Source organism: Phyllostomus discolor, chromosome 2 (genome assembly GCF_004126475.2).
Source record: "Phyllostomus discolor isolate MPI-MPIP mPhyDis1 chromosome 2, mPhyDis1.pri.v3, whole genome shotgun sequence".
NCBI classification, from domain to species: domain Eukaryota; kingdom Metazoa; phylum Chordata; class Mammalia; order Chiroptera; family Phyllostomidae; genus Phyllostomus; species Phyllostomus discolor.
This window is the reverse complement of record NC_040904.2, coordinates 133,279,165-133,523,102: the sequence shown is the minus strand read 5'-3', so window position 1 is coordinate 133,523,102 and position 243,938 is coordinate 133,279,165. Positions and strand designations below refer to the sequence as shown.

General features: G+C 35.6%; 3 protein-coding genes, 1 long non-coding RNA gene and 1 other non-coding gene across 11 annotated transcripts; 4 read left to right on the top strand and 1 right to left on the bottom strand.

Moving 5' to 3' along the window:
- Positions 1–9,529: 9,529 nt before the first annotated feature.
- Positions 9,530–22,927, top strand: C2H12orf29 (chromosome 2 C12orf29 homolog). Of its 3 annotated transcripts, none has more exons than XR_004901493.1 (8): positions 9,530–9,743; positions 12,765–12,882; positions 15,100–15,195; positions 16,131–16,247; positions 17,864–18,061; positions 19,064–19,233; positions 20,749–21,007; positions 22,749–22,927. XR_004901493.1 is itself a non-coding variant. In XM_036018601.1 (8 exons), exons 2-8 carry the CDS (start codon positions 12,682–12,684, stop codon positions 20,935–20,937), a joined length of 897 nt encoding a protein of 298 aa, XP_035874494.1. In that variant the 5' UTR covers positions 9,614–9,743; positions 12,388–12,681; the 3' UTR covers positions 20,938–22,927. The 3 variants fall into 3 exon arrangements, 2 of the variants coding, with proteins under 2 accessions (XP_028387360.1, XP_035874494.1); XM_036018601.1 differs by adding an exon at positions 12,388–12,690 and having other exon boundaries at positions 9,614–9,743; positions 20,749–22,927; XM_028531559.2 differs by having other exon boundaries at positions 20,749–22,927.
- Positions 21,273–125,548, bottom strand: CEP290 (centrosomal protein 290). Of its 4 annotated transcripts, XM_036018597.1 has the most exons (55): positions 125,419–125,548; positions 124,730–124,859; positions 124,512–124,589; positions 123,435–123,504; positions 123,116–123,162; positions 121,856–121,999; positions 114,819–114,872; positions 114,225–114,245; positions 113,950–114,102; positions 113,197–113,379; positions 112,449–112,538; positions 109,246–109,368; positions 108,229–108,352; positions 104,015–104,187; positions 103,138–103,300; positions 101,231–101,331; positions 101,071–101,158; positions 99,977–100,089; positions 98,113–98,197; positions 97,418–97,560; positions 95,163–95,327; positions 94,257–94,406; positions 92,591–92,706; positions 91,273–91,375; positions 90,953–91,183; positions 86,572–86,745; positions 82,437–82,548; positions 70,322–70,527; positions 68,999–69,150; positions 64,964–65,075; positions 63,899–64,354; positions 62,927–63,091; positions 62,234–62,341; positions 61,884–62,018; positions 60,832–61,098; positions 60,106–60,213; positions 59,269–59,468; positions 56,335–56,548; positions 55,031–55,168; positions 53,340–53,561; positions 52,882–53,004; positions 45,482–45,627; positions 44,986–45,141; positions 42,236–42,359; positions 41,149–41,766; positions 39,210–39,344; positions 36,119–36,205; positions 34,214–34,378; positions 33,545–33,667; positions 32,129–32,301; positions 29,069–29,210; positions 27,897–27,970; positions 27,208–27,302; positions 23,129–23,208; positions 21,273–21,950 (listed from the first exon to the last, which is right to left on the bottom strand). In XM_036018597.1, the coding sequence occupies exons 2-55, from the start codon at positions 124,829–124,831 to the stop codon at positions 21,720–21,722; spliced, it is 8,061 nt and encodes a 2,686-aa protein (XP_035874490.1). In that variant the 5' UTR covers positions 124,832–124,859; positions 125,419–125,548; the 3' UTR covers positions 21,273–21,719. The 4 variants fall into 4 exon arrangements, with proteins under 4 accessions (XP_035874490.1, XP_035874491.1, XP_028387358.1 ...); XM_036018598.1 differs by lacking the exon at positions 114,225–114,245; XM_028531557.2 differs by lacking the exons at positions 41,149–41,766; positions 125,419–125,548 and having other exon boundaries at positions 21,274–21,950; positions 124,730–124,831.
- Positions 53,617–54,468, top strand: LOC118498990. Its single transcript, XR_004901494.1, has 2 exons — positions 53,617–54,225; positions 54,280–54,468. It is a non-coding gene; the product is annotated as an uncharacterized LOC118498990 (long non-coding RNA).
- Positions 110,003–110,125, top strand: LOC114514287. Its single transcript, XR_003686007.1, has one exon. It is a non-coding gene; the product is annotated as a U6atac minor spliceosomal RNA (small nuclear RNA).
- Positions 125,549–125,556: 8 nt separating the features above from the next.
- On the top strand, positions 125,557–201,845 carry TMTC3 (transmembrane O-mannosyltransferase targeting cadherins 3). Of its 2 annotated transcripts, none has more exons than XM_028532094.2 (14): positions 125,557–126,019; positions 152,092–152,307; positions 156,373–156,591; positions 157,573–157,672; positions 159,149–159,264; positions 159,739–159,911; positions 168,182–168,434; positions 173,211–173,359; positions 175,220–175,340; positions 177,505–177,616; positions 188,977–189,080; positions 190,304–190,473; positions 194,673–194,899; positions 197,445–200,727. In XM_028532094.2, the coding sequence occupies exons 2-14, from the start codon at positions 152,119–152,121 to the stop codon at positions 198,257–198,259; spliced, it is 2,748 nt and encodes a 915-aa protein (XP_028387895.1). In that variant the 5' UTR covers positions 125,557–126,019; positions 152,092–152,118; the 3' UTR covers positions 198,260–200,727. The 2 variants fall into 2 exon arrangements, with proteins under 2 accessions (XP_028387895.1, XP_035874493.1); XM_036018600.1 differs by lacking the exon at positions 125,557–126,019 and adding an exon at positions 135,647–135,969 and having other exon boundaries at positions 197,445–201,845.
- Positions 201,846–243,938: the final 42,093 nt, after the last annotated feature.

The window sequence follows — 243,938 nt, the reverse complement described above, 5'->3', positions numbered from 1 at the left end:
GGCTGCACTTTTTAATGTCTAAATTTTAGCTTATTTTAACCTGACAGACAAAATTACTCATACATTGCACAATGCAATGTGAATTGATAGTTATAGTTTGCTACCAAAGAATTGTCATAATCCCACCTGAATTTTTCAATCACATGCACTTATTGAAACATAAAAAGGAATACTTTGATAAATTTACAGTAATCTTTGTCTAAGGTGAGAAAATTCATGGTCCCAGTTTTGGTTGACATGGACCTTGGTGGATAGGTGTTCCTGGAAATATTGTAGGAAATATTAGGTCTACAAAAGATCAAATTAGAATTTCTGAGGTATTGAAATATTTCCAAAATGAATAGGTAACATGGTAGTTCAACATATAATTTAACTGAGCTTGGTAATTCCTACAGTCTAGAAACTGAATATACTTTCCTAGAGCACAGAAATGTGTCTGGACAGAGGAAAAATAGTTGCCTGCTTAACACAAATGCATGGATAGGTAAAAGTAAGTATACAGAAATAAATACTACAATAATTTAATAAATAATAAAATAAGAATAAACTTTGTGTTTTGCAGCTTCACAATTGGAAATCTATTTTTGCCGACCTCTGTACATACTGTTCAAAACTTTCTAGGGTATAATTGGCCACTATGTGAAAGGTTATACTACATTCCTAGTTTAGGTGCTTGGGATTCATCAGTGAACTAAAGATAGATTCCTGCTCTTATGGAACATTCACTCTAAAGAGAGAAGTCAGACAATGAACAGTAGGTATGGAAAACAAGGAAATTATATTGTATCTATGAAAATTATAAGGGATATGGCAAAAAGAAGGTACAGAAAGGCCAGGAAGAAATGTGTAGGAAGTAAGCTCAAAGGCTGATTACATTTCAAAAAAGTGTTCAGAATGTACTTCATTAAAAGAAGAGGTAAAGGAATTAGCCATGAAGATATTGAGAGAAGTGGATTTTATGTAAGAACCCTAAAGCAGGAGCGTACTAACATGCTCTAGGAAAAGCAAGGGAACTGGTGTGGCTCAAGCAGAGTGAGCAAGTAGAAGAGTTGTGGGAAATAAATTCAGAGAAGTAACAGAGCACCAGATCAAATAGAGTCCTTTAAGTCTCCATAAAAATCCCCAAAGTACAGAATTCAGAGAGCTTCTAGGTTGGTGAACATATCCACGTACCAGGAAGGTGGCACACCCCAATCCACAGGAACAGAAGTTCCTGTGCTCTGGCCCTTCCAGACTTTGCCTTATGCATCTCTTCACCTGGCTGTTCACCTGTACCCTTTATGATACCCTTATTATATAATAAACTGCAAAACATAAGTAAGGTTTTCTGAGTTCTGTGAGCCATTCTACCAAATGATTCATTTCAATGAGAGAAATCATGAGAACCTCAAATTGTAGCCAAGTTAGTTGTGAGGAACCTAGGGACCTGCTACTTGGAATTGATATCTAAAGAAGAGGCAGTCATTTTGGATTTAGCTTGTTAAGGCCTGTGAGGTCTTTCCAAATCTCAAAATAAAATTTACTTGGAGGACACCCATCTGGTGTCACAGAGAATGTTCTGTGTGAGTTGTGAGTATGGTAGTAGTGTAAAAGTAAAGCAGAAACACACAAATTTTGTTTTCCTAGACAAACTGACATAAAGAGGAATAAAGGCAGAATGGAATAAGTCCTGGTGAATTCAAAACAGGTAAGTGGACATGATGAGGCTGTGTTGGAGGGTAAAATGAGTGTGTGTGGCTCCCTCTTGTCCCCATTAGATGGAAGAAAGGAGGTTTGAGGAAATGGGGAATTAGCATCCTATGAACATAGCTATTCCCTTTCACGATGGAGGCAGAGTGCTGAGGGGAAGGGTTTGGTTCTAGTGCCTGAATCTAGCTTATACTGCACTAAGAGAGGGAAAAGCTTACTCAAAGAGTCAGGCTCAGCCGGACACTTGTTGATGAAATCAAGAATTCTAGAAAAGCCATGTGATATTTGACCCCATTATTGTCTGTTTAGTAGATGATATAATAACATGTATCCCTACAAAACTTAGCCCAGAGAATATCTTATAGTTGTTAGCCAAATAATTGTCAGTTACACATTCTACCCTTTCTTTGTCCAGCCATACAGCCTTTGTTTCCTGCTATCCTGAAAGAGCTGATTTGACAGATAGTAATTTATCCATAGACCATTAGGAAGCAAACTAGATATACACTAGATATAAAAAATTTATTAAAATGTTCCTCATGAAATAAAATCATGCTAAATGTATGCAAATGGGGCCAAGTTAATCATTTAGTAGGTGCAAAACTTTGATGCCAGTAGATTACCTTTCAGTAGTCATCTATCCATCCCCCATTCGCCTCTCTATACATCCGATTTTACTGAGCAACTGAGCTCCAGATACTGTGCAAAGCATTTGTAAGGGAACTAGTCATGATCCCTATCCTTATAATGTTTACAGTTTAGTGAGGAAGAGAAACACATGTGATGACTATTATAAGGTCAGAATTTTCCAGAAGAATACAGTAAAGGAAACTAATTCTTAGTTATCCATTTGCCAAGGATTAGCTGAAGTCAAATTTTCAAATCACAAGATCTGATATCCTGTAGGCTTATTTCTGGAACTACTATTCCATCACGAAAAATATTCCATAGCAGGAGAGTGAACTGACTACTAACATCAGGGAAACCTGATACCCCTTAATTTCTTAAGCAAGGTTCCTGACATTCACCATTTTAGTCTATGGTGTCTTCTGAATCTTCCCCAACCCCCGAAACGTAGCGTGAAGTTCAAGCACATAGTCGACTCTCAGTATCATTTAGTTGGATTGAATTGTGCCATACCTTTTGTAGGAGTGGGATCACATTTTCTCTACCACTTTAATCTTAGGAAGAACCCCATATAGCTGCTCTTCTGGAAATAGAAGTGTGCAAAACTGAGCATGCCCTTCCTCTCCCTACCTATGAAATTGGTTTCTGCACATTCAAAGGGGAAACAGTGAGGCTATGACTTCTGAGCTTGGTCCCAGTTGTGTGTGCAAGGACAGTTTCCTCCTACCTAGTTAGGTCAGTAGTCATCCTACTTTTCTGGTGAGTAAAATCCACTGTAGGTACACAGAGTTAGAGAAAGTTTAATTTGTTCTTTGTTCACGTACTTTATCTTGTTAGCTAAATGATGGCTCATTCTAAACTTTATCTCATGAGTCTTGATAGACCCCTCCCAAGTCATCCATTGGCTATTAAACCATATTAAACCATATTACTCACCATGCCATACTTTACTTAATGTATTATTCTATGCTGCTACTCCAAAACCAGATTATAATATGGTATGTTTATGTTATTCAAAATATACTCACTGCTACTTGGTGGCAAAAATAATCCATTGATATTTCGAGGTTTGCTGTGATAAAAGATACAACTGATCTTCACACAACCAAGAGGTTGAGTTTCCCAGAAGCATGAAATACTGCAGTTTTGCTAGACAAAGGAGGCAGGAGACATGCAATATCAGATATCATAATAAATACTATGTGCTACAATACAACACAAAGTGAAAAAATCTATTGTAATTAGTGATTCAGGATTCTGTGTGTTTCCTGGTTTTCAATGCTTTTAAGCTTTGCTATTTAAAAGACACAATGATTATTCCTAAAACATACTCCTCTATTTTCCTAAGGTTTTAAATTGAGCAAAGTGCAAAATGCCTAAAATTAAGGAGTAGAAAAAATGTTTTCTCTACTGTTTTATAATAGTTCAATGTTACTGAAGGGAGACCATTTTAACAAACATAATGATGTTGAGTCATTCTACCTGCATTTCCATGTGTCTAAATCTGCAAAGTGGATCTAAACATTTGCCCTCTCTCCATAATGAGCACACAGTGTCACTGCCAAGGGCCTTTTTACAGTGTCGGAATCGGCACTGGGAACCCTGAAAGAAAGAAGTAAACAGTGTAGAAAACTCAATATATTAACATTAATGTTCAACAACAAGTTGCTAACTAATTAAAGAAAATATGAGATCAAATTAGAATTTTAAAATACCACAAATATAAGGCCACAAGTTTAAAATTTAACAAATTAGTATATTTTCAGTAAGAGATTTACAATATGATCTAATTAAATAGTTCCTGTCACAAGTCATTGACCAAATGTCATTTTTTATAATCATTTAATCCATATGGTTCACTCAGGATAAATATGTGAGACCAGTGATACGTTTGATCACATGCCCATGACAGATCAACTTCCTTTCAGAAGCCAGATATTTTTTTCCAAGTCATATCCTACTTGTGGAGATGATCTGTATTACTCGATCTTTTTTATTAAATGTTTTTTTAGTCTATGGAGATAATATTGTGTTTATATAAGGAAAGTGAATGGAGCTTAAACTTTAGATTATTATGACATTCTGAGTAATTATCATATTATGTTACATTAAATGTGCTTTATGCCTTTGGTCTACAAAGATAAAACAATTGTGCCAAAACATATACACACCAACATCTTTATACCAACAAAAGCAAAAGCAGATGTGGATTATTTTAATGGGATGCTATAACTTTTTTTATTCTTTGTCTTTTACACACAGATCCAGAGTGGAAAAACTGTAGGTTTTTAGGCAGAGAGGTAGGTAACATACAATAAAAACAGATGATTAAGTTCTTCCCCATTTTGACACATGTCCCATGGTTGTTTCTTATCTTTGACCACCCACTTATTCCTGTCCTCACGCCCTAACCATTTTAAAAGTAGATCTTTTAAAACAGTACAAGGTATTCATAGTACAAGGTAGTGTGAAGAAGCTAGATAAAGCAGTATTTGAACTACTGACTCGATCACTGGTCCACAGTCACAGTCAATACGTTACTCCTCACTACGAGGCCTCAGTTTCCTCATAGGCAAAAGAGGAATAATATGACCTCCTTGCAGATGGTGGTAAAAATTATGTGAGATACAGTATCATGATTGCAATTGTTATTTCTATTTATTTAATTATTTTTGAACTTTCTATCCTATTAGTCACTGTGCTAAGTATTTGCAGATACTAGCAATAACACAGACAAAACTCTCTGCCCACATAGAACATAAATTCTATTATTATTTTTCATCCCGGGGTTTAACCATAAGGTAACAAGCAATAGAAGCAAATCTAATTCTGTCAGAGAAGTTGATTCCATTCAGGTTTCCTAGCAGAGAGGAAATACCTTAAACTAGACACATCCTGTCTCTCACAGGTTCATTCTGGCATTAACATGAAGCTTCAAACATTGAGTCTCTACCTTTATTTGGTTTCATTGTGATCCATTCATCCTAATCTCTTAGATTAAATTTTTTTTCCATTTAACTTTATAAACCTAATTCATATCTGGCTAATTTGTTTATATTACTCTCATTTTTCTATGATATTAAACGTCTGTTGTTACTCAGATTTTTGACAGATGAAAATTCATAACCTGGGTTAATGAATTTCAAATAAGGAATCAATTTGATTTTAAACTAAGTTTGATAATGGCCTGGACTTATTTGAACTTATATGGCTGAAATCACATTAACCAAAACAGTATGATATATCATATCGTGTTTCATATTAGTAATTTGATATCTCAAAGACTCATAATACAGGCAAAAGTGCTACATAAAGATGAAAAAAGCCATCGGCATGTAACTGGGATAAATAAGGGTAGTTTCAAATAAATGTTTTAAATTATCACAGATTTCCCAAGAGATATTCAATATATCAAAAATATATGATAAGCTTTTACTTCTGATTTTAAATACATATTTTATGTAAAATTAGTACATTTTAATTCAGCAATAGAAATTATTGCCATATCATCTTTCATTCTAATAAGATTTAACATGTGAAGTACTATAAATTGTATAATATTTACCTTTATGCATGTGGAATTAAAAAAGAAATAGCAGTCATTCCCAACTTCTGCCATTTTCAACTCTTGTGCTGCTAATCCAATGTTTTTTTAACAAAAATTGCAGAAACACAAATATAAGAACTATCAGTGTGTAAGGGGGGAAAAGACTTTCTTTTCCACAGTCTTTCAGGCTATCAGTAGTATTCCTTTAAAACTGACCTCCTGTTGACAGTATATCACACAATAGGTAATTCTTAAAGAAATTTAAATTAGAAGATACCTTCTCTAGCTTTCCAGAAATGTTGTAAGTGGTTGCTAGTAAGCACACAAACTCAAACTTCCAGAATTTTCCTCATTGTTACCAAATCCATTGTTTGCTCATCATAAATGACCTCACATGTAACTGTAGGTTAGTTTACCTTAGTCAATACTGTATAGTACTTCTCTTAACCATGCTTAGTATATTAACCAAAAATAACTAGGAAAAATAAAATATTTTTTTCACTGTTCTGATTGAATATGAATGAAATTAGTTCATAATTTCATAACTTCAAATTAGTAAGTACTTCACAATTAAATGGCTATTTTCTAAACCTTATTTCTACATATGGTTTGAAAAAAATAAAATTTTAAATAGGTAAATATATAATCTATGTTTCAAGATAAAAAATTATTGTTATGTACTCACCACTATCCACTGATTTGGAAAAAAACATCATTCAGATTTCAATATTTTAATAGGAACTTGAAAATAAATTAGATTACTTATTCATCTTGTAGCTATAGTCCATCCATTCATTATTCATCCATCATAAAATGAGAAAGAGCTTCTTCCTAAAGCAGAAAGGTTTCAGAGTGCTTGCAAATTTTGAGTATTTGTTGAAAGCAAAATGATGTACTCTGATTTCCAGAATGAGACAGAAAGCAGTTGAGATCTTTCTTCATCTTAGTGTCTTTACTAAAAGTACTAAAACCTAGCAGAAATTAACAAAAATATTCACAGTAGGTGACTTGGAAGGTGTCATAGAGATGATAGATTGAACTAGATCAAAATAGCATTGTACTCTTAATTGGAAACTTAAAAGATCAAGAGATATGGATTCCCATTTTTGTCTAAGTAAAACAGACTAACTTGGTATGAACTTGTTGAATACAATGCTTTGTGGAAAAATCTAGGAACTAAAATAAAGAAAATATTTAGAAAAAAGTTGTTTGCCTATAACTATAAAATAAGAGAATAGAATGAAGTAGGCAGTAGTAAAAGTAAATTAAAAAGTAGAGAATTAATATTAGGCTGAATCCTTTAGGATATTAGTAGAAATTTATGGAAAAGTATAATATCTTATCTTTTATTTTGCCCTACTAACTCTACAATGAAGTATCCATCTTAGGCACATAGGTTACTGGGAAAAACACCCCTAAGCAATATATGTAACTAGTCTTTAGGTCCAGGTAAACTCCTTCTCCACCAATGAAGTTTTAGCTACATTGGACTATTTCTAAATACTGTTACCAAACATCACTATTGTATGTAATGATTATATGTAATTCCCTGATTAAAGCCATTGTGAAAAATCCATGTTTTATATTTGGAAAAGGAGGAAGTAATGTTTTTACCTCTTGAAGTATATCATGAACAGCTACATTCTAATAAGTAGCAAAAACAGGTCAAACTAAAATGGAGATTTTTTTGTTTGCTTTTGTTTTTTTGTCATTGCAAAGAACAGTAAATAAATCTATATATTTTGGTAGTTTTATAATACCTGGGGCTCTAATCTCTTTCTCTCTCTTATTTTCTTTTCTTTTTCTTCCTTTTTTCCACCTTCTCCTTATTCATGTCTTTCCTGTTGTAAAATTCATTCTTGTCTTCCAGGGGAAACTATGACCTTACCATGTGAGTTTTTATTCCTAGTAATAGAGATAGGAAATTTGCCTCTGCAGATGGGGACAGGCCCCAAAATTCTTTAAATATTTTGTGTTGGCCACCACACTGTGTCTTTCATCTTAGGTGCATGCTAGCACACTAAAACATCAGTTGGAGAAGAAAGTCTCTTCCAGGGTGTAATCAAACAACACCATGTTAAGTGTGGGGGCTGGTAGAAACCTATAGATGACTGTACAGGTTGATGAGGATCAGGCTACTACCCATCCATATAAAAGTCTAGTTTATAATCCTGGATTTGTCTTTTGCCTTTCTCCTTTCTCCTGACTTGGACTTCTGTTTCTGCCAGTGCCTTTGCACTAACGGACAAAAGCCCTGGAAATAAAGTGGTTTTGTGAAGAATGGTTCACCTACTGCTGAAATTCAAAAAAGCAAGCGGAATGTTTTTTAAGATAAGCCTTTTCCCCCAATGACAGAATGTTAGACCTAGGAAGTTCTGTGGCAGTTTGGGAAATGGCAGTTGATAGTTGTGAGGGTTACTTAATTGTTGTCCCCTTGAGACTCATGAAACAAGCTGCTTTTTAGAATCCCTTTGGAAGAACAAAAAAGTAACTAGCTCTTGACTATAAAATGCTAAGAAGGTTCTGGTCCCAAGATCTTGCAGCCAGTGTCAGGTGAAGCCCTCCTCCAACCCCCTTAATTTTTTTTTTTTTTTGCCATGTTGTGTTTTCCTATGAGAAAATCAAAGATAGCAGAAGAGAAAGCAAATACTTTAAAATGACAAATCTCTTCTTTCCTCCCTCCCCTCTGAATCTAGCAATCAAAAAACTGAACTAGTTGTTGTTAGGGATATTTCATTCTTTGGTAACTCTCTTATATGTAGATACTCTAATGAGACATAGTTTTTACTTTCCCAATGGCTAAGTCAAGAAAATGCTGAACAACATAATACTTGTAGATAAGACAATTATAGAAATGAGACCACGTCTTGTCAAAGCACATAAAAAATGGCTGTAGTCAAAACTCCCTTATTGAGAGATTGCTAGGTTCAATGAGCTAGAAAGGCTATTACCAAATATTTAAATTTTAATTTTATTCAGTCGTTGACTGTCTTATCACTACCCTCCACTATTCTTTTAATAGTCAAAGCTGTTTCAGTTCTGCAGTTGACTGCAACTACTCAAGCCATTCGGACTCTGTTGGATCTCATATTTAAGATAAATGAGATTCCTGTGAAAAAACTTGAAATTGAAACCTGGTTATAGGTATTTGTGCGGCTTTGGATTAGTTTAAGGCTAAACTTTGCACTCACTCAAAATCAGAACCAATTTCGGCTGTATCACGGTTCCCAATGAGGGTAATCCAAATGGTTACTATTTTGTCTCAGGTGTTTTAATTACAGCGTTTCCTAACGTTCTTACTGGGAAATCAGTTTTCATTCCACCTTGAGATGTCTCTGGATATTTCTAAACTTCTACAATGCTTCCCTAGGTACTTATTAAAGAGAACAGGCAATAAGTTTCATGAAAATGGTGTTAAATCACCAAAGAAAAAATTCGTTACTTATAACGATGTTATTTAATTATCATGGACATCTTCGTTGAATGTAGTACCAACACCCCAGAAACGGATCTTTGTTTTTTCAAGGTGATTAGAACCAGGGAGAAGTCCGCGGGAGAGCACGGGGAGGTGTGTCGGCCTCCGCACTACAACTCCCAGAAGGCAGAGGGGCCAGGGACGCTTCTGGGCGTACTGCGCAGCCCCACGCTCCGTGTGGTAGAACGTAGCGCTGCCGCCGTGCCTGAGCGTGGAAGTTGCGTGACTAGAGTGCGACGGCTTACTTCACTTTCTGCCAGGACCAGACTGAGTTCTGAAGTCTGCTTTCTATCCCCTCTACCTGTCCTGCTCATCATGAAGCGCCTGGGCTCTGTGCAGCGCAAAATACCGTGTGTGTTTGTGACGGAAGTGAAAGAGGAGCTCTCCACCAAAAGGGAGCATCAGGTAACGGGGTGGTCGCTTGGGCTCCGTTTCCTCCCGGCGAGGGTGCGCGGGCGCGTCGAAGCCGCTGTGTAGTCTTTTTTCAGGTTTCGCTGGCGAGGTGTAGGGTAGGGGTCTCAGAGACGTGAGCTCCATTCAGGTTCTTGTACTTTCTCAGTTACAAGGAAGGAAATCCACAAGAGGATTTTTCTGGTCAGGCGATTCAAACTTGTTCGCGTGGACACTGAAAACCACATCTTAAATAATATTCCTTTCTTTGTAGGTTACTGCTTTTGGGGAAAACCCCTTAAGTATTATATTTACATAATCACCGCAATCCAAGCTTTCTTTTCAAGAGAATGGTGACAAAAAAAAAAAAAAAGAAGATGGGGACAAAGTGGAGTTTTTGGAAGACTTGCTTTACATGTTCTAACTAGCCTAATTTGGTCTCAGAACTCTTATACCAGTAATTCTAAGGTTTTCTATTCTCTTGGCACCGAGTTTTACATCTAGAGGGCCCTTAGTATAAACACTGGTGAATTAGATCAGTAACCTGTGACGGGATAATTCTTTAATGTATAGCAAAGCCCTTTATAGTAGAGCCCCCAGTTAACAACTCATCATAAAATCCACCATGTATATTTGACATAGACCTCCAGCCCCCGGACATGACTCTCACCAGCCTTCTCGGCAGTTTGGACCAGGACCAGACACTTGGGCTCTGGATAAATATTTGTTGAATAGAAGTCATTTCATACCAGTTTTCCATTTACCTTGATGCTTTTTTACGTATAATTTCTCTTTCTATTCTCCTTTCTACTGGTTCTGCTTATTACACTGCCTTAACATTCTTGCCACTAGAATGACCGTCAGTACACTTTTTCTTAGTTAAAACACAACAGTAACTACTAAATGTCTGTAGTAGTTGTCAAGCTTTTATTTTTTCAAGCCCTGATGAAGCTAATGTATGAAACACTATCATCCTGAATAGTGGTTCACTCTAGCTGTGATTCTCAACTTTGTATGTTGGATGAGGAGTGTAGTTTGTAAATGTTCCCGCCACCAGGAAAAATAAGCCTTTCTCTTGTCCATCTGTCATTAAGAATAGCTTATAGTATTGCTTATAGCAGTGATTTTCAACTTGTGTGCTACAATAAATTTTAAAGCATGCAGTACCTGTCCAGTTAGGGGCACTGGCCTCTTTTCCCTTAGATTGTCAAACAAAAGAAATGAGAACAAATGACAACAGCCAACACAACAACAGCCGTCTGATGTGAATGCCCTATCTTGAACCATAAATATATAGGTCATATAATAGAATTGCATCTTATTGGTCATCTCCCATAATAAGGTTGCATCTGATTGGTTAATTCTCGGTACCAGAAATCCTTATATACAAGTATAAACACCTGATTTTTAAAGGTCACTTTGGAGCAAAAAGAATAGGTAATTACTGTTATTTTATTTTTTGTAATAATCCAAATTATACAGGTTATTTTGTCAGATTGGCAAAAATACTTTTTGGTGTGCCACATAATTTTAATAATTAGTTTATATATGCCATGAAGTGAAAAGGTTGGAAATTGCTGGCTTATAGTATAGCATATAAATCCTTACTATAATTCAAGGCTTCCTGTTCAGCAGGCCCAGTCTACTCTCAGGCATCACTACAGTGAAGTCTTGTTCTAGCAAAGTCTGTTTTATCCTGTGAGCATACCAGGAATAATCCCGCCTCTCTATTTTTACAAATCAATCTACTCAACCTAGATCCCCTACAGAATTTTTAATTTTTTGAATCAGACCTTCTCCTTGAAATGTTAGTTATCTCAGTGATTTTGCCTATCCATAAATTTTTGAGGACCACTTTACTATTAGTTTTTATACACACATGCCTTGTTTTTCTCTTTGTAGTTTGTAATGGCAGTAGAGGAGAACTTTGTGTGCTGCTCTTTATCTTACGTTGTCCTTTGAACATGTTCATAGCAGAGAGCGGTAGATAATTTATTATGCAAGGCATATTTGTGTTCATCAGGAGCTTCACAGACACAGTGATCTACTCTCTAGGATCTGATAAATTTAAACATACACTAATGAGCCAGACCTTGGTTCTACCACCATAGGTTAAATTGATATCCTTAAATACTGATGTCACAAATTAGTAATAAATTCCCCATTCAGTTTTATGTTAAAAGTATTGAATCAGTAGCAGAGTAAGGCTAATTTCCTAAGTTTACTCCACTCTGAAATAGTACTTCCACTTATTAGTCTTAAGCCTATGCACCCAGGCGTAATGTTTGTATTTTGCAGTGTTTTTTTTTTTTCACATTATGGAGGTGAATGTTACATCAAATAGTTTAGACTATAAAACAGTAGCATAAGCCTTTCTCAAAAATGAAAATACATTACATGTGAAAAGTTGATAGGAACACTAGACACGGTCTTTTCCTCCATTATTGATAGTCTTTTGGCTTGTCTTCCTGACAGTGTAAAAATCATAACTTAAACATGCACTTTATTCCTCAGAAAGCTGAAAGGGCCCTGCTTATTTTTCTCCTTAGTACTTTTTAGACCTAACATTGTATTATGCATTTTGTTTTTGTTGTCTCTCTTGTTAAAAAAAAGTTTCACGAAAGATAGGTACTTTTTTGTTCATCTCTATATTTCCCAGGCCAAGAACAATGCTTAACCTTCAGGAGGCATTTAGCAAATAATTGTCAAGTGAGTGAGTGAACACACTAAACACCTATGGTAGGAGAGCAGCGCTGCATAGGACATGGTTCCTGGTGTTGAGCTCATTATGGCGGATAAAGAAACATGAAAAATCAATAATCTGTGGAAAAACAGGTATTGCTGTGATAGCATGGAAAGCAGGGATTGATTCCTGAGAACTTCATGGACAATATTTTTAAATGGTCTTAAAGGGTAAACAGAAGATTGGCCCTTAGAGCTAGTGAAATCAAGAATGTCCCAGGTGAGAGTGTGTGCAAGGGCATACATAGATGGTGTCTTTGTTAAACAAGTTTTTTTCTCTCTCTCTCTTTTAAGCCATTTAAAGTTTTGGCAACTGAAACTGTAAGTCACAAGGCATTAGATGCAGATATATACAGTGCAATTCCAACAGAAAAAGTGGATGGAACATGTTGTTATGTTACTACCTACAAAGGTAAAACAAAACTAATACAAATACTGTTCATTACTTAATACCCATTAAGGGTCATATAATATGATAATTGCATTGTACGTTATCTCTAATTTGTATAATAAGCTATTTCACACATACGGAAACTGAGGCTCAGAGGACTTAAATAATTTGTCCCAAACCATATAATTAATGAATGGCTGAACTGGTAATAGAACCTAGGTTTGTCTGACTCTAAAGTTGATCCTAGTGCTGATTCCATGTTTTCGTTACCATTGCCAGTGTCTGTAATTTATTTTATTTTAAAGTACTTTCAAAAAATGTAAAAATCTGAAGTAGAAATTGTCTACTATGTTAAGGAAAATAATACATTGAAAAGAGAAATAATCTTTTAATTTCTTTTGGATGGTGAAATTACCTCTCAGTTCAAGCAAAAGAAATAGAACAGTTAAATACAAATTGGACATATTTCTGGTATCAGGAAATCTCTTCTGAAATGCATTTTTTTCGCTTTTAATTGTGATAAAATATACATAAAATGTACCACCTGAACCACTTCTAAGTGTACAGTTCAGTGATAATACATACAGTCCATTTGTTGTGCTGCTATTACCAACATCTGTTACTAGAACTATTTTCATCTTCCGAAACCAAAACCTGTTAAACATATCACCATTTTCCCTCCCTCCAGCCTTTGGCAACCACCTTTCTACTTTGTATGATTTTAACTACTCTAGATAACGCCAGTACAAATACTGGAATCATATACAGTGTATGTCTTTTTGTGACTGGCTTATTTCACTTAGCGTAATGTCCTCAGAGTTCATGTATATTTTATAGTATATGTCAGAATTTCCTTCTTTTTTTAAGGCTGAATAATATCCCATTGTATGTACATACCACATCTTTATCTGCTCATCCATCAGTGCACACTTGGGCAGCTTCCACCTTTTGGCTATTGTGAACAATACTGCTACGAACATGCTGTAAAAAGTCTTTTCCAGACCCTGCTTTCTAGTTCTTTGGGGTACACCAGAAGTAGAATTGTTGAATCATATAATTCTATTTTTAGTTTTTTGAGGAACTTCCATATTGTTTCCCATAAAATTCTGCACCATTTACATTCCTACCAACAGCACACAAGTTTCTAATTTCTCTACATCCTTACTGGTACTTGTTACTTGGTTTTGATAGTAGCTGTCTTGAAGTAAGTGAAATGAATTTTTGTTTACTAGAAAAAGGACAAAAGGTCCATTCAGCCAGAAATGACACTATAATTTTAATCAGGTTCTTCTGTATTTACATTAAGAAACTTCAGTGTGCATCCTTTTGTTTGATTATGTATAATGGTAGCAGTTGAATAAGGTTGGATTGCTAAAGAAAACTTAGCAATGACAGTGCTTACATATCCACAGTTTATTACAGGTGAAGGATACATAATATAGCAAGGGTATTAAAAGGAAGGATTTACAACATAGCCAAAAACTGTGTCACAACAAAGGGTCAGGAGAGGTCAGGTGAAAGCTCCTGTTGCCCCCCACACTTCTACACTCCAGGCCCTAACAGGACACACACTCTCAAATCAGGAACCCCTGATGTATGCCTGGAACGCCTTTGAAACACAGAATCTACAACAGAGTCTTAGCTGGGGATTTCTTTATTTTGCTGGTCACAAAGGCACCTTTCTGCTAAGTAACCAGCCTCAACAGCAGAGTCCTCCAGAAGTCCCACCCTCATTAATGAATGCAGGCACACTGCCCTGAAACTTCTCAGGCCCGTGATTACAAAGTGTCACTGTTAATCGGTGTTTTATGCTTTGACCAGGGGTCCAAGCCTTGCAGAACAGCTCAGCCTAATGCCAAATCATCTGAGTTTAACCCTCATAGTTAAAAAGTTTCAGGGAAGGTGTGAATTACCTGGTCATATTTCCATTTAGTATAGAGGTAACTTCAGTTTCTCACAAAAGCTACCTATAATAAAATATGGTCTTGTGAAAGGGTCACATATTGCCTTTTTATGTCATCCCCATCATTCTTTAATCAAAACTTGTCTTATAATAGCAGATACCACTAGATAGAAGCCGTTTTCTAGACTACTTACTTTACTTTGTCCTCCAGGCTCGCTTCTCTTGAAGAAGATGACCCTACTATTTATTGAAAAAATTTATTCTGGATTGTGTTTTAAAGTAAATTTCATTGTTTGCCTTTTAATATTTTTCCTTTTCTTTTATTATTTTCTTAGGTCAGCCATATCTATGGGCTCGACTAGATAGAAAACCTAACAAACTAGCTGAGAAAAGATTTAAAAATTTTCTACATTCAAAACAAAACTCAAAAGGTTAGTAGGTATTTTCTTTAGCCTTTCATGATTAAAATACCTGAAATTTGTGATTTATTTCTTGGTGTGGTGTTAATATTCATTATATCCTTTTGTACAATTTAAACACTTTGGGAAAAGCAAAAAATTAGAATTAAATAACTTTATATGTAAGAATTGAAAAGTATTCTAAAATGTTTTCCTAACATTTATGTGCTTCTTCATGTAGTGAGTCAATTTTATTAAAACCTACAAATTACTACATATATTACAATGAATAACATGTTTTGATTTTTTCTGCCTAAGAGACAACCATGTAATTTTATAAATCAGGCACAAATCTCAAACAGTTATTATAATTTTTTTAAAAAGATTTTATTTATTTTTATTTTTATTTTTAGAGAGGGAAGGGAGGGAGAGAGAAAGAGAAACATCAATGTGCGGTTGCTGAGGGCCATGGCCTGCAACTCAGGCATGTGTCCTGACTGGGAATTGAACCTGCGACACTTTGGTTCACAGCCCGCGCTCAATCCACTGAGCTACACCAGCCAGGGCAGTTACTATAATTTTTAATTATTAAATTAAAATGCCTCTATTATGTAAGTAGATTATACACTCATTACAGTCTGCTCATTCATGTATGTATGTAATCTATATATATCTACATTCATAGTACTTTAAAATACATCATAAATCTATACATGGGAACATTAGCTACTTTAGTTAGACGGTTATCCTGTATTTGCAAATGCTGGTGTGTTCAGAATTGAAAACTTACGGTGTTAGTGTCCTGACCCTGAGAAGTATAGACAGTCACATTGTGGTGATAATGACGAAAGAATAACTATATGGTACCTGTTATAATGCGGTTTATTAGCTATTCCCAGTTTGAGTTTGTTCAGTGTTTTATGTGTTTTTAAAGTATTGGCACATAAAAGATTCTCTAACTCTTTTAGAATTTTTTTGGAATGTTGAGGAAGACTTCAAACCTGTTGCGGAGTGCTGGATACCGGCAAAGGAAATAGAACAGTTGAATGGAAATCCAGTGCCTGATGAAAATGGACACATTCCTGGTATTGTGAAATCTCTTCTAAAATGCAGTTTTGTGTTTACTAGTATAAAGAATAAAAGACACATTTGATTAGAGGTTACAGAATTTTAATTTGATTTTTCATAGTATTTATCTGTATGGCACAAAATTTCTTAGTCTGATTTATGTTAAGTAACAGTTTATACCAAAGATGCTTCATATCCATAATGTTCTTCTCTTAGGTTTAGAATCACTTCTAAGATTGACAGTTTACTACCTATGGTCTGAAAATACAGTGTTGAGTGGGAATAGCATCTTTTCTGAAATGAGATCTTAAGAAGCCTCTACCTTTCAGATTGGGGATAAGAATGTGTGGTTTGTTTTTTGTTTTGTTTTGTTTTGTTTTTCCGCCCAAGGATCCTAGAAGACTATTTCAATTAAGGGAGGTGAAAATAAGTATCTCACAAGTAGTTTTACTGGAGAAGACAAAATTTTTTTGCAAAAATGTGCCAGGTAAAGATAACCCAGATGAAGGTTTACAGGCCTGTCTCGAGTACCTAAAATTTTTAGAGTACTCTTAGGTTCTAGTAATACAAAATGAAGATCAGAACCCTTATCCCCAAAGGTCTTGTAGATATGAGAGGAAGTCCACCAATAATGGTATGATTTAAGAATGAGAAGCAAACACACATGGGGTATAGTCAGAGAAAAGAGGAAGAATTCATAGTTCCACCTGTGGTGTTTAGGAGGCTTCTAAGGGGAGTGACATCTGTACTGAAGCTTGAGAACCAGGAAGTTAGCTGGAACGAAGAGGGAAGGTCAACTTGGGCAAACTCCCATATAGAGAGATCATGGAGTGTTTTGGATATTTTATTTAACACTTTATTCTGGCTGGAATATTTGGGTGTATGACATTTGAGGAGATTATAAAAATTGAGGCTCGAGATGTGGAATGGGCTTAGGTCTTAAAGGGTTTCTGTTCCATCTGAAGGAATTTGAAGTGTATGCTGAAGATTATTAGGCAGGGGTACAGCAGAACTAAATTTAAATGTTTTTAATGGAACTATGATAAAAATGAAGAGGGGCATTCCCCTTAATCTGGGTAATGGTGGCCAGACATATTGGTGGTCCCAATGGCGTATGTGTCATAGAACAGTGAGGAACTCTATTCTGACAACTGAAGTTAAGACGAGAATAGTAATAACATTCAGTAAATGTGGAATCAATACTTTTTTTTAGTAAATATGGGAATACAATAAATCGTGGAACAGTTACTGCATGTTTGTTGTCCCTAAAACTGCAAAGAAGGGTGAGAGAGAACTTAATTAAAACTTCCAAAAAAAAAAAAAGGATTTTAGTTGTTTTAGAATGGTGCTCAATTCTTATTGAAAAGGTGAATTTTTCTAGTAAAAATACTGGGTGCTCTGTAGTAAATAATGAAGTTAATTTTTCAACGGAATAAAAAATGAAACCTTAAAATTAAAAAAAAGATTGATTAAAAAGAGTACAACTATTACTTTTGCTGACTTTGAAAGTGGTATTTTTTGTGTGATAAAACATCCAGAAAATAGAGAAAATTTACAACAAAAATAAAAATTAGCTCGTCTCAATGCACAGAAAAACAATGCAATAACAAACATGTTTTTCTTTAAATGATAGGTTGGATACCAGTGGAAAGAAGCAACAAACAGTATTGTTGGCATTCCTCTGTAGTTAATTATGATTTTGAAATCGCCCTGGTCCTGAAGCAGCATCCTGATGATCCTGGTCTTTTGGAAATTAGTGCAGTGCCTCTGTCCGATCTGTTAGAACAGACACTGGAGCTTATAGGAACAAATATTAATGGAAACCCATATGGTGAGTAAACATTTGTTCAGTATAGTAATTAATTTATAAAGAGAACTTTCTAGGTTCATCCTCACACACACAGAAATGACAAATAAATTTGACTTAAGAAGCCTAGGACTATAGCCACTTTATAGCTATTTCTATTAATTTTATGTCCGTGGAGAAATTTACCTAATCAATTTATTAGTCCATAATGTTCTTTTTTAATCTCTTTTTCTTTCCTATAATAACATTATAAAACTACGTAAGAAAGGTGTAACTCAAGTGTAACTTTGCAATGCTTTTTAAAATTTCGGTGAACTGAGCTGAATGAAAATCATAATGTGCTTTCTATGGCTAGGTGATTAGTGTAGGATTAATTAATTGCTAAGTGTAAAGTGACTAAAGAATTGGCAATGAATAGCAAGCATATCAAGCTATGATGAATTGCGTACCAGTCCCAGTGGCACTGTGGAGTACACTGTTGACAAGATTGATGAAGATGGGCCTAAGAACATTATAGCTTGAATGGCAAAATCCTATATAAAGATCAGAAGCAGACTGGCAGGTGGAAAGAAGCTAAGATAGTAATTAGACAAGTTAGCAGAAATATGGCATGGCTGTTTGGCAAACATTGAATAATAGTGAATGTGGCTCGTGTAGAGGAGCAGGGGTGGTCTTTTTTTGTAAAAAGCCAGGAAAACTTTTAGTCTTATGGATACCTCTAAGACAGGCCATAGATAGTATATTTAAATGAATAGGTGTGCCTCTGTTCCTTTGAAACTATTTATAAAACCGACAAGTGGCTGGATTTCGCCCATAGGTCACAGTTTGTGGACCCCCGATATGGAGCAGAAAAGGTAGAATTTAGATTTAATGGGATGTGGTGCCATTTTTGAGTGAGAATACTTGTGTATCTCTGCAAAGAAACCAACTAAATTAAACAGTTGTTTTTTTTTTAATTTTTACTTTGAGAGGTAGATTTTCTCATTCTGGAAACCTTTGACTAATGGCAGAATTTTACCACTTTAGGGTTAGGAAGCAAGAAGCATCCATTACATCTTCTTATACCACATGGAGCATTTCAAATAAGAAATTTACCAACCTTGAAGTACAAAGATCTGTTGTCCTGGTTTGAAGGTTGCAGAGAGGGTAAAATTGAAGGAATAGTGTGGCACTGCAATGATGGCTGTTTAATCAAGGTAATGGCAGAAAATAGCTTGTGTGATTATGTCCTCTTACGTTCCTAAAACAAAGTAGGAGTGGCACTAAAATACTCTACAAATTGTAGTAATTCCGATGGTGTGATAAAGAAATTTATTTGTTCATCTCACATGCTGTCTTTTTTTTTATATGATAGTGTTTCCCAGTGTACTTATTCTGTGGGTCTTCAGTTCTTGTAGATGTGCTTCAGAATTAAAGTGATGAAAGCATCTGAAAAACCCTGCATACTACATATTCCCTTCTTGGAAATTCATGCTGCACATTACTGTTATCTCAAACGTTCTATAATTATAGCATTTAGTCCTGTTTAATTCAGCACTCTGATCGTGTTCAACTCGGCATTTCCCAAACTTACTTGGTATAGAATCTGTTGAGTTAAAAGAGTGCCAAGGGTCAGTTAACATATACAGAATTAATTATTTTGTACTTTATGCCCTTTTCTGTCTGTGTACTTGATTTCTCACAGGTTCTTGAAATTTGTCATGTTCAAAACCAGACCTAGTTATAACCATCCCCTGACTCCAACAATTCATTAAAGCCAAAACTTAAAATAACATTTTTAACCCTGCTCTCCATTACTTCATGCCTCCAATTAACCAGTTCTTAAAGGTTCTGATCTATTGACTGCATCTTTCTCCCCAACTAAGTAGCTGCTAATTTAGACAGAGATTCATGTGAGTTATTTTACATCACCCTCTTAAATGTTAACTTTCAGTGTTATCTCTTTCCTATCCATTCTTTATAAATGAATGTGAATATTAACTTCCCTGCATAAAACTGTTTAATGACAGTAAGATTTTTCATGATCTGGCTCCTTAACTTTCTGGAACGGCCTCCACCCCCATCTCCCAAGCACATCCACAATGTGTATGTTCTAACCATACTTAAAATAACTGGAGGGAGGCCCTGGCTGGCGTAGCTCAGTGGATTGAGCATGGGCTGCGAACCAAAGCATGACAGGTTCAATTTCCAGTCAGGGCACTTGCCTAGGTTGTAGGCCACGGCCCCCAGCAACCGCACATTGATGTCTCTCTCTTTCTCCCTCCTTCCGCTCTCTAAAAATAAATAAATAAAATCTTAAAAAAAAGGAAATTAAATAAAAAATAACTAGAGGGAAAAAAGAAACCCCATTCTGTCACATGATACTCATTTTGGGTAGAATGTCCCCGCACCCACCATTAGCTAGCTTCTGTATTACCAGCAGACTCCATTATTAAAATTTTTGGAGCCCTTGATTATATTCCTGGCATGTTTCCAGGTGCTAGAAATACAGAGTCCACTTAGCAGTGTCTCTGCCTTCATGAAGCTCACATTTGATAGGGATGACAGACAATAAACAGCTGTGTACTATGTCAGGAGAAGCAGCTCTGAAAAAATAAAGAGTAAGGGACAGTGGAGCCTTAAATAGTGCCTGGCATAGGTAGGCACTCAAACATTTTTAAGCGAATGAAGATTATACAGCCTAAAACTAATACCCTTTTTTCCTTTTTTAGGTCCATCGCCATCATCTTGGTTTATGCTGGCCAATTCCAGATACTTACTTGAATTCAAAACCAGTTACTGTTAACATGAACCTGGACAAACATGACTATGCTTTTGATACTAAGTGTTTATTTTATCATTTTTCAAAAATAGACCATCAGAAATTTAGTAGGCTCAAAGATATAATACTTGATGTATAATCTGGAAGTGTAATTAAAAACCAGCTTTATTGTTATATGTGAATCTTGAATATTCTGCCATTTTTAAAAGGTAAAGATATGTCAGGGTTCCTATTTATCATTTAGTATCTGTAGTAGCAATATCTCTTGTAGCATTTGATGAAAAGAATTTTCCATATGGAAGTATCTATTTAAAATCTTACTTAGAATCAGCAAGTAAATTTTAACTTCTGTACTTAAAACTGTAAGTAATAGTAAGCTCCCCCACCTTGTACAGAGGGTTGGATTCTGCCTACTTGAAACTGGATAGTAATTTAATGAAAACAACAAATTTGGATCACTTATTTTCAAAGTTCAATAGTTTATGCTGAATTTAATGTAATTTTGCTAGACATTTAACAAAACATACAGTTCAGCCTTATATATCCAGCTATATATAAAATAGGTATACATAAAATTTAAGTATCATAACACATATATAAATGGGTAAGTATATATAAAACCTCAATTTTAAATATTAAAATTGCTAAAGTTTACTCTCATTCTTTAAAAACTTATAATGTATAGATGTTCACCATAGCTCATTGCTTATTCCATAGTTGTAACAGTTTGAAAATCTTCACATACATACTTTTCTAATGTTAGAAATTCCATATAATTTTATTTACTAAAAATTCAAATTTAGGTAAAGGTATATGGTATTAGACAGGAATTCATGTAGGTCAGAGACTTGCTTGATTTCCAGATGGAATTTTAACTTACAAAATTAATAAATAATTTAAAACTACAGGTATAGCTGTCCCTTAATAAAGAGGGAAATTAATAGGACTTTCCTCTTCGTCTTCCAGCTGTTCGGAAGCAGCAGTAGGACTAGTCAGTTGAATTCCAGATTGCTCAGAAAGTTTTTTTAACTTCTCTTCTAAAAGAATATTTTTCTTTACTTCTTCTTTGTAATTATACTTCAGATCTTCAATTTCTTCAAAAAATGAGGGATCAAAATTTTGTAGTTCTTTCTTCAGCTTTTTTATTTCCTCCTGATAGAAACATTTTATCTTTAAAAGCCATACATAGGTATATAATACACTCTTAAAGGTTTGAACTAAAGAGATATCAATATGAAAGCCAAAGTAATCTGAATACCCAAATACACTTATAAAGACAGAAGTATTTTCTTAAGATTTTGTTAATAAGGTTTCATTGTGTAGTATAAGTAACTACCATATTTTTGGACAATAAGACGCACCTAGGTTTTAGAGCAGGAAAATAGGAAAAAAATTTTTGAAGCAAAAAATGTGGTTAAATATTTAATAACATAAATATCATAATATTTCACCAATGTAAATGTAAACAGAACTCAACAGCAGCATTAACAACCATTATTCCTCCCAAAATAGGGGAGGAATAATGTACAAAATGGGGGGGGGGGGGCAACTTACATTCTAAAAAATACGGTAACTTGTTAAATTATTTGTTAGGTTCTAGGCTTTGACTAAAATTTATTAGCTCTTAAACTAGAGGGGGATTTAATCTTTTCCCAAAAGCATACTCTCAGATAGTGAGACCAGCAAAAAGATGTGGCTATTCACAGCATTAAGGTTTTGGTTAAGATTCTTTGGCTTAGGCTTCATTTATATTGTCTTTACAAATAATGTAATTTGTAATGAATTAATGATCAACTTCATATAAATATATTTATGATCAGGGAAACCCTAGGGCTTCTGCCTGGCTAAAGAGTTAATGCATTTGGTAAAGAGACAATTTGAGCTTTAATGACCATTCTAGAATAGCAGTGATCACTAGTTAACTTTCATGTTCTTTTGTTCTGTTTACAGATTCTTAAAGAAAGAGATAAAGCATAGTAAATATCTTTTTTTTAAGGGAAGGAAACTATTCCTAAAAAGCATTTCAAAAGGAGATAAAATACACTGTTCACAATGTGACCAAAAACTTAATATTAAAACTGAGCTCTATATTTGTGGCAATTACAAAATAAATTTACTTTTTAATACTATTTATTTTGTCTCAAATTTTTGATAGCTCTTGTATAACAGTTTTAAACACAGCTAAATATAATGAACTTTGTAGTGTCAAGGTCAACTATAAGTATAAAATGTAATCCTAGAAATTTTTATGATACAAACTCAAAGTGATAATTTTCAACAGCTGTTTTCACAAGACATTTATAATACTATAATTAGATATATATTTATACCTTCAAATGCTGCTTTTCTAGGTCTGAGGTTTTAAGCTGTGTCTCTAGATCTTTTAATTTTTCCTGTAGTTGATCAGGATCTGCCAAAAAATAAAAAATTAGGTTCAGCTTTTTCCACTCTTAAGTTCAAGACAAAGAATTTGTTTTAGAGAATAAGGAGAAAAGTTATGAAAAAGCCTGGAGAATACATCATTTTGTGGCTGACATGTTTTAGGCAGTGACTACTATATGCTACCTCTGTCAGGATGGTAATTTCATAGCAGACTATGAGAAAAGGCATCTGCCAGATATGAGAGGTATAGAGTGAGGTTAATATTTTACATGGAAGAAACTTATTTTACACAGAAAAATTCTAGAGCCAGAAAAATCTGTTGAGTACTCGAAGTATAGCAGGAAAGTAAGTGAACTGTTAGACAAGGGACTACAACCATAAGCCAGCCCAGTGCCCCTGCTACCCAGCAGCATTGGCTATTACACCTATATCACTACATGTGTAATTACTAATGCATTAGGTGGGATGGATAACACAAAGGTGGTGAGTAAGTCCTCATAGGTGGAAAAAGTAAGTACACAAACAGCACAGAGGCTTTATTTTATGGATTTCCTCTCCAGAGTGAACATGTCCCTAATTTTATAATGAGAACCAATGGGCAAATGTAATTTTTGCTTTACCTGCCATCTGCTAGAAACATACTTTTTTTAAATTAAACAGTATAATGTGCCATGTGGTGGTCATGTTGCAGCCATTGAAGGGTAAAATAAAAGTAATACAATAATTTAAGAAAATGGGCAACAAACATTTTCATGAATGGGATTAAGTATCATCTACTAAGGTGTCTTGAAATCATCCTCTGTAAGTGGAGATGGGAAATATTTTCCTTACCCTTTTATGGAAGTAGAGTCAGCAGAACTCATTTTTCCTCCTCTGGAAAGCAGAGCAGAATTGTACTTTCCAAAGTTTCCCTCACCTTTGCAGAAAGTGCTAATTTTTTACAGAACTGATTCTTAATCACTGGAATGCTATATTGAGATGAACTTAGTGTAATGACCACTTACATTAACACAGTGCTTTAGAATTTCCAGAGCAATTTTCGTTTGATTTTGAGCCTTAAGAATCTTTGAAATATGATAGGTACCTTATCTCTAAAGGAGATAAGGAATATGGGGGTTCAGAAATTCCCTCTCAGCAGACTGAGGGTTAGAACTGCCAATGTCAACAGCATTAATGGGTCTTTGGTCTATTGTGCCTAGTCCAGTACATCAAGCTAGATGCTATGAGAGACACACAGAGATTATGTGTACTTTTAGTCACTGAGAGGCAGTGCAGCATAGTGTGCAATACCAGAGAATGGAGAGGAGCTTTGGAGTTCCCTAGATTTAGGTTTCATCCTGCCTCTTGTCACTTCTATCTGTGGTGACCTTAGGACCAAGTACATTAAACCTCTTTAAATATGTTTATCAGAGGTCAAAGGGAAACAGCACCCATCATACAGGGTTAATAAGGATTATAAAATGGTCATAAAGCACTTAGCATATGTGTAATGTCTGGTACAATTCATACCTGAGAGTTTTAATGCAAAGTAGCAACAGGACTATGGTAAGATATTGAAACAGCTATATAAAATAGTCAAAGATTGTTCAGATATAAATTGGTAAAATTCTTTGGCACAGAATTTGGCACTTCTATCAAGCTTTCAGACATACAACAAATAACCAGTTCTCATCCATGGTAGTTACAGTCTATAAAGTCAACACAATGAATTAATAAATACTGAACCATTGCTCTTAGAGGAAAAATACACAGTTTAGATACAAATATAGATATTTAAGTATACTTCTATCTAAACATACACATATATCTCAGATTATAATTTTAAATCCTGGAAACAACTTGTTCTGGTAGATTCTATTTTCTTTGTTTTACAAAAGAGAAAACAAGGTTTAGGAGTGTCAAGTTACTTTACTGAGGCTGCCCCAATAAGTGTCAGACTTGGGATTTAAACCTAGTCCAACTGTCCCCAGAACCAGAGCTTGCCCTAAACCGCACTGCCCCTACTGTCTCCATCCTCTGGTCATCTCCATGTGAAGGCTGAAACTGCCTCACCTTGTTGGATGTCATCTGGGAAAGTGTGGGTCTGAGAAATTTTTCACCCTCTGTGTATATTGATAGAAGTGCCATAAGTGCTAATTATAGGGTTACAAGTAAAATTCAGTGAGTAGGTGAATTAACAGGTACAGAATCTGCAAATAATGAGGATCACTTATTGTGGGTGTACATGAGGAAGGTTCAGGAAATACCCAGTCATGTAATATGAAAAATAAGATACCTTTATTGAAGAAGACACAAGAAACACTGTATATAGGACAATGACACCTCAGTCCCCTTCAAAGTAGGCACCTTGGGACCTCACACAGGTTCTCCCAGTGTCTCTTCCACTGTTCAAAACACTCTGCAAATCTTTTGTTGGAATTGCCATCAGTTGCCCTGTTGTATTTTCCTGAATTTCATGGATGGTCTGAAATCACTTGTTTCAAAAGTGATTTTAGTTTTGGGAAAATCCAGAAGTCACAGGACATGAAATCTGAGCTGTAAGGAGGCTGAGTCACCTGGGTGATTTCATGTTTCACTAAAAAACTGCACAAGATGTGATGTGGTAGACATGATGCATTAGTGGGTGTGTTGTTACGATGCTGCCAATCACTACTTGCCCATAGCTGCGGCCATTTTCGTCGTATTGCATCTCTCATCCAATGAAGAACACTGAGGTAGTACTCAGTTTTTGGCCTGGAGGGCCGTGCTATTGATGGACAACACCATCTCAATCAAAAAACACAGTTAATATGGTCTTGATCTTGCTGTGACTTTGCCATGCCTTCTTCAGGCATGGAGAACCAGGCTATTTCCATTGGGATGACTGGGCCTTCATTTCCAGATCACAGCCATAGACCCAAGATTCGTCTCTGGTCATGACCTTTTTTAGGAAATGTGGTTCACTGGTTACAGTTTGAATTGTCACTAGCAACCGCAGCACAATGTTTCTTCTCTGCTCCAGTAGCTGAAGCCACGGAATGCAATTTGCCACAACATGTTTCATGCCAAGATCCTGCGTTAAAATCTCAGACACGATAGTTTTTGGAATCCCCAGACCAGCTTCTAGTTCTCACACTCAGTCGTCAAGCCCATACATATTCAACATTCTCAGGTGTTCTGTTTGTTGCAGGCCTCTCAGAACGTGGATCACTTTTGACATATTGTCTACCACCTTTGACGTATTTGTGCCACACTTTTATTTGCACTGCACTCATCCCTGAAAGCCTTCTGAATCATCCATATAGTTTCTGTATATGAATGGTCAAGCCTAACGCAGAATTTGATGGAGATTTGTTCTACTCGCTCAGTCATTGTGAATGCAATGGCCACAGTACACATGCTCACTCAACAGTGTCTACTGCCCCCACTGACTAGTACAGTGAAGTTATTGCATGCACATTCTAGTCCACTCTCCTTGGCTGCCAGGTTACATCAATGTTGTGCAAACAGCTCTTGTTATATTAACAATGGCTAGCCTTTTACCAGACAGACCTCAGATGTGCATATAGATTATGGATATATGTATATATGTACATAAGCACATAAGAATAGGGGAATGACTAGTAATCACTTCTGAATGCAAGTGAAAGGAGGTAAACGATAGACATTCTTTGTAAGAGAAAAAATATTTTACTTGTTTATGTAGTTTTAAATTAACAAGGATACACAAACATCTAAAATAATATGTAGAGGGTTTAAAATGGACTATACTTAAAAACTGGAAGCAACAAATTAACCTAGTATTCATTGCTCAGCACTGCATCCTGATTAATCAGTAAACACCCATATAAAGCACAAGAAGAAAAACACTGAGTACTTGCAAAGGGCTTGATGGTAATAATATTGCATGGAGGAAGAGACAGCTCCAAAAGTTTATATTGGGGATTTGACTTTATAGGAAGACAATTATCAGAAGTTTGTGAACAACAAACAAGGCAAGTCCTCATTAAACAACTTGGGTTACCTAAAATGTTATAAAATACATTACCTTGCATGGTGCTCTCAGCTCCACTGTGGTCTTTCTGTGTTTCTATCTGATGGATTAATTCTGCTTTTTCTTTTTCCAGCTGATTATTAGCTAATCTAGAGCACAATGATAATGTTATTAAAACAAACCAAAAACATTGCTCCACAAAATATATGGACATTTCCTATGAACTGTGAGGTACAGTGCTTAGGAATCTCTGATATTCATAAAGGCATCAATTTACTTTGTTGCAATGCTACCATTCTCAAAGAGAGATCACAGGATCAAAATTCTTCATGTTTTTCTTAAAATCGAACCTGATGTCATTTTTAAGAGTAGTTTTCCCACTGGATGAGCCTCATGAGGGTAGGCTACAGAACCATGGAAGTAAAGGTGTTTTTCCCTCTTTTGTTAATTGTCTCTGGAAAGTTAAGGTTTAATACATTTTATGCTACTAAGAAAATGTAAAAAACATTAAAAACTAGGTAACCTATATTAGGATCTGGTTTACTGTTTTTTTTTTTCCAGCATCTGTTATGTAAAAAATAGAATGATTGGAATTAGAAGGATAAAATAAGGCTCGTAAGCCTTTTAGGTAGCTAGGTTGAAACATCCTACCTCTCTAGATACAGTAAATATATTAAAAGATAGTATTATATTAAAAGATAATAAAAAAGAAAAAAACACTGCCACAGGAAGAGAGGATGTACCTAAGAACCTGAAGCTCCCGTTGAAGGCCCGGCTCTGTCTCAGCACCCTCAGGGACGTGTTTCAGAATCTCAATCTTTGGACACAATGAAAAGTTAGAAGACAAAGTTTGACATGAAAATAATGAGATTTTATAAAGATACATTTTCAATAATACATAATATTAAAAGTTGGGTTTTCAAAAGCATGCAAGCACACATCCATCATCTTCTGTTTACTATTCATTCAATAATTACTTGTTAACTATTATTCTAGGCATAGAAGACACAGACGTGAAAAAAGCAGGCAAAATCCCTTTGTATATGTTCCCATGGCCCTTACATTTTTAGTGAGGAAAAACAAACAATGAGGATATGGTGTGGTGTGCTGTGATGTGCTGACAGTGCCACATGGAAGGAGGGTCTATCAAAAAAATTAACCCAGGGGAGAGGATAGAGAGTGACGGAAGGTGCCATAGGCTCAGGGAAGGTCTAAAGCGCCTCCATTTAAACAGAGAAATAAAGTGGGTAGATATTATTCTAAAGAAGGGAAGCAAGTATAAGGCCCTGAAGCTTGAATGAATTTGATTTGTTCCAAGGACTGAAGGCCAGTGTGGCCAGAACACTGTGAATGAAGAAGGGAAAGTAAACATGAGGTTAGGGAGGAAACAAGATGCCAGACTACGTAGGTCCTTAGAGAGGCTATGAAAAGAACTTTACAATTTTATTGCAGTAATGTGGAACTATCAGAAGACTATAAGATGGGACTGCTACGATTTGCTTTAAGGATTACTTGGAAACTATGTGGAGAATAGATCAGTGATAGCGAGAGGTAAAAGGCGGCAAGATTGGGAGCAGGGAGACCAGTGAGGAAATTATTGCAATAGTTCAGGTGTGACAGAACAGCTTGTACTGGACTGGCAGTATTGGAAGTGCTGAGGCGTTACCAGATTTAGGATATATTTTGAGAATTGAGCTGACATGACTTAATGAAAAAGGTATAGGGCATGAGAGAAAAAAAGAACTTGGTGATCCCAGGGTTTTGGCTTAAACATACAGGTGAATGGTGGTGTCATTCACTTAGATGGGCCTCCTGGGGTAAGAATTAATCAAGAGTTCATTTTTGTCTGCACAGGACAATATGAAGGAATAGTTTGAGATATAATACATTATTTTATCATGTAAATATTACTTGCCTGTTGCTCAAGGCCTTCGGTGTATTTCTTAATTTTTTGTTCCCTCTCTGTTGCTTGTCTTACAAGTTGTTTAAGATCAGTAAGGCTTTGGGTTTTTTTGGCAATATCAGTTTCCAATTCTTTCAATTTGGTTTCATACATTCTAAAAGAATAAAGGAAAATAACTGGTGTAGACATTGAAAATAATTCATCTCATTGATTTAAGTCAGTTTAAATTATTGCACTAAAAATAACAAAGAATATCTTATTGCACTGTTTCTGTTAGTCAAATCTTTTGCTACTTATTTATTTAGCATTAGATGACAGCTAGGACTAAGTATCCCCAACTAACAGAGGGGCCAACTAAAAAGAAGGATTTAGGTGCTTCCCAAGTATAAACAAGGGTGGAGCCTAAACTATAAAATATTAAAATCCCATTTTCAGTTGCAAAAGAAAACCCTGAAAGTAAAATTCATCAGAGTATCAAATTCTGTATTATTGGATATCCTTAGGAATAAAGTAAAAAATCACAAATTAAACCATTTTACAGACACACACACACAAAGATTTAAAAAAGGAAGTATCCAGATAAAACAAAACTAAAAGGGTACTGCTGGGAGAAGGAAGAGAATGAACAAAAGTGTGGGTGGGAGAAAGGGCCTATGATGGGGAGGGGTGAAGCTTGTAAAAATCTGAATGGATTTGTGACCTTTAAAGAAATGATCAATAGTTTAAAAAAATCTAGATTTCAGTAGAAATTTTTAAAACATTGAGCCAAAATGGTTTTACAAGCACATCATAACACCTCAAAGGGAAACCATACCAAACTTTTCCAGAGAAAAGAAGAAATCTTTTGGCAATGGAATCAGGTAAAGATAGTACAAGGAAAGAAAATTATTATCTTAATACAATTCAAAAAGCTTTTGATAAATCTTAGAAACTCAAATTAGAAGGCAATATTCTTAACCTAACAAGGACTATCCACCCAAGTGGTGAAATATCAGAAGCCACTCCTTCATTTCACTCAATTCCCTGCTCAAATGCCACCCAGAGAGGCTTTCTCTGATTCCCCCAATCTAAAACAGTTCTGCATCACCCTGGCCTGTCTCGGCAGGCACTATAAGGGCTGATATGAATCCCAGCTAGAGACCTTAGCAATTTTTTGGTTTATGTAGACAGGCTGGAGCCCAAGGATTAGAATGAGTTTTCTCTTGACCTAGGATTCTACTAGGACTTACTTTTTTTTTCAAGAGGGTTGACTGAAGGCCTACTATATGCTTAGTTACCTGTACAGCTCTCTGACTAAACACATATAAATAATCTAAAAGACAAAGTCATCTTCAACTAAATATTATCACCTGTCCCAAGTGTTTATAAACTTTGTAAACCCTTTTCACCATACTCTTTTCTGCAGGCTCACAGAGACATTTTTAGAAAAGGAAGGACAGGAATTACCATTTCTATAGGCATAAAAACTTGAGCTCACAGAATAACAATGTAATTTACTTACTGGTCACAGTGAAACTAGGTATTTTTCCATGGAAACTACTTGGCTGTCTGAAGGAAACTAGGCAAAGTAGGCCTTTTATAAAAACACAAAGCAGAGTCTGGCATGTAGCAAGTACTGAGTATATATCTGCTGAATGAATGCAACTTAAAGCAACTCAAAATTCTTTGAGGCCATATGTCATTACAGAAAAAAAAAGAACCAAGAAATCAACTGAGAGTGTTACTGGTTGTGAGTGTTGGCTGGGGTCCAAGCAGACACAAAGAAATGCCTTCTCCCCTTTACACCATCATGCATTATTTCATTTAACCCCTACCCTAGCCCTTGGACAGAACTAAGAGAGGGCTAGCATGAGGAAGAGTGGCTTCTGATTCCTCAGTATATTAGGACTGGAACCAAGGACCCTTCACCCGGACTGCCTGGCTACATGGCCTACTCTCCAATTACCTGCATAACCTTCCTCTTTTCTCCTTATCCTTGGTTGTCAAGGGCCAAGTACAGTGCAGCAGGTCCACTACTGGATGTGCTATCACCTCACAGTGCTAAGGCTCCCATCCCAGTTGTAGTAATGGTGACTGCCACCCCACACCCCCTCATTATATCCATTCTAAACAGCAGGTAGACACTTCAAGGGAGGCTGGGGAATGCACGGACATAGAAAACTATATGAATATGTCAAGATAAATGTGAGTTTGCCTTTGAAATGGGGCCAGCAGAAGCAAAAAACACAATGTAATATTGGATGACTTTAATGGGAAAGAACATGGGCAGGATTTCATTGGTCCCTGGCTTTTATACTATTTTTAAGCAGCTGCTAACAGTTGGAAATGGGAATGAGAGCAAAGCCTTTTAATGACTCATCAGAGTCATGATGAAGCACTGTGGTGAGAGTAGCAATGACATATGAATGTGTACTTGTGAATTCCCATCACCTCTTTCACAGCCACAAAGTTTGACAGTCAGGAATCACACATACTTGTAGAAAAGGTTCACGAAGTGGAAGAAAAGCAAGTGCCAGAAAGCAGAGGCGAGTAAGATACTAGGGCTGTTGCTGAATTCATCTGTTGGGGTTATTCGGAGAACAAGTTGCTAAGACTACACCACCAAAATTTCAGCCCAGCCCAGATCCAGTGTGCTACAGGTGGTAACAAAATAGCTCTGCTGTGCCTGGCTTATACTTGAGGTAGAAAATGCACACCACAAAAAAGATGAGGTGTAGCTGGATGAAGCCATGCTCAGGAGAAGCTGGGCAGCATCAGTCGAGGCTCATGGCTGAGAGCAGCTTCATAATGAATGTCCATCTAGCTCCAACACCCAGCTCCAACACCCAGCTTCATGCCCTACTCTCTCCCATGCTCTGCCTCCCAAATTAGTTCAATACTTAAAAGAAGAACAAGACTCTTTAGCAAAAAAAGACTTTAGGACAAAAAAAGAGTAAGAATCATGTTAAAATAAATTGCCGTTCATCAGGAAAGAATTAAGTTAATGGGAATAGTGTCATATTCTTTTAAAACAATAATGGCAGAATTACAACTGATTAAACTTTGTGCAAGTTGTGAACTACCTGTTCATACCTTGTAACAACAATTGATTTCCAGCTCTTGCTGTCAGCACCTTCAAGCTGTGGGCCTCTACTTTCTGCCAGCTGTAATCTCTTACCAGTCTCTTCTAGCTGAACTGTCATCTTCTCATTTAATATCTCTAAATTATTCTTAGCTATCCGCAACTTCTCTGCAGCTTCAGTTTCCTATCATTAAAAGCTAATTAGTATATTATGACAAAACATAATACTGTTGTCACAGATGCAATATATTCAAAATTTTTACTCTAAGTTAGAAATTTAAAACAATCTGGAGTTCAAATGCTGACTAAAATTCCAATAGAAATCCAATATTTTACTCTAAAACAGCAATATAATCATAATTAGAACAACAGATCATTTAAATGAAGTTAGAAAAATATATTTACAAGTATTTTATTTCAGTCATTTCTTTAAATTTGTCATTACATTTGGTTATTTTAAATCTGTCATCCTTGTCTATAATATTTACAGAATAATGGAGAGTTTATGACTTTACACATTTAAAACTTTTTTTAAAGATTTTATTTATTTATTTTTAGACAGAGGGGAAGGAGAGAGAAATATCAGTGTGTGGTTGTTTCTCATGTGCCCCCTACTGAGGACCTGGCCCACAACCCAGGCATGTGCCCTTGCTAGCAACTGAACTGGTAACCCTTTGGTTTGCAGGCCCATACTCAATCCACTGAGCACACCAGCTAGGGCTGTCTTTATACTTTTAAAAGATGTTCTGTTTTGATTCTCTATACTTGAGAGACCCACCTATAAGCAAAAACTATGTGTAAATACCACAGATTATTTTCACTAATAATCATCTACATTCAAAGCACAGTATAACTCTGGCCTCAGAGTACATTCAGATAACTAGTTTAAAAATACTAATTTTAATTCATTCACTGGATCATCCATAAAAATAATTAATACCTACTTGTCTGGAAAAGGAATATATTTTGCTACTTAGAAAGGAATCTTACTGTTCATTTAACAAAACTGTTTCTTATATTCCTTATTGCACAGCAGGCATTGTTCTGTCATGTGCACAAATACTAACTCACTTAAACCCTACAGCAGCTCTGTGAAACAGATACACTAATTGTTCCCAAGTTTATAAATGAGGAAAATGGGGATAGAGAGAGGTTAGTAGCTTCACCTAGTTACCATGGCTAATAAACAATGGGGCTCGGATATAAATCCCAGCCATGTAGCTTCTATATTACATTACACTGCCCCTAAATTTATTAATTTTTTGTTTTCAATGTTTCTCATTGTGAAAGGATGGCTGGAATAAAAACATAATTCCTAAAAGTCTTAATAACTTCTTTGAATAAACTTTTTCATTCCATTTTTCCAAGGTGTATTAGTTCTTAGATGTATTATAAAAAGTAATTATAATCACTAATGAAAGTTGTACTTTTTTAAGTTCTTTACGAAGCCGTTCATTTTCAGCAACAATCTTCTCTGTGCCTTTGGTCTTGGATTCATAGTGCATGCTCAACTGTCGTCCAAGATGTACTTTAAGTTTTTCTAATTCAGCCTAGCAATAATAAAGTTGTACATTATTAAAACAATTAAATAAAGTAAAAGGTGATCTTGTACACTTACAAAGCTTAACTGAAAGTAGTTATAGACATCATATTTGAAATAATTAGAATTAAAGTCTTCCATCTAATACTGGTCGTCTACAGCACAGCTTCCCAAGCTTGGCTACACACTAGAAAGAACAGATGACTTGGAAAAACAAGTTTAAATCACGATACCTGTGGTAGAACCTGCCCATGAGGGATCTAATAATCTCGGGATGGGGGCTCAGGGATCTGTATTTTTGAAAATAAATAAGGTAATGATTTAATGCTGCCAGAGTAAGAACCCTTGGTCTTGAAATAATAAAATGATGAAGTGGGATTACTCTATTCTTAGTCTTGTTTCCAATAAATTTTTTTCTGTATGTGTAAAATATCTACTGCAGCCATTAAAGCCATTTTGCATAGTTAGAATATATTTAAAATTTTCCTAAAATGTTAATAACAATTACATATAGCAGTAAAATATTCCATGCAAATAATCATATTTAAAATATTACCTTCAACTTTTCATTTTCCAGCTCAAGATTAGCCATTTTTTCACTGGTCAGTATTCCTGATGCTTTTTTCAACTGTTCATTTTCTCTTTGGACTTTTTCAACTACTTTTTTCATTAAACCAATGGTTTTCTCTAGTTCTGGTATTGTCTTTCCACTTCTACCAGACTAAAAAAATATATATATATTAACTTTTAATTAAATCGAATATTTTAAAAGATTTTATTTATTTATTTTTAGAAAGAGGGGGAAGGAAAAAGAAAGAGAGGGAGAGAAACATCAATATGTGGCTGTCTCTCATGTGTCCCCAACTGGGAACCTGGCCTGCAACCCAGGCATGTGCCCTGACTGGGAATTGAACTGGCAAAACTTTGGTTCACAGGCCCACGCTCAATCCACTGAGCTACACTCACCAGGGCTAAATCAAATATTTTAGAAAGCACATTATATAAAAAGTATCAATAACAACAGGCTCATTATTATACTCACATTACTGATTCCTAATATTTGAAGCCAAAGCTTGTATTACTTAAATTTACCATTATATTAACCCTCTGAGAAAGGAATTATAATTCTCACTTTGCATACAAGAAAGTCAAGATTCACATAATTTCATAGTCCTAAAGTCATATAGCTGTTAAGTAATAGCTTAAATACTCTACCCTTGATGTTTGTTTTCCCTTCCTCCCTCTCTAAAAGCAATGAAAAAATGTCCTTGGATGAGGGTTAAAAAATAAAGGAAGAACAGCCACTGATTAGAAATTCAGTTTGCCTCCAATATAAGTACAAGATATGTCTGGAAAAAAAAAAACATAGTATAAAGTTATCAAAAGACATGGGTCAGCAATTAACATGTTTAACTTCTTATAATTTAATATAAAAAGCTTTTTTAAAGATTTTATTTATTTATTTTTAGAGAGGGAAACATCAATGTGCAGTTGCTGGGGGTCCTGGCCTGCAACCCAGGCACGTACCCTGACTGGGAATCGAACCTGCAACACTTTGGTTCGCAGCCTGCGCTCAACCCACTGAGCTACGCCAGCCAGGGTAATATAAAAAGTTTTTTAATAGTTGAATACAATAATCTTGCTTTTTTAGCATTTTAGTCAGTATCCACACTGCAGTGAATAGCTCTAAAATATAAACTTTTACACAATTTTAATACTGTACACTTTCATAATTAGATTAAAAAAGGTTAAATTAACAAATAGATTTTTATTTATAAAAATGAATGTTGCTAACTCTCAACAAGATATTTGTCCTGAATACTTTTCTAATTGTATCACTATTTTTACCAAATCCAACATTACTTAATATTGTTACTTGAAAAATCTTTTGTCCATTATGATTACTTCCTCTTGTGCTACTTAACAACATTTGGCCTTAACCTCATAAGTAACATTTACTCATTGTAAAGAAGCAAATACAAAATACATGGAAAGAATATATAAGAACACAAAGAGAAATGGAAAATATACACAGAGCATTATATTAAAGAGTTGCCATGGACATCACAAAATAATTACAAAACGTTAGAATTGGGCCAAGGAGCACTCAGTAGTTACCTCAGTCAACAGAAAGATGATCCCTGCAAGTTAAATGCTGCCAAGGTGTGGGGGGATATGCAACAACAACAACAACAACAACAACAAAAAGGGGTGATGTGGAGTACAAGTAGAATAAAATGCATGTAAGGGTGACAGATGATAAAACATATGAACTTGAAACACAGAGAAAAGCTGTATAATGTTTTACATTGTGGATGCAGCAGAATAAACATTGGATCTGCAGGCACTAACTAGTAAAGGCATATCACTACTGCTATGACATATCCAAACTTACTTTTTAATGTCCTGCTTATCACTTCTGAAACCAAAACAAATATATGGCATATTCTCCCATACTCACCCCTCTAACATGGCCAAGCTTCCGCTCAAGTTCTGCTTTTTCTTTTTTAAGAAACTCACACATTTCCTTCAAATCTCTTACTTGATTCTGTAAGGTTAAAGCAAACATGTGACATAGCTATAGTCACTGGAAAGAAAAGACAATTCATATGAACTAGCAATCTCTGTAACTCGATGGCCAAACTAAACAAGGAAGATTTTTTTTTAAGATTTTATAATTTATTTTTAGACAGAGGGGAAGGGAGGGAGAAGCAGAAGGAGAGAAACATCAATGTGTGATTGCCTCTCATGCACCCTCTACTGGGGACCTGGCCTGCAACCCAGGCATGTGCCCTGACCGGGAATTGAACTGGTGACCCTTAGGTTTGCAGGCTGGCACTCAGCCCACTGAGCCACACTAGCCAGGGCTAAACAAGGAGGATTTTGAATTAAGAAATATATTGAATTAAAGTATGAGGTCTGTCCAGAAGGTATCCAGGCCATATAATATGAAAAATAGACACATTTATTGAAGATGTAAGATATAAGAAATATTGTACATATGACAATGACACCTCAGTCCCCTTTAAAAAAGGCACCCTGCAACCTCACACAGTATTCCCAATCGCCATCAGCTGCCCCATTGTATTTTCTTGAATCTAATCAATGGTCTGAAATCTCTTCCCTTTCAAAGATGATTTTAGTTTTGGGAAAAGCCAGAATTCACAGGGCACCAAATCTGGGCTGTAGGAGGCTGAGCCACCTGGGTGATTTGATGTTTCACCAAAAAATTCTGCAGGAGACATGATGCATGAGTGGGCATGTTGTTGTAATGAAGCTGCCAATCACCAGCTGCGTGTAGCTGTGACCTTCTGCATCATCTGAATAGTTTCCCTGGAGGAATGTTCAAGTTTAATGCAAAATTTGATGCAGATTCATTGTGCTACTCACTTAGTCATCTTGAATGTGACAGCCACACAGTACACATGCTCACTCAATGGCATCTACTGCTCCCACTGACTAGTACAGTGAAGCTGTCATTGTTCTTGCATACGCATTCCAGTCCACTCTCCTTGGCTGCCAGGTTACATTGATGTCATGCAAACCATTCTCATTATATAACAGTGCACAGATGTTTTTCAGACATAACCTCACATATAAAAAGTATTTTGTATATGAATTTCAAGAAATATTTTCCACATTTTTGCCTTAATGTAAAATATAAATTTGATTCTAGGACTCTGGTTTTAACTATCCCATAAATTATATATGTAGATCCTTATGGTATGAAAAAGAGACAACTGAACTTGTAACACTGGCTCTAACACAGTAAAAATCAAAACGAGAAGCAGAAAATAGTTTAACTATATGATTACTCATGGAATTAACAGATTGCTAATAATCTAGTTAAAAAAAAGAAATGAAACAACCAGCCAAGAAAAAAGATTCCCATAAATCCTATAAATAGGATAAGATTTGGAAAATCAATGATAAACTTTTTACAAACGTCAAAGTAAATGAAATTTCTAAAGGAGACAATTATCCTAATATATATTTAATTTAAAGCCTTTAGTGGTTTAAAGATATTGTAATATTTTAAAGTGTGACAACTGTTAATGAAATACACCAGCCATCCTCTTACCTCAGAACATTTGAACTTGCTATTTCTGTTGTTTAGAAATTTTTCCAGTATTAGCAAGACCTACTTCCTTATCTATCCCCTAGATCTCTGTTAAAATGATACCTCGAACAAGGGTTTGATCTCCCAAATATATAAAGAACTCACATGACTGCAATCTAGGAAGACAAAAAAAACCCAGTTGAAAAATGGGCAAAAGTCTTGAACAGACATTTCTCCAAGGAGGACATGAAGAGGGCCCAGAGACATATGAAAAGATGCTCAGCATCACTAGCCATCAGAGAGATGCAAATTAAAACCACAATGAGATACCATCTCACACCTATCAGTGGCCAACATAAGCAAATCAACAAACAAGTGTTGGAGAGGATGTGGAGAAAAGGGAACTCTAGTGCACCATTGGTGGGAACGCAGACTGGTACAGCCACCGTGGAAAACAGTATGGAATATCCTTAAAAAAACTAAAAATGGATCTGCCTTTTGACTCAGCAATTCCACTGCTGGGATTATACCCTAAGATCCCTGAAACACCAACCCCAAAGAACCTATGCACCCCAATGTTCATAGCAGCACAATCTACAATAGCCAAGTGATGGAAGCAACCTAAGTGCCCATCAGCAAATGAGTGGATCAAAAAATTATGGTCATTTGCACAGTGGAATTCTACGCAGCAGAGAAAGGAGCTTCTACCTTTTGCAATAGCATGGATGGAACTGGAGAGCATTATGGTAAGTCAAATAAGCCAGGCAGTGAGGGACAAATACCATATGGTCTTACCTTTAACTGGAACATAATCAACGAAAGAAAAAAGCAAGCAAAATATAACCAGGGACACTGAAATTAAAAACAATCTAACAATATCCAGAGGGGAGGGTGGAGGGGACAGTGGGGAGAAGGGTTTTCACGAACTACTATAAAGGACACATGGAGAAAACCAAGGTGGGGGGCGTTGAAGCACGGGAGGGAGGTGGGTTTGGCTCGGGCTGGGGGGAGTGATGAGGGGAAAATGCAGACAACTGTAACTGAACAACAATAAAGTAATTTAAAAAGTCATTTTATTAAGGAAGCCTTTCCTTTACTACTGTATTTTAAGTAGCAATTCCTCATACCCTCACCTAACACACACATGCACCCTTCCCACCAACCATGTTTTTTCTCCTTAGCACTTAATACAAGCTGACATACTGTTTATTAACTTATCACTCTTCCTCATTAGAATGTAAGTTCTATGAGTATAAAAATTTTTTTCATTGTTATTTCCCAGCATCTAGAAGACTGCTTTAGATAAAAGAGGCTCTCAACAGATAACTGTTAAATGAACAAATGTAGAAAGGATAATACTACCATGATATTTTTATGAATATGAGTTTTGAATTTCTTCATAAACTAATATGGTAAGTATATCAATTAAATGGAGAAAAAAAGGTTTACAGGCATTAGATTTCTTAACCATAATAAAGAACATTAAATTTACCTTCAATCTTGGCAAATCTTTATTTGCTTGTTCAAGCTGAAATTTTAGTTCAATATTTTCAGATGACAACTTTAAGTTTTCCCTCTGAAGTTCCTGTTCTCTTTGCCAATGATCATCGGACTCTATTCCTGAAGTCTTCAGGAAAATAAAGTTAGGGATATTTTTAAGACTTAACAAATAAAAGCTGCATAAGACATATTGAATAAGGAAACACTACGTTAAAATGGAACATTTTTCCTCAAAGGAATATGAGAAAATTGGAGAGCTCTGCAGAAAACAACCAAAAATAAATAAGAATATAAAACTTACAGGGAAAAGGTAATAAAATATATTTTAATTTATACTGAAAGCAAAGTCAATAAGTACAACTTAACGTCCACACGTTTGTTTTTTTAGTCCCAAAATAAAGTATGATTGTTATCCATTATAGACTGTATTATATCCCACCCACAACCCATTCCCAAATTCAGTATGTTGAAATCCTAACTCCCAATACCTCAGAATGACTTTATTTGGAGACAGTACCTTTTTAGACATAATCAAGTTAAAATAAGGTCATTAGGGTCACCCCTAATTCAATGACTGATGTTCTTATACAAAAAGGAAATCTGGACTCAGACATGGAAGAAAGAAAGACACTGTGAAGGCTCAGGGAGAAGACAGCCATGGAACAGTAATGGGAGAGGCCTGGAACAGATACTTCCCTCACAGCCTAGAGAAGGAATTAAGCCTGCTGATGCCTTGGTTTTAGACTTCCGGCTTGTAGAACTATGAGAAAAAATTATGTTGTTTCAGCCATCAAATCTGTGGTAGCCATAGCAAATAATACACACAAACCTACAAAAAGAACTGCCTCAATTCCTGGAGCAAAAGTAATCACTCTGCCCTTGTAACATTGTACTTGCATTTCTCTTGACATGAATTCATCTTGGGTTATTATTTATGTTCATTTTTACTTCTCATTCTAAACTACAAGTTATTTGGAAGAGAAATCTGTGCTTGATTTACTTTTTCTATAAAATGGAGAATTTGAAATTCTCAATTACATATTATCCAGCAGAAAAAAAAAATTATGAACCTGAAAAGAGTAGTTAAATAAGAGTTAACTTTCATCCACTTCTCTTAACATTTAAATTTTGGATTGTGGTCAATGTTCACAGGACGCAGGCAACTGAAATGTGTGGAAAGCATAAAGAAAAAAATGCTGTTTGATTTCAATTGGGAACAAACTTGTCTTTATCTATACTGTAACATAAATCAAACTGCCCCAAAGTAGTGTGTACGTAGGAAGTTCATAAACTGTAGAGTCAGGCCTTTAGGTCTGCATTTAAATTCTGTTCTGCATCTTCTTGATCACTAGAGATGTTATTTATTCTCCATGCATCTATGTAAATTATAAATAATACTCTGCTAAATATTGTGGATATTAAATGTAGGCAAAAATACAAAAATACTAACACAACATAGCAATAAGCTTGCTTTTCTCATTATAAAAAAGTAGTTTTATAATACACAGAAAAAAACACTAAAGGAACTTGTTATGCATGTCAGAATGTCACACAGCATCATAACAAATTTTCATTGATATTATTCACCATATAAAATTTTACTTGCAGTGAGATTGTACAGCATAGTACATTAGAAATTTCTAAGGTGAAACAAACACCTTTAAAGTGCCTCATTTTTTGTTATTCTGTGATCTAATCTAATCATTTTAAGTAAGCACCAATGTCACAACAGGGAATATTGAAATGAATTAGGAAATGAATAACCACTTATTTTGTCAGAACTAGGCAAATGCTAGGGTTTAAGGAAACGTTTATTAATAATTAATATTTTTACAAATTCTGCTTAATTTTTTTCCATTTCCACATATGTATGCTACTTGCTATAAGAAAACTCAGCTAACAAAGAAACAAAGACTGTCATGTCCTCAAACCTGGTGCCTGCCATTTCTTAGCTGGGCTGGTACATCAGTCTCAGAGTTTGCCTGTGCAGCCTCCTCCGCACATGGCTTCGCTGCAGCAGCAGCCGTGGCAGAATCAGGGTCCTCCCCGGGAGATTCTTCTGGATCCATGATGTGACCTACATCTTCAGCTATGTGTCCTTTTCCTTTCTCATTCTTGCCTAGTTCATTCTCTTCCTTGATTTTATATTCCTGCTTATTTTCACAATAGTCTTGATCAATTTTCTCAATTTCAGGATCTGGGTCATTTTCAAAACTGGAGTTAAAATCTGCCAAGTTACCATTATTTAGCCTAAATGTACTCGATTTATTGTTTGGTCTTGCCTCAGACATATTTGGCTCAGTAGGATCTACAATATCGTCTGCTTTGTGTTTTTCTTTGTTACTGGAATACTGTAGAATACTTCTAGGTTCCTCATGACATATGTTGTCACTGGTGTCTATTACCTTCCCATTTTTAATTTGGAGCACCTTTAGGGTTTTTTTTTTGTTCCTGTGTAAAGTATTCTTTTTGTGAAAAATGTTGTGCCCGTATTTATTAACACTGGTAGAAAGGGTAGAAAGCGTAGTTGTGTCACGCAACAGATTCTGCTTGAAGCAGAAGAAAAAGGCGAAACATGAAAAGAAAAGAAAAGAAGAATAACAAACATGTACACACTAAGTGATTTAAAGTAAGATAAAACAAACAATTCTTCATTAATGATTCTTTATAAAGAAAACCATAAACATATCATATATTTGATAAATAATGCAATAACATATTTTTCTATTTTATCTAATTGCATATTCTTGCCACAGTAAACGTATCAACTACATTTAAAGCCTCTAGACTCATTCATAAGAAGTTCTATGTGAAGCATAAGAATTTTAAGTTTACTGTTATTACATAAGAAGAATTAAAGAAGTTAAAATATATCAGTAACTACTAAAAATAAAAGTTTAATTTATTGCATTAATACTAAGAATAGGGATCTACTCGTTTTGGCCAGATAAAGGTAAAAACTGATTTCATTTCTATACTTTAATGTGAAAAAAATAAAAAGGAATGATGTACACTTACTGAAACTCTGGAATAGGTATCCTTTGAAGACTGTTTTTCTAAAGCATGAAGTTTTTCTTGGAGGTATCTATTTTGTAAACGTAAATCTTCTATAACAGAATCTCGAGGAAGAGCTTGGTGGGTCCTATGAACAACAACCATAGACTCTTTACTATTCAAATGTCAACTTTTCGTTATTTTATTACATTAAAATACAGGAAAGGAAGAAAATATATATTCATTAACATATTTATTTTAAATCATAAAAAACTTACAAATTTTATGAAAATTAAATTTTGTTTATGACTATTTACTGGCATGACTACTTACATTATAAAATGATCCACTACAGAGGATTCATTGCAGGCCTCCTTTAAACTATGTGTTAAAAAATGCTGCTTGATTTTTAGAATTACATTAACATTTTTAAAGAACAGGCATCAATTTATATGAAATTATATATAAAAGTTGAATTAAATTACCCACTTTTAAAAACACATATAATAACTTCATAATATCCATGTGCTTCTCAAGGAGCACAAGGATTTACAAAGGCTCTTACTGATGCCAGATAATAATCTGTTACTTCATGTCTACACTCATCTATGTGCCCTACAAGGTTCTCCATGACCTGGCACTACCACACTTATTCAACCTGATTGTCCAGGTTGCCTAAGGCAAACAAACCCATTCTTACCATACATGAAAGATGCACTCCTGCCTCTATGTCTCTGCTAGGGTTCCCCCTTCTTGGAATGTCCTTCCTCCCTTTAACATCTAGATTTGATTCATAAAACTCAGAAATTTACGCTTGTGCTGGGAAAGACGACGAGTTTAATATCTTCTACAAAGTCTTATCATTACTCCAGCCAACACAGAATCACATTATTAAGAAAAAAAGAACAATTAAACCTCTAAAAGTATTAGAAGGTTTTAAAACTAAAATAGTTTGATTCTTGTAAAAAATGCAAAGGAGAATTAAAGCATTCAATTTAGTTTTTGCTCTGAATATACATTTAGACTAAGGAGGGAAGGGAAAAAGAGGGAAGAAGCCACTGCTAGGACCAGGTAGTAACTATAAATAGATATTTAAAAAAAAGGGAATTCTTCAATCACAATTTCCTTCTCTATCAAGTGAAATTCTGAAGGATTTAAGAAACCATGGCTTAGAAGGGAAGCACTTGGTATGTAAGTTCGAAACTCATGAATGTTCCTATAAAGGAGTTCCACTTTGTATGTACACTGCTTTAATACACAATAGTGTATGTTCATAAAGAAGCACTAATGGTAGTTTTTGAAGATTAACAGGAAGGAAAACAAGACAGAATAAAAAGAACAGTAAGTATCCTCACATCTAAATGTCATAGGTAGGTACCAGACTTTGATCATTCAATCTGATTCCAGATCATTTGTAAACACTTAGAAGGGGAAGAAACAAATTAGGTAAACCTAATCTATGTTCATCTTGAAAGATATGAGTGAAATAGAAAATTATGAATACTTTCATTTGCTGTTGTTGGGACATAATTTTATTTTTCTTTGCATTAACATGACGATATCAGAAGACAAAGCCTGGAAAGAAACAGCAATAGAAGAAAATCTCAAAGGCTCTACTGAAGGGTTCTTCACTAGACCTTGAGGGTTCTGGGTCTAGGTACAATACAGTAAACTCATCCAGTCTTTTCTCTCACCAATGCACGGAGCATATACTTGAGGACTTTGAAAAGTAAATAGTTTATAGATTAGGATAAAATGCCAGAATTTGAAGTATCAGCAAACAGGTGGTGAATTTACCTCTTCTTTTCCTCTGGTATTTATCAGCTTGAATGCAACATTGCTTGAAATGCGTGTCAACACTGAGGGAGAGAGCTCTAGGGATGCCTTCAAACTCTAGCACCAAGCTCTAGCACTGAGTACAAATAACCCTCATTCTTTCTTTCTTCTATTTTTTCATGCTTCAACCCTCAAGCAGTCTCATAGACAGTGGTGGCAGAGATAGCAATGGGAATCCATAGGTGGCTAAATTTTTAGAGGAAAATCACCTTCTCCAATTAGTAGCAAGCTGTTATCAGTAAGGCAGTAGGGTTAACGGGTAGTCCCCTGCCTCCCCTCACCCTCTTTCTGTCCTCCTGTTGTCTGCTTGGCTGCAGATGTGCACAACTGCTGAAATGCACAGGATGCACAGGACACTAAAGTGCCAGTTTTGGTTCCAAGGACCTGAAGGGGAGCCCTAGGGAAATTGAGAGTATCAGAGAGATCACAAGAAGGAAGAAGCTCAAACAACTATATAGATGTTTACGAACTTCTGGGCTCACCCTCACAGATCTGATCCTATTCAGAACACCAAAGACTGAGAACCAACTAACAGAGAGAAGACAGACCACGTACAAAACTGTTAACTGAGAGGCAGGCAAGCAGGACGGATCCCAATAGCACTGTAAAGGCTTAGAAACAGAACTGATATTTGAATCATAGCCCATAGACAGCAAGTTGGAACTTGGGGTCTCAATCTATCTAGATCAACTGCCTGCTAAAACAAAAATAACATTTTTCCACAGAATTTAAGATCCAGAAATTCACAACACAATATTCAAAAGTTCAAGAATATAATCCAAAGTTACATGACATACAAAGAAACAAGAATGTTTCAATTCACAAGAAAAGACAATCAACAGAACCCAAGCTTAAAATAATGTTTACTATGTCAATTTCTATGGGTCAACTAGTTTCCTTCGCTATAACTGATAGCACATTTCCATGTAATAGCTTACCTTATATATGATATGTCATTTTCTAAGTCAAGATTTCTCTTTTTTAATTCTTCCAACTCTTTTTCAGACTCCAAAGCTCGTACTCCCATAACCTGATTAACAGTCATGCCAGTTGTTTTTAGTTTTCTCTGCAAAGTAAGTTTCTCTTTATCAGCTCTGTGGAATTTAATAGAGAAGCATGAAAACACATCATTCACTGTTTAGTTTGTTCAGTTTCTTAAACTGCAGGTTACTCATTGCAAGACCAATTTATAAAAACCAGATTATTCTGTATTGGTTATGAGCTAACTTATTTTAAATTTATAGAAACTCCACTTATAAATTGTTAAAATATATTTAAAACACATTTTCAAGAAAGAAAATAAAAAGTAAATCATAGATAATAAGTTATAATTAAAACTAAAGAATTTCTTATATTATCAAGTATAATAAAACTGTGTAACTTCCAGGCCAATTAAAGACTATATATAATTAATTAGGTTCACATTAAACTCACTTGGCAAAAAGATCCTTCAAAGTATTCAATTGCTTTGTTAGAATATAGATTTCTCCCTCTTTCTCTTTTAACTTGTTTCGAATTCCTTCTATTTTGCTTTGCCATTTTTTACCTTCTTCCCACCTAATTAATTCTTCTCTAGCACTCTGTGAAAAATAATAGATGAAGAAAATTACCAATATTGTTTTTAACTTCATCTTAACAATTATAAATTACAGTTTATTACAAAGATGGTAAAACAATACTTCCTAGAAAATAAGTAAATGGGTCCTAACTTCTACAATTTTTAGGCCTGCCAAGCTATTAGCAAAAATGACCTTCAGTTTAAGAATTCTGTATTTTCTAACTTGACAAATTTCTAGGAAACAGTTTGAAACAATGCTAATACCCTTGCGTCTCTACATGAAGATTTTGATGTAGATGATCGTGGCTACAGTAAGCCTGCAATGAAGAATCCATAATATATGTATAAGTGGCCAACCCAATTCTGTCATCCCACAGCAAAGGCTTAGCACAGGGCCCCTTCAAGTCTTCAGTACACACTACTTTTCTTATCCAACAAATATTTATTTAGTCCTAGTCATGTCCCAGGTACTACTTTAGGCACTAAGAATAGAAGCAATGAATAAACCAAAAAAAATATATCTGTCTGCCTGAATACTAGAGTCCAGTTTATGTTGTTTAAGTAGATGGATTAGGGAAAGGGAGCAAAATATAGAAAAAAAACCCAAGAAAATAAATATTGTGGTTATGTTAGTGTGATAAGTGCTAAAAAGGGGGTGGGCAATAGGGAAGGAATTCGAGCCTTTTAGGGACAGGTGTCATGGCTTCTTACAACAGAGACACGGCAATCAGGAAAGTGGAGGACAGCCCGTGTACTACACAAGTTTCGGATGTGCTACTGGACATTCACATGGTTAAAATTTCTGCTCACAAATGTCTCAGCTAAGAATTTACATCTTCATTCTACCAAGCAATTTTTAATGATCTTACTGTGTACTAAATTTGCTAGGAATATAACAGCTGTATAAAAAGAAAATCTGTAGAAATCATTTTGTTGAGAATTACATCAATTGTTTACCATTTTAGAAATGACATTATAAATGGAAATGCCAGTGTGCTATATTAGCTGCCAATAGGACATATTTTGTATCAGATTGCATTTGTTGCTCTGAATTCATATTAACAGCATGTAAAGGTGAAAGGACAAGACTACTTCATCATGTTTTCCGGTGCGCTCATGCCAGAACATTCACATGTTGGGATATAGAATGTATATGAATACATTGTGTTTATAAAGTATTTTCCTTTTATATTGCTCCTTTATCTTTTATGTTGGGCATTTATAATGATAAATTTGAAATTATGCATATACGTACTAGTTTATAGTAACCATACATATCATTTGGAATAGTAAAGGGGATATTATGAAATATTGTATTCACTATAAAAAAGAATGTTGGTTCCATATGAATTTTTTATTTTAGATCTGTGAAATATGCCATTAGTATTTGAACAGGAATTGTGTCAAATCTACAGATTGCTTTGGATAGTATGGACATTTTGATGATGTTAATTCTTCCAATCCATGAACAGGGTATATGCTTCCATTTATTTGTATCTTCCTCAATTTCTTTCTTCAGTGTTCTGTAGTTTTCTGAATACAGGTCTTTTACCTCCTTGGTTAAATTTAATCCTACATACTTTAACTTTTTTATTCCTATAGTAAATAGGATTTTTCTTAGTGTCTCTTTCTGATAGTTCATTGTTGGTGTACAAAAATGCCATTGATTTCCGAGTATTGACTTTGTATTCTGTTACTTTGCTGAATTCACTTACTACATCGAGTAGTTTTTTGGTGGAGTCTATAGGGTTTTCTGTGTACACTATCATGTTGTCTGCAAATAATGCCAGTTTTACTTCTTCCATTCCAATCTGGATGCCTTTTATTTCTACTTCTTGCCTGATATAGTACTAGCTGAGTACTATGTTGAGTAAGGGTGGTGGAAGTAGACAGCCTTGTCTTGTTCCTGATCTTAAGGGAAACACTTTTAATTTTGGACCATTGAATATGATGTTGGCTGTAGGTTTTTAGTATATGGCCTTTATTATGTTGTGGTATGTTCCGTCTATTCTCATTTTGCTGAGTGTTTTTATCATAAATGGGTGCTGGATTTTAGCCAATGCTTTTTTCTGCTTCTATTGATATGATCATGTGATTTTTTGTCTTTTATTTTGTTTGTCATGTATCACATTTATTGGTCTCTGAATACTGTACCATCCTTGCATCCCTGGAATAAATCCAACTTGATCATGGTGTATGTTCTTTTTCATGTATCATTGGATATGGTTTGGTAGTATTTTGTTGAAGATTTTTGCATCTGTGTTCATCAGAGATACTACTAGCCTGCAATTTTCTTTCCTTGCTGTATCTTTACCTGGTTTGGGGATTAGGATAATAGTGGCCTCATTGAAAGAGTTTGGGAGTCTTCCCTCTTCTTAAATTTCTTGGAATAGTTGTGAAGGATCACTGTTAGTTCTTCTCTGAATATTTGGTAAAACTTGCCTGTGAAGCCATCTGGTCCAGGGATTTTTTGTGTTGATAGTTTTTTGATTACTGCTTTAATTTTACTAATAGTTACTGGTCTATTCAGGTTTTCTCCTTCTTCCTGATTCAGTTTTGGAAGATTATATGTTTCTAGAAATTTACCCACTTCACCCAGAAATTTATATGGAACCAAAAATGACCCCAAATGGGTACAGCAATCTTGAGATAAAAGAACATAGTTGGAGGGATCACAGTACTTGATATCACACTATACTAAGGCTACTGTAATTAAAACAGTCTGGTACTGGTGTAAAAACAGACACATAAATGTGTAGAAAAGAACAGAGAGCCTAGAAATAAACCCACATCTCTATGGTCAATTAATACTTCACAAGCAAGGCACAAACATACAATGGAGTAAAAAGCACCTCTTCAACAAATGGTGATGGGAGAACTGAACTGATACATGCAAAAAAAAAATGAAACTAGACCACCAACTTACACCACACAACAGAAAAAACTAAAAATAGATAAAAGACATAAATACAAGTTGTGATACCATAAAAGTCCTAGAAGAAAACATAGGCAATAAAATTTCAGATATCCTATATAGCAATATTTTTTAAAGATTTTATTTATTTATTTTTTAGAGAGGGAAGGGAGGGAGAAAGAGAGAGAGAGAAACATCGATGTGCGGTTGCTGGGGGCTGTGGCCTGCAACCCAGGCATGTACCCTGACTGGGGATTGAACCTGCGACACTTAGGTTCCCAGCCCTCACTCAATCCACTGAGTTACGCCAGCCAGGGCTATAGCAATATTTTTGATGATATATCTCCTAGGGCAAGGGAAATAAAGAAAAAATAAACAAATGGTACTATATGAAATTTAAAAGCTTCTGCATGGCTAAAGAAACCATCATCAAAACAAAAAGAGCACTGACTGTATGGAAGAATATATTTGCCACTGATATATCAGACAAGGGTTTGGTCTCCAAAATATATAAAGAACTCATATGACTTAACACCAGCACGACAAATAATCCAATTAAAAATGGGCAGAGGCCTGGCTGGCGTAGCTCAGTGGATTGAGTGTGGGCTGCGAACCAAAGTGTCGCAGGTTCAATTCCCAGTCAGGGCACATGCCTGGGTTGCAGGCCATGGCTCCCAGCAACCGCACATTGATGTTTCTCTCTCTCTCTCTTTCTCCCTCTCTTCCCTCTCTAAAAATAAATAAATAAAATCTTTAAAAAAAATGGGCAGAGGATCTGAATAAACACTTCTCCAAGGAGGACATATAAATAACCCACAGACATATGAAAGGATGCTCAACATCACTAACCAACAGAGAGATGCAAATTAAAACCACAATGAGATACCACCTCACACATATCAGAATGGCCATCATTCATAAATCAACAAACAAGTGCTGGAGAGGATGTGGAGAAAAGGGAACCCCGTGCACTGTTGATGGGAATGCAGACCGGTGCAACCACTGTGGAAAACAGTATGGAATTTCCTTAAAAAATTAAAAAATGAACTGCCTTTTGACCCAGTAGTTCCACTGCTGGGAATACACCCTAAGAAGCCCAAAACCTCAATTCAAAAGAACTTGTGCACCCTAAGGTTCACTGCAGTGGTATTTATAATACCCAAGTATTGGAAACAGCCTAAGTGCCCATCAGTAGTTGAGCAGATTAAAACACTATGATATATTTACACAATGGAATACTGTGCAGCTGAAAAAAGAAGAAGGATTTCCTACCCTTTTCAACAGCATGGATAGAACTGGAGACTATTATGCTAAGTAAAGTAAGCCAGTTAGTGAAAGACAAATACCACATGATCTCACAAGAGGAATCTAATGAACAAAATAAACTAATGAGCAAATAGAAGCAGAGACATGGAAACAGGGAACTGACAGCTGCCAGAGGAAAGAGGAGCTGAGGCAATAGTGGAAGGAGAAGGGATTAGTCAAAGAACATGTATGAGTGACCCACGGATATGGACAACAGTGTGGGGATGGACTGTGGGAACAGAGAGAGGGCAAAGGAGGAAAAATTGGGACAGCTGTAATGAAATAATCAGGAATTAAAAAAAGAATGTTTGGAGTGAAAAGGTTAAAACCATAACTTTAAGTCAAATACTCAGTTTATTTGAAATGCCCAACTAAGATATTGCCCTCTCAAAACTAACTTTTCTGCTACTGACTTAGTTTTTACCTGTTTTATTTAGTAAAGCTCTCAAGTATCCTTTTCAAAAAATGTAAAAACTTCGCTAAGTATTTGATAGTCATTAGCTTCTTTTTTCTGAAATATCACAAGAAATTTTGTGTACCTCTAGAAGCAAAAATAGTTGGGGGCATAAGGTAAGTAAATTTTTCTGCAGCATATAGTAATTTCTAGGGGCTGGGCAGTTCTATTCCAATTGACATTGCCTTTTAAGTAAGACTGAGGAAAGAAAAGCCAAAATAACTTGAATAAAATGAACAAAACAACAACAACAACACAATACCAAAGGCAAATGTCACCAAGGGTCTTTTCTGGAGTGGGGGAGAAAAGGTGAAAAGAGAGGATGGAAGAGAAGTTCTATTTTCGTATTTTCTGTGCCAACAGCCTCTTAGGCATAGATTTCAGAATAATGTTATTGTATTTTAAATTTTTTACTCATTCAACAAACACTGAGCATCTACAATGTGCTAGGAACTGTTTTGGGTGTTAAGAATGCAACAATAAGCCCTGACTGGCGTAGCTCAGTGGATTGAGAGCGGGCTGTGAACCATCGCAGGTTCGATTCCCAGTCAGGGCACATTGCATGGGTTGCAGGCCACGGCCCCCAGCAACCGCACATTGATGTTTCTCTCCCTCTCTCTCTCTTTCTCCCTCCCTTCCCTCTCTAAAAAATATATAAATAAAATCTTAAAAAAAAAGAATACAACAATAAATCAAACAGGCAAAGTTTCTGCCATCAAAGCTTGCAGACAAAAAGATGAACACATGACTAAGTAAAACTCCCTAGTCTGTCAGACAGCAGTACCATATTTTTTGGACCATAAGATGCATCTAGGTTTCAGAGGAAAATAGGAAAAAAAAATTTTGAAACAAAAAATGTGGTAAAATACTCAATAACATAAATAACATAGTATTTCACCAATGTAAATATAAACACAACTCAACAGCAGTATTAACAACCATTATTCCTCCCAAATTGGGGGGTGGAGGTGCATCTTGTAGTCAGAAAAATACAGTAAGTGCTAAGGAGAAAGGTACAGCAGCATAAAAAAAAACAGACTGCAAGGAATAGGGGTGGGTTTTGTTATAAAGATGGGCTTCAAACTTTGTTTTCAGAGAAAAAGGTACTGAAATTTCAATATGAAAGGATTCTTTGATTATAAAAACATTCACAAATTAGAAATGCCCTGCAATGTATAATCTAAAAGAACACTCTACCTAGATTCTTAGATATACATTTAATATTAAGTGTTACTTCCTGTGTTCTCTCTTTTTCTAGTTAGTATAATGTACATGGGGATGAACTTCTTGACAGCTTACAAGACTTTAACATATTATTTCATTGTCCACATAATCCTGAGACACTGTCAATGCAAATAGTATTATCAATTTTAAGGAAAAATAAGCTAAACACAGAGGTTAGGAGTCCAGGAAAAGCCATGAAGCTATTGAGGTATTCTGATAAGAATCAGATGAGGAACTGGTATCTAAGAATTAGTTTACACCTTTGCTCAAATAGGGAGACAGAGAAGAGAGCTATCTAGAAAAGTAAGAACATTTTGATTTGCATTTTTTAACAACAAAGCTTCTGAGAGCAAGTATGCTGTGGTTCCATGTATGTAAATGTAAGCATTTTAATCAAAATTATACTAACATTGATAAATTTTATAGGAAAAATAATTTTGTAACATACTCTGTTAAAACATTTAGTTCCATTACCTATTTATTTCTATATGGAATCAATAAAGATATGTAATTTTCTTTTTTCATGTTATTCAAATTATTTTATAGATATTGAATATTTTCTGTGTATACTTTTTCTTACCATAGTTCCTCCACTGTGATTTTCTTCAGGGGCAAACATTACCACTAGCACAAATATTTGCCAGGTCACTTTTGATGTTTTCAATGCTCCCAACAAGATATAAGTCAAGTTTATCACTTACACAAACTTAATTATATGTATTTTAGCAAATTTTACTTTCTCTTTGAGTTGATTATTTCTATCAATAATTTTGTTATAAAGTAGTGTACTATTTAACTTACAAGGGAATTTTAAGCAATTTTCTCAAATTATAGAATCAATTTATTGAGTGGATTGGTATTACTAATACCAATATTATAATATTGGTATTAATAATAATATTCCTGTACATACTGAACATATCCCATGGCACACTGTTTCCCCTGAAATAGCCAACAGTCCAGACTACTGAAGATAAAAGAACACATTTGAGTCAAAGTTGAAGACTATAAATGCCCAGCTTTTTCCTCCCAAAGGACAAATCACCAAAGTATATAAACAATTACACTGGAAGAAGTGATAAATACAGTGATTAAAAAAATGTAAGATGTGAAGATATTTTGGAGGTATTATAATATCAGGAAGGTGACATGGACACGGTGTAGTAATTTCCAAATGAGAGTTATATTGTAGGTATCTCCCCAAGTTCCCTTGTGAATTCCTACAGAATGGAAACTTGTCTTAGACTTCTCTACGTTGTTCAGTATCATTTACAGTATGTGTTAGGTCCTCAGATTAATACAGTATATTGGCTATTCATCAATTACCTATTTAACTTTGTCTCATTGCCTCAAACACATCAGTGCGTTTCTTCACATACCTTTTCTTTCACAGGCTTCATTTCTACCTCATCCACTTTTCTTTCTAGTTGGCTTTCTAGCTTTTTAATTTTCTTTTGGAGTTCTTCAATTAAACTTTGTTTATTATCAATCAGAGTTTTGCCCTGAAAAATAAGATGCTTTTTAACATATATAAGTAAAACATATCAAACAAAATACACAACAAATATTTCAACTACAAAAATTTCCTCAAACTATAGTCTACCATCCTTTCTAACTGGCACTGAATATAACAAGGTATCCATTTCTGCACAGTCCTAAAATACACTACTCTAAAATTACAATACAATGGAAGTCACTGAAAGGGTTTAGCTAAATTAATCAAGGTGAGATGTAAGCTAAGTCCAGCAAATATTACATATAAAACTAAAAAGTTGCAATCAACTGTCACCTATACATTGTAAATCAAAGACATCATCACAACTAAATATAAAAGTACCTGTAATCCACTGGTTAGTCTTTTTATTTGCCTTTTCAGTTCATCATTCTCTTGATCAAGCCCACCTTTCTCTCTGAACATTTTATTATATGCTTTTTGTGTTTTTTGTAGTTCATTAGTTAAGTCACTCAAATTATCAGTTAGTGAAATTTCTCTGTTTTTACTTGTTTTAAGAGCTTCTTTCAACTTTAAAAGGTTTTCATTTAACTCTTCAATTTGTGACTAATGTAAGAAAAAGAAAGGTTTAATTTTTGAATCTTCACCAAGTATAAATGATAAAAACAATAAAATATGAACGTATACCATTAAGACTTAAGAAGAAAATTTTATTCTAAATGTTTAAATACATATAGGAAAAAAACCCTACAAACTACACATATTTTTCTATCTTCATTTCCAGTGACCCAAGGCTACTTTGAGGAAATAAAACAAACCATGAAGAAATAGTCTAAAGCAATTCATCATCAACAAATACGTAGAACCAAATCTTTCTAGGTATTATCAAATAAGGAAATATTTCACTGTAGCTGAGCTAACTTATTAAAGAAACAAGTATATATCAATGTGTACAGCAACGTTCTAAGCACTACCAAGCATAAGAGTAGAATAAACAAAATCTGATTCAAAGCAGTTTCTAACCTACTTTGTAAAGACATGAAAGAGTAATTCATAATACTAGACAGTATACAGAAGAAAGTACATATAGAAAGGAGTTTCTAGCTCTGTTGTATAGTAACAGTGATGGAAATACTGGTATTTAAAGTATGTTTTGTTGAATAAGTTACAAGCCAAAATATCATTAATAACAATAGGAAATTAGAACTTAGTATTATGATGAAGTGAGGAGAAAAACATAAATTTTCCTGAAAAAGTCAGAAAAGGCTTCGTGAAAAAGGAGTTGAAAAATGTGAGGAATTCAAAGAAGACATTTCAGGCAAAGAGAAAGGTGTTGAAGAAGACTCAACAAAAGGTTATTTCTGCAAATATATTTATTAACTAATGGATTTTTACTGTCATAGTCTTGATAGATGCAATGGAAGATTTTTAAAATCTGAGTAAAATCCAGTCCTTATACAGTTTAATGGTGGTGAAGTATATATACATATAAACCAAGAGTAAGACAAAATTATGAACAAAACAACATATAAAAAGATTTCTCATTTTACTCAAATACAGTATATGAAACTTTGACAGAAATTTGGAAATCATTATGAAATATATATTCTGGAAAAAAATTTAAATTACCAAACCTAATAACCAAGGAAGAAAATGAAATATTGCCAAAAAGTACTAAGTAACTTCAAAATCAAGGCTTAAGAGCCAGGCAGCTCTATAGATTAAATGTCAAGGACTATATGATATCCATAAACTACTTCAGGGGGTAAAAAAAGGAAAACTAATTAACTCATATTCTAACTAGCAAAAACTAGATAGAAAATTCTGATATGGCAAAAGAAATAAAAAATCTACACACTTATTAATACAGAAATAAAAATCATTTATAAAATGTTTCTTAAATGCAATTCTATTACGAAGAATAGCTTAAAATGGCCTGCCTATTCATTGCTAATTCCAAGGTAATAACCAGGGCAAAAGTACAATAAAGATACCTGTTGTTAAAAAAAAAGTGGGTTCTCTTCCAATGGAATTATCAGGAATGTTTTTATATTAATGAATATGTTCATATTTACCCTTAGCTCTTTAGTGTGTCGATCAACAATCTGTTGAACATTGAGATCCGCCTCTTTCTGAGAGGTTGCAGAAATAATACGTTCTTCAGCTGCTGCTGTCATTTCTGCCCGGAGTTCCAAAAGTGCTCGACTAAGTGCCTAAAAGTTTTAATAGATATACAATTTTTTTTGAAAATTTGATATTTTATATCAGCAATATGTAAAACTTCTTTCAACTATTTGCCTAAAATACCACATGCTTAATCAAACATAATTCACAAACTACAAGACAACCTTTTCAAATGAATTTCCTCTAATAATGGAACTCAATTCTTTCCAAATTGAGTATGAGAGTTCAAAATCTTGACAATAACAATTTTGGGAACCTGGCATTAAATTAGGCAATTTGGCCCTGGCTGGCATAGCTCAGTGGATTGAGCGCGGGCTGCGAACCAAAGTATCGCAGGTTCGATTCCCAGTCAGGGCACATGCATGGGTTGCAGGCCATGGCTCCCAGCAACCGCACATTGAGTTTCTCTCTCTCTCTCTCTCTTTCTCCCTCCCTTCCCTCTCTAAAAATAAATAAATAAAATCCTTAAAAAAATTAGGCAATTTGTATTACGAAAACCAGGTACGTTTTGTTTTCAAATATCCAAGTTTAGATATTTATCCAAATTACTCAATGTGCACTTCCATATAAAATTAAATGAATTTAAGTACACTAGGAAAGTTATTAGATTAGAAAAGGCTTAAAATTTGCCTGTGCTAGCTCATAAATTTCATGAGCTAGCACAGAAAAACAATAACTTCTAAAACAATTGAGTATATCAAATCTGATAAACGTAAAAAACTAATAAATCAGAAAATCCACTGACCTACTTTTTATAAAAGTATCTATATGACCTTCTTCTTTAACTTTTCCTATTCACTGTCATATCTCCCCCTCTTAAGCCCAAAATTGTTCAAAATTATTTAGTTATTCAAATTGTTCAAAATAGTCTTGCAGTAGTATAAAATCCCAGTAGAAAAGAAAAGGAAATAATGGAATTAAGATTTCTTCTTATTTTATTTCCTACAGATAACACACCTCTCAGATTGATCACAGCATAAAAAACATAAGCTGGACTATATCTGTAGTTATAAACACCATCAATACGGCCGGTTAGAACAATTTTCTTAAAAGACCCTGCTTAACAGAAATGAAATAAGGCTCATACTCGTTATTCCAACAGAGAGATAGATACTAATCACCTTTAACAAGTCTAATCTAAAACAATCTACCACATGTATTTCCTGAGTATTGATAATTTTCTGTTGTTACTTACTTTCTGTTGTTTCTCTTTAAGGGCTAACTGGCTCTTTAACCTTTCCACTAGGTTTTTCATTGTTGTTGTTGGAGCTCTTGAATTTGCTTCTTTCTGAGCCTGAAGTTCGGATTTTAAACTCTGTGACTCATTTCGTGACTGGGCCAGAAGGCACCTTAAGTCCTCTATTTCTGCTTTCACTTTTTTAATTTCATCTTCATGGTTTTCTTGGAGCCTAATATAAGCAAACATATGTATTTAATAGAGTGGTTGCTGCAACTGAAACTTTGATTGACACAAATTTTATACAAAGAGCAAATATTTGGTCCTAAGTATTCTTATAACCTAAGTCTTGATTCAAATCCAAAAGAAATACAATTCGCCCTGGCTGGCATAGCTCAGTGGATTGAGTGTGAGCTGCAAACCAAAGTGTCGCAGGTTTGATTCCCAGCCACACACTGATGTTTCTCTCTCTCTCTCTTTCTCCCTCCCTTCCCTCTCTGAAAATAAATAAATAAATAAATAAATTAAATAGAAATATAATCCTTTATTCTACTTAACTACTCTTAAACTTAACATGAAATAGACTTTTTCTTTCTAGTTTCTGTCTACTATTTTGGTAATGACTGCATCAAGTAATTTTGTGGTCTAGACAAATAATACAAAAAATGAACAACACTTAAATAGTATGTGCCCTGCAAGATGTGACTATTTCCTCTGCTCTGAGTTTCTCAAAAAACGGTACTATTAACTATTTAACTGAATAAATCTTTGTTTGGGGGGCAAGGGGTGAGCGGTCCTATGCATGAAAATGTTTAGCAGCATCCATTGCTTCTACACACTAGATGCCAGTGGCACCTCCTAGTTGTCAAAAAAGTCTCCAGACATTACCAAATGTCCGTGAGGGGAGAGAACAGCATAATTACCTCAGTTGAGAACCCCTCTCCTACATGTCATGTTGCAAAGACAAAATGTAAACTCTCAGAGGAATTATATTATTATTAATTTGTTTATGGTTCCAAAGTCACTAGTATTACATCTATAACTAATATCTTATATCTATAGATATGGAAATAGATTCAATCAGCAGGCTCAATTTGGTTAATCCTACCATTCATTCATCATTAGTAAGTCAATATACCAAATTATGTGCAGTCCACTTTGTACTTAAACACTGCATAATAAAGTTAACAATATGTAGAGTCAAACCAACCAATGAGAAGATTGTATTAAACTATAAACAAGTGCTAAACACTGAGACCTGTTGCTTACAGCAAAAAATGTGTCACTTTAATCATCGAATTGGGAAAATTAAGGTTTTACTAAGAAAAATACAAAGATCTATATAATGTGTCTTTCCTAAGACACATTAAAATATGCACACTGGACAAAAAGGGGACACTGTAATAAATCTAACCATACGTAACCCTAGGTGATCTGATCATAAATTCCTAACTGAAGAAGCAGTTCATGGTGCTCCCAGGCTTATAACTTCTTTAGTAAAAGGTTTATCTTTGCCTTAAGTGAGCCCTGTCCACTGTTTTTGTTCATCTAGGTTAACACACCTTTAAAATGCTCTTTTTCAGACTCTTGGAAGAGAGAGCACATAATCTTTGTTAATTATTCTGTAACCCAATCCCTGACTTGCTTTCTCCCACCTTCATGTAATCTTCTTTGCTGTTCCTTCCTTAATTCCAAATGCATAAAAGAAACCACAAACTGTCATCCTTGGAATTTTTTCTGTGTCTATAGAAATCTTGCTTTCAGGTGTATCTCTGTTCGACTCAAATTCTCATAAACTCTTATAAAATGTTCCTACAGGTTTGGATGTTCTTATGTCAATAATACCAATTTGCACACAGAAAATAAAAGTATAATCATAGAGAAAAATGACATGGGAAAATACAAAACAACTCAAATATTTCAATGGCAAAAAATTATATAAACAAGGTAATTTTAAAGATGATTACTTTCTACATTCAGACATTAGGTTCAAAAGCAGAAGCAATTTTATACTCTGAAACACAACAGAGAGTTTATCAAAAGTAACATCTCATGTATGAAAGTCAATAAAATGAGAAAAATTACATACCAAGAATACCATATGCTATTTCTAATTCTTTCAGGGAATAATCTCTTTAAAGTGGCAGCTTCTTAATAAAATTATAGTAGTGCTAATGTTATCAGAAGTATTTTGAATAAGTGAGTCAAGAATCAAAGGTTCTAATAAGTATTTCAGAGCTGGAATAGAATAATTAGTCAAAGAGTTCAGCTTTCTCATTTTTTCAGATAAGAAATTGAGGTACAGAGAGATAGTTCTACAATGATTACAAATACATAACTATAAACCTATTTTAGGTTTAAAGTCTATATTCTGATAAATTGAGCAATGTTTAATATCTCTGATGCAGAGAATGAAAGCTGGGAACCATTTACTGCCACTATAGTAATAAAAAAAGTTAATTTTTCATTGAACAAATACCTATTAAACCTCTTTGTGTGCCAGAAACTGTTATAGGTGTATAAACAAATGTTTTATATTTACTTGTTACTTTGTAATTTTCAAATCATTTTCATATACAGGAGGATTTGGCTTTCAAATGATCACCCTAAAATAGCCAGGTTAAGTATTGTTATTTCCATGTTACAGATGATGAAACAGAAACTTAAAAAGGTTAAAAACAAGATTCTAGACAAAAACTCTGGACACCTGAATCAGGCTGACTAGGTTCAAATTGTGACTTTCCCATTTCCTCCCAAGCATGTTACTGAGCCTTCCTGTGGCCTAGTTTCCCATGTGAAAAATGGGGAGACTATAACGTATGTCATAGGTAGTCCTGAAGGTAAACAACATAATAAAGTGCTCAGAAGGCGGCACAACACAGAAAACAGGTTTATCCTTATTCTATCATTATTGCCATTTGCCCATTATTATGATACATTTCTAAGGCTTACCGTAATTTGGTATTTTCAAATTCCTTGATTTTTAATTCAGTGATTTCTTTTTGTCTCTCTAAATCTTGAGACACTTTTTTCAATTTGATCAAAAGTGAGGAGAGAGAGTCATCTTGTTCTGCTACTGTCTGTTCCATCTCAGCAAGACGAATGAAATGCTTGTTGGTAGGAACTGGTGTAGGAGGCTGTTTTAGTAAGTCCTGTGAAATAAGAATAAATTAGCTCTGAACATGTATAACTCAATGTGATGCTTATTCCATGATTTGATGTGGTTCCTCAAATACTCAAAAATATCATCTAAAGTGTAACAGGCAATGAAATCTTAAAGAAAACAGGAAATAGACATCACATTGTTTGTATTTCCAATATCTGGCAGAGTCCCTACATGCAGTGAAAGGACAATAAATGTAGATTGAATTAATGAGTAAGGCTCAAGGATGATGCAGTTTGCCTGTCAGGAGACAAAAGATCATTTCACACATACAAAAGACACAGATCAAAAGAGGCAAGTATAAACTGAATTGAGAACATGAAAATCAGTTACATTTAGGTAAACAAATAATGAGCAGAATTTGAAAAAAGACTGAGGTCAGATCATGGAAAGCTTTGAGTACGTGGCTAAAGAATATAAATGTGATTTTATAAGCAGCAGTGAGATACTAAAGGATGTGGGTCTAGGGAGAAGAATGATCAGAACTGTGTTTTTAGAAGATTATTCTAGCAACAAAAAACAAGGTGGCTTCTATTCCCCCAACCCTCCAAAAAAGGAGAACTAAATTTTCAATCATATGGTCTCAGATATCTATAAAAAATAGAACAAAGTTCTTAGAATCTTACCCAGGCTGTCTGCTTGAATTTATTGAGTGAACTATCAGCCTGTAGTTCTAATTTATGATGAAGAATCTGAAGGTCTTCTTCATGTTTCTTAACAATTTCTCTTTGCTCCTGTTTTATAGCAAATCAAAACTGTATCTTAAATTATGATTTAAATAAATGTACAATCTAAAGATATTAAATATTTTTATCTTTAAACTTTCAAAATCCCTGTGAGATAGGGAAGGAACAATGGTGGCATGCATATATTTACGCCAATATGCATTTCCGCTAGTACACATTCAAGTTGCCAACTTCAGCCTTAGGTCATAATTTAATATACATTTTAGAATAATATGTATCCATCATCTTTTAACTCGCTTCTAGAAATTTTTTTAAATGCAGCTTCCCCCCAAGGTTCTAGCAAATCTGATTTCACTTACTGCTAGTGTGACAAGATTTCATTCTAACTTATGGACTCAATCTTTACCTATAAACTCAGATGGTGTTTTGAATATCATATAGTTTCACCATGACAGCTATTCCTGATTTAGTCAATCCATAAGAGAAAGACTCATTTGGAAACTGCCAGTTTTACTGACAGATCTATAATCCAATCAATGAAAGTAACAATTTCTAAATGGAATCTATTTGAAAGCAAGAAATGAACTGCCACTTCAGGGCAGAATAATATTTGCATTTCACTAAAAAATATGATAATAAATAAAATAGCATAACATAATAAAATACCTCTCTGGCCTTTTCCAGAAGATGCTGATACTTCTTTAACACTTCTTCCTTTTGATTTAACCTTGCTTGCATGTTGGCAATCGTCTGCTGAGCAATTTTCAATGTGTGATGTGACTGTGGTTCCACTACTTTTCTGCCTAGTTCAGCTATAAGCTTTTCTCGTTCTGCAGTGGCAGGTAAATGAAGCCTCAGTTCATTGATTACTTTGTCTCTTGACAGAATATTTTGTTCTGCTAACTGTAAAGCAGATTCTTTTTCTTTTAGCTTCTGCAATGATCAAATCATAATAAATTATTAAAGTATATTTTTCTTTTAAAATGTTTCATCTGAATTTTCAATTAGTTATATGTTTTAAAAAGTTTCCCTTTGTTGTTCACAACATACTTATAACAGCCAAAAGATATCAAAAAGGTTAAACTGATTGTATTTCTATGTAACGGCTAAGTTATTTATATGCATCCCTTATTTATAAGATTATCGCATGTGTTAGAAATTTCATTGTTATGATGAAAATGAAATTTAAGTTACTTCATTTAGATCTTGTAGTTTTAGAAATAGAAATGTGTGGTGGTGCTAAATTTAGAAAGAAAATGTAATGAATCGGTCCTTTTATTTCAGTCCATTGATTATCAGATCACTAGAAGAGCAATTTATAAGTCAGCAGGGTAAAAAAATTGGAAGTTTAGTTGCCCAAGTCAATAAATCACTATTATAAAATATGTGGTTTATGAAAACAAAAAAGAAAAAACTCCAATTAGCCATATCTATTGTTCTTTATTGGCTATTAGAAGCATTAAAGGAGAATATAAAAGGAAAGTGGAATTAGCAACAGATTCATCATTCTACACATCGTCCTCATTAAAAAATATTACAGGGTGAGGCAAAAGTAGGTTTACAGTTATATGTGAAACACAGTTTATTCTTACATTACTATTTATGATTGTATTATTTTCCATATGAACAACTGTTAACCTACTTTTGCTCCACACTGTATTTACAAAATTCCACATACCCAATAATACATTAATCAAAATGTAAATTTTTCTAATTACCTCTTCTAGTGATTTGCAAGTTGCCCGTGTTTCTAGAATTATTCGAACATTCTCCTTAATTTTTCTTAGAGCAATCTCAAGTTGATTTGGAAGGGGCAAACTCGGGTCTGGCATTGATCCTGGAACCTCTTCAAACTATTAAAAATAGCATTATGAAAAACAGTTGTAGCATTAAAGAAAACAATATTAATTTTTACAATTATATGATAAGACATGGTTAAACCCCACTTATATTTGAAATATAAAAGGATAACATAAATTAAAATTCCATCTGACTTTAGAAAACATTTCTATCAGTTAACATTACAGGTCATACCACAGAGTAGCAAACAGTAGCCAATCACTTATACCTTTTGTGCTGCACTTAGTATTTCATTTTGCTGACGGTCAAAAATGTCGAGCTGACGTTCTAGTTCAACTTCTCTTTGATCCCAGGCCATTTGCCTTTCTTCATGAAACTGATAAAAGACAGTTTGTGTCAGACATACACAGAGACATGCACCAAGCAAATAATAGCAATTTTATATACATTTTCTTATTTAATTCTCACAACAACCCTTTGAGGTCACTGTTATTTTATGGGGAAAAGAAGCAAACTCAGAGTGGTAAAGTAACTTCCTTAAGGTCACAGAATAGGCAGATATGGAGTTGGAATTTCAATCCATTCATGTACCCAGCCATTCATCCATCCATCCATCCATCTATCCATCCAAAACACATTTAATGACATGTACTATGTGCCAAGCGCTATTCTAGGAAATGTAAGCATAACAGGGAACAAAGTCCAGCCCCCTTCACCATGGAGCTTATATATTTATTAATGAGAGGGAAAGATAAATGTACTTATGTATTATTCCTTTTTTAAGCTTAAGATTACTATTTCAACATAAATAAATATGCATTTTTATAGTGGTTTAGAAAATAAATAGAATATTTTATATCAAAATAATGGAAGCTAATTTCAAGTAGAAGAGTAGTCATTCATACAATGTTTTTGTGTTTAAAATATTGCAACAAAAGATCAAAACAAATATAAAATGAACCTTGTTCTGCTGTACAATTTCTTCCTCCAGGCTGCTGATTGTATGCTCATATTCAAAAATTATATTATTCAAATATTTTATTTCTTCTTTATCTTTAACTAATTCTCGATTTAGTTTAAGCTCTTGAAGACGGAGTTCTTCTATTTTCATATGCCAATTGATTACCTAAAGATTTATATTTTATATACACAAATGTAAATGCTATATAAGGAAATAACATTTTTCACAATCCTAATGATTTTAATTCAAATTAATGAACATTTTATAATAAAATAATATATAAAATTATCCTTTGTTATGCCACATAGCAGTTTATTTGTAATTTCCATAGAATTTTCTAAAGATATGCGGGATCTTAACATAAAACATTCTTCAAATTATGTTTTGAGTGGGTAGTGCTAACATTCACCTTCATTTACTCATTTACTTTAATGTTTTTATTGGGTATTTACTGTAAGTATGTAACTGAAAATTGGTTTTATTTTCAAAAATGAAAACCCTAAATATTTTTCGCTTCAAAACTGAAATTTAGTTGCAAGACAATTATTTTTCATTTAATTATTTCAAATAAGGGTAAAAACAAAATATTACTAAAAAGTGTGGGTCTGCTACTTGTACATAATTTTATACAAATAATGATTACAAAGAGTAGAATTCAAGTGATCACCATATAATGTTTAAAAAATAATTACAAATTAGTATTTTATTTATATATCTAGTTTTTAGAGTATTTAAAACTCTTCGATATTTTAAAATCTGCATTTCTACTAAAACCATTGCTTATAAGAATCTCATTGTATTCTTACAAATAGACATTTAAAAAAGCAAAACCCCTAATTTATAAAATCTCAATTAATATATTATAATTGGAATTTTGGTCAAATATTAAATGTTTTATACATAGGTACACATTAAGAACCTAAAATTATCTAACTCTTCTGGAAATGCTGAAGAAAAAAATCAGTGTTTTACCTTTTGGGCTCCCCTGGCATCCTTTAAAGTGCTTATTAATTCTTCCAGCCCCTTTAACTTTAATTCCAACTCCATTTTTTTGTTTTCCATATTTCTATATTCTTGTTGAGAATTTTTCATGTCTTGCATTATCTTCAGTTTGTCATTCTGTAACTGAATCATTGTTTTAGAGAACTTTTCCTGCTGTGCCAAGGGCAAAGCTCCACTAAACTGGCGTCGCAGAGACTGAATTGTTTGGCGCAGATGTTTTGCTCTGTTTCTCCCCTCCAAGCGGGCATAATAGAGAGCCTGTTCCTTTTCATCCAGTTTCTGTTCTAAGCGCAAATTACAGGCCTCCATCTTCTGCAGTTTCGATGTAAGAGACTCCAACTTACCAAGAGCAGTAACCTCACTAATTTGAAGAGAGACGATGTGTTGGTGCAACTTGGCAATTAGTGCCTTTTCATCCGACTGTGCCTAATTTAAAAATTACATATATTTGTAGTAAGTCTCAAGTGCTTCCAAAGAAACTGATCATGGATTCAATATCTCTAATTTACTAAATAAAATTTTGAAGTGTGCTACCTGAGGTCCTACAAACATCTAACCTTCCTGTAATACAAGTTACCAAAGAACTGTAAAAAACAAACAAAGAAAAAAACTCAAAACAGAAAATCCAAATCTGTCATCTGAATCAGTAACAGTTGGAATAATATTGTTGTTTTACTTTTTTACATTCCATATATAAATAACAGTAATGGTATAATACTAACATGGGCAATGTGGGTTTTTTTTATTCTAAAAAAACATACGTGAGAATGTGTGAAAAGCTACATAAAGCTATGAGAGAAAATACTGGTATGAAACACTTAATATTTCTTCTCACTATGTTAACTCCAACCAACATTCAGAGCAATGCATTTGTAGGTATTTAAATGCTTTTCTGTATTATGAGTGATAATTCAAATTAAATTGTATAGGAACCTCAATTTGATATGTTCTCTGATTAAAATTATACAATCATCCAAATATCTAATGTGAATTTAGGGGATAAAACCTATGTGGATGAGCCAATACTGCACACACCTGATAGTCTAACAGCTGCATCCTGATAGACTCGACTTCTTTATCTCTGGACTGTTGCTGTACATTCAAAATTTCAACTTGCCTTTTGGCGATGTCAGAAATCTCTCGCAGTCTGGGAAGTGATATTTCAGAAACAATTAGGTACATTTTTTAAATAATAAATACCAGGATTTCAAATTTTTAAGCCCTTGGAAAAGGTTTTAGTATCTCTTCTTTGTATGAAATGTTAAAGCAAGGTTTCCTAAACTGTTCCACAAAAAATAATTCTGTGAGAGGTTAACATGTGTTTTATGGAAAAAGTCATTACTGACATCCCTCCCCCCTTGAAAATTCATAATATATAGTATCATATTAAATATTCTGAGAAGTTTTAAAGTAAAAAATTATCTGAAACTATACATATGAGGGGAGACCACCAAAAAACCGAAATTTATTTATAAAAAATTGTGTATTTATTCTCACCTGTTTAAACTTCAGTCATCTTCAAAGTACTCTCTATTTGATATAATACACCTACTGAGGCATTTTTCCCACTGCTCAAAAGTTTTTGAACTCATTAATTTTGATGCCTTCTAGTGCTTCTGCTATTTTTGTTCCACTTCTTCCATATCAGTAAAACATTTCCCTTTCAGGACTTTTTTCATCCAGGGAAAGAAAACAAAAGTTGCTTGGGGTGCAACTGGGTAAATAGGGAGGGTAGAGCACAAGGGTCATGATGTTTTTGGTCAAAAACTGTTGAACATTCAGCGTAGTGTGGGCAAGTGTGCTCATAAATCAGCCATCATGAAATGGGCAAATGCATAAAAAGAGCCTTCGAAATATTCACTGAAGCCCAAAGAAACCCCTCACAACAATGGCAGCTGATGCACTGATGCAGATGGGTCCCTAGAACACTCACCATGTAAGGGGTAGCCTGTACTACAAGGGCTACCCCTTGTAGTACATAATTCTGGTTTTTGGGGGGTCTCCCCTTGTATACATTATTTTCCAAATGCATGTGATCAAAGCACTCCTATTTCACACGTTTTTGAAAAGATACTTATCATAGTTTGGCATAGCTAGAATACGGTGTTAGGTAGCTTTATTTGTTATAATTCCACATTAAGTGCTGTTGACAATATGGAAAAAGTGTTAGGTAGCAGCCAGGAATGAACAGCCAGAGGGAAAACAAAGGCAGGGCCCTCACCATTACAACCTAACAAAGAACTTAACACAGGAGACTAGAAGCAAAAGGAAGACATGTCTCACCAATTAGCTCAGCATTCCTGAGCTCGGGTTTGATAAGGTTTGCCAGATTCCTGAGCATCACAAGCCAAATAGTGCAGGAGGAGGGAAGAGTCCTTCAGACTGTGCTGAGAAAAGGGGCTTCAGTAACAACCTTACTAAGATTGCCAGGTGATTTGAACATCATAAGCGGGAACTGCACAGGAGGAAGAGGGGGGCCTATGATGGGAAAGGGGGCCTCTGTAACAATTTCACTACGATAAAGAGCTTTACTAACTGAGAAATAAAGCCTTTGTAGTTGGACATTATTCCTAAGATTTAGAAAGGGGACAAGGGGAGGGAAACTAAAAGCTGACTGAGGTATAATAACCTCTGAACTCCAACTGTCAGTGTACTTGGATTAGCTAAGTATCCACTTGTAGCCTCAGCTCAAGTGTATAGAACAAACTCACTAACTTACTAACAGATTTACTAACAACGTTTTTTCCTCTATACGTGACACATCCAGATCAGCTGGGTGCCTGCCTGCAGCTTTGTACTCGTGTGTATTTCATAAATAAATTTGCTACGTCACTTCTACTATACGTGTTTGTCTCTCTCTTGGCTTTGTGTCTTGCAAGTGAGACAAGAACTGAGTTGGGGGAGAAAGATATCCTGACTCAGGTCTGTCTCTTCCCATCTGCAACAAAGGGGAACACTTTTGAACTGTTGGCGGCAGACTGGTGCACCCATGGTGGAAAGCAGTATGGAAATAACCTCAAAACATTAAAAATGGAACAACCTTTTGACCCAGCAATCTCACTTCTCTGAATTTATTAAAAGAAACCCAAAACACTAATTCGAAAGAACATAAGCACCCCTATGTTCATTGCAGCATTATCACCTCCCAGATATGAAAGCAGCCTAAGCATCCATCAGTAGATAAGAGAATAAAATAACTATGGGACATTTACACAATGGAATACTACTCAGCTGTAAAAATGAAAAAAATTTTACCATTTGTGACAGCATGGGTGGACCTGGAGAGTATTATGCTAAGTGAAATAAGCCAATCAGAAACAGACAAATATCACATGATTTCACTCATGTATGGAATCTAATGAATAAACTGAACTAACAAGCAAAATAGAGACAGATTAATAGATAAAGAGCAGGCTGTCAGCTATGGGAGGAGTTGGGGGTAAAAGGATCAAGCAAAAAGGTAAAAGAACTTATGGATAACAATGTGGTGACTGTGGGGTGTGGTGGGGTGTAAGGGGTCTAAATGGCAACAGAAAAATACAACAAAATTGAGAGTGAGGTTTAGCATAAAAAATGATTACAGATATTTAAAATTCCTAGGCTCTCTAAATAGATTGATACATGTATTGATGTGCTTTATTTTAATTTACAAGTTACCAGAAATGTGAAAAAGATGATATATTTTCTAAATTTATAATAAAAGAGGGAAGCTTAATGGTAATTTATTAAATTTCATCTTTTAAAGATTTTATTTGTTTTTAGAGAGTGGAAGGGAAGGTGAGAGGGAGAGAAACATAAATGTGTGGTTGCCGCTCCTGCACCCCCTACTGGGGGCCTGGCCCGCAACCCACACATGTACCGACTGGGAATCAAACCAGTGACCCTTTGGTTCAAAGGCCAGCATTCAATCCACTGAGCCACACCAGTCAGGGAATTTATTAAATTGCTTATATGACTATTGTTTTAAGATAACACAGGTAAGGTAAAATGCGTTTTACTCTGGGTTGGAACTATTTTAGTTCAGTGTGACAGATAAGTAAAGTTTCCTCATACTGATTACAAGCCCTCATTGACAGTTATATATGTTTTCATTAATTAAGATATAAAATGAATAACATAACTGAGCTCATTTCAAAAGGTAAGGTCCGTGAGGTGATAGGAAGTATAAAAAGGAACCTTTCACAGTGAACATGGCTCAGAATGACTGATATTCCCAAAATGATATCAAAGCTCCAAAAATGGCTATCACACAGATCAACTCAGGGATCCTCACACTTTTTTTTTTTTAGTTTTTTTGTTTTTGGTTTTGTTTGATTTATTGGGGTGACTTTCATTTATAAAATTACAGGTTTCTAAAACAGATCATCTGTATATTGTATTGTATATTCACCAGCCAAATTGGGATCCTCACATTTTTCTACTGAAGGAACACATAATCACAAAAGAGAGTGAATATATAGCATATCTACCTGGCACACAGTATTTACACCTTACATATATGTTGTGTTCTAAGCAAATAAACTGTTTCTACACATCACATGAAAATAACAATGTTACTTCAGAGTTATTAAGTATAATTGTATGAGTTAGTATATGTTTAGCATAGTATATATAGTAAATACTCCAAACTAATCAAAATTTGAATGTTTCCTTATATTTTTACATCAACCTTCTGAACAGGCAGAAGAGGCACTTATAAAGTAATTGCTCTAATAAGGTAAAAAATAAAGAACAAGTTCAAATAAATTAATGGCCCTCCCTTCTAAAAAAATGTTAATATGTAGAAGAACTAAGCCTCAGAAGGTCCTGATTCCCAGTCAGCTCTTTCTGTAAACATTATCCTTGGACTCTGAAAATTTGTGAATCTTGAAGTGATTTCCTCCTCAACACTATTATTTATGCCCATTAAAACCACTCTAATTAGATTATTTAAGCATGTTCTTCTGAAAAGAAACCAGTATCAATTGCCACTAACAGTATTTTCCCTGTACCACTGTATTTAGGTTTCTTAAAAACAAATTAAGAGTAGATACATCTAATCAAGTGACCAGAAAGTTTACATGAACTCACTTTGATACTTCAACTTTTAGTTCCATTTCATTCTTCTCTAATTCTAGAATCCGTTGTCTATCAGCATTACTTACTGTCTTGCTCACACTATCAGCTAATTCATCTCTTAAAATCTGCTCTACCTTCTGTGCTTCCAAGTTGATTTTGGTAAGCTAAAAAAAAAGTAACAAGAAATATTCAGATATATCAGTTTTTAAAGAGGTTTTTCTTTTTTCATTTAGCTTTTAGCATACTGCAGTCCTCTTTACATTGCATTAGTCCACACACTGAATTGAGTGTGAAGAACAAAGAACAGATTAAAAAGGGTAAAGAGAGAAAGAGTTAGGAATAAATCATGCAAACTCTGGTTATATGCCAACCCACCAAAAGTCATTTTTATTAGTCAACTCACAGTCCGATAATATCAAAATCTCTGATATTTTTCTTAAGATTTTATTTTTATTTATTTTTAGAGAGAGGATAATGAAGGGAGACAGAGAGGGAAAGAAACATAGATTGGCTGCCTCTCACACGTCCCCAACTGGGGATCCAGTCTGCAACCCAGGCATGTGCCCTGACTAGGAATCTAACCAGTGACCTTTAAGTTTGCAGGCCGGTGCTCAATCCACTGAGCCACACAAGCCAGGGCAGAATTTCTGATATTCTTAATGTGTTAGGAATGCAGTATACTCATTATATTTTACTTCAGTTATATCACCTGCAAATAAATCTAAGCGAGTTAATAAAACATCAATATATATTTAGTGACAGTTAAAACAAAATGATGCCATACTTTGAAAATTATACTAATTCTCAAGGTAAAAACAAATATTACAAGAATGCTACTTCATCATAAACTGTCAAATACTTGCAAACTGTATTTATTACCATCCATTTTAATAATTCTGACCACGTCAAAAAAGTCCAAAATCTCCTATAGAATACAAAGTCCCTGAGAGCAGAGATTACTGTTTACAGTATTTCGTTTCCTGCTATAATTCCAGCCCCTCTACAGTGTCTGGAATGAAATAGGCACCAAATAAGTATTTGTTAAATGAATGGAAGGTAGTGGCAAGTAATTCTATTATTAAGCAAGTATTCTTTCTTTTGCATATTAAATCTAATAATGTAATGCTGGTGAGAAATAAGAACTCATTCACAGAAATATTTGTTTTCTTTTTAAAAATTTAAAAATACATCTTCTATTTTTATCTATTACATAAAACATAAGTACTAGATTAATATGCTACTTCAGAGATATAAACAAACCTCTTACATAATACAATGTCTACCACAACTAATTCCTTATTTTTTAATTACATGATAAAAATTGTAATATCAAACCTCAGCGAATTTGGTTTCCAATTCAAAATTACGTTCTTCCATTTGTTTTAATGAAGTCCTTATGTGTTCATACATCTTTTGGGAATGTTCAGCCCGCTGCCTTTCATTTAATTCCTTCATCTCCAACATAGTGATTTTTTTTGAAATAGAAGCAATCTCAGTGTTGGTTATTGATTTCTTGGCCTTATCCATATTAGATTCGTTTCCTATATACAAGAATATTTAAGTCAAACTTATGCTGTTCTTATAAAAATTATATTCCAGATATTTTAGACATTGTGTTCAGTAGAAAACACGAGCCCTCTGAATTATGGCAGGTCCAGATTCTAGTCATAGATCTAGACATAACTCTTCCTGTTACATGCTGCCTTTCCCATTTAATCTCTCCGAAACATACATTCTTCATCAATCAAATGATAATAAAAACTATTCCTCATGGGATTACTGAAATAACAATGAAAAAAATATAGTGTAAATGGTGTCACATACAGAGAATCAAAAAAGGGTAAATAACTATATTTTGATAACTGAAAGTAGATAAATGATATAATAAGATATCTTACTATGATATATATTATGTAATAAGAAATTAAAAGAATAACACTATTTGGTGAATATAAGTGCAATGACTTTATTTTAAAGTCTCACAGAGTCAAGCTAAAATTAAAATATGAAGCCATATGATTTAGGGGTCTCACCAAGTATCTATCCTCTATGAGTATTATACTTATTAGTTAAGTAATACTACTCATACTCATTAGTTAAGTAATACTTAACTAATACTCATTAGTAATACTTAACTAATGAGTATTACATAGCTTATGTAAACATCTAATACCAAACATTTTAAATTATTTTATTAGTTACCACAAACTAATCTCATATACGTGTGATTATATATGTGTATATACATGTATATATGTACATATGTATATGATACACACACATAGTATGGCTTGTCTTTGGACAAAGAAGTCTGTGGTTAAATAAAATAAAAAGATGGAGGCACAGGTAAACATGGCTCACCTCCTCACACAACCACATCAAAATTATAACAAAACTATAAAACAACCATCACTCAGAACCATCGGAAATTGAGTGGAATGGAAGTACAACAACTATGGAATTAAAGAAACTGCATCCATCCAGACTCATAGGAAGAGCAGAGATGTGGAGATGTGGAACAGGCTGGTCCCACAACTATGTGTGGTGATACAAAAATCAGGAGGGATTACTCTGGAGCAAGGAGTCCCAGCCCAACACCAGGCCCCCTGCCCAGGGTTCTAGTCCTAGGAAAATAAGTTTCCACAACTTCTGGGTACAAAAACCAGTGGGGTTTGAGTTGGTGAAAGAAACTTCTGGAGTCTCAAGCAGTTCCTCTTAAAAAAACCCACACAAGGACTTACTCAGACTCACTCCCACTGAGCCATGCTACCAAGACAGGGAGTCACAGCAGTTCTACCTAATACATAGAAACAAACATAGGGATGCTGCCAAAATCAGGAGACAAACATGTCCCAAATGAAAGAACAGATCAAAACTCCAGAAAAATAAATAAAGAGAATGGAAATACGCAATCCTTCAGGTGAGGAACTCAAAACACTGGTTATAAGGATTCTCAACAAACTTAAGAGAGGACCTCAATAGCATAAAAAAGATGCACTCAGAAATGAAGGATTCACTAATTGAAATAAAGAACAATTTAAAGCAAAACAATAGTAAAGTGGATGAAGCTGAGAATGAAATCCATTGGAACATAAGGTAGCAAAACAAATAATCAACACAATAAGAAGAAAAATGAATTAAAAAATGTGAGGATAGTGTAAGCAGCATATGGAACAACTTAAGCATCCCAACATTTGCTTCATAGGGCTGCCAGAAGGAAAAGAGAAATAACAAGAAATTAAAAATCTATTTGAAAAAGTAATCAAAGAAAAATTCCCTAATTTGGTGAAGGAAATAGATGTGCAAGTCCAGGAAGCACAGAGAGTCCCACACAAGATGGATGCAAAGAGGCCCACTCCAAGACACATCATCATTAAAACGCCAAAGGTTAAAGATAAAAAGAGAATCTTAATGTAGCAAGAGAAAAGCAGTTAGTTACCAATGTGGGAGTTCCCATAAGACTGTCAGCTGATTTCTCTAAAGAACCTTTGCAGGTTTGAAGTTATTGGCAAGGAATATTTGAACTAATGAAAAGCAGAGAACGCTAGCCAAGATTGCTCTAACCGGCAAAGCTATCACTTAGAATTGAAGGGCAGATAAAGAGCTTCTCAGACAAGAAATAAACTAAAGGAGTTCATCATCACCAAACCATTATTATATGAAATGTTAAAGGTACTTATTTAAGAAAAAGAAGATTAAGGGACTTGGCTTCTGTGAAGAGGGGAGAAACTCGCGGATGGGTGGAGAAAAGGAGCAAGTGGACTAGGTTACCTAATCACTTTTGAAAGCAGGACATCAAAAATTATTGCACTCACTGAAAAACCAGACGGTAAGGAGATTGCTTCAGGACAAAAGGGGCCCAGCGATCAGCGTGGGGTCTAGGGGTGTGCAGACCCCAGGCCCGCCTGGGGCTCCGGGGTCTGCCTCAGGGCTCCCAGGAGAGGGAAGTCGCTGCTCCCTCCCCGAATACAGGGAGTGAGCAACTCCAGGGGAGAACGTGTTGCTAGAAGGAACAGATTGGCCAGTTGGACTGGGAAAAAATCACCCAGGGACTATGAACACCCGCCCAGAGACCTAGGAGAAGTGAGGGACTCTAGCTGACAGGACCAGGGGCAGCCTGGGAGGGCGCCTGCACCCCTAGCCCGGTGGAAGTGCAGATCGGTGGAGAGCACAGAGCCAGGCCGCGCTCCGCTCGAGCCCCATAGGGAGGCCTGAATCGCACGCCCTGATCCTGGGAGGGACGTGGCACTTGGTGCGTTCCTACAGTAGTGGCTCAGAAATTTCCAGCCAGCCCCGACCGGGGGAGCCGGGAAAGGTGCCAACATCCGGTTGGAGTACAGTTCGGCAGGGAACACAGAGCTGGAAAGGGCTTGGTTCGCGCACCTTTAGAAACACTGACTCGTGTGAACCGGGACGGGTCGCAGAGAGGCACTTAGGGAGATCCTAGACGCTGAATCTCAAAAGTTTAGGGGAGGGGCGCACCCTTTAACGATTCCCAGGGAGGGCGCAGTGAATCCCAAAACATCACGGGTGCCTTCTGAGATCATAGAGCTGGAACCCTGCAGGACCCCGGAGTCCGGAAGATCGTGGAAGTGAGATCCAGAGAGCCAGTGTGCTCGGGAGTGCCCAGGGTACCTGACAGACTTGCTCAAATCTGGCTGGGAGAGAGAGAAGCATTTCAAAGGTCCCTCAGCCAGCTGAAGCCAGCAAGATCAGAAAAACTGGTCTGGCCAGTTAGAAACCAACAAGAGGGGTTTTTTTTGTGTTTGTTTGTTTTTGTTTTTTGTTTTTTATTTTGTTTTGTTTTGTTTTTCTGGCTGTTGATGGTTGATTGATTTTATCTTGTGTTTTATGTGACATTTTATTTTTCAATTCTTATTATTTTTATCTCGCAATCCCTTATGTTTCTCTTCCATTCATCCTAATATTATTTTTTCCACTCCAAATTTATCTCTCCTGCACTACATCTTCTGCTTTTCTTTCCTTTTTTTTTTAATCTTGCAAGTTACTGTAAATTTGTATTATCTTTTTCTCACTTTTCCAACATTTTTTATTTTAATAATATTTTGGTATTCTTTTTCTTTCTGTTTAATCTTCTTTGCTTGGCTGGTTATACTGTCATTTGATAGGTCCCCTCTGGTATCTCAGTCACAAGGTGTTGATAAGTTACTATCCTTCATCTGTGTTCCATTAATACACCTCTCAAGGTTCTATACTCTTTATTCTTGTTATCTAGACCTCATCGATTCTGCCACAAGACTGTCACTTTACTATTACTGCTAGTAAGACCTAGTCTATACAATTCTAAATGCTTCTCAATACCCCTACCTGATCTCAGCCCACTTTGCAATTTTCTGAACTATACTATTGTGGGGGTTGTCTCTATTCTTATACTCACTACTCCTATATACTAATCTTTAGTCCAACCCTACCTTAGAATCTGACCTCCCACAGCCTCACAGCTTTCTAGATCCAACTAACAATCCTCTCGTCCCCAATAAGAGTCTTACCATCTTTCCATCCTTTCTAAAACGTGGATAGTGGGGTGGAGGACCACGGTTAACAGTATAAGGAGCCAAAGGATATACCTTCTCTTCTCTACTGGCTGCTAATGTAAATATCATACTATACTGTCTTGCTGTTTTAAACCATTTTGCCTTACTCTTCCAACTGATCACAAAAAAGAGTAGGGGGAAGCTGTGAACACCAGGATACATGAAGGAGATTGCACCACTGAATCTCACAAATATTCTACCACAGAAGTTCACACCATAATTACAGGGAATCAGAACAGATCAAATTAACAAACAAGAAGAAAAAGGAAGAAACCCACGAACAATGAGAAAACAAAGAAACAACCCCCAATTGAAGGGAAACAAGGAAGCCTCAGGAAAAATGCTAAATGAAATAGAGGCAACTCAACTATCACACAGTGACTTCAAAACAATGATTATCAGGAAGTTCAATGAACTCACAATGAGCTTTCAGAAATTAGAGGGAAACTACATCCATCTCACTGCAAACTATATAAACATGAAAAAGGAAATAGAAACTCTCAACAAAGGTCAAGAGGAAATGAAGAATACAATTTCTGAACTGAAGAATACAGTAGACGGAATGAAAAGCAGGACTGATGAAACAGAAGATGGGATTAGCGAGCTGGAGGACAAAGTAGAAAACAGCATCCAGAAACAGTAAGAAAAGGAAAAGAGGCTCAGAAAGAATGAAGAGGGATTAAGAGAAATGCAAGACAATATGAAATGTAATAATATCCATATAATAGAGATACCAGAAGGAGAAGAAGAAAAGCAAGGGATCGAAAACCTAGTTGAACAAGTAATGAAGGAGAACTTCCCTATTTGATGAGAGAAAAAGTCACACAAATACAGGAAACACAGAGAGTCCCAATCAAGAGGAACCCAAAGAGGCCCACCCCAAGGCACATCATAATTAAAATGGCAAAATTTCAAGACAAAGAGAGAATCTTAAAGGCAGCAAGGGAGAAAAAGGAAGTAACATACAAGGGAGCCCCAATAAGGCTACCAGCTGACTTCTCAATAGAAACACTTCAAGCCAGAAGAAAATGGCAAGAAATACCCCAGGTAATGAGAACCAGAGGTTCTGCAACCAAGGCTACTATATCCAGCAAGACTCTCGATCAAGATAATAGACCAAATAAGAAGCTTCCCAGACAAAAGAAGTCTAAAAGAATACACCTCGACCAAACCAGCTCTGCAAGAGATTCTAAAAGGACTGCTTTAAGGAAGGGAGGGAAAAGAGAGAGAGAGACAGACAGGAACACATGTACATAAAAGACAATGAATAAGTACCTATCAATAATAACCTTAAATGTAAATGGATTAAATGCTCCAATCAAAAGACATAGAATAGCTGAATGGATAAGAAAAAATGACCCACATATCTGCTGTCTACAAGAGACCCACCTCAGGATAAAAGACCTACACAGGCTGAAACTGAAGGGCTGGAAACAAATCTTCCAAGCAAATGGACAGGAAAAAAAAAAGCCAGGGTAGCAATACTCATATCAGACAAAATAGACTTCCAAAAAAGGTCCATAAAGAGAGACCCAGAAGGTCACTTCATAATACCAAGGGAAGAATCCACCAAGAAGACATAAATATTGTAAATATATATGCACCCAACATAGGAGCACCCAAATACATAAAGAAAATCTTAGAGGACTTCAAGAAAGATATGAACAGCAACACAATTATAGTGGGAGATTTTAACACCCCACTATCAAAAATGGACAGATCTTCTAAACAAAATATCAACAAAGATATTGTGGCACTGAACAATACCCTTGATGAAATGGACTTTGCTGATATCTACAGAGCCCCCCATCCAAAAGAAGCTAAATATACATTCTTTTCAAATGTACACAGAACATTCTCAAAGACAGACCACATGATAGGACACAAAACAAGCCTGAAGAATTTCAAGAAAATTAAAATCATACCAAGCATTTTCTCAGACCACAAGGGACTGCAGCTAGAAACCAACCCCAAGGAAAAAAAACAAAAACACTCAAAATCATGGAGGTTAAATAGCATGCTATTAAACAATGAATGGGTCAAGAATGCTATTAGGGAAGAAATCAAAGGTTTCGGGAAACAAATGAAAACGAACTCACAACAACCCAAAACTTATGGGACACAGCCAAGGCAGTCCTGAGAGGGAAGTTCATAGCGATACAGGCCCACCTAAAAAAGTCAGAAACATTCCAAACCAACAACCTAACCCTACGTCTACAAGAACTCGAGGAAGAACAACAAAGGCAGCCCAGAGCAAGCAGAAGGAAGGAAATAACCAAGATCAGAGCAGAATTAAATGACATAGAGACTAAAAGCACAATTCTAAGGATCAATGAATCCAAGAGCTGGTTCTTTGAAAAGATAAACAAAATTGACAGCCTTTAAGCAAACTCATCAATAAAAAAAAAGAGAAGACCCAAATAAACACAATCAGAAATGAAAGAGGAGAGATTACAACAGATACCACAGAAATACAAAGGATTCTAAGAAATTACTACAAAGAGCTGTATGCCAAGAAATTTGAAAACCTAGGTGAAATGGACAACTTTCTAGAAAAATATAATCTTCCAAAACTCAGTGAAAAAGAAGCAGAAAGCCTGAACAGACCAATAACAACAAAAGAAATTGAAGCAGTAATCAAAAAACTCCCAACACACAAAAGCCCTGGACCACATGGTTTCACAGGAGAATTCTACAAAGCATTTAAGGAAGAGCTAACTCCTATCCTTCACAGACTATTCCAAAAAATCCAAAAAGATGGGAGTCTCCCAAACTCTTTTAATGAGGCTAACACCATCCTAATTCCAAAACCAGATAAAGACACAACAAAGAAAGAAAACTTCAGGCCAATATCACTGATGAACATTGATGCTAAAATCCTCAACAAAATACTGGCAAACCGCATCCAACAGTACATTAAAAAGATCATACACCATGACCAAGTGGGATTCATTCCAGGGATGCAAGGATGGTTCGATATTCGCAAGTCAGTAAATGTAATACATCACATAAACAAAAGCAAAGACAAAAACCACATGATCATATCAACTGATGCAGAAAAAGCATGTGATAAGGTACAGCACCCATTCATGATAAAAATACTCAGCAAAGTGGGAATGGAGGGAGCATTCCTCAACATAATAAAGGCCATATATGAGAGGCCTACAGCCAACATCATACTCAATGGGCAAAAATTAAAATCTTTTCCACTAAGATCAGGAACAAGACAAGGCTGTCCACTTTCACCACTTCTATTCAATATAGTACTGGAAGTTTTAGCCACCGCAATCAGACAAGAAAAAGAAATAAAAGGCATTCAAATCGGAAAGGAGGAAACAAAGCTCTCCCTTTTTGCAGATGACATGATAGTATACAAAGAAAATCCTATAGACTCTACCAAAAAACTGCTTGACCTAATGAATGAATTTGGCAAAACAGCGGGATACAAAGTCAATATCCAGAAATCCAAGGCATTTCTGTACACCAACAATGAAACAGCAGAAGCAGAGATCAAGGAAAAAATCCCATTTGAAATAGCAAAAAGAAAAATAAAATATCTAGGAATGAACCTAACCAAAGAGGTAAAAGACCTGTATTCAGAAAACTACACAACACTGAAGAAAGAAATCAAGGAAGACACAAACAAATGGAAACATATACCGTGTTCATGGATTGGAAGAATTAATATCATCAAAACGTCCATACTACCCAAAGCAATTTACACATTCAATGCAATTCCTATTAAAGTACCAATGGCATATTTCACAGACATAGAACAAACACTTCAACAATTTATATGGAATTATAAACGACCCCGAATAGCTGCTGAAATTTTGACAAAGAAGAGTAAAGTAGGAGGGATCGCAATACCCGACACTAAACTATACTACAAGGCCACTGTAATCAAAAAAGCCTGGTACTGGCATAAAAACAGGCACATAGACCAATGGAACAGAACAGAGAGCCCAGAAATAAGCCCAAGTCTCTATGATCAATTAATATTTGACAAAGGAGGCAGCAACATAAAATGGAGTAAAAATAGCCTCTTCAACAAATGGTGTTGGGAGAACTGGACAGCCACATGCAAAAAAATGAAACTTGAGTACCAACTTACACCATATACAAAAATAAATTCAAGGTGGATAAAAGACTTAAATATAAAACATGACACAATTAAAGTCCTAGAGGAGAATGTAGGTAGGAAAATCTCAGATATTTCACGAAGAAACTTTTTTACTGGCTTGTCTCCTAGAGCAAGGGACATAAAGGAAAGAATAAACAAATGGGACCTCATCAAAATTAAAAGCTTCTGCACAGCTAAAGAAAATAGTATCAAAATTAAAAGAGAACCAACTGTATGGGAAAACATATTTGCCAATGATACCTCAGACAAGGGTTTATTCTCCAAAATATATAAACAACTTACAAGACTGCACTCTAAGAAGAGAAGGAATCCAATTAAAAAGTGGGCAAAGGACTTGAACAGACACTTCTCCAAGGAGGACATACAGAAAATCCAAAGACACATGAAACGATATTCAATATTGCTAGCTATCAAAGAGATGCAAATTAAAACCACAATGAGATACCACCTCACACCAGACAGAATGGCCACCATAAACAAAGCAACAAACAACAAGTGTTGGAGAGGTTGTGGAGAAAAGGGGACCCTAGTGCACTGCTGGTGGGACTGCAGACTGGTACAACCACTATGGAAAGCAGTACGGAACTTCCTCAGAAAACTAAAAATGGATCTGCCTTTTGACCCTGCAATTCCACTGCTGGGACTCTATCTTAAGAATACTAAAACACCAATTCAAAAGAACCTATGCATCCCAATGTTCATAGCAGCACAATTTACAGCAGCTAGATGCTGGAAGCAACCAAGATGCCCATCAGTAAATGAATGGATCAAAAAACTATGGTACATTTACACAATGGAATTCTATGCAGCAGAAAGAAAGAAGGAGCTCCTACCCTTTGCAACAGCATGGATGGAGCTGGAAAACATTATGCTAAGCGAAACAAGCCAGGCAGTGAAAGACACCACATGATCTCACCTTTAACAGGAACCTAAATAACAAAACAAAGAAACAAGCAAAATATAACCAAAGACACTGAAATAGAGGCCAGGCTGACAGTGCCCACAGAAGAGAGTAGAGGGAATTTAAGGGGACAGTGGGAAGGGTTCACAGGAACAAACTTAAAGGACACATGGTCATAAACTAAGGGGAGGGCGGTAAGGGGAAGGAACTGGGGAGCGGTGGGAGCGGGGACTGGATTGGGAGTAAAAAGGAGAAAACTGTATTTGAACAATGATTAAAATAAAAAAAAAAAAGAAGATTAAAACTGAACAATAAAATGGCAAAAATACATATCTATAAACTATTGAGTATAAAAAATGAACTAAGCAAACACAAAGAACAGAGACAAAATCATGGATAAGTTTTGATGGTTGCCAGGTGGAGGGTGGTGTGGAGGAATGGGTTAAGAGGTGAGGGGATTAAGAATTACAAATAGGTAGTTACAGAATAGCCATGGGGATGTAAAGTAGGAAATGGAGAAGCCAAAGAATTATGTGCATGACCCATGGTCATGAACAACGGTGTGGGGATTGCCTGAGGGAGTGGGGGTGCTGGGTGAAAGGAGGTAAAGGGGGAAAACCTGGGACAACTGTAACAGCATAATCAATAAAATATAATCATAAATAAATACATATGAAAACAAAATAAAAAATTTCCCATGAAAAGGCATAACGTAGGATTAACATTAGTTACTAGTTGTTACTGAGGAGAAAATTAATGCTTTTCTTTGCATAACCAAGATGTTTCAGATAAGAAACAAAATTTGGTATAGTGTTTTATTTTTTGGAGAATCAATTAATCACATGTTCAGTGAAGTCAATTATTTTAAGGAACTAAGCAGTGATTCAAAACACCAATAACGTCCCCTCTTATATTTTTAGCTTCACAAGCTTGAGTTTTATAACTGAATTTGATTGAAGAAGTATATATATGTATATATATTTAAAACAAACTAACAAAAAATGGTTTCGGTGTCTTCCACAGTTTTAAGTATTTCATTTTGTTCTGTATGCATCTATGATTTTAGAATAGCTACTGCAAGCAATGATCAAATAATTAACAGTAACAGATTACTGAAAGAAGCTAAAAGTGTGAGTCAGTCAGTCCATTATGGAATAGAGACTCATTCAGTCAATCCTGAACACCATGAATAAAAGAAAAAAAATGCATTGAGTATAAATATACTAGGAATATAAAACCCCTTCTCCGTTCAATTCTGTGCTAAACTATGATAATGTAAAGAGGCCTGTCACAAAAAGTACAGCGATGAGCCACCTCTACACTCTTGAGTATGGAATTTTCTTAGGGAGAGGGTAGTGCACACCACCCCAACACCAATAAACTCTTGGATGAAAAAAGCTAATATGTGACACTTCCAAACAAATATATACAAACAACAGAAAATAATGAAAGCTGTAAAATCTTTCATGGCATGAAGTCATGTATGGGAGAGATTAAAGTATTTGAAAATTTAAAAATTTCTATAGGAGTTATTAAAAAGATACAGCATAATACTCATTTTATTTATCTTAAATGGTATCTTCTTTGATGTAGGAGCTACATGGATGTCAACTCATTTCAAATCTCTTAATGAATTAAAAATTACATTTTTAAAAGTAGCTTATTTTATTTTAAAGAATGTATTTATTTATTATTAGAGAGAGAAGAAGGGAAGGAGAAAGAGAGGAAGAGAAACATTGATTGCACGCCCCCAACTGAGGATCTGACATGCAACCCAGAGATGTGCCCTGACCAGGAATCGAACTGGTAACCTTTCAGTTTGTGGGATGACACTCAACCTACCGAACCACATCAGTTAGGGTTCTAAAAGTAGCTTATTTTAGACTTCCCAATGTTAGACTTCTCTAAACTACATATCTCAGTTACCAATATAATAACACAGTTTTATTTAGCAACAGAACCTGTGAACAGCATTAGAGCTCAAAGGTCCAGAAAGGAAACACATGAAAACACCTTAACCAAAGTGGCAAATTTATCTGAAAATTATAAAGCATAAAGCTAGCAAGATAAAAAGTTTTAAATGCTATAAACTAAGGAAACCATTTGAAAAACTAGTATGGAAAACCCTAAAGGAGCAACAAAGATTTTAATACCCTCTGAGAAAATAATCTGTTAGATATACATGAAGATGTTCTTTGTAGCACCATAACAATAACAAAAATAAGAAAAGCTAGAGATTTAATCATTCAAACACAGAAAGATACTGCATAAATATTTATAAGTATGATGAATAAAAATAGCAATATTTTGATATCTACTAAATAAATACAGCTTATACTACATTTACTATAATTTAAAGTGCATACAATATTTAAGCATGTACAAGGTAATACAAAAAGTGTTAATATAGTACTGGAACCATGAGTAATATAAATTTTAAAAAATTTTAATGCTATATGGTCATCTTTTAATTTAAAAATGTCACATGATACAGCCCTGACATAACTTTATACATGGTGAAGCAACTTATAATACTGTCACTACAATGTAGGTATTTCAAAATTATCACCAGTCTTGACTGTTAAATAGTTCAAAACAGCTAATGTTTAGTTATAAATTTTTAACATATGTGATTTTATTTGGAACAAATCTAATTTTATAACTGAAAACCGAATTTTGGTGGAGATTAGTAGATGATATTATTCAACTGCCTGCTAAATTAAACTGTTAGACAGAGTTCACTTTTATCAAAATACTTTCTTTTCATCCAGTTTAGAAAAAGAACTTTAAATGAAAATTATTCACTATTAGATCTTAATCATTTTATATTATCATAATCACAGTACTTACCTAATTTAGTTTCCTGTTCCCAGGCTTGTTCAATAGTGTGAAGTTTTTCCTTGGTAATCTCTAGTTCTTTATTTGTAGACTCTATTTGTTCTTTTAGAGATGCATTTTCACACTGAATTAAACAGAAACATCACTGAGAAACTACATTACAATTCAGACTAGTACCACAAAAATAACATTGTCTCAACTTTATATATCTCCTGAAACTCACAATCCAGTTTCTTTTACAAAATTAGAAGTTTTCACACATGTAATACACATATAGGTATATATACATATAACTTAACCCTTATTTAAAAATAAGCAAAATCTTGTGTATCAAATATGTGGTCCTAGCTGCAGCCATGCTCCTTTTGATCAAGATAAAATACTCACTGCTTCATAACTTTCACATACTAGTACTTACTTCCCTCATTCACACAAATAGTTCCTGAGCATCCCTAGCATGCTGTCAATGACAGGTGCTGTATGTTAACAGTGAAAAAAAAAACAACAAATTCTGGCCTTCATAGGCCTAATCATTTGGTGTCTGTGGATACATATGCATGGCAGGAGTTGGGGAGGGTGTTTAAAACAGCAGCGAGTAAACAGGTAGGCAAACAAAAAAAAATCTTAATAATCAAGATCTAGAAAGAAACAGTATGGGCTCAGAGAATAATAAAAGGAGCCATATCTAGATAGAGCAGTTAAAGAAGGCATTACCCAACTAAAGAGGTGGTATTTAAGTTGAAACCTAAGCTATGAGAAGGGGTCTGTCTTGACAAGAAACCAGCCATGGAAAGTAATCATACACTGGTAAACCCAGATGCTCTAAAGCAGGAAAGACTCTGAAGTGCTAGAGGACTTGAGCATGGTGAGCAAAAACAAAAGTGAAGAGTGGAATAAGAAAAAGTTGGAAAGATAACTAGGACCCAAACACACACACACAAAATAAAGAGGGAAAAAAACAATGAAAGAAAGAAAGAAAAGAAAAAGGAACAATAACGGGGCTATACTAAGCAAGGTATGTTATATGAAGATAAAGAACTGAATTTAACAATGCATAATAGGATACGAGTTAAAGATTAAACAATTCCAGGATGCAATGTGGAGAATAAAGAAGAATGTGGAGAGAAAATCGGAAAATAGTCAGGATGATATTATAAAGTCCAGATGAGTAATGACACTGGTTTAGACTAGAGTAATAGCAGTGAAGATGGAGAAAAGAGGACATGCGAATTAATTATATTTGGGAAATAAAAATGACAGCAGAAAGGGCTGACTAGAGAATAACTCTAAGGTATCCGTCTTAACTAACTGAAGATAATATGGCATATATTGAAAAAAGAACGACTATCCAAAATGTATCAGGAGTGCATTTTGGATACGTTCAATTTGAAACGTGAGTTGTAAAGTTGGTAATTCCACACAGTAGAAGACAGCTCTGAGAAGTCAGGCTGGGGATGTAAATGTAGGAGTTGGCACATAAGTACATTTTAAACCAATTTATTCTTCTTTCAACAGATAAAATGCCTACTCTATGCCAGGTATTCTAAGCACTGTACTTCAATGGTAAACAAATTCCATCCTAGAAATTATGTTTTAGTGGGGTAGTGAGAAAAGCCAATATAGAACACAATGAATGTCAGGTAATAAGAGTTAATGAAGAATAACAAAACAGAATAGTGAGGTTTTTTAACACGGGATGTTAGGGTGAAAAGAAAAGCAAGTTAAGAGATTAAACTTGAATTTCTGGTGACATCTTCAATTACAACCCAGTTCTAAATATTGTAAATACATAGGAGAAAAACAAACACGGGCTTGGGGTATTTTAACTATGTTTCTATCCCCTTTTTCTTTCTTTGATTTCCAGACTCTTTCAAAATGAAATTCTGGTCTTGCTCCAGATCCCATTTCAATCCCCCCTGCCCTTGCATTGCACCTCATTTATTACCATTCTCATCTGTAATCTTTAATCACTCTCTTCCTACTGGCTCTAAATGTTCTTTCCCTCTCTCTTCAAACTGCACTGGTCTCATTTTTTAAAAAGTGATAAAACAAAACAAATCCTTCTCTTCATTCTAATTCAATACACATTTATTTCTTTTTCTTCTATTGCCAAATTTCTAGTTTTTCAATTGCCTTATCACCCATTCAGTTTTGTATGTCCTAATCACCAGCCCTGCTCTTTAAAATTTGGAAATCCAATTTTAATAACCTTTATTCTCATAAAACTTTACTCCTTTCGATTCCCAGTCAGGGTACATGCCTGGGTTGCAGGCCACGACCCCCAGCAACCGCACATTGATGTTTCTCTCTCTCTCTCTTTCTCCGTCCCTTCCCTCTGTAAAAATAAATAAATAAAATCTTTAAAAAAAAACTTTACTCTTAAAAGGCCTTTATGATTTCTTAGTCACCACCATATATGATGATCTTTGCATCATGGCTCTACACAATTAATCCCTGTCTGCGGTCAACATTAAGAGCTCTAACTCTGTGCCAAACAGGAGGCAGTAAACACACATATGAATTAAGCAGAGCTAATGGTATCAAAGGCTTACATAGCAGTAGGGGAGGCAGACATAGAAACACATATAATATGATGTGATATAAACAGCAGAACTAGGTACAGGACGTAGAATTAATATAGACAGAGGGAGTTTGCTCTATAAGGAAGGATGCTTCAGAATAAAGGAGACTATCTATACAAAGTTTTGAAACATGAATAGAAATTCACTGAGTGGATGAACTGGGAGAGTGGAAGAGCTTTCTAGATAAAGGAAAGAGCATGTACAAAAGAATATATGTAAGAAAATACACTTGTGTTGCAAAGAGCCAGTAGTTTGGCATCTAACACACACCTTGTACGACTCCTTAGAGCATTAGAGGAGATGAAGTGAAATGAAAGCTAATCACAACAGGAACTTGACTTTTATTCTTTAAATGACTGGCAGCTTTCAACAGGTTTAAAGCAAGGGAGAGACACGGTCAGATTCACATTTTATAATTATCATTCAGTGTCAGTAAGGTGGGCATAACACTGGAGATAGACATATGAGTAATGGCTACCACAATAAAAATAAAGAAAAAAATATTTTTCCTTTAAAAATAGGGATAGATATGTTTTCAGAATTATAACTGAGATATGGAAAATAAAGGAGAGAAAAGGATACAATACAAATTCAAAATTTTTAAGTTTAGAGAAAAAACAAAAATATTCTTTGGGAAAATAGGTAAAATAAATTTAAAATGTCTCATTTATGTTATCTATAGAAGATTTCTTACCTAATTTTTTAATGATAAAGAGAAGAGGACAAAGGACATGAAAATAGAAAAAAATGAATTATTACCACACTTATTCAGAATTTTCTATAAAAATTAATATAATCATCTCTCTTTGGCAAAAAAGTAAAAAGTAAACTGATCATGATTCCTTCTAGTTAGTATAAATCAACTGTGACTCAGATAATTTTGTAGGAGTCACTGAAGGCTATTGAGAACAATGTTTTGTTTCATTGTGTTCCCCTAAGCAGTAAAGGCCTTACGCCAATAGGATTCCATCTCATTCCACTCCATCAGAAGATCATAATAATAAGTCAAAAGACATAAAACCCCTATGTCTGATATGGAAGATAAATAAATCAGGAGCTTGTTTTGCCTACTGTAAAAGCCATGGAGGTTAAGTGGCTACAAGAGTTAAGTGGCCAAAGGGTCTGGGCCATATTCACTGTTTGAATTAAACTTGTACTACTTCGTCCTACACTTCTGTCTCTCTACCACAAGAAAGAATGGGAATTTGCTGAGGTCACCCATGGTCTGGGAAGAGCCATTTATATCTCATCCATTCCTGGCTACAACCACCAGAAGAAAACAGAAAAGCCAGGGACCATGACAGGATAATTTGCTCTGGGAACAGATGTAAGAGAAAAGGATGGGTACTAAAGGATGCTTCTTCTTATGATTATAATAATATATCTGTTCCTTTTTCTTTTTTCATTTCCCGGTGGAAAGAGGCCTGATTCAGCTATATCACACAAGTCGGCTATGGAGAATGACCTGGGTGAAGTTGTCCAGAAGTCCTTTGGCACTTATAGGTAGGATACCACCAAGGAAAAAATGGCTGATATCACAAGGTTCAATGATCACCCAAACTTACCTCCAGATGTTCCAAGTTATTTGTTCTTTGAACAAGCACATTATCTTTTTGCAAGATGTCCCTGTACTTAACAGTCAGTTCATTGTATTGTCTATTGGCCAATTCTAGTTCAGACAGAGAAACACTATTATCCATAACTTTTTGGAGAGCTGCAATCTTGAAAATGGCCATCTCCTATGTGAATAAGGATACAACAGGTCAATGTACTTTTTCTGATGAGGCACTAGCCAATTTTTAAAAAGATAATACAACCAAAAACAAAACAGATACTTATTTTTCAAAACTATTTCAGAATAGTTTAGAAAAATAAGAATTCTCAAGTAAGTAAAATATCACAATAATAATTTCTTTCATATAAAAATGTTATTTGGAAAGTTTTATAATAAAAATATAAATATAGTGAATTCTTTTATAAATCATAGTAAAGTGAAATTCAGTTAATTTGAGCAGAATAAAAAAAAGCAACAGGAAATACATCACTCAGAATGTATCTTTGGATAGACTTTCTGAATTTCACAAGATTAAAAAATAACTTCCCTTTTGACACCAGGATGGCAAAATTAGCACTGCCACAAGTAACCTTTACAGCTTAGCTATTTCTGCTTGTTATAGTTACAAAGACTAATTGTGCAATACAATAAAGTTTTTATTGGCAGAAAGAAAACATTTAGGAGGAAAAAAATTATCTCCATCCTAGCTATATGTAATAAACAATATCAAAACCTTTAAGTTACTTTGTTTATGTTCTACTCATTAACTACAAAGCTATAAAGTCACAATTCAAAGACATAGTATTAACACCAAAAAGAAAAGTCTGAACTTTCAGTTCTCTTCAAAGTAAGCCGATGTACTAGGGCAAGGAACAACCAATTTTATGAAGTGAAAAAGATAAAGCATTTACAGTTATGAGGCAGGAGATAGTCAGGAAGGAAACTCCAGAGGCCCCTCAGGGCTGAGGTAAAAAACATATGTACATGACAAAGACCCCCTAAGACTGGCTGTTCCTGTTTTCTGGGATAACTCTGAATCATGGAATGGGCCTGCGCACTATCTCTGATTCATTATAATATCATTATAATGAAATAACATTGTGGGACTCCCTTCTCCAGTAGCCAATCAAGAAAATGATGGGAAGCCACACATGCGTAGTAGCTTTGAAATCCAACTCCTTGTACCTGCGCAGGAAAAACCCGCCAAAGACTAGCCAGGGAGCTTCTGCCCTATAAGAATAGAATCCCCCCAGCCCACGTGTTCCTTCTCTGCTCAGAGTTGGCCCACTCCCATGTCCTGTGGAGTGTACTATTGCTTAATAAATCTTCTCTCTTTCTTGATGCTATAAACTTTGTGTGTTCGGTTCAATTCTTTGTCCTTGATCACTAAGAACCTGGTTACCTGTGCACACGTGTGACAGTTATAATTCATTCTAAAGTAGAATAAGAAGAAAAAAAATATGTTCAATGGTGCTTCAGATCTCATTCTGACAACTTCTCCATGTAAATAGTACACACTATTCTACAATACCCTTGGAATTCGCTTTCACTCTTTCTTTTGGGAGGGTGAGAGAGTTTATGTTCCCTTTAAAAAAATGCCCCCCTCTTTTTTTTTTTTTTTTTTTTGCTTTTCCAATTGTTGCAAAAAAAAAAAAAAAATCCAGGTTGGACAACCAGGTTCAAGAGGAAGAAAATTTGTCTTTCCCTTTTATCTCAAACATCGGCTATATTTGCAATACTCTAAGAAAAGTATATTTTATAGAACTTAACACACATACACACACACAGAAAAAAACATTTCTTAAGTCTCAAAATTTCCTTATATGTCCTAGTAAAAAGTTTTTATTTTTCAATAGGTTTCTTGTTGCACCACGATTCAGCCTTAAGATTATAATGAAAATAGGTTTATTAGCATAATACTTTCACCCATTACTGCATTTAAAAGGGGATGGTAAGGCACTGGATTTCATTTTAGTTTTACTTCAAATTCTTGTGTTTATATGATGCTATATAAATTTAGACAATTCAACTGAACATACACATGCTTAAAATAAGCTGTATAATAAAATCAGATGTAAAGCAAGGTGCAGAAAAGTACACATAGCATGTAATTTTTTGTCTTTGTTAATATTTGCAAAAGGATACATTAGAAGGATCATCAGTTACCCAAAGGGGTAAAAGGTACAAGGACAGGACAGAAGATTGCTCTGACTGTACCATCTTTTAAACATGCAAATACTTCTATATTTAAATTTAATTTAAAAAATAAAACAAATAATCCCTGAAATTGAAAACAAATGCAAAACAAATGAGCTTAAATGTATATTAAATGTATAAATAATCATACAAAGGGAATTATTTGAAGTTAGTGTAGAATATGTTACCCCTTAATGAGAGATAGTTTAAAGAAAATAAGAACTATAATGAAATTTTAAACTACATCTGGTAGCATTGCTGTTGTCATTGTTAATATCAATACAAGATTATTATTCTCAAATTAATGTATGAATATTATAGGATAAAACAAGTAATTATTTTATTGTTAAATTTGGTATTTTAATAGATTTCCATGTAAGAAGTAAGAAAACAGAAACACAAATACAGAATCAAATGTTACTAAAAACTCCATACCATTTACGTACCCCATAATGTTAAATTTGAATTAGTAATAACAATATGAACTCATGGTTTAAATATATACATATTTTCTAATGTGTCCACTGAAAGGAACTAGTACCAATGACAATCCAAGAGCTATGACCCATTTTTTTGGTATCTAAATTCCTTTGTTGCATCATGATTCAGATTTAAGATTACAATGAAAGTAGGTTTATTAGTATAATTTCACCTATTACTGCATCTACCTAAGGGGATCTAAAGATTTAAAGATTTTAGATATAAAATCTCTAAAGAAAAAGAATTTGCAAAAATTATGATTTTCTAATTATATTATATTCTCTACATTTATTAGCACATATTCCCTTACTGACTCAGGCTATTTGGTTATCTTAAAGTACCGTTCCTACTAGAAAGGAAAGGTAATACAAAATCTTCATTTTTTTTCCTTTTCTTTTCAAGAACCAGTTTTCAAAATACAGAGTTGTACTCTGCTTCTACCTGTTCCTGCCCCTGACTCCACGCCTACTTTCTCTTCTTTAAGTATCCTGACAGAATCAGACACTTTTAAATACTCAGTGTGCTTTAACAGGCATTGTTTGGAGGCATTGTTCTTTTGGCTACTTTGGCAGTGAGAATCCTTTAAAGCTGTCTCTTGTGTCCTTTTGACAAGTTAGTCAGTCTTTGAACCAAGTTTCAAAGCTTGGATTATTTCCTGGGACAATACGATGTCCATGATTTATTTTATATATTTTTTCAATCCAGACATGGAATAAGCTATTTCTTTAAAGAGCCCTGGGTCTTTTTATGGGGAAAAGAAAAAGAAAGAGAGCGAAAAAAAAAACATGTGCGCTAGAAACATAGATCAGCTGCTTCTCGCACACCCTTAAAAAGAGACCTGGTCTGCAACCCAGGCATGGGCCCTGACTGGGAATTGAACCAGTGACTTTTGAGTCCACAGGCCAGGGCTCAATCCACTGATCCACACCAGCTGATGTGAGCAAATTTTGCAACTTCTAATGAAATAATTGAGTTAGGAAATAACAATCATTAGTGAGTGCTAAAGTTATTAAGAGAATTGATGAAGAATTGGTTATTTACATGGTGCCAACATTCCTCCAATTAATTAAAATCAGTTAGTAATAAATATACTCCCTATTAACAGTAATCAGTTATGAGACATGGGACCACTAGGTACTCTTGAAGTGATGTAATATAAACTATTACTTATAAAGCAAAAAACATTACTTATGAAATATTCTTGCCCAAAATGTTTAACCTGAATATAATCAAGGCTTGCAAGGTAACTTTAGTAAATACAATAGATAGAGGAACAAGTAAAATTATGCAAAAATAAAAAATTATAAGTCATCAACATTTCTCAGAGAGGAAAAAAAACTAAGGTATTCTATTATAAAAAGACTTGTGACATGTAACATTCAAATACAATGTAGGTTTCCTGACTGGATCCTGGGGCAACTGAAGAAATCTGAATATAGTCTGGACATTAGATAATATAAGGGATTGTTATCAATTTTATTATGTATAATAAAGTTATAGTGGTTATGTAAAAAAAGGTGGGGTTTACTTTAGAGATATACACTAAAATATTTAGAAAAGAAATGTCTGCAATTCAAATATTCTTAAAAAAACAGATACATTGTGGCAGAATGGTAATAAATATTAGCTATTCATCCAGGTGATAGGTGTCCATTATACTACATTTTCTTTCTCATGTCAGAAAATTTTCAGAGACAAAGAAAAATCAGATATACCTTAAATCGTTGTAAACGTCCAATTTTTTCACCAACTTCAGCTTCCATTGATATCAATTCATTCTTCTGTTTCTCATTTTCTTTTCTAAGTTGGCGCTCCATTTCTACTAAAGTAGTGTATTGTCTTACGAGTGATTTTTCATTCACTTGCAAGACGGTGATTTTTCTACTATTTTCTGAAAGTGTTTTTTTCATTTCATCTGAATCCATCTGAAGAGTACTGAGCAAATTCTGCACAAAGTCACATTTATATTACTTGTTGAATCTAACTATCTTAGTTTGTATAATACTGTATATTGATTTTAAAAGGGTTTACCTACATTATATTCTTTTACTTTTATAGTATCTTGTTGAATTTGACTTTCAAGTTTTTTCTTTTCCTCTTTCATTGTTTCAGATTCTGTTTTCCAGGTCTCCTTTTCACTAGAAAAAATTAAAATGATGACATGGTAAACCTATTAAAATATTTAACTGCAGGAAGAGATAATAATAATATTTGATTATGGAAATTTAAAGGTTGAATAAAACAAGAGACATCATAGCTACACAGTACCTAATAGCATAAGAATGTCAAAATTCTATTCAAAAGGGATTTAGCCTGGAAGTTATATTTTTTACTTAACAAATGCAGGGTAAAACATTTATTTTATCAATCATTTTAAGTATTCCATGAATCATCACTCTACAGTTGTTTCAATATAACAATTACTGCTGAATCTTACAAACATTTTAATAAAAATGAAAACTGTTAGGAAAATAATCAATACCCCAAACTAATTCTGGACATCAAGTCTCAACTTTCTGGCCCTACTCTTAAATTTGATTGCTAAATAGTTGCAATGTTCAGAATACAAACAAATTCAGAAATCATTAGACTTAAAGATATGGCATTACACTGCTGCCTAACCAAGAGATATTCCACAGTCATCTGCAATCAGCTTGGCATAAATTAATTATGCTGTCATTTTCTCTGCCACTGAATGTGTAAGACTTGGATAACTCATTAGCCCAATTCTGGTAGTAAGGTCTAAATCAGTCTGCCAACAGCCTCTGGAAAAAAAATTTTTATCCAAATATAAAAAGTTGTGTGGAAAAAAATGCCCCTCTTCTTCAATGTGCAAAATGGTACCATCTTTCTTGAACTCTTACACCTATTTTATAACCACAGTAGGAGATAATATGACCTACCCACAGGTCATATTAGAACAAATAATCACCCTTTGTTAGATCAGATAATCCCCCTTATGTTTAATCACCCTTAGTGTTTAAATCACCATTCATCAGGTATTCTAATCATTACTAAAAAAATTATTCTATTGAGATACATGGGATGGCAGAGATAAGGATAAACACATGAGTTCCAATGACAATTTGAATAATTATGATGGTGATGATGAATAAAGATTTATGAAGTGCTCATATCTGAGCATTTTCATATAGCTCAGTTGTTTCCCATCTCTCCTATGAAAAAGGTATTATTACCACAGAATTTTATAGATACTAAAAGAGACAGAGAAAGTGGAGAGGAAGGGGCAGGAGGGGATGTTTAAACAAAATATCTAAACATTTTTATGTTATGTTCATCATTAACAAGAATATGCTGCAACTATATTTATAAAGTTTTGCCAGCACTTATACCTTAGATATTCTTTATATAATAAGCTTTGTTGATGACGAATTACTGCAAATTTTCTGTTATAGTCTTCAAGAGAACCTTCTAAATCCTTTAACTTATTTTCTTTATATTCTAGTTCCTAAAAAATTGGGTTTAGAAATGAAAAAAGCAACAGAGTACATTTTAAATTTTAAGGTAGAAATTCATATTCTGACAAGATTATAGCAAAATATATAGCTGCCATGAGTCACCATAGCAGCAAAGATCTTAGTTTAAAGGCATATGGAATGAGGTAATATGTATAAAAGAGAAGTAAACAGGTAAAATTAATTTTATCATATAAGATAGTTATAGTAACCAGCTAAATTATTAGATACAGTAGTTGCAAACTTACCTCTAGTCATTCAGCCCCACATAACCTTTCAAGAATATATACAATACATGCCCCCACTTGAATTATCCTTTCCAATTAATTCTTTTCAAAGATAACGAAACTGAGACTTAGAAAGATTAAATAACTTACTCAACATTCATTAGCACTACCCTTGGCAACCATCTTGGCAACCATTTCCTAAGCACATATGCCTAGGCTGGTGCCAGGTACTTTAAATCGGTGCAGATGCAACACTGGCGGTCAGGTCTGTCTGCCTCCAAAGACCTTGTGACTTCCCTCACTCTATGCTGCCTTAAGGATTGAGAGTCCAAGTACTTGTTTTACCATTTTGAACAGGTTTTCAGATTCCCAATCAGAGCTCTCTCTCTATTCTACCACAGTGCTTCTCATGTTTTTTTTTTTAATAAAGGTAAGACCATGAGTCTACTCTGAAGCAACATAATACTATAATGTCATTACTTGTTGATAGTGTCCCTATATTGTAAAAGAATAAGAGAAACTATAAAGAGTGCTAAAATTATGTATTTAAAAGCAATGCATAACACTAATTATGAAGTGATATTCTAATAACTAGTTGATGTTTTACCTCTTTGATGCAGACAACATACAAAATCCAATATTCAAAAAATGATTAATGTAATTCCAAATATAAAAACAAGAATTTATAGTCTTAAGTATATTCGGAAACAGATTAGGAAAGGGAAACAAGTGCTCATAATCAAAATCGTATTTTCATTTATTCTGAACCTATTTTTGTAATTATACTGTAAGATATGTAATGTTATGGGCTTCGCACTTCAAATGAAATAATGAAAACCATCTTTCATTAGGCCATTCAGAATGACCATGACATAAACAGCAAAACTAAGAAACAAACACAGGGCAAACATTCTAATTTGCTGATAGATTAACCAACATTTTAGAAGATAAAGTTAAAAAGGGAACAATTTTAATCATTACACTAAAAAGCAGTGTCAGACTTCGTTCACTTGAATTGCTTTTCTAACCATCAATAAATAAAAGTGCTTACTTCATTCCTACCTTATAGTAGCTGCATATTATTCTACCTGTTAATCGTATATTTCATATAAATAATACCTATGCAAACAAGAGTGTCAGCATGCTTCTCATGCAGATAAATGGAATAAACTAACTTTATTCATAATATTCCATCTAATATGAAAATCCATTAACATATACCTATTAATACGCTAAGAACTCAAAAAACAGATTAAGACTAAATTTAAGAACATACTACCTAGTGTTTTGGTTTTTCACATGTAAAATTTCAGTACCTGTAAAATATGTATTAAATATTCATTCAGAGAATTAATAATATTGGCACTAGATGGTGCCATCCCATCAGGCAAGTCTATCCCTTTAAAAACAACATTTGATCCTTCTGATTGCCGTAAAAGGCTGATTTCATTTTCAAGATGATCTATCTGAAAAACAAACAGTTCAGGAATGAGAATCACATCTCTTACATTCAAAAAAAGACAGATTTAAAGCACTAACTTATATTCCACTGGGTATTTTTATTGTTTTATGTTTTTATTTATTTATTTTTTGAAAAAGGGGAAAGAAGGGAGAAAGAGAGAGAAAAACATAGATGTGAGAGAGAAACATCAATCAGTTGCCTCTCATACGTGCCCTGACCAGGGATCGAACCTGCAACCCCGGCATGTACCCTAACCAGGAACTGAACCAGAGACCTTTTGCTTTGTGGAAAAATGCCCAAACAACTGAGCCACATCAATCAGGGCACCTACTTAGTATTTTTAAAAAGTAGATATATGAGCATCCTGTCAGGAATTAATTAAACCATAATTTAATTTCTACTTTGAAATTTATTTATTTTTAGAGAGGGGACGGGAGAAAGACAAAGAAACATCAACGTGTGGTTGCCTTTTGTACACCCCCAAATGGAGTCCTGACTGCAACCCAGTCAGGTTCCCTGGCTGGGAATCCAAACGGTGACCTTTTGGTTTGTAGGCTGGCACTCTATCCACTGAGTCACATCAGCCAGGGCTATTTTTCAACTTACTTTATGTTTAAGAAAAATTCAAACAGGTGTTTTTTAAACTTTGAAAGAATTAATTTAGGGAACACTCACATGAAGTAATCATTAAAAAAAGAAGGTTTCATAGCATATCTATGTCCCATGCTTAGCATTTTCTTTTATTTGATAAAATTCTCACCTTTAGATTTGCTTTTGCCAGCTGCTGAGAATAGCTGATAACCTCATTCCGAGTTTCCCTGAGCTCCTGCCTTAATTCTTCATTCCTTCCAGTAAGTTGATCAACTTGAGCTTTCAAATGGAGATTGGCATCAAAGATTCCTTCTGCATTCTTTGATTCTATAGCCTAACAGATTTAGATATATTGAAAAAATGTGAAGAAAAAACACTAAAATCATAGTTAAAAAATTTATTTAAGTAAAATTCACCTTTAAGCATTTTACTATTTCCATTTAATAACAAAATATGCCAAACATATTCCTTATTAATTTAAATTTATAAAGCTATTAACTTACATTAGTATTACAAGCATAGTAACTACTTCATTATAACAATTAACAAACATCTAGCTAAATTTTGTAGACTGGTAGACTAGTAGACTAGTAAAACAATCAGACAGAAATAAGATGACTAGGGTTCAAATCTTAACCAATCTCTTGCTAGCTGGGCAAGTGACTCAAATTCTTTATACTTTAGTTTCCTTACCTCTAAAGAAGAGGAAATAATATTACCTCTGTCAACTTTACAAGTATTTATCTAATCAAAATTAGATATATATGAAAATTCTTTGAAGCTATGTAGCACTTGAATTTAAAGCATGAGCAAGGGAATGAAACAGCTATTACATTAAATTAAGTAAATTTCTCATTGCTTCCTCTCCACATTTAAGTATGCATGGTATCAAATGCAAAGTATGATAACATGGTATCATCTAAGAGTGCTGGATAAGCAAAAATAATGTCAAATATTAAAATATCAAGTGGCTTCACTGGTCCTAATTCTCCAATAATCATATACCCACATACACATCTACATAATACATACATATATATATACTTGAACTTTAAAAGGGCTATACGGAATAACCTGTTAATGCAAAGTAAAATTTCAGAAATGAAGGTAGAAGGCAGTGTGGTAAGGTGAGTAAAACCGAATGTAATCTCACACTCAGGAAGGTGATCAGGGATTTAGCTCTGGGAAGCAGATTTATAAAAGTAAGCCTGTATCCTAAGGAGATCGAGCAGGCCATGTGCAGTAATAAGTCAAACTAGCTCAAAAAGGACACCAGGAAACCAGAAGTGGGTAGAAGGGGATATTCTGATGGGTAACAAAGGAGTCTGGTTAGTTGTCTTGCTAAGAAATAGAACCATGTTGTCTACATGGTCCTAAGACTCTCACCCTCCCACATTTAAGAAGTGAATACAAAAACAACTACTTATAAATTCTAGAAAATAAACAAAAATAAGCAGATTTGGGGGAGGAACTTGAACTTTAAAAACAGGACTAGCCAGGAGTGATTTGCCATTTTTAAAGCTTTACTCTGAGGACAGCCTGCAATTTCAGTGACCTGTCAACTTTCTGTCCTAGAAAACCAGAGGACAGGGCCAGCCCTAAGTAGCAGGAAAGTGAGAAGGGAATCCCAGATATAAAAAAGCTAGCAAAAGGGATTTCCAAACTCTGTATAAAACCTCTGCCAGGTTTGAAGCTCATCATTGAAGCAAAAGAAGGGAAATAAATGACAGAGGAAAATATCAGTAAACTTAAAGAAAAATCAGCAACAATTATACAACTGGGAGAAGAAAAGATAAAAAATTAGGGAAAAAAATGAACAGAGCTTCAGGGACCTGTGGAAAATATCAAAAGAACTAAAATGTTTGTTTCACTGGAGTTCCAGAGGATATGGGACAGAAAAAACAATTTAAAAAATTACAGCCCTGGCTGGCATAGCTCAGTGGATTGAGCTTGGGCTGCGAACCAAAGTGTCACAGATTCGATTCACAGTCAGGGTACATGCCTGGGTTGCAGGCCATGACTCCCAGCAACCGTACATTGATGTTTCTCTGTCTCTCTCTCTTTTTCCCTCCCTTCCCTCTCTAAAAATAAATAAACAAAAATCTTTCAAAAAAAATTACTGGTGGAAAATTTCCCAACTGTGGTGACTCAAGAGGCCTAGCAAACCCCAAACAGGATACATACACATGTACACAAATGTGTACTGCATGCACACATGCACATCACAGTCAAACTGGTAAAAACCACATGTAAAGAGAAAGTTTTGAAAGCAGGCTGAGAAAAAATACACATTACATACAGGGAAGAATGACTCAAATGATGGCAAACGTCTCATCAGTAACTAAGGAGACCAGTAGATAGTGAACAACATTACTAAAGTGATGAAACAACAAATGAAACGATTAATACAAAAAAAAACCTTACATTGACTAGTCTTTCAAGGCTAGGAATAATTAGAGACGTTTCTCCTCCTTTATCATCAGGCTCTTTCTGCATTTCCTGAATAGCTTGCAGTATTTCTTTCATACCTTCTTCAAGTTGTTTGTTTTCTTCAACTAATTCTTTTACTAAAATGACATATTTTCCTCATTGAATGAACAAATCTTTTTCATAATTTACACTATTTTATATAGATGACAAATAATACACATATAGTAAAAATAGTCCATTTATAAAATGCAAATGCAAATAAATATATTTAAAAAGTTCAACAATAAATGCCAAGTGTGAATAGTTGAGCTGAAAATACACCTATTGAAATCATATGCATGTACATATACCTCATAGCTCAAAGAAATAAATCGTAAACACACTTTGCCTTCACTGTATGTTACATTTTTCAAAAACTGTTTACTTTCACTAGAGAACAAAAGAAAATAAATTTATTTATCATCACAAAAATATTCACACTAAGAACATTCTCAGAATCTAGATATAACAAGACAAACCAAATGGATGAAAGAGACTAACATCTATATTTTATGGAGGAAAATAAGGCTAAAATAGATTAGAAAACAGAATATATTAAAATAGATTAGAAAATAAGAGTGTATTTCAGACCTATGATTTTCAGTATAGGATAAATAAGTATGGAAAAATAAGAGATAATCGTAACTTACGTTTTTTCTGAAATTTGGCTATTATTGTTTTACTTTTTTCTAAATCTCTTTCTTTTTCAATTAGTTCTCTTGAAAGAAATTCACTCTGAACAAAACATAAGGAAAATAAATTTTTTTTACAAAATATCACAATAGTTTAATTTTGAAATTTCAAGCAAGTTTGATCAACTGAGATTTAACACACCAAATACAAGCTATAGATGTAACAGCAGTCATAAAAATAAAAACAAAATCTCAAAAGTAAAACAGATGGCGATCCTTCTCTATTTTCTCCCTCCTTCACACCCATGGCAAAAAGCAAACAGATATAATGTAGGTTTTTTTCTTTAGTGTCACAAACATCTCTTTTACTGTTCATACATATCTATTCTGCCTGCCTTCTATAATATTCAAGTTCTATTTCTGCATTTCTTCTTTGTACTTCCTTGGTCAATAAATCCTATGCTATGACTTCATGCTAAAGAAATACTTAATAAATTAGGTAAGTGAATAAGTTCATATCAAATTAACTACATTTTTTAAATTTTTAAAAAATAGAATGAGCATAAATTAATGTCAATGTGCAAACATTAAAAAATCTTATTCTATCCCTGACAGATGTGACTCGGTTGGGTATTGTCCTACAGAGCAAAATGTTGCTGGTTCAATTCCTGGTCAGGGCACATGCCTGGGTTGTGGCCAGTCCCTAGTCAGGGAACATGTGAGAGGCAAACCAATAGATGTTTCTCTCATATGCTGATGTTTCTCTCCTTCTCCTTCTCTTTCTCCCCCCCCCCCCCCCTCTCTCTTTAAAAATAAATAAATAAATAAATAATCCTTAAAAATTCTTATTATAATTACTTATAGAACTTTGTTAGAAACGTACTTAAAAAAGAAAAGCAATCCCAGGAATGTAATTTGGTGGAAAGCTCACCTGAGATCTAAGAAATACTAGTTCTCTCCACATATGTTCTGTAACATTTTCAAGTGGATCTATCTGAGAAAATTTTGATTGTGCAGTAATAGATACAGGTTCTGGAACATTAACTTCAAGTCTACTTTTCAAAATCTCTGCCTGTAAGGGTACTTCACTTTTTCTTATATCTTCTTTCAAACTGCTATCAGCATATTTTACTTGGGTATGAACCTGTTCATCTTCTGATGTTACTACTTGTGATTTATCCATGTCACCTTTATCATCATGAATTTGTGGACAAAATTTGTGGACAGATTTCTGTCTAAGTGATAACTTCTTCATTAAGTCTGACGCTGTTGATAAAGCTCGTAAAGATGAAGTACTTTTTAGTGTAAAACTTGTCTTCTCAGGTGCGTGATGGTTTCTTAACACTTTCTTCATAGAGTCATCAGACAGAGAGTATAGGAGTTCATTTACTTCTTCATGACTCTCGCTACTAAAGGTATTGACTAACGATTCTAGATTTCCTAAAGATTGTAGACATGGTGCTTTAAAAATCTCCCTTATTGTAATAGCTTCTGGAAGTGTATTATCTTTCACTTGTGTAGATGAAGAATGTCCAGTTAAAGAGACAAAAGGTTCCACTTCACTTGCTACACTATGATGAACTTCAGGTAGCATTCTTGGTAACGATCCTACTGTCATATCCTCTTCTGACTCTTTCTGATATGCTTTTGGGATACTGAGTGATGCTCTCCTATGCAGCAGCTCTATTTTATCTGAACTCCTAATCTGTATGCAGGGTAAATGATATCTCATTAATCAATCTTTGAACCAACAAACTGTTTAAATAAAAAAACATTTTTCTTTTATTTAACTTTTTAAAAATGCCCAAAATGAGATAGTGGGACAAAAATAAAAGAACTGACATTTTTCTTTATTCTTTTTGCCATAGCAAATACTGTTTACCTTTGAATGTGCTGCACTGATATTTTCAAGGCATGTGATATCAAATTTTCTTTCTCCCATTCTACTTGCTTGAGAAAAGTTTTCTGTTAGGTTCAGGTCCTCAACTGTTAGTCCTACATATAAAAGAGATAACAAATCAGACATAAAAATAACTCTTCTATTATTTGAACACTTTCATTCTTAAAAAGTAGAATCAAGTTTTAACTCAAAAAAAGGTAGAATGATTATTTCCAAAATCCTGGATCCCCATGTAGCCTATACAACCTTCTGACTTAACTTACTTTTAATAAAGTATTAATATGAGAAACTAATATACTTTATTTTCTCTATCATTCCTTATCCCTTATATATATATATAAAAGTATTAATAAGTACTAAAATAGTTAAAGACACATATAAAGAAACTATACAAGAAACATGAATGAGAAAACTAGTTAATATACTAATAAATTATGAAGTTTTGTCCTTCTAGAAATTTTTTTGATGTATAGTAGAAACCAAAATGCTAAAAAAATAAATAAATAAATGAAGACTCTGTTGTTCATAGTTACTTATGGACTTAGACCAAGTTAAAAGTAAATTTCTTCTCTATGGTCTTCAATAGCTATAAAAAACTTAACCAACTGTTCTCTTTGTATCATGTAAGCTAAACAAAGAAAAAATGTTAATTTTTATTCTACAAAACATTATGTAGTAAAGAATAATATACAAAGAAAAGTTTTCAATGCAAAACTCTCTTAAAGGAAAGATAAGTATTATCAGTAACATATATTAACAAAAATTGCTAAGTTTTATCATTACTAATCATAACTTATTTGGATTGTCTACAAATTAATGGAGACTTTACTATAAATTTTCAAAAGTCCATGATTTTGAAAGGTTTCTGTTCACTTGTTTTTTTATATTTTTATCAGTTTCAGATTTAGGACTGGACCCAATAACACTCACTTACATAATCGTCATTAGACCATTATTTTCACTTATTAAACTTTTAGCAGAACCATGTAACTAGAGATAATGTTATGCAGAAAATTTCAGATCCAGACAGTTCATTTTCTAATGACTCTTTAAAGGTTTGGAATAACTAAGTATACCTGAAGTTGCAGTTGTTTTTCCTTTTTCTTGAGCCATTTGGCGAATTTTTTTTTTCAGATCAAGTCGTTCTTCCTCTAAACTTTCAATCTACAAAGTATAAACTATTAGTATTTTTCTTTAGTTCAACCAGAAAAATAACCAACTGACTAGTAAACTTGCCTCTTTCAAAAGAATCTGGTTTTCAGCTCTGTACTGTTGCTGTTTTAAATTTTTTCTATTTCTAAATTCAGTTAAATCAATCATTGTCTTCGGTTCAAGGCCTAAAGTAGAAAGTAATATGATTAAAACCTTATCAACATCAAATGAACTACAAAAACTTCATATAGCAACTAGTTATCATCAAGCAGCTGGTTATAATTAAATCAGCATCACTACAGAACAGGGCACATTTTGTGCAAGAATATTCCTGATGCTTGAGCTGTAACCATAATGGAAATCCTAACAGTTTGAACTGTAACTCTCCAAGTTCAAATTGTATCACAGTTATTAATGGAAGTCCTGAAAATAACTATTTAGGGTCAGTCTTTTCCATGTCTGGCACTAGACATATAGAGGCACTATAAATGTAGCAATTAAGGACAGAAGCTTTGGAAAACCGACTTGGATTCAATTCCCACTATTAACTAAGTCATAGGGAAAATATTGTGTGTACATATTTTATTTGGCTTGTTGTCAGGGATATAATGAAACCAACCCAAATAAAATACTTAGTACAGTGCCTGGCACATAGTAGTCATTATTTAATATTAATATCAAGAATATTGGATGCTCTGCCTATGGAATAGCCACTGTCTGTCTCAATGCTTCACTAATAAACTCTTTTCACTTGCAACTGTAAAAAGTAAATAAATAAAATATTAGCATTACTAGTGTGCCTGTCTCCTAACTTCTTATTATAATATTTAAGCAGCTATGCTCTGAAAACCAGGTATCAAAATTGTCCTATGTAATTATAACCAAATTTTGCAGCCTTTACAACCCAGGAAATCTGGTGTTTTGACAGCCATCTAGAAGGCTCAGTTATCTTTAGGGACTTCTAGACTGAAGTGGGCTGTAATCTGGTAGGTGAAGTTATCCAATAGTTTAACTTGAGGTCCTGGCATGACTCTAGGTCCTAGTTAGACACTTGCTTACAAATAAATAATCTGTATAACATATTTATTTTCCTTCCTCTAGAGAATAGTTTTTACAGATGATCATGTTAATTCTAAGAAAGCATTAATTGGTATTTACGAAGTAAAATAAAATCATTATTTAGCCTGGCTGGCGTAGCTCAGTGGATTGAGCGCGGGCTGCGAACCAAGGTGTCGTAGGTTCGATTCCCAGTCAGGGTACATGCCTGGGTTGCAGGCCATGACCCCCAGCAACCGCACATTGATGTTTCTCTCTCTCTGTCTATCTCCCTCCCTTCCCTCTCTAAGAATAAATAAATAAAATCTTTTAAAAAATCATTATTTAGATCTTTATTTTCATTTTAAAGTAGCAGTTTAGATTGAATTGTCATAACATTAAAACCAGTAATATTCACTAATAAACTATTCGTTGAAATCAATATAAAAGCCCCTCAAGCTATACTTACTAATTACTTCTTAAAATCAATAGTAACCTTAAAAGAGCCAAAGAAAAGCATCAGCAGTCTTAATTATAAAAGTGAAGGACTTAAAAACTCTTAAAAAGGTTTAAATAGTATTTCTAAATGTCCTCATGAATTCTTCTCAAACAAGAGCAAAAATGACATGTTGAAATAAGTAAAGGGTTAACTTCTAACATGTGCTATTAACTTAGTAGACTTCCATTTTTTAAACGAGCAATTGTTATTAAGGAGATCCTGACCCACGTAAAGCAGTGCTCCAGGCCTGCCTGCCCACACCTCACCCCCCATCAAATCCCAGTCCTACTTCAACTAGAGTAGCTCCACTTTCATTTGTTTTAAATATTTTTATAGGAGAATTTATTTTTTTAAAAAAGCATTCAACTATTAAATAATAACAAGCTATCAAAAAGAAAAACTGAAAATGACTTAACAATTAGGATTAGGCAAAATACATATCTTAAAGACTACTCACCCACACGCTCTCGAAGTGCTTCATTTTCGTCGAGGAAGTCATTGATCTTCATCTCAAGTTTATTGATTTCCTTTGTCAATACTTCAATCTCTTGATCTCTTATTTTAATTTGGTTTTTACAATTCTTTATTTCAATAACAGCATCTTCTAAACCGTATACTCCCTAAAAATATCCAATGCAATTTAAATATAACATGATTTATTTGAATAAATTATCAAACTCATGAATTTATTTTCTTATTAAGTCTGAGGGTAAGTACACATACACCTAGGGTTTACTAAACTCCGCTTTTTATTGTGCCTTTAAAAAACAAGTCCACTAATAATGACCATGGAAAATGGAAGAGCTGGTATTTTTCTAATACAGCATCCTAAACTCAGAACATTACATGCAAATCACTTTACCAAATATACAAAAGGAACAGTAAGGGTCAATCAGCAATACAATTAGAATATTTCAATCATCAGATGACTAACTTAGTGGTAACCAGATTTAAAAATATAGAAAGTACAAAGTCAGACTGTGCTGGCATGGTAGGCAACAAAGCCGGTCCTGTTAACGACTTTTATCCAACTACCCAGGGGAGTAACGTCCACATGGCGGCAGCTCAATAACACAGGCTGCCAAGAAGCCAATCCTGCTGCTTCATGAAAGCTGATTACCTGGGCAAGTGATTTAAAAACAATTCTCTCTCCTGACAGAAAGTAAATACTACTCAAAGGTTTGAATTATTTCGTATAAATTAATTAGGATAACCTTTATCATAAGACACTTCTGGAACGTTTTAAATGATATGCAGTAAATGGCACAGAACAGCCTAACTGTGGGTGGCAAGAATAATTCTAAACCCCTTAACTGACAAGAAAAAATACATACAGATTCATAATCTTTTAATCGCTTCAGAGTCTCCACTAGTTCTTTATCCTTTTCCCTAGCATCAGCCTCAGCCAGTTCAGCTGTTCTCTCCGCCTCTTTAGTTTTCTCTTCTAAAATTTGAACTTTAGACTGAATTTTCATATAATGGGTCTGTTGAGAAAGTGTTGAAGCGCCTAAAGGTAAATATGAAGGTAAATATAAAATCATTAATGAATAGAATTGAATAGTTATTCCTTTAAACCATTGATTCCAATATGGAGTGCAGGAAAAGTGGTATGTGACTAAAAATATACCACTTTAATATTATAATTTTATATTTCTAAAATAAAGTTATAATTTGGTTTTATTAATAAAACAAACTAAAAAGGTAAAATTCAATAAAATCCTTTTAGCTGAAGGAGTATGGATCATAAAATATAGCAAAACACTGCAAGCATATGTTCCTAATATGCAACCTTTCTTTTTTCTACTGAAATAGAACAACGGGTTTTTAGCTGGAAACATGACCACATGAAGTCACCACTAAATTTCTACTTATACTCCAGCAGCTATGCAGTCATGTGACTAATGGGGTTTAGACAGCAAAGCCATGTGTATATTTCAAGGAATGTTTTTAAAGGAAAGAAGTGTATCTTTTTTTCCTCTTCCCTCCCTCCTGGCAGCTAGAATATACATATTGAGGAGGGAACGCAAACAGTCTTCTTAGAACATTTTGGAAACCACATGTTGAAATAGGCAGAATAACAAGATACAGGGTACCTAACATCTGGTATTTGTGCAGCTATCACACTAACCCTTACCTAGTTGCCTCACTTTTGTTTATATCATGAAAGATATATTCTTATCCTGTTTAAACCACTATTAAATCTGATACCTGTCACCTATAGCTAAACTTAAACCTAACAGCTAAAAACACCCCTCCTTTATTATCGTTTTTTTTAAAGATTTTATTATTATTATTTTTTTTAGAGAGGGAAGGGAGGGAGATAGAGAGAGAGTGAGAGAAACATCAATGAGCGGTTGCTGGGGGTTATGGCCTGCAACCCAGGCATGTACCCTGGCTGGGAATCAAACCTGCGACACTTTGGTTCGCAGCCTGTGCTCAATCCACTGAGCTAGGCCAGCCAGGGCTCCTCCTTTATTATCTTACCAAACTGTTGCTAGACCAAAATATAGTATTCCTATCACTGTAAAATTTACTGACTTAAGTCATTCTTATAGTCATCCATAATAACCATCTACTGATTTACTGGGTATATACTTATATATAGGCATTGGGCTAGCACAGGAGATCACATCTGCACAAGAAATGAGCCCTGCTCTCTGGAGCGAACAGCCTAACTGGAGAATGACAGACTGAATTGTCCCCAAAACCTATTTTCCCTTTCTTCCACATGACCTTCCACAATATCTACCTGCCTGTCCTTCAGGAATGTACCCCTTGCCTCTTGCCCCCTCTTCCTCCATCTCGCTGTTTGGAATGTGGATGTGAATGTAAAGCTCCATTACGGATGAGGCAGATGAAGATAACACCCTTGTGCAATGGTTTAATTCCACTGCACAAGAAATAAATTTCCATCTTGACTGTGCAACCATTTTGCAGATTTGTTTCTGACAGCTAAACCTAATCCTAACCTGAAGAGAGAAACACCATTAGCTGTCATATTTACAAGTTATATTCAAGATATAAAGCAGACTGCAGGCCACATATATGTGGGCTTTACGGGTCAGATGCTATAACTGATTGAAGTGTCATTAGGTTAGACCTTTCCCTTATACAATAGCAGAGACCAACCGCCACTTTTTCCCCTGGTGATTGGAATACATAACAGCTGTAATATTAGTCATCCTTTTAAAGCAGTTTAAACTTCTGAAAAAGTGTAATTCTGATATATACATAATATACACACATATAGAAATATGTACATCAAGTGGGCCTTGATGCTGCTCAGCAATCACACTACATTTCCTTAGTCTGTTCATTCTTCCAGATGGCCATTTCATACTTTCACTTCCATACTCTGTCCTCACACTTCTAACACACATTCCACTGTCTTCACTTTCAGCTGAGAACCGTGCTTTCCGTTCACTGAGAAAACAAAAGCAATCAGTAAAGAAGTTCTACGAGTTCTCACTATCAGGACATCTATCCAGCCACCTGCCTCTGTATACACTCCACCCTCTGTGCTCTTATTATGGCTGAAACCTCTGTGCTCCTAAGGCCAATTGCTCCTCCAGAGTACTGTATTACCATACCATTGCCTTCTCAAGGGATACTGCTCCAGAAGGTTCTTCTCTCCCTTCCCTACTTCATTAATTCATTGTTTCTTCTTTAATGGATCTTTCCCATTAACCTAGAAGCATGATTATTTCTTCCATTTTAAAGAAAAAAAATACTTTCATCACCCCTTTTTCCTGTCAAGGAATCACTCTACTTTTCTCATTTCCTTCACAGAAACACTTCTTAAGAGTCTAAATCTGTTCTTTCATTGTGAACCGAAAATGACCACTGCTAAATCTGATGGTCAAGTTTCAGTGCTCATATTGACTTACCACCAGCACTGAATACAACCTGAACACAGTTATTTATTATCTTCCTTGATGACATTGCTCATATGGTTTTCAGAACTCTACATGCTCCTGGTTTTCCTCCCATCTTCCTGGCCAATCCTCTTCATTCTCCTTTGGTTGTTCCTTTTCACCTCCCTAGCCTCTAAAGTAAAAGCTCTCTAGGGCTCAGTCTTTAGATTTGCCTTCTTAACCAATATTTTCTCCCTTGATCTCAGCCATCTGTGTGATTTCAACTACCATTTTTATGCACCTGGTTCCCAAATTTACATCTGTAGCCTAGATTGTTCTCTTGAACCTCAGACTTTTATACACAAGAGCTTACTTAACACTTTCACTCAAATATCTAATAAGCATCTTAAATTTGGCATGCCTTGTTTAACTAAATGCCTGGTCATCACTGAATACGCCCTTTCCACAACGTTCCCGAGTGTTCAGACTAAGCATCCTGATAACTCCCTCACATCCTGCATATGATCTGCTGGCAAATTTAATTTCTATCACCTTCAAAATACAACATAACTGAATACATCTAATAACCCCACTGCTCTAAGCTACTATCACCTCTCCAAAGGTTATTACTACTAATAATATTATTGCAATAGTCTTATAATAATAGTCTTCTTCTGTCCTTACCACTCCTATACTTTATAACAGACACAACCTAACTCAAATTACATCACTCTTGTCTTAAGAAACATTCTTTGGTGCCCCTTCTCTCTTAAAAGCCAAAGTCCTTATAATTAACTGTAAGACGCCATATGACATGGCTCCCGGTTACCTTTCCAATCTCATCACTAACTATTGCCCCACTTGCTCAAACATGCATGGCACACTCCTAGCTTGTGCCTTTGCACTTACTCTCATTCCTTAGGGACATCTGCATGGCTCACTCCCTCACCTTCTTTTAGCCTTTATTCAGATATCTCCTCAAGGAGGCTTTTGCTTCACTATTTAAATTACAGCCACATCACCAACCACAAATGCTATAATACCACTGACAGTTACATACATACACATAGATTCACCTGCTAGTTTCCCTTTGTGCCTTATTTTTTACCTTCAGCAATTAGAATATCATAAACTTATATGAAGAGTTTGCATTAATATGTTCTCATATAACTATAGTATATAGTTCCGTGGAAGTATAAGACCACTGATATTTTAAAGGTTTATATTCAGAGTATTTGATGTGTTAGACAAAGTAGTATGACCCAGGATAGGAAGAATATGACAGGACATTAGATTGTAAGGTTAATTCAAATGGTGACAAGCACCAGTACTGCTGAAAACTATGGGCAATTCTGCGACATTGATCACAATTTTACATCCTTTGTTAATTATAAAAAAGGGGTTGAATAAGTATAATCAATTACATCACCATTTTTCATTTCTTTCATGCAATCTAGTAATAAAAGTTAATGTAATTTTCATCAGAGTAAAGTTATAGAAAATATCGCCATCACTTACAAGATATGTAAAGTAGTTAATATCCTACATGATTTTTTGAAAATATAAAATTCAAATAGGGAAAAACCCACAATATAGCTTTGATACGACATGAGTCTGGATTAATTAAAATGTTTTAAAATGTAACAATATATAAACTATTAAACTATTAATGTACTTATAAAATATTAAATTACCTTTGTTTCTTTGGAGCTCATTTTTCAAATCTTCAATAATAAAAGTACTTTTTTCCATTTCTTTTGTGTATTGTTCTACTTGCTCAGTGAGCATTTTAATATGACTATCTCGTTCTTGTATTCCCTATAAAATATTTTTGAATATTATATATTATCTTTTCATGAATATTAACATACATTTTAAGAATAAGAAAAAATGTAGGTCTTATTTTTTTAACAGAACTACAGAACATAATTTTTGTGGTCAAAACGATGTCTTTTACTATTTTATATATTTCAAGTGTACTCTACAGTGCTAAGAACATTGCTGTCACTCTAATACTTAAAGAAAATTTAATGGTTAACACTCCACCAAATAGGAATTATAGAACTCTAACATTTGTGGCTTCTTGGGACTCTTTTTATGTTTCTTTCCCTCATCATTCACCCAATCCCATTCACCATTTTGTATGTTTGTGTTTAGCCCTGTGCATTCTCATTTACTCAACTTAGATTTCCCCGCTACATTTAAAATTATTGTTCCTTGAAATTGTTCTTACTCACCAAATACTTCCAAAATTTTCTTATTTCTTCTGAACTATGAATACAGAACACTGATAATGAAAGTGTAACTTCTTTCTATATAAATATATTTGTACTAAAAATGAAATCCTTATAACCACAAATTATAACCTCACTTTTAGCTCACATCAGTGTTACCTAAACAGTGTTTAAGATATTTTAGCACTAAAGTACAATATGATAAACTTTAATAATAGAATAGTAAGATATTTTTAAATTTCTGAAAGTTTTTAATACTTTAATATTATTCCTAACTCAAAATTTAATTCTAATTTTTTTTTGGTGAGACTGGATAGTGTAAGAAACTTCAAGAGACGTTATTATATATATCCAATAGTGCAAGTCACTAGACGGCACAGTCACTATTAGGCACAGGTGACAGTAAGATGCAGTGTGAGGTTTCATTGTCAACATTAATAAAACTGGTTGATAAACCAAATTTTCAGAAGGATTTACCTGTTGCAGAGCCATAACATTACTTTTATTGGCATCAAGCTGGGCATTTTTCAGTTTCTCCCTCAGGTTATGTAACATTTGCTGATATTCAATAATTTCATCATCTTTAGAAGACAAAATTAACTAGAAATAAACAATATAGAATCTGTTACATGAGAGAAAAATTAATAAACCATTCCTCATTTATGATAATTAATAAATACTATCGAGGGATTTCAAAAAAGTACAGGAAATAAAATTCTTTGAAGTGAGAAAGTATTGGCAACTATTGAATAACCATGGTTTCTTTTGTGTGTACAATCTGAGGTTCAAATAAGAAATAATTCAAAAATTGATAATGTAATTTCAGCAATCTAGGAACTGAATCTCTAAACAATCTCAAGCTTTCAAAATCCATTCCTAAAACAAGAAGTTATTAATAGCTCCATGTAATTACTAGGGTTTTTTTTGTTTGTTTTTTAAATATTTTATTTATTTGTTTTTTTAGAGATGGGAAGGGAGGGAGACAGAGAGAGAGAAACATCAATGTGTGGTTGCCTCTCATGTGGCCCCCACTGGGGACTTGGCCTGCAACCCAGGCATGTGCCCGGACTGGGAATCGAACCTGCGATGCTTTGGTTCACAGCCCGTGCTCAATCCACTGAGCTACGCCAGCCAGGGCTAATTACAAGTTTTATACAACCAATCTTTATGAAGAAAACATTAAAATGCCATTGAGAAACATAAAATATATTAAATGAATGAATAGTATCTTGTAGTGTTACATGATAGGAAAGGTTAGCCCTCTCATTGACAAGGATAGAAGTGTCCCTTGGGCCCAACAACATGCATAGGGTTAATGCACTGCCACCTACTTCATGGGATCTAACTATTGTATTTTAATACTGTATTGCATATTTGAAAACAGCTATGGGAGTGGATCTTGGAAGTTCTCATCACAAAAAAAACTGAAACTATGTATGGTGATGCATATTAACTGAACTTAATGTGGTAATGATCATTTTGCTATATATACAAATATCAAACCATTACACTGTACACCTGAAACTAATGTATGATGTATGTTATGTCAATTACACCTCAGTGTTTTAAAAAAAAGGTATCTTGTGTTCTTTGCTAGGACTAAATATCAACATCAATCTATACATTAATTTATAAATTAAATAGATACCCAATAAAATAAGTAGATATTTTTTAAAATGTCCTCTAAAATTCACATTAAAAGTGCATTTATAAGGGCCCTGGCTGGTGTGGCTCACTGGATTGAGCACGGGTCTGCAAACTGAAAGATCACCAGTTCAATTCCCAGTCAGGGCACGTGCCTCGGTTGCAGGCCAGGCCCCTGGATGGGGGTGTGTGAAAGGCAACCAATCAATATTTCTCTCACACAATGATGTTTCTCTCCCTCTCTTTCTCCTTCCCTTCCCTTCTCTCTAAAAAATAAATAAAATCTTTAAAAAATGCTTCTATAAAAGAAAAGTCTAAGAATAGAAAAATGAGAACTTTATCAAATATTTAAGCATAATAATAATTTAAAAATTATACATGGTTAAAAAATAGATCAATCAATACAATAAAAAAAACCCTCTAAAATAAATTCAACAGGAGTTTTGTATGTAATAAAAATGGAACTGAATTTAAGTAGAAAAATGATAAAATAGTCAATAAATTATGTTTGAACAATAGACTAGCTCTAGTGCACCCATACATCTCATATATCATACCAAAATGAGTTATATATGCTTCAAAGATCTGAATGTAAAAAATGAAACCAGAAAATACTAGAAGAAAATATGAAAAAATAATTTTATATTCAGAAACATTTCTAATTATGATGCAAAGACCAAAGGTAATTTTAAAATACAATAAATTAACTAAATAATACATAAAAAATACTTCATAGCAAAAAATACCATAAAGCCAAAAGACAAGTGACAAACTAAAAGAATATATTTGCAGTATATATCACAATTATATGTGTAGCAATTTATTCTACAGATAAACATTTTCAAAATAATAAATATACAAATATATTCATTTAAACATTGTTTCTAGCAGCAAAAAATGGAAACCTCTTAAACATCACATAATAGGGAATCAAGTAAAAAAGTAACATATCTACAGTATTCTTCAAAAGATACTTAGCAAAAACAAAGTACAAAACAAATATATGTGCTACCATCTTATCTCCCAAAATTAAATATGATTAGAACAACTTTTTTTCCCAGGGGTTAGTAAGGTATGGCTTATGGGTCAGATTTGGTATGCTATCTGTTTTTGTAAAGACTTGCAGGAAAAGAACCTTGCTCACTCATTTATGTATTGTCTATGATTGCTTTCATGCTACAATAGCAGAGTTGAGGAATCATACCAGAAGCAAAACCTTCTAAAATATTTACTACCTGCCTTTTACAGAAAGTTTCCTGACCTCTAATTGATTCTGTGGGTTTCATTTCCAGTGCTTCTGCCTTTGTTTAAAATATACATTATTGGAACTTTGTTACCAGATGATAACAAATTCCAAATAACCAATATGATTTATGTAAACCTTGTTAGAAACACTGCCCAGAGAGTTGATAGCTTTTATAACTAAAATTATTTATGCAGAATAATTTCAGGCTTTTTTCAAAATATGCCATCATTACAATTCTAGCTTCTGAAATGGTAAGGCTGGAGATATGGCTGTAGTTGGAGAATGGCGAGGAGGAAGAGACTTTTGAAAAGACATCTCAAATGATTCTGAAAGATCCCTTTCTTTACTACCATTGCCAGAGAATGTCAAAAGCTTGATTCATCTGACATGAAAGGAGAATGATAAAAACTGACTCTAAACTAAAATTTAACCTGGAACTACATAATTAATATATAAAAGGTAACTATGATCTATGTAAAAATATTCAAATTTATTTAGAATTATCTATTTTTAGATGACAAATACATTACATTTGGACTCATATTCCTATCAAAAAGTTTAGTTTCAGGTTAACTCATTGACATGAAAGAACTCATTCAATAACATATAAGCTAGAGGACTATGCAGGACAGTTCTTAAGAGTTTTCCTAGCTAAGATATTTAGTACACTTTTCTAAATGCCTAACAAAAATGTCATTAACCATTACAAGGCCTTTAAAGAAAACTAAGACTAAAAAATTGAAATCTAAACAGCAAATGAAAAAGCCATTATATCAACTGAATAAGGCACCTTCCATTCTTCTACTTTTGCATTGACAGCTACCATGATGGGATCATCTTCTTCATTTTTTGCTCTTAGAAGATCTGTAAGCTCCTTTACCTAAAAGGCAACAATTATTTCAAGACTTGTTGTAAATTAGTGCAATATATACATATTTGTTATATATAAAAATTTATAAATACATTATACACATAATAAGCATACACATACACATATATACACATACATTACAAACGTATATGCATTATTAAAGCAGTTCTGTAGTTAGAGGTGAAATTTAATGGTTTCTGCATCTTTACAGCTGTATAATTATTTTTCATTACTACAGAATTATATTTTTAAGCACTGTTATAGTAAGCATTGTTAAATAAGTTTAACGTCATGTAACTGTGAACAATCTATTGATTTCTTTGATACTTATAGTATACTTATGGTGTAAAATTAAACTTTATGCTCCATAGGACTCCCAAGAGTCTTTGGCAGAAAACTCCCATAATTATTTTGCTTTGCAGGACTATCTACACATTCATTCAGGTATCACCTATATACTCTACATGAGGTATATTCAATGGGATTAGAGAAAACACATATGAAGAAATAAATCAGCAAGGCAGCATATTATAGTTTAAAATGACATACTATAGCATATGACAAAAATTCATATCGTAGAAAGATAAAGTACTATCTACTTTCAAATAATTAGTAATAAAGCAATATGAAGTCTGTAAAAATAAGTTAGTCCAACAGAAATTCTTACTTGAAGCCGATAATGATCATTTTCTTTTTTTAATTGGTCCATTAAAGTATCTGTCTGATGCACAATAGCTTTCATTCTATTATATTCATCAGTCATCTTCTCCATTTCCTGTACAGATTCTTCTAGATTTTTTCTCATTTCTTGGTTCTGAACTTCAATTTTTTCATTAGCTTCTGTTAAAGTCTAAGAAAGTTAAAGACACTATGGTTAAAAAAATTAAGAAACTGAATTTAAACTAAATTAAAATTAAATGGAGTCCTAAGTATCTGTTGGAGAAAAGAGAATTCTTTAGTGATCTTTAGCATCAACTGCTATTGTCCTCATACACCAAAGTTGTGGGTTTGATTCCTGGTCAGGGCATATACAAGAATAAACCAATGAATGCATAAATATGTGGAACAACAAATCAATGCCTCTTTCTCATTAATAAATAAAAATTTTTTAAAAGTAAATACCAAGAAAGCTTTACCTAAGGATCTTAGTTCTTCTTAAACAATGCCCAAGAAGCATATAAAAAGAATAAATTTGCAAGATTTGCAACTTCAAAGATGCAATTTATTTCATATTTTACAAGTAAATAGTTATAGATTTATACTAAAGAATTTAACGTAAAAAGGCAGAAAACTGTACTTGAACAACAATTAAAATAAAATAATAAAAAAAGAATTTAATGTAGAGCTAAATAGGTCAAATTATAATAAAATTAAAGTTTTATAGGAATCATTGTTTTGAAGTGACTTCTATCTATTTTACCTGAATTTCATCCAGATATTGAACAAGTTCATAGTTTTTTTTAGACAACTGTGATCGATAGTCACTGTCTTCTCCTCTTCTTGATAAAAGAGTTTCTTTTTGTGAATCTATTTGTTTCTGATAGTCAGTAACATCTTGACGAAGTTGTTCATTCTGAAGATAGACCAAATGCAATATTCTATTTAGAAACTCTCCAAAAAAATATTTGTACTTTAAATAGTGATCTTAAAACATATCTTTAAAATCCCAAGATTTCACCATCCTTAAAGCCTCACCTTTTTCTTTAGACGTTTGTTCTCCAGGAAAGGACAGTAAAAGTTAATTAGAAATGAGAAAGGCAATAAATAATTAAAAATAATAACTAGAAATTAAAAAAAATTGTAGGAGGATGAGATATTATTTTGGGTAAACAAATTAAGCCAGAATATTAATTATTAACAAAAAAAGAACATCTTGATTACGTTAAAATGATAAGAACTATCAGGGTAAACAAGGTACAAACATTATTTGGCTCAGAAGAACCAAATAATAACTGACAAGATTTCATGAACAAAAATTTTAAAAGAATAGATAAAATAAGAGAAGACAGAAATCCAGTCATAAATTCTATTAAGAAACTAGCAAAGAAGCTAATAAAAGAGAAAGCTAGATTTATCCACGTAGACCTAGGAGATGAACATAGTATTTAATGACCTTACCCACAGGTTTATTTTCTATTTCCCTGAGACAAAGTCATATCATAAAATCAGCCAGTGTGAAAACATGATTTAGTTAGATGATTCCAATTCTGGTTACCATATAAATTTACAAAAACTTTCTTTAAAAGTATATTTATTGAACCACCACCACAACTAAAATTTTTTACCAACCTCTCTTCTTAATTTGCTGTTTTCATTTTCTGCTTCTTCATTTCGAAGAGCCAACTAGAAAAGTAAATAAATATATAAATAAAATTCAGCAGTAATTCAATATAACAGCAGGTTTTCATCTAATCAATTTAAATTTTAAATCTTCTCCAATAAAGTAGAGATTATTTAATTACTAAGGACTTCATGTCAACCTAAGACATAAATAATAGGACAAAAATTTTGAACACTAAGTATTAGGAAGGATAAAATCGGTTGAGTTTTTAAAAAAATTCTAAGAACAAAACCTAAAAATCTCTAAGCAAAGAACACAAAAAATAAAAACATTATCCCATTCCCCTGACCAAATCCTAATAATGAGTAGTGTTCTGTCCAAGGTCTTTATCATTTCACGGTTGTTCTGTCTCAGGACTAGAATACTCAGTATTTTCAGTGAGCACTAAATTAGTTATAGGGCACTACAATAATGGTTAAAAAAAACAATCTTAAGTCACACTGGCTTAGGTTTACATACATTGTCCATCAATTTCCAGTAAAGTGTGAACAAGTCATTTAACATCTCTAAAATTCAGTTTTAGCATCTCATATGTTTATGTAAGTATTAAGTATGATGTATATAAAGTCCTTAGCATAATGTTCATGCGTGGAATAGAAAAAAATTTTGTATCGTTTTCTTTACCACATATAAATAATTATACTTGTTGGATAGCTACAGACCACGTCAGAGCACTACCACACTGCCCCTACACAGCTGATACTCCACAGAAGGTAGAGATCAGCGTCAGTGGTCACAGCCAATCCTTGAAGCTGACTGGCCTGGATAAACCCCTCCCATTGACCTGCCAATAGCAACCAAGGCTCCAATACAAGAGGAATGTGTACTCAGCCAACATGAAGAGTGCACCTTGAGTACCCAGCTTGGGTGATAGGAGAGGCTATGCCACTGGACCCTACAGGACACCTACTACATTAGCCCACACTACTAAGACATGGAGTCAAAGCAACTCTACCTAATACATAGAAACAAATGGGGGGGGGGGGGGCTACCAAAATGGAGACAAGGAAACATGGCCCAAATGAAAGAACAAATCAAAACTCCAGAAAAATAACTAAACAAAAAGGAGATTAGCAATACTTCAGATGAAGAGTTCAAAACACTGGTTATAAGGATGCTCAAGGAACTTAGCAATGACCTCAGCAGCATAAAAAAGATCCAGTCAGAAATGAAGGATACAGTAATTGAAAACAATTTACAGTAAAACAACAGTAAAGTGGATGAAGCTGAGAATCAAATCAATAATTTGGAACATAAAGAAGCAAAAAACAACCAATCAGAACAACAAGAAGAAAAAAGAATCCATAAAATAAGGATAGTATAAGCAGCCTCTGGGAAAACTTCAAGCATTCCAACATTTGTATCATAGGGGTGCCAGAAGCAGAAGAGAATGAGCAAGAAATTGGAAATCTATTTGAAAAATTAATGAAAGAAAACTTCCCTAGTTTGGAGAAGGACATAGACATGCAAGTCCAGGAAGTGCAGAGAGAGTCCCACACAAGATGGATGCAAAAGGCCCACTCCAAGACACATCATAATTAAAATGCCAAAGGTTAAAGAGAGAATCTTAATGCAGCAAGAGAAAAGCAGTTAGTTACCTACAGGGGCATTCCCATAAGACCGTTAGCTGATTTCCCAAAAGAAACTTTGCAGGCTAGAAGGGATTGGCAAGAAGTTTTTAATGTCATGAAAAGCAGAGACCAACAACCAAGATTGCTCTACCCAGCAAAGCTATCATTTAGAATGGAAGGGCAGATAAAGAGCTTCCCTGAGAAGAAAAAACTAAAGGAGTTCATCAACACCAAACCAGTATTATAGGAAATGTTAAAGGGACTTATTTAACAAAAAGAGGATCAAACCTATGAACAACAAAATGGCAAAAATACGTATCAACAATTGATTCTTAAAAACTAAGAAAATGCAATGAGATACTACTTCACACCAGTCAGAATGGCCATCATAAACAAAGCAACAAACAACAAGTGTTGGAGAGCTTGTGGAGAAAAGGGGACCCTAGTGCACTGTTGGTGGGAATGCAGACTGGTACAACCACTATGGAAAACAGTATGGAACTTCCTCAGAAAATTAAAAATGGATCTGCCTTTTGACCCGGCAATTCCACTGCTAGGACTATATCCTAAGAACCCAGAAACACCAATCCAAAAGAACCTATGCACCCCAATGTTCATAGCAGCACAATTTACAATAGCTAGGTGCTGGAAGCAACCTAGGTGCCCATTAGTAAATGAATGGATAAAAAATCTATGGTACATTTACACAATGGATGGTAAATTTACACAAATTCTATGCAGCAGAAAGAAAGAAGGAGCTCCTACCCTTTACAACAGCATGGATGGAGCTGGAAAGCATTATGCTAAGCTAAATAAGCCAGGCAGTGAAAGACAAATACCACATGATCTCACCTTTAACAGGAACCTAAACAACAAAACAAAGAAACAAGCGAAAAATAAACAAAGACACTGAAATAGAGAACAGGCTGACACTGACCAGAGGGGAGAGGGAGGGAATTTCAGGGGAGAATGGGAAGGATTTACAGGAACAAATATAGAGGACACATGGACAAAAACTAGGCGGGTTAGAAATGGGAGGGAAGTGGGGAGGAATGGGTGGGTGGGCTGGAATGGGGGTAAAGGGCAGAAAAATGTACTTGAACAATGATTAAAATAAAATTAAAACAAAAAAACCTTAAGAAAATGAAGAACAGAGACAGAATCATGGATATGGAGAGAGTTTTGATGGTTGCCAGATGGGAGGGGGGTGTGGGGGAATAGTGATTAGGTAAGGGATTAATTAGAAGTACAAAAAGGTAGTTACAGAATAGCCATGGGGATGTAAAGTACAGTATAGGAAAAGGAGTAGCCAAAGAACTTATATGCACGACCCATGGACATGAACAATGGTGTGAGACTGCCTGAGGAAGTGGGATGTGCTGAGTGGAGGGGAGCAAAGGGAAAAAAAGTAGGACAACTGTAATAGCATAATCAAAAAATATAGTTTAAAAAATAATTTCAGTTGTAATTCTTTTCTTTAGTTTCCCCTAACAGGCACATATCATAATCATTATTATGGATATTTTTCACCTATTGTCCTTTCCCAACCCTCTTATGACCTTTTACTTTTGTTTTTCCCCCTAATACATCAAGAAGACAGAATCCTAATGGCGTGCCAATTATAATATAGTTAAAATTCTATGATAATTAACCAATTACAATATATGACCTTGACTTAACCTTGGATATGGGGTAGGGAGACTATGATGGATATTATTGCATCAATAGAGAAAATATGAGTATGGACCATATATCAAATAACAATATTGAGTTCATATTATATTTCTTTAGTATGCTGATTACATAGCAATTATGTTAGAGAGTACTGCACTATTCAGGTGAAACATACTGAAATACTTAGGTATAAAGTATCATAATATCTGCAGTATTTGAATATAATGTACCATAAGATCTGTACCCAATGGCTCGGTGATAAGAATGAGGGAGAGAGAGAGATAGAGAAAGAGAGAGAAATATGTCTATGTGTACAAAGATATACAGAGTGAGAAAGCAAATGTGGCACAATGGTAACAACTGTCAAACCTATATTAAGAGCATACGGATGTTATTTTTCTTACAATCTTTATGAAGATGCGGAAGTTTTCAAAACTAAAGTTTAAAGAAAGTTTATAATAAAATGCAATATGCTATACAAATCTTAAAAGTTACCTATTATTATTATTGTTGTTGTTGTTATTATTGTATGGGAGTTAAGAAAGTCGTTTTGAATTTAAAAAGTTTAACAAACAGAGAGATGTGAAGAACTTAACATTAAAGCACTTACCACTACTGATAACCATTTTTTCCTTGGATTTTGAACATCATACTCTTGATATTTGTCCTTTCTTGAGATGTTCCTTGAAACATCTCTTCCTATTTCATTAGATATTTCTATGTCTCAGACATGGGCCTAACAAGAATTTCTGTGGCTTCAATATCTAGGCAAAATAGTTCTCATCTATCCAGTGTCTCTTGTGAAGTCTATATCCACAGATATCCTTTTTGAATATGTACATAGAGTACATGTGCAAAACTGAAATAATAATCACAAACCTAAACTCCTTGTGCCTCTTCTAAGCGTATGAATGACACTTATCCAGAGGCCCAACTCAGAAAATTAGGTGCATTCCTCTTCACCAACAACCAATCATTCAACATATCCAATTACATCTCCATCGCACAAATGTGTCTATGTCCCTAACCCCGCTCAGTCATTACTTTAATTAGTCCAACATTACACTTGCCTGAAATGCCTCCTAACTAGTCTTTGCCCCCTTCAATCCACACTCTACAAAGTAAAGTTTAAAAGCACAGAATTGATCATGATAGCCCTGTACTCAAAATTCTTCATTGGCTTCTTTTAGAAAAAAGATAAAATTCCTCAAGAACAGGCTTTTGCTTATCTCTCCAGAAGATCACACATGTTAAAATTGGAAGGTAGGATGTAGTACAGTGGTTAAGAGTACAGACTCTTAAGTAAATTTGGATTCAGATCTTGGCTTTACCACTTATTAGTTGTATAACTGTGGGCAATTACCCTTACTGTGTCTCAATTTCTTCATCTGTAGTATGGAGGAAATGCCACCTATTTCATGTAAGTATCAAGCTGGTCTAAAGGTTGTGGGTTATTGTTAAGCTGATTATCATATAAGTATCAGATGAGGAATAATCAATTAATGCATATAAAGTGTCTGGCCCATAGTAAGGACTTTTTAACTACATTACAGCCAAAATAAATAACTGCAGTTCTGCAGTTTCCTAACTACATTATACTCTCTAGGTCTTAGCAAATACTGTGCCATCTACTCAGAATGCCCTTTTTATACTAGCTGTTATGGCTCAGTGGATTGAGTGCTGGCCTGTGAACCAAAAGGTCACTGGTCTGATTCCCAGTCAAGGCACATGCCTAAGTTGTGGGCCACGGCCCCAGTTGGGGTCATGCTAAAGGGAACTGATCATTATTTCTCTCCCTCTCTTTCTCCTCCCCTTCCTCTCTTTCTAAAAGTAAATAAATAAAATCTTAAAAAAAATAGAATGCCCTTTTCTTAACCACCATGAACACGCCATTCCCTTTGCCAGGCTAACTTACTTCACGTCTCAGTTTAAAGATCACTTTCTGAAACTCGACTGATTTAGATATTACTCCCCAGAGTATCCCAAAATATTCTTATATACATTTGTATCCCTAGAGTATTATCTCCATATTACAATTGTTACTGATGATAGTAAGTATCACTGAGACAGAATATAATTAGATGCCCACTACATCTCTAGTATTTACCAAATTATCTGGCATGCTGTAAAATACTCAGTAAAACTGAATGACTGGTTACAGATAAAGAAGAAGTTGTCAAAGCAACTCCTAGCCATATTCCATTTAAAGGAAACTAGCAGCTGCAAAAGTATAAAGATAATAATCTAAAATATGAATGAAAGTGTAGTGCTGAATAGCTAAGGGTGTGTGGTATGAATAGTATAAAGCTGATTAATATATAGGCTAGCTACACAGAAAACCACACAGACGGAGATCCCCCTAAGCAGCTGAATTATTGTACAGCACAGGTTGAATCCTTTATGATTATTTAGAAATCCACAGGTCTGCTGTTTTACTGAGTCAACAAAACAGATAATGCTCTACAACACAGGTGGCAAACACAAGGCCCAAGGGCTGAATTCAGCCCTCCACCTTGTTTTATCTAGCCTTGAACCTTGTTTCTACCCAGCAGTAGCGCTAAGCTCTCACTTAACTGTTAAGGAGTAGTTACATTTATACAGTCCTAAATTACATTCAGCCCTTTGAAGGAAAATTCGAAACTGATGTGGCCCCTGGTGAAAATGAGTTTGACACCCCTGCTCTAAGAGCTTATTCCTAACCTGTAGGTGGGATTAATTGGTACTTTTTCCACCATATGACTCTTCCAAATTACACAGATAAATCAAGAATGGGAATGCTTTTTCTTACAAATCAATCTACGGTGGATTCTCTTTAAACAGAAACCCTAACAATCATTGTCTACTTAAAATTTACAACCATCTATTTCTAAGAGAACAGCAGTTCCCTTAGATAATCCTGATAAGATTATCAGGATGTAATACAACATTGACCTCCTAAGGAAGACAAAGGTAGAAAAAGCTTCTGGGTATCAGGGATAGGACAGTTACCACAACTAGACACTGAATTCTGTACTAAGTTTACTGACAGCTGACGCAAAATAAAAAACACATTATTTTCTGACACGAAATACAAATTTATCTAGAAAAAAACTGTTCCTCAAACAAAATTTAAGTGACATTGCATGACTTAATAACAAGGACTAATATAAGAGGTAATAGCAAAATATGTTTGTATAAAAGATGAAATGCCATGATTCAAAATATTCACTGATTTACAAAATACTGACATTAACTTCTTAAGAACCCATATATTACACATAAAGTGAAGTAAACCTGAAAACAAGAAATCTGATTAATCATTATTGAATACATCGTTAAAAGATTAATTTCTAAGTCTATTATAAATACAAAAAATACCTTTTCCCCAAATAAACTATGGTAAATTAAAAAAATCAAATTTTGAATACCTGTTAATTTCTTCATGCCAGTTTTCCAGAACAAGTCATCAATGTAAGTAGACCACTCTAGTCTTGAGAAAAATGTACTTCTAAACATAAAGAATTAATCTCCACATCACATTTAATGATAATTAATAAGAAGTACCTGATCCATTATATTTTAAAGATGTGATGAGAACATAAATTGTGATATCAAACCTTAGAAATGAGCATACAGCATTTTCACATATAAATACAAACATAAAAATTGATATTGTTATCAATAATTATAAAGAGCATAATCAGATGTTTTTTTCAGGTAACCTGACCAGTTAAAATTCATTGAAAAAAAATGTGTCTCACTTGTTCGTTAACTTTCTTCTCTTTCTCCAGCTCTTTTTCCATGTCCTCCAATTCTCTATCTTTTTGTTCCAATTGCTTTTCAAGTTGGCGAATTTCATCGCGTAAAAACCGGGTGTCACGTCCACCTGTAGACTGCAGTGCCATCTGGAAGTAAAAAACCAAAAGTATAAATCAAGTAATCACATTTGCAGATTCAAATGAATCAACAACAAACAAATAATTATCTTGACTTTAAATATGTATTATAATCAGCATCAGATGTTCAAAATCATGTTAGCTTAAAAAACTTTTTTTTTTAATTTTAACTTACTTAGACTTTAGTTCACAGGCTGGCAACCCCCTAAGCTTTTCCAGAGCCACCAAGAGCTATGAAGAATTGACCATCAATCACTCAAGCTCTATTATAGCTTCTGAGACAGACTAAACTGCAGTCACAGAACATAGATGATGAACTATCTAAGTTTCCCCTGAGTATCAGAGCTCTGAAACCAGGTTCCAAAGCACCTGAGCCTCCATCACAGTTACTGAACCCTGGTGCTCTTAACCTGCCATTAATCTCATACCATAGACAATTTAGACCAATGTTATTAAGAGGACTTTCTAGGATAATGGAAATGTTCTTTACATTCTCCAGTATAGTAGCCATTATCCACATGTGGCTATCGAGCACTTGAAATGTGGCTAGTGAAACTAAAGAACTGAATGTTTAGTTTTAATTATAATAAATTTAAATGTAAATAGCCAAAAGTCATTAGTGCTACTGTATTAGACAGCCTACCTACAAACTGAAGGCTTCTGTACATATCCATTCTTTCTCCCTTCTTCCTTTTAAAGTCTGATCCTTCTATATCACATTCTTTCCCACATTCTCAGGAATCTCTAATTATTCAGTTTCCTAATGATACATTCATATTTTGACTCTTGGCTTTCTCAAAAGATGTTTCTTCTACCATACCCTCTGTCACTATTCCTCAAACGCCCATGTGCCTCACTCCACCTGTTATTAGTAATCCATTGTATATCTTTCTAAACTATAGGCTCTATAAGATTATTGAATTTTTTTTTATTTTGTTCCTATTGGATACTCAATTCTTAATCGAATTTAAGGTACATGATAGGCATATAAAATATATGCTAAACAAGTAATTATGAATACAATATCATTCTTGTGGTTTCCAGCCAATAATAATTCAAAGTGAAAATAATAACTCCAAATAATAAAATTAACAATTACACCCTAGAGAATACAAAAGGACATACCTCCAGTTCATTTTCCAGTTTCATTACTTTAGTTTTTAATTGATTTTCTATTAAAAAAAAAGGTGTTTCAATTGGTCAGATTTATCAAGATTTTACATAAATTTCAATAAAATAATAAAGTTAATTCTTTTTAAAAATCCCATCATGATTATAATAAGAAGAAAAACAGTATTCTATACCAGACCCATAAGTAGGACTTAGCTTTCAAAACAAATTGCATATACAAATTTTATAGACTATATTAAAGTTAATTCTTTATTGCTTAGTAAATAAATGGAACCCACTATTTAATATCATAAACTTTTTCCAAGGTATTTACCAAATTTTGCTTGTTCTTCTCCAGCTTTATCAACTTCTTCCAAAGCTAGCTCTACTTCTTGAGCTTTCATCTAAAGATTTTAAAAAAGTGACTTTAATATGCCTTTACATTAGAAGAACTGAAAATAAGAATTTATATTTGTTCTCCCAATACTTAGTGTCTGCAGTGCCTGTCACATGGAGATAATCAGTAAATAAGACACATTATTTTCTTTCCTAAGGTTATAATTTCTAGATTCTTAACAGTTTAAAACATCTTTGTTTCCTCTTTTCCCTTCAAGTCTTATATCCAGTATTGCAACTTATCCCTTTGTAATGTTTCCCACTATCTCTTTTTTCTGTCTTTTTTTCTACTCTAATTGTCATTACTTTAGTCCATGATTTTATGTCTAATCTCCTTCATAATGTTATGTCTAAACAACTTCAGTTCCCTTCAATCTGTCCTATTAACATACCTAATTTATCTTTCCTAAGGCATATTTTTCTATCTATCAACTGTGGCTCAAAAATCTTTAATGAATACTCATTGCTGACAGCATACAATTTAAGTCCTCAACAAGGCTATCAAACTATAGATACCCACCATTTATTTCCTCTCCAAGCTGCTATAAACTTTCTACACTTCTCTCCTCAAATGTAAAAGAATATGCACATTTTCAATCTCCACCTCCAGTCTCTCTTTAACATTTTTCCACTGCCTTCTATTTACCTAAAACAACTCCCAGTCTTTGAGGTCTTCTCACATTTAACTCTCTTCCCCTTCTAACTAATCCCTTTAAATAGTTACCTGCATATTTTATTTCTACCTCAGGATTATACTAACATAATCAACACAGGACCTCCCTATGTTATTTTTAAGCATATTCATTGTTTCTCCTACACATTCTTTTAGTAACTTTAGAGCAAAAACTAGCAATGTTTTGCACACTAAAATTCTCAATCACATTTGAAGATACCTCATTTCTTGGTGATTGAGATATTACAAATTACTTTCACAGAGATTAACTCATTTGAATAACAGACATCTGAATAACTCATTTCTTTAATAGTTAAACTGTTTTTGAAATCTACTACAAACCTTCATTAATGACTGAGTAATTCTGAAAAGGTGTATCACATTTTCTTGACTTTCATTTTTCAGCTCATTTACTTCCACCTAAGTAAACAGAAAATCAACTATTTTATCACCCTTAACACAAAACATAAAAATACTTCCAGTTAAACCACTCAGTGACTCAAGGACAAATTAATCATATTTATATGTACATATCTATGTATTATTTATCAATTAAGCACCTTGGATAGGGAAACCAATAAATTATCTGCCAATTCTTCTTGACGAGGAAGGTCATCTGGGTCAACTTTTATTATTTCTTTCCAGTTTATATTAGGTGGCATCTTGAATTGTTTAACAATGCTTTACCTTCTGTAACAAAACAGGTGGGTATTAGCATTTTCAAGGTAAACAGCATTATTGTTTTTACAGTTTACACTTTTTATAGATTACATTATAACTATGGTGTTAACAAAGAACTATGGCTCCTTAACTATGTAACAGATTAGTGGGTAAAATAGCCTTCACTAAAATTATAACAGCTGAAACAAATTATCAGTTATTGTACTGTCTAAATAAACTATGACAGCTCCCTTGCTAAAACTAATCTAGGCCAGAACTAAGATTTAGTCATCTTCTCCACGCTCTTTACCCAAAGCGCACGCGAACATCTAAAGGTACCAAGCGCCGGGATGCTTGGAAAGCTGTAACGGACGCCTGATTCAGAGAATCAGGAACTGGGGGTGAGGCTGGGGGAGGGCAGAAAATAAACAACTGAGGTGAGTGCATTTGGGTCGGACTAAACAGGACTGAAGCAAGAAGGTAGATGGATTCAGGACCAAAAACTAAGGGGCGAGGAAGCTGGGCTATTGCACACGGGCCCTGAGGCTTAAAGAACCTGCGTGGAAAGAAGTTCGCTGCTCCCGCTCACCAGCATCCACCCATCAAGCCTTGCAAACGGCGGAGGCTTCTTACCCACCGCTTCCACCCCCGGCCCCGCAGGTACGCTTGACGGCTCCCCAGCGCCGTTCCAACCGGACACTAGATCCCGCCACCTGGTTCCGAGCCAGCCACAGCGACGGCGGCGGCGGCTGCTAGGCGACCATTTCCCACCCTACCGAGGCCGGAACAAGGTCCCGGATGCCAAAGGAGCCTACATTTCACGACTGTGGGTGATGCTTTACGTTTAGACTCCCCAGCCGGGTGCCTGGACTCTGTTTTAAGGAAGGGGAGAAGGCGTAGAGTTAGGACTCCGAATCCCAGGGTACGACGACTCTTGGCGGCTGTGCATCCTGGGAACTGAAGTCTCTGAGAAGTGGAGGTAGGCCTTTCCCGACATGCAATGCGGGAGGCTGCGACTGTACTGGGGCGGCAAGGCAGCTACCCAAAGCGGGAGGCGCAGTAGCTACTCAGGCGCGTCTGCGCTGCTGGCCTGAATGAGGTAGATCATGACTGCCCCTTCTGTGGCGTTGCTGGCTGGCCTGCTTTTTCTGAGTTTTCTCTAAGTCATCGCCTGGTGGAACCATTCCCAGGTGAGGTGAGACGGTCGGTCTGCGGCGGGGGAGGAATTGAGGGGTGCGGTCTCGGTTTAGAGAAGCTCCTACCATTGGGGAGTAAAGGCCAGGTCTGAGTCTGAAAGATGGGAAGACCTCACCTCCTCAGGTGTTTGCAAGTTATAGTCGGGGTGATGCTCAGTGTAAAAGGGAGGGGGAAAAAGTTTTAGGCTTTTTGGGTTCAGAATCTGCCTCCGTACCGTGGGAGCTGCGCAATCGAGATCACGATCTGGGCGCGAGGAAAGAACTGAGAAGACCTACATCCTTCGACCCCGCCCGCCTTACCTGTAACGCCTTGATCTTTGCGGATTGAAGGACTTGAAGGTTGAGGAGAGGAGTTAGCATAGAGTGAAGGCTCTATAGTGGAGGGGTTAGAGCTTGCCTGGCCACTGCTAGAGGTGGAGAGAGAAGGGGCCTCGGTATTCACCATTCCTGTTGCTGTCACTTAGTTGGTTACCGAGGCCACCGTTCTATGAAAATGCCTTCTCAGGTGTTTACAGCTCTTACTCGTGCAAGTTTTGCTCATCCCTCTGCTCTTAGCCTTTCTGGAGTATGATAGACCACTAGGTAACTTTCTCAAGAAGCTGTAGACTTGAACTCTAAATGGTATTTTCAACTGTTTGGATTAGTGCCTCTCATCTTTTTTCTTAAGCACTTTTTTTTTACTATAATTGATAAATTTCTTATTGAAAGCAAGTAATAGGTTTCTTTCCAAAACACGCGGTTGGGCAGTAGCTCAGTAGAAATAACTTAGTAAAAAATCAAAATAAATATTGATTTTTGAGATACATGTTTAAAGACATGCATCGGCTTTGTAGGGATAATAATATTTGTCTAATCCTTTACTGAAATATGTTATGCCAAATACTATTATGTTTTTTTAAACCATGCTCTACATTATATCCGCAGAACTTAAAACTGGAAATTTGTAACTTTTGACCAGTCTGCCTACCTCCCCAAAGATTTCAAGTGAGAGCATACAATATCTGTCTTTATCTGACTTATTTCACTTTGCTTAATACCCTTAGGATCCATTTATGCTAATGACAAATTTTCTTATTTTTTGTGGCTGATTAGTCATCTAATAGTCTATCGTATATATACACCACATATTCTTTTCTTTCTTTTTTGCTTTTGAGAAAGGGTGGAAGGGGAGAGTAAGAGAAGAAAAAACCCCATCAATTTGTTGTTTCACCTATTTATGCATTCATTGTTTGATGCTTGTATGTGCCCTGACTGTGGATGGAACCCACAACAGTGGTGTGTCAGGACAGTGCATATCAGGACAAGGCTGTGAGCATTTGAGCTACAATAGTCTACAATAGGAGGATGCACATAGCTATTAGAGAGTGATGGTCATTTCTTTCTGATATATACCCAGAAGCGGAATTAGGTATAATATGGTAGTTCTGTTTTTAATTTTTCAAAGAACCTCCATACTGTTTTCCATAGTGACTATACCAGTTTAGTTTCCCACCAACAGTACATATCCTCCCAACACTTGTCTCTTGTTTTTTGATAACAGCCATTCTAATAGGTGTAAGGTGATAGTTCATTGTGGTTTTGATTTGCATTTGTTTCCCTGATGATTTGTGATGAACAGCTTTTCATTTACTGGACGGCCATTTGTGTCTTGGGAAAAAATTCCTCTGGCCAATTTTAGTTAGGTTATTTGTTGTGTGTAGTGGGTCCTTCCTTCCCTCCCTCCCTCCATCCCTCCCTTCCTTCCTTCCTTTTGCTGTTAAGTGTGTGAGTTCTTTATATAGTTTGGGTATTAGCCCATTATCATAAATATTTGTAAATTTTTCTCCTATTTTATAGGTTTTGTTTTCATTTTGTTGACAGTTTCCCTTTGCTGTGCAGAAGTTTTTTAGTTTGACATAGACCCACTTATATTGGCTTTTGTTACCTTTGCTTTTGGTTTTAAATCCAAAAAAATTATTGCTAAGACTGATGTCAAGGGGTTAATACATGTTTTCTTCTAGGAGTTGTATGATTCAGGATTTATGTTCAGGTCTTTAATTCATTTTGAATTGATTGTTGTTAGTGTAAGATAGTGGTCCAGTTTGCATTCTTCTGCATGTGGCTCTCCAGTTTTCCCAATACCATTTATTAAAGAGATAGTCTTCTCAGTGTATGTTCTTGGTCCTTTAGTCTACTTTGGGACTCTCTATTCTGTTTCATTGATCTGTGTGTGTGTTTTTGTACCAATACCATATTGATCTGCTTACCATAGTTTTGTCATTAAATCTTGATAGCAGTCCATGAATAGGAGCTTACATTGTCCTCATTTTTCAACTAAGTTAAGAAACTGAGACTTGGAGTGGTTAAGTACTCTGCTCCAACTTAAATAATGTGCTTGAACACAGATCTTTCTGGCTGGAAGACCTGTTTGTGACTGCTGCACAGCCTCATCAGGCATGCTGAACCAATATTCATTAAGTATGTGTACTTCGATCTTGCAATGTGTGTTAAATATTTTATATTCTGATATATAACTTTGTTTAGTCAAGATGTTGAATTAAATATTCTTCATGTTCAGTGATTTTAATTAATAGTTTAACAGAAAATAAGAATAAAATGTTTCTTGAGCACATATAATGCCATTTAATATGGTGAAAACTGTGTTTTCATTGTAGAAATCTTATTTCTACTGCAGCATCTGATTTTTCTTGTTTTTAAAAATTACTGTGACTATTATTTCCTATTCTTTTACTAGTTTTATTTTGTCTTTATTAGCCTTTTCTATCCTCTACTTTCCTCACTCTATTGTTCTTATTTATATTCCCAATGACTCAAGGTCCCTAATGGTAAGTTTTATTCTCATTTATCAAAAGTGAAAACAGGTTCAGAGAAACTAAGTAATTTCCTAATAATTAAGGAACCTAAGATTGCAACCCATAGCTCATTTACAGTCCTGACTAAAATGTAAAAACTTGCTTATATTTTATTATTTTACACATTCTAAAACTATTTTTGAGCTTGAAATGAGTTAGCTGTGGTCTATCAGGGGTGTCTAACCTTTTGGCATCTCTGGGCCACACTGGAAGAAGTGTCTTGGACCACATATTAAATACATCATGACAGGCAATCACAAAAGAATCTCACAGTGTTTTAAATAAATTTACAATTTTGTAAATTTACGATTGGACCACATTCATAGCCATCCTGGGCTGCAGGTTAGACACCCCTGGCTAGGTCCTAATACGTTGTAGTATATTTGTAACTAACTCTGAATCAAGAAATTTAACTCAAATTCTAGTGCAGTCACTCACTATAATTTTGAGGAAAATTGCTATCACTCACCATTATTTTCCATTAAATTTTCTGCATTAGTCAATTTTCACCAAAAGAAGGGATTTATGTAACAATTTTATAAGTGGCTTAATTACAGGAACACTTGCCTGGACCTGCCTTCTTTCCTCTCTGGTTTTGTAAGCAGTTTTATCTGACCAAAACCTTCACAAGAAAGATTTGCCTTTTGTAATTGCTACTACCTCTGTTTTCTGTATCAACCAACCTATGTTCCTTAGATGTTACTCCCTTGCCATTTTGCTGCCTTATCAAGAAAATGAGTTATAGCTTACTTTTCCAGCTTCTAAAATAATGCAAGGCCATAAGAAAGGTAGTATTCACTGTGTGTAGTAAATGTTTTGTTTTGCCTTGTTCTCATGGAGAGGAATCAGAGTGCAGCAAGCCAGTACTTGTCTTCTCTCAACTGGAAGAAACTGGAAAGATTGGTAGGAGTTAGTGTGAATGCAGACTTTGCAAACTTAGCTGGCCAGAGTTTTATGAACTGTAAAATAGTCATAAAATATAGTTGATTATCCTTATCAAAAAAGGTATACTCATGAAATTATTGAAATGAGAGGACTTTCCTTTTCAGGCTAAATTTTCCCAGATTTACATAAGATTTTCTACAGGTTTATTATTTTTCTAAAATCATACTGTTTTATTATTAGAAAAAGTGAACAATTAGTACAGTTTTTTGAAGGAATCATGTTGTTTTGTATGTCTATATGTAGCTCACAAGTGGTCTTCATTTGTAGTTGAGTTTTCTGCACATACATAGTGGCATCCTGTTTTTGTAAGCAGACATAAATCAACCATTTCATTCACTCAGACCATACACATCTGTGTCAATATGCTTGTGTGCCTAGAAAAAGAACTTAAAGTTCCCTGCCTTAGTCTGTTCATGCTGCTTTTAACATAGCACTCGAGATTTATAAACAACAGGAATTTATTTCTCATAGTTTTGAAGGCTGGTTAAGTCCAAAATCAAAGCAGCAGCAGATTCAGCGGTGAGGACCTACTTCCTTGTTCATGCCTGGGTGGGGGCTGAGGGGGTCTTTTCTCTGTGTCCTGGCAAGGCAGAGGAGGCAAGGGATCTCTTTTATAAAGACAGTGATTCTGCTAATACGGGCCTTACCCTCATGTTGTAATCACCTCCTAAAGGTCCCACTTCCAAATATCATCGTATTGGGCATTAGGATTAACCTAAATTTGGTGGGGGAGGACACCAACATCTAGTCTACAGCATTCCCACAACTAACGTTTAACATTAATGCGTTATAGTGTTACAGTAATGGGTTATATTATTACAGTAATGGCCTTTAGTACATCATGCCTCCTTTTCTGCTTATGCCCTATAACACTCTCTTTCCCTCTAACCTCTCCACAACTGAGCTTATGACTTGCATGAGAACTAGCTCTCTCTCCCTTGGAGAATCTTCAAAAATTCTATTATTTTGGCCTATTTATAACATCTCCCACATTGATTCTGGGTTTACCTTGCTTGATTGATAGTTAAAAAATGCAGTAAGCAGTGAGTTGAAAAGAGCTTGTGCTCTGGGCATGCTGCCCTGCTTTCCTAGAATCACCATTTAAAGAAGTTCAGGCTAACCTACTAGAGGATATGACCACAAGTAGCTGAAATTAGCTTTCTAAGCTAAGACCCCCTACCCTTTAGGTGCCTAGCCTTAATCAAGCAGGCTATCCATATGCACGAATGACCCCGGGCACAAGCAGCATAAGAAATGTGTGTGTATGTATATCAAATAAAGACATTTATATGAAGTAATGGAGTTACAGATTTATGGGTCTCATAATTCTAAAATTCATGGAGTAGGCTAGAAACTCTCCAGGAGGACCTCATGCTACAGTTATGAGGTGGAATTTTTTCCCAGGGTAGGTAATTTCAGTTTTGCTCTTAAGGTAATTCAGCTGATTAGATGAGGACCATCCACATTATGGAGTATATAATCTCCTTCACTTAAAATCATATAATTGTAGAAGTTAACCCCATCTACAAAATGCCTTCATAGCAACTCCTAGGTTAGTGTTAGAATGCTAGTACTACTACTATAGCCTAATCAAGTTGACATATCTAACTAACCATAGTAGTAACCATCATGAATAATACATATTTTTCGAGGCCATTCACTCAGTAAAGATGAGCACCTCATTGATAAACCCACTTGGTCCTTTTTTTTTTTCAATCCTCACCAAAGGATGTGCCTATTGATTTTAGAGAGAAGAGAAGAGGGGAAGTGGGGAGAAACATAAATCATTAAGCTCCCCCTGACCGGGGACTGAACCCTCAGCCTAGGCATGTGCCGTGACTGGGAATTAAACCTACAACTTGCCCTGGCAGGCGTAGCTCAGTGGATTGAGCATGGGCTGCTAACCAAAGCATCACAGGTTCGATTCCCAGTCAGCGCACATGCCTGGGTTGCAGGCTACAGCCCCCAGCAACCGCACATTGATGTTTCTCTCTCTCTCTTTCTCCCTCCCTTCCCTCTCTAAAAATAAATAAAATCTTTTAAAGAAAAAACAACACTACAATTCTTTGGTTTATGAAATGATGTTTCAACCAACCGAGCCACACTGGCCAGGGCCACTTGGTATTTCTGAAACCCCTCATCTGTACCAAGTTTATAAAGGGCCAAGATAATTTTAAAAGATTGCCCAAGAAAGCTCATTAATGAGAGAAAGGGAGAGAGCTAATTCTAGTGCATGCTTGTGAGCTCAGTTGTGGATTCATCTGAGGTTCTGCCCCAAAAAAGCCACCTGTTGGAGGTAGGGTGGGGTTGCAAACCCTAATGAAAGAAGATGAAATAGAGATGAAAGTGTGGCAGGTGGGCACAAGTAACCAGGTTCTAGATGATCACAAACAATGAATTGAACCAAGCACACAGAGAGTTTATAGCAGAAAGAGAGCAGATTTATTAAGCAATAGTACACTCCACAGAACATGGGAGCAGGCCAACCCCAAGCAGAGATTGACCCTCAGTAGCTGGGGGGATCCTTTTCTTATAGGGTAGATATTTCCTGGCTAGCTTTGGTGGGGTTTTATTGCGCATGCACAAGTGATTATATTACTTTAAAACTACTGCGCATGCGGTCTCCCATGATTTTCCTTGATTGCCCACTGTGGGAGAGGGTCTCACAATGCTCATTTGTTATAATGCTACTATAACAAAGCAAGGGTTATGTAGCATCTTCTGCACAGGTACAGTCATGATTCACCATAATTCAGCACTTTTTCAGAGGCTGGGACAACCAAGCCAGGGTCTCTGTCCTGTATCTTTGTCCTTTGTCCCAGCCCTGGGGTACCTCTGGAATTTGCTCATTCCTGAGGAACCAGTCTTAGAACAGGGTGTATCTCTTCTGTATCAATGTCCTTTGTCTTAGTCTGGGCCCTCCAGAGCTTCCACACTCCTGACTATCTTCTCAAAAGGAACTTTGGGTAACATCCCAATGGTGTGGGATTTTTGTCCCCAAAGAATCCTCTAACACTTATGAGAGTCTCATTGTTAAGTAAGTGGTTAAACAAGCTCTTTTGCTTTTCTTTCTTTTTTCTCTCTCTATTCTGCTTTACCTCTACAGTATTCAAAAATTATTTTTAACATGAATCTAAGGTACTATCTCTGGTACTATGAAGTACCTTTGGGTTTAAATAAAAGAGAAGAATAAACCGCATTCCCTATTCCATGACAACAGGCTTCTCTTTTACAGTGAGCCCAAGCCTGGGGTAAAGGACAATCCCCAAAATTAAGTGAGGTTTAAAGGTTTGATTATTATGTTGGAATTGAACATTCCAATTACTTAGTGAAACTTTTACAACTGAAACTGACTGCATAACTTTTTATTACCTAACTATTCAGAAATCATATTTGTTCTAGTATTTTAAAGTAACATTTTATATCCTTGTGTTTTTTAAGTCTTTAAATTCAGCCTAAAAATATTATTTATAAAGTATCATGTCACTTTTTTAAAATAACTCCAACTGAAAGAACAAAATGGGCACAGAGAGAAACAACCATGTGAGGACACAAGGAGAATGCAGCCAATTCCTAATCAAGAAGACTGGACTCAGAAAAAAACAATTTGCCAACACCTTGATGTTAAACTTCTAGCCTCTGTGAGAAGTATATTTCTGTTACATTTAAGCCAGCCAGTCTGTAGTATTTTGTTAATAGTAGTCCTAGCAAACTAATACACCATACATTCCTATTAGTAAATTTGTAATTTCCCTGATTGAATTTTGGTGGCATATTATAACTTTTCTCTGTTGTACTGAAAATATGAGACCTCCTGATGATTTGATGAGCCTTTCTCTTACTCTAACTTGCTTTTGTATTTGTAATATGCCAAAACTAAGTGCTTGGGTATTCTCCTTTTCTGTGAGTGTGATGTGCTTCACTTAGTTGCATTTCTCTCTTTTCTAGACATTTTGAATACCTTTCCTAAAACTGAAATGAGAATCTCAATAAGTGAATATTTTTTTTAAAAAGCACCAAATGCTCTTAATCAGCTACATTTAAAACTTGGTTAAATTGCCTTAATTTAAAACTGTATTTGTAGTTCTAATGTATTCATTTTACTCAATGAATAAATGCCATGTTTAACATACAAAATCTTCTCAATACTTAAACTTTTAGAAAGCCGGTATATTAAAATGAAAAAAAAAAAAAAACAATAAAGCCAGTAGATTAAATTTAACACTTTTACAACTCAAGTTCTGTAAAAATTCTAATACTTTTGTATACTTGGCTACATTCTTTTACTTTTATTTTTAAGAGAATTTATATGAGTCAAACTAACAACATATGCTGTGGAGGAAGCAAGAACTCAAATGTTCTGGAGAATAACTGTTTTGCAGACTTTTTTATGCATTTGAAGTTGAGGGAGGAGGAAATGGAAGGAAAATTACTGGGAGGTGAGAGAAAGCAAGGTGGGATTGGGTTACAAGATAGTTAACAAGATCAGGAGCACCCTTGAGGGTGATATTCAAAGGGGTGTTAACCTGGATGTACTGAAACAATGGATGGGGCTTGCTTAAAGCAAAGGTAAACCTTTTTACTAAAAAATTACATGCCTGGGGCATTACTACCCTCCATGACCTGCTCATTTAAGAATTTATGATCAGATCACCCAGTGAAGTTACTTCCCATAGAACCCCATTTTTTTTGTCCACAGTTCCTCTTTTTGTTCATAAATCAATTCAAAGGATGCATTGATGACCAACCTTTTGGCCAGAGAATGTGGTCTCACAGTGCTAAGGAAGGCTTATTCCTAGGAAGTCTCAGTATCCACACTGTCTTGTTAACCAGTGGGGATGTTGCAATACTGTAACTATGGCATCTAAGTTGAGGTCAGATCTTCCTAAAATGGGAAGAACAGATAAATGGAACACAGTCAGGTATTGTGGACTTTATTGCGAAAAAGACACTCTGGATTATTTCTATCCTGTGAACTATTATGCTCGTAAGTTTTTCCATCTGTGTCATTGTTCTAGTATTACATTTATATAAGCTATAAAAAGATTATAATTGATACAGAGAGATCTGATCAGATCACTAGGGAGTAGTAGGAAGGGGCTGTAGGAGGAGGTTGCCCAAGAGTATGGTAAATAGCCTAGGACGGGACTGGCTGAGAAGTTGAATGCCTCCAGAGCCCATGGAATTATGGGGGAGAAGATTGGAAATGAAAGAAGTACTCTGGTTCTCAGGCTCTTCCTCCTCCAGGATGCCTGGATGATGATGCTGCAGCTGCCTGCATTTCCCAACATATGTTATTTTGTATTGGAAAGAATTCTAGGCACAGCCTAGGATCAGGCTGTCCTGGCAGAGGGTGGCAGGGTTATTCTTTGGGTGTTCTGGAGGGAACAGGCTTTGAAGCAGAAGCCTGCCATTCTTCTAAAACTGTGTACCTTTTGTATATTACATTTAATTTTTAAACTAACCCTGTAGAAATAAGATGACTAAAAACTAACAGAGAGAAATGATAGAAGTACTGAGGTGTTAAAAGTTTAGCCTTAATTGATAGGTTTAAGACAGTCAGGGGTGTCTAAACTTTGGTGCGTCTGGGCCACACATTAAATAGACAAACACTAAAGAAAACTGATGAGCAAAAAAAAAGAATTTAAATAAATTTGCAGTTTTGTATTGTGCCACATTTATAACCATCCTTGGACGTGTGTGCGGTTTAGACAATGGGGTTGGACACCCCACTGGGTTGGAATGATTAAACCTGTGACTTGACAGGCTTAAGTAACTTTTGAATAAAGTTACTTAAAGTTGCTTTTGAATAAAGACTTGTTTCCTTTATCACCAAACCTTTGCCTCTGGAATTTTGCCACAGGATGGCATCAGGCAGCAGGATCCCAATAGCCATTCAGTAACGTTATCAGTTTTCTTATGCGTGTGCAGTAATCATAATCATTTGGATTGTGTAGAAAAACTCAAAGAACAATTACAACTATTATGCTTAATATCATTAGCACACAGATAAAGACAAAATGGATTCTGTATTCAGTACCAGTCCATAAGTGTACAGGCCTTGTTGATGTCTTGGGATAGCTGTCTCCTTCTGATGTCAGCAGCTTCTCGTCCTAGAGGAGTGTTTGATGACTGTTGTAGGTCAAGGTGAGTGTCTAGATGTCCATTTGTGGTTAGGCGCCTTTTTTTTTTATGAGAAATGTGAATCAATTAACCCCTTTAAGTATATCTGCACATGAATTAGTTAACACCTGGTAAGTTCCCTTCCAAGGAGGTTGGAAGTAGTCTTTTATTTGATGTCTCTTCTAGTATACCAGAGAATTTCAACCAGTGTGCTACAAGAGGTACTGTGGTGTGCCTCAAGAATTTTTTAAACATGTAATTCTTAACTATTGAGTGAGGGGCAATGACCTCTTTTCCCTTAGGTTGTCAAATAAAAAAATATCAACAGCCAACACAATGATAGCTGTCCAGTGTGAATTAACCAAAAGTATACCTAATTTTTTGGTGTGCTGCAGAATTTTAGTAATTAGTTTATGTGTGCAATGAGATGAAGAAGGTTGAGAATTCCTGCAGTAGACAAAATCTCCTGGTCATAACCCATGGTCTTTGAAGTCTCTGTATCTCTCGGAGCACACTATAAAATGAATCAATTACTGATTTATCCATTTCTTTTACCTGGTTAATAAGTCCTTGACAGTAAAGCAGAGTGCCTTCTCTGAATGAGATTGGTTCATATGCTGTTTCATCCAGATGCATGGGGTGATCAGTGACTATTTCATAAGAAGAAAGGCTGTTTACAAGAAGGGGTAGATCTCAGATTGAGGAGCACTATGCGGAGAGCTTTTGGCCAAGGGAGATTAAAAGCTCCTGAAAATTTAACTAGTTGAGTTTTAATTATACCATTTGTGTGGGAATGACAGGCACAATGAAAATGCTATAGAAGAGGCAAAATTGTTACAAATTGATTGTATTATTTGCCCAGTAAAATGAGTTCCTCTGTTGTAAGTCAAAGGGAATTTCTCAACTGGGAATTAATTCTTCCAATAAAAATTTACCTACCTTTAAGGCTGTTGATTTCCTGTAAGGAAGTGCTGTAACACATTATTTGTGTCCTTGAGATGGTGGCATTTGGATAAAATCCAATTGCCATACTTCAAATGGACCTAAATGGAGTGGCAATGTCCCTGGGATCCATGTAGTGATTTTCTAAAGTTTTATTTGGGACAGATAGAACAGCTGCTATGTATTTTATGAGCTGCATAGAATGTCCTGGAACTTTGATAATTGCTAGAATTTAGGTAATTGTCTTGGTAGCTTTATGGTATCTAATAATTCTGCAACCTGCTTTCCATTCTTGATATAGACTGCCCTCAGAAAGTTAAGAAGCTTCTCTTTGCTTCCATGACATTCCAAAGTCATGAGCAACACCAAAGGGATGATAACTATCAGAGTAAATATTGTTTGATCTTTGGCCAACTGACAAGCTCTGGTTAGGGTAATTAATTTAGTTTGCTGGACATGTCTTATATCAGTTAAATAATAAGTTCCAGTTACATCGGCCATGGAAGTTGCTGCATGTCTAGCTTGGTAATGTCCATTTGTTTTTGAGATAAGATCCATCTATAAACCAAATTAAGTCAGCATTATTAATTGGAGATTCCTGTAATCATTGCTAGGAACAAGAAAGTGGTCATAAATAAAGTGAAATTGGGGGTGTCTTCATCCTATAAAGAGGGAAGAAAGTTGGTGGGTTAGTAAGGCTGTTACATCAAGCTAAAATATGAGGCAGAGAAAGCATGAGTATTTAATAAGAAGCCAGTCAACTGACTGAGTAGTGCGGAGTATGGTAAGAGTTTAGCAAAGATTTGACGGGTTAAGGATCATAAATGGTTGAAGGAGAACCCATAAATATATTTTATGTTTCTACATATTTCATGGCTGTAGCAGAGATGGCCCTCCTACAGGGAGGAAGCTCTTTCTCTAATTGTTGGCTATAATATCCTTGATGATCTGGACATCTTGACATCCTGGAGGTCTTTGATGATCTCCGTGTTTCCACATTAGAACTCCTAAAGCATTTATGTTCAGGTGTGAAAAGGAAGGGAATTTTATAATTAGTGTCCCAAAGGGGGAGCCTTAGAAAGTTTTTCATTTAAAGCTTCTAGCTTGTTTCTCTCCAGGGTTCCATTGGATTGGATCAGGTCCATCTGAATTTAATAAGGCATAGAGTGGTTGGGCCATTAACAAAAAATGTGGAACTCAGTTACAAAAGTATCCAGTCAACCCTATGAAACCTCCAAGCTACTTCTTAGTTCTTGGAAGGGGAAAGAGTAAGATTCCTCTGAGTCTTTTAGGGTTAATTATTAGCCCATCTTTAGATTAGAAAGATGGCCAAAGTGTTTTACTTGGGGCAAACACAATTGAAGCTTGTCCTTGGACACCTTATGTCCTTATTAGTTAACTATTGTAATATGTTAAATTGTGTTCTTTGGGGAGTCTAGTAATATCCTAGAACATAAAAGTAAATAATCTATATTGGATTAGAGTGTAATCTTGAAGAAAATAAACATCATTTAAGTCAGCTCTTAGTATTTGAGAAATTGGCGGGACTCTTTGTATATTCCTGGGGTATTACAGTCCAGATAAATTGGCAAAATTCCCAGGTGAAGTTAAAGAAATACTGAGTGTCATAGGTTTCTTTACCAGAAAAGTAAGAGAATTGTAGGGGCTCGTATGTGGAATTATAAGCCTTCCTTTTAAGTGATCTTGTATAATGTGCTTGCTTCCAACTCTAGCACATCAGGTCTTAAAGGATATTGGCATGTATTAGGTGGAGGCAAAGAATTGTCAGTAGTTATTTTGATAGCAGTGACTGATGTGATCTTACCAATATGTGTACTGGAAAGAGCCCAGAGCTCCATAGAACATTCTTCAGCAAATGTTCAGTTTTAAGATTAGTTTTCTCTTTAGGAGGTTCCTTTAAATCATGATTTTCTCAGTTGGTTCAGCATCTGATTTATTTAGTTCTAAATACATTCTACCTTTATGAGAAAAGGATATGTAAGTGTCATGGGTTTCAAGAAAGTCTCTCCTTGTTGGGTGGATTGAGTCAGATTTGACTAGCAAAAATATATTGCCCTGTAACATGCCGTAGTTGAAAGAGAATTGGTTCTGATTTTTAAAATGAGCATTGGCTGATTGGATATCCCTACAATTTGTACAGAAGTTTTACTCTGAGGGAGAGGGCAACTAATTGGGTAGGGTTAAGAATAGATGAAGTAGTTCCAGTATCTAGTTTCCCCATTTATGGTGTAACAAAACACAGGTGCACCTGCCTGTCAATACTGAAAGTCAATACTTGAGAGACAGGTGCTGATGTAAAGGAATGTGGTTTATTCAGATGCCAGTCATTTGGAAGATGGGGAACTCATCTCAAAGTCCATCTCTACATATCAATGCAAACAAAGGTTTTTATAAGGAGAGAGAGAGAAAGCAGAACAAAGCAATCAAGGGGAAGAGATTGAAAGGTTCTCTATGTGCAGATGAGCACAGTCCATTCCCATAAGGCAAGTGATAGTCCAGTGTGTATCATCCTGGCTTTATGTTTGGAGTTCAGCAAATCTCCCGGACCTGCAACTGCTGGAGATCAAGAGTCTGTATCTTTTGAAGTTAGTTACTAGGATTCTTATACACACTGTTTGTTTACAAGCTACCTATTAGTAACAGTCAGCATATACAAAAACAGTATCAAAAGGATATTGTGGGGTATATTACAGTTTACCAATGTTACAATGGTAATTTCAATTTCTCCTAAAGCATTGGTAAGAAGAAGGGGAAATAAATGTCTTCTCACAATCTTCAGAGCAGCCCTATGCTTGCACCTGTCTTCTTTTTTTTCTAAATCCCATTTCAGTTCTTTACAGTCCTTTTTAAGAGGGCCTTTTATAGTAAAAGCAGACCCCCTTTTTGCCTTATTGAAAAGGTCTTCCAGGAAGTCTGACCTGATTGCTTAGTTGTTGGAGCTGTAAATTTATAATTTTAGTAGCTTGATCCTTTTCTTCCTTTTGAATAGTGTACATAATTGATCAGCCAGAGTTGCTAGTTTATCCCCATTTGTGGTCAGCCAATTAATTCATGTTGTTTAATCAGAGTTGCAGTCTCATATAACCCTTTCCGAAATGCCAAATTGAGCATTGGATCGTTTTGATAATACTTAGAACTGGCTATAATCCTGAATATTGTTTGAAAGTTTTTTCCAAAATGTTTTAAGAAAGCAAGTATGGTTTCATGAAATTTTTGTCTACATTGCTAGATTTTCTTCCCCAGTCTGTTTCTCTTTGTTTTAAAAAATTCTCTATAGTTTTCCAGCAGACCTCTCCTAGCCATTCTACTGCTTTGCTCTCAGAAACCAATAGGTGCATTAGTTAGAACACATAGAAATAACCAAGATCATGTATTTTAGCTATTCAGTCGTATTTTTTTGTGAACCCAACAGGGTCTTAGAAAATCTTGAGTTAGATTCCTTTATTCTGCTTTCATCCAAGCAGGGTAAATTATTGCTGGTTCCCCTTGACCTGAGATTGACTTTTCTCTAAAGGGGGCTGCCAGAATTTCTGGTTCTTCTAGCCTATCCTAATTTGGCTTTCTTGGGTTTCCCCTAAGTCAGTAGAGGGTGGCAGTGGAGAGGAGGAGAAAGGGAGGGCAAGCCCTGAGAAAGGAGCTCAGAAAGTAGTGGGGCAGTGGAGGAAAGGAGAAAATGGGGTATTGGCATTGAGCAGTTTTGGAAGCCTTCAGTTCCAAGACAGTCTCTAGAAATTTCGTATGTACTTTCCAAAGAGAGGAAATTTTATCAGAGAGTTCAGAGATAGTATTTAAAATTTTATTGGTAACTTCCTTAAGAGAAGAAAGTTCATCTGCTCCTTTTAGAAGCTTCTGTGTTCCAATCAAAATAAGCATTCCATTCATTCAGTTCAATTTTAGAACATGCTTTTTCCAACTGAGCACACAAAAATAATTTAGCGGTATCAAAAGAGCCCCATTTTGGCCATCTTAAACTGATCTCATTTTTAGTTAAATCTCCCCATTTCTGTAGATACTCACAAGTTAAGGTTCCATACTTATTGTACATAAAACTTGTTCCAGTACTAAAGAATGCTGGCTGTTGTGGGTCTCTCTGGTCCCAGAAGCATGATTTCCCATGTTAATTTTAATTTTTCTTTTGAGCCAAATATAAAAGCCTAAATTAAAAGAAGTCATGTAAAAACAGTTCAAATAAAGTCAGGAACCACTCCCTAAAGCTGGCAGGTTCCCCATTCTGAGAAAAGACTCACCCAAGCTCACTGGTTGGGAAGGTGGAAGCTGGTGAAGTACAGTGGGCTCCTGCTGCCACCTAGCACCGGATCCGGGTGTGAGAGGTCGTCCTGGGTGGGCTTCTTCAGATTCCTGCCCCACTACTTCAAGTAAATGTCAACATAAGAATGTGTAGCCTGTAGAGACATTTTATAAAAATTTATTTGTGCCAGGGACTGGACACAAACAAGGAAGGAAGACCTCAACAGACTTACATAAATGCTTCAGGGAATAACAGTTTGCAGCTTCTTTTTGTACATTTGAGATTGAGGAGAGAATGTAAGGAAGTGGGAGAAAGCACAAGTTGGAAATAGATTACAAAATAGTTTAGATTATGTGCTTTCTTGAGGGTGATTACCCTTTATTACCAAGATTTGTTCAGGCAGTTGCAACTTCTGTGTCATTTTAGCATGTTTGAGAAGGAGCTGAGGCAAATAAGTATCTGTTGAGTCTCTCCAGTCTTTAAACAAGCACCACCAACTTTTTTGTTTTTTGTTTTGTTTTGATAAATGTATAACTACAAATTCATACCATTTAGAGATAGTAAATTATTTCTAGATTCAAGAGAAGCCCTTACAGAGCTCTCCCTCTCGGAGCATGCCTGCACCTTGTCTCCCTCCCAGGCTTTTACCATTGCACTTCTCTTCCCTAAACTCCAAGCTCTAAGGGCCTTTCTTTTGCCTCTCTCTGTAGGCTTGTTTCTTGAGCCTACTCAGTCCAGCTGGCAAACTTGTACTACCTCTGTAACTTTGTAAAGAAACTCTCTTTTTAAAAAGATTTTATTTATTTATTTTTAGACAGAGGAGAAGGGAAGGAAAAAGAGGAGAGAAACATCAGTGTGTGGTTGCCTCTCGAGCACCCCCTACTGGGGACCTAGACGGTAACCCAGGCATGTGCCCTGACTGGGAATTGTACCAGTGGCCCTTTGGTTTGCAGACCAGCATACAATCCACTGAGTCACACCAGCAAGGGCAACTTTGTTTTTATATTAAATTTATTGAGGTGACATTGGTTCATAGGGTCATATTGGTATACATTTCTGTGAAATATGATCTGTATATTGCACTGTGTGCTCACCACCCAAGGTCAAATTATCTTCCCTCACCATGTATTTGACCCCGTTACCCTTTACTAACCCTAACCTTCATCCCTCTGGTAACTGTCATGCTGTTGGGAAATGCAAATCAAAACTGAGTCGCTGTTGTCAAACAGCAGGTGGAGTCCTGCTGCCCAACAGCACCCTCTGGGCAAAATTCTGGAGACAAAGGTTTGATGATAAAGGAAAGGAGTCTTTACTCAAAAGCTACACAATTTTGGAATAACAGCTTTCTACATGCATTAGTCACTTAAGCCTATCAATTAAGACTAAAATCTAACTCTTTAGTTACAGCTTTAATCATTTAAGCCTATTGATTAAGGCTAAACTCTTTAATTCCTGAGTTCCCCTTTCATTCTCCCTGTTAGTATTAGTTCACAAACTAAAACAAAATAAGATAAATAAAGCTACACAATTTTGGAAGAATGGCAAGCTTCTGCCTCAGAGCCAGACCCCTCTAGAACACCCAAAGAATAACCCAGCCACCCTGTGCCAGGCCAGCCAGATTCTAGGCTGGACCTGGAAGTTTCTTCTCCTATCCAAAATATTGTCCTTTGGAAATGCAAGTAGATGAGGCATGGTCATCCAGGTATCCCTGAGGAAGACAGGCAGTCACCATCCTTTTATTTCTAAATCTTCTGGCCTATAATTCCATGTGCTCCTGAGGTGTTCAGCTCCTCAGCCAGTCCCCTCCTAGGCTGTTTACCATTGCCCCCAGCACCCTCCTCCTAGGACCACTCCCGAATCCTTCCCAGTGATCTGATCAGCTCTCTTTGTATCAATACCACCTCACACCTGTTAGAATGGCTATTATCAACAAGACAGACAATAATGAGTGTTGGAGAGGTTGCAGACAAAAAGGAACCCTATTCACTGATGGTGGGTGTATATGCTGGCATAGCCACTATGGAAAACAGTATGGTAATTCCTCAAAAAATTAAGACTAGAGTTACCATATGACCCAGCAATCCCTCTTCTGGGTATCTGCATGGAATATTTGAAAACATTTATTCACCAAGATATATGTACTCCTATGTTCATTGAAGCATTATTCACAGTGGCGAAGACATGAAGACAACCAAAGCATACTTCAGTAGAGTGTTGGGTAAGAAGACGTGGTCCATATATACAATAGAAAATTTTCTCATAAAAAGAGAGAAGCCCTTACATAATTTTTGTTTTAATTGAAAACTATATTTCTTCAAAAGGTACAGCTAATTTCCTCTCATGATTCATTGGATTGGGTTTTGCACTTCTTTAAAAAGTCTAATATATCCTAAGGTTTTACTCTCTGATTCTAAAGATACTTTAGTATTTTCTCATATATAAATTGTCAACGCAAGGAACATCCAATACTGTAGAGAATTTGCATACATTTTTCTGAGCTAAACTGACGACATGCTGGGAAACAACATTTCAAATGCTGCAAAGAATGACAGTTTTGCATTTTCTTTTATACATTTGTAATTAAGAAATGTAAAGAAGATTTACATGAAAAAAAGCAGGATACAGGATAGAAAATATTATATGCTCCTTGAGGGTGGTTATGCCCCTAAAGGATTTGAAAGGGAGCATTTCAAATGAGTGTTAACCTAGATGCACAAAAACAATGGACAGGACTTGCGTAAAGTGAAGAGAAACCATTTACAGGCCTGGAGGTGACTACCCACCATGGCCTTTCCAATTAGGAATTCATGACCACATCACCCTGTGAGGTTACTTTTGGTCACTGAACTTGTACATATCCCCATTTTCATCCACAAAGTCTTATAAATGATTTAAAATTTTTGCCTACAAAACTGTTTATTTCCCCAGTTCTGTAAATCAGAAGTTCAAAATGGGTTTCTATAGACTGGCATTGAGATGGGTGTCAATAGGGCTGTGGTCCTTTGAGAGGCTCTAATGAAAACATGTTCCTTTGTCTTTTCTAGCTTCTAAAGGCTGCCCTCATTTCTTGCCTTATGGCCCCCAGTCAGTCATCATATCACTCTGACCTCCACTTTTAGACTCCTCTTAACTCTTTCACTGGTGAGGTCTCTTGCCATTGAATTGGTTTACCACATAATCCAGGATAATTTCCTCATCTCAAAATCCTCAATTTAATCACACCTGTAAAATCTCCTTTTCCATAGGGTAATATATTCACCGGATAATGGGATTTGGACATGGGCAATTTTGGTGGCCATTATTTGTTTTCCCATAAGTGATAACCCTAAATGATACTACTGGCACTACTCTAGCTGGAAAAGTGTGTTATCAACTTGTTTTTTAAGAATACCTTTCCACTTTATTTTTATCGTAGGGAGAATCTTCCTTAAGTATCTACCAATTCATATAGTTCTTTATACTCTTTATACCATTCTCTCAATGAATCCTTTTTAAGCAATAACTTAATTATATATTGTTATGTTTAAAGCCCATTCTGTAAAAAGTGTTGTAATCAGAAAAAGAAAAACCATGATGTAGATCTAGGTTATTAATTCATATGCCCCAAAGGTCAAATAGATAGCATAAATTAATCAAATCAATCTCACTGAAAGATAATGGGATTGCTATTAATTGCCTAGTATAGAACTAGCATAACTGCATTCAAGACAAATATTTTTTAAAACCTTTTGATCAAACTAAACAAGGATGCAAGCTACAAGATTGGGTCCCTGATTTAGATAATAGTTGATCTTTAGGTCTATAAAATAATAAAACATAATTTTTTCTACATTTAAGAAAATCCATGATCATTAGTGGTCTTTTCAAGTATTAGATTTTTTTTCTTTTTAGGTCTTTTTAATGTCTTTTTTATTACCATTTATCCCTATTGTACCGTCTTCCACCTCCATCCACCACAATCACCACACTGTTGTTCATCTCCATGAGTGCTTTTTCTTTTTTGCTCCATTCTTGCATCCCCCTAACCTCCCTGCCAGGGCTATCAGCCTGTTCCCTATGAGTCTGTCTCTGTTTTGCTTGTTAGTTCAGTTTGTTCATTAGATTCCACATATGAGTGAATTCATATGGTATTTGTCTTTCTCTTCCTGGCTTATTTCACTTAGCATAGTGTTCTCCATGTCCATCCACTATTAGAAAGGATATAATTTTCTTTTTTATTTTTACTGCCAAGTAGTATTCCATTGAGTAAATGTACCATAGTTGTTTTATCCACTCATCTACTAGTGAACACTTGGGCCGCTTCCAAATCTTGATAATTGTAAATAACACTGCAGTGAACATAGGGTGCTTATATTCTTTCAAATTAGTGTTTTATGCTTCCTTGGATAAATTCCCAGAAGTGGAATTGCTAGTCATAAGGCAGATCCATTTTTAATTTTTTGAGGTATCTCCATACTGCTTTCTACAGTGGCTGTACCAATCTGCATTGCAACCAACAGTGCAAAAGGGCTCCCCTTTCTCTACATCCTCACCAGCTCTTCCTGTTTGTTGATTTATTGATGATGGCCATTCTGACTGCGGTGAAGTCATATCTCATTGTGGTTTTAATTTGCATTTGTCTGGTGATTAGTGATGTTGAGCATCTTTTCATATGTCTATTGGCCATCTGTATGCACTCTTTGGAGAAGTGTCTCTTCAAGTCCTTCGCCCGTTTTTTAATTAAATTGTTGGGGTTTTTTTGGTGTTGAGTTTTGTAAGGTCTTTATAAATTTTGTATATTAACCCCTTTTCAAATGAATCGACAAATATGTTCTCCCATTCTGTGGGTTGTCTTTTTATTTTCTTGATGGTCGTTTTGGTTTGATGTAGTCCCATTTGCTTTTTTCTGTCGTTTCCCTTGCCTGGGGAGATATATCCAATAAAGTACTGCTGTGAACAATGTCCAAGATTTTGTTGCCTGTGTTTTCTTCTAGGATGTTTATGGTTTCAGGTCTAACATTTAAGTCTTTGATCCATTTTTAACTTATTTTTGTGTGCTGTGTAAGAAGGTGGTCTAGTTTGATTTTTCTGCATGTATCTGTCCAATTTTCCCAACACCATTTATTGAATAAACTATCTTTAGCCCATTGTATGTGTTGCTTCCTTTGTTAAGTATAAAGTGACCATAAAGGTGTGGATTTATTTCTGTGCTCTCTATTCTGTTCCATTGAACTGTCTGTTTTTATGCCAGTATCATGCTGTTTTGATTGCTCTGGCCACATAGTATAGTTTAATATTAGGTAGCATGATTCTTCCAACTTTGTTCTTCTTTCTCAAGATCACTGTTTTTATTTGGGGCCTTTTTGGGTACCATATATATTTTTGAAATATTGGTTTTAGTTCTGTGAAATACATCATTGGAATCTTGATAGGAATTGCATTGAATCTATAGACTGCTTTGGTTATTATGGACATTTTAATGATGTTAATTCTTCCTATCCATGCACATGGTGTGTGCTTCCATTTATTTGTATCTTCAATTTCTTTCTTCACTATCTCACACTTTTCTGTGTACAGGTCTTTTACATTCTTGGTTAGATGTATTCTTAAGTATTTTATTCTTTTTTAAGCAATTGTGAATGGGATTGTTTTCTTACTATCCCTTTCTGATAGTTCATTATTGGCATATAAAAATGCAACTGTTTTATGGATATTAATTTTGTATTGTGCTACTTTCACTGAATTCAGTTATTGTAGTATTTTCTAGGTGGTATCTTTAGAATTCTCTATGTGCAGTATCATGTCATCTGTAAATGAGGACAGTTTTACCTGTTCCTTTCCAATTTGGATGCCTTTTATTTTTTCTTCTTGTCTGATTGCTATGGCTAGGATTTCCCATACTATATTCAGCAGGAAGGGTCAAAGTGGACATCCCTGTGTTGTTCCTGATCTTAAGGGGAACACTTGAAGTTTTTGCCCTTTCAGTACGATGTTAACGAGTGGTTTTGTCACATATGGCCTTTATTATACGTAGGTATGTTCCCTCTATTCCCACATTGCTGAGAGTTTTTTTCATAAATGGGCACTGGATTTTATCAGTTTTTTTGCATCTATTGATATGATCATGTGGTTTTTATCCCTCATTTTGTTTATGTGGTGAATCACATTTATTGATTTGTGAATGTTGTACCAACCTTGCATTGCCTGCATAAATTCCATTTGATTATGATGTATACTGTCTTTGATATATTGCTGTATTTGGTTTGCTAATATTTTGTTGAGGATTTTAACATCTATGTTTATCAGGGATTATGGCCTATAATTTTTTTTTTTAGTGTTTTTAGCTTGTTTTATAATTAGGATAATTCTGGCCTTGTAAAATGAGCTTGGGAGTCTTCACACCTCTTGAATTTTTTGAAGTAGTTTGAGAAGAATGGGTATTACTTCATCTCAGAATGTTTTGTAAAATTCACCTGTGAAGCCATGTGGTCCAGGGCTTTTTTTGTTGGGAGTTTTTGGAATAGTACATCATTTTCATTAGTTGCAATCTGTGTATGCAGATTCTCTGATTCTTCCTCACTTTTGGAAGATTGGATGTTTCTAGGAATTTATCCATTTTTGTTCAGGTTGTCCAATTTGTTGGCGTATAGTTGTTTAGAATATTTTCTTATAGTCCCTTGTATTTCTTTGTTATCAATTGTTATTTCTTCTTTTTCTTGTTTGCTTTTATTTGGGTCCTCTCTCTTTCTTGATGAGTCTAGTTAAAGGTTTGCCAGTCGTGTTTGTCTTCAGTTCTTGTACTCATTGAGGTTTTTGTAGACTCTATTTCATTTTTCCCTGTTGTTATTTTTATTGTAATTCCCTTCCTTCTATTCACTCTGGGCTTTGTTCTTTATCAAGTTCCTTTAAGTGTAAAGTTTGTTTATTTGAGCTTTTTCTTATTTATTGAGATAGGCCTATAATGCTATGAATTTCCGTCTTAGGATTGGTTTCTGTATATCACAGAATTTGGTTTGTTGTGTTCTAATTTTCATTTGTTTGGAGGTATCTTTTGATTTCTTCGTTGATGTCATTGTTAACCCATTAATTCAGAGGTGTCAAACTCCTTTTCACTGGAGGCCACTTCAGCCTCAAGGCTGCCTTTAAAGGGCTGAATGTAATTTGAGGACTGTATAAATGTAACTACTCCTTAACAGTTAAGCAAGAGCTCAGCACTGCTACTGGGTAAAAACAAGGTGGAGGGCCAGATTCAGCCCCATAGGCCTTGTGTTACCACCCGTGCATTAATTGTTCAATAACATGTTATTTAGCTTCCATGTCTTCATGTATTTTTTAGTTTTCTTCTTTTGATTGATTTCTAGTTTCATAGCATTGTGGTCAGAGAGTATGTATGCTTGATATGATTTCAGTCTTCTTAAATTTATTGAGATTGTCTTGTGTTCTAACGTGTTGTATCCTAGAAAATGTTCCATGTGCACTTGAAAGGAATGTATTTCTGTTGCTTTGGGGTGAAAGGCTCTAAAGATACCAAGTTTACCGTGGCAGAGATCATGGCTGATCTGAGAGATAAGCAAACTCTTTAAAATGTCATTACATATATCAGGTGCATAGGTTCAAGATCATGAGTAGCTGTGTGTTTGTATGTGATTAATGTTGAAGCCATCAGTTTGATTATAACAGATGTTTCATAAAGGTGTGTGATATTCAATAGTAAATTGTATCTGAGATATATACTGTGTACTAAGAAGTAAGTGTTGGTGTAGTTTTTTATTTTTGAATTTCAAAGTCTGTATTGTTTTTTTTTTTATTTTCCATTGAAAATGGCTTGAAAAATATATCAGTTCAATAATCCATGAGATGTTGAATAACTTCAGCGAATACTACTCAGTCAGGTCTTATGGTGAGAATGATAGAGTCGAATGTGAGAATGAAAGTGATTTAAAAGATGAGGATTATGTGGAATTTCATTCAGAAGATTCATATACTGAGCAAGTTATTTCCAGTGAAGAAAGTGAAGATGATTTAGACATGAATGAAGAGTATTTTTTAGGGGGAAATGATAAAGAATCAAAATGGAGGAAATGTCCAGTAAGAAGACAAAATAGAAAAAAGCCACAGAATGTTTTGTGTCAATTTTTGTTAGTTCAGCCAAACACAAAAAATGCTGATAGAACTTGAAACTTTGAACTGCTTTATCACAAATAATACTTTAGACCTAATCGTATTATATGCAAATAAAAACATCAATTATATCTTGAACCAGTTTTCCTGAGAAATGGATGCTAAATTAATAGACAAAACTGAATTGAAAGCATTTTTAGGCCTCATATATAGCTGGTTTACATCTCAGAAATGGCTAAATTTGCAGGATTTATGGGCTACAGATGTTGCTGGGGTTTTTTTTTTCCACATTTGAGCACATACTGTTAATGAATGTATCTCTCAGATACACATAACCTGTGCTGTAATTTCTTTGACCACAATCTCTACAATGCTAAATCCATTTTATCTAGTTTATCATTTAAGGCTGTTATTTCCTTGTTGATTTTCTGTCTGAAAATCTATTCATTGAAGTACGTGGGGCGTTAAATCCCCCACAGTAACTATATTTCTATTAATCTTTCACTTTATGTCCATTAACATTTGCTTTACATATTTTGGTGCTCCTGTGTTAGGTGCATAAATGTATACTAGGGTTATATCCTCTTTTTCCCTTTATCTTTATGTAGGGTCCATTTTTTGTCTCTTACTATAGCTTTGGTTTTAAAGTCTATTTTGTCGGATATAAGTATGGCTATCCCAGCTTTTTTTTCTTTTCCATTTGCATGAAATATCTTTTTCCATCCCTTTACTTTTAGTTTCTGTGTATATATTTTGTTCTGACATGGATCTCTTGAGATAGCATATATATGGGTCTTGTTATCTTATCCATTCCGCTACCCTATGCCTTTAGATTGGAGCATTTTAGTCATTTACATTACTGACATTTATTTTCTTAACTATTTTTCTGGTGGGGGGGGGGGGTTCTCCTCTTCCTCCTCCTCCCCCTCCTAGCAAGCCCTTTAACTTTTGTTGCAATGCTATCCCTATGATGTGGATGTTGTTATGCTTCATGTTGTCCCAAAGGTCCCTCAAATGCTCCTGATTTTTTTATTCTTTTTGTCTTTTCAGTGCTTTATTTGGGTGTTTTTTCTACCTTGTCTTCCAGATTGCTGATTCCATCCTCTGCTTCATCTAACCTACTGTTTATTCTTTCTAGTCTATTACTTATTTAAATATTACATTCTTTATTACTGATTGGTCATTTTTTATAGTTTCTATGTCTTTTTTCATGCAGTGGAGCATCCTTATAATCATCATTCTAAATTCTATCGGATAAATTGCTTGCCTCCATTTCATTTAGTTCTTCTGGAGAATTCTCTTATTCTTTCATTTGGGGCCAGTATCTTTGTTTTCCCATTTTGGCTGTCTCTTTGTGTACATTTCTGTTTATTAGGTAGTTCTGCAAAGACTCAGGTGCTGACCTATGTCAGACATTGTCTGTGATTGTCCCTGGGCAACCTGTTTGGAGCGATCAGCAATCCTCATCTTCTGGCTCCCTCTGCTGGGCCTGGGTGTGTGCAGAAAGAACCAGTCTGTTCATCAAAGCCAGCTTTTACAGCAGTGAGCCTGGGGAAGGGTCATCTAAGTTTCAAAACTCCCAGAGATCTGCCTCCTCTTGCAGGCTTTCTGTTAGGCGTAACCAGTGAAATTGCCTCCAGCTTTACTGCTCAGCAGCAGGGCTTAAGCTTCACAGGGTGGGACAGAGTAACTGCTGTGGACGGGGCTAATGCCCCACCTCAGACTGATGCCACTTGGAAGGGAGTGTTCTGCCCAAGAAAGATGGCTTCTGTAGTATATGGAATGACTCAACACAGAGATCCTGACAGCTGATCCTTCAGTTCTCACCAGAGCCACCAACCCCAGACTCTCCTTAATGTGTCTCTAGTCTACTCTGTCCTCCCTCAGCTGGAGCCCAGGGTAAGTGGCTGCAAATGAAATTTTATGTGTTGGAACTTTAAGAGGATGGCTGCATCTCTAGCTGTCTCTTACTGGCAGACAGAAACCTCGCTGCTTTTTAACAGCCAATGTTATTTGGGTTACTTTCCCACTTCTGGTGTTACAGGCTGGGGAGCACAGCTTGGGGTTTAGAGCCCACACTTCTCATGGGGAGCCCCCTCAGCTGCTGAAATATCCCTCCAGGACTTCAGCTACTGCCCCTGAAACCCCAGCCAGCCAGCTTACTCGTGCCTCTATGCTCCTTACCAGTCTCATTTTGGTGAAGTGGTTTATTCCATAAGCCCTTGGTTATAAGGCCTCTGTACAGTTAGTGTTTGGTGTATTATTTAGGATGATTTTTCTATAATTTAGTTGTAATTCCAGTTTGGTCGTAGGAGGACATAACTTCCACCTACTCTGACACCATCTTGAGTCAAGTATTTTGTATTCTCACAAAGATTAAATTAATTAATTTAGTTTCTCACAAAGAGTAGTTTAGATCACATCCTGTGAGTTTTTTAAAGTTATCTTATCTCTGTCTATGTGAGTGTGTGTATCTCCATTTCCCAGTTAATCTGTTTTGCAACTATTGGTAAGTTCACTGATAGTTAGAGAGATAGGTCTAAAGACTAAATGGTGAAATAAAGGACTATAATAGAGGCTTGAAAACACATGTGAAGGAGCAATCAATTCTGCATTATGTTAGGAAATGTTAGGAATATGGAGAGGTGATCACCTAATGATTTTTAAGATGGATGACATAAGCTGAGCTTTGAAAAATTAGTTTTCTGGGATAATTAGCATTCAGTCTTTATTTTACTTAATAACCCTTCTATTAAAACTACTTATTTTGAAAAGAAAAAGAAACGTGTCGCTTATTTCATTTTATCTTCATGATTCCTGTTCCCTCCCCCTAGATTTTGTGTACAAGTGCTTTGGAAAAGATGGCTGATATTAGCCTCAAGGAAGTAACCTTGATAGTAGGTGTGGTCACTGCCTGCTATTGGAACAGCCTCTTCTGCGGTTTTGTTTTTGATGATGTTTCAGCAATACTGGATAACAAAGACCTACATCCATCTACACCTTTAAAAACTTTATTTCAGAATGACTTCTGGGGAACCCCTATGTCTGAGGTAAGTAATTACCTTCATAATTACTTTCGTATATTCCCTTACTTATAGGAATTTCAGATTTTTAAATATTCTGGTAGTTTATTACTCCTAATTTTTTATCACCACTGTCATCATACCAATTAATGAATTAATGGATTTTTCCCCCTAAATTTTATGAGATATAACATGTTTTTTAAAAAATTGATAGGAAGTTAAAGATATGTTTTTTTTAAAGCAGTACTTTTTCTCTCCTTGGTTGTGTACCTTGGCTTAATCTACTAAGATATATATGTATATATACATATACTATATATGTGTATATATATACTTGAAAAGTAAATTTGTTAGGAGAACAATATGTGTAATACAAGTCTGTTTCTGACTCACTGACTTTTTCCTTTCTTGTGAGTGAGGCAAAAGAGATGACTACTTGTGATATATTTAGCTATTTAAAAATACATATAATTTTAAAATAAATTAGACCTTTGTAAACATAGTAAGTGCACATACTGCCAATTTTCTGTAGAAAAAAATGTGATATATTAAAATTTTTAAATGTGCCATATCTCTTAGCTAATAATTAATTTGATTTTATATTCAGAACCCAAAAGTTTATTTCCTTTTTATGAGGGTAATTTTACTTTGCCAGATTAAATCCTTGCCAGTTTGGGATCATACAAATTGGATTCTAATTTTAGTCCTATTATATAATAGTCGTTTGCAATAGGCAATAATACAGCTTTTAGATGGCAGGCCACTTTCCTAATCTATAAAACAATAATGCTTTGAGGATAAGTATATGAATTAATATGTTTACAGTATCTGGCACATACTTGCTAAGACATAATATATAATACTCTTTTATAGTTATAGTTTGTCAATCATCATTGGTGGCTTATTTCTGCATTCTTCAAATCTGGAAGCTTCACAAGCATGGGGATGGGATCTTTATTTCCCTGCTCATGAACACATCATAAGTATTCTCAATAAATAATCAGACTGTTTTCTTGCAACCCTCCTGTTATCACCCAACTCTAACCTTTAGAAAAATAAATCTTTCAATAACAAGGGAAAATTTGTTTTATTGTACACTCTTTTCTAGACAGTTGATTAACCCTGTCCCTTACTGTTTAACCCCAGAGACCCTTAGAAATGTGTCCATTTCCCTATCTTATGGCAGTGCCTTTTGTGATTTAATCATGACATCAAGATTTTGACCTGAAAGTTTAGCTGGTCAGATTAAAAGGCTCATGAAAATTATCATACTATGGTATTTGTGATGTTTCTCAGCTTCACAGGTGAAAATTTGTGAAAATTTTGTTCAGAGCACTTATGAGAACACGCTAAGAAGCAGTAAACTCAGGTGGAATGTATGAACAAATTAGAATAACAATTTATAATGAGTGTTGCTTCCCCCTATTTTTTTGTTTGTTTTAATACTCACCCAAGGACATACTTATTGGTTTTTAAAGAGAGGGGGGAAGAAATATCGATTGGCTGTCTCCTATACAAATCTCTACAGGGGACCAAACCTGCAACCTAGGTATGTCCCCTGACAGGGAATTGAACCTAAGACTTTTTGGCCTGCAGGATGATGTTCCAACTAACTGAGCTACACTGACCAGGAGGACTTCTTTGTATTTTCTGATAGGCATGTTCTCTCCCAGTAGGGAAGTGTGCCACTATGGAATAATTATTCTTGGTATATAGGTGTTATAAGGTTTCTTGACAAGCCTGGAATTAGCACTTTTATAGGACCTAATGGTTGATTTTATCAAGTAGTGATAGCCTAGAAGCTTGCAAAGTCACACACCTTTGTGATGATATTTGTGCAAATGTAGATCTTAAAGACACATTTTGGACTTAGGACATTCTCCTTGACCTAGATGAATACTACCACACTAGGGAATCTTGAGACTCCTCTGGTCCTCTAATTGTTTAGAATAATTCCTTTAGTAAACCCATTCTTTAGATGTATAATACTCTGTTTATTGATGTTTTCTTATATTGCAACCCTGGCTGCACATTGAATCTGCCTGGGGCACTTTAAAAAAATAAATTACCAAGGCTCTACCCAAACCTATTAATTACATTTATCTCATATTGGGATTCTGGCATCAATATTTTTTATTCTGTTTTGTGTGTGTGTTCTCTTGTTATTGTGGGATTTGGCAGGGGTGTGGGGCAGGGAGGACGTGTAAGTTACCCAGGTGATTGGTATAGCCCTGGTTGAGAACCACTGACCTATAACAAGCTGCACCCTTCTGGCATTTGGCCTATGAAATACTGTGTTAAGGTAACCTTTACAGATACCCTGTCATTATGGTTTGCCATCTATATATGGAGATTCACATTAACAGGGAACTGTGAGCTTATTTTTTCATTATATTTGTGCTTGTGTTTGTGTTGCTAACCAATACCATGAGTAATTATTTCTTTAATGTACCTGAATGTAATAATGATCTGAATTGTCTTGTTTTAATGGAACTCACTGTTTTACTCTATTTTCACAGAGTAAATTTGATATCTAAGCTGATGATTATCAACAACATTGGAATCTTACTTAAATGGGTTATTGATAAATTATGTAAATAATTAGTTATATTAATAATCTATATTTTATTTTTTATTACCTATGGCATATATACATCTAGTAGACCTAATAAAACAATTGTTTATTCTGCAATTAAAAATACCTCTACCCTATCACTTTTTTACTTCATCCTTTCAACTTGCAAATATGTTCTAATGGAACCACAATAATATTTTAGCCACTCACAGTGTTTCTAGAGCCTTTTTTTGCTTTCTGATACAAATCATGTGAATTCAATATGATTTGCGCTTTAAAAACAATGTCGTATGCCTTAGTGAAACAAAAAGGATGTAGAGGAATTAGCCAAACAGGAAAGAACATTCTAGGTAGACCTCACTCTTGCTGTGTGTGTGTTGTTAATACAAACAGTTATGAAAATGTTCCTGATTTCAAAGTGTGTTGCTTGTGCTTCCCTGTGTTCTGGAGTAGGGATGAACAGGCGGAAGTCTGCCCAACTATGGGAAGCGGTAGGAGAGCAAGGAAACTGAGTGTGCGTTCCTTATATAAAATTACAAGAAATTGCCTTGGCCAGGTGACTCATTTGGTTGGAGCATCATCCCATACACCAAAAGGTTGAAGGTTCAATTCCCAGTCAGGGCACATACCTAGGTTGTGGGTTTGATCCCTGGTCAGGGTGTATACGGGGCAACTGTCTCTCTCAATGTCTCTCTCCTCCCTCCCCCAAATCAATAAATATATCCTCCAGTGAAGTTTTTTTTAAATGTTCTAAAATTATAAGAAATAACTAAGGTTATATTTTATATATTTTTCATTTGTGTGTTTTATTCTTAAACCTGATTTGATTTTTGTCTTGGAGTAAAACTATTTCTGGTTAAATGTAACTTCTAATTTATAAAAGAAATTAGTACTTCATATAAAATTTGATTTATTGTTAATGGAGACTATCATAGCAAAGGTGTCTATTCTCTTATTCTAAGAAAGTTTTTGCTCTTGTATTACTCTGTGTAATATTTGGGGATTTTCACTTTGATGTATTCAGGTTTATACCTCGTGTGCATTTTTTTTCACAAAACAATTGACAGTACTTTTTGAGCCATTATTCTTTAAACTGCAGTGGTAAGCATTCCATTCTTGTATTTCCTTCTAAAAATCTAGCCAGCAGTTATATAAATGCTGGTGTTGATAATAAATTGGGGAGCAGTCTTTGGAGATAATCCTGTGCTCAAAATTGATTAGTTCCACTATTTTTCTACTTTTTAAAAGAGCTTTGTATTAAAGAGGATTTTATATGTTTTTCCTCTATTGTTACTTCTGTGACCACTATATATCAGAAAGGAAATTGCCTTGTTTGGGGATTAAGGAAATAGGAATCACAGATTATCTTTTATCTTTGTGTTATTCGAGGGGCATTTCATTATTTTAATTATTTCTCAGCCAAATGTGATACTTTTGTTAATGAATGCAATGATTAGTTTATATACCTCCCCCCAAAGACCAGAGTACTTCAGTAATCAATGTTTTTTTCCTTTTAGGAGAGAAGCCATAAGTCTTATCGCCCCTTAACAGTATTGACATTTCGCTTAAATTATCTGTTTAGTGAACTGAAACCAATGTCATATCATCTCCTAAATATGATTTTTCATGCTGTGGTCAGTGTGCTATTTCTTAAAGTCTGTAAACTTTTTCTGGACAACAGAAGCAGTGTGATTGCTTCTTTACTCTTCGCTGTACACCCAGTACATACGGAAGCAGTAAGTAAAACTGTAAATTAAAGTTTGTTTTATTATCTTTTTACAAAACCTACACAGTGACTATAATGGTATATACACTTAAGAGTAATATTTAAGCATGACTTTATTATAAACTCTTAAATTACTGTAATAAGTCCAAACACCCTGGTGCACGGAATCTAACTTTCTATTATGTAAATTGTAAAATTCAAAATATTTTTTGAAACATAAACATTTATTATCAAGAACATGAGCTAAATCACTCAAATTCAGTAATGTAACGTAAATGAATACAATTTTATTATTTGCTTATGTTTAAAGTGTGTGTGTGTGTGTGTGTGTGTGTGTGTGTTGGAGGAGTAAGTTGTGTCTCCCACTATCTTGAACCTTTGGTATCTAGCATTTTCCTGTACATTTACCAAAATGATAGGTTGTTTTAAATTTCACAGTGAGTTCAGAATACTTTAAAGGGAGAGGTTTGGTGTTTTTTTATTTAAATTTTTAGAATTTAAAAGGACTAAAGTTTATTATTTAAACTCTAATTTGCAGGCTTATTATAAGATAAAACTTAATGAATTTCTGATACTTTTGTGTTTTCAGAATACTAGTATTTTAAGAAAATATTTAAGAAATACTTAGCTTTTTTCCTTTTTAGATTAAGAACTGCACTGTATATTGTACTATAATTATGTAAGATGTTACCATTGAGGGAAGCTGGGTAAAGAATATAAGGGATCTCTCTCTACTATTTTTGTAACTTCCTATCCATAATTATTTCCTAATAGTATTAATAAAAGAACTTGAAAGAGTCACTAAAAAATTTATTTTTATGGAAGATATACAAATTCACCACATGAGGGCACTCAAAGAATATCTAAGAAAGAAATGTGCACTTGAAAAGTTATGGCAGTTTAGTTTCTCATTAAAGTACTTTTGCTATTCTGTACAGTTAAAATTTTCAAGATGCTCATTAATATGATGCCCCCTCCTGTCCATTTCTAGGTAACGGGTGTGGTAGGAAGAGCAGAACTTTTGTCATCTATCTTTTTTCTAGCTGCATTTTTGTCATATACAAAATCAAAAGGACGGAATAATTCCATAGGTAAATGTCTTAACATTTATTTTTTTTCTATAGCTGTAAAACTTGATTAGGCAATTTTTATCTACTGTAGGGCTACTTATCAAACATATGCCACACTTGGGGTTTGCCATTATGTATTGTATTACTTTAGCATGTGCAGAAATATGAAAGTATGCAACATTGTTAATATTAAAATTTCTTGCATATAGTTTACATTTTATCATGACTAAACAGGTTCTCTATGATCTGTTTTTTTAAAAATTACCCTAGGATATAGAAGCTGTAGGGTCATTCTTAGTTCCATCTGCTATTATCTGTAAATGATATAACTACCAATATTTCAGTTGTCTTTCTCTAAATAAATAACACCTCTGAAAGCTGTGAATTATATTATTAGTCAAAGTTAAAAGCCTATTAGAATGTAGCTTTTATTATGTTTTGATCATAGTTGAGCTATTTATTGAGTCCCTACCATATGGCCTACCCTGGTCAGTTTGCACCTTTTAAATCATACTAGCCTTTTTTTTTTAAACTGGCAACCAAATGGAGGTCACATTATCCAATAAGAAAACTGAAGCTCAGAACAGTTGCCCAAAGTCACAAGGCAGGTTAGGAGTAGATCCAGAATTATACCCACAAGTCATTGTTCTTTAATTAGTTACTACTAAGTAGTAGCCATTTAGTTCAAGTTGATGAAGTAGGTTTTTCATTTAAATAGAACTTATGAATACTCTGTTGTGAATTTTTAAAAGAATAGTAGTGATTTAAATGCTTATTAACCTGTTTCAGTTTTTAGTCTTTTTTTAGTAAGAATGGTACTTTGCCTATTAGTTTGCAGTTTCAGGTTTTTAATAAATTAGGTATATTGATATCTGTGTGTTAATTTTAGGTATTTGTCTTTATTTCAAATTGATAGCTCATTACTCATGACACTCAAGCTTGTAAGTTAAAGTTTCTCTTTTGCAAATTGGCCACCCTACATTTGTTTTAAAAGTTAGTATTGGTTAGATAATCTTGTACAAGATTTTTTTTTAGTTTATGTTATACATCTTAATGTTTTGAATATGAAAGCATAAATTACTTAAATTATTTAAATATATTTTACATGTTTTGGGGGTCTTTTATTTATTTATTTTTAGAGAGAGGGGAAGGAAGGGAAAAGAGAGGGGGAAACATCAATGCGTGGTTACCTCTAGGGCGCCCCCTGCTGGGGACCTGGCCCCCAACCCAGGCTTGTGCCCTGACTGGGAATTGAACTGGTGACCCTTTGGTTCAGAGGCTGGCACTCAATCCACTAAACCTCACCAGCCAGGGCTATTTAAATACATTTTAAATATATATAAAGCCCAAGTCACTGGGAAATAGCACAAATGTGAGTATATTACAGAATCACGAGTAAAGTTTTTAGTAATGTCTAATAGTTGTCTAAAAATATCTTTTTGTTGTGTTAAAAAATTATTTTGTGTAGTTCTATATTTTTCTGTTCTTTAATTGTAGTGTGGACTGCAATTGCATTGACAGTGTTTTTAGTGGCTGTTGCAACATTGTGTAAAGAACAAGGAATAACAGTTGTGGGAATTTGCTGTGTGTATGAAGTATTTATTGCCCAGAAGGTAAGAAGAAATATAAATTTTTGATGTTATCATTTATTATTATTTGTTTGAATCTGATTATAATAAACTTATTTTCAAGATGTATCATTATATCAGTCTGATTACCAATAATTATACCAAAACTTGGCAAGAAACAATCATATTTTATCTCCTACTCACTGAAAATTACTTAACATTTTAGAACACCTTCAGTTTTTTAAAAGCTACTTTTTAAGTTTCAATAATTTCATTATTGGAATTCCATTAATGGAATTATTGAAACTTAAATTGTTAGGCAAGTTAGAATATTTTACAATATAATTAATTATTGGCTAAGATTACTGGGTTCAGTTTTATGTGTTATCAGTTCCACAAATTGTTTTAAGTTTATTTTATAGTTATAGTCAATTTCTAGCGAATCTTGCATTTAAAAAGTACTACATTGTTGAAAACATTGTAGTATACGGTTATTTAAAACTTTTTTTTCTTTTCCAGTATACTTTGCCGTCATTATGTACTACTGTTGGACATTTTTTCTGTGGAAAGGGTAGTATTCCATTTTCTATGCTGCAGACATTAATAAAACTCATTGTTTTGATGTTCAGTACCCTGTTACTTGTTGTGATTAGAGTCCAGGTTATTCAGTCCCAACTTCCAGTATTCACCAGGTATGGATTTCTGTCTTGTTTTTTATTATTGTTTTTCCATCCATCCTTGTTAAATTAACTTTGGATTTTAAATGATTGTAAATGTTCCAGAAAGTCTTTAGTTTATATTGAGGTTTTTTAACAGCTTGATTGATTTATAATTAATATTTTTAAGAGTCTGCATATACTTAAAATGTACAAATTAATCAATTTTGAGATATGTATACACTCATGAAACCACAGTCAAGATATTAGGACCGTCAAATTGGTTAAGTATTAAGCCATCTGTATGCTTAGTAATTTTTTTCTACTTATTTCATTAATTATTGAGAAAAGGATGTTGAAAATCTCAGACTATAATTGTAGAATTCTCTCTTTTTCCTTTGAGTAAAATCGGTTTTCTCTTTTCGCTTTTGTGTTAAAAGGTTCTATTAATACGTGCATAAACATTTTGGATTGTAATTTCCTCCTGGTGAATTGATCTCTGTATCATTATTAAATGAACTTTAATATCCCAAATAATGTTTACTTTAAAATTTGCATTTTCTTATACTAATTTAGCCTTTTAAAACATATTAATGTAGTTGGTGTTACGTAGTTTTCCTTTTTCCATCCTGTTACATTGTATCTGTCTATATTTTTATATTTAAAGTGTTTTCTTTTGTAAACTTGAGAGAATTGGGTCTTCATATTTTGTTTGTCATATTATGTCTTTTTTAAGTATATTTTATTGATTATGCTATTACAGTTGTCCCATTTCCACCCCCCCTTCTTCCACTCCACCCTGTGCACCCCCTACTGCCTACATTCCCCCACTTTAGTTCATGTCCATGGGTCATACATGTAAGTTCTTTGACTTCTACATTTCCTATACTATTCTTAACCTCCTCCTGTATATCTTCCACCTACAATTTATACTACTTATTCTCTGTACCTTTTCCCCCTCTCTCCCCACCCATTCCCCCGCTGATAACTCTCCATGTGATCCCCCCTTCTGTGATTCTATTCCTCTTCTATTGTTTGCATAGTTTGTTTTTGTTTTTGTTCTTGTTTTAGGTTTGGTTGTTAATAACTCTTGAGTTTGTTGTCATTTTACTGTTCATATTTTTTATCTTCTTTTTCTTAGATAAGTCCCTTTAACATTTCATATAATAAGGGCTTGGTGATGATGAACTCCTTTCACTTGACCTTATCTGGGAAGCACTTTATCTGCCCTTCCATTCTAAATGAAAGCTTTGCTGGATCTCTTGAGAAATTAGCTGACAGTCTTATGGGCACTCCTTTGTAGGTAACTGTCTTCTTTTCTCTTGCTGCTTTTAAGATTCTTTTCTTATCTTTAATCTTGGCTAATGTAATTATGATGTGCCTTGGTGTGTGCTTCCTTGAATCCAACTTCTTTGTTAATCTCTGAGCTTCCTGGACTTCCTGAAAGTCTATTTCCTTTGCCAGATTGGGGAAGTTCTCCTTCATTATTTGTTCAAATAGGTTTTCAATTTCTTGCCCTTCCTCTTCTCCTTCTGGCACCCCTATGATTTGGATGTTGGAGTGTTTAAAATTGTCCTGGAGGTTCCTAAGCCTCTCCTCATTTTTTTGTATTCTTGTTTCTTCATTCTGTTCTGGTTGAATGTTTCTTTCTTCCTTCTGGTCCACACTGTTAATTTGAGTCCCAGTTTCCTTCCCATCACTGTTGGTTCCCTGTACATTTTCCTTTATTTCAGTTAGCATAGCCTTCATTTTTTCATTTAATTTGCGACCATATTCAGCCAATTCTGTGTGCATCCTGATTACCAGCGTTTTCAACTGTGTATCTGATAGGTTGTCTATCTCTTCATCTCTTAGTTGTATTTTTTTCTGGAGCTTTGATCTGTTCTTCATTTGGGCTATTTTTTTTGGGGGGGGGGGGGGGCTCAGTGCACCTGTTAGTAATAAGGGGCAGGACCTTAGGTGTTCACCAGAGCAGGGCAACCAGAATTGCTGCGTTGTGGTGCTGTATGTGGGGGAGGGGTCCAAGAGGGAACAGTGCTGCTTCCTCTGCTCTGTGCCAGTTTTCAGTCATTCCTCTGCTTCCCACAATCAAATTGGGTCCTTCTGGTGCAGATTCCCTGGTGGGTGGCCTTGTGTATGTTCTAGGATCCTGTGGGTCTCTCCAGTGAATTCTCCTGTGAGGCTGGGAGTTTCTCCTGCTGCTTCAACCCCCACAGGTTTGAGGCTTTATTTCCCTGCCCTGGAACTCTGGGTTATGTGGTCTGTCTCACTCCCCAGTTGTTCCTCCCAGTTTATCTGCACATGAATGTGGGACTGCCCGGTCCACAATCAGCCACCTTACCGGGTCTGCCAGCCACCACCTTGCCCTGATTTCTCTCCACCCGGCTGCCCAACTCTGCCACTCCTACAGGTCAAGAGGAATGTTTCTTCCTCAGCTTGTTTGTTGTCAGACTTCCAGACAGTTCTATTTTCTGTCAGTTTTGGTTGGGGGTTTTTTTGTTTGTTTGTTTTTAAATTTGTTGTTGGCCTTGTTTTGGTTGTGCAAGGAGGCACAGTGTGTCTACCTGTGCCTCCATCTTGGCTGGAAGTCATATTATGTGTCTTTTAAATGGAGTGTTTCAGCTAGTTACATTCAATATGATTGTTGATGTAGTTTGATGTAAAGCTACCATCTTGTTAATGGTATTTTGGGTTTTGGTGGGGGGGGGGTGTATGTGTTTTTTGTCCTATCACTCTCTTTGTTCTCTTTTTTCCCTCTTCATTTGGATTATTTTCTTTATTAATTCCATTTTTACCTCCTGTTGGCTTATTAGCTGTAAATCTTTGATTTTTTATAGTGATTTAGGACAGTGATTTTCAACCTTTTTCACTCCATGGCACGCATATACTATAATGATTACTAAAATTATTTAGCACACAAAAAAATATGTTGCATTTTTTGCCAGTCTGACCAATAAAATAGGTATAATTTTGATTCATTCACACTGAACAGCTATCATTGCATTGGCTGTTGTCATTTTTTTATTTGACAATCTAAGGGAAAAGAGGTCAGTGCCCCTGACTAAATATTCAGGTAGTGCATGTTTTAAATATTCTTGTAGCACACCAGTTGAAAGTCTCTACTTTAGGGTTTTGTATCTGTCCTTTGCTTATCACAATTTATCTTCAAGGATTAATATAATGCAAGTAAGTATATATAATATAAATGTCAATATGTACAGTATAAACATATGAGTATATAAGTAAATTCTTCTATAAATATATAAAATTGTTATAAATAAGAACTTAGCCTTTGTGTTATTTGCATACATTTTTCTTGAGTATACATTGTATATCCCACAATACATTGCACTTGTTTTCTCCTTCTTTAAACTTTTAAAAACATTTCATTTATTTTCAGACAAAAGAAGGGAGGGAGAAAGAGAGGGAGGGAAACATCAATGTGTGGTTGCCTCTCACACGCCCCCTACTGGGTACCTGGCCTACAACTCAGGCATGTGCCCTGACTGAGAATCCAACCAGCAACCCTTTGGTTCACAGGCTGGAGCTCAGTCCACTGAGCCATACCAGCCAGGGACTTTGCTGTTATTTTCTGCTTTACATAATTATCTTTTCAAGAAGTTTAAGTTGTTTTTTAGTCTTTTATATCAACAAATGGAATTACCATGCCTTGTATTCTTCATTTCTTTATTAGATCAATACCATTTTTCCTTGTGACTGAAGTACTTTAACATTTCTTTGCATGTAGGTCTTCTGGTGATGGATTCTTTTAGCTTTTCTATATAAAAATATCCTTATTTTGCCTTTGTCTTTGAATAGTATTATCTTACTGTATAGAATCCTACATTCACTAATTTTCATTCAGTAACAAAAAAAATGTTACTTGGCTACTTTCTGGCTTACATTGTTTTTCGTGGGAAATCTGTCATCCTTATCTTCATGCTTCTGTATGTAGTATGTGTTTTTCTATTCTGCTTTTAATATTTTTCTTTATCATTGTTTATCACTTCTCTTTTGTGTGACATGATTGACATTTAAGATTGTATTAGTTTTATGTGTACAACATAATGATTTAATATATGTAGAGAGAAATTATTAACATAATTTAGTTAGCATCCATCACTACACATAATTCCAAAACCTTTTTTCCCTGTGATGAAATCATCTAAGGTCTAATCTCTTAGCAACTTCCAAATACACTGTGGTCTCAGTGCACCTGTTAGTAGTAAGTAGTAAGTTTTTAACTGTAGTCACCATGCTGTGAATTACATCCCCAGCACTTAACTCATCTTATCACTGGAAGTTTGGGAGAAGGTGGTCCAAAAGTACAGACTTCCAGTCAGTGTTTCTTTTATCTTCATGTTTCTTATGCTTAGGTTAATTGAACATTTTAGAATTTGTAGGTTTTAACTTTGTATAAATTTTGGAAATTTTTCAGCAGTTACTTCTTGAAATATATTTTGTGTCTTCTCTCTTCTTTTGGACTTCAGTTACATGGGTATTAGACTCATGAGGTTGTAACACTGATGCTCTGTTTATTCCCCTTAAAGCTTTTTCCCTGTTTTCATTTTTTTTTTTTGATTCTCTGTTTGTTTTTCTGGGTTTTTTGTTTTTTGTTTGTTTTTTGTTGGGTCTTTAAGATCATTATTTTTTTTTTCTGCAGTGTTTAGTCTGATTTTAATTTCTTCTAGTTATTTTTCCTCTCAGATATTCTTTATCTCTGGAAGTCCTATTTGACCTTTTTTTTTATGTGTTCCATGTCTCGCTACACATTCCAGTGCTTTAATGTTACTATCCACTGATTTTATCATGTGTCATTTCTTGGACAATTTAGATTAATTTTTCTCTTCGTGGATTATATTTTTGTACTTCTTCACATGCCTGGTAATTTTTTAATAGGTGCCGTATATAAACTTCACCTTGTTATAGTCCTATAAATAGTTTAGACCTTGTTCTTAGATGCATTTATATGTTAAAAAAGTTTCATCTTTTAGCCTTGCTTTTCTAAGCTTTATTTTATGAGATCACAGTAGCATTTTGATTAGGGCTGATATTGCTCTACTTCTGACACAAGACCCTTGTGACTACCTAATAGATTGTGGATTATGAGGATGTCCAATCTGGCTGCTGAGGAGCTATTATTCCCAGCTCTGTATGATATTTGGGGATTTTTATCTTATCCTTTCAGGAGGTACTCTCGTAATTATATTAGTTTTCCTTGAGCTGCTGTAACAAATTACCATTAACTGAGTGGCTTACAGCATCAGAAATTTATTCTCACTGTGCTGGAGGTCAGAAGTCCAAAATCAGGGTGATGGGCACAGTTATTTCCTTCTAAAGGCTCTGAGGAAGAATCTGTCCCATGCTTTTTTGCAAGCTTCTGGTAGTTAATGGCAGTCTTTGGCATTCCTTTGCATGTTGCTGCATCACTTCAGTCTGCTTCATCTTTACCCAGCCTTCTTCCCTGTGTGTTTCTCTGTATTCTCTCTTCTTTGTATAACCATAGCAGTCTCTGGATTTATGGCCCCATCTAACCCAGTGTGACCTCATCTTAACTCTTAACACTGGCGGAGACCCTATTTCCAAATAAGATCACACTCTGGGTGGCTGAGTAGACATGAATTTTGGGAGACATGAACCCACTACACTGACCTTGAGTATTTCCTCACATAATATGCTGATCAGTTCTCATCGGCACTGAAAACTGGAGGGAGACCATCTGTGGATCTTCTGAGTTTTCTTTCTCAGCAGATTTCTTCTTGCTGATATTCTGCCCACTAACTCTAGACGCAGGGCTCTGCCTGGATTCTCACTCACAGCTCCACAGACTAAAAACTCTCCAGGTTGTAAACTCTCCAGGTAGGGCTGTTTTTCTTCTCTCAGGTATCACTGTCCTTTGTTTGATGCTTAGTGTGCGATAATAATAATTATAATAATAATATAAACTTTACATATCTGCCTCTTTTTCATTTATTTAAGGCAAGAAGAAAAACATTTTTTTTCCATTTCACCTTACTTGGATAATATCTTAATAAAATTTTTACTAATTCCCTATTCAATTTTAAGTGACTGATATTATAAGCAGGAACTTTTTTTTTAACAAAAGGCCAAAATGTTGTTCATGTTGCTATCTATCCACAATAGTGCATTGCTGGTTAGAATAAGTTTTATTCAAGTCTCTCAGGTCCAACACTATCCACACTATCCTTGCAATATTTTTTAATATAATTATTCTTCTCAGTGGCATTTTTTTCATTAAAGAATAATTTTTAACTTTCTGAATATTTACCTTTAAGGCTAGCCATGTTAAATTGGACAACTCTTAAGTATTGAAGTATGGAAAATAGATTGAATTATAGATATATACTTCATATTTTCTTCTTCACACTTTAGTTTCATTGCTTTTGTTCTATTTATCATTCCATTTAGAAAACTTGATATCTCATTTCTAATTCTACAGTAAGAAAATGTGGTTTATAGGTCTGAATGTTTTGTATATGTATGTGTGGATGAGTGTATGGGGTATGTTATATATAAGTATACATTTGTGTGTGTATATATAAATTTTATTCTATTATACCACCCTATCAAGTTGATTATTATTTGATTTGACAGGTACTCTTTCTACAGTTCAATTATTAAGTCAGCTATCCTAAATTGTTATTTATATAATAATAAATGAAATCTGATTAGTAGATTACAGCTTTGTATTCAGTTCTGTTGGTTACTTTGAGAATTCAACTTCAGATTCTCAAGATTTATTATTTTTCCTATATGTAGATATTTAAATGTGAAAACTTTAATGATATTACTTGTTCAAATAGTATTTACTTTTTCTCAGTCATTTGATATCTTTAAGAAGACCGGTTCAAATAAGTAGTACAAGTTGATTTTTCATTGACTTACTCATTTTAAGATGAGAAATTAGTTTTTTAAAGGACTGTAAAACAATATAGCCAATAAAATTTAGAACAGAACATAAAGAAAAAGTGAAGTTATTATTTTGAAATGTACTTTAAAGCAATAATTTGACTTAGTTTTCAGGAAATGGACTAAAGTAATGAAATGTACATTAAATACATCATAGCCTTGGAAAATGTAAACTAGGCTATAAGCTTATATTGATATATGCTAGAAGAAAAAGTAGAAACATAGGAGGGGGGAACAGAAAACCCCAAAATTTTCTTCAGGGGTGTGGGCCCCTTGTAGCACAGGCTTCCCCCCGCTAGGTAAGTGTTCTAGGAACCCAGCTGTGCCAGTGCACTGGCATTGTTGTGAGAGGCTGTGTCACCTTCAGTGAATTTGTTTTGAAGGCACTTTCAACATGTTTGCCCCTTTCATGATGGGTGATTGACAAGCGCACCTGCCCACACTGCACTGAGTGTTCAGCAGTTTTTAACCAAAAAAGGCATGATACCCGTGCCCCCACGCCATTCACCTGATCTCACCTGGATAAAAAAGTCCTCAAAGTGGATTGTTTTGCCAATATAGAAGAGGTGAAACAAAAAAAGGCATAAGCACTAAAAGGCCTCAAAATCAGCAAGTTCAAAAACTGTTTTGAGCAGTGGAAAAAATGTCTCTATAGTTGTAGCACATCAAATAGGGAGTACTTTGAAGGAGACTGAAGTTTAAACATGTAAAAATAAATACACAATTTTTTAAAAATTCCATTTTGGGGGTGTTCTTCCTTGTATAATGTTACATAGGTCTATACAGTTAGTATTCTGTGCTGGAAATTTGGTTTTTAGCTTCCTAGAAGTCTATACAAAAAGGAAAAGCTCATAAGTGATATAGTTTTCTCTGTGACAAAAACACATAGTAATTTTTTTCTAGGAAGCATAATTTTTATTGGCATTTAGTTTTGACAGAAGCTTCTCATTTAGAAAAACATTGGTTAGTGTTCTTAGGATCCATATATCACGTACAACACTGATTCTTACCCAACTTTTCTTACTACTTTTAATCAGAAGGTCATAATTTAATGAAAGCACTTCAGCAGAGTGTCATAATATTGTAGTAAGCATTTCTAGATTATTCTTATAAAAAGCTAGAAATAGATAACCTGCTTGCCCTTCATTCAGCTTTTTATAACTACTACTTCTCTCAACTAGACATTTCATACAGATTAGACACTTTAAACTCTGGCAGGAATCTGAGGTATTGATAAAAAATATTTGTCTTCTGTTTAATGAGAAAAATATAAAATATTGCTTTCATTATTATATCATTCAGTAATTTAGTTATATACTAAGTTTATGTTAAGAAAGTCCTTTAGTTTGAGTAATTTTTTTTTATTCTTTATACAGGTTTGATAACCCAGCTGCTGTAAGCCCAACTCCAACAAGACAGCTAACATTTAACTACCTCCTTCCTGTGAATGCTTGGCTTCTGTTAAATCCTTCAGAGCTCTGCTGTGATTGGACCATGGGAACAATACCACTTATAGAGTCATTTGTAGATATTCGAAATTTTGCCACATTTACTTTCTTTTGTTTTTTGGGAGCGTTGGGAGTATTCGGTCTCAGATACCCTGGTAATTCCTCCAAAACTGTTTTAATGGTAAGAAACTTTCTTCAGTTTTCCGATGATAAGTACATTCTATCGATTCATTAAGAGACTGCTTTTAATTCATCAAAAACATCTTTTTATAGGCAGAATATTTCTTTTGTCAACATCACTCTAATTTATGCACTTATTTTAAGTTATCCTAAAATTCTATATCAGAATTTGAAATGCATGCATAATTTGACATATATTCAGTGTGTAAAATAAAAACTGATTATGAAATTTTTTAATTTGGTAGAAACTCTGAAATCATGAGGTATCTCTTTTGGCATCATTTTCTTATATTCTATTTACCTTTTTACCCAATTTGATTATACACTTTTTGAAGAAATGGACCATATTATATACTTTTGAGGGGATACAGAGAAGAGTGTTATCAGAGATGTGCAGCTAGAAATACATAGCTCTTTCATTCTCATTAGCAAGATGTTCATTACTCCCTAAGATATTCCTTACTCTGTTCAAAGAACTCTGAAAGTCATGTTGTTTTTTTTGAAGTTTCTTTGTTTATAAATTTCTTTTTTTATATATATATTTTAAAATTTTTTAGACTTTATTTATTTATTTTTAGAGAGGGAAGGGAGGGACAGAGAGAGAGGGAGAGAGAGAGAAAGACAGAGAAACATCAATGTGCGGTTGCTGGGAGTTATAGCCTGCAATTCAGGCATGTACCCTGACTGGGAATCGAACCTGCGACACTTTGGTTCGCAGCCCGCGCTCAATCCACTGAGCTACACCAGCCAGGTCTTTATAAATTTCTTAGTCTGCCCTCCCTCAGTTCTTACTCATAATAGTTCTAATGCCTTTCTTTTAAATTATTGAAGACAATAACAATCTTTAATATTTTCTTGAATAATTACTATATGCCAGAAAGCATTTTTAATAATTTCCAAGTATATTTTTCCATTGTTAGCCAGTAGTTTATTAAATAATTTTTTATTGCAACTTATTACCAGTCAGCATTTAGGCACTAAGTATATGGTAATAAAAAGAAATAAAGCATCCTCATTTCCAGGGAAATTTCATTCTAGAGAAATTTGAGATAAAGATAAGACTGACAGAATATAGGGTTTAGGGGAAAGATTAAATTTACTATTATTTTTTGGACCTAATGAATTTAGATATCTTTGTAACATACTAGAGTAGTGAAGATTTTGAATATCCCTTTGTCCCTGGAGTTCAGAAAAGCCTAAGTTACAGATAAAAATTTGATTGGTTGGTGTAGAGATAGTAATTGAAACCAGAAGGTGGATAAGAAGGTCTGGAAGATGCTAGAGAGCAGGCTTTCTCAACTGGGTTTTTGTCATGTTTCTCAAAGATGGAAACTAGCTAGTACAAGTCTAGATGCATAAAAGTTCATCCATACATATAATGAATGCCTTAGAGTATTTGATCTTTAGTCTCAGAAAATAGTTGAAGGGGCTGCATAAAGTGAAAGAGAAGAAGCCTACAACTAGATCTTGAAAAACTCCTATTATTTAGATATGTAGAGGTGAATGAACCTAAATAGGAGCTAGAACAAATGGACAGAAGAACAGGAAAGTGTTCAAAAGACAGAATGGTTAACACTAACAGGTGCTGTTAAGTAGAAAATTTGGATTTGACCTCCTTTAGATATAGTGGTTACTTTAGTGAATTTATTTCTGTTAGGTGATTTGATTAGGAGATGAGGGAGTGAAGATAGCTAGTGTCGATAACCTGCTCGGTTAACTTCAAATATTTCAGAGGATATAAGACAAGCTTGAAATTATTACCTGACTTAGTAAGAAAAGACCGCTGGTTAGGCAATGACTGCCAGCATAATAAACTGCTGATCTTATGTAGGTAGGGCTTGGGAGAACATAGAGACCTAGAACTGGTGGACCTTCAGAGGTGGGAGTGGATTGATGTTGGAGGTAGGCAGTTGATTGGCAGTTAGAATCACTTTCATTGGAAGACTCAGTTGGGTGACTTTTAGAAGCAAGGCAATGAAGGGTTGGCTTACAGAAACATATTCATTGAGTTGAAATGTTGATTATGTATAGTTAAAATCAGCTAGTTACTGCAAAAGTCTTTTCTTGAGAGTGTGGAAACTTGCTTTTTACCCAAAGGACCTAATGAATGGTTAAGGTAGCTTAAAAATACATTGTTAAAAGAGAATATTTTTAAGGTTGGAGAGGCAAGAACATGTTTAAGTATAGGTTGCAGTTGATTAGAAAGTCACTGAGTAAATGAAAGAAGCGATGATTATAGTGAGATTTGTGAGGAACAGGAGAATAGAGACCTCAGGTTTGGCCTGAGACAAATTAATGGAGACACCTTTTGTTACAGAAAGGATGGAAATGAGCATGAATGTGGATGTTAGTATGTTTAGTAACAGGGAATTAAAGGAATTATGACTTTAGTTTTCTAAGTTTGGAAGTGACATGAGTCAAAAGTTTAAATAAAGTAGTCAGTATTCAAGCTAGTCCAGGAAAGTTGGAGTGAACCTACCAAAGAAACCTAGGAATCCTGAGCAGTTGTAAGGATCAGTTTGAAGTCATTGATCATGAATTTGTGATATTAATCTATTCTTCTTGGGAACTGCCTCTAGTATTGTTTGTTGCTCAGATAAATGCAAACAAAGCAGATGTATGATAGATACTATCTACAGCTGGGGTTCATCTAAAAGAAAGATTGAAAAAAGGATAGATGAATTTAAAACTTTTTCAAATAAAAGAATAATGTGTAATGTAAGCTGAATAGAAAGTAGAGGATGCGCCCTGACTGGTGTGGCTTAGTGGGTTGGGTGTCATCCCATTGACCAAAAGGTTGCTGTTTCAGTTCCTGGTCACAGCACGTGCCTGGGTTTCAGGCCAAGTCCCAGAAGCAACCAGTCGATGTTTCTCTCCCTCTCTTGCTCCCTCCCTTCCTCTGTCTCTAAAAGTAAATAAATAAAATCTTAAAAAAAAAAAAAAAGAAAACAGGTTCAGAGGATAGTGTCAATGAAATAAATGTGCATTTAGATAAATTTTATTTTATGTGTATGAAAGAGGAACAGTTGGGACCTTAGGTATAACTGCTTTGAATGAAGTCTTAAACATGCTATTTTTTATGGTGATATTTTCTGAAGATCTCTAGAAGGGATAAGTAGATCAAAATAGTATCTACCAAATACCAGATAATCAAGTTAAGCAGTTACTAAATAAAATGACACAGTATCTCAACAATATCATGTAAGTAATTAATTTTATTTATAAAAAGTTGCAAATGGGGATCAGTTTACCTTATGTTACATAGGAAGTAAGAAGTGAAACAAATTCGCCTCCAAACTTTGTTCTTTCCACTACAATGCTTCCTTTCAAAGAGAGTTTACGTCACTGGTGGAGGAGGGAAATTATGTTAGGTAGAGTGAAATAGGTCGGCATACATTAATAGAGAGCATATTAGACCTTCTAAGTTAAGAATTAGTAGAGCCATTCCCTATCTAAAAACCAATAGATTTGGAAGAAGATTACTTTTCTTTTTTGTGTAGCTAATGTATCAGTCCATGGTGCATCTTTGGATCAATTTAATACTTACAGTTATTTCAAATGAAATTGCTTTAGGGCAGCCGTGAATTAATAGGGAGTTTTCTTAAAGGACTGCATACTTAGGAACATCTCTGTCCCACAGCTAGATGATTATTTTTTCAAGCACTTCTGGGAAATATAAAATGAATTATGCACTTTTAATGTTTTACCTTTTTGATTAAAAAGAAAACTAAACTTAGATACATAAATTGTTGTGATACGGAACAATATAATGGTAGTGCTTTTCTTCAGACTCAGTATTACCTCATTAGAGATCATTAATTTGTGATTCATGGAGAAAGTATTCTTTTTAATATATATAGATGTCTTCATTTATATTTTAGTAATAAAGAACAGACATTCTTGACTCTCAGACTTATGAAGCTGAAGGAACAACTTACTCTGTTAGGTACTATAAAACAAATCAAAGCAACAAAATATGAAAGCATATGTCTATAGAAACAAATGTTCTAATGATGGCTTACTTATTTTCTTCCTCAAGTCATTTGTGCCATACTTTTTGTAATGTCTTTATAACCTGGAAACTATATACCACCCCATTTTCAAACTGAACAAAAAACACTGTGCATTTTTGGCATGTTTTATTTTGGTTAGAATTTTAGAAACTCTTGTTAGAATTTCTTAGAATAATAGGCTAAAAGATTATTGATATAAACAGAAGCAATTTTATTCTTAGACATATACTAAGCCTCTGTTAAATATATGTGATTCATCAGAATATTATGCAAAGTAGTGCTGAGGTATAGAAGTAGCAATCTATTATCTTATCTGAAACACACCTTATTGATTTCCAATATGATATGGTTATTTAAAATAGTAACAAAAACTGGCACATTCAGCTATTTTATCAACTTTTGTGGTTTTGTTTTGTTAAAACCTATTAACATCTTTCTCTGTCAGTTTACCACATGAACATTAGTTACATGTATAAAAATTACCAATGTCTTATTTTAGATATATTTTCAAAAAAGACTTATTTAATTGGATGAACCTTAATTATAAATTCTAACATTCAAGAAGACTTCATCTCTCACATTGTTGACATACATTTTTATTTGTTATTATCCCTAAGTTTCATGTTTAAACAATATTCTTTATAAAATTAAGTTATGTTGTAATATTAATAACATTTCCAAAGTATATGACAAAATATTTGGATTTGACTCTTGAGTGTTCTTATATTTTTTAATTTAATGAAATATCTTCTTTTTCTCTGTAGGCACTTTGTTTAATGGCGTTACCATTTATTCCTGCATCGAACCTTTTTTTTCCAGTTGGATTTGTTGTTGCTGAGCGAGTATTGTATGTTCCTAGCATGGGGTTCTGTATTTTGGTAGCCCATGGATGGTGCAAAATATCAACAAAAAGGTGAATTTAAATATGTTTATATAATGCTTACTAACTATAGAATCAAATGTGATACATTTAAGTATTTAAGTGGTTGTTTAATTTGGTTTTATAAGTCATACTTGTATACCTCTGTTTTTCACTTTATAGTCTCATTTTTCTGTAATTCAGGTTAGGAAAGCTCCATTGCATTTACTGCATCTTAATTTTTTCATACTTGTATAATTTTATTTTATAGCCTAAGACATAAACTTTGAGTAAGACCCAAATGAAAACAAGGATATTATTGAGACTAAAGTTAAAAATGACCATTGTCACTCATACACAGTGAACTAAGATATAGTCTTACTTAGGTGAGTTATAATGAGTTCATAATATATATGAAATGTACAGGGTGAAGCAAAAGTAGGTTTGCAGTTGTTTGTATGGAAAATAATACAAGGATAAATTCTTTCATATACTCACAACTGTGAGTACTATCATTTCTTGCTATCATTGCTGTCTTCATCATAACCACCATGTCTTGATTGCCTTAAGCTAAACAGTTAAGGAACAGAATAGTCAAACTGAATGTATTCAAGAAATGGTCACTGTCTCTCCTTTCTTTCCCACTTCCAGTCACCCTTCAACACACAGAATTCTGACTTTTCTCTATATCACCTACTAACGTAGATAACAAAGTGCCTCCTGGTAGCTAAATTATTCAAGGCTTTTATTTAAAATTTATATCTCAGGCATCTGTAAAAGGTCTCTCTTGGTTCTCTTTCACATCTCTTTATTTCTGCTCTGTTGTCTGATTTCTTCTTGCTGTGACTGCTCTCTAAATATTTATTATTTCTCAGAGTTTTACTCATAGCCATTTTTATCATACTACATATTTTCCCTAGATGATCTCATCTGTGTCTACAGTTTTTACTACTGTCTGCCAAACCTTTCCCCTTAATATTGACCCATATATCCTAATATAATCAGTATCAATATTTTAGTGCCTACCCTGTGCCTGATGCCCTAAGAGACCATTTAGATTTGTTTTCTCATTTGATCTTGACATTCCTTAACTCTGTTTTTGTACATGTTAAAATAGAAGATCATACAGGTCACCTAAAATGTTATGCAAGATCACATAGCTAGTAAATAGCCATCTTGGTTCAAATGTACCATGTGTTTTCTGATCCATGCACTCTTATTCTGGTTAAGTATGTCTATCAAAATGAAAGAAATTGAACTGTGTTACCAGGGCAAAAAACACAGTTTTAGAGAACATTAGTACCAAATGAGATCATAGGGATCATTGAAGTATAATCATCTTTTTATAGATAAGGAATTGAGTCTCAAATAATTAAAGTGTATGATTTGCGTTTGTTTAATAAAGAGTGAAGTTTACTCTGACTTTTAATAAACAATTCTAGCTTTGTTTAAAATTTAAAATTATTCCAAGAATGTCATCATAATCTATGGTGTGTAATTGTAAGCAGAAATGTTTTTAAATGTAGCCAGTGATAAGATTCACCCTTTTTAAACACAGGTAAGAATATTCAAGTTGTAGGTAGTGGTACAAAGGACTCTAAATATAAAAAGTCATAATTCTGGTTGTTATCAATTTTTGTTTTTAAATCTTAGCAAAACTTTTGAATAGAGGTAAACATTGGAATATTTAATATGACTGAAGTGGAAGGTAGTATTCAGATATTTAAGTTTTTGATGTTGTTCTCTCTGAAGTTGGATAATTAATAATGAGATTGGAACGATCCCTACTTTTTAGAATAAGTTCAGAAAGGACATTGGGTTTTTTTTTTTAAACATATTTCTTCTGTTCTAAAAGATAAAGTGCTTTTGGTGATATAGACAATGTTTTTGCTTTATTTTTTTCCTCTTAAACAGTGTATTTAAAAAGTTATCCTGGGTTTGTCTGTCTTTGGTGATATTCACTCATGCCTTAAAAACACTCCACAGAAATTGGGATTGGGAGTCTGAGTATACGTTGTTTATGTCAGCCTTGAAGGTAAAGTATTATCCAGAATGACAGGAAAGTATATCATCAATTACTTTTTATAGCCATGTCTAAGATGCTTTAACTTTTTCATTTTTAATTAGACATTTGACTATTAGTATTAAGTACTTCACCAAAAAATTAATAAAAATAATTTGTTCTTTATATAATATATACCTTAACTAGTGCTTTGAACTTACTTGTATTTGTACAACACATATAATAATTTCCTAAATGCTATATAGTTGTTAGAAATGTAAATGATAAATGTTTAAATAGGAATACTGTATTTCATTGGTTCTTAACATTCAAATTTTTTAACCTTTCAACATATCTGAAGTTATAATAAATCTTACAGTGAAAGGCATCTTACAATTAATTAGTGACCTTTTTCTTAATATACATAAAATAACAATGAGTCTTAATAATTGCTGGCATGTTAGAGCCAATGAAATAAAATAATGGCAAAAAATGGCAACCTACTATGTAAAAGATAACCAAGCAATGGTTACAATACTATAGGAAAATAGGAACTGGCAGAATGGAATGATACAGCACTTCTATGAAATGGACAATATAAACAGGAATAAGGTCTTCTTAAAAATCATAAAATTTGTTTTCTATAAATAAAAGTTACAGGCAGAGATTTTTCTCTTTTTTTTTTTCAGATGCTCCCTTACCAACACCTCTCTTAAAATCTCTAAATTCTTAACTTTCTTTTGGCTATTTCAGTATTCTCCATTGCTTAGCTTTATTGGATCACTGCCTGTTCCACAAGTCTATGTGACTTCTTGATTTGACATCTATTTAAGATTTACGTGGCTTTCCTCTTGTATCACTCAGTACATCCACTGTTTCCCCTAGTTCAGAAGTCTACAAATCAGTGAGACTTCATTACCACTATTATTAATTCATCCTTCTAGATTACCAGGGGTGCCCCCTAATTTTCAGGAATTTTGCTTGTCCTTGCTTTCAGGACAAGGCTCAAAACCATAGCCCCAATCACTGTAGCTAGCTCCAAAGCTAGGTACCATCCTCTGCCGTCAGGAACACCATGTCCATGCCCGTGTGTGAACTCTGAAAGCACAGATCAACTTAGAGCTTTATTCTCAGGGTTCTTATAACCATGATAAGACTGCATAAGTAGCTGTCTGTGGAACCTAAAAGTATGCTGTTAGTGCAATGTTAAACATATTCTCATGTTCAAATACCTTTTCTCCCAAAGGAATACAAGTAGTAGAAAAGAGTTTTCAAACAGCACTATGCTTTGATGAAATAAAATTTTCAGTAAAATTCTAATATATAAAATAAACAAAATTAAACTGCTGTGGTATTAGTATGTTGACATTGAAAGGAGAGAGAGGGTAAATTAGGTGAAGTTGTTTTTATTTGGCTTCTTCCTCAACTCCAGGAGCATCTTTAGTGGAATACTCTATTCCAATAGTGTACCAAACAAATCCTTATCTCTGTTAATTGGAGTCCTTTTTTTTTTCTGGGAGAAAATCCTAATGATGTCTTTTCCTGTTTCATTGAGATATAATTGACATAAATTTTTATTTAAGGTATATAACAATGATTTGGTATATATATATAAAAATAAAATAAAAGATTACCACAGTAAGTTTATTTAACATCTGTCACCTTACATATCTACAAATTTTTTTCTTGTGATGAGAACCTTTAAGATCTGGACTCCTACCAGTGTTCAAATATACAATATGGTATTGTTAACTGAAGTCACCATGCTGCACATTGCATCCCCAGAACTTACTAAGTTTGTAACTGGAAGTATGTACCTTTTGACCACCTTCCCCCATTTATGGATATCTGAGTTCCTGATTCTATATCAGACAAATATCTGTGTTAATTGGAGTCATATTTTTTTAATTTGGCCTAATCTGACACTTTAAAAAACATTTTTATTATATTTTTCCATTACCATTTATCCCCCTAATATCTTCCCACAATCACCACACTGTTGTCCATGTCATGAGTCCTTTTCCCTTTTTGCTCCATCTTTACCCCCTAACCCCACCCCCACAGCTGTCATCCTGTTCCCTATGAGTTTGTCTCTGTTTTGCTTGTTAGTTCAGTTTTTTAATTGCATTCCACATATGAGTGATGGAGTGATATTTTTTAATTGTAACTAATTTCTATCTGTATTTGTATATTTAAGGTAAATAAAAATAATGCCAAATTATGGAATAATGTGGGTCATGCTCTGGAAAATGAAAAGAACTTTGAGAGAGCTTTGAAATACTTCCTACAGGCTACCCATGTTCAGCCAGGTAAGCATTATTAATTAATAAAACTATTTTAATAATGTATTTTCTTTTTGATAATATAGTTTTCTTTTTGAAACTATTTTAATAATGTATTTTCAAATATAATCAAATATTGATTATATTTGAGGAAAATAAGGTAGAATTTACTTTCAAGCTTCATTTCAGTGATGTGAATACTACCAGTATTCCATGCTGGCTTATTTTGAATTAATTATTTCAGAAATACTTATATATGATATTTAAGGCCTAAAGACTCCACCAAAAACCTACCAGATCTAATATGTGAATTCAGCAAAGTAGCAGAATACAAAATTAATATTCAGACATTGATAGCATTTTTATATACCACTAATGAACTATCAGAGAAAGTAGAAAAACAATCTCATTAACTCTTGCAACAACAACAAGAAAAATAAGGTACCTAGGAATAAATTTAACCAAGGAGGTAAAAGACCGATACTCAGAAAATTATAGGACTTTGAAGAAAGAAATTGAGGAAGATACAAACAAATAAGTGGAAACATATACCGTGTTCAAGGATGGGAAGAATTAACATCATTAAAATGTCCATTCTACCCAAAGCAATTTATAGATTCAACACAATCCCTATTAAAGTACCAATGACATATTTCACAGGTCTAGAACAAATATTCCATAAATTTATATGGAGCCAACAAAGACCCCAAATAGCCTCAGCTTAAGAAAGAACAACAACAAAAAGAAATTTAAGGAATTGTTTTATATTGTTTATTGGAATGGCATTGGTTAATTAAGTTATAGGTTTCAAGTGTGCACTCCCATAACACTTCAGCTATATATTGCATTGTGTATTTACCACCCAAATTCAAATCTCCTGTCACCACATATTTGACACCTTTTATCCCTTACTACCTTCCCCCTTCCCTCTGGCAGCAACTGTATTGTTGTCTGTGTAAATGAGTTTTTGTTTGTTTGCCTTGTTTGTTCATTTGCTTTCATTTTTTTACATGCTTATTGGACATTAACACAACCCCAAGAAAAGGATGGTTTGTTGCTTTCAGTTTTATATACCACATATGCATGAAACCATATCATTCTTGGCCTTTTCCATCTGAGTTATTTTGCTTAGCATGATATTCTCAAGATCCATTTTTGTTGTTGTAAATGGCAGTATTACATCTTACAGTGGAGTAGTATTCCATTGTATACATGTACCACATCTTTATCAAATCATCTATTGAAGGATGTCTTGGTTATTTCCATGTTTTGTCCACCATGAATAATGCTGCAGTGCACATAAGGGTACATACATCTTTACAAGTACATGTTTTCAATTTTTCCAAGAGGATACCCAAAAGAGGAATTTTGGGGTCATATGATTTATTCTAGCCTTAATTTTTTGAGGACCCTCTATACTGTCTTCCATAGTGGCTGTACTAATTTGCATTCCCACCAGCAGTGAATGAGGGTTCCTTTTTCTCCACAAACTCCCAGCATGGGTGTAGAATGAAAAGTTCCTCAACATAAAAGAGGCCATATATGACAAACCCCCAGCTCATATACTCAGTGGTGGGAAACAAAAGCTTTTCCTGTAAGGTCAGGAACAAGACAAGGAAATTCATACTTACCACTGTCATTCAACATAGTACTGGAAGTCCAGGCAGAGCATCAGGCAAGAGAAAGAAATAAAAGGCATCCAAATCAGGAATGATGAGATAAAATTGTCACTTTCTGCAGATGACATGATTCTTTATATAGCAAACCTTAAAGACTCCATTAAAAAACTATTAGAAACAAAAACAAATACAATAAAGGGGCAGGACAGAAAGTTAATGTTCAAAATTCATTGCTATCCTATATACTGCCTATGACATTTCAGGAAAAGAAATGAAAAAAATCCTTTTACAATTATGACAAAAAGGAAATACCTCAGAACAGACTTATAAAAGAATTTGAAAGAGGTATACAATGAAATCTATGAGATGTTGTTAAAAGAAATTGAAGAAGACATAAAGAAATGGAATTTTTTTAACAGTGGAGTTGTTGGTTTGCACCAATGAACAATTTCATTAGAGTGATAGTAGAGGAGGAATAATTGCAAACAGTTAGTAGTGAAATGTTTTTGAAAGGGTATTGATAAGAACTGGTGGTACTCAGTGTGGGGTCCAAGGAGGGTAGTAGGATGATAGGTATTTTTTATTTAAATTATATGTTTTTAATTATGGTATTACAGTTGTCCAAATTTATCTCCCTTTCCCCCCTCCTAAAACCAGCAGTTCCAAATTCCTCAAGCAGTCCCCACACCATGGTTCATGTCTGTGGGTTATGCATATAAATTCTTAGGCTACTCCATTTTCTGTACCGTACTTTACAGCACCATAGCTATTATGTGACTACCTTAATCACCTCACCTCTTCACCCATTCCTCCACATCCACCTCCTATCTGGCAACCATCAAAATGCTCTCCATATCCATGATTCTGTCTCTGTTCTTCTTGTTTGCTTAGTTCATTTTTAGATCAATTGTTGATAGAGTTGTATTTTTTGCCATTTTTTTGTTCATAGCTTTGATCTTATATTTTTAAATAAGTCCCTGTAATATTTCATATAATAATGTTTGGTGATGATGAACTCCTTTAGTTTTTTCTTGTCTGGAAAGCTCTTTATCTGTCCTTCTGTTCTAAACGATAGCTTTGCTGGGTAGAGCAGTCTTGACTGTAGACACCTGCTTTTCATGACTTTGAATATTTCTTGCCTAACCCCATCTAGCCTGCAAAGTTTCTTTTGAGAAATCAGCTGACAGTGTTATAGAAACTCTCATGTAGGTAACTAACTGCTTTTCTCTTGTTGCTATTAGGATTTTATCTTTATCTTTAACCTTTGGCATTTTAATTATGATATGTCTTGGAGTGGGCCTCTTTGCATCCATCTTGTGTGGGACTCTCTGTGTGCTTTCTGGACTTGCATGTCTATGTCCTTCACCAAATTAGGGAAGTTTTCTTGGATTATTTTTTAAATAGATTTTCTTTTAAATTTTTTTTAAGATTTATTTATTTTTGGAGAGGGAAGGGAAGGAGAAAGAGAGAGAGAGAGAAACATCAATGTGCGGTTGCTGGGGGCCGTGGCCTGCAACCCAGGCATGTGCCCTGACTGGAAATTGAACCTGCTATGCTTTGGTTCGCAGCCCACGCTCAATCCACTGAGCTACGCCAGCCAGGGCTTTCAAATAGATTTTCAATTGCTTGCTATTTCTTTCTTCCTTCTGGCACCCCTAATATGCAAATATTGAATGCTTGAAATTGTCTTAGAGGCTGCTTACAGTGTCCCCCCTTTTTTTGGATTCTTTTTTCGGATTCTTTTTTCCTCTTGTTGTTCTGATTGGTTGTTTTTGCTTCCTGCTGTTCGAAGTCATTGATTTGATTCTTGACTTCATCCACTCTACTGTTATTTCCCTGTAAATTGTTCTTTATTTTAATTAGTGTTTCCTTTGTTTCTGACTGGATCTTTTTTATGCTGCTGAGGTCGTCACTAAGTTCCTTGAGCATCCTTATAAACTGTCTTTTGAACTCTGCATCTGGTAGATTGCTTATCTCCATTTTGTTTATTTATTTTTCTTGTTTTGATCTTTTCTTTCATTTGGCCCATGTTTCTTTGTCTCCATTTTGGCAGCCTCCCTGTGTTTGTTTCTATGTATGAAGTAGAGCTGCTATGACTCTTATGTCTTGGTAGTGTGGCCGAATATAATAGATGTCCTATGGAATTCAGTGGCACAACCTCCCTTGTCACCCAAGTTGAGTACTCGAGGTGAGCCCTTCATGTGGGCTGAGTACACCCCCCTCGTGTTTTGAGCCTTGGTTGCTGTTGTTAGGTCAGTGGGAGCGATTTACCCAGTCCAGTCAGCTACAAGGACTGGCTGTGACCACTGACCACTAACCTCAGCCCTCTGAGGAGGATCGGCTGTGCAGGGGTAGGGAGGTGGTGTTCTGACGTGGTCTGTAGTTGTCCACTGGATGTGCAGGCTCTGAGGTTCCTTGGGCCATGTCGGCCGAGGTCAGCCCCCACCTGTGTTCTGCCCAGGGCCACCTTGACTGAGACATAAAGCAACCTGAGATGGCTGTTACCTACCTGTGCTGGGTTTAGAGATTCCTAGGTGAGGCCAAGCTGTGAATGTAGGCTGGCTGCTGCTATTGCCTGTCCTGGGGCCCCTTCACTGTTGCTTGAGAGAATTTAGGAAGTTGTGAAGCATGAGTCTTGACCAGCCATTCATATGGAAAAGTCATGGTTGTCAGACTGGATGGACTATAATTTGAGTGGGACAGAGAGTCTCAGGGGATCTCCAGAGCAGGGCAAACAGTGTTAGCCAGGTTGATGGAGTCTCATGTTTAGTACCTTCCTGCCGGCTCTGTGGTTCCATGTTGGGGAGGGCTCAGAAAAGAGACAGTGGCTTCTGCTCGCATTTCTGTCTGGGAGAAAGTTATCCCCCAGCTACCCACTTAATCCCAGACACTTCAGTTCCTCCCTGTATGCCACTTCTGTCTTCCAAGCTGCTACCCCAGTGCTAGAGCTCAGAGGCAGTAAGTCTGAGTAAGTCCATGGGTTCTTTAAGAGGAACTGCTTGAGACTATAGAAGTTTCTTCCACTGACTCCATCCCCACTGGTTTGTGAGCCAGAAGTTATAGGGACTTACTTTTCTGTCACTGGAACCCTGGGCTGGGAGACCTGGTATGGGGCTGGGAGTCCTTGCTCCCAAATTTTTATCTACCACACATGGGTGTGGGACCAGCCCATTCCAGATCGCCTCTCCTTTATCAGTTTGGATAGATGTGGTTTCTTTAATTTCATAGTTGTCAGACTTCTATTCAACTCAATTTCTGATGGTTCTGAGTGATGGTTGTTCTGTATTGTAGTTGTAGTTTTGATGTCGTTGTGTGAGGAGGCAAGCCGTGTTTACTTATGCCGCCATTTTGACCAGTAGTTGTCCTTCAATTTGTTTTTTATTTTAAAGTGGGAGAAACAAGCATATGTGCAACTAACCCATTAAATCTAGTAGAAGTAATAGTTCAAGGTGAGGGCATGAATTACTGGCTCAGTGTCCTTGAATGAATGAGTAGAAATAATTGGGATCTGGTGCACAGGTTGAGGACTTCATTTAGTTGTAGAACCAATAGTTAACCTGTGCTAACAGTGAAGACAGGTGTATGGGTGTGGATATGGGCAGGTGAATATATGACATGCAGAAAGTTTCTGGAAGTTTCCCTTCATTTTCTTCTTTTTTTCTCAGTAAAATAGGAAAACAAAATCATCAAGAAAGAGTGGGAAATGTTGGAGATCTAAGAATAGGTGAAGGTGTAGCAGGGGTGTCCAACCTTTTGGCGTCTCTGGGCCAGACAGGAAGAAGAGTTGTTTTGTGCTACAAATTAAATATACAAACACTAATGAAAACCAGTGAACAAAAAGAAAGGTTTTAAGTAAATTTACGATTTTGTGTTGGGCCACGTGCAGCCTATAGGCCGGGATACCCCTGGAAGCAGTTTTCTGTGTTAGTACTTCACAAACTTTAGTGTGCCTAAGAATCACTTGGAGATCTTGTTATGTATGGTACTTTTCTGACATATACAATTTCTGCATCTCTAATCATTTCACAGGTGATGCTTAGCCCATACATCACACTTTAAGAAACAAAGACCTAGGAAATTGTGGTATGACAGTCAAGCAGCTCTAACACCCTACTTAGGTTAGGAATACTTAAAATTAAACCAGTTGATGTGGTTATGTGTTTGTCTCCCACTGCTTTACAGCTTCAGTGGTATAGGCATGGAGAATTTAACAGGATTAGGGTTTTGCCATGTATTGCTGAACAAGAGTGGGATAAGGGAATGATTGTATCATTGGGACACAGAATCTGGTTAAGAAGCAATGTGAGGGAGAATGAGGTAATGGAGGAAAGAAAGATGATAGATAGGATCAGTGATTTATAGACCTAAAAATTTGTTGGTGTCCAAATAGAGTGTACCTATAGTATAACTATTTTTCAATAGGAATGCTGTTCAAGTGTGCAGAACTGTATTTCAGGATATGTACCAAATGTGACCCCCACGTATCAAATGCCATCACTAATTTCCATTTAGAATGATGACCAAAAAGTATCCCCAACACACACATTTCTAAATGTCCTTGGAGTGGTAGGGAGTGGTGGGCGCTGTCCTTTATTTTTCTATTAATATGTGACTATGGCCGATAAAGTAACTAAAGGAAAATGGAAGTGAAAATTATTGGAAGAAAAGACATCAAAGCCACCTAGAAGATTCATCTGTGTGGATTCTGAAATCGTTAAGAATTTTGACAACGATAATGTTGGAGAGAATGACAAGGGGCCAGGAGTTGTGACCCAAATGTGGTGGGGTAGTGGATAATATAGTCTAATGAACTGAAATTTAGAGATGATAGCTTTTAAGGAGTAGACACAGTATAAAAGAATATAGACACCACTTGGAAAAGCCACAGTATAAACTATGTCCCCAAGGCAAAGCCAAATTTCAATTAGGGAAAGGTGAAGAGACATTTGTGGAAATATTAACTAATTGATAGTCTAGTTATCCAACTGTGTCACCCCTAACTCTTTATATAGTTTAGTTCTCAAAATATAGGGTACATATCTTGGGTTACCTCACCTCTTTGCTTTTTTTTTTTTTTTTTTTAGATTTTAATTTATTTACTTTTAGACAGAAGGGAAAGGAGGGGAAACATCAATGTGTGGTTGCCTCTCTTGTTCCCCCACAACAAGGACCTGGCCTGTAACTCAGGCGTGTGCCCTGACTGGGAATCAAACCGGCAATCCTCAGGTTCACAGACTGGCACTCAATACACTGAGCCATACCAGCCAGGGCACCTCTGCTTCTTTGAGCCTAGAATTCCTTGCTTCTCCCATCTTTCCCATCCACCGTGGACTATATCCTACACATCTTTTATAACCCATCTCACAAGGCTTCTTTTCTTTAAAAAAAAAAAAAAAAAAAAAAAAAAAACAACCTCTTGTATTTCCAGTTAGAAACAAATATTTCTCATCTTTAAAACTTTTTACAACTTCTGCATTTTTCTTATATTTGTAATTTTCTATATAGTACTACATCATATTTATTTCTTTATCACAGTCATTTATTTATGTTTAGTACAGTCTTATAGTCAACAGTCACTACTGTGGTAGTTTCAATTTATTGGTTTGTAAAATATTTCAAATTCCTTCTAGGAAATTTTGAAAAGTAAAATGTCTTGATGTCAGACACACAGCGACTTCAAGACTTAAAAGATGTTCCTTAAGCCCCTTCAGCATTATCTTTCTCATTTCTAAATTGGAGGTTTCAAATTTTTTTTCATTGCGTTGTTGTAAAGACTAAATTAAATGGTATAAATATGCATGTTTAGTTTTATCTAATGAATAGTGTTGCCCATATCACACATGTTAATGGAAACTGTGACATCCATATCACAGGATGTTGCCAAGTGTAGGCACTCAATTTTAAAATAGTTCCTCTTTCATTGTCAGTCATTAGATTTTGCTGTTTATGAAATACTTGCTGAATCTGTCTCCTTTAGTATGACTTCCCTATCATACTTTCAAAATTGTTTCTAATAAGCCATGGACTAGGAAAACTGGTAAACCAATTTATTACAATTTATTATGAAAAAGTACATGAACTCAGAAACATCAAATTTGACATTCAGAAACTTCTCTGAATTATTCTTTGTTTTTCAGCTATGTTCTTTGAAGATAGATTTGACAAATGAAATGACACATAGGAAGGGGAGTAAGGAGTCCTTTTTCGTACCTGTTGCATATGCAGATCTAGACTTACAATTCTGGAGATAAGGAGAGTGGTTAGCGCTAGAGATCAAAACTTGGAGTAACAAACGTAAAGATGCTATTTAAAACCCTGGAACAGTACAGCATCACAGTAAAGTAGGAGTGCTTAACACTGTAAAGTTAACTGTTAAAAAATCAGTCTTTTTTCACTTAACCAGAATAAGAATGTAAACTATACCATAATCTTTGACTATGCAATATGCGTGTCATGTTAAATGAATAGCTGAATGCTTTTTGTTTGTTTGGTGGTTACAAGTATTTTAAAAAATCCCCAACTCAACAGAGAGAATATTTTCGCAATTAGAATTACAGTTTCCATAATACCTTTACAAGACAAGGATAGATTTTACCCAAGGAACCCCAGAATTCTCCAAGGTTTGTTTTTGCCATAAAGTCAATGATTTCATTTTTATCTAACCCAGATCTTTGAAGCTGTTTATATTAGAATCATGTACCTGTTATTTAACTTGGGTGCAATCAAAATGGAAATAGCTGACTTTTAAAGAGTTTTTAGGAGTTCCCAGATATTTATGAATTTACCTTTTTAAATGCATTGACAGACAATTTTTGGATAGGAAGTATTGGAAAGCAACATATAACATCTGTCTAGAAGGTATCCAGCCATGTAATATGAAAAATAGAGACATTTATTGAAGAAGATACAAGCAAGACTCAAGAAACATTGTATATAGGACAATAATGCCTCAGTCCTCTTCAAAGTAGGCACCTGGAGACCTCACACACTTTTCCCAATTGCCATCAGCTGCCCTGTTATGTTTTCCTGAATCTCATCAACGGTCTGAAGTCTCTTCCCATTCAAAGGTTATTTTAGTTTTGATTTATTTTAGTTTGATTTAGTTATTTTAGATTTAATAGTTGGCCAAAAAACTGCAGGAGACATGATGCATTAGCAGGCACATTGTCATGATGAAGCTACCAATCACCAGTTGCCCGTAGCTGCTGCCTTCTGAATCTGAATAGTTTCCATAGAGGAATGTTCAAGCTTAATGCAAAATTTGATGCAGACTCATTGTTCTACTTGCTCAGTCACTTTGAATGTGATGGACACACAGTACACATGCTCACTCAATGGTATCTGCCGCCCCACTGAGTAGTACAGGGAAGTCGTCATTGTTCATACATGTGCATTTCAGTCCACTCTCCTTGGCTGCCAGGCTACATTGATGTTGTGCAAACCATTCTCCTTATATTAATAATGGCTGCACTTTTTCTGGACAGACCTCTATATGCCCCGGTTGTCAGTGTGGGAATACTCAACTTCACTGTTGGTGGCTGAAGAATTATTGGGCACAGAGTTGCCTAATACTTGCCAGTCCTCGTTTTCATTGAATGAAGCAGACCGCTAGATTCATGCTCTTGTTGTCTTAAATAGCATACTCCTAATAGCAGGATTGTTCTTTGAAGTTCTGTAGCTTTTTAGTCATTTAAATGTCATTGATTTTTATATCTTGCTTGCTTTTCTCAAATCTAATTTTTTTCAAATCTAATTTTGCCTTACTGGTAATGCTATTTCCTCCTTTGCAATCCTAAAACTTTGTAACGTATGTCTGTCATTTTATGAGCTGTATTAGGTAATTCTTTCATTGCTAAAGGCTATTTAATTGCTACCTTTATTCTTTGAGAAAGTGGGCCTACATGCTGTAGTGTCTGAAATCTTCATTGATGACAATATCTCCCTTCCATCATTCCAAGATCCTGATTCCATCAGGTTGCTATTTGCCTAGTTTTTCATCCACATAAAAGGTTATCACCTTTTTAAAGATTGGTTGGAACTAATTTCAGTAACATTTTAATTACTTAGTCGACGTAATTACACTTTTATTTATCTGAACTTTAATTATTCGGGTTTTATATGTTCTTAGTTTTTCCTAATTAAATTTCTGATCTCTGTAGTAAATGGTATAAATTTATCTGATGTTTTTTTAAAAAATGAAACTATATAGATCAAAGACTTGGTAGTGCAGTGAATGTCCACCTTGGCTCACATCCAAATTGCCTTTTAAACTTTTTAAAAACATTTTTGCAGATGCTATTCCTAAAGATTCTATTTTGGTAGAACTGGCTGGACCTAAGGTACAAATTTTTTAAAATATTTTATTTATTTATTTTTTTAGGGAGGGAATGGAGGGAGAAAGAGAGAGAGAGAGAAACATCAATGTGCGATTGCTGGGGGCCATGGCCTGCAACCCAGGCATATGCCCTGGCTGGGAATCGAACCTGCGACACTTTGGTTCGCAGCCTGAGCTCAATCCACTGAGCTACGCCAACCAGGGGTTGGCACCAATTTTTAAGAGCAGTCAGGATCGAAAATAGTTAGCCTAAGCTTTTTTTTTTTTTTTTTTGCTTGACCCTGCCCTCTCCGAGACTCCTCCCCCATTGGATTTAGCAATACACCTAAAAACAGAAATCAACCTCCTTTCCCCAGTCTTGTCCCCTAATTCTCTGATTAAACTGTACTGCTTTCATCAGTTTTGGTGCAGTGCACACAATTGCCAGACTGAAACATTCTGTGGCAAGATCTTAGGACTGTTACTCTCCTCCTAGGGGAATACCTAAGATATATGCTTGACCCCTATGTGTCTTGGGAGTTGCAGGCAGAGGCCTCTTCCACAATTGCAAAATCATCGGTGTCACAGGCAAGTAGTAATCAGAATTCGAAACCTTGTCATTTCTGTTAGAGATTCATGTTGGGTATAATTTGTCTAACTTAAGATTTTCTCCCTTCTGTCTACCTTTATTCCAGACCTTTGAAATATATATTGGAAAATGTATCTTAAACCCTCACATCTTTCTTATTTTAATTGTATATTTTTTCCATATCAGAAAATGAGACAAAATGTTGGTATTAACACAACCTTTTAAAAGTTTTAAATAAATTATATAGGAATTTATCATCATTTAAGAGAGAGGCTATTAATAGTCCTGCCATCCCATTTATACTTGCATTTCAACCACATTCAAAAAAATTTTAGAAAATAAAATCACAGAGTTTTTTATATCTCCTTGCTCCCATTCCATCATGGGTACATATTTATTATATATAACACTGGGAATAATTCTGGGGATTACGATGGTCCTTCTTACTTGTATATTGTTTTTACTTTAGAGTTCAGCCATACTTTTTGAGTACATTCCAAAGCTGTGAGCTTAAGGAAATGGAAGCAAGCCTTAGTATAGTATATTATAATATAGTCAAGAAAAATGATACAAACTTCTTCATTGCTTCTATTTCTTTTCTTTCATGTCTTAATTTGTCAAGGGACCATTCAAATAGTTTTTTCCATGTTATGTGTGTATTTATGTCTCTACAGTACTTTATTCAATAATTTGCTACTGTGGCATTGGTCATAAATTATACCAAGTTGTATTAGAAGAACTTGGAGGAAGAATGCCTGCTTTTGCATTTTCACCATGTTTTTGTTGCTAGAAAATGTCCTCTTAGTAATTTACATTGAATTCTATTTAGTATATTTGTCAACAAATAGGTTTTTTTTAATTGTAGATGATATTGGTGCCCACATGAATGTAGGAAGAACTTATAAAAATTTAAATAGAACCAAAGAAGCTGAAGAATCTTATATGACGGCTAAGTCATTGATGCCTCAAGTAAGTTGTCATAATTTATTCCTGTTGCGTCATGTCTACTAAATATCCATATTGAATAAAAATTATCTAGATGTAAAAGTCCTTACCTTTTCTTCAATTTATAAGGTGTCTGATGAACCATTTCTTTAATACAAGTTTTATAAGGATTACATTTTTCTAGCTGAATTAAATTTTTTATATAGTCTATTAAAACTAAATTCATAAAGTTATGAGTTTTTGATACTCTTCGTTATAAGTTATTGATGAGTTAAACTACTTTAAATGAAGAGAATTGTACATTAGGCACTAAATCCAGAATTATCCCTATCAAAAAATAAATGAATAATACAAAGTGATACGTCTCTGTTGCTATATTGTGTCCATTAGTTGTTGTAATGACACAAGTACAAGATTCACTTGATATCACAATATGTCATCAAAGTTGGAAAATATGATCTTGCCCTTGATGAGCTTAGCGGCATCATTGGAAAAGATAGTTTTCCCTGGGCTACAGTTTTCTCAATTATAGTGTATATTATACTATAGAATAATAGTAATAGTAATATGAAAATGAATAGTTTGATAAATGACTTGAAAACAAAGTTGGACCACCTGATATCTTAAGAATTCATTTCTCATACTCTAGAGTTAAACTGTATGCAATACAGATTTTTGTCAGTATTCTGTTCATTGAAAATTTGGGTCCATATGTATTATATGTAATAACCTTTACTTACTCTGAATAGTCAATTAATAAGATAATTTTACTTCCTTATTCCCAGAAAAATGAGGTTTTAGTATAACTATGAAATAAAATTAACTATCTTATTGTCACAACTAGAAATATTTTGCTGACAATGTGAAAGTTAACATGGTTTAACAAATACACTAGACAGAGAAAGGGGAGTTCTGAGTTCTGTTTCTCATCTGATGTAAACATACTGAGACTTTAGCCTCTAAAAGTCCTGATATATGTGACTTCATAAAGTGATACATATAAGTTAAAAGTTAATCATATTCTATTGAGCTGGCATGAATGAAAAAACTATAACCTTTAGTGCAAGAAAATACCTACATGTTATGACTACAAATGTTTTCACATTTTTATGATTTATTTTAATATAGTAGTAAAACTAACAGCATTATCTTTTTATGCTCTGTATATGTTTTAAATAAACTAGTAGGCCTACTTACTTCTCACTTTCATTTGGTAATGAAATATCAATTATGAAAATGCCTAACAGATTATTCCTGGTAAAAAATATGCAGCCAGAATTGCCCCTAACCACCTAAACGTTTATATTAATCTGGCCAACCTGATCCGGGCAAATGAGTCCCGACTGGAAGAAGCAGATCAGCTTTATCGACAAGCTATAAGCATGAGACCTGACTTCAAGCAGGCTTATATCAGCAGGTACTGTAGTTCACTGTAAGCTATTGTTACAGAAGATTGAAGTTGTGTCTGCATGTTACATTTTGACTATTTTGACTAAATTAGGTTTTTCCCCCTCAGTAATCTTACTTGCAACTGACAACATAGAAACATACCCCATTAGACTAGCAGTCAAATTTACTTGATTTGATTTGAAATTGACAAGGACACTCATAACTTATATTAGCAAATTTTAGGTTTTGTATGAAAGAAAGGTTAAAAGAAGTTCCTTAGATTTATTTGCTTATCACCAAATTCATTTTATTTAAAACACCTGAAACTACCTGGCTGGCCTAGCTCAGTGGATTGAGCGCGGGCTGGGAACCAAAGTGTCCCAGGTTCTATTCCCAGCCAGGGTAAATTCCTGGGTTGCAGGCCATAACCCCCAGCAACCGCATATTGATGTTTCTCTCTCTCTCTCCCTCCCTTCCCTCCCTAAAAATAATAAATAAAATCTTTAAAAAAAAAAAAAAACACCTGAAACTTATATTTTTAATAAGTAATTCTAATATCCAACTCTCAGGAGCTTTCTTAAATAAGTACTGAGAATTAACTGGTCATTGATGCCTTTACCACAAAGAAACATTTCAGTTGTCAATAAAAATAGATTTTGACAACTAGAATAGAGGCAAGAGATAAAGGGAAAGAAGGGGGAGGGTCTAGTCAAGAAACATGCGTAAACGACACGTGGACAACAGATGGGGGGGTTGACTGGGAGCTGAGGGTGGGGTAGAGTAATGGGGGGGGACTGGGACAACTGTAGTTGAGTGACAATTTAAAAAATAGATTATTATGAAAAATAAACTTTTGGTGTCACATTTTAGAACTTGATATATGTATTTTCCCATGTTAGTGTTATCGTTTATGTTATACTTGAGGAAAATAGTGTGTTAAACTGTTTTGTGCCAAGCCCAAAAACCTAATAATCGTAATTTATGACATTCATTGTTTCTATACAGAAAATGCATTCAGAATTTAGTAAGTTTTTGATCTCGTCATTAGTTGGAGGCCATCTTTGTTCATCCTTATCTAGTACTTGTTGAAATTCACTAGGTTTAGTGGGGTTGCGTCTGTAAATAAAACCTGTCATGGGTTAATACATAAAGAATGATTCAACAGTGTCTGCATAAAGAGATAACATTTTGGACAAATACTCATTCTAGAAGTTCCCTAATCAAGAATATTAATAGTTGTTCATTTGATTTCATTCCTATTCTGATAATTTAGGAAAGAACAGTAATAAAAATACTCTAGAATCATTACTTAAATTGATTTGCATATATGTAATTAATTAAAGTGATGTTTTAAACTCTCTAACAGGAGATAGAACCATAATAGAAAGTTTCTAAAATAGTTTTGAAATCGTAATCTGCAGTTCCAGAAGAGTTTCTTCAAAGATATCAGCAGGTGGCACTAGTGCCCTGTCCACCCTACTTGGTCAGGTTTATTTTAACTTTTTCTTTCCCCAATGAATGGTCATTTTATAAAAATACATTGAAAATAAAATTAATATAAGAAGAGTTAAAATTTTTCTAATGTTCTACTTTTCATATAGTAAGACTTCTAACAGATTAAAATACTGGAATTTCCCCATCACTACCTTTTATATTTTCTTTCTTCAAATGCTACTACCTGGTCTCCTAACAAATTGATCTCCTACTCTGGTTGCTGTCATTTTTCTGAAATAGTATATTCTGCCTCCTTTCAAGATATATTCAAAGAATATATTTTTTCTGTCTCCCTTTCTTGAGTATCTCCCCACACCTTAATCTCTAAAGTCAGGCATGCTTTTTCCTTCTTTAATAATATTTGAAAACATATCAAGCCAGATCTGCCAAACTGTGATAGTTTTTTATTAATAAACTTATTGGGGTAACATTGGTTAATAATATTATATAAATTTCAGCTGCACAAAATTATAATTCACAAGATTATGACTTGATATCTTTGTACTCTACTGTGTTACCCCCACCCAAAGTTTAGTTCCCTCCATCACCATGTATTTGACTCCCTTTACCCACTTTGCCCTCCCTGGCCCAACCTCTTTCCTCTCCACTATCAGCATTCTGTTGTTTGTATCTTAGTTTGTTTTTATTTGTTTTGTTTGTTATTTTTTATTTTAATGCCACATATGAGTGAAATCATACATTTTTTGTCCTTTTCCATCTGACTTACTTCATTTAGCATAATACTCTAAAGATTCATCCATGTTGTCACAAATGGCAATATTTTGTTTCTTTTTATGGATGAGTACTATTCCATTTTTTATATATACATATACATGTATATATGTATACATATCACATCACATCTTTATCAGTCACTTGTCATTGGACACTTAGGTTGTTTTCATATCTTCACTATTATAAATAATGATGCAATGAACATAGGGATATAGATAGCTTTATGATAAGTGTGTTCATATTTTTAGGGTAGATACTCATAAGAGGAATTGCTGGATCATATGGTAGTTTTATTTTTTTTATTGAATCTTAGTATTTTTTAATCCCTTTTTTTAAGATTTTATTTATTTATTTTTAGAGAGGGAAGGGAGGGAGATAAAGAGAGAGAGAGAGACATCAATGTGCAGTTGCTGGGGGGTCATGGCCTGCAACTCAGGCATGTGCCCTGACTGGGAATCGAACCTGCAACACTTTGGTTCGCAGCCCGCACTCAATCCACTAAGCTACGCCAGCCAGGTAGTAGTTTTATTCTTAATTTTTTGAGACACCTGTATTCTGTTTTCCATAGTGGCTGTTACCGATTTACATTCCTACAAGCAGTGTTGTGAGGGTTCCCTTTTCTCCACACCTTCAACGCTTGTTATTTCTCATCTTTTTTTATGATAACCATTCTGACAAGTATGAGATGGTATGCCATTGGGGTTTTGACTTGTCTTTCCCTAATAACTAGTGATATTGAACAACTTTTCATGCACCTATTGGCCATTTGTGTATCTTGCTTGAAAAAGTGTCTATTTAGGTCCTCTGCCCATTTATTAAACATATTTTTTGTTGTTGTGTGAGTTCTTTATATATTTTGGATATTAGCCTCTGTTGGGAAATACTGTTTGCTAATATCTTCTCCCATTCAGTTGGTTGCCTTTTCTTAGAGATGTTTTGTTTCATTTCTTTTGCTGTGCAGGAGCTTTTTAGTTTGATTTCTTTATTTTTGCTTTTATTTCTCTTGAGCTTACGGTTAAGTTTACAAAACCCCCCTGGCACCAAGGTTCCAAGTTTAGCACCTATATTTTTGTCTGTGTATTTTATTCTTTCAGGTGTTACATTCAAATCTTAAATCTATTTTGAGTCCGTTTTTGTGTATGGTGTAAGATAATAGTCTAGTTTCCTTCTTTTGCATGTAGCTCCAATTTTCCCAACACCATTTATTGAAGAGACTTTTCCTCTCTTACTGTATATTCTTGGCTCCTTTGTTGAAAGTTAGTTATCCATATAGGTGGGGGTTTATTTCTGGGCTCTCAGTTCTGTTTCATTTTTCTGTATGTTTGTTTTTCTGCCAGTACTATGCTGTTTTGTTTTTTTCAATTTCACTGTTCTAATTCACCTACCATTATAGCATACGCAATTCCTCCATGTAATTACAACTCTTTATAGTGTTCTTCTTTTTATTGGTTATATGATCGTCCCTTAGTAGGTAGATGTATCATTGTTTAATGGTTTTGAGAAACAGCATGGAGTTTGGTTCCTGAATGTGACTATTCAATTCTTCTTCCTTCCAACAGAAAATAGACACTGAGAACAATACAGAGGCAGTCAGGATACAGAATACCAAACCCAAACTGTGGTTATCAGCCATGAATCATGGCAGAATGTGGTTATCTGGGGGGGAAAGGTTGACAGAAAAGGTTAGAGAAAAAAATAAAATGTTCTTGGTTTCAACTTTGTAAGTATGGCTATCTAGAACCCATGACCACAATGCTTTTGGTTACTGTGGGTTTGTGATATAGTTTATTATAGTTTGTGATACCTTTTGCTTTGTTCTTTTTTTCTAAGTATTGCTTTGGCTACATGGTTATTTTTGAAAGAGAACTTTAAGAACCTCAGGTAAAAGGAAAAAAGAAAGCTGTGAATATATGGAAAAGCTTAAAACCTGTGAAAAATAATATCTATAAACTGGCATGGTAATGTTGTAAGTAAAGCTTGTGCTTGATTTTTCCACAGAGGAGAATTGCTTTTAAAAATGAATAAACCTTTCAAAGCGAAAGAAGCATATCTTAAAGCACTAGAGTTGGACAAAAATAATGCAGATCTTTGGTACAACTTGGCAATTGTTCATATTGAACTTAAAGAACCAAATGAAGCTCTGAAAATTTTCAATCATGCTTTACAACTAAATCCAAAGCATAAGCTAGCATTATTCAATTCTGCTATCTTAATGCAGGAATCAGGTATGTTTCCCAAACTATTTCTATATTTAAACACTTGTAATTTGAAATACAATAAAACCTTAACTTAAAATATATTACTTGTAACAGACATTTTATGAATGGATAGTTGATATCAAAACTGTATCAGAGCTCTGGCCAGCTGGTTAGAGTGTAGTCCCCACGCACCGCATTTGTGGTTCCATCCCTGTTCAGGGCATGCGCAAGAGTCAGCCAATGAATATATCAGTAAGTTTGGAACAATAAATCGGTATTTTCCTCTGTCTCTCTCTAAAAATCAAGATATTAAAAAAAACAGAGGTGAAGGGGTTAGCCAAAAAACATGTACGTATAACATGTAGACACAGACAACAGTGTGGTAACAGCCAGAGAGAAGGTAGTGCAGGGCGGGTGGATGTGTGCCAGGGGAAGAAAATGAGAACATCTGTGATAGTGTCAGCTATAAAGATAAGGAAAAAATGTTTTTAAAAACCTGTATAAATGATTTATAAGTAGAATTTTTAACATACTTAAACTTCTCAAGTAATATGCACTAACATATAAGATAATACTAATTGTTCTCATATATGTTAAGACTGATTTTGCAGGCAATCTATTAAGCAGTGTCCTTCTATTCTGTCATTGTATGCACAGAAATATATAATCTCCTATATAAATATGTTGTTCAAATAATCTGAACTTGTATAATTTTTTACATAATTATTTCTAGGGAGTTATAAGCTTTGTATGTTTTATTTCTTTAAGATTTTATTTATTTATTTTTAGAGAGAGAAGGAAGGGAGAAAGAGAGAGAGAGAGAGAAACATCAATGTGCGGTTGTTGGGGGTCATGGCCTGCAACCCAGGCATGTACCCTGACTGGTAATAGAACCTGTGACACTTTGGTTCACAGCCTGCGCTCAATCCACTGAGCTATGCCAGCCAGGGAGCTTTGTATGTTTTAGAAAAAAAATACTATTCTATCTTCCCTGGATTTCTAAGACCAAATACTTTTGGTGTTATTTTGTGTTCAATTTTTATTGCTTTCTGAGATATTCTTATAATTTCCTATAATAATATTAATTATTATAATAATTATTAATTATAATACATCGGGTTTTGATATATAGGGACTTTATTATTACTCAGAAGGCTGGGTATATGATTTATAATATTTTATGTTTGGAAAATCTATTAGATTCACTTCCTTAGTTAATTCTTAAATTTTTTTAAACTTTTGCAAAAAATGAACAGATCATAAGATCATCTTATTTAGAGAGAAGGGAAAGAAGGGAGAAAGAGAAGGTAGGCAACATCAATGTGTGGTTGCCTCTCACGCACCCCCTAGTGGGGACCTGGCCCTCAACCCAGGCATGACCAGTGACCCTTTGGTTCACACATAGAGCTAGAGCTTTGAGATTTCTTTTGCCAATCTTCTATTTAGTAGATTAGTGCAGACCTAATAGATATAATAAATACCCCAACACTATATGGCCAGCTTAGTAATTGGTCTAATATAGGAACTTAAGCCTACTGATTTATTTTCAAGTTTTCTTTATTCATCATATTGTCAAGTAAAATAATATAAGGAGGTCTTATGCCTGGTATTCAAAAAAGTATAAATTTAGAGAGCAGCTAATATTTTTGTGAAGTTAGCCAACCTTAATATTCATGAAAGGGCCCATTATCCAACATAAGATTGTATAGTTATAAGGTTTATAATTACAGAACTTGAATTTTTTGTTTTTACTTCCAATAAAGTAATCAAAGTAAACATTTATTTACTAACTCCTAATTTATATTTATAAGCTTTATATTTAAGGTATATTATACCTTTGAAACATTCTTAAGAATTTGAAGTAGCATATAAAAATCTTATTTAGCCCTGGCCAAGTAGCACAGTTGGTTACAGCATCATTCTGATATGCTAAAGTTGTGGGTTCAGTCCCTAGTCAGAACACATATAAGAAACAGCCAGTGAATGAATGAATAAATAAGTGGAACAACGCATCACTATTTCTCTCCCTCTCCTTTTCTCTCTCTAAATCAATAAATAAAATTTTAAAAAAATATATCTTATTTAGTAAGAATAAAACATTTTGTTTATCCAATAATAGTTAATATTTACTAAACATTGTTACACATATTGCATGTAACTCTAAGAAAATTCATAAGTTAACCAAGAGGAGTTAAATAACTTATTCAATGTATAAAGGCATAGTGTTAACAGAGTCAAGATTGAATACATGTCTGTTGGCACATTTCATGCCTTTTAACTCTTTATCTTTCCTCTACTACTTCCAGTTAGCTTCTAAACTGTAAGGACATATTTTGTCCCCTTTGAGGCATTCTTACTGCTTTAAAGGAAAGGAAATGAGTTATGATTTCAGTGTTTCAAACACACTCTTTACTGTGAAGACTTGAAGGTTTTGCCTTCTGTTTGATTTAGGTTCAGCAATTAGTTGTTTTGATGCTGTCATTTTATATTGTAAATAGATAAAATATGAAAGTGGTTTTTTCTCAGACTTAATTTATTTGCTAACAGTATGATTTTTTAAAATTATTCATAGGTGAGGTTAAACTCAGACCAGAAGCTAGAAAACGACTTCTAAGCTATATAAATCAAGAGCCACAAGACGCTAATGGTTATTTCAATCTGGGAATGCTTTGCATGGATGACAAAAAGGACACTGAAGCAGAGATGTGGATGAAGAAAGCCATAAAATTACAAGCTGACTTCAGAAGTGCTTTATTTAATCTGGCTCTGCTGTATTCTCAGACCGCAAGGGAATTAAGGGCTTTGCCAGTTTTAGAAGAGTTACTCAGATACTACCCTGATCATATTAAGGGTCTCATTTTAAAAGGAGACATTCTGATGAATCAAAAGAAAGATGTACATGGAGCCAAAAAATGTTTTGAAAAGATTTTGGAGCTGGATCCAAGCAATGTGCAAGGAAAACACAATCTTTGTGTTGTTTATTTTGAAGAAAAGGACTTACTAAAAGCTGAAACATGCCTGATTGAAACATTGGCATTAGCACCACATGAAGAATACATCCGACGCCATTTGAATATAGTCAGAGATAAAATTTCCTCAGCCACTTTAATAGAACAACCAATATTCCCTGCTGGTAGGACTTTAGGTGTACCAAGAGACAAAAGTAGAACTGAAAATGTAAAAGATTCGAGAAGTGAACCCAGACCCACAGAGAAAATAAAAACAAGTGATAATAAAAGTCAGTCTAAATCCAACAAACAATTAGGAGAAAATGCAGGCAAAGAGACCCCTCACAAAACAACAAAAGAAGTCAAAGAAATTGAAAAGAAAAGAGTTGCTGCTTTAAAAAGACTGGAGGAGATTGAGCGTATTTTAAATGGGGAATAACATTACTCTGTATTCTGTGACAGTGGTTTCAAAGAACTACCTGTGTCATGTGATTGCTTATGGGAGCTTTGAAAAATGGTAGAGATTCATAACAACCTCTACATAGAATCAAAATAAGATTTTTACTAAAAACCTGCCTTACCCCAGGGTATGTATTATATAAGATATGGCAGTAATTTTATGAGTTTTGGTGAATATAGCAAAAATATTCAATTATAGCTGGCCAATTTGTATCTTTTGTAATAGAAGGGAGATTCTCTCAGCAAAAGAACCTTGACTACTCTCAATTAAAAATAGTCTGGGGCCTGAATGATAACCCCTGGGGGTCCAATCCAACATTTGCTGTTTTATTCTGTGAATTCCCATTTATTAGCTGACTTCATTTTTCCTTTACCTGTTGGAATCTGGCTATAGACTAGAAACATTTATTGCATACTTTTTATTTTCAGTGAGTGACCTTCTGTTTAACCAAGAGACTTAGCCTACAAAAGAATACTGGCTTTATTTGTATTCTTTTGTTGATATTTAGAAGGAATATCAGATGAAACATGTTAAAATAAGTCATGTGACATGTGAGCTTAAGAATATATTTTCATAATTTTGCTTGTCTTTCACTCTGAATCACAATTTTTAATCAGGTAAAGTTTTTAGTGTATATAAACAACACATTTCTAATGGTGCTCATATATACTGTATTTTTTTTTAATGTACTGAGAATTTCACAGCATGAACCACATAATCACGATTATCTTTGACTTCCCAAACTACTCATGTGTTTTGGGTCAAAGTCATATTAAAAAGCCTCAATAACTATAATTTTATTTAAATTTTTGAGTTAAAACATAGTTTCTTTTATCTTAGTATTATCTCTAGTTTTATTTGAACTTCAATTTTGTTTTAAACACCTCAAGCAACCTTAAGCAACTAAACTGAGTTCTGTTTAACTGAAGGCAAACAATGTGACAAAGTTTATTTTTTAAACACTAAGTTCTTAGTATCTTGTTATGTTGTATATTTTATTAAATATTTATTTTGACTACTGAGCTTTCATAAAAATTTTAAAGCTGTTTTAATTAAGTGTGGAAAACAAATTACTTTGCATTTTCCTGTATAAGCATGTATTGTGGTTTAACCAAAATTCTTTCATTTTTGGCCTGCTGTCCAGCTTATAAAAGATAATTAGCCATAATATTGAATTAATAAATTGGTCAGTGGTTTTAGCACATTTAAACCTGAAAACTATTAGGCTAAAGAGTAGATACAAATCATATTTATTAACTTAAATTTACTATTTTTCTTGACTTAAAATGCATTTTTAAATGAACTTCATAATACTTAGTAAACTTGATTTTAACTTAAAATGTTAAAGCAAACATCTTGGGATAGTAACAAATTCCTAACTATGTAGAACTTCAAAAACTATTTCTGTTTCTTTTGAGATAACTAATATCTAATGTGTGTTTCAAAAACCATATCTCTATAACTTTTTTAAAGAAATGTTTTATAAATAGGTCACAAGAAAAGTGGTCTGCATTAAGGACTCACACTAGATTCCCTGAGGCTCTATTATAGATTACTTTTTAGGTAATTTAAAGCAAGCACTGATAGTAATGGTGGCTCATTCTTGATGTAGGAGATTATGTCAATCATTATAGCAGTACCTAATTTCAGTTCTTAAATTATGGCTTTGTGATTCCAGACACATACTGGAGAGTACCTCATATACCTCTATGACTTGAAAATGAAATCTCCAATATTCTTATGTTCTTTCCACATGTCTTTAGAAAAAAATTTCTGAGTATGATCTGTTTTGTTATAGTAGCAAGTGAGTACAGTTCAGAAAAGTAGAAGGAAAATTGTCATGACAACAGACCATAATAAAAGCTTTGAGTAATATTTTAGTAGTAAAGTTATATAAGTCTTCAAAAGATAAAAGATATATTAATGTTATCCAGATTTTTGTATAGAAAAAAGAACTTCCTCCCTATTAACACTTAGAAGAGTGCTTCCTACCATGTAGGAAGTGCTTATATATTTGAATTTTAAATAATTTATTTAAATCAAAACCAGCCTGAGTAATGAGGAATTTTTCCAAATCAATGTTTCTCAACCCTCACTTTATATTAAAATCATCTTAATATGGACCCTGTCCATAACAGTTAAATCTGAATTTTTTATGGTGGAGCTATTAAGGGCTTCTAAAGTTCTCCAGCTGATTCTAATTTGTGGTCAGGGTTAATGACCACTGCTCTAAATTCAAGAAAACTCTCTTCTCTCTCCTGTATTAACTTTTTAAGTAACTAATATAACCCAATTAAGTTTTTATGTTTTTACAGTTTTATTAAGGAATATGCTCTTCTGATAACTAGTAGAGTCCTCACATAACAGCATCAATAACTTCTTAGAAACTCCTACTTTCAGTAAAACGACATATGATGAAACCAGTTTACTACAGGTTAATTGATAAAGAGTTACTTTCCTACAGCATATTTCTGGTCACAAAAACCTCACCAAACTTCTAAATACCCAAAACACTTTTAATAATAAACATTGAAATAAATATGCTAGATACACATTTAAAAAAGATTAATGAAAACAAGTAATAGAATTTCCAAACCTTTTATTTCAGTTCAAGGTCAAGGAAGGCCAGAGCTTCTCCTAAGCAGCTCAGAGCACAGAGCAGGCACCTGTCCTGGACCAAATGCCCTCCCATCCCCCAGCTCACACACCCACACCCACTGAGACTGGACAGCGTAGACGGACACTCCAGTTAAACTACCTTGCACATCTTTGGATGTAGGAAGAAATCGAATATCTGAAGAAAACACACACAGACAGTTGTCCCACTGGGAATCAGTGTCCCCCCCCCCAACATTGTGTCATTAAAAAGGACATTGAACAAAATGTTTCTTGAAAACTTGTATTTATTCCAAGTTCCATCAAGCTTACTTACATGTCAGATGATTATTTCTTCTCTTTAAGCTCATAATAGAAATTCATCCAAGCTGTTCAGGTGAGGAAAAGGTCATAGAACTGCCTTTTGGGGAAAATAGAAGGTAGGGATATTTAGGCCAGTTCATTAACCTGTGGTTCAGAGTTGTGAGCATATGTAAATTTGGAAAAGAAAACATGGATTGTGTGCTGGTGAAGGATGTGGGTTTTAGTTCTCACTGTTTTACAAAGGAATCTATTGATACTTCCCTGGAGCTCTAGGAAAGCTTTGACAATCCCCAAGGAGCAATTAATTATGTTACCATTTCACTGCTCTCAGAAGGAAGAATTGTTTTTGATTTATTGCTCCTATATGTGTCCCTTACAAACATTCAAAATTGGGAAACTTATCTTACAATTATTTCAGTAAGTAATTTTATGAGGTTGGTGTCTTGGAGCACAAAACAAATATTTTGCAATTGTGTGTTTACTTTTATGTAAATATTTGGTATGTGAATTACACAATTTTAATAAAACCATGGTTTTCATTACATCTAATTTGAGCTTTCAACTTCATGTTACAGAATGCTTCTTTAAAGATATTTCAGTGAAAAATATTATGAAAATATATAGATTTGTATATTGATTTGTACTTCAGAAATCCATATATTTGTTGTATTTATTTTTTTAAAAAAACTTAATTATCTGCATGACTAAATAGTATTTAAAATGAGCCCCTCCAAAATGTCTGGTACCTTTGTCCAAAATTTTAACTCTTAGAAACTGTCAGTTATCCATGTTAAGAGTTCATAAGAAAGTAGTTTAAAATCGTATGAATTTTATATTACTTTGGTGTCTGTGTATACCATATTTCTCAATATTCACTATTAAATTGATACTTTATAAATTCTTAACCTGAACTGTCTTTTACTGTTAAAATGAAAAAAGACAATAAGGTATCAGATTTCTGCCCTTTCAAAAAGGAAAGCTGGCAGGTAGTTTTATTAGCAGTCGCCTAAGAAAGGCATGCGTCAGATTCATTTGTAACAGTGATACGTTTTTTAACCCTGAGTGACAGAAACTAAATTAAGAAAATGAGACAGTTAAACTTAAGCGCCAATACTATACATATGCACAATTAGACATCAGTGGAGTCAAATAATGAAGAGTCTAAGCTATAGGTCTATCTTCATTCAAACCCTGGTACCACCCTTACCAGTATAGCTTAAAGAAATTTGTTTAACCTGTATGTTCTTTATCTGTAAATTGGGGAAAATACTTATAAAATTATTAAGATTTTTAAAAATTATTTTATTGTTCAATTATAGTTGTATTTTCTCCCCATTCCCTCCAAACCCATCTCCCTCCCTTGCTCCCACCTTCCCCCTTGGTTTTATCGATGTGTCCTTTATAGTAGTTCCTGAATACCCTTCCCCCCACTGTCCTTTCCCCCCTCCCTCTGGATATTGTTAGATTGTTCTTAATTTCAATGACTCTGGTTATATTTTGTTTGCTTTTTTTGTTGTTGTTGATCATGTTCCAGTTAAAAGTGAGATCATATGGTATTTGTTCCTCACCCGCCTGGCTTATTTCACTTAGCATAATGCTCTCCAGTTCCATCCATGCTGTCCCAAAGGGTAGGAGCTCTTTCTTTCTCTCTGCTGCATAGAATTCCATAGTGTAAATGTACCATAGTTTTTTGACCCATTCATTTGCTGATGGGCACTTAGGTTGCTTCCAGCACTTGGCTATTGTAAATTGTGCTGTTATGAATATTGGGGTACATAAGTTCTTTTGGGTTGGTGTTTCAGGGTTCTTAGGGTATAATCTGATCAATGGAATTGCTCATGGATTGGAAGAATTAACATCATCAAAATGCCCTTACTACCCAAAGAGATTTATAGATTCAATGCAATCCCTATTAAAGTACCTGTGGCATATTTCAAAGATATAGAAAAAACATTTCAGAAATTTATATGGAACATAAATGACCCCAAATAGCTGCAGCAATTTTGAGAAAGAAGAATAAAGCAAGAGGGATCACAATACCTGATATCAAACTATTACAAGGCCATTGTAATATAAACAGCCTGGTACTGGCATAAAAACAGGCACGTAGACCAATGGAATAGAGCAGAGAGTCCAGAAATAACCCCAAACCTCTATGGTCAATTAATATTTGACAAAGGGGGAAGAAGCATAAAATGGGACAAAAATAGCCTCTTCAACAAATGGTGTTGGGAGAACTGGACAGATATATGAAAAAAAAAAAAATGAAACTTGATCACCAACTTACACCATACACAAAAATAAATTCAAGGTGGATAAAAGATTTAAATATAAGTCGTAACACCATAAAAGTCTTAGAGGAAAACATTGGCAGGAAAATCTCAGACATTTCACACAGCAACATCTTCACAGGTATGTCCCCAAAAGCAAAGGACATAAAGGAAAGAATAAACAAATGGTACCTCATCAAATTAAAAAGCTTCTGCATGGCTAAATAAAACATTAAAATGAAAAGAGAGCCAACCATATAGAAAAACATATTTGCCAATGACACTTCGGACAAGGGCTTGATCTCCAAAATGTATAAAGAACTCACATGACTCCAGGAAGACAAAAACCCAATTTTAAAAAATGGGCAAAAGACTTCTCCAAGGACATACAGAGGGCCCAGAGATATATGAAAAGATGTTCAGTATCACTAGCCATCAAAGAGATGCAAATTAAAACCACAATGAGATGCCACCTCACCTGAGTCAGAATGGCCAACATAAATCAACAAACAAGTATTGGCGAGGATGCAGAGAAAAGGGAACCCAAGTGCACTGTTGGTGGGAATGCAGACTGGTGCAGCCACTGTGGAAAACAGTATGGAGTTTCCTCAGAAAACTAAAAAAGATTTTCAATATACTATATAGATATAGATAGCAATAAACTGGCTGGTATCTTTGTAACTTGGTAGTACATGCCATATACACTAAATAGCCTTTACTGAACAATTGGCAAGGACCATAATTAACATCACTTCCTGAATTGGGATTTTATAAAGCCATGATTTATTTGATGGGATTAGCTTAATTGTTGGTATGTGGTACCAAGAGTGAAACTTTACAGCTCTAACCAATAGTGTCGATCTAGCCAGTCCTGTCTTTATTATATTTGATTGTATCATAAATGTCAGACTAGGAAAGCTAAAGAAACAAAATGTTTTTAGTTTTGCTAAAAACTGGTTTGTCTTATTAATGGACAACTTTCCTAACAAGCAATTACTAACTGTTACCAGCTATTAATATCTGTTTCAGGAACATGGCAGAAATTGTTTACCTGCAGAAATTTCATTTAGTCCTATGCTATTTCTAAATTGATTTGTTTAAATAAATTCAGTAAAAGGAAATATATGTTATACATCTGTATTAAATATATTAACATATTTAAATCACTTAGGCCAGTGCTTGACACATAGTAAACAGTAGATGTTAGTTGCTAATGTAATCACAGGGCTTAGACTTGCATCTGATGCCTGTGATTTGATTTATACATGTGATAGCAAAGATAATGTCACTGATGGTCATGAAATCAAGCATGTTATCAAGCAGAACTCGAATGTACAGTACAGGGGAACACTTAAATTAGAAATTGTAGCTAGAGATTTTAGTGAAACCCTCTAATCAAGCAGAGAAAAAAGGTCTGTGTAAGTTTGAACTATTGAATTTATAGAGAATTTTATACTTGATGTACAGAGAATATTCTTTATTTCCTAGCACATATAGAATATTTTCAGAAGTACATTACCCAGGTGCTCATCAACATGTAAATGGATAAACAAATAGTGACACAGTCGAACAATGAAATACTATCAGCAATTACACACAGAAAAAACAACTACATACATGAGTCTCTGGAAGATGCCATACACACAAAAAAATGTACATTGTGTATGATTTCATTTATATGAAATCCCAGAACCAATTAACTTGTTAGTGGATGCCTAGAACTACAGGGTAGGGCAGGAGCAAAGGAGCCCAAGGGGACATTTTGGAAAGCTTAGTTTCATTCAGTTCTGGGAACCAAAAGTTTGAAGTCGAGGTGTTAGAACGGTTGATTCCTTTTGGAAGGACCACAGGAGAATCTGTTCCATAACTTGCTCCTAGCTCGGGCAGGTGTCAACAATCCTTTATTTTCTTTGGCTTGTAGATGTATCCCTTTAATCTCTGCCTCCATTCACAGGGTGTTGTTCTCTGCGTGTTTGCATCTCCTCTTCTCAAATATTGGATTAAACACCCATTCTTCTCTGTAGTTTGGCCTCATTTTAACTAATAGTGTCTGCAGTGACCCTATTTGCATATAAGGTCACATTCTAATTTTAAGAATTAGGACTTCAGCATATTTTCAAGGGGACATAATTCAAGCCCTAATAGTGGCCATGGTCATTTCTAAAGGACAGGAAATCCAAGGGTGATTTCCGGATTTAAAGACTGATTCTTCATGATATCTCTTTGTTTACTACCCTCTGATTTAGGGTAAATGGAAATTGATTGAAGAATTATCAAGAGTTTAAATAACTTTTAGAAATCCCAAGCCTTACAAGAGGCTGGTGTTGTGAAAACTTAAAATAATCCTCAGGCTCCATAACCTGAGCTTAAACAAAGTTCACTGATCGAGAGATGATTGGATAAAGAAGGTACATACATATACAATGAATACTACTCAGCCATGGAAGAGATGAAATACTGCCATTTGTGACAACATGGGTGGATCTTGAGAGTATCATGCTAACCAAAATAAGTCAGAAAAAGTCAAGAACCATATGATTCCACTCATATGTGAGATATGAAAGCAACAAATGAAAAAACAAAAACTCAAAGACCACAGTGTAATGGTTACGAAAGGGAAAGGGCTCAGGAGGGTAATAAAGAAACAGTAAAGGAGGTCAAATACATGTTAACAGAAGAAGATTTCACTTTGGTTAACACACAATGCAATATATGGATGATGTATTATAGATTGTATATTTGAACCCTATGTAATTTTATTAACTAATGTCACCCCAATACATTTAATAAAATACAGGAGGCGTCTCAGATATGGTCATGGGAAACAATTAGGTTAACCCAACTGTTGTTTGAATTGTCAAAGCAAACCCACACAAATCACAGATCTTACTTAGCACTGAACCACTAATTTAAAGAATACATGCAAACACCAAATACAGCTAAAATTCATAAGTTTCAGGTTTTCCTACAGTAAGAAAAATGGGGGATTATGAATATTTAAGTAAAGTGTATTGTAAATAAAGAATAACTGTATGCAAGAAAAGCTGGTGGAAGTCATTCTAGTCTCATTATCCCCACTAGGGAAAAAAATGGTTTATTAACTTGCCATTAACCATTTCTCAACAATGAGAAAAAGAACCTTCTGGAGAGCAGAGATACGACAGCTAGCCTGGTTTACCAAGGATCTACATTTAATTTCCAGGTTGAGGAATCCTTGTCATACAAGAGTTATGTACCAGAGATTTCTTTATGATGTTTCCCTTCCCCCATGGCAACCTAGAAAAAAATGTGTGTGGGATGTTTGGGGTTTCATTAAACTTCTTATTAGTTCTCTGGGCCAAGCAGACTAGAGATGGGTCTGACGGAGAGAACTGTGCACTGAACAAATATTTTGGGCTTCAAGTTCTATGCTGTAAATGAATGAAACTTTGAATGTTTTTGCTTTGGGTGTGTTTTCTGTGGGACTTGGCAAAAGTTTATTATGTAGACAGAGGTACTTTTGAAGGTGATTGGATGGTAAGATGGGGTAGACGAATAAATGTATATTTTTTAGGTTATCTGTTCGTGACATCAATTCACCCTATCTCTAGTGCCATTTGGGGATCCATTCAGAGATGCCACACTGGAAGGAAACATGTGATCCACACTGACAGAAATAAGTTCATATCATCCCCATGGATGTAGTCATTTGTTGCCAAGTTCAGGAATTTGTATGTGACATGATCAGAATTAGTAAGATCCTGGAACCAGAATCTCTTGCTCTTTTCCATGGTATGTATAGAGATGATCAAAATCTAGTTAGAGCAGCCATCTTCAAAGCAGGGAAGGCATAGATCTGGCAGGAAGGAGACAACAAATAATTAGAAACAACAGAAACTTGGGGTCCCAATGACATTGTTTGGTCCCCCATCAAGATGCAATAGAAGCCAGAAACTGGATTTTTTTTTTAATATACCAGAAGCAATTACTTTCTTCTTGTTCATAAACACTTTTAGATTGGGTTGTTTTGACACATGAAATTAAATAAAACCAACTGACATGTTTTAAACATTTAAATACATTTTCAATGCTTTGTAATCCAAGAAAAACTTTTTCAAAACAACATGTTTTTTGGGAGTTAATCTGACATTAATCAAAGACAGATTGGAAATGATAAAATTTCACAACAGGAGGGAATATCAAGATACTTTTTTCACATTTTCTGGGTTTTGTATCTTTCAGAAATCTTCAAAAACTAAAATGCCTGATTAAAGTGCTTTCCAAAGTCCTACATGGTCTTCTCATTTATCTCCTTTCTGCTCCTCACCCTTTTCACTCCAGTTGAACCAGCCTCCTTTCTGAGTCCCCACCTCAGGGGCTTTGTACTTCTCGTTCTCTCTGCCTCCAATACTCTTCTTCCAGGTGTTTGCATGGGTTCCTGGACTCATTTAGATTTCTTCTCAACAACTTTGAACAACAAATGCATTTTAAAAAATGAAAAAAAATGTATAATGGTGTTGGGATCCTCCCTTCCTGGTCTCAGGAAGCTGTAACCCCCTCCCCCCCCCCCCCGTGACTTAGGCTGAGTGAGAGACCTCTGGTCCAGGAGACACTAAGGAGACAAAACTTATTTCCCTGGCATGAATGCTGCCTGTTCTGTGCCTGGCCTCCTAAGCTTGATCAGTTAGTCAATGACGGGTAAGATTTCTCATGGAGGGAATCGCCTAAGACAGGCATGATCATGAGGAGGCCTCAGGGAAGAGATTAGGGCTGTGGAAATGAAGGGGTGATGGACATCAACCCCTGCCCCCTCGGCTTTGTCAAAGCCTGAGTCCTTGTTCTTAGATGTGAGAAATGCAAGTCTCCTGGCTTCCTTTGTCTCCTCTGCCTGACTCAGGCCTGCAGAAATAACAGGGGTAGTGCAGTCCAGACCAGACTCAGCAGACCCCTGGGGTAATCAGGCCTGGGACATAGAATATGCAAGATCCTGTGAGATCTGTTTGCTGGAGGATGTTATTAAATTAGAATTTGAAGACACAACCAGGAAACAAGACTAGCCTTTTAGGTCCTGTAGTGATAAAACCCCAAACTTTGCCCAGAATCCCAGCAGGAGTTCTGTCAACACCTTTGAAAATTACCTACTTGTTTGATCTTCCCTGCCAGACTGGAATCCACAAACTGTGTCTGTATTCTTAATAAAAAACCTACTGAGACGAGGGCTCGGGGTGCTCTCCACTAGAGAGAGTGGTTGTTCCGTCTCTATTTCCCCACAGGACCTGGTTGTCTCTGTGTATGTTTTTGTCATGTTTCAATGAGCCATCCATAGCATTCCACGATTACTGTAGGACAGAGGTAGTGACAAATAGTAAAGAGCTGTGAAAGCAGTAACAATTGATGATGGGCCAGAACATAATAAGTGAAAAACTAGCTCTTGAAAGAGGGAATTATTAAAAATGAAAAGAGAAAATAAATATATTACCAAGGAGGCTACATCTTCAAATCCACTGTTAGGACATTGCCTTCTTAGAATAGATGTACCTGGTGTCGACACACACAAGGGTAACTGTGGCAAGTTGTGGAGATGGTAAGAAGTAGAGTAAAGGGTTTATGATCTTTTAATAATTCTTTCCTCTGCATAATGTCCTCTTCTTTCTGGTGGGATTTTTTTTATCATTATTTCTCTGTCCTTAGTTATCTTTCTTCCAAGATGGCTATACGAGTATATGGGATCACATTTAAGAATACCCTTGAGAAGGACTTTGAAAATCTGAAATAGACAATTTGACCTAGGTTGAGGGCAGAGGACAGCGTCTGTGAGGTAGACATTCTCTCATTACTTTAAATCAGCTATTTTCAATGGGTGTGCCACAACAATTTATAAAACATGCAATACCTGACCACTTAGGGGGAAACTGACCTCTTTTGCCTTAGATTGTCAAATAAAAAAAATGGTAACAGCCAACACAACAATAGCTGCCCAGTGTGAATGAATCAAAATTATACCTGTTTTTGTCAGGCAAAAAAAAATTTGGGGGGGGGGGGCGGAGCGTGTGTACCGAAGAGTTTTAGTCATTCATTTGTCTGTGCTATGAGATGAAGAAGGTTGAAAATTGCTGCTTTACAGGAAAGCTGGAGTGGTGAGACATATTTGGAAACATAGTATGAGTTTCCATGCAGAGGCAAGTGGGAAAGAACAGGAGGTCCCTACTCCTGCCTTTACATAGAAAAAGGCAAAGAAGTTCTTGAGATGCATATGTAGTTTAGGGCAGGAGAAGTAGTCCTTGCAGAGGCATCCAATCTTTTGGCGTCTCTGGGCCACGCTGGAAGAAGAGGTATCTTGGCCAAGTATTAAATACAGAAACACTAATGAAAACTGATGAGCAAAAAAGGTTTTCAGTAAATTTATGATTTTGCGTTTGGCTGCATTCACAGCCATCGTGGGCTGCATGTGGGCTGCAGGATGTGGAATGGACAACCCTGCAAGTTTTAAAGTATGCAGCAGACGCATTTTGATGCTAGATTTTTTTCCTTTGCAGTCAGTCACCATTACTCCTAGGTAGTATGAATTGAATCAAGGATGAACAGGAGCCAGACATGACTTCAAATGACTCAGCAAGAAGGCACTTGCACCTTGGTGCTGTTTTGACATGTTTACCAGATGAAATGTTTGATGAAAGCAGAGCAGTCGAGTCAATCAAAGATACAGTTAGTTGTTGAGTAGAGGGACAGTAAGTCACTTATCTGTAGAGCCTAGTATTACTTTTTCAAGTCTTGGAAGATCTGGAGCATGGGAAGAGTGTGCTGTTGCTGACATTAAGAACTGTGCTACTAGTATTTCCTTGTATTCTTGTAAACAGTGTTACTGAAGTTACATTATTGTTTGTGCATGTGAGTGAGCATGCATGAGGTCCTAACTAGCCTGACTAATGCTAGTAGTACTAAAACTCTATTTAGTAATAAACAATTTATAATGGGCCATAAGTCCTTTAAATATATAGACTTCAGAAACCTATGTGATCAGATGGAATTTAAATAATTCTGTTTTTTTAATCTATGATACCCATACTTACTATTCAGAAAGTTGTTTGCTAAATATATTCAAATTAAGGAAATATTTATTTAAGTAATAATAGCTCTTGTTTATTGACAGAAACTATGTTAGGAGTCTAAGTACATTTTCTCATTTAATTATCACCTCTAGAGGGATCAAATTATAATTTACACTTTAAAAATGATAAAATTAAGATTTAGAGAGGGTTAAGTAAAATACCCAAAGAAACAGCTAATAAGAAATTCAGGATTTGAACTCAGATTTATCTGACTACAGAATTTGTTCATCCCATGTTGTCGCTTTATTGGTGAACACTCATTTTTAAAAATATGTATTCTCATAATACTAGCTCTCATATATTGAGCACTGACTTTGGCTTGTTAGATACACTTCACAGATATGTAAATGAATAATTACAATGATATCTGAAGTAAATTATATATATATATATATATTAGACATTTGATCCCAAGAAGCTCATACTGTGAAAGGCATGAGGAAAGTGAGCCTGCCCAAGGAAGGGCAGATTCAAATAGTCTGTCTTACAGCCACTCGCATGCCTGTTGGTTGGAATAACAGGTAGAGCAGTGTATATTATTTACACTAATTCTCTGTCTTTTCTGAGACACACAATTCAATTCAAGTTATTGCAACATGACTAGAGTGGAATTTCAATGTACAACAAACATGCAAAAAAGAAAATAGTGTTGAATTTATCCCTTTTGCACTGAAGAGTCATTTTCTCAGCACAATGACCAAAGTTTGTATGATGGCATAGGAACTGCTTTTGATACATGATGTCATTTACTCCTGAGATTGTGTAAATAGACATTAGATCCATTTTGCAGCCAAAGCACACAGGGATCAGAGAACTGGCACTTGCCCAAGTGTGCATCCAAACATTGAACTATTTTTATACAAGTGGAAGTTTATATCTGAGTAAGTAAACTTATAAATCAGCTGAGAGTCTTCTCTAGTTAGAGTTCCCTAGCACAGTGATTGTGTTAGGCTGAGTAAAGGCCCCCAAAAGATATCCATGTCCTAATCCCTGGAATCTGCCAATAAATTACCTTATATGGCAAAAGAGATTTTGCAGATGTAATTAATGTAAGGGTCTTTAGATGGGAGATTATCCTAGATTATCTTGGTAGACCCAATGGGATCACAAGGGTCCTAATGAGAGGGAGACAGGAGAGTCGGGAGCAAAATGAACACTGACAATGGAAGCAGAAGTTGCTGTGGCATGCTTTGAAACGGAGGAAGAGATCAGGAGCCAAGAGACTGGGCAGCCTTTGGAAGCTGCAAAAAGCAAAGATTCTTCCCAGGAGCCTCCAAAAGGAATATAGCTTAGAAACACCTATGTTTTAGACCACTGACCTTCAGTAACGTGAGAGAATATTTTGCTTTAAACCACTACATCTGTGGTAGTTTGTTACAGCAGCAATAGAAAACCTACAGTGATTTTATCCTCTACACGTTGAGAATGGAGTTCAAAGTTCAGATTTGTTTCTTTCTAAGAGTCCATGCCTTTTCAAACATGATGCTTTTTCCGTGGTTATATTATCTGCTTATAGTTCTGTGTAAATATGCACAAATCCAAATATTCAATCTCTTTAAAAATGTATCAGCAAACATGTTTTATGTTTTATGTCATTAGTATAATATAATTCAGGTGGGTATATATATCCAGCATGATTTACCCAAGAACAGAATTCCACTCTTTTAAGATATGCTCAGGAGTATTATCGTAAGAATATGAATACCTTTTCTTTTGAGACGGAAATTAATAAACTCAACATTAAAGTGGATGAAATGAGCCATCAGTAGAAATAAACTAGATTTAATGATGTGTTGTGTCTCTAAAAGTATGTTGCTTTGGACAAAGAGGTCTTCGGGACCAAATGAAAAGTGAAGAATATCTGGAAAACTTTGATCTTGATAAACTGGTCAAAGCCTCAAACAGATGTGATTGTTACAAGGCCTAATGAATCAGAACACGTGCTGGTTTGCTCCAGCATATACCTTCAGGTTTCAGCTGCTTGAGGCATATTAGAAGGCACTCACCAAATAGTTTTGAGTGGTTTAATAGAATTTTTCTACTGGATGTTAACAAATTCTTAAAATTAAAAAATATCCGATATTATGTATGACATTGGTGCAAAAATTGATACACTAATTAGTGAAGAGAATAAAAAAAATCAGGAACCATATTCTAACATAAAAGTAATGCCACTATCGATTTACTGATACTTATTGTAGGCAAAGCACTGTGCTAAATGCTTTAAATGCATTATCTTACTGAATATAATATTTATTGCTACTTTAACCTTCACTTTGAAGGAAGCTAAGACGAAGAATCAAAGTGCTAAAAACAGGTTTTCTGTGATGCCACATCCCATGTGTTTATCTGCTCTGAGATGCTAACTTTAATAATTTAAAATGTGATAAGGGTGGCATTTAGTTTCATAATGAAAAATTAATTGTAAGTATATGATATTGGAATGACTATTTAAAGCTTTTGTCACATCATTTATCAAAATTAATTTCATACATAAACAAAACTAGTCTCCTAATATTTAAAGTAGTCTTACAAATATAAAGAAAAGAATAATTCCTTCCGTAAGCAATGAAGTAATAAACAAAATGTACCCCAAGTGCAAATGGTCAATAAGTACATAAAAAATGTTTAACCTCAGAAGTAATCAACAGTTACAAAAAACAATTACAAATGAAGTTTTCTTCCAAACTGATTAGGCAAGGGTTTACCAAATACTGAACACAGGGGAGGAACCAGCATTTGCCTGAAAACTAACAGAAATGTAAATGTCTATAGCCTTTTAGAGGGAATAATTGGAAAATGGGATTGGAAGGTTTAAAATATGCATACTGTTTGATCCACCAATTCTACTTCTGTGATTTTGTCATAAAAATATGAAGAACATTATCTCAGCATTATGTATAATATTGAAAATAATGTGACTTTACTGGAAGGATATTTACATACAGCATTCAGTGAAAAAAGCAAATTACAGAAAGCTATGTGTAATAAGACTCATTAAAATGTTTAATTACTTTTAAATAAACACCCTCCATAGCATGTGTCTAGTTCTGTTTGTCGCAGTCCATGGGGGAAATACTTTATGTTAGCTCCCAAAGTGTTAACAGTGATGTATTTCTGAGTGAATGAGATTATAAATGATTTTTATTTTTCATGAATTGATTTATCTGTATTTTTTACTTTAAAACATAGATATTTTTCTGATAAAAATAAAAGAAAAACTAAAATTGATAAAAGAATGAGATTTCAATCACCCTCCACTTCCAATCAGATCATTTACTGCTACCCAGCTTGAAAAACTTCTACTGACTCATTTACTGCATACCAAACACAGACACTTTGTTTTGGCATCTAGAGTCATTTCTCATCTCGTCTTATTTACAATATTTACTTTGTTATCCACCTATGATTCTCATGGGTCCTCTGAATACTTTTGGAAAATACCAAGCTCTTTTGTCCTCTGCTGAAGAACTTCTAACCTTATTTCTCTGAAAAATATCACTTCTTCTGTGAAGGCTTTTCATTTCCTTAAGATTTAGTGCTTTCTCAGCTAGCTCTCATAGCATATTTTAAAGTTATTTGCCTGTTGTCTTGCAGCGCCTGCCACTGCATATTGCATGCTTGCAACACCCCAGGTGAATACGAGTAGCATTTTTGCAACCCTGCTTTCCCTATCTCTGAGGGATCAAAGGAGTTGGCAATAGATGTTGCCGTAGAATATACAGAATAAAGCAGAGATCTGTAAAAAAAGTCACCATAAACCAATATATGATCATCACACATGTAATTAAGTATTCTTCACATGTAATTAGGGCTTGTATGGTATACTCAATAATTTCAGTGAAGTTCCAAGTGACAGTTTTAAGTTCTCCTAAAGTAATAGCTCAAAGGAGCCTATAATACTGACAAATTTAACAAGCATAAAAAGCAGAAAGACAAATGGACTGGCAAACAGACGGACAGACAGACAGAATGAATGAACAGATAATAGTGTGCCATTATCCTTGACTATGTATTAATAGAACCATGGTCACATACTATTCTGAAATTACACTAAAATAGTCTCTTTCAAATTTTTTTCCTCGATAACTTTTGAGTGTTTGAAGGGTGGCAGTTTGTTTTCAAATAGCATGCTAGTCAGATGAGTTGGTAGTGGCTGCCTAGTGTCTTTTGCTGGTTCACCCCCATTCAGCAGAAAGGAGGAGTGTGACCAATGGCAGTGGGCATGGGATAAGGGATTGATTGGCAGTATATGCCATCCCTGGGCACATCAGCCTGCAGAACACTTCCTAATGGAATATGAGAGCTGTGGGACTGTATAAACTTTCTTCTCTTGCTTTTTCATTCCTTGATTCCCGTCTTTTCTTGCAGGGTCTATGTTCTTGGATAACATCCCAAAAAGATGTTTTTCTTCATAGTCAAGTTCTATATAAACTCATGTTGATAAATTAAAACACCTTTAGTCTTCAGAACCTTCAACATAAATAAAAAGATAGGATTAACATGATACATTTTAATGAGTCAGTAGGTAAAATCACTTAAAGCAGCTCAGTTTGTTCTGGTGGCTGAAAAAGCAATGTTTCCTGGTAGTTTGGCCACCAGCTTGTACTAATGAGCCATTTTAAGAATTAGAAATTTGCGGAGTTATTTGCCTGGGGTGTGCAAAAGCAAGATGTCAGCTAAGTCTTGTTAAAAGTTCCTCCATAACAAATTCAAAGGTATACAATATTGTTAACTATGTCTTGGCAGTTCATTTTCTTCTTTTATAAACAGTCAAAAAAAAAGCAGCTCTGGTTTATTTAATTCCCAGAAAAGAAAAATTGGAACAATTTAGCCTGCTTAATATCAAAACCTACCTGACCACAAGGAGAATCAGGAGGAATTTCCCAGGACACTTTATTTTAGTTACATCATCCCATACACAAACTCTGTGACTGCACATAAAACAGATTTTTTAAAAAAGTCTTAATGCAAATTTTATAACATTAATTTATTCTATTATTTATCCTTTTTTAAATTTTACTTTTTAATTACAGTTTCCATTCAATATTATTTTATATTAGCTTCAGGTATATACATAGTGGTTAGACAATCATATACTTTTTTACAAGGTGATCCCCCTAATATTTCAAGTGTCTGCCTGGCACCATACACAGTTATTACAGTGTTATTGACTGTATTCCCTATGCTGTACTTTACATCCCTGTGACTATTTCATAGCTACCAACTTGTATTTCTTAATCCCTTCACCTTTTTCACCCAGCCCTTCAAGCCTTCTCCCTTCCGGCAGCATTTAAAACTCTTTCTCTAATTCTTTTTTTTCTACCACCCTTTAGGAACTTCCAGGAATTAATTCCTTGTTCTTTGCTCCTCTCCCTTAATATTTATCTTTTTCAGAAACTCCTCCATCCCCATAGTATGATTTACCAACTTTGTATGGATTAATTGCTTAATATTTACTTTAAATTATAAACTTTGGACAATTGTCTGTAGATCAATCATGCTCATAACACATACTAAACTCTTATCTTTTTTCCAGAAAATGACATCTTTTAAAAATATATGCATCCACTCATTCTCTATTGTATCATTATTTATCATTTCCCACTGGGTCTTTTGAAGACACAGAATTCATACAAGTGATCAAACTCTAGTCTTTTCCTGCATTCTTCCCATCTCTGCCTGAACTTCTCTTAGTTTGCTTCAGCCATTCTTTTCAGGACTTAAAGGCTTAGGCACTGCACAGGTAAAATTTAATTGGCAAGTAGTAAATATGAGACGATGAGAATTTTGATTTTAAAATATTGCTCTGTTAGAGAAGTGTAGACAACTGATAGTTGGAACATACCCAAAAGGTGATTTTAATTCTTCAGTGAATTTAGGAATGAGGGAGGAAAGGAAGGTGTGGGTCATAACTACATGTTAGCTTCTGAATATGACTTTCTACATTCTCTCTTCCAGAGAACAATCTTATGTAAAATGGCCCAAAACTGAAGGAAATGAGGAAGAAAGTATAATACTTATACTGGTGCCTGTGCAACTTGGTGTGTGGTATTGATAAAGTATATTCTGGCTAAATGAATAGTTAATGGGTTGGATTAATGGTGAAAATTTAAGTCATCATGGAGGGCTGTTAGGGTTACGTCTTTCCCGAAGTGTGGCTTCCTCAGCACATCTTTGTTTCTATCATGCACCTGGCAACCATTGTTACTTCTGGATATGGCTGCCCATCTCCTGTCTTCCCTGACTACTCACATTTCACTCCTTTCAGCCTCCCACGTCATTTTAACATTTGCACCTCTTGATGGTTTTTGTGTGGTAATTCGTCATTTCACTTGTGCTTTTCTTGACTCCCCAGAGAATAAACTTAATGTCAGAGACTGTATTTTCTGAATCATTTCACAATCCCATACAGAATGCTGTATACAGTGGCAATCTAAAAATGCTTGGTGCTTTATTCTGAAGTTCTAGTCAAATGTGTTAATGATGATTATGTTATAGAAAATATCTGGTTTCTTCTGTTATATGGGCTTCATTTTGAGCGTGTTGAGTTGTTTTGTTTGTATTTAATCCACATTTTTCACTTTAGGAAAGTTGTCTTTAGTTTCCAGGAAGCAAAAATTCCCAGAAGAATAATCTTTTATTCCTTTGTTTCCTCTACATAGCCTCTTCCCATGTTGTAAATTTCCAGGCATGGATGCATTTTCTTCAATATCTGTTTGTGAATCTTCATATTTGGTTTTCTTCATACACAAAAGTCCTTGAATTGAAATATGTGTAGTACATGTTGCAAACAGCATAATTAAATCACTTCTTAAAGCTTTGACAAGAATATTTCATCATGACTAATGTAGACTCTGAGACCTAGAAGAAGACATTAATTTGGTGGTTTGTGACAAGAGATATTGAGTATCATTTTTAAATGACATAAGTTTTACTTTTTGGTATTATGAAAGTACTTTATTTTGAATTTTTTACATTTTTTCCAGTTTTATTGAGATATGATTGACATATAACATTGCATTAATTTAAAATGCACCACATAATGTTTTCATATATGTATATATTGCAGAACAACAGTCACAATAAGTTTAATTAACATCTATCACTTTACATAGTGGTAATTATTTTCTTATGATAAGAACTTTTAAGATCTAGTAATATGACAACTCTTAAAGTATTGTTAACTATAGTTTCCATGCTGTACATTATACCCTCAAAATTTGTAATAGAATTTTCTTTTAAAAAATTATTTTTCATAAAGATAGCTGTTTACCTTCTTGTGGGTAAAGACTTTAAAACATTTTTATTTTGTTGTATTTTTCCCATTACCCCTAACCTCATCCCCCCAACCCCAGCTGCCATCCCGCTTTCTGTCTATGAGTCTGTCTCTATTTTGCTTATTCGGTTCACTAGATTCCACATGAGAGTGAAATCATACGGTATTTGTCTTTCTCTGACTGGCTTATTTCACTTAGTATAAGACTTCGTAAACAAAGTTATTGACTGCTAGATTGTCATATGAAATACTGAAAAAAATTGATTACACTTTCTATTGTGGAAAATATTTTTGTCAAGATAATTTCTGTTTTAATACAGTCAGAACACAAAATAAATACATAAATTACACAATTTAGTAAAGTTCATGTGTTAGTTTTCTATGGCTGCCATAATAAATCACCACCAACTTATTGACATAAAACCACAGAAATTGATTCTGTTACGGTTCTGTGGGTCAGAAGCCAAATGCATGTCTCACTGGGCTAAAATCAATGTGTTGACAGGCCTGTGTTCCTTTCTGGAGTTTGCAGGGATGAGTCCATCCCTTGGCCTTTTCCAGCCTTCAGAGGCCACCCTCGATCTTTGGCTTGTGCTCCCTTTCCTCCAGCTCCAAGGCCAGCAGTGTGGGTCAGCGCCTTCTCTTGCTTCATTTCCTTGATCCTTCTGTCTGTGGCATCTCTCTCTTATCACAGCCAGGAGAGGGTTTCCATTTTAAAGAACAGATGTGATTAAATTAAGCCCAAAATGCTACATGACACCATCTTAATATCTATATATGACATTTTTTAAATTATAACTTAGTGTACAAAAAAGCCCCTGTCTTCAATCTATTTCTGACATTTAAAAAATATTAAATACAGCTTCAAACCTGACCCTTTTCCTTAAAGTCCTTTCTTCAAGATTTTTTAAACATTTATTTTTGGAGAAAGGGGAAGAGTGGGAGAGAAGGGGAGCAATATGGATATGTGAAAGAACCATCAATTGGCTGCCTCTCAAGTGTCCCCAAGTGGGGACCTGGCCTGCAACCCAGGCATGTGCCCTAACTGGGAATCGAAATGGCAACCCCTCCTTACAATGTTAAAAGGCAGCTTTATCTGTAACTGCCTTTTAACTACTTTCTCCTTACAAAGAACTAAGAAGACAAAGTATATTATGAAAGATAATAAGGTGCAAAATCTCTTTCCCAGTCTTCTAATAGACAAAGGAATATTTCCCTATGCCCAGAATAAGTTTTCAGACCATAAATCTGGGTATTAATTGAAGTTGTCAAGAGAAAAAGTATTGGTGAATTAAACTATTGAAAGTTTAAAAAATAAAATGTGTTTGGATTTGCACACAACATTATTTATTTAGGTAGAGTGCCATGCACACACAGAGCTCTTCTCTTTTCCTCTCACTGAACATTTTGGAATAAATCATCCAAGAAACTATTCTAACACTGTGACATTGTGTGTCACCCTGTTCTACTTAGAATGGGAAAGAAGAGGCTTTGAGTAAGAGAATTACTGTAATAATTTTATGATGCATCTACAAGGGGAGGGAGGAAATACTAGAGGTTGGGTTAAGGTGTATTTGACTGATTTAAGAATGATTGAAAGTAGTTTTATTTTTATGTTTTTATTCCTGGTCAAAGACTCTGGTAAAGGTTCGCCTATAATTCTGAAGTTAGGCTTATGCTAAAAACCCAGAGAAGGCCAAGGGGAATGAGACTATGGAGTCAATGGAAGAAGCCAGGTAAGTGTCAATTCATAATCTCAACTCTCGTGACACTCAGAAGTTTATGTGAGCTATAAATTTTACTTTTTCTTTCTTCTGGCACACATCAAATCCTTTTAACATCCACAGGAGAGCCCAGGGGATAACTTTGAGCAACCAGCACTAGTAGAAATGTCTTTACAATGTAGAAGGCAGGCAGAGTAGAATCAAAATATGTCACTCAAAGATGACTTTAAATTCTAACCCTTCTTCATGTTTCCTGCTGCATATCTTTTCTTCCAGTACCTGTTCAAATTGCTCATGCATACTGCATACTATACTATACTATAGCATACTTAAGTGTATATATACTATATTGTATGTGCTATATACAACCTATATAAAAACAATAATAATGGTGCCATAAAGTGTAGAACTCTTCAGGAATACAAAATATGATAGGTAGCTAAATATATTATAATAGTGGCTATAGTGTACCATGTTTATGTGAGGTATTAGATGAAGCACTTCATATTTAATTTAGTCCTCACAAAAACCATATCAGGAAGGCTTCAGTGGGCTTCACTTTACAAATGGGGAAACCCAGGCAACTGAGTCACACAGCTAATAAGCAGCAGAGCCCAAACTGAATCCAGGTTCACTTGACTTGAAAGTCTTTCCTCTTACACATTAATCAGTATAGTACTATCTAATAGTAATTATTCTTCTAATAACACATTATTCTTAGTTTTACTTTCAGGTCAACTGGAAATCTTAAGTACTCATTTTTTTCTGTTATTTTAGTCTTTCAAGTTTACTCTTTGATCTATACTGAAATTTTAGCTCTAAATCATTTGATGTGAGCAAACTTCTAGTGTGTCTGATAAAAAGAGTGAGAAGGAAATTCCTAGTTAAATATTATAGGTGAATTCATGCTTGCCCCCTACACTTCCAAAACTTTTGTAAATGAACAACAATGTATAAACCAGAAGGGACAAAAGGAGTTAGAGATGATAGCACATAAAATATGTCAAGAAATTTTTGAAGATTAGAAGCTGGTGGATGAATTTGTTTGAACAACCAAAGCAGGAAAAAAAAACCCTGTTTCTTCCTTAGAGAGATATGTCAAATGACACAAGAGGATAAGGGTTATAGCACCACTAAGATTCAGGAACCAGAAGCATTAGTAGGCAGAAAGGTGGGATGATTGTTTGAAGTCTGTTTAAGAAGAATTTAGGCATGCTGATTCTATCCTTCTCTCTTGCTATTGCCCACCTTCCCACATCCTGGTTGTATAAAAGAAATTTGTTTTCTGGAAAGTATGAACTAGATTGGCACTAGACTTGAGCACATACACTGAAGACTTTATGATTAACTGAAAGTACACAGAGTGAACTAGGAGGTCCCAATCCTCTTCCCATACTCAGCTTCCAGCAGTACTGATAACCAAGCCCATGCCGTCCATCAAACACATGCCTTAGAAAGAGATTGAAGCAATACCTCCTGGGGAAATAGACTGGTCTAAGAGGAAAACCCTATGGATTCTAAAATTGAGAGGGAGGGCCTAAAATAGCTTCTTTGTCCCCATCCAATCACCACACAGTCATAACCACCAGTCAGTACATCTCACTTCTAAACATGTAGTATCCAGGCAGCATTTTAGTGCCTCATTCTTAAATATGAATGAATAACAAGGTAAAAGATGAGGCAAGGTTTCCTATGACCCTCCAGTGCATAATAGTATTATGTCCATGTATTACAAAGTCCTCTCAATCATAGCTTTTATTTTACCAAAGTCTCAAAGAAAATAAAATTACATTAAATGTACACAATTCAGAGCTAGAATACCTGCCTGGAAGTTGATTATATGTCTCATTCTCCCACATTCTTTTCCAAAGAATTGCTTTCTCACCCCTTCCTCCACCAACCACTACCCATGATCAAATCTATTCTTCTCCCATTGGTGACTACAATAAATATTCAGAATGTTACATTTTACTACAAACCCTATTTATTTATTTTTAGATTGTTATACCTTAGTTATATAAACATATTTTCATTGCTCAATCAATAACCTTTCTCCATCTGTGAAAATCATTTGTATAGTTTAAATTGGGAAAGAATGCATTCTAGTTTTCCCATCAAAATTGATGGAACTATTTTTTTCATTTAGCAACTTTTACTTAGCAACAGCACTCTCAGAAATAAACTAAAACTGGGAAATTGATGGATATGTGTATAATAAAGAAATTTTCAGGTGCCCAATGTCTTACAAATCTTCCTCTAAACATCCCTTATCAAGAAACGACTATGCTTCAGAAAATAATAAGATAACAAAGAAATATGGTGCTCCAACCCAGGAAAAGTGCAAGAAATTCCCAAGATGATTTTGGAAGGAAAGCATTAGAATGGCTGTGGAGCAGACCTGGCTAGCATCGGTACCAATGAGAGCAGAGTCCAAACGCGCCTGTAGGTAACGTCACTTCGAAAACAATGCCTTTTGTTTTGGCTAGATTTTGATGGCATTCCCATAGCCTGCTGCCCTAAGAGGCTCTTTCCATGACCTCTGACTCTCAAACCCCAGCTTCTGGCAAGGGTCATTGTATCCCTTCCAGTAGGCCCTATGGAAAACCCTCTCTACTCTCAATGCTCATCATGTCTTTTAATTCTGGAAAGCAGCTTGGGAAAGTTAAGTCTAAGGTCCCCCCCTCTCCTATCTCATGGAATATCCAAGAAGTGTGGCCAAGCCTCATGTTAGTGTAACAGCATCACACAAGGTGATCTCTTTCTGCATCTTAAATAGGAAATGCAGAAACAGTTAAGATGTTAACAGCTAACATAGTGTTATCCCCCATATCACCTTCACTTTTCTAAGTCACCTTTTCCTTTCTCTGGAGCTAAGTTGGGGCTTGGGAGTGGGGAAATAGTTTTCGTACACTCATCTCACACTTCCCTTTTTTACGGTCTCTTTCTGTTCTTCCTTGGGACCAGAGAAAGGGCTTTTTGTTGGTTTTTCTTTTCCTGTGTCCTATCTCCCTTCTGCTGTTGAGGTTGGCTACTTTTCTGCCACGCGTTAAGAAGTATTTATGTACTACAGAGAAGCTCCATGAGATGAGTCCTTCAAGCTCTTGGTATTTTAATTTAGGCAATTAAGTAATCTGGGCAGTCTCTCCTGAATGCTCTCAGGTGTTGCCTTGCTTCTTGTCTACTTGCTACATAATTCTACTTTGTATATTAGCAGCTAAATTGAACCCCTTTTTGTGTATGTCCAGAAACAAGTTTTTATTTCCTTCCTATTCAATGGATACCTCAAGATGACTGACAAAAAAGAAAAAGAAAAAAACATTAATAATTTTGAAATTATTACCCTATGCCATTGGTTTGTGTAATAATTTTTTAAAGATTCACCTGGTTGGCATAGCTCAGTGAATTGAGCGTGGGCTGCGAATCAATGTCGCAGGTTCGATTCCTAGTCAGGGCACATGTCTGGGTTGCAGGCCACGGCCCCCAGCAACCGCACATTGATGTTTCTCTCTCTCTTTCTTTCTCCCTCCCTTCCCTCTCTAAATAAATAAATAAATAAATAAATAAATAAAAATCTTAAAAAATATATTAATTTTTTAAAGATTCAGTTGTATTGTTTTTGCCAGTGACAATTATTTTAAAGAAGAAAATAAGGATAAGGTAAAACTATGTGAAAAGAGAATAAAAACTATCGAGAGATTTTTTAAGTATTTTATTTTCTTTTTTGTTTGTGTGAAATATGTGGAGAAAAATACAGCAGCTTGAGTAAAACAGATTCCATGTCTGTATTAGGGAGCACTTGTCTGGCTGAATCAGGCAGGGGTGAAGCCCGTTGGGTGTGGGTTGTATAGCAAGTGTGGCTGCCCAGTGTTATTGTGTGAGCTGCATGAGTGTTAAGACCACCAGACCTAATTATACAACAACAACAATAATAATACTAACAGGTACTTTTGATTATCTATTATGTGTTAACATTTTAAATACACATATAATTAACTTTTACTTTAATGTTTCTAGATAAGTAGGTATTATTATATCCATATTCCGAATGAGGAAATTAAGACTCAGAGAAGTGATATTGTAGTATAAATTTCCGTAGATATTTATTGCTGGGCCTGGACTGGCATTTGAGCCTATATTTCTTAAATACACTCCAGAGACTGTGCTCTTCCTTTCATACATGAGAATGCTCTCTCTGGTCACCTTGGAAGACTGTTTGTTTTTGTACAAACACTCACAGGCTCACCCTTATTAATATGCCCGTGTTTCTGAAAATACTTCAAAATTCTGAAAATAACTTAATAAAATGTATCATTTACTGGTATTTGTAGGAGCTATGTATCAAGGATTATAACTGAGCAAAAAATCCAATGGAGGTACCCCCAAAGGGTGAAGTTCAGGTTAGGCAGCGTAGTGTTGGGTCAGTGTTCTAGGTAGAGGCTGTTCTGGGCTGGGAGAAGTTGTAGTGTCCGACTCAGAAGCATGAAGGTCATATGATGCTCCATTTCCACAGATGGGACGCAAGAAAAGCAGTTGGTGTCCTGCTCACTACCTTGGCAATGACTTCAGCGTGGTCTTTTCCCCTTTATTTCTTCCTCCCAGCATCCACACACTCCAGGTTGCACCAGGAAGAACTTTTTTCTTTTGACTTTTTAAAACTTTATTTTTCCAATTTTGTTGATATATAATCGATATAAATCACTGTATAAGCTAAGGTGCACAGCAATATGGTTTGAATTACATATGCTATGAAATAATTACCTCAATAAACTAAGTTAGCATCTATCCTCTCATATAGGTATGATAAAAAGATAACATGAAATAAGTTTTTCCTCGTGATGAGAACTCTTTAGGATTTACTCCCTGAACAACTTTTATGTGTACCATACAGCAGGATCAACTATAGTCATCGTGTTGTGTGTTACATCCCTTGTACTTATTTATTTTAAAATTTGTAACTTTTGATCATCTTTCTCCAAGAAATAAAATTTTAAGGTAACATTTCACTTAGCTTAGGCTCAAGGTTATGCCCTACAACCAAAATCAATTCAAATGTATCTTCAGTGATGATTTGTAATGAGATTTTTAAACTAAATGTATTGGGGTAACATTGATTAATAGGATCATATAGGTTTCAAGTATACATTTCTATGATGCATTATCTGTAATAAGATTTTATGTACGAGGGGGAACCCCCCAAAACCAGGAATTATCTTCTGGAGGGTGGGCCCCTTGTGGTACAGGCTCCCCCTGCTAGGTGAGTGTTCTAGGAACCCCTCTGCATCAGTGCACCAGCTGGTGTTTTCATGTTGGGCTTCAGTACATTTTTTTGAAGACTGTTTCAACATGTTTGCCCATTTCATGATGGGTGATTTACAAGTGCACCTGCCCACACCGTGCTGAGTGTTCAGCAGTTTTTGAGCAAAAATTGCATGACCCCCATGTCCCACCCTCCTTATTTACCCAATCTCACCCAGAGTGACTTTTTTTGTTTCATCGTATATCTGATAAGAGATTAGTATCTAGAATATGCAAAGAATTCCTACCAAAATAGCAACAATCTGATGCATAAATGTACAAAGGACCTGAATAGACATTTCTTCATAGAAGATATACAAATGGCTAGTAAGCATATGAAAATATGCTGAACATTACTAGTCATTGGAGAAATGCAAATCAGAACCTCAATGAGATACCATTTCACAGTCATTACCATAGTTATTTAAAAGGAATGAACAAAATAAGTATAGGCAAGGATGTGGAGAAATTAGAAATCTCATGTATTGCTGGTGGGAATGTAAAATGGTATAGCCATTGAGGAAAATAGAATTGTGGTTTGTCAAATAAGTATACAATTACTATATGATCCAGCAATTCCACTCCCAGGTGTATACTCAAAAGAACTGGAAGCAGGGACTCAAGTAGAGATTTGTGCATCAATGTTATACCAGCATTATTCAAAAAGTGGAAGCAACTTGAATGCTCATCAATGGATGAAATATTTTTCTGCCTCGATGAAGAATGAATTCCGATATGTGCTACAGCAGTGGATGAACCTTTAACAGACACAAAGTGACAATGTTGTATGATTCCACTTATATAATATACCTAGGAAAGGCAATTTCACATAGAGACAGAAAGGAGATTAGAGGTTACCAAAGGCCAAGGGAAGGGAAATAAGGGGAAGTTTTACTGGGTAGGAAATTTCTGTTTGGGATAATGAAAAAATGGAAATGTATGCTGGTGGTGGTGGTACAAAATTGTGAATGTACACAATTGTATTCTTAAAAATGGTTACTAAAAGTCATGTGCACATGGGTGAAATATCAATAGTTGGCAGTACTAATGTGTATAAAAAGGCATTTTCAAAGATGAAATACTAGTGGGGGAACCCAAAAAACCCTGGAATTTATTTATAAAAAATTGTGTATTTATTCTTACTTGTTTAAACTTCAATCACCTTCAAAGTATTCTCCATTTGATGAAATATACCTACTGAGATGTTTTTCCCACTGCTCAAAACAGTTTTTAAACTGGTTGATTTTGATGCCTTATAGTGCTTCTGCCATTTTTTGTTTTCTTTCACATTGGCAAAACATTTCCCTTTGAGGACTTTTTCTGTCTGAGGAAGAAGAACTTTAATTGAAGGTTTGGGAGTCATGGAAGAAGGCTCATTAACCAACATCTAAATTATGTAACATCAAGTATAAGAAGCCTGTTTTTAAGCCTTTGTGGCTACTTCACCAGATAAGATTTCTGATGTGCTCTCCTTACAGGTAATAATTGGTCCCTCAACATTTTCCTGGCTCCTTTTGTTCCCTTTTCCTCCCCACCCTTCCCAGTAGGAGTGTGTCATTCACTCCATCTTATTCCAATTTCTTTCTGTTCTTCCTGTATAGCAATTCACTGTCTTAGAGCTCTCCTAAATCTGGCACTCTACAACCAATCTTGCACATCCTAAGGCCACATAAGCACCACTTCCAGCAGTCTGCACACTTTTTAAATATTATATTTATTACTAACAGCAAAATGATTTTGCATGCACTCCCAATACATGGACCTCTATTTATAAAAATACACCTGTACTATTGTTGATTCATATTTTCAATCCAAATGTTTTGATCCTTATTTTTATGAAAGATACATGATAAATAGAGTAAGAAAATGAACTTATCTTTTTGACACTTACTAGAATGATTACTTTTAGGAAGAAGATTTATTCTCTTGAAATGCTCAGGGGAGCTATGCACTCTTCCTATGTTAATAAAGAAAATAAATTATAAAAATTGATTTTTGCCTAATTTAGTTAATGTCATACTCAAATACATATTCCAAAAGATAATTCTATTTCTCATTATTTGTCCTTATGAAATAAAAATAGTTGGTTTTAAAGATCATTGTTCCACTTAACCCTCAGTGAGAATTTTTTGGATATAGTTTCATTTTTCCCCACATGGATATGTAAGCACAAGTCTGGGTCAGAATCTACTGGAACCCAAATAGAAGCTTATTTCTCTAAAAGTTATCTTTAAAATACTGATTCTAAGGAAACAACAACAGTAATCTAAGCCCCTGCCATTTAGAACGTGATATATATCTCATCCCAATATCTCACCTATAATTTATTTTTAAATCTATAAGTAACATTTAGAAAAGTAGACAAATTCAAATAACTGGTCAACTCATTTAATTAGTTTACTTAAAAACATTATCTTATCCTCACCAGCTGGTTGTTTTGATTTCACTAAATCATCATGATTAGTTTTATGAAGACATCAGAATCTTTATTTCAGAAGATAATCTCATTCTAAAACCACATAGCAAAAAATCACAGAGGTTATGTTTTTAACAAGAGCATATCCTCAAACACATTGGGTAAAATAATCTCTGAGTTATGTTAAAATACTGACATTAAATATCAAATAATACTTTTTAATACAAGTCACTATCTCCCACTACCTTATGAAACTACATAAAAACATTGAAAGCCTATTAGGGACTCCTAATAGAGAAATAAGTTTTTTTTTTTCAAATAAAATCATTACTTGCCAAAAGATAAAATCAAAATATTTTTCTGAGCCAAAATAAAGCACAGTAAAGGAGCAAATTCTTTTGCAATAAGTGTACAAGTTTTCAACACACATGCTTTAGTTAAATTATATCTGTAAAATTAATTTTTAAATAATTACTTAAAAAGAGTTTTAAAAGATATGTCACAATGATATTCATGGAAAATACAAACAAATTTGGTTTATATCCTAGTCAACTTCATATAAGTCAGTGTTTTTCCCTCTGCTCTGACTGTCCACCAGAATTAACTGGGGAGCTTTTTAAAAGAATACCCGGGATCTGTCAAAGATCATTTAAGCCATAATCTCTGAAGGTGGTTTCTGGGCTTTGTTATTTGGTTTATGATTCTTCAGCCAGCATTGTGAAGATGCTTGAAACATATAGAAGAATAGAAAAACTCAACAAAAATCAAAAGACACCCAATAAAAATTTAGAGTGGAAAAATATAACAAATAAAAATCTCAATGGGCACTGGCTGGTGTAGCTTCATGGGTTGAGTGCCAGCTGTTAACCAAAGGGCCACCAGTTCTGTTCCCAGTCAGGGCACATGCCTGGGCTGGGGGCCAGGTCCCCAGTAGGGGACACATAAGAGACAACAACACATTGATGTTTCTCTCCCTGTCTTTCCCCCTCCCTTCCCCTCTGTTGAAAAATAAATAAATAAAATCTTTTAAAATATCTCAATGAATGTATCAATCAACAACAAGATAGAATGGATAGAGGAAAAAACTGGTGAACTTGAAGATAGGGTAATATAAATTACCCAATCTGAACAACAAAGAGAAAATAGACTAATGGACGAACAACAAAAGATCTGAACCCCAGGGACCTGCAGAACTGTCATAAGAGATTTAACATTTGTGTCATTGGACCCCAGAAAGAGAGTAGAAAGAGGGTGAAGCTGAAAAGTATTTGAAGAAATAACGGCCAAAAAGTTCCCGGATTTGGAAAAAGACAAACTTACACATTAAGAGGCTGAGTGAACCTCAAACAGGCTAAACTCAAGGAAAAGTTGCTAAACACAAGGGAAAGATGTGTTTCTGCCTTAGATATAATAGTATTTCTCTTTTTGTTGGTTGCTTTTAACAGATATTGTTTTTGACTTTGACTAAGTTATGGTGCATATATAAATAGAAATTATGTAACTCTTCTGGTTAATTAAATATGGAACCAAATTTCTCATTCTTCCTGTTGGTGTGAAGTTTACTCTCCCTCCCTTTAACGAAGTCCTTTTACTGCTTATCACGTACAATGAGATGGAGACAGCATTGTGCCAAAGTCTAGCCTTTAAAAGGAGTAGCAGCTTCTGGTTCCACTCTCTTGGAATGCTCATTATTGGGATGCTCTCTCAGAATCCAGCCACCACACTCTGAAAATTCAAGACATATGGTAAGCCCCAAGTTCATAAGAAACTACATCAACTGTTAGCCATGTGAGTGAGCTTCCAAGACATTTTCACCCAAAAGAGCCCACGGGTGACTGCAGTCCTAGCCAATACTCAGGATTATGAGATATAATCAAATAATTATCATTTTAAACCATAAGCTTTTAATTTTTTTGTTACACTGTAGCAGATAACTGAAAAAGCTAATAAAAACTGTTAGAAAATAGAAACTTAAAAAATAGACTGATGATGTGGGAATATGTCAATTTTAATTTTAAAATAGATCCAAAAAAGACAAAGTGTGATTGATATTATTTAAAATGTAAAATGCATGGTAAACTGTTGGAGGCCATCCAACAACTGACCCTTGACACAGTTGGGATGGATAGACGCATCTGCACAGCAGAAACGGCTGTGGCCAGGTCTCCTGTCTATCTCTTCCTGTATGCCTGTCCATATTAGCATCAGGTGGTGAGATTTTGGGACACCTGTGCTCTACAACAAAAAACTCTGCATGATGCCTCTGATTCTGCATGAAATGACTTGTTGACCACAGAATAGAGACCCCTAGCAATGCTAATGTTGTGTGTTTCCCTCACCTGGGAAGTTAAGGACAAAATTAAACTATGGGCAGACCAACTGCCAGAACACTGAAGGAAGCTGTTGCTAGGAATGTTTCTTAGGGAGTCACCACCTGAGAGCTTAAGATTTATTAGAGCCACTACCCCTTCCATACCCTGGACAGGAGTGTATAGAAACAAGGAGTTTTAGTTGAGAATAATAATCTCAATACATGGAAACGAACACAAAACATGCCCCCCCCACCAAGATGTATAAATCAAAAAACCTAGGCAAAAATCCAGTCACCTAATTGAGATAAACTTAATCTCAATGGATAATAGTTGATTTTTATGTACCTACAAATCACCCCTTACATCCTTTTAATTTAGACCAATTCCTAGAATTTTAATAGATACCTAGTTATTAATTGGTACCTGAAAGTTTGTGCCTGTATAGCTTCGTTGGCTAATTGATTAATGACCCTCTTGGTCAAAATAACCTTTGTTTAATACAGTTGATCTGTGGGACTTCCTGTACTTTTCGGTTATTTCTTTGTTTAACATGACTAATTTGTAAAATCTGTGTTTTTAGAAATTATTTCTGTGGTAACCGTTTCTGTTTTAATGATCACACTATGCACTGAATGTTGTATAACCTACCCTATAAAAATAAAGATTGTTTTTTCTCGGTGAGTCAGTCAGGTCTAGAGAGCCAAGGTGTCCTCCAGCACCCCACCAGGTGTCTACTTCATTCGTTTCACCTGAGCCGTTCCTCCTTCGGGGACCCGGAGACCCGCCGAAGCTGGACCCCAGCAGTAAACAAAATAGAATGTAGATATATACATATATATATATATATGAACTTAAATAATCATCTTGGTTTTTTACAATTGTATCACTAGAAAGAAATACAATATGTTACCAGTAGTTGCCTCACACAAGTGGCGGTTAAGGCTAGTTGTAAGAGAAAACACTTCCTGTCTTAACAACAGGCAAAATAAATTTGGTATTATAAAAATATGTCTATTATAATAAATAGATTTCAGTTTGGTAGAGAAATTCAGAATACTAGACGATAAGATGCTGTAATATAATTTAGACAAATAAAAATTCTTTGAAGAGCTAACCCAGTTGTAAATAATAGCAATTCTAATTTAACTTTGCTATAAATTGTAAGTCAATAAACATTGACTTTTAGTAGCAGATCATATTTATGGCTTTAATCAAAGATACTTATTAAAATGTCTTGTTTTAAGGTTAAAATTATTTTGAGAAATTCATTTTAAAGAAAAGTATTTAAAAATGTATAATCCTTCTGATACACTAATTAGAACTTTCAAGAGCTCTACCATATGGAATCACAGAGTAATACATGAAAGAGGACCTTGTTTATACTTATCTGGTTAATCTCTTAATTTAGAGACATCGTAATGTAAGCTAAGGAATTGATCAGATCTATAATACAACATGGAAACTAGGAAAAGGAGAGCAGAGAATCTAAATTTGATAATCCACATAGGCTCATGGGACATTATTCAGCCTTCCGGAGGCCTTGGGGTGGTAGTGTTAATAGGGGGTTAGTAGGGACCAGATGCAGATAATCCCACTAAGGAGGAGTTAGAGTTAGAGGTGTTGAAAAATGGCAGTGTACAATTTTGCTTATAACAAGTCATCTTTTAGAAAACCAACTTATCTAAGCTTGGAGGAGAATTTTGAACATTATGTTACATATCATGCCCAAATTAAATGAGTGATATTTTGGGGTGTGAGAATTCTAAATATTTTGTACTTAATGCATTATTATCTTCTCAAACATTCCAAGAATTTTTCTAACATTTAAATAGAATGCATTAGTTCTCTATTATAAGCCAACCATGTATAAGGCACAATATTTGGGGGAAGGATGAGTATAATCTGGCCTTCAACAAGTCAAGACAAACAATAGTTCATTTAATCAAATATATTTTACTGAGTGTGTTTGTATTCCTGTCATTTTAATAGGTTCTGGGGTACACTAGTAAATTAAAGACAGTCCCAATTCTGGTGGGACTTATATTAAGGAGAAGGAAAAAGATAAGCATACAAATAAATGTATATTAAAACACTAGATAGTGGTAAGTACTATAAGCAAAAGCAAGTTAAGGTAATCAGACTCTTTTAAATAGAATAATCAAGGAAAACTTTTCAGAGATGCTTATATTTAAGCAAAAGACCAAATGAATTGAAGAACATATACCAAATAAATATATACATACATACACAAATCAATACCTCAATATAAAGAAAATATACCTCAATATAAATAAATAAATGAATGCAAAAACAAGCATTTTGTTTGTTTATAGTAAGGTACAAACAGAATGAAGGATGTGTAAGTCACATCACCATTTATTTGACATAAGTGTTCCAAAGATTTATACCCTCTAGACATCCTCAGAGACTTACTCTGGTGTCATTCTCCTCTCAGCAGAGAAAATCATCTTGTGAAAATAGGGAAAATTTTATGTGAAGTGAATACATTTACTAATCAATATATACTTCATTTAATAAAATATGTTATTCCCTGATTATTTACAAATGAATTTTATTACAAATTAGTATATTATCAGACGATTGGAAATGTTACAACTGGGAAAAATCTACCCAACTCTATTATATAATATTTAATGATGAAGAAAATTTTGTATAATTTTATAAATAATACAAAAGGACAGTTTTATGGTAAAAATTATTACTTTCTACTTTTGTATGTTTTTTTTATTTCACATTTGACTTTAAAAATAATAATAGCCCTGGCCAGGTGGCTCAGTTAACAGGAACATTGTCCTGTACACCAAAAGTTTCAGGTTTGATTCCTGGCCAAAGGCACACATCTGGGTCACAGGCTTGATCCAGGCTGGGGCACATAAGAGAAGCAGCTGATCTACGTTTCTTTCTTTCTTTCTTTCTTTCTTTCTTTCTTTCTTTCTTTCTTTCTTTCTTTCTTTCTTTCTTTCTTTCTTTCTCTCTCCTTTCCTTTCTCTCTAAAATCAATAAACATATCACTGAGTGAGAATTAAAATTAATAATTAATAATAATAGTAGTAGAATACTTAAAATTTTTCAAATACAAATATTCCTAAACTTCCATCCTACAGCGGCTACTTCAAAGTAGAAAAGTAGCTATCATAAGAATTGCATGTTTCTTTGAATATTTTCTAGGAAATTACATGATCTTTTACCCACGCATCTCATTCTATATACTAATTCAGTGTACTTTCAAAAACCTCAAGCCAAAACTGTAGTGTGTCTTCCATGTATTGTCTATTAGCTTCTATATTTAGTTTGAATTAAAAAAAAAATTTTACTCTATATTTGTTTGAGGCAATTCTCTACATTTTGCTGGTATTCCAAAGTCATGTTTCCAGTTAATTTTTTCTTAATACATAGAATAAATATTTTCAGGGGTTTCTGAAAGCAACTATACCGATTCAAGTAATTTAGTGACAAAGGGTCAGTGAATTACAGTGTTTTCATCAGGATTTTTAAAAAGTTAAGATATCAAGAGACAGTTTGCTAAAACAATTGTTTCCTTTCAGATTTTATGAAGAGTTATCCTAAAACTTCTCAAATAGTAGGCGAACAAAGAGTCAAAGCAAATTTTAACTTTGATCATACGTGTAAACTATCTGAACCTGTGAATCAAGTTAAGTATGTAGAACAAAGTTTCAATACTTAAAACATGGTATTTTCTGATTATCTTTTCTTTGTTTTTAATAGTTGACAGAAAATTATTTTAACTATAATTTATTTATGAACAAAAGTGAGATTCTTGTCACCTGGCATCTTTTTTAGTTACTTTGTTTGTTTCTGGACATAATTGACAACTTGGAGGAAAAAGATATACTAAAAATTTGATAAAATTCACCCCTATCGACTTCACTAATTCAATCCTACCAGTGAAAAGACAGGTAAATTTGAAAAGGAACTCTCTTGACTTCTGTGTTTGTTTTCCCCACTATATTATATCTGGTAAATTAGGAAACTGAACTGAGGAAATGAAACCATTATCACCATCACCATTTGATGAAGACTTGCTTTTTGCCAGACCTTGACCTCACAGTGTACTAGGGTGCAGCCAAAAGGGGAGCCACAAATAAAAATCTGAAATAACATCCAGAAGAGCCTGGAGATAATTGGCTCCACACCACAGGGCCACACCTGCCCCAAATCTGGCAGCTGTAGCCAATTGTGAGAGGAGCCGGAAATGGGGCTTCAGAGGAAGATTGGAGCAGGGATTTAAACCGACACGCAGCAGCCAGGGGAGGGGGACAACTAGGTGCAACTCTGCAAGAGAGAACCATGCAGCTTTAGCAGAGTGAATGCTCTCGCCTCTCTCGGCCCTGAGGGAGAGAACCATGAGACCTTGAAGAAGTGGAGACCCCCGAGGACTGGGGAGAGAGGACCACGTACGTGCCTTTGCCAGAGTAGGGACCCCCGCAGCTTTAGGAGATACGGTACTCTGGACTGGGCAAATGGGGAAGAAGGAAGGAAGGACTGTGTCTCTTTGTGGGTGCTTTAAGGGGCTTTAGGATTTTGGGTGAAGACATTAGGTCCCTGCTTTAAGTTTGTATAGCATTAAAAACAAGTCTCCTTTCCTTTTCACAAATCTCTGGCATTGAGAGACGTCTTTCCTCTGGCGGCGGACATAACGGACCTGGGGGCTTCTTTCAGTAACAGTATATCGTCTCAGGCCCCCCCCCCCCCCGCCCCACTCGTTTGTTCTGTAACAGTGTTTGGCGACCACGAAGGGACGATGATTGTCCGTGGCAGACCGACCCCCTCAGGTGCGAGAGAGTGAGACTTAATTTCTCCGCACTCCTGCACTCTTCCTGAGGGCATCGGCCACCTATCACGCCTGGAAAGGTGAAAAGGAAAGGAAACGGGGAGAGAGAGCAGAGACGTGGAAGAGTTTTTGTTGAAAACTTGGTCCCTGAGTGCTTTGTTTTGGAATAATGGAGCGGGAATTTTGGATAATGGATCTGGAAATACCTGGTCTTTACGCCATCTGTAACCTTTGCTTGCTCTGTTTGAACTTTGGCTTGCTTTGTCGGAACTGGAAGAGTAGTTCTGAGCCAGTCCCTAAGTGGAGCCCATTGGGTAGAATCCCAAGGGACTGGGAGAAGTACTGTGCTACGCTGACATACAAGATTCCATTGACTAAGCAGTTAATGGTTTATTATTGTAACACGGTGTGGCCTACTTATGTTTTGGGTGATGAGCTGAGATGACCCGTGAATGGTTCTTTGAGTCACTGCATCATTGCTAGATTGCAACAGTATTGCAGGCGGTATGAGCAGAGACAGAGAAGCGTGTGATGGTCCAGAAGGGAAGAGTGGTCTCAGAACCCCTCGCTGATAGTCGAACACAGGAAGAGAGAGAGAATGAGGAGATAAACCTCATCAATGCTCTGAACCCAGGGAATGGGAGATCGCGGACAGGGGGAACTCCAGTGGTGCCGCGGCCTCCCCAAGAGCTGGGGGCCGCCACGACTCCCCAGCCCTTGCAGGTGGGAGAGGTCTCCACCACAGATTCGCGAGTTGGCTCCTTTAGCTATCCTCACCAGCATACGGGAGGGGACCCCTTGGCTCTCGAAAGGAGAGCCGGCTGGCCGGCGCCATCTTTACAGGTGGGCGCATCCCGCGTTCTGCCGCCACCTTCACAGGTGGGCGCATCCTGCGTTGTACCGTCACCTTCACAGGTGGGAGGGGCCTGCGCACTGCCTGCCTGTGGGGCACCCCGGCCCCAGTGGGTGGGGGTCGGGTCTGGGGTCCCGGTGCCCCAGCAGGTGGGAGGTGCCTGTGCTTTGCCTCCGTCCAGCCCCCTGTGGGTGGGGGGCGACTCCGCGGGACACCAGCCTCTGCAGGTGGGAGGGGCCTGGCCCCCTCTGCAGGGCGAGGCCTTGGGGCACCAGCCTCTGCAGGAGGGAGGGGCCTGGCCCCCTGCTCAGGGCGAGGCCTTGGGACACCACACTCCGCAGGTAACAGGGGCCTCCGAGAGGACATCGCCTTCACAGCTCGTGGAGGTTTCTACACCTCCAGCCTCACACGGGATGAGACCTACCACTGCTGGGGTACCACCCCCTGCACAGGCAGTGGGAGCCACCTCAGCACTGTCTCCTCCCGTAAAGCCAACTGCTCCGCCTCTACCTGCTGAGCAATGTGTCTCACCCTCCAGAACTCGCCAGGGCACCTCCTATAACCGGGGAGCCTCCAAAGGTGTAGCCAGCCAGTTCCCTTTGAGGCAATGCCCGACAGGCGGAATAAATGGGGAAGGCCAGCCCGCTGGTTACTATTGGGCTCATACTCCGTTCTCCACTTCCCACTTGCTGAACTGGAGGGATGCCAGTCCCTCCTATAGGAGTGATCCTCAGAAGATGGCAGATCTTATGGCCTCTATTTTTGCCACTCACCACCCAAACTGGGCAGACATACGGGCCCTCCTGAACGTTTGACTGAGAGCAGATGAAAGACGTTTGGCTCTCAGGAGGGCTGATCAGGAGGCCCAGCGTGTCCGCGATGAGGACACCGAGGGAATTCTTAGACCCAGTGGAGGCAATTCCTGGGGTAGACCCTAAGTGGGACCCGAATAGCAGAGATGGCTTAACCTCTTTAAGACACTATAGAAAGTGCATATTGGAAGGACTTAGGAAAGGAGGGCCCAAGCAGAGGAGTCTGCATATGATACAGACTCTCCAGCAGAAGCCAGATGAGGATCCTTCTGAATTTCTAGAGAGGATCTATCAGGCATATAGGAAGTACACTGACGCTGATCCAGAGGCACCAGAGAACATGAGAATGGTAAACATGACTTTTATTGGGCAGAGTGCTCCGGATATCAGGAACAAACTTCAGCGTGTAGACGGAGTCGTGGGAATGAGCTCCTCCCAGCTAGTGGACGTAGCCTTTAAAGTCTACAATGCCCGGGAAGCAGGGAAGGCAAAAAGGGCCACAGTGTTTTTGGGGTTAGCCCAGGGGAACCAAAAGAAGTGGGGCCCTAGGGCAGAAAAGGGAAACTCATCGGGTGCCCGCCACCTGGCCAGAGGCAAAAGGGGCCCTACGCAGAAGAAAGGCGCACTAGGCTGTAATCAATGTGCCTATTGCAAGGAGGAGGGACACTGGAGGAATGAGTGCCCCCATCGCAAAAGGGGAAAGGAACCAGGGTTAAAAGGGAATGATGGGTAAATCTGGATGCGAAAATTATGTGTAAAGGTTGTGAAAGCTTTAAACCTGGCGTAGAGGAAACCTGAACTACTTGTTTTATGGTTTCATGGGGAAAGAGCAAACTTCGAACATTGGTTTTGTCTCTGATCAGAAACCTGTAATTGAAGACCTAGGAAAGGTCACCTGTAACCGGTTGGGGAGCATGCCTTTGCCGCTCGGGACCCAGGAAGGGTCATTTGGGGCTGACGAGTGCTTCAGCCAGAGGCAAAGGGGGCACGTCTCTGCCAAGAGACCGGACCTGAAGGAGCATGTCTCTGCGAGGCACCAATGGACGCACTGGTGCAAGAGAATGCCTCTACCTGTGTATTATTCTGGAAGCCTGTGTTTTGGATTTTGCTCTGTATCTGCTCTCCAAAGGAAATTGAGGGTTCCAGGGAAGGTTGAAACTTCACACTCTGTAGGAAAGTTTTGAGAAGCCAGGTGGATATCAGAAGGAAAAGGATTTTCCTTCACGCTTTGTATTTTTCTCCCTACCTGATCCCTCCAGAATTTGGCATTCTGAAGGAGTGAGGGATAATACAAGGTTTCTTTGCATAAACCCAACAAGACCAGTCGTTAATAGTGGTTTTGTTAACCAAGACTTTGACTGGAATGTCACGCCTGAAGGAGGCCTGTATGGGTTCTGGTCGTCACCGGAAAGCCCTGAGGAACTGGGATTGACTTGTGAAGCGAGCGTATGCCCACGAGAAAAGCCTGGTACTTTGGTTGGTTGTGTGGTTCATGGCAGTCTTTCCAGGGAAGGAACGGAGGTTGCTTTCCTGGAAGATGGCCAAAAGGAACCTGTAAGCACAACGGAAGCCTCAGGGCTTTGAGTGAAACAAGTGGTACAGGCGAAGCCAGAGGGTGAATGTGTGTGGCTCTGCTTCTGTGCCCCAAGGCGGGGCGGACTGAGAAGTCAATCTAAAGGCTGCGTGTGCGAGTTCCAGCAAAGTAGACTCAAGGATCATAAGTGATCCAGGCTGCTCTTGCTGTGTTTATGCAAACGAACAATCAAAATTAAAAGCGGGACTCAACGTAGTCGCTTTAATAACAGTGAGGGTGATCTTAAGGAGAAAAATTATGGTTTGAGGAAAATACAATACTCAGTATTGAACATCAGGAAGGGCGCAACTGTCTTGAAAATTTGCTTTTCAATTTACAGGCACACAGGACCTGTCAAGTTGCCACTGTTAAATATCATTGTAGCAAGGGCCTCGTAACAAGGTGCCTTCCCAAAAGACAGTCTCACAGGCAAAGAGACTGGCTTGGGAATTTTGGGGTAAATTAGCCTGTGTGTTCTTCTGTTTTTGTAAGGCGTATGCCTAGAACCTCATTACCTGAGGGATTGTCGGTGATACAGGCCTCACTTAAGGAGCGCGTTTTCATCATCGTCCCCTGGGGTTCCATGGTTTGGCTGAACTAAGTGGTTGGGCCGGTGAAGAGTTCGAGCGAGCTGTGGGTTTCACTTTGAACTGATTTTCCCCGTTTTCTGTCTTGATGGCTTGGGCAGAAATGGCCCAGATACCTGGGGGGGGGGGAAAAAAAAAAAGGGAACTTATAATATATTCCCCTCGGCCTAAGTGAAGTATAGTGGGCCACAAGAGTTTCGGATAGGTGTAGCGTGCCTTGTACACCTTCCTCCTGATAAGCCAATCCTTACCTAAGCCCTTGCCTTTGTCATTTAGTGGTTATGATTTAATTGTACCTTCCAACTTTTTCCAAATCTGTCACCTCCAGAATATGACCAGATTGCCAACGGTCCAGTAATGCCAGCCTTTGGACACCGAGCCTGAGACTTCCTGGTGACAGCCAACTCACCAGGGTTCTGTAAGGTCCTTCCCCTTACAGGAAGGACTCCCTCCATGCTGCATCCCCCACCCCCTTTCAGGGCACCCCTGACCCATGGGTGGGTAGAACAACGTCCATTTCCAGCCGGAAGCAGTTACAAGAAGATGAGACCTTCGTCCATTGTCCTTTATAAGATTATAAAGTGGGTGTAAATCTGAAAGGAGGGATTGTAACAGGGTGCAGCCAAGAGGGGACCCTCAAATAGGGATCTGTAATAAGATCCAGAAGGGCCTGGAGATAATTGGCTCCACACCACAGGGCCACACCTGCCCCAAATCTGGCAGCTGTAGCCAATTGTGAGAGGAGCCGGAAATGGGGCTTCAGAGGAAGATTGGTGCTGGGATTTAAACCGACACGCGGCAGCCATGGGAGGGGGAGAACCATGCGCAACCCTGCAAGAGAGAACCAGGCAGCTTTAGCAGAGTGAATGCTCTCGCCTCTCACGGCCCTGAGGGAGAGAACCACGCGGCCATGACGGAGTGGAGACTCCCGTGGTGCGGGGAGAGAGGACCACGTGCGTGCCTTTGCCAGAGTAGGGACCCCCGCAGCTTTAGGAGATACGGTACTCTGGACTGGGCAAAGGCGGAAGGAAGGAAGGACTGTGTCTGTTTGTGGGTGCTTTAAGGGGCTTTAGGATTTTGGGTGAAGACATTAGGTCCCTGCTTTAAGTTTGTATAGCATTAAAAACAAGTTTCCTTTCCTTTTCACAAATCTCTGGCATTGAGAGACGTCTTTCCTCTGGCGGCGGACATAACGGACCTGGGGGCTTCTTTCAGTAACAGTATATCGTCTCAGGTCCCCCCCCGCCCCCCGCCCCACTCGTTTGTTCTGTAACAGTGTTTGGCGACCACGAAGGGACGATGATTGTCCGTGGCAGACCGACCCCCTCAGGTGCGAGAGAGTGAGACTTAATTTCTCCGCACTCCTGCACTCTTCCTGAGGGCATCGGCCACCTATCACGCCTGGAAAGGTGAAAAGGAAAGGAAACGGGGAGAGAGAGCAGAGACGTGGAAGAGTTTTTGTTGAAAACTTGGTCCCTGAGTGCTTTGTTTTGGAATAATGGAGCGGGAATTTTGGATAATGGATCTGGAAATACCTGGTCTTTACGCCATCTGTAACCTTTGCTTGCTCTGTTTGAACTTTGGCTTGGCTTGCTTTGTCGGAACTGGAAGAGTAGTTCTGAGCCAGTCCCTAAGTGGAGCCCATTGGGTAGAATCCCAAGGGACTGGGAGAAGTACTGTGCTACGCTGACATACAAGATTCCATTGACTAAGCAGTTAATGGTTTATTATTGTAACACGGTGTGGCCTACTTATGTTTTGGGTGATGAGCTGAGATGACCCGTGAATGGTTCTTTGAGTCACTGCATCATTGCTAGATTGCAACAGTATTGCAGGCGGTATGAGCAGAGACAGAGAAGCGTGTGATGGTCCAGAAGGGAAGAGTGGTCTCAGAACCCCTCGCTGATAGTCGAACACAGGAAGAGAGAGAGAATGAGGAGATAAACCTCATCAATGCTCTGAACCCAGGGAATGGGAGATCGCGGACAGGGGGAACTCCAGTGGTGCCGCGGCCTCCCCAAGAGCTGGGGGCCGCCACGACTCCCCAGCCCTTGCAGGTGGGAGAGGTCTCCACCACAGATTCGCGAGTTGGCTCCTTTAGCTATCCTCACCAGCATACGGGAGGGGACCCCTTGGCTCTCGAAAGGAGAGCCGGCTGGCCGGCGCCATCTTTACAGGTGGGCGCATCCCGCGTTCTGCCGCCACTTTCATAGGTGGGCGCATCCTGCGTTGTACCGTCACCTTCACAGGTGGGAGGGGCCTGCGCACTGCCTGCCTGTGGGGCACCCCGGCCCCAGTGGGTGGGGGTCGGGTCTGGGGTCCCGGTGCCCCAGCAGGTGGGAGGTGCCTGTGCTTTGCCTCCGTCCAGCCCCCTGTGGGTGGGGGGCGACTCCGCGGGACACCAGCCTCTGCAGGTGGGAGGGGCCTGGCCCCCTCTGCAGGGCGAGGCCTTGGGGCACCAGCCTCTGCAGGAGGGAGGGGCCTGGCCCCCTGCTCAGGGCGAGGCCTTGGGACACCACACTCCGCAGGTAACAGGGGCCTCCGAGAGGACATCGCCTTCACAGCTCGTGGAGGTTTCTACACCTCCAGCCTCACACGGGATGAGACCTACCACTGCTGGGGTACCACCCCCTGCACAGGCAGTGGGAGCCACCTCAGCACTGTCTCCTCCCGTAAAGCCAACTGCTCCGCCTCTACCTGCTGAGCAATGTGTCTCACCCTCCAGAACTCGCCAGGGCACCTCCTATAACCGGGGAGCCTCCAAAGGTGTAGCCAGCCAGTTCCCTTTGAGGCAATGCCCGACAGGCGGAATAAATGGGGAAGGCCAGCCCGCTGGTTACTATTGGGCTCATACTCCGTTCTCCACTTCCCACTTGCTGAACTGGAGGGATGCCAGTCCCTCCTATAGGAGTGATCCTCAGAAGATGGCAGATCTTATGGCCTCTATTTTTGCCACTCACCACCCAAACTGGGCAGACATACGGGCCCTCCTGAACGTTTGACTGAGAGCAGATGAAAGACGTTTGGCTCTCAGGAGGGCTGATCAGGAGGCCCAGCGTGTCCGCGATGAGGACACCGAGGGAATTCTTAGACCCAGTGGAGGCAATTCCTGGGGTAGACCCTAAGTGGGACCCGAATAGCAGAGATGGCTTAACCTCTTTAAGACACTATAGAAAGTGCATATTGGAAGGACTTAGGAAAGGAGGGCCCAAGCAGAGGAGTCTGCATATGATACAGACTCTCCAGCAGAAGCCAGATGAGGATCCTTCTGAATTTCTAGAGAGGATCTATCAGGCATATAGGAAGTACACTGACGCTGATCCAGAGGCACCAGAGAACATGAGAATGGTAAACATGACTTTTATTGGGCAGAGTGCTCCGGATATCAGGAACAAACTTCAGCGTGTAGACGGAGTCGTGGGAATGAGCTCCTCCCAGCTAGTGGACGTAGCCTTTAAAGTCTACAATGCCCGGGAAGCAGGGAAGGCAAAAAGGGCCACAGTGTTTTTGGGGTTAGCCCAGGGGAACCAAAAGAAGTGGGGCCCTAGGGCAGAAAAGGGAAACTCATCGGGTGCCCGCCACCTGGCCAGAGGCAAAAGGGGCCCTACGCAGAAGAAAGGCGCACTAGGCTGTAATCAATGTGCCTATTGCAAGGAGGAGGGACACTGGAGGAATGAGTGCCCCCATCGCAAAAGGGGAAAGGAACCAGGGTTAAAAGGGAATGATGGGTAAATCTGGATGCGAAAATTATGTGTAAAGGTTGTGAAAGCTTTAAACCTGGCGTAGAGGAAACCTGAACTACTTGTTTTATGGTTTCATGGGGAAAGAGCAAACTTCGAACATTGGTTTTGTCTCTGATCAGAAACCTGTAATTGAAGACCTAGGAAAGGTCACCTGTAACCGGTTGGGGAGCATGCCTTTGCCGCTCGGGACCCAGGAAGGGTCATTTGGGGCTGACGAGTGCTTCAGCCAGAGGCAAAGGGGGCACGTCTCTGCCAAGAGACCGGACCTGAAGGAGCATGTCTCTGCGAGGCACCAATGGACGCATTGGTGCAAGAGAATGCCTCTACCTGTGTATTATTCTGGAAGCCTGTGTTTTGGATTTTGCTCTGTATCTGCTCTCCAAAGGAAATTGAGGGTTCCAGGGAAGGTTGAAACTTCACACTCTGTAGGAAAGTTTTGAGAAGCCAGGTGGATATCAGAAGGAAAAGGATTTTCCTTCACGCTTTGTATTTTTCTCCCTACCTGATCCCTCCAGAATTTGGCATTCTGAAGGAGTGAGGGATAATATAAGGTTTCTTTGCATAAACCCAACAAGACCAGTCGTTAATAGTGGTTTTGTTAACCAAGACTTTGACTGGAATGTCACGCCTGAAGGAGGCCTGTATGGGTTCTGGTCGTCACCGGAAAGCCCTGAGGAACTGGGATTGACTTGTGAAGCGAGCGTATGCCCACGAGAAAAGCCTGGTACTTTGGTTGGTTGTGTGGTTCATGGCAGTCTTTCCAGGGAAGGAACGGAGGTTGCTTTCCTGGAAGATGGCCAAAAGGAACCTGTAAGCACAACGGAAGCCTCAGGGCTTTGAGTGAAACAAGTGGTACAGGCGAAGCCAGAGGGTGAATGTGTGTGGCTCTGCTTCTGTGCCCCAAGGCGGGGCGGACTGAGAAGTCAATCTAAAGGCTGCGTGTGCGAGTTCCAGCAAAGTAGACTCAAGGATCATAAGTGATCCAGGCTGCTCTTGCTGTGTTTATGCAAACGAACAATCAAAATTAAAAGCGGGACTCAACGTAGTCGCTTTAATAACAGTGAGGGTGATCTTAAGGAGAAAAATTATGGTTTGAGGAAAATACAATACTCAGTATTGAACATCAGGAAGGGCGCAACTGTCTTGAAAATTTGCTTTTCAATTTACAGGCACACAGGACCTGTCAAGTTGCCACTGTTAAATATCATTGTAGCAAGGGCCTCGTAACAAGGTGCCTTCCCAAAAGACAGTCTCACAGGCAAAGAGACTGGCTTGGGAATTTTGGGGTAAATTAGCCTGTGTGTTCTTCTGTTTTTGTAAGGCGTATGCCTAGAACCTCATTACCTGAGGGATTGTCGGTGATACAGGCCTCACTTAAGGAGCGCGTTTTCATCATCGTCCCCTGGGGTTCCATGGTTTGGCTGAACTAAGTGGTTGGGCCGGTGAAGAGTTCGAGCGAGCTGTGGGTTTCACTTTGAACTGATTTTCCCCGTTTTCTGTCTTGATGGCTTGGGCAGAAATGGCCCAGATACCTGGGGGGGGGGAAAAAAAAGGGAACTTATAATATATTCCCCTCGGCCTAAGTGAAGTATAGTGGGCCACAAGAGTTTCGGATAGGTGTAGCGTGCCTTGTACACCTTCCTCCTGATAAGCCAATCCTTACCTAAGCCCTTGCCTTTGTCATTTAGTGGTTATGATTTAATTGTACCTTCCAACTTTTTCCAAATCTGTCACCTCCAGAATATGACCAGATTGCCAACGGTCCAGTAATGCCAGCCTTTGGACACCGAGCCTGAGACTTCCTGGTGACAGCCAACTCACCAGGGTTCTGTAAGGTCCTTCCCCTTACAGGAAGGACTCCCTCCATGCTGCATCCCCCACCCCCTTTCAGGGCACCCCTGACCCATGGGTGGGTAGAACAACGTCCATTTCCAGCCGGAAGCAGTTACAAGAAGATGAGACCTTCGTCCATTT

Excerpts from the sequence above, each read along its gene's own strand:
- C2H12orf29 (XM_028531559.2), top strand. The coding sequence starts at position 9,654 with ATGAAGCGCCTGGGCTCTGTGCAGCGCAAAATACCGTGTGTGTTTGTG. Across the intron at positions 16,248-17,863 it reads TGAAAATGGACACATTCCTG|GTTGGATACCAGTGGAAAGA; the intron begins GTATTGTGAAAT and ends TTTAAATGATAG. Across the intron at positions 19,234-20,748 it reads ATGATGGCTGTTTAATCAAG|GTCCATCGCCATCATCTTGG; the intron begins GTAATGGCAGAA and ends TTCCTTTTTTAG.
- CEP290 (XM_036018597.1), bottom strand. The coding sequence starts at position 124,831 with ATGCCACCTAATATAAACTGGAAAGAAATAATAAAAGTTGACCCAGAT. Across the intron at positions 124,590-124,729 it reads TATTGGTTTCCCTATCCAAG|GTGGAAGTAAATGAGCTGAA; the intron begins GTGCTTAATTGA and ends CTGTTTACTTAG. Across the intron at positions 92,707-94,256 it reads ATTTAATACATATTTTACAG|GAACTAGAATATAAAGAAAA; the intron begins GTACTGAAATTT and ends CCAATTTTTTAG.
- TMTC3 (XM_036018600.1), top strand. The coding sequence starts at position 152,119 with ATGGCTGATATTAGCCTCAAGGAAGTAACCTTGATAGTAGGTGTGGTC. Across the intron at positions 156,592-157,572 it reads ACCCAGTACATACGGAAGCA|GTAACGGGTGTGGTAGGAAG; the intron begins GTAAGTAAAACT and ends GTCCATTTCTAG. Across the intron at positions 175,341-177,504 it reads TGTTTATGTCAGCCTTGAAG|GTAAATAAAAATAATGCCAA; the intron begins GTAAAGTATTAT and ends TGTATATTTAAG.